A 264,535-nucleotide genomic window follows, 5' to 3' on the forward strand; every position below is an offset into this window, starting at 1 on the left:
ATGTATTAATCATGCCCTGCACTTTCTATCGTGAAGATAGTTAGCTCACTTTTTTGTTTCGTACTTTCCCATATGAATGCAACTTTTGGTTGCCATTTTTGTTTGCTAGTGGTTTATAATATAAATTTCAATTGTGTATGGAAATCGCTTTCTATCGTGAAAATAGTAAGCTTACGTTTTTTTTCGTACGATGCTCAAAAACAAGCCAGGAAACACCATGTTTAGACAGAGTTTTTTACGATACTCCGTATTGTCGTGTTTGACACATTTACGAATAGATTATGCTATCAATTTTCAAAATAAAAATATGCTTGATATAGTTTCCTCAAGTCATAGATTTACTGATGGGTTTCTTAGATTACTGCATTTAGTAAAAAAAATTTTACCGTTAATGGGAGTGGAGCCACACTGTATATGGGAGAATTTATATTAACTTTTTATTCATTTATTTGCGGTACTCAATATGGAAACAATATTGTATTTTTGAGGACATTTGTATTTTCTATTGGGTGTACTGAACAATAATCTCAACATCACCTCCGAAATCCTTTTTTCTTTGTGCAGCTTGATTCAAAGATCTCTATAAAACCATTATTGAAATAAATTATTTGATATATCACACTTAAAACTAATAATTATTTGCTGCTCGAGAACGTGGGTCAGAATGGAAGCGATTAATCTATTTAGCTGATAATCTTTGTCAGTTCTAAATGTGCCATCGTATTTCTCGGGTAGAAATATAATATTTTTACTATCAATTTTTTCTGGGAACAGCCACCGCCTTTTGGCTGAACAGATGAATGTTTTACTTTGAAGGTATTCATTTATATTTAATGTAGTGATGTCATTTACATAGTACAATTTAGTTTTACAAAACCGTTAGTTGTTTTACAAATTAGTTCCGTTTTGCATAACAGCTCAACAACGTTCAGGACGATTGCCTTGCCCTACGTTTAACAAAACTGCTACTCAAGTTTAGAGGTAATGCAGTATGGCTTGTCTGCAATCAAGTGCAATAAGTGTTTGTAAAAAAAAAAAGAAAATAATCACTGTTTCAAACAAATTGAGCGTGTTTCAACTGTTTTGCAAAACGAAAGTGTATCGTAAAACAACTAACGTTTATATCAAACAGCTGATTTGGCAGTCCATTTACAACAAAACTTTTCGATGGTATGAATGAACTGCCTTATAAAAAACAGCCCATTTTTAATGATCTATCCATTTCATAGACCACTACTGATTTTTAAAAAAATTTAAAAACAACCAACTGATAAAGATTCATTTTACTACCATTTAAATACCAAAATCATTAATGAAAGAACACCTTGTAAAAATATGAAAATTTATTTATTATAAACAGAGCTGAAAATTAAAATATTATAATTAAAATAATTTTGTTTTCGTAAAATATTTCGATTTTGATGTATTAATTGAGAGTGATTTATTTCAAAGAGTCATGTTCATACGTCATCAATTCAATTCTGTTTTCATTTAAACAGATAAAATTAAATTTGAGTACTTCTAATAATTACCATCAGTGAAAAGTATAAAAATATACTTGTTACTGGTAGTATATTTGATAATCTGAATAATATTAAGTCGATTTTGAGGCGAGGCTATGATTAGGTATACTCATAACTTTAAAGAAATGAAAGAAAACAATTAAGATTTTTAAATTTTTGCATTATATTTATCAAATTAACACATTTTAAAATTATAAATGTTGAAATTCATGAAATTCAAGGACTAGATTTAAATATACCATCAAAATGACAATTGTAATATAAGATATGCTCTAAAATTTTTGTATTTTTAAACATAAATTTTAGAAGTATGATATAAAGCTAAAAAGCATGACTTCTTACTCGTAAATGAGCAAAGTTGTAGTATTATGAATGTACTACCGATTTGAATGTAATAACTAAAGTGATAAAGTAATTTCGTCAATCATGGGATAAATGTATTTTTGTTTAATATTTTGATAACGCACACCAGAATTGTACGAAATTTTTAAATGAATCTAAAGAGGAAATATTTTAATGTATTTCATTTAATCTATGTATCATATCTAAACATGAAAGTAATTTCTAACAATAATAATATAATTTTTCAGTTACCATGAAAATTTAATAATTATTTTCATTTGAACAGCATAGAAAAAAATATATTAGACTTAAAGACTCTGACACTAAATTTCAAACCATTTGTAACAGAATGCGTTACAGAACAGCGATGTTTAAGTAAAAATTTCTTTAAATCGTCAAAAGTTTTCATTTTAATAATTATCTAATTTAGCCCATTAACGGGTTGCCATACTGAAAAATATGTTCCTATCTTGTGGCTTGTAATATTAATTTCTAAGATTTTTAAGAAATTCAAAGTGACGGTAGTATCAGTCATGATTTGGTTTTCTTATAAATTCCATTCTTAAATACTAAGGCTGCTTATTTTACCATTTTTCAATATTTTTTTTTACGTAATTTAGTCCCAGATACAATTTAAAATCATAAATCCTACATAGACTTTCTTTTGCATGTAGTGTTAGTCACATTTGCATTTTATTAAATAAATCATTTACCATAAAGTTTTATGAGAACACTTTTTACTATAGAGGTAAATGTAGAATCAACCATAAAACTATACCAAAACTAAAACCGTTTACATAACAGTATTCAATCTCATTTTGGGGCAGTGTCAGTCACATATAGAATCACTAAGTTAATGAAAATTGCAAACGAATTTATCTTGGTGTAACTGTACTATTTAAAAAAAATTTAAATTTGATGATCAATTTAAGTGGGGAGTGAATTCAATTGTATTTCAATTCACTGGTACGGACAAGTACTGTCAGAAGGCAACGGTCTAAATAAGTCTGGTAAATAAGGAATTCAATTTCGTGGCAGTGTTTCCACGTCTAACAAGTATATTAGTTGTTACTAGTTCAATTATTATTGTATTTTAATACGCACAATTGTTTAATTGGGTCATTATTGTTATAGTATCCCTATATGTATAGCTGGAAGGCATACATACATATATACCTTCATATAGAGTCTATTGTGAAGCGGCCTATACTATATTCCTGTAATATGTTTGGTTAATAAAATCACTAATTAGAATGCTTTACCAATTGTGTATGTGATAGTACAAATACTCGAATTCTGATACTACATAAAAATCTGCCAGAAATGTTTGGGAATATGTTTCACGTTTGGTTTTGTTATATGCTACCATTAGCAGATGTTAAAGATTTGGGTTAGTGGTAGTTGATAAGGTCGAAACATTTTTATCAAATTACATCCCTCTCATTAATGTGAATGCCAATAAAAAGGGACACAGTGGAAGGAATTGTTTTGATTTACGAAGCTTTTCTAGGGAAATATTAAATGTGATTGGTCATCAGCCGTCTTATATCAACATGATACGTCGAAGTAAATACATACTACGCTCAAATAAATTCAATTTTTTTAATTTTTGGATTAAAATTCCAATTTACATGAACTTATTTTCATAAAAACTAAAAATTTTTGCAGAAGATCATTTTTTCTTTAAGAAAGTTGGAAAAGTTCTATACTAAACTTTTTTCACCTATACTCATGATCAATAGACTTCATTTTAAAATATACTATATTAATAAAGTCATACATTAAAACCGAATTTCAATTCGCACAAATTAGTGGTAATTTTTGTGTAAACATTTTCCTAAACAAGTGAAAACAAACAATTGACTGAGTTAATTGTTGAAATACCTTGTTTGGACAGTGTTGATCGCGCAATCGTTTTTTTACATCATGTAAGTAAAGAAAGATAGTCACTCTTAGATAGCCTCAGTCGTGTATATATAATATGGCTGTGGAGTCACACATAAATATCTGATATTCCCATATAGTAGGTACATTTTGTAATGTTCTACTCTAATTTGCGCCCTCGCAGCCAAAGAGTGATGTTACGAAAAAATGTTTCAAACAAAAGTTGTAAAGTTGGTAAACAAGATTTCTCGAATCCCATCTCCCGCTACTTACCTAAGATTCTATCTCGTTTTTCAGAGTAATAAAATGTTGTTAGAAAAGGACCAGTTATTATTAAACTCATAGTTGGACGTAAATCGAATACTTTAATTTTTTAACAGATATTTTTTAATGGGCTCTATAGCTTAGTGTGACCTTCGAGGGCAGCCAATATTACCTAACTTAACCTAACAGGTACTTTAGGTTTAAATTGTAATTTAAAGAGTATATTATAGAACGAAGATAACCATTTGGCTTCCAAATGGAACTAGATTTCTCTTAATACAAAATTTCTCGACTAACAAAATATTGCGTAAGAATCGAATAGAGATTGCAAACTCTTCCCTTCGGACCCTTAATAGCTCCTTAAAGCATAAACGAGAAATCTAAATCATAAGATTCGTAAAACTAACAAGTAAAGAAATATACAAGGACGAACTGTTTTATACTCATTGTGATATTTTTTTTGTTATAATGCATCCGAATTCGTTTGTTGAGACTTACTTAGATATAATTATAGTATCCAATAGGTAAATTAAATTTATATATCTAGTTGACTTCAGGTTCCATTACTTTTAATTATGCTAACATTATTAATGTACATAACCATATTATTCATAAAAAAACTTTTAACAAAAAAAAAACCGACTTAAAAAAAACAATTCAAAAACAAATTAATATGCACTAAAAAGTAAAAAAATAACAAAAATATAATGTAGTTACAATTATTGTAATTTTTGGAGTCGGTGCCAGCCAAGGAAACAACTGTGACAGAACAGTTTGCTACATTAACTTGGCTGACCCCGACTTCAAAAATAACAATAATTGTCACTAAATTATATTTTCGTTATTTTTTATGTTTTAGTGCATACTAATTTGTTTTTAAATTGTTTTTTTTTTGAAGTCGGTTTTTGTTTTATGGTTTTTAATGAATCTGAAATACATTAACTAGTTTGTTACTAAAAAAGAATTATCGTAATCGGTTGGCGTGATACTGAGTTATTCGTCCATTTGTCGCGCACATACTTAATGCAAATTTAAGATTTATGTGGTTTTTACATAGATACCATTGTTAGAAGTGGACCAACTTGAAATGGGAACACACGGGAAGCACGGGATTATAAATAAATAAAGAATCATCAAAATCGGTTCACCCAGTAGCAGGCATAAAAAAAATATACAGTCGAATTGAGAACCTCTTTCTTTTTTGTTTGAGGTCGGTTAATTAAAAGTGTTTAAAGGAAAAATTTCAAAATACACTTAAATTTCAATGGATTTCATATAATCTTAATTATATTCGGTGAAAACCAATCCAGTACATTTAAGATATTATGCTCTTCTCTTAATTGGGAAAGGACCTAATGAAAAGTATCAATCGTTGCCATTAAAAATGTAACCTTTGATGAAAAATAATTGTTATTTTTATATTGATTTGTAAATAATGATTATTTTCATGTTTGTTTCGTTAATTGCTACCGTAAATTCAAACAAATCTATTTCCTCTCTACTGCCCCGTTATGGTTGAAAGACAGCAGCATCAAATGATAAATTTTTGTCAAATGGAGTAAAATAAAAAATAAAAAAGTCAGTTTGAGTTTGACTGTAAAACTTTCTTTAAAGAAATACGTTCAAAAGTAAATTTTATTAACAAAACTTGCAAAAAAGCTAATGATATTTTATTACTCTCTCAGACTGACAAATTAAATCTACAACATCTCGAATAAAAAGCTCCCAAAAAAACCTTGATAGATATAAAACAATATTTATATACCCATAACATTGTTATTTGAACTAAAAACAGAATTATTATACTCCTACACAGAACATTACAAAAGAAAACTAACTACTGAATTATTATCTAGTCAAACAAGTAGAGAAGCTTTGAGCTTTTTGAACTTTACATACGCTATTATGTAAGTATAATATCGAAACTATAATATAATGCGAAGTATCGAATAGTTTTTACTAGGTTTTTTTTATATCGAATGTAAATTATACAACATTGTTAATACAAACATAGAATGTCTCAAAAATTGTGGCAGTTTGCAATTTTGGAAAATAATTCCAGAAAAAAAATTTTCCTTCACTTAGTGTTCTCGTTTGTACCCTTTTCAAAGTAAGAGCGTGTTATTCAGGGACAATAATAACAATAGAATTAAGACAAGCAAGTCACTAGTCCCTAGATTTTAAAGGTCTGCTGTGCCCTCCTTGAAAATACGTCGACATCGGAAGATAAAGCGTGTCCAGGTGACTGGTTCAATAACAAGAAACTGAAGTTATAGAATTCTGCCGACGCCAGAAGCAGCGTCGAAAGGACACTTCTTCTTGGTTGCTACCAGGGTCAATAAGGGTTTACCAGGATCTACCATGGTCGAAAGGCTACAGCTTCTTTGCCGCTAAAGTTTCGTATCATATATTTCGTTTCGTATCAAATCTGCATCTTTTACAGGTGCAGATAACTTCTACCGTCCTCCAAACAAATTCTACAAAAGAGATATGACATCTCAGATTCCCAAATTATGACGATAGTAGTTCCATCGACAATGTCCAGTTAGAAGCCCCACTATTCTTCTCAATTGTTGGATTCAGTCGAGCATTGTCAAATGGTCTAGTGGTGGCTATGCACAAGTTATCCTTTCACATGTCCTGCTTTCAGTTTTCAAGGTAGGCTTGTTGAAACCCTTCTTGGATTATGTAAATTACGAGGAATCCTGCTATGAAAATAAGTGACTCTGATGAGAGGTACATTTGAAACGAGGACCAGTGAGTCATTCCAGTGAGCTCATTCTTGTTTTCCTTCACTCAAAAAAGGACCCGGTACACTAATCAGGCAGATTCATACTGGGTAATAGATACATGAAACTTTACAGATGAATTAAGAGTGGTTATTAAAATTGAGTGGTTACCATCAATTCTTACACTCTGTATAACGTGAACTTAAAAAGCGCGGTGTTTTTGCGAAGTTTATATTGTGATTCTTGATAATACACGATTTCATGTGTTGTGTACACACACACATTATTTTGGAATGACTTCATCACAGTGTAATGTCTATTCAGAAAGCTTTAAAAATATATATAAAACGTATATATGTATATAATATGTAATATATAAATAAATAACCTCCCAAAATACATAATAATAAATTTTATCAGTATATGAGTTTCGAATTCTTTGTGTACTTTTTATTTTCAATATATATATCTACAGGTGAATTTGAAATTTTCAATATGAACAAAAACAAGTTCGAAGTACATTAATCCAGTATGGATACGAAGGGAGATTAGGAATAGACCGATTCGTTAACCTCAGACAACCGCAGAAAGTGAAAGCATTAGATGTGTCTAAAAATTTACAATCTGGCTATAAAGATTTTATTCTTTGCGGTCTCCGGTGTAAGAAGCAGTCAACGAACCTGGTCTCTATATTTGGCTTATAGTATGAGCAACAAGTATGATACATGATAAATTGTGTCCGAATCAAGATCGAAATGAGTTCTTTGACCATCCAAAAGCGTAATAGGTAATCTGCAGGAGTTGGACAAACAATTTTTTTAAGTAATCGTCCTTTGTCCTAAAATTTGTTCATTGCTTCAAAAGATGTTCATTATCGAGCCAAAAAATTGTGTTAAATCAATTTTTGGATAACATCAATAACTACGAAAATATGAATTTAATGTACAGATAGAAAGAAAGGAAAATAACACTTAGTGGCATCATAACCATAGAGACATCATAAATTGCATCATATGCAATTGCCATAGAGACTACATATCCAAAATTATTTTGCAAGAATAAGATTAAAAAAAAATGCTTTTATCTTTTATGTTTACCAATCGATTTTAATTTTGATTTCCGTGTTAATCTATTCTCGTAAATTTTCAAATTTTAACGAAAGGTTCATTGAAATCGATCGATCGAAGACAAAAGTTTTCTTCTGTAGGTAAAGGAGTTAAGGAAACATATTTTCCTGGGTCAAAAGTGTCCTTAGGTATATCGAATCCAAGAGAAAAAGTTGTATGAATATTCGGCGATTTTTCGAAGTTTTTTATTTCCCAGATAATGGTTTTAGAAAATATTCGAAAGAGTTCGGGGATTGCAATAAAGCTCTCTTGACTAATTTCAAGACTAATTTAAACATTAAAAATAAAAATCTAATTGAAAATTTGATTCGTTTTATACTTAATTCATAATAATAGGGGTTTTTTGAAACCTGAAAATAAATATGCGAAGGTAATTGAATAAATATTGTCTGTGTCTGTTAAACAAAAATCGTTTGTATTTGCCCTCAAGTACAAAGCAATGAATTTAAAAGCGATAAATAATTGAAATATAATCCTCTAAAATTTAATCGAAAACATTCGACTACGAAAAAGTTGTATATAAAAAAAAACAACAAACAAACAAACAAGAAATAATTCTCAACACCGAAACAAAAATCTTTCTCAAAGAAAAATCGTATACATTATTTTTACTGATTTACCTATACAAAATAATATGTGAACAAATATAACAACTATAGTAGTAAGAATGACGATCGTAGAATGTGGGGGTGGTATAAAGATTGGGTGGCATGGCGGTAAAGTATTTGTTTATTTATCTTGACATAACACAACAGTGCTCCTTTTTTGAGTAATATAATACATCTTAGAATAATATTACTGTGACATCCTATTCATTCTCATCCTTAAAAAATTTTATCATCAAAACTACGTGTACTGAATGTTACAAAAAGACCTAATTTTGAGAATAAAATTTACGCAACAAAATAATAGCGGAAGGTATAGATAACCTAGAATCAAACTTTACATTTAAGTTTTATTTTAAAGCCAAGCATTAAAATATCACAAAGGAAATTCATTAGCAACAGCACTCTATTCAGAGCACAGTTTTTCCCTAACAATATCTATTTACCTAGTGAGCTATGGTATATGATTTGTGAACCATGGTACAACATCATAATCATCCGTGCTTCACATTCTAATATATAAAGAATCAATCCCATCCATTGTCCTTGAAGTCTTCAACATCGTTAAAGTTTAATCTTGGGAACAGCATCATATAATTAATGTGATTCTCTTTCAGGCATTCTCTGTGCCCCACTAATAACTTTTGCTGGTATTTTTCTTTAAAGAATACTAAGTTTAGTTACAAGTTTGTAACGCCTAAAAATATTGATGTGAATATTTATAAAAAATTAAATAGACTAATCCATCCATTTCCGGTTGTCTACAATTCATCCATTTCGTAAAAGAGTTGAGTCGTGAATGAGCAATATACATCAATTGGGCCCTGGATTCATAGGACCCATTTTGTACACCTTTAGACATAGAAAAAACTTTAAATGCGTAAAATGTTCCTTATAAAAAAACAAACAACTTTTGTTTGAAACAATTTTTTCTTAACATCATTGTTTACCCGTAAGGGTACAAATTAAGAAACATTTTATGGTCGCAACACAGTCGATTTATGTAAACACGACTGTGGCTTTCCAAGAGTGACTATCCTTTTTGAACATTGAATATATATGGTATTTCAACAATTAACTCAATTAATTGTTTTTTTGTTCACTTGTTAATTATTAATTAAAAATGGAATATTATTATAAATTTAATTATAAATTAAAATCGAATATTATTATAAATTTAAGTGCATACACAACACCATATATCAATAGTACATTATGTTGTTGGATTCACGGAACATCATTGAGCGTATTTAACAACTTACCAACTAACCAATAACCAATTATCTACGTTGAGTATGATTAATAAAACTACAGAGAAGTGGTATGTGAGTCTGTGTGGTAAGTAGGTTATGCTTCTGGTAAGCTGAATTAAAGTTCAGAATTGCAAAACTTACAAGCCTTACCTTGTTACATCCCGTATGCATAGGTATCACATCACATATGAGTGTTGTTTAACGGGATGATGTTCGACGTTCGACGTCGGTGAGTAGTGAGTACATGCACTGTTTGCTTGTCGTAGTAGTTTGTATTGCATTAGAAGGTAAACAGTTTTATGTGTAACATCAGTTACTGTCAACAGAGATCAATTCTTGAGCCATCAATGACAGATAACAAGCTTATAGGGAGTAGTATACTATATGTGCTATACTTTGTTGTTATATGTAAACGGAATAAAGCGTTATGCTATATACAGGGTTAGACATTTTAATCTATACACCTATATATTTCGTTTTGTAGAGAACCAATCAAAAAATAACTTAAACAAAAATTGCAAAGTTCGATAATGAACATCATGCCCTCACATCAGATTCTTTGAGTTTCTTTAATAGCCAATTAAGATCCTGAACGGTAAGTGATAAAATAATACTTTAAATTAGAAAGTAGATCCTCATTAAAAAATTCTTTTATTTTTCATCTAAACCATTTTTCGAAAATCGTAAATTTACGGAAGATATGCGACCTAAAAATATGTCCTTATTGCATTTAATTGAAAGAAAATACGCCATACGAAAAAAGTTTAAGCCAGAAGTTGTCAAGTGCAATAGCGAAGACGTTCATCTGTTTCCATGGCTTACAATTATCGATAAACTTTAAACATATTTTCTTTCCATTAAATATAATAATGACATACCTTTAAGTCGCATTTCCTACGAAAGCTATCGAAATAATGTTTTAAACAAAAATTGTTAGTTTTTTTATGAGGATCAACTTTCTAATTTAAGGTGTTATTCTATGTCTTACGGCTTAGGATCTAAATTGCCAATTAGAGAGACCCAAAGATCCAGGTTCAATTTGGTGTCAGAACATGATATTCTCCATCAAATTCTGCAATTTTTGTTCAAGTTATTTTTTGATTGGTTAACTATAAAACGAGATATTTAAGTGTATAGATTAAAATGGCCCACCCGGTATATATGTACATATGCAGTTAAAATCGGTATAAGCGATAAGTACAATTTATATTCAAGTGAAAGTATATGCTTATGTATACATGTTAGATGTTATTACTGACTTATTCCAAAGACAATTGGTCGCCGATATATAAATTAATAAAATTCAAAATTAAGTTTTTAAGGCTCAAATTAGATGTTATTTCTAAAAAAATTCCTTTAATTTTTGGTTGCTTCAACCGATATGTCGTTCAAAGCGATATTGTTACAGCCGGCACATTTATATATGTGTTTATACAGGGATTCAATCGAGGCTTTTGTTATCGTCGTTATAACCGATGTCGTTTTAACCGATTTTGCCTGTAGATATCAAAGCGGGAGCTATGTGTGTTAATATATGTGGAATAGAGTTTTGTACATATTATATGTTACTTCAATTTATATAGGTATATACATAAAAATATTTGTACATGGTGATTCTTTTCGTCTACTCATTCCTTTTTTAAGGTGCTATTATCCCTGAATTACTACAAAAACAAATCCGTGAATAAGCATGGAAATTTGATAATTAATTAAAAGAGCCTTTGGAAAACCATTAGTGGCAAGTTCATTTTTTTTTGTGGTCAAGCGTTTCTCGAGATATATGGAGCTCATATGGATAATATGAATAAGTCACAGAGAAAAAGGAAAATAAGTAACTAAAATTTATTTGATCTTAGGTTGAACGTTTCGTTCCTTTCTGCATTGAAACTTCTTCACCATCTAAAGAGTTTTTACAAAATTACAAGCATAAAATAGTTAAAATATTCATTTAAAACACAGAACATGAAATCATGAAAGTTACCTTGATTTTGCGATTCTATCGTTTTTTAAATAAATATTTTCTCATGACACATATCATACTTATTGATAAGACCGTTTATTAATATCAATGTTATTATTGAATTTTCAATAAGTATAATATATTTGGGTCCCTATAAATAAATCTTGATAACAGATAATTAAGTGTAATAAGGCAGTATTTTTATTTTTCAATTAAATAAAGCAGTAAATTTTAAATGTAACTGCTTTTCTACTTAGAATATTGGATTTAAACTATACTTGATGCGTTTTATGGAGGCCAACATTTAAAAAAGCTAAGTAATAAAGCACACAGTTTAATTTAAGTAATTCGATGTTTTAATTCTGATTTAAATAACTTATATTTAGCAAAAATATAAATTCTAATCAATTAAACTGTACTATTAGGCTCGAAAACACACTTTAAAGTTCAAAAAGTTGGCCTCGATAAAACGCATCAAGTATAGGCAAATGTAAGCAATTAAAAAAAAATTAATATCTTTCAGAAATAATAATATTAATAATAATAATAATGATTGATTTCGTAATTAATATGTAAAAAATCATTAAATGATTAATTGCCATTAAAATTGATAAAAAGCAATGCAGCTTAATCTCTTTTCCTGAGCTCGATACTATAGTTTCATAATTATTTTAGTACGTTAATTAACAATATTATAGCTTATATTTGGTGCTCAGTTTGGATTTATAGTCACAGAGAGGGAATAATAATTTTTCTTGATTTTAATTTCATCTATTGATTACAATTCTTTTCCGATCTGCTTATAAACAATCTTCGAAAAACATCGAACAGACTTTAATTTTCTTATATTTATATTTTCTTCCCAGCCACAAAACATTTAAATCGAAAAAAAAAAGGTTTTCACAAGAAACATCTGGCATTTTTCATATAATATATTTAAAATTTTTCTAAAATATAAAGTTTCTTAATTATTTTAGTGTGTTCATTAGCTTTGAATGATATCAAATTATGTATAAAAATTTATCAACTTAAGGTGGTAAAGCCAACAGAACATTGTTAAACGAGACTAAGATAGAAGATGGGATAAGAACTAAGGAATACTAACTGTCCAATCAGCAGCAATCGGCAGATCTAAGAAAGTCTTTTTATCGTTTTATCAAGGAAGGAAGAAAACTATTCGACATTTTGTTTACAACTTCGATATCATTTCCCTTCCTTATCCTTATATATTATAAATGTGAAAGTAAGGATGGACGTTTGATTTTAATGAAACTGTACAACAATATAGCTCATATACCTGAATAATACATGAGCTATAATTTATAAAGATAAATTCTTAAATTTATGGCCATCCTTTCTGATATACTTTATTCTCATCTTTTTTTATATACTCAATGAATAATGACTAGTTTACATTTTAAAAAAATTGAAAACTGGGCATATGTTTTATCTGTGCAAAATAATCTCTTCGAGTGTTATGGAAGGGAGATAAGTGAGATCAAGAGCTCAGTGAAGCGGGCGGGTATCAAGCTAGTATATTACAATCGTGAAAGTTTTATGGATGGATGGATGGATGGATCAATGTTTGTTATTCTTTCACGCAAAATCTACGGAACAGATTTGGATGAAATTTGACATATATTAAAGATAGATTATAGTCTGGAATAGCACACAGGCTTTCTATCTCGATAATATGTATGGTTCCAGTGGAAAAAACTTGTTTTAATTTTTCATAGAGCAAAGGATCGATATGATTTTTTGTACAGATAGTGGTAGTTTAGGGGACAGAAATTAGCTTAGGCTAAATTTTATTCCGGAAAAATTAACGGTTCCTATGGGATAACATACAGGAACCGTGCTTGTAAAAGATTTTGTAAAAATTCATGAAATAGATTTTTAACACGTTTTTCTCAAGAAGGCTTGATTAATAATAAAACTCTCAAAATCTCTTTTAATCTCGGGTAACACAGCAGAGCGCAGTACATTATAATTCTGAAACATATGGTTTGTATCTGGATTATGAAAGCCGTGCTGTGTGTTCTTTCACGAAGCCTGAAAATTTTTAATTTGGTGATAAAGTAAAAAAAAACATGTAGATTGCTTTGATATTCTTATTAAAAGATAATTGAGAAACAAATTTGATACTCAACAATACTGACTGCCCCTGCAATACGCGGTTCCTCTGTCTGAAACCTTGAACCGTAAATTGTTTAGACACAAGACATTAACCACCTTAAGTTCGAAATATTCATAAATTTTTATGTGTAAATATTTTTATCAAACCATTATTAACAGACATACAAAAACATCCCTAAGAGGCAATATTTTGTGAAAACTTAAAATAAAATATCATTTTAAAAACTGATTAAATTCAAGAGTACTTACACTTTTTAGTTCTAGACAAGTTTTATGGTACTTGACTATTATGCTAATATGAAGAACCAACCAACTATATATTGAAAATGTTCTGGGTAATTAAAAATTTAATATTATGTCAAAAAATAAAAAAGTTTATTTTTTTGAATAATTCCCTAAGAATTAAAATTGAAAGCTAATCAAAGTTTTCAATGATTTTATTTCTATCCATTTCCTTTTTATGTTTTTGAAAGTTATTTTTCTTTTTTTTAATGATAATTTTATAAGAATATGTCGTTTCTTGTATTATTAATTTCTTGTAATATAAACTGTTTAACCACCATGTAAATAAAAATAATTTTGGAAGAGCCAAGATAGTGATTGGAAAAAAATCACGATTATTTTGAAAGCTATTAAAAGGTAGATGAAGCAAGGTCAAAACGAGGTTTTCATTTCAAAAAATTATTAAATTTCTTTTTTGAGTGACTACATTGGCTTTCGGTATTTCATTGTCTTATCTGATACGAAGAGTTGGTTTAGAATTATTACGTAATTTTTCAGTTGAAATATAAATGGTGGAGGCGACGAGAAGTCATATATTTGAAAACTTGAGCATGAAAGCTGATATTGTCATTTAATCAATGTCAAAACATGCTTAACTTCGCATTTTGAACTAAAAATTAAAACAACAATCGTATATAACATTTATTTCCATAAATTTAAAAATGGTTAAAAAAACATAATATTCCGTTACCACAAAATAACGTGGCACAATCATCAATTCAAAATTTTTCTGAAATGATTTGAACCTTTGGTCCAGTATTAGGTGTTAGGAGATAATAAATCTGAATCTAGTGTATGAAAGGTTTCGACGCATGTCTAAGAAAAAAAACGCAAATGAACGTCGATTTAATTCAATTTCATATTACTATTAGGTTATCTATTCAGTACAGAGGTTAATCTGTTTATTAAAAAAAAGGGTGTTATAAATTAGACTGCTATGTGTGTGTGTCTGTCTGCCTGAGGCACCATAGCGCATGTTTCAAGTGCGAGTTTAGTGTCCCGTACCCGAAAAAACTAAAAAATTTACGAAGATATTCAAAATCGGCTTAGTTTAAAAAAGGCTTTAAGAAAAAGGTAATTTAATGGAGAGAGTTCTTAGATATGTTTCAAATGCGAGTTCAGGGTTCCGTACTTGAAAAATTTGTCGGGAGATTTTTAAATTTTGTAAATTTCACTTGTTTAAATTTGTCACTCACAGTAAGTACTTGTATGTCTTTATTTATCTTATATACATGGGCACCAGGAGGCATTGCCCATTGATAATTCTGATTATTTTTTCATGTATTTTTGTGGAAATACCCAATGCAACCACTTGTCATGCCTATGCTTATATAGGACCTTTTTTTATATTACTGGAAGAAATGTAAAGTTAATCCTTCACGTCGATAAACGATAAACAGTTGCACACTTGGAGTACACCATTTGACGTGCTCTTGGGTAAATACGATCGCAATTGTATATAATATTCAAACATTAATTTCATAAAATATCTTTCAAATAAAGTCCAGTTTCATTGTTTTAGTTTAACTTAAAGTTGGGTACCTCTAAACAACACCCGGTTTATAAGTACTGTTTTTTGTTAATTTGTACTGGTTTTCTCCATTTCTTGCAAAAGGTGTTACTAGCTAGAACGGAATTTAGAAATGCTCGGGTCATCCCTAATATTTCTGAGAGATTTTTGTTAATTAAATCTCTAAATTTAGATTGATCTTGTTCTCGATCAGCAGATAGTGAAGAGCTGGGCCTTAAATGTTGCAAAACTAAATAAGTAAAATTATTTGAAAATGCATATGAAAGTGGTGTGAGATTGTTTTCAGGAACAAATTTTTTTAAACTAGAATATCAAATAATTCTTCTATACTATTGCTTAATATATTCAAACATAACCAAAACATAAATTTTATGTAACCATCCACAATACGTATTCTGGTTATACCAACTCCTTCTTTCATGGTTAAAATTCATGAACTGTGTAGTAAAAAAAATTGGTTTATATAACTTCATAAATTTCATACTAGATTTACTACTCTAGTATCGCATATAATACTACATACATACATATAGAAAATATTCTTCGAACTTCTAGAGAAAAAATATCATTTTCTGCAGACAGATAGAAAGAGGTTTTTTTTTTTATTTTTAAAGTTTTCATTTCATATTCAGTTTATTTATTTTTATTTCTTGTCATTTATTTTCTTAGCCAATAAAGTTATAGAATCACGATTTCAGATCAAAACAAATTATGGGAGTTTTTTAAATAATAAATAGAAATTTTGAGTTTCGTTAAGTTACTTGAAAAATTTGTAACGCTCGACAAAATGGACAGGTGCTTTGGAAAAATTAACAAAATTGGTGTATCTAGGTTTGTCAGGTGTCATTATGATCCTCGATATTTGCGATCGTGTTTCTTATTTCGTTCCAGAAGGTAAACAAATGAAATTTACAAAATATAAAAAACCCTCGACAAATACGATTTAATTCTTGTAAATCTCAGCTAGAAAATGTTCTCAATCAAGTCGGTTCGACCGTTTAGGAGCTACGATGCCACTGAGAAACACACAGACGCACAAATAAACACTTTAAACTTATAATACTCCTTCTTAAATCAATATCTAAGTGATGGTCAAGGACATCAGATAAGATGAAAAGGATACTTAGAAAGCTATCATATTTCGGGCCCAATAATTGGAAATATTTTAATTAAAATTGAAATATTTGAGTTTATTTTGTTCTTATGAATTATTATTTTGAGTTACCAAATTATTTTACTATTTCACTTTTCGAAATGAATTGAGCCAGGTTTATTTGACCAGACTTTTCCAAAGAAATTATTTATATGTTAAAATTATATGTCATGCCTTTTCCAAACTGAATTGATTTTACCAAACTGAAAAGAACATCGCCAATTTTTTAGTTTTTTTCGTGTATGTAACCCTTAGCTCGCACTTGAAACATAACTAAGAACACTCTCCGTTAAATTTCCTTTTTAATGAAACCAAAAAAATTAAAAGCGGTTCATTCGTTTTGGCGCTACGATGCCACAGATTGACAAACACACAGACTCACACACATAGCGGTCAAACTTAAAACACCTTTTTTTTTTTAGTTCGGGGGTTAAAAATATAATATCACATTTATATCAAAAGAAAAAGCTTTTATCAGCATTTTTATGCAAATTTGACAAAAGAAACGTTTCATCGTAGTTGTTTTTTTTCAGTTTGATAATAACGCGTTTAACTTCTTAATTTATTAATAATAAGATATCGTCGCATATTTTTTCTATTCAATATAACGATAAAAGAATCATGACTTGAAGTGACTGAAAGTATACCTTGTCTGCCAAGTTATTGAATACACCAGTTTTTTTCTTATATAATATCTTTTGTTTAAAACTTGAAACGACTAATTATTGAACAATAGACTAATATTTTCGATAAAAGTATTGTTTAATTTCTGATTCTAGAAAATCATTTATTATATTGTTTAAGATTATATAATAATGAACTCGAAAGAGCTAATTATGTAACGGAGAGAGTGTTTAATGTGAATACATACTTGATATAATTCTGAATTGTTTGAATTATTGATTATATGAAATACATATTTTTTGTGTTTATAGGTAACAATAATAAATTATGGTGAATGTGACCTTCGAAGGTCAGACTAATCATTGTGTTCATATCATGAAGTAAATTGCCTACTTGCTACATAATTCGCTAAAACAAGCTAGTTTGGGATGTCTTTTCTATTTTTTCTGGTCGTTGAACTGAAATTTCAAGTTTATCAACACGAAAATTGGATGCAACATAGACCTATCGCCAGAGGTAATCCTCTTACGGACTACACATTATAAATAAAATACAATTATGTATGGTATACTTGAAAGATATAGATTTTGTGAAGGTACTTATAATATTTAGATTATTTTAGTAATTGGCAAACATATTTCATTGACTTTTGTTCACGAGTAACTATTACAATTTTATTATGTAAAAATTACAACCCTTACAACCCTATTTAAATAAACAACTAAGTATTTATTGGTTTGGAAGAATAGTTTTAAAAATTTACCTCATGTAGTAATAAAATTGTTAATCTATAGACATTTCTGCGCGATAGCGTTTATTATTCTAGCGTTCTGAACGAGCTTAAAGAGCTTAATAATGATGTGCAAAAAATAATTGGAAAGATTATATCTAGTAAAATATTCCCCTAAGTGAAAAATTACCTGAGAATTTTATGCTCGTTTTTAGATCAATTTTAATATAAAATTGTAGATACCACAAAATGTTAACACATCTTCAAATTAATGAGCTTGATTTTCGGGATGAACATAATAGGTTTTTATCAAAAAGTTAATAATCTCTATATTATGAAAATTTGATCAAGGTTCATTAGAAAATAATTAACTACACAAGAGATAATTCTATTATTTCCATTATAATTAATATTGCTATTGAATATTAGTAATACCAGTCATTGGTAATGTAATTTTAGGATGATAATTAGTTCTTTCCTAATTATATGCAAGATAATTATAATTTCCTAATTTACAGCTGTTTGCCTTACAGGTATAATGTTGAGAATATATTGTCTTAATGGTGTATTTCTTAGCCGACTTATAAAAATGAATTTGCTCCTTGATTCAGAGATTTTTTTATATTTTTTACTTGTTTTATATTTTGTACTTCTATGATTTTTGTGATACGATATAATATCTCGAAAATGGTATTAAATGTTTTCATGAAAACTTAGAAGGCCAAGGGAATGTGGGAAGACGTTTGTTGCAATATTCTCTATTTTGAGGATAATCGTTGGTGGCTTTGCAATAACATATTTTTCAACAAGTTAAATAAATTTTTGACATTTTTCTCTGATCAATACTATATTTAAAAAAGCGGTCTAGGTGCGACCTGAACGGTCCACACGACTAACATCCCAGTGGAAAGGATAAAAAAATGTTTTAATATTTATTATCGGTACAAAAAACGACTTGACCGATTTTGCCCCAAACCTAATCAGGTCTAAGTTACATAATTATGCGTTAAATGAAACTGGTCTCATGTCAATATCATCCTTTTAAAAACCATACTATTCGATTCTATTGCCTTGAAACGTGGAGATATGTCAAAATTTTCAATTTACAAATTCGGATCCATTACCCATCAGATAAATTTTAAAATTTGTTGGATGAAAATTGTTCAAAATATTGTCCTTATGTTATTTTATAAGCTTTGAAGTTTGAAAAAAATAACAATATAAATATCATATAAAAAAAGGTCCCCTCTTTATTTATCATTTCAAACCGGTGTAGTAATCAGCAGATCCCTCTTTCCTATTGAATATTGTCGATCCATGAAGCCTTCAAATTGTAGTGAATCATTGGAAAATTGCTAGTGGAAAAAGGTTCACTATGAATGAAACCTAGGGTGGACCAATAAAAATATCTACACATACTGAAGATTGGCTCATTTGATTATCGGTCTCCCAGAATTGGAAGATTCTGGCTATTGGGGCTTCATGGGATATACTGCCCATAGGTTCTGATAGGTTAAAAGCGGTTCGAGTAATCAGATCTTGTTATACTAATAACATTTAAATAGGGAATATTCATATATTTTTTAAAAATATTTTTAATTCATTGTTGACACCGTTATAACAAAGTAAAAATATATATACGCTTAAAAATGCTGTAATTAAATGTAAAAAAATATTTAAAATACATTATAACTTGGAGACATTTAAACGCAGTTTTTTGGCGCTCGCTGTTGATGACGTTTAAGTACGTGATATGTCAATTGGTGATAGTTCAATGCATAATTTACACTTTAAAAAAATGAGCTTACAACACAGAATTTACACTCGTTATTATAAAGTTTTCTAATAAAAAGCCGTAAAATAGTATAATTTAAAAAGCCCGTACTATGATGTCACGTCCGTATAAAAATTTGAATTTCCGTTTTAGGAATTTTTAAATGCCCTTACTGAATTTGTACTTTTATTAATTAATTTTAAGTAATTAAAAAGATATTAATAATAGTTAAGATAGAATAATAGTTAAGTTGAAATGTCCAGCCATTAAAGCTACGGAAGAAAAACATTTGAACCAAATTTAAATTTCATGAATATTCCCTATTGCCATTAAAAATGTACATAATCGCTTACTCGGAGATACTTAAGTAGGGAAAGAGTTCAATAAAAATTGATTAATACATTTTTTTTTCTTTACAGGTTACGGAACCACAAATTTGGATCTTTCTATCAGCATTAAATGATGTGATTCTAAAAGTAAATTGTTGTTTTTAAAAAAATAATAAATAATAACATAAATCATGTTGTTTGGTTATCGATGTTGTGTGATGGACAAAAAAAGACCATTTTCAGTTATTTTTAATGACATTTTTATATTTTTATTAATGTTAATTTTATCAACAAATAATATTGGTAAGTTTTATTTCGAAATAATTTTATTCTTTTATTTCAGTATCCCTAGTTCTGAAAATATTTTATTTTTCTAGAATATTAAATAAAAATAATGTTTTCATTTATAGGAAACTTCCCAATTCAAATTCGATTTTGGTAGGACAAAACGGTGTCTGTAGATTTTTTTATGTACTCAACCATTGTTACACTTTTATGATAGTTCTTGTGTAGCCGCAATGTTTTTGAAACCTTAGAAATATTAGTGGTTCAGTGATTTTGGAAAGCCGAATATCACCGCACACTTTTCAAACTGTATTTGAACATGTTTTCTAAAACTTGAGGTTGATGAACGAATGAGCATTTATATTTGCATACTAAGCACCCCTAGAAAAACCAATCCTTACAAATCCAACCACCTTTAGACAAACATTCATTATCAAGACCATGAAAAGAGTCTAACAAAAGACTTTTCAATGAAAAAGGCCTTAAACTAACTGAGGAAAATCAATTGAGGATACTTACTGGTCTGTTTACTGTCAACTGGTCTGTTTACTGTCAACTCAATAAATATACGCACAAAATCAAGAACACATAGAACGGTCCCTGCAGATTTCGCCATGAAGAGGAGGAAATCAGAAAAAAAAAGTTTCTCTGTTTCTCTGTGTAAATGCAAGTTTTTCTCACTTGCGAAACCATTGCACTGATCTCCACTCAAGTGAAATAAATGAAGTTTGGTCCAGAAATATCCTAAAGTTTATAAAACTATAGGACAACTTGAGCACGTTTGCAGTAGAAAAGGATCGTCCAAGACTTACTTTTCTACGTCTGAGCTCCCAAATCTAAGCTGATCTAATCTAGGCAAGTTAACGCCTTGAAAGGGTTTTATATAAAAAACGTAATTTCATAATAGGATGCTATCTTTTAAAACTGCAAGTACCCAAATCGGACGCCTGCTTCAATTTGTAGAGAAATGAATTTCATTTTTGTTAACCAGCTCTTAAAGTTTTATAGATAGATATAGATAGTGAAAGTTTAAGTGAACCTCCGATAAATTTATAAGTCAACCTAATAAATGAATGTTCTAAACTAAGTAAGGAACAAATGTTGTGAAGGATAAAGGAAGGTTCCTCTAGTTATCAAATAATTTTCAATTTTTAATATTATCGATCCAATTTTACCTATGTACTTCTTAATTCAATTTATATTATTTACCGTGTGGCCCATTAAGTCGGCAACATATAGGAAACTCATTTATTAGTTGTTTTATGAAAATTCTTCTTATTTATATTATAAATGCGAAAGTAATTCTTTCTGTCTGTTACGTAATCACGCCTAAACCACTGAATAGAATTAAATGGAAGTTTACTTATTAATGCGAAAAAGTGAAGTTAGAGTTTGAAATAGGGGTTGAAAGGGGTGTGCTTCAAAAACTTAAAAAGTTATACATCGATTAAGCTAGAATTATGGCACAATATACATCCATCTTCAAGAATTGTTTTTATCTATTTTTAACCTTCGGGGGTTTGAAATTGGAGCGTGAAAGTGAGGATTTCAAGCAAGGTGATAGGGCGAGGAGGTATAAACGAGGGTGAAAGATCGAATATTTTCAAATATACCCTAGTCTGATATCAAATAAAAGGGCATGAACTTACTTGCATGTAAAAAACTGTAAGTAAGATACTTCTCATTTATTGTTATGCAACCGCAATGTCACACAGCGATGCGTGGCAGGGTACAGCTATCCTTACAGGAAATGAAGGTTATAACACAGTAGTCTTAATATTTAAAATTGAAGTTTCCCATCGAAGCGGGTAGTCACCGCTTGGTATATACAGGCTGTTCCAGACCACCCGTCCAGGCTGATCATACTGAAGAGTTTAAAAAAAAATTTAAACGAAAAAACACATTCACGCCTAAAATAATTCTTTTTAAGAGCATTATTTAGTATCCTTCCAATTGTCTAGTGGTTTGATAAATTACCGCAATTCGACATTTTCGCTTTTATTTTCGTTGAATTTCTAACTTTTGTGTTGCTTTTGTATTGTTTTTGTTTTGATTCTGTGTTTGTGTTTTTGTTTTCGTTTTGATTTTTGTCATTGAGCGGCGCAATTCTTATTTCAAATAGAAAAGAACGGGTTTTTGTCGATTGCCGCACCATCTACGCAAATCAAAAAAAAGTTCAGACAAAATGTTGGTTTTTTTTTCTAAAGAATTAAAATCTGCAGGGAAAAATAGGGGTTTCCATTTGATTTTTTCTAGTTGCACCCCCTACCCCTAGCAGCGGGTTGAGAGTGGGGGTGTTTTTGGTATGGTTAGATAGAGTTTCAAAAAATATTTAATACATGTTTTTACGTTTTAATTTTTTTTTGAAACTCTTCAGAATAATCAGCCTGGACGGGTGGTCTGGAACACCCGGTATACATTTTTTGTATACGTATATGAGATTTGACAAAAAATGTAAATTTTTTAAATGTAAATCAGGGGTCATAATATGTTTACATTTTATGTAAATCAGGGGTAAAGAACTTTTAGTTTTTACAATATCGACAATCTATATTAAGGAATATTGATTTTTATTGAAAACTACGGTCAGATATCTAATTTTATAAAAACAGACGTATTTATTTTTATTGACATTTCTCTGTATTAGCATTGCTAATTTATGTCTACAGATTTTATCTAGGATCCACTGACAATTTATATATAGTATCAATTTGCCTACACGTCTATTATATAGAGCAGAGTTAGTAAAAATAACAAAATCTATTTTATTATGATAAATTGATAATATTGGATATCTGATCATAGTATTCAATTAGAATCAACATTTATTAATAAAAATTGTCGATATTGTAAAAGACAAATGGATATACTTTATTCTCGAAAAAGTTTATACTTTTGGACAAACCTCGAATACGAATACAAAAAATTGATATACGATTATTTCATTCTTTGTTTTGATAAATAATAAAAATCATAAATAATTAAATAGTTTTCCATATGGCGCCGATTTAATGGAACACACTGTACATATATCTTGTAATTGTCTTGATAGATAAGGAGAATGTTATTATTTATTAATGTTATAAATTAGTAATTTATGTCAATAACAACAACGTACCTTCTTAAGCTTTGTTTCTAAAGGTAGGTATTTTAGTAATAAATATAGATCATGTATCCAACATTATTATGTAAAGAATTTTCTCATATCATAATTATAATTATCTATAATATTGATTATACATACAGGATGTCCCACGGTGACCGCTTATTATCAGTTTCTGGAGAACCAGACATAATAGATAGAGAAATCTGAAAATTGGTAGTCCACCATCACTGTTTGAAATAATTTCGCCTTAAATATTTTCATATTTGTGACACTTTCGGTTTACCGAAAGTTGACTCTAACATCGTTATTTTAAATGAAATGCTTTATTTATTTCTACATAACTCGCTTAAATCAATAATTCTGAGTATATTTTGTAATAAAGTGACCTCACTTAATCTTAAAGATATCAATTGGAAATTTTGATGCAAATGGACGTGTGAAAAAAAGGCTGTAACTTCCATAATAAATTAGGTACAACTTTCTTATCCGGCTTATTAAAGAGCACAAAATTCCTCTTTGAAATATCTGAAATATCACTTTCATTCAATAAGTTTTAAATTGTGCCAAATATAATTTTTTTAAATGGGACCACAAGTTTTTTATTTCCTAGTTTTGGTAAAATTATCTGAATAGATGATTTTGTAATACCCATATCTTATTCTGCAGCTCTAATGGAAGAAGTAGAATGGGTTTCAAAATTTGCCAAAACATTAACTTCGTTAACTTTGTCGTTAACAACTTCGGCTTCGAATAAATTGTAGAAAATTTGTTTCAATCCTTCTATACTTCCTTCTAGTTATTCTGGGTTTATCTGGATACGCTTTATTAAACATTCTGCATGTTTCATCAATAATTTTGTAACATTTACTATGCATATCAATAAATTGATTTATGCATAAAAATAAATTTAAAATTATTTGGTTCTCGTATTCCATTTTTACACAATTAAATAAAAAAAAACAACAGGATAGTATGACTTTTAAAAATTTCTTATTAACGCAAAGGTAATAATTCATGGCCAACTAGGCAATACGCTTCGAAGATAGTGTATAAAAAAGAACTACGAATTAAAAAAAATTACAAAATTTCTTATTTACCGAAACAACTCCGGCATTTGTCAGTTTAGGAACATATGTTATTAATTTGTGGGAAATTTATTAAAGAATCGAACAAGGAATCAAAAATGGTGGTTCCATTTAAAAAAATTGATTTTCGATGCAATTTAACACTTTTTGAAGGCAGGTGCAATTTTAAATACTTTAAACAGGAAATTGATTGTTTTTTAAGATCTAACGTGTGGCTGAATTCTTTAGCTCTTAAATAAGTCTAGCTGGAAGAATAAGGCTAATTTAGAATAGAAGTTACAGCCTTTTTACAACATGTCTATTTGCTGTAAAATTTCTAATAAATATCCTTTATTTCGAAAAGATACTCAGAAAACAAAAGATACTCAGAAATAACGATTTAAAGGTCAACTTTCGGTATAACCGTGTCTCAAATCTGAAAATATTTTAGGCGGATTTATCCCAAGCAGTTATGGTAGAATACCAATTTTCAAATTTCTATTATCTCTGGTTATCCAGAAATTTCTAATGGGCGGTCACCATGGGACACCTTGTATTATATTGGTAATATATAAAATATTCTATTTAAAATTGCTTTCAATTTGTAGTCTTTTGTAAAAAGGGGAAAAATTTGTGCTAATATCGAAAAGAAGTACCGGAATATTTTGTAATAAACCTGTATAATTTTGATTTAAAATAAATCAAGTTCTTTTTTATAATTAATATCGACGATCGAACTTAATTTTGATGATATCTCAAACACTTATCGTAATATGTTACTATGTTGCGTTCCATCAATTTCGATTGTTCGAATCGCTCATAATTCTACCTTCAAAGTTTTTCAAAATATATGTTCGAAAGTTGTCATAACTATTTCTACATATAAAGGATGTTTTTCTCATGTATCTGAAGTTCTAACTAAGGCGAGGTTATGATGATATGATATGAACGAACAACTGAATGCAAGAAGCACTTAGTGTATAGTTGTGTAATGTATATAGTACTCACTATTCACTACTTTGTACAAGGTTTTAAGATTAACATGTTTAGTTTCTCACTGCTCACAAATGCAAAATAATAGGAGAATATTACATGAAATTGTGTATCTGATGTGTAATAATAAGTTTATTGTGATGTGAGTGATATCTTTCATATTTGTAACGATACAAGGAAATATAGAAGAGAGTTGTCTAGTTTTTGACGTTTTGTTTTTGGTAGGCCAAGTCGGTAACTATTACAATGTTTTACCGATCACCCATGCGAAAGTAGTTTTTATACCATGTAACTAGGTGATTCCTGCCTGCTTCGCTAATCACACTAACCATTTGGATGTGAGTCTACACATTTTTTATTAACGAAATGTTTAATTTCGATTTGATATTTATTGTAAATTTTACAAATTTTAAATAGGAAAATATAGTACCAGTTAGTGAATACACAGATTTCCACATCACCCATGAAGTACTGTGTATTGGGATGCGTTCCCGTTTTTGTAATTAAATCATATTTTAGTTTCAGTAAATATTCAATTATCTATTTATTTCATTTATAAGAGTAATCTATCTTTTTTTTTGTTAAACAGAAAGTTTTACAAACTTGACCTATTAGGACTTTTTTTTTCATTATTTTTAACGAATTTTTCTGAACACAAATCCGTTGAGATAGGAATTTCGTAAAATCCAAGAACGAATTCTTAGAGAACGTCTATATCACGAAAGAAGTATGTTTGCGAAATTAGAATTAAAATTATATTTTTTACACTATATTTTTATGGTATTATTATAATAAACAAGATTGTCTAAATATTTTAGATAGTTTTTTGTCACACTCTCTAGATTTTTTGATATAGAAATATCCAATTGAAAAGGAAAACCTATAGGATTCATCATTTTTTCAGCCAACTTTGAACGATAAAATAATAATAAAAAGCCCGATGACCTAGGAATTTTGTGTGATTTTTTGAAACTTTATTAATCAAAAAATGTATTTATAAAATTTTAATGAAAACCCTAGTACTATCCAATCCTTGCATAAGGCACCACAACTGACCAAACCGATGACCTACCTCGACAACTTTCTCATATTATACAACTGCTACAGTATAGATTCCATTACATGTACCTTGCATTAAACAATACATGTTTGATGAAAATAATATCTAGAAAATTATTATTATGTTTCATATTTTGATAGATATATGTATTATAATATTTATTGGAATATATATTAGGTGAGATCTTTCAAAATTTTTGACACTAACAGTTTTAGAATAACGATAATATGATGTGATATAAAGAATACTATGCTGACGAATACGAAATAGTTCGGGGTTGTAGTAAATATTGTGTTCTATGAAAACTCTCTTTGGAAATTTCTCGTTTACCAAAACTTTTGGCTGTGCCCACCCTAAAATTGATGAATATACCGAAAATATATATTTTAAGGAATATCGTTTACCGACCTAAGTTAAAAAATGAGCAAAAAATAGTTATTTCTCTAAAAAACGAAGCTAACGGTCGTTTTGTCCTATGATGCCTCTCACGTTGTGTCGCTGTGGAACTGGAACAACTTAACTGATTTAAACAAATGAGGTAATAATAATAATAAGACAAAAGACGGGTGCCGCAAGTGGGTCCCTAGCACCTAGACCAAGAGTCCTCTGTGCCCTCCTTGAGAACGCTTGCCACCGGAAGACGTCTTCAGATAGGAGGCGCTATTAAAATCAGATTAAGCTTAAGGTTTCTGTCGAGGTCAGTCCACAGCTTTTCCGTTGGGATCTTTGCCAGAATAGATGGATCCAAGGTTTCGGACCCGAACATTCTGAATCTGATTCCCTGTAGATTTCTGAATGTGCAAATTACATGTATGGAGGTTTCGTCATTCTCCATACAGGCTCTACAAGTGGGATCATTAGGGTTCCCCATATTGTCAAGGTGATAATTCAATTGACAGTGTCCTGTCAAGAGTCCCACTACCCTTCTCAACTGTGCTCTAGTAAGTTTCAGGCGAGCACAGTCGAATGGCGTAGCTGAGGTTATACACAATTTGGCTGGTCGCTTGCCCTGCGAACAGTCCCAGTAATCAAGATGTTCTTTGATTCTTTGATTCGATAAATTATAGAGCATCTTGCTATGGGAATGACAGTCTCAGGTGAAAGGAGCGTTAGAGACGACCCCTCTCGTGCCAACGAGTCTACTACTTCATTCCCTTTAACGCCAAAGTGACCCGGAACCCAGATCAGCCTGAGTGTGCTATTCAGTGATTCAGGTGATTCAGCTCCTCGAAGCATTCATAGACTATCCTTAATTGGAATCTTGACAAGAAATAAGGTATCTTTTGTTGCAAATGTTGGCGACCATGATATACGCAATGAAAATCACACAATCACATGTGGAACAAATGTCTTTGGTGACTTAAGCCATAAAGATATCGTTAGAGTTTTGATTACAGGTCCAATAATGAAGGATATATTATTTGACAAAAAAACAAATGTAGGTGGCATAAAACATCCGGTTCATAAATCTTAGAAATTTCGTTAAAATAAATCCGACTCCGATGTACGAATAAATTTTGTTGGAGACACTCTTTAAGCTTACAATGGGAATATGATGACTAAATTTGTTTATCACTTCAGTATTTGAGATTTTTTCTTCTTTTTTAATCAATTTTAATTTAACTTTCAAGGTTGCTGGGGTATATATCTACTTTTAAATTTTTATGGGTAATATGGAAAATTCGAAATCAGTCAACTACCGTATTGTGCCGAACGTAGACAACCTAATGTAGGCTTCCGATTACACAGCTTATTAACTCCAAAGTCGGTTCTATTAAGGTATATAAAATTTGTTAAGACTGCTAATAATCAAAATGTTTTTTCACTCACTCAATAATTTCTAACTGAATTCTAGCTAATATATAATATACTTCCTCTAACATACTAATTATTATAAATAATATATCATTATTAATACTATATTTTCAATTATGAATAATAATTTTATTAGATATTATATGTAATAAGTAAAGTAACATTTATTACAATTTCATGTAACGATATAATGAAACAAAATTTGTAGGTAAAACAATGATACATATTTGTTCATGTTACATGTAAAATTATTATGAATAAGTTATTATCTGAAATTTGTCGTTATTATTAGCAAAATTTAATAATATTGGAATTATTTTACTTAGAATTTTAAATCTACAATCTGGTCAAATATAAATAAAATGTTTAATTGTTTACGCACAGGAATATGAGAAGCAAAAACGAACTTAAAAAATTGAATAATACTGATGGTACTACTCTAAGGAATTGAGTTTTCTAAGAAAGACTAAAAGGAGGCATCTGCTTGTCGGGTCACCGCTTAAATAAAACAAACTCCAATATTCTATTAACTACTAGAGGTTGATTTGAGTTTAAAGTCATGCATTTTATTGATGGAAAATAAAACTTTACACAGTTGGAATATATAACCATGTAAATAAAGCGAATCGATGAATTAAAAGAAAATTTCTTTGCGCTTGCTTTAAATAGAGGATTTGGTTATTATGATCTCATATCTATCATGTCTTGTTCATATGTGATTGAGCCAACTACATGAAGATCGTTGTTACTCACAGCAAGTTTGAAATAAACTGATAATTTGTATAATATATACCATATTTTTGTATATTTACAAGAAGCATCGGTAGCGCAATTGGTTAAGCTGTAGACTTAGGACACTATAACCAATAATAATCTATACGTCGCTGGTTCAAACCCTTTATTTTTTATTTTTTTTAAATAAACCTATTATATTTTTTAAAAAACCTACTTTATTTTTTTTAAATAAACCTATTATCAGGTAAAAACCTTTTATTTTTTATCTGTTCATATAGTTGGGACAATCACATAAGTATTTTGTTATAATATTAATATGTAGTAGCAATCAAAAAAAAGATTGTTAAAAACTATTTTGCATTTCAAAACAACAATATTTGAAATTTGTTAGACAGTTAATTACTTTCATACAAAGAACTCATGCGTTTGTGTCAACTTCACCAAACAATCCCGTACGGTAGTTGTATCACATTCGTGGCACCATTCGCCATATTTGAGCTCGCGATGAGGTTGAGACAACCTCATATCGGTTGGTATTAATAATTTTTTTTCAGTGTTGGAGCATCTTTTTCAACATGATTCCTGGTGGGTAATTTCACCGGAAAAATTTTTGTATTGTCTTGTAGCCTATGTCATTGAATTTACATGAAAGTCGATCAAAAACGATTTTATCTCTGTTTGACACATTATTTTAATTTTCTAAATTAAATTTGTTTAACAAATGACAATTAAAATATTTTTGATTAAAAATAAACTGTTTATTTAAATTTTATAAAGGAATCCATAATTTTCACAAAGGCAGCAAGCAGTATTTATACGTCTGTAAAATAATATCATTTTAAAATATATTGTCATATAAGTTTTCTATATTTGAAAACTACAATGTAAAAACAATAGAAAATAGAAAATTAATAAGCAAGAAGTTTTAAGGAGACGTAGAAAACGTACGTACAACATACATTCGTATATGTACGAAGAACATATATGTCTAAAATATGTATTATAAATATGAGATACTCTTGAAGTTTTTAATTAAACACCATCGTCTTTAAAATAAATTTTGAAAGTATTAAATAATCTTTACAAAGAGGAGAGTCTGGTACCAGGGATCGGCATTTAAATTTTCTGAAGTCTTTTCATAAAATATAAAAATATAACCATGGAGTAAGTGACCGTTTATAGTAATATTATTATAATTCTCATTATCTACTTTTTTGAGAATTGAAATAGCTAATGGAAAAAACTTCGAAGTACAATATGAGAGTACAATACCACAATGTATCGTAGATCAGACTCTTTTGTGTCTAGAATCACTCCTACCGATTGCATCTGAAGGACCTCTTTTCTAGATGAAATCTTTACATATTACTTTTATACAGTATCAGTGACCATTGGAACATTGATCACTAGTTTCCTACTAGTTTCTGTTAAAGAAAATCTCTTTCTGAGGCTTGAGTAACAGCTACAACTGGATTTTTTGTTTATTCGGGGTGAATAACACTACTTCTTATCCGACTGTTCTTTCAAAAATGGTGGTAACTTATCAATCTATGTGTGTATGCATGTATGCTTATTCCTTTGTGACACTCTAGAGACCAAACGCGGAGTATTTATACCAAATTTCCGGACAAAAGTCAGAAAAACTGTTTTGTTTTGCATTGAAAGTTGCATTTTGGTGTAGATAGATAACGACTCTATGACATACCGGTCACTTGATTGTTTTGCAAGCCGCAATCTACTTACTTTTACGGATGCATGTTACTATTCTTGTTGTTCTTGATTTACCTTGTCATTTAATTTACGTTTACTGTGTTAATGCAATTAAGTAAGGATTTTTAAAGTTTAAGTATTATTTAATATGTTTATAAAAAAAAATATTGTGCGAACTTGCGCCTTTTCTTTTAAAACTACGATAAAGATAGAAATTAAGATAGCTTAAGATAAAAGTCAAAAAAAGGAGCAACCAAAGAGTTTTCCAGTGAAAACCAAGGAGTTTTCCTTTGTAACTTATAATTCCAAAATCACCTTACGTGAAAAAAAAGCAATCATAGTTAAGAAAAAACATTATTAAAAGGCAAAAAATGTGTGCTCCGGCCGATTATGATACTGATTGCGTTTATTTATTTGTCTTAATATTGCAAGTGTTACATGACATGATGACAGTAATCAAAATTCAATATGGCGAAATCCAGACGCCATATAACGAAAAAAGAAAAAAATTAGAGTCGGCGAACTATAGTAAGTGTAGCTACCTAAAAGGTGTAAAATAAAAAGTAAACAAAAAATCAAATAACCCGACTGTTGTTCCCAATAATACATACAGACTGTTAAAATCACTACGGCAGAATTTTTTTAATAACTTTTTCTCCCGGATTTTTTTATTTTTTAAATTTACTTTTTTTTTTTTCACTTACTATGCTAAACAATACATGTTAACCCATAACAAAGGCAATTGTACAATTGGTACAAGGCAATAAGTACATACCGGCTGTCATATATCACTGACGCAACACCTTATTTGATTCAAGGTATATGATTGCGCTTCATTTTAGCCTTTACCACCTAAATACTTTAAGTAAAGATTAAGATAGAATTGGATTTCAAACACAAAACACAATAAATAACTTGTACTCATATGAACCATAAAAGCAAACTTTTTGTTCAATATACGTCCATAAACTACGTGACCCAATTCCAACCACTTTGAAACCCCTTCTCACCCTTTATTTATTTTATCCTACCGTAACCGTTGCTATGATCTCTCTTCCCCTCCCGGATGAAACGTAGCTTTTTACTATCAAAATAGGTAGCCCTTCCTTCTCTTGACAGGATCACGGGGTTTATGGATGCTCCCTTATTAATACAAAAATATTCTGTTATTCTATTTGATTTGATAATAAATGGTCATGGAAACTCATTCTTTCGGTTGCTTGGCTTCTGGTCTTTGTATGATTATTATCTCAGAGCTAGAGATAGCAATATCAGATCTAGATAGCAATATCAGCCCAGAAACAACACATTAATTCAAGATAAATTGTATCCGAGGTACAATACCTAACCTTTCATATACGACCAACGAATGTTATAATAATAAGAAGACATTTTAGAAGTATTTTTGTAGTATTTATTAATATTATGTATTCTAGTCAAAATAAATACTACTTTTGTGTTTAATATTTTAGTTACGATATGTACTTATGTAGGTGTATTTACTATATTTAAAGTAAATATGATAGCTTTATAATGAAGTTTAAAAATATAACAAGAGATTTATTCTGTTTTGTGATATATTTTTTATTAAAACTTGTTTTAATTACCTAGTGTAAAGGAAAGTTCTTGGAATCTATCCAAAAATCGAAATCGAATTTTTCAATAATGTTTATTCCCAGTTTTTTTTTTTAAGTAAAACTACGCTTTACTGAATATTTATGACTATATTGATTTTATACCTTTTGTATAGAAAGCGAGTATTTTTTACATAACTTTGTTACAATTCAATTATTAATATTGAATTGTTTTAGGCTAATTGTTATAGAAAGGTATTTTCATCATTTAGGAACTTAGCAATCGGCACTAGTATGTATAGGCTATCAGTTTCTACAGTCTTATTTACAAAAAACAATCATTTTAGAATCCACTCCAAATCTTATATATTATTACTCTAGCAAGTTTTTTTCTGTTCTATTTCTACCTTCCTTATTCTTTTATCAAATTCCATGATTCACCCCTCATTTTCAAGCTTATTATGTCTAGGTTTTAAAATGTACCCACGGTCTAAAAATGTACCGTTTAGGAAAAAACACGCTAGATATATAATTTTTAACGAAATAATATCACAATAATCTAGACATATAATACATACTCAAAACATTACTAGACAAACATGTTAGTTTTTACAGATGCTCTCCTAATACTCTGGGTATATAATTACTCTTTTTAATACATATTCACCTAATATTAATTTAAGAACTTGATATTTTTTACCTCTTTTCTACGAAATTTGTTGTTTGTTGTTGGGGTAGCCACGGGTCGAGCTAGTACAATATATTTCGATTGCATAAAATAGGCAATTGTTTTACGAAGATCAATTTTTATATATTTTTATACAACTTTTCTTTGCTTAAACCACAAAAACATTGTTTGGAACCTTGAGAGAACTGCATTGTAGTATTTCAGGAATGTTGGATCGTCGATAGATGGAGAAATAATTTTTTATAAATAACTGATCATTTTTCAAGATTCAAAATTGGAGTACTTTTTAAAGATATCAATGGTAGTAAGTTTAAAAAAATTATACGGGTTGACTTGTGAATCTCCTCTTTTTTCGTCAATTATCCATCTGGAGTTCTGGACTATTAAATTAATTTTTGAGAATAGATTTAAAAAAAATCCTTGCTTGACTTATTCAATTAATAGTACTTACATTAAATACAAGTGAAATATACAAAATTTAATAAGCCTCCGACAAATATTTCGGATTCGGAACCCTAAACTCGCACTTGCAATATATCTAAGAACATTCTTCATTAAATTACCTAATGCCTTAAATCCTATTTCAAACTGAATCGATTTTGAAGATCATCGCCAATTTGTTATCACTAAACTTCCACATGAAACATAGCTAAGAACACTGTACATTAAATTACTTTTCAAATGAAACAAAAAAAATCCAAATCGGTTCATCCGTTTAGGCGCGACGATGCCACAGACAGACAGACACACAGACAAGCAGACACATATTGCGGTCACACTTATAACACCCTTTTTTTTATTTCGGGGATTAAAAATGCATATTAAAATGATAAATTTCTAAATATTTAAAACTGAGCGCCTCAGGATTTAAAAAAAAACAACAATAAAGACAACTGACTCAAAGTAAGGTTTTACCAACAGTTTGTGTAGTTCCATTAAATGTAGATAAGTAGTATATATTATAAAATACATGCATATTTATATAATTTTAAGTTGAAAATATTAATTTTACTTAACAATTTCTCACCCTTAGATATAATAATATCTCTACATACTACATATACACATAACATACATTTATAAAACTTTTTAATGAATTCTAAACGTCTGTTACCGTACGTAGAAAACTATTTATATAGGGTGTATGCTGTAAAATGCTCAAACTTTAAGAGCTTACTCCTCAAACAATTTCCTCAAGTCGAAAATATCTTTTATATTTAAAATATAAAACTATAATTAATTAATATTAACAGCATATACGGTCCAATTTGTTAAGGCGCTTGGAATGGATAATAGAGACCTGGGCTCGATTGCTAATATGTTTGTAATTTTATCCGACTGTCAAGGAGGGGTTATGTTTTTCGTCCGTGTCTTGTATAAATGTTTGTAAATTTCTTTATTATCTCGTATTTTGCAAACGGTTCATTCTTCTTAGATAGGTTTTTGAAAAAACGAAACAAAATGTCGGATTTTTAGAGCGAAATAATTATACGTTAATAAAAAAAATTGACAAAACCTATCGAGTAGGGTATCAAATTAAAGGAAATTAAAAAGAGATTAAAAAAATATATGTAAGTTATATGTTTAAACTGACTGCGTTAAATAAAATTAGAAAAGAAAAAAACAACAACTTGTATTTTACATTAACAGGGCCTATTATTTGAAAGATTTGAGTCGGTCTAATGACCCGACTGTTACAATCACTATGTAAAATACTTGTTTCTTCCTTTAAGATTTTATTTAAAGTAGTCGAGTTTTTTATGTATTATATTAATGAATTATATTCAATTCTCTTTAAAAAAATACTTAAGTTAGCTGTGGGACACCAAAACACATGATACTCTTCAGCGAGATAAGTTTTCAACTATAAGAAAACTAACGCTATGACTGGAGCAAACCTAACGAGGCTGGAGGAAAAATTGGGCTAAAATGAAAGCTAATTTTGTGCTAGTAACAAATAGAAAATTAACGAAATTGTCAATTGCACACGAAGATGGAGTTAGAAATGCGAACAAAATTCTTTTATCACTCGCGTGCGTTATAGGCAATATGTCATAGCCCGTTTTAATGAAATACGTGCTAAGATACGCATTCTCACAGACAAATCACACTATGTATATTGTGTTGAAATTGTAAAGTGATACGATGTTTAAGATGTGTTATGTTTTACAAAATTTAATCCCGCTCTCGTACCTATATTTTAATAATTTGATACCTCCCACACCTAAAAAAATTTTTTGTTTTCTCTATAAATAGAATAACAAAATATTTTGTTTAGTATTCGCTACACAATTAATTCAAATTACAATCAATTATTGTTATATGATAGGCCTTTCTATATTCTAAAGTGATACCTACTAATTTATTGAATTTGATAGGTCTGTGAAAGTTTTTCCATTAGTTTTGATAAGCTTAATTTACTGGTATAATTTTCTGTTATCAATAACAGAACATCCTGTATCCTGTAACACATTTTACAATATTGTGTAGTTGTCTCAACTTTTTTGAAATGTACAATACTTACTTTACATATAGTTTATGTTATTATTATTATTATCATTATTATTATTATTATTATTATTATTCTACTTATATGTTTTTAATTAGAGAGAAAATATAAAATCTATGTAAATATTATACATATATAAAAGGTAAATAAGGTTTTTATAATAAGGTGAGAAAGAAGGTAATACTAAACTTTACATAAATGATGACACTAAAAAACATACAAACAAAAATAATAGCGGTTAAGTATGAATTAACAGGATATAATAGAGGTTCTGTAAGCATATGCGTAGGATTAACACCTTAATTATATATCAGCTAGCAACGTCACGCAAAAGTTGATGTCAAAGCGACTGGATTTTGATTATTTCCTTTTCTTACAGAAACTAGATATGAAGAATGTACGTCTTGCATCTGAGAGCGGTTTCGTTTGCTGTGCTTAATTGTAATTAAAATTATTGAAAAATAATATTTAAAAAAATAATATTGTCCTTTAAAATTATAATTTCCAGATATTATTCTAATAATTAAAAAAAAACCGTTTGAAGGCATTTTAATGTGGCAATTTTACAATTAAAGAATGTAATTTTAACTTGGCAGACAGAAATTTTGTTGATTTAATAGCGCGCATTCACAGTTAGTTAACGCAATCGATCTCAAATACACTATCGAAAACTTTGCTAGCTGCGGATAATAAGTCCGATCGTATCAATTCAAGAATTAAATAAACCATAAGAAAATAAACATTTTTTAATTCCAAAAAGAAATTTTAGTTGATATTTTTGTAGAGGAAAGTTTTCTAGATCGCTCCCTGACTAGGCTCATCGCCGTTTATAGTTTTAATTTCTCGATAAATTTGATATTCATTTTTTGGAAAAGGAATGTAATATTATGAAAGGATTACAAGTTAAATAGTCAAGGAAAGTGTTGTGAATTTAAGGGATTGAAAATGATATAAAGGAGATTTTCAATCTCCATTACTGTCGTGGACAGCGAGTTAATACTCATTCGGGTCAAAGTCGAACAAATAGTTAGTTAAAGTTAGTAAAGTTAAAGTTGCCTCATTGCAGCATTTTTCTAGCAACTTGGTAAACAATTTTTTGTGGATATCACTATATCAGTATCGGTGTGCATGCCACACTGATTTGACTATTGGGGGAATAGTTACATTAACAATCGTTATGGCGGACGAGTCAATGCAGTATGGGTGTCAATGCAGACCCGTCCTGGTGGATGATCCTATTCAATATTGTAATATTGCTTATGTTTACATAGATACTATATGAATATGTTTCAATACTATATAAGCATTGTAGTAAACGCCATACAGTTCTTATCGTGTAGAAAACAAAAGTATCGTGAAGTTTTGATTAAAATAAAAATTTTTATAAATCATGAATACCTTTTTTTAATCATTTAACGGTTTATTTTGGAATAAGCGGCTGAATCAATAAGATTGGTTAGGGAGGGTCATGATTTTTAACAAATTTGGATTTTCATTTCATCGAATTCATCAACGGACCCGTTAATATATTCTACAATAAAACATACATGTTATTCTTCAAACGACAATCCAGTGTTGTATACTATCATACGTTACTCTTCCCTTACCTGGTAGATACTACATGACATATCCTTTTCTAGAAAATGTGTTGAATCGCTACCTACGTAGCTTGTTCTTCTTCTTTTGCCTTACTATATAGCGTTTTCTTATTGTTTTGTATTGGAATACAACGGATTTCATAAGACATGTTTATAGAACGTTTCTTAAATATTGATGCCTAAAATACCATCAATTTTAAAGGATGAGCAAAGCATGTGCTTCCTCAAAGTTGTGTAAGTCATGTCCCAATTCATAAATATTTCTTATTGGAAAATGTTTTAAAGATTTTTTTTCTACTTTGTAAAATGTAGCTACGTTGGCGTCGATTTCAGTATTGTGAATCGTTAATGAATTAACTCTAGTAGTTCACCCTAACCTAACCGAATAGATTCGGCACATAACGTTAGGCTCGCATAGAAATGTATAAAACATGTAGGTTCCAAGGCTTTTTTTCTTTTGAAATTCTCATTTTCAAGATTTTTTAAACCATAAATCTTTAAAAAAAATATAATTTTATGTATAACTTTAAGACGTACGTACATTATTTGGAAGATGATCAAATTGCTTTGTACCTACTGGTACAAAAGCTGGCAAAGTTTTCAATAGTTTTTTTTTAGGATGGCTCCGAATATTACTTTCTTTATAGAAATTAGGAAGGGATGAAGTACGTCTTGCATCTGAGAGCAGAAGCGTTAGTTAATGATAGATTTGCGCTAGTGCAGCAATCGAATTTCTGCTTGGCAAATTAAAATTACATTACTTAACTATAAAACTAAGTTACGGTAATGCACACTAGTAAAATTTTTTATCGTGACGTTGATATCTCTTATACTATACAGGGCAATAGAACAATAACACAAGAAGTCTATTTCTCAATTCGTTTTCAAACTATGGCTGTAATATTTTGCAACTTTTCACTTGGGTAAAAAAGTTTATGAATGAAACTTCACATTAGCCGAGAGCTACAACCCCCAAATTTTTACCCCCCCCTCCTTTAAAAGTGATAAGTATAAACACGTCAATTTTCAGTCTAGTAACATAAACTGTTCCGTTCTTGAAGGTGTCATGTACCTGCATGAAGCAGCAAACAAATCTCGTTTTTTTCATGCAAAAAAAACTCTCATATTTTTCATGCGAAACTGTCTTCAGACCAAGTTCTTCTACGGATCTTTATGTCAACCAATATTCAATATTGCATTAACTTCCTGTACCCGTATATACATAACGTTATATGTTGTTTGTTGTTTGTTTATTTGGGGCAGGTGTTGCTTTCGCTGCAATGCCGACACATTACAACAATAACATGGAAAACAAACTATTTATATATTATTTTGTTTTTCTTTAATTCTTCTACGCTTTTGCTAAATGTTTAAAATTTTTAGTAAAAGTTTGAGAAATTTTTCAATTCTTTAACAATCACTAGTAAATATTATTCGATTGTTATGAAGAATTTTGCCTGTACGGAGTCGAGCAAGCTATTTTCAGTCGAAATGAGATTTGTATATTATGAGCTAACAAATGCGAAAGAAATAAAGTGTAAGCAATAATTATTGTTATTGTTTTACGATGTTGTTTTCGTAAATAATGACAGTCTTCATGAACAAATATACAGGCTGTTCTAGAAGGCCCTTAAAACATTACTATTCTAAGTATATTACGCCCCAATATTAAACTAGCTTTGATACTATAAATTACTATGTTAAAACAATTTTTTAAATAGATAGATTTAAATCGAAATATGAAATGTCGTTTAACTTGCCTACACGGATCTTTTTTTAGTGCAAAAAACTTGTACCAAAATTATGATTATTATTAAATAATGGACGTTGAATGTAGTTTTTCATGGATAGCTTGAATCACATTTTACGAAGAATCCGTTCTCCGTCAAGATTTTGATACCTTCGAAGATCTGTCGTTTTGCACCATGACTCGATTTGTAATCCAATAAGGAGGATAATAATATAGATATACTCCCAAAATTATAATGCGCTCGTAGAAGCTTTATCGACTTGAAACCGGAACACATCACTGAGGCGGTACAATTCCTTGTACCTTGTAGTTCTGAATCATATCTAGTAGTACAAGAGCCAAATTTGGATAATTCATTCATCTTTCACTCATCTGTTTAACGAATAAAAGTAATTTTTTTGAAATGTAAAATATTAACAAATATTTATGAGTTGCTTAAAAAAATATGGTCAAGACGAATATATTATATATTCGAAACATCTAAACTTCGAAAGCTTGTACACGTTTTTTAGGCATAATGAATGAGAACTCTAGGATATTTCAAAATATATCTCGATTTTTGCCCCAATTTCCTAGATCAATTTGGAGCAAAAATCGAAATTTATTTCAAAAATCAATAAATGTGCAAGTAATTGAAAATGTTCAAAAAACTTTACTCTGAATTCAATAATATTTTATTTAGAATTCAAAAATATTTGGAAAACAAAAGAATTAATAAAATTATTCATAGGCAGCTGGCGATATTTAGAAAAATAACTTTTAATGTGAAATACTGCAGGCATAAAGGGTAGAATTATAACAATATAAAATACACAATTATGTATAGAATTAGAATGTGTATGGTTTTTTTTTTATTAGAAAACTTTTCCTTTTTCCTTCTGTAATGTCTTTTACTAATATTGTAAGGCTGGTGTGTTATTGTATACATAATACGACACCTATATTCATAATACGATGTATATTTTATGGCCTAAACTTTGGTTAAAGACAAATATATACATATTATCTTTGTATAGATAAAAAACAGTATGAATCAATATTAGTTGTTACGTAAAATTTGTCTTCGATAATAAAATTTTCTACAATAATTTTGGAAAATGGCTCTTAATTATAATCGAATTGTTTAATATTTTGGGCAAATATTTTTTTTAAATATACGGAATTCCTTGTTTCGACCCTTTTAATAGTTAAAGATTTTAGATTTAATGGTTTAAGATTTTGGAAATTCATTCATTTCCGTCTTTCGAAGAGGTATATACATTTATGGCTAGATTGTTAAGTAGGTAACTAAGTATACCTAAAAAAATACCTTTCGATTTAATTATAAGTCTGCAAAGCTTAATCCTTAACTTAATTTGTTGTGTGAGAGGCACTGTTGCTTATATTGGTCCATCTTCATGCATATACCATGCACTACACCAGCCCATCACAACTATTAATTAAATTAATTTTGTTGCGACGGCCGGAATCGAACCCGCTACCCTAAGCATACCGTGGACGGAATTGGTTACGCCTTAACCAACTGAGCTAATAGCGCGACGATATGGTTTTAGTTTTGATTAAAGTCACAGGCGAGCTTTCCGATTTTTCTAATCTTGTTGAATTTTAAACCTACTAAATAAATTACAGCAAGTAAATAATATGAAATGAAGTCGAATAATGATTTATGAATCAGCCTGTATATGTAACACATATAATATGTTGTATATTATACGTATAAAATGTCTATCGTATGTCTTAAAATATAAATTATTAACATTATTGTGGTCTCATTATGTACATATTGTTTATATTTATTATATTTATTACATGTATAATAAATATATATCGTGATTACTTTAAAAACATTTTTGTTTTCAAATTGATTTGGAAAAATTTTCCACAATAATGACTGAAGAGAATTGGGGGAAATATAGCGATTAGTTAAATCAAATGGTAAAGGAGTTAAATACATTCAATTTCTTACGTTTAAGGTGATTGTAAGCCTACGGTATTGTAAAAAAGTTTTGGTTTATTGCACGGTACATATATTTACTAAATATATGCTTTGTAGCCTGCTAAAAATACATGCAAGTAATGATTTATTTTAAGCTTTATAATAACATGCAACTACATAAATATATAATATATTATGTGCAAGTGATGCTTATAAATTTGATAATATACATATCGCTCCTCAATCATCAATACTCTATTTTATGGTTTGAATGTAAGTTATGTATTCAAACCATAGACTTATGTACATTCAAAATTTAATACTATTTTGTAACTAATTTTAATGAGTTATTATGATCATTTACATTTACAAAATCGTCTTTTATTTTCACAATATCTAGTGTAACAAGGTTAATTAACTGTTATTAATCAATAACTTTAATTTGACAATTACTTAAGCAAATACTTGTATACAATTGAAAAATACTCATAAGAGCGCATTGTTGAGATCGATTCAGCTGTTCTGCTTTAAAGTAGATTTAGAAATAAAAATGAAACATTCTGTATCAACGTATAAGAAAATTTATAATAATAAGAGGTTAGAGTTATATTTTATTTTCCTTATTGGTGGGTTACACACTTATTGCTCTCTAAATATAATGCGGATAACTTTAATATTTGACTCTAATATATGTAACGTTGGTTTAAGTTACTTCATTTTGTATTTTGCTAATATTATTTAACATGAAAATTAATTTTATATATTTTGTTTTATTTTTTCCGTATTATTCTAGTTAAATTCATTTCTATGACTAAGTTATCTGCAACCGATCGTAAGAGTATTTATTTTTCGTTATTGCAATATAAATTTTTGAACAAATTACTGATATATAATATTTTGCGGATACATAGTTTTTTAACTTACTCCCACTATAGCGAATTTTTTTCTTATTATGATAATGTCTTTTTTTGTAATTAGGACCAGGTCAAGACAATGATCGGAGCATAGGTATCGATCTAAAGATTAACCATTCTTAACTTAAAGTTTCGGTGCGTGCATTTTGTTATCTATAAATAAAGTTTTCATGACGATGAGAACAAACATTGCTCTACGAAGGACTGAATTGTAGTAGAATTTTAACTCATTAGAATCGGTCACAATAGCTCAGGGTTGGAACCTATCTCCAGTCTTAACCAATTGAATCCTCGAATGATTTTACTGAAAATATCACTTCTGTATCGCCCCTTGAGTTAAGCTGCATAAGAGTTTCGAAGAAAATATTCTGCTCGGTTACTTTTTCTATAAATTAGTACCTATATGTAACTTTTTAACTAAATTTTTTTAAGTATCTAATGCTGTGGAAAAAAAACCTTTCATTGCAAAAATAAGAATGAAACTGTATAGTATTATTTAAGAGAATTTTATATAGAAAAAAGTACTATAAAATATAGCTATTTAGTTAGAAGGTTTACTGGGATATAATTCTATTGGAATTCTATTTTGGGCAAGACCAACTAATAGTTATACTAAAAGTTCCTATAAAGGATTGAATTGTATATAGTATTTTAAATTTTAAAATTATCTAATAATGAATCTATTTTTTAGGAAAGGATATGTTTAGCGTCGTCTTCAAAGCGTAATTGTTCACAAGAAAATTAGTGATTGGAATCGATATTTTAAAATTATTTTTTACTTTTAATTCTTTGTATTTTGCACTTTTTGTCAGTTACGTACGTACAAAGGTCTACCTTGGTACGTAATAAACAAAGTTGCTTACACGTATTTCCATATCCTAAAAACTACTGAGCCGATTTTGAATATGAGATCACTTCTCTTCCAAATAAAATATTTAAAAATCGGCCAACAATTGGGATTTTGAAAAATAATTTTTCTTTATTTTGACAAAAATGGAAAGATTGTATATGAGTTTTGTAACAGAACCGTTTGTATTTTTTTATGAAAATTTCAAAGTTACAGGAAATTTTAAAAGAACTTTTCAACAGAGGGACGTAAACGCCCTACAAAGAATATGGTCGTAAACGATCGTTTAACGTCATAATGTTAATTAACAGTTCTTTACAGTGTATATATAATATTCAATTAACATAATTACGTCACAACCATGTTTTACGAACATTTTTTTTGTCGGACGTTTTCGTTACTCTTTTGAAAAGCTCTTTTAAAATAAGCCTGTAAATTTAAACTTATCATGGAAAAATACAAAATAAAAACAGTTTTGCTACAAGTTTAATTAATGGTTACATTGTTAAATATTCTCAAAACAAAACAAAATTCAATAACCATCAATATTGTGAAATATTGACATAATTATTATTGATATCATTATTTTTCATATATAAATATGCAAACATATAATTTTACACATTGAATATTAAATAGGTCTAGAGTCAAGCGTTGTATTTGATAGTTATATCATCAGAACGATTGAAATTTTGAGATCGAGGTTGTGTCTAACAATTTTACCTTCAAAACTATTTTTTTTACTATCACAATAATGAATTGAGCAAATTTTTTAAGTGAGAGAGTTTATAAATTATGTATTATTGAATAACAAGCACAATGCAGGTATCATAATAATTTTTGAAGTGAAAACTTCTTTAGGTACGATGAACACTTTTTGGGTAAACAAAAATCATGGAACTCGCGTCAAAGTTACGGGTCATCGTTACGCTCCGTAATACCTCATTAAAAATAACGGTTCTCACCCGAATCACAGAAGTTAAGCAACATTGAGCGAACTTGAACCTCAATCCTCAAACGCTTGAATCTTTCAAGAGTTTAAACATTTTTATACCATTTATATATGAAATATATCAAGGTATATTAAGCTTAGTCGCAAGTTTGTAACGCTTGAAAATATTGATGCTACCAACAAAATTTTGATATAGGTGTTAATAAAATCACCTGATTAGTCCGTTTTCGGTTGTTTGTCCGTCGGTCTGTCAACACGATAGCTCAAAAACAAAACAAAGATATCAAGTTGGAATTTTTATAGCGTGCTTAGAACGTAAAATTAATGTTAAATTCGTAAATGAGCAACATAGGTCAATTGACACAAAAGTTTTAATGTAAAAATGTTCCTTATAAAAAAATAAACTACAACAATTTAGTTTGAAACATTTTTCGTAAACATCACTGTTTACCCGTTAGGGCGCAAATGAGGTGCAAATTTTTTAGTATGTATTATATGAGAATATCAGTTGTGTGTGTGTGTGTCAATCAAAGAGTGGATATCTTTCTTTATTTCCATAACGTAAAAAAAAAACGATTGGGTCATCAACACTGTCTATACATGGTATTTCAACAATTAACTCAGTCAATTGTTTTTTTTTTTCACTTGTTACTTTTCTATCACTTGTTACTCTTCTAAGTTCCAATGGATATCAATACCTAACTATTTTGGTAATGTGTTATCCAAGAGTTACACTCACTCGAAAATTAAATTCCATTCCGGAGAAATAAATAAAATTCGGAGACAAGTATAAAAACAGTATTTTATATTTCAAGTCATTTGCGATCAAATATTATGGCTGACTCTACACCTGATATAAGTAGAACATGTATTTATAGAGTCATTATTATATTATTAGAGGTAGATAGGTAGAGTTAGGCTGTTTTATAATTTACACATTACATACCTAATTAATTAATTTAGGAATACATATATTATATTAATGAATTTGGTATGTATTATACACATTATACATGTTTTATATATTATATATGTTTATACATATTATTACTTTAAGGAGTTAAAGATGCTCTTACGTTTTAGTAAAATTGTTTTCAAGTATTATTTTGTTTTATCAACTAAATTATATTCTTAAAATATACCAAATGTCTTTAAAAATATGTTACTTGACGATTTGTGATGCGTATTTAGCGAATTTCTTATGTTAAATAATGATCAAGGCAATACTTTTTTATTATATGTTCTTTATTTGTCATAAATCAAAATAACAATTCCAAACTATACATAAATAAAAATAAAATTGAAACTAAAAAACTTAAAAACGGTACTCTCATTAAACAAATTATTCTGTAGGAGTTAATCGCAATATGAAGTGAAAAATGAACGGCTTTATTAAAGATAGGATTTTCATGTTTCGAGAATGAAGCTTAGATACGCAATTACCAATGTAATGTGTTTCGGGTCGGACACATTGAGAATGTCCGAGGCAGTGAAAAGTTTAATATTATTCACTTCTTGTTTTTCTATACCTGCCGTTCCAGGACAATCTTCTATCAAGTGTTTCACACATTCTACGGCATCACACAGAGCACACACTTTCACACCGTCAAGTTTCTTACAACTTCATCTAAACTCATACATTCGAAAAACTGCAATCACCCATCTCTCACTCCTCTCAGTTATACTTAAATATCTGGCTCCTTGCTTATAATGATTAAGCATTGAGAACATGCTCAGGCTCTCTTTCATCTTTCCTATCCTCCGCTAAAGTAAGCTTGCTATTTATCAGCCGTTTTGTACCTAATTTATCACTCATTTCATTTATATCATTCAGACCTCTTTCATCCAATAATTCATTCAATACGTTAAACGTTCACTCATTCAAAACAAGTTATTTCCAGCCTTTTATTGCTGTTTTGCACTCTATTATGATAGTTGATGTCCTCAACTACCGTTATCAAGTCAATACATTAAGGAGAAAGTTGCAAGAAACATTATATGCGTCGAACAGTATATATCTAAATAAATCTGACGTGAAACTAATATAATCAAGGGTAAAGTTCGTGTGGAACATAGAATGATAAAAAGTAGCATAATATAGATAAGCATCAATATAGACACTTACTTGATCCACCTTCTGAAAAAAATTCCAAAAACGTCAATTATAAATCAAATATTTATAGAAGGTTTGCCATTTTAATCTATTATGGCTAGTAGGTTGTTTTGTAGTAAACCAATCAAAAAAGAACCAAAGTTTCAGAGTTTGATGGGGGACACCATCTTTTGACATCAGACTGAATCTAGTTCTCCGGGTTGGTTTAATAGTCTAAAGAGTAAGAGTAACACTTTAAATTAGAAAGTTGATCTTCATAATAAAACTAACATCTTTTATTTAAAACATGTTGTCAAATTTTCCTTATGTTAATATTAAATTTAATCGGAAGAAAATACGCTTGCTTTAGAAAAATTTTTAGACAAAATAAAAGGTCATTCATCCTTGTTAATAACTTTAGAGACCTGGCATATTTTCATGATCATTTCAAGATCAAAGTCAAATGACCTTAAACCAGAATTTCAGGTCAAGGTCAGGGACATAGGCGAATGTCCTCTATTACCCTTGAAAACTTTTGGCTAAAGCATTTTTCTGTACCTAAAGGGGGTTTGTTTCGATTAAATTCAATAATGACATATCCACTGCATTTAATCTATATATAATCGCACTTCCTGTGAAAACTAGCGATTATCGAAAAAATCAAATAAAAAATGATAATTTTCTTTTGAAGATCAACTTTCTAATTTAAAGTGTCATTTTATCCCTATTCTATATCGTTTAGTTACCATCACTTTTACAAAAGACGAGAGTTTTAGTGGACATTTTTTTTAACATAATTGTATATAAAATAAATTTTACTTACATTGAAATAGAAACTTTGTGACATGCAGATCTGTGTAAGTAGTTTAGGAAACTAGGGTTGAAGTAAATTCGAAAAAGAGAGATATATTGTTGCATCATTTGCTTTAATAAGATAATTTTAAGCATAGGCGATTTTTAAGTGTTACACTTTTTTACAAGAGTTTATTTACCATACATGTATGAATGTTAGTAAGTGTATTTTGTTATCCCCAACCGATTGAGCTGATATTTTGCATCTATGTTTAGTTTGGATGACAATGCTAAGTGATGTTATGGTAAGCGAAGTGATGTCATTTTCCATGATATGGGTACCGAAAGAATCACATGTAGATCGGGCAATTTACGTCAAAGGACAATACTTTAGTGTGTTTAAAAGTATAAAATAATTATTTATAACATGACCATTTGTAAAAGCATAATTCCTTTGAAAAGTATTTTTAAATTTGCATTTTGATACATTGGTTCTCTTCATACTTATGTCAAATATGAATTTCAGTTACCTTGTGAACATTATATTTCATACTAGCAGTTACCCTCCCCCGCACCGCTGGGCAATTTCAACTCAAAAAACATAATCCGCCGAGTAATAGCCTTTTTCTTCTTTAACTCGATCTTAATTTCCATTTTCTTCACCATTTAATGGCGGTTAATCTTCGTGGTTTAAATTTTTTTGGTGCGGATCTGTAATATTCTAAAATAAAATAAAATATATCCTCTGTTACTTGCAAACAATGTAGCATTCTATGTGATAAAACTTTTAAAATCGATAGAGTGTTGGACTCAAAAATGACTGATTTTCATACAAACTATCATCCACTATTCCACTACCTTGGGGGCTGAATTTTGGAAAATCTTTTCAATTCTAATCGGATGCTTACGTCATACAAAGAAAACAACTTCCAATCCGTCAGTCAGTCAATTCAGTACAAAGCGTTTGTATGTATAGATAGATGTATTAACGCAGATTTACATGCATCATTTACAAATTAATAAATTTTAAATTAAATAAATTTCGTGGATGTTTTTTGGAGTTACTAACTGCCCTTCAGACTATTTTATATGATTTTTTTGTGAAATATATTTTGAATTAAAAATTATGTACAATTAACAAGGGTGAGCTTCATCAATCTGTGTTAGCTCAATCCTCGTTAACATATTATTTTTGATCAAAATCTATCGATAAATTTTGGAATAAATATGGAAGAAAGTTCAAAAACAGCCAATTAAAGCTAAGGTTTTCGGATTTTATATATAGAAAAATTTAATACAATTAGAATGTGTAAGTAGATCATCTCGATCAAACTTAAGATTGTTGTTACTAGGTTAATGAAGTAAATACAGTTAAAATCTGTTATAACGGTCATTGAAGGAGCAAACAATTTTTGGCCGTTATAACCGTTATTCGTTTTAAGCGATATTTACATTTTTATATTAAAGTAAAAGTAAGTTCATATGTACAAATGTTGACTGTCATTGTTAATTAATTCTAATGACCATTGGTCCGAAATAAAATTAATAAGGGTCAAAATAAAGTCTATTAGGTTCAAAATAGTATTACGAAGGTGTTTTTTTTAAACTTAAACTAGTGAAAATAAACAACTGATTGAGTTAATTGCTGAAATACGCAGTAAAGATAGTGTCGAATAACAGACCTTATATTGATTTCTAAATAAGATATGTTTAAAAATACAAAAAGATTTATGTCAAATATAATAGTGAAATTCTGACCGCCCTTTCGAAACTTTGAAAAAATTTTAATTTGCTCCCCTTCGTATTATCCGACAGGTTTGGTATGAAATGCGATCGAAAGGCTAATTATTTGAAGCTACCGGCAAATTTTCATTCTTCTATCTTGAATACTTTTGGAGAAAATGGAAACTTATGTTCTAGCGCAATTTGCGCCTTCGCGGGTAAACGAAAAAATGTTTCAAGGAAAAGTTGTTTAGTTTTTTATGGAACATATTTTACTTGGAATAATTTACATAGAATATATTGAAATATATGTAAATGCCAAAAAAAATGCAAAAAAACAATCAATTTTTAGAAAATTCAAAATATAGCCCTCTAACAACTCAATCTCATTTTTTATGTCCTGAGTATGCTATTCATTTCACTTGATATCTTTTTTCGTTTTGGAGTTCTCGTGATTATGGACGGATGGACGGACGAACAAACGGACGGAGAACAAGAAATGGATTAACGAGCACCTATACCAATATTTTGTTCATGTCATCAATATTTGTGAGCATTGCAAACTGGTGACGTAAATTAGTTTACCTTGATACATATTTCATATATGCAGGGTATAAAATATATTTATGTAAAAAAGCGTATTTTATATGCGTTAGTCGTTATAGTCGATATATAAATTTGTCACAGCCGATGTCGTAATAGGCGGTACACTTATACATGTGTTTATTTTGAGATTTAGCTGAGGCTTTCCATTTTCGTCGATATAACCGACTACGATTATGATTATAACCGATGTCTTTATAATCGATTTTTACTGTATGAAAAACAGAAATCTATCCATATAGGATAAAGTAAGACGCATATTGTTGAAGCATCCTTACCAACAATACAAATACATACCACAAGACATAGTTTGATGATATACTACTGATGATGATAAATTCCCCTTTATAGTATCATCATCATCATCACTTACCATCGTTTTGAATTTACAAACATTCACATTTATGAAAATCTATACAATGTATCTCAGCATAAAGTCAACTAAAAAAAAAAAGAAAGTAAAATTATATGAAATTGAATATTTTTAGAATACGTTTGGTACACAGTGGTAAAAAATCAACAAACTGAACTGTTGTAAACTACTACAGTAGAATCTCAATGACGTAAATTTCCATAACGTCAAAACCTCTATGAATTAATAAAGTTTTTTTGTTCTGTTGCCCTCAGAGAATGTTTTATTCAAAATACTTTTAATCATTTCGGCATTGAACCTCTTAAACCTAAGCATCTATTATTCATAACTCAATCAAAGCATTTAATATTCATAATAAATAAACATAATCAATAAACAAAGAGCATAAACAAATCTCACTAAATAAAAATATGAACCATTTACATCATATTAAAACTATCGGTCTGAAAAGACGCAACAGAGAATTTGTTGAACACTATGACCACCACTTGATAACAATTCAGCAAAAATGAGCTATGTATGTCTTGAAAGGCAAAAATACTTAAGTGTGGCATGTTCGAGGTCGTAGACAATCTCTTCGGTGTGCAGTATTTTTGTCGGACATTTTATTGTTTAATAATTAATAATATTTCTAGTGGTCATAGTGTCCGAGAAATTCCTCCCTGCGTTTTTTTCGGACCGTTAACCTATATAAATATGATGCCATCATGCTCATTTGAAAATGCAGCGCTTTCGATTCGAAAAAAAGTTTGGTATACTTGCCAAAAAAAAGTAAATCACGAAATTTCCACTCTTTTAGTCCCCTTTTAGTATATACTCCATTTCATTTTAGTACATACTCCATTATTTAAAGTATTGTATGACGAACTGCACCAATTATATCAAATTTCTTTTCTACCCAATTTTATCATGATCCATTTGCGAAAGTTTCTCTTAGGATATCGTATCGAACCTTGTGGTACTACAAGACAGATATGGTCTGAATACAATCGTAGGCGTTCTGAAGATATTATATCACTTCCAAGGGCCTTTATAAGCAAAATTGCTGTGGCTACTACAAGACAATGGTTAGGTGGCAGGCACGCTGAATGCCTGGGCCAGACACTGTAGCATGACTACTGCCACAGTGAGGAGGAGAAAGAAACAATGTCCCACCCTCTCTGTCATTGCCCAGCTCTTGCCACGAGGAAGACTGGAGCCAGTCATCCCTTCGCCCAGAAGTCTGTTGACGTCAAAGCACTGCTGTTGATCCTATACAGTTCCAAATGGTTCATGGAGTAGTGGTTGGGGATAGGCCAACTCTTTTTCAGTATTACAACAGACCCTATGGTCTAAGTGTGTCCACCCCAGGATAGCTACATCAACATTATTCGATTTCAAAAATTAAGTAAAACTTTTTAAGACATTTTGTACTCATTTTATATATTATATCTTAATATATATATTTCTTGTGTGCGTGTGTACGTGACTGAACTCCTCCTAGACGGCTGGACCGATTTTGATGAAATTTTTTGTGTGAGTTCAAGGGGATTCGAGGATGGTTTAGATTTACAATTTGGTCCAGTACAACTGTTTTTGAGGGCTCCGTACCAAAAAAATGAAATTTCATTAAATGGTGGGAGCGCATATAAATCATATCACATTATGTATACTATGTGTACTATGTATTTTTAATAGTATTCAGGTATTGTCAATAGGCATTTATTAGAGCCATATGCGAGCGCAGCGAGCTCTACTATCAAAGGTCAGGCCAAAGGTCGAAGGTCAGGCCACTCCAATAAATAGGAGTTAAATTGGGGTTTAGCGGGATGGGTTTAGCGGACAGGCTAAACGTAGTATAGGTATTCATGAATTGGAGTTACGTTTTTACGGGACAACGTCCGTCGGGGCCGCTAGTTATATTATAAACATACATTATATTCACTATATTATACAGCACACATATTATATTCACACATAGAAGACAACAAATATACAATCAGAAACACATAATATATATAACCTCTCTATAAAACATGATAAACAAAGTTCATTATTATAAATTATATAATATATATAAAATTATACATATAATGAGAGTATGTTATATACGTTATTCATGTAAGTTCTATAATCATTTTAGTTATGATAATTATGTGTACATATCATTTTAAATATGGAAAAATATATATTTAAGGTGGAAGTCGATGGTACAGGGTTCGAATCCGAAAGATGGTATAATAATTTTATAATAAATTTAAACCAGCAATGCTTGTAAATATCAAACGTCTCGGAAATGGCTCCAATGATTTTCATGAAATTTATTATACAGCGGGTTCTGGACCTGAAAAATCGATCTAGTTAGGTTTCATTTTTAGAAAACGTCCTTTTATTCATATCCAAGAAAAACTGAAACATCAACTGTAAAATATGACTTTACCTGGCATCTAGTGCCGAGTATATTTGTACGCACGTACGTACGTGGTTCGCTTCTTATGTCTTATGTATTGTATAATGTGAAATCCGTGTGGTTTTGTCAGTTTTGGTTGATACATAGCTATTGTGATATATACGTATATTGTAATCAGTGAAATAAAGTACATTACCGGGACATTAAAATTTGTATTCATGTGGAGACATTTTAAACGGTTCTTATGTTAGTGCCAAATTTGTGTCTTTTAACTAAAAAAATACCGAGCACAGCTCGATCATACTAGTTATTTATAGTTTAAGGCAATAAAAAAGCTTCATATTATTTTATTGAGTTTTCAAAGATTTTGCCAGGTATTTACGGACGACAAAATAGAGGCGGAGCCGCGGGTAAAAGTAAAAACTAGTTAATATATAAATGTAAATCTATACATAACATATATATTTACTTCAGTTATTGCATAAGTTATTTTTTGCCTTGTTTTCTACTATAATAGCTTATACTATATTATTGATTTAATGCTATTAATTTGCTATTTTAAAAACAATAAACCGTGTAATATTGTGTGCTATTTATTAAACTACTATCTCTTATGTTGCCTTACAGGTAGTATTATAAATTATTTATATAATATGAAGTTTAAATTATTAGTATTTAGTGGTTTTATTACTTATTTTCATATATAATGGAAATTTATTTTTGAAAAAAAAAAAGTAAAAAATTATACAAGAACGAGTTATTTAACTTTAAACGGTAAATAAGGTTTTATGTTTTTTCTTTTGGAAAAAAAAACTGATGGTAAATTATCTGACATGTTGCATTTTTAATGATTTATAGGCCTATTTATAATAGATAGATGGGGTAATTCATGTTAATGTAGTAGAAATTTAATAACTAATTAAGCTCTTTTTTAAATGGTTATTTTAAATAAGTTTACCGTTCGTTGATTATTTTTTTATATATAAAACTAGCTGTTACCAATCTTCCTCGTCGGCCATTTCCATTCCATCAAAAAAGTCAACACCTGATATTCTCTATTGGCCTCTATTCTCATTAAAGCCCCTTCTTTTAAGCACCTTAAAAAAGATAATTAGCTTTTTAAAGGTGAAAGAGAGAAAGGGAGACTAAAGGATATATGGGTTTCTTAAAATACATATGGTATTTATTTTTCCAGTGCTTACACCTCTAAGAAAGGGCAGAGAAGAGAAGTTTCGAGGGGTCAGGACGAGGGCTTGGTACTTTTTATAAGTGAGAATAGTACTTCAATCGGTTAAGTCGTTAAGAAGTAACAAAATTAAATATAGTGGCATCAATTGGTTTTTACTCGGAAGTTCTCGATAGCAGTATCGATTTTAATGATTTAAAATATTTATTATTTAATATTTTTAAGAGGGGAGAAAAGGCAATGTCTCGATTGATATACCAATGTCCAGCCCAAATTGCTAATAATAGAAGTTTGAAATTTCCAGAGGTTATTGGTTTTATTCTCTGTCATTTAAGAAAGGATTTTTGAGTTCAATATTTAACCGATTTTAAAAATTCCCTCACCTGTGGAATGCTACATTATCAGTAAGTAAGATGTGGTGTATTTTATCTACAAAAAAAATTAACGATAAAGTGAAAATTCATTAAAAAATGAATTCATCATTTTTGATTTCACTACTTAATCGATATATTTTAAGTTGCAAAAATATTGTTTAAAATATAAAAACTACTAGCAGTTATCCAAGTTATAATCTTAAATTCTCTTACCTTCACTTTTGTTCTTCCATTTCTGGTGCGAATCCCTATTTTTTTTAAAAATAAAATACAGCCACGTCACTTGATGATAATGTAACATTATTCAGTCAAAATTCTATCTTGAAGGGGGCTGAAAAGTATTTCAGTGTTGACTGAAATGAGAGGAAATGGGCTAGAGAACTACCTAATAATAACTGACCTGGCGGGTAACTGACCTTAAAAATATGGCTATACGTTTTGTGTGCAAGAACATTAACGTTTTTAATTACCAAAATTACCTGTATTAACTCTCCAAATCGAAGCGGTAAAACTTCTGGTTAATCCATTCTAATTTTATTTCTTTAATTTATGCTTGAAAAGGCTCATAGGCAGATTAAAATTTTTTTGTATTTGCAGAACGGGAAACTTCCATTTCAGGATTATTTGATTTTTTTCATCTACTGAATCCTGAATATATGAATTACCCTGAAAGTTATATTTATTTAGCATTTTAAACTTTTTCATTATGTTTTTCCTTTTTCGCGTATTATACATTTTGTATATCGAAAAGAACATTTTCAAACAAAATAGCATATCTTCTTTTTAGTTTTAGATTTATACTAAAATTTTCAGTTCTCTCTTTTATTAATTAAATTTAAAATAAACTATATTATTTGTTTTATAATAAAATATGAGAGACGCTTTGTTTTGTGTATTTATATATTAAAAGTCTAGAGACAGACTTCGTATTTGACATACATTTCAGGGGCCAACATAGAACCTAATAATTGTATCAAAACCTCACGAAAACAACGCCACGAAATACTTGATTACAAAACGGCTGAATTTTCAATAATTTTCTTATTAAAATTAGGTAGGGATGAAGTACATCTCTTGATAAAGTATACACATCAAGAGGAGTTGTTATTGAAATAAATACCACAATACTCGAAATAAAATTTTATTAAATTTTTATTTCGAATATCGTGGTATTTATTTTAATAATTTTGTCTCAACCTGAAGTCAAAAAAAATTCATTCTTATAAGAGGAGTTGTGTTTACTACGTTTACGGAATGCAAATACAGAAAACCTGCGAAAATGGCTGCTTTTAAAACTATTGTAATCCATCAGCACTCTCACAAATAACTTTTGTTTTTCAAATGGTATATTGGCTTGAAACATCTTTATATATTTTATCTCTTTTCGAATTAAGAATTTTTCAAATTTTTTCAGCCTATCTACAGTTTTTTCCGAAAGTCCTTCCGAAATTTTGAGAATTTTTCTCATTTCGAAAGTAAACGTGCAAGCAAAAAATATTAACTTCGTAAATTTTCGGGTCAGTTAGTGTCAGTTTCGTTTCGTTTTCTTAGTGATGAATATATTATGAAATTAGTTTAAATAGGAAGAAGAAAATTAGAATTTAATTATTAAGAATATTTCTCAGCTCTTATATTTTACTCTGAAACATCATTCAATAATCACGTAATCAAACTATTTTTAATTAGCTAGTACATTAAAAAATAAATTTATATAAAATTATATGTACAGGTTATATAAATCTCTCAACACGCGACTAAAGATAATTTTCTTTTTTCATGTCTTTTTAGCAATTTAAAATATTTCCTAGCCGTTTAGACGTTGCTTACACCTTACTAGATATTATTATATAATATAATAATACTAATGGGGATTAACCTCCATTTCTTTGACATATACGCCTATAACAGAGGCCATCCACATCATTATTTGTTAATATTTACATTACATATGTGATATGGGTGGAGTAGATTACTTCGTTCTTATCCAAGCGACGACAGTGTAATCAATTCTATCGCCCTCATTTATTATAGTTGTTGACACTGCCGCTGCCTGGATTCGAACCCGTAACCTAGTTCTAAGTAAACAAACGGTCAAAGCGCCTTAGACCGCTTGGCCACTCAGGCTCTATTATTATATAATAATTAAAGAAAATGATGTCAAATCATTTTAGTGCGCCTGCTATCTTAATATGATTTAGTTTTATAAATAATTAAGGCAATTTTAATCAGCAGACTTTCGGTTGCGTTGGTTTATACCACCGCTATCAAGGGAAAAAATATCCAAATTCACCTATCTTCAAATAAACTTTTTGAGAATGCCTAGCTCTCGTACCATTTCCCTTAAATAATTGTCAAATACTACACCTGATCCTAGACCTACTTATTTGCGACTGAAATGAGAGATGAATGAGGTTCACGGTTTGTTAGTGTATATTTTATTTATAAAATAAGTTAGCTGGTGGATGAGTAACAATACGATTTGTTTCGTTTGTGAGGATCGTTATGTTTTGTTGTGGTGACAGTCATAATAATGAAACCAGAAATTTTCTGAATTAAATAAGTACATATTCAAATAAACCAGGTGTCTCTGATCACCGGTGCATCCCTTCGGAAATAAAAAATATTTCGTTCATAGGAAAATACACAGTTATCAAGTAGATCGACTTTCTTGAAGTGAATGGGCTTGCTTCCAGCTTTCGTTCCAGCATTGAAATGTTTTCTTTTTTTTTAAACTGATACTTACAACAGATGAAAAATAGCGTTCTGCAATTTCAATGCAGAACCAAAAAAAAAAACGGTGCTATAAGTTTGGCCGCTATGTGTGTGTGTGTGTGTGTCTGTCTGTCTATAGCACTGTAGCGTCCAAACGGATGAACCGATTTCGATTTTTTTTGGTTTTATTTGAAAGGTAATTTAATGGAGAGCCTTTTTAGTTATGTTTCAAGTGCTGAATTTAGTTTTCCGTACCCGAAAAAATACTAATAATTTACGATGATCTTCCAAATCGGCTCAGTTTGGAAAATGCTTAAAGAAAAAGGCAATTTAAAGGTGAGTGTCCTTAGATATGTTTCACATGCGAGTTTAGGGTTCTATTCCTGAAAATTCGTCGGGGGTTTTTAAATTTTGTAAATTTCACTTGTCGAAAAACTGATTCCAACAAAAGTTTTTCTTTTATTTACAAAAATAAAAAGAAGTCAATAAGTGGTAATCAGAAGCTAAATACTCGTCAAATTGACAGAAATTTAATTTCACATTAAAAGCAATATTTTAGTGGCGAGTTCGTATTATATTACCTACCCATTATCTCAATAAATTCCAAATAATTTTGCTTGATATGAAACTCATTAATTTATGTTTTAGCTCATCTCTTCTTAGTAAAACATACACAATCGATATGACAAGTATAATTTTCTGACGGACGAGGAGACTCAACAAAGTAAGAGGGGTTGTTAGGGTCGTCTGAGATACCCGGTATATAAATTTCTTCCATTTAAAAGTACATTATATAGTATAATTTAAATAAATAGTTTGTCTTATTTAAAAGACAATAAAACAATTAAAGATATGTATATTTTATATCAAATATATTTTATAGTAATTCTTACATACCTACAGGGTAATAATTATCTGAATGGTATCCGTGATATTTGATCAGCGACAATTGATCAACAACAACTGATCCGTACGAAAGTTTGATCGGCAGCAGGTGGTACACTCTTTGGCACACTATTTTTAGTGGTAGTTCAATTACAAATAAAAAAAAGGATAGCCAATCATGGGGACTATTGACGGAAGTGCAAACTTCAAACTGTGGAATAACTATGTTTTTTTTTTTTTTAAATTTTTTATTTAATAAATAATTAAAATTTCATAATATAAATAATGATTCTTAACTTAATCACTCTATTTTTGTTTTATAACTTGTAGAAATTGTTTTTTACTTTTTAGTTCAAATATTTACAAAAGCGTGTTTTTTTAGCTTTTTCAAGTTTTATTAAGAAAGTAATGTTTTGATTTACTTTTTTTGCTGAATTTTATGCTTACTGGACAGTATTCATTATTTTAGCTTCAGCAGGAAGTATCGTCACACTTCTCTCCGTTAGTTTCGACCAAATGAATTCGCCACCATGAAGCACTTGAATACTCTGTATAGTTGAAATATACCTTTATATGTTTTACGATTTCGTATTTAGTACTTAGATAGTAAAATGAATTGTGGAAAAGGATAGGAGGATATTAAAATAGAAATAATAAAAGGTAAAGATAAAGTGAGTGATACGTATTTATAAACCCATAAGTACCTACTACCAACAAGAGTGAAGTACAAAACTATACATACAGAGTAAAGTGAATTATATATCACATCTTTGAGGTGAGTACCTACAATGAGTATCTAAAATAATGATGGTGGAAGTTTTAGATTACTTGAAGAAAATTTAGATAACTTGGTGTACATTTTTTTTATTGTTATTATATTTATTTCTTGTAGATTTAATATCGCCGCTTGGATGTTTCTAATTTTTCTATGTTATTTTTATTTTGATACACTAAATTTACAGTAAATTTACATACGTTTGAATCAAAAAAAAAAAAAAATACCCATAAACCAGAAACTGAATTCGCTTCCCACCAACTCGCCCTTATATGCTGTAGGTGTAAAGGAGAAAAAAAAGTACAACCTTTTCAACTCAATGACGAATTTTACTTTCTTTGACAACATTAATACATTTTTTAACTTATTATTTTTTATTTGTGTACAAAATTTTTGTAGTTTATGAACATCAGAATCTTTCGATTATTAATAATATTTATGATGTGTACACTAAAAATACAGATAACGGTAAAAGTTCAGATTAAGCACACTTCTTAAAAATCATCCTAGCACGTCAGGAAAGTAGATACGGACTATTTTTAACTATTAATTGTATAAATATAATAAATATTCCTCAAACAAAAGAAAATTTAAAGCATTTACAATATTAATACAATCAACTCTCCTAGAATGTTCCTTAACTTTTTCAAAACGTATTTTGAAAAAGTTAACATAATTATTAAATTATTTTTAATTAAATTAGTAAAAAATCACAACTATATCATTATTTATAAAAATTATTTGACAATACAATGACATATCTTCAGCAGATATGTAACTATGCCAAACGTAACGTAATTATTTAAAATTTATATCATTTTCTGATAATTCTAAAATCTTGCTAGGCATTTCTTGTTATGTGAATAATTGACGGTCTTTTTCTTGTAAGCATTTTGTCATTAAATCGAATTTTGGTAAAATTGGTAAAAGTTTGAGTGTGTTAAAGAAAAATCTAGTTTCTTGAATTTTGATGATATGACCAGTACAAATTTTTTTTTTTATAATGTTGCCAAATTCGACACACAATGTAAAATTTAGTCAAGAAAAGATTAGTCAAAGATTACAGAAAGTGGCATAAAGGTAATCTAAGATGACCACTCACAGATGTGGCAGCCAAATAACGCACGCCATACATATCGCTGTAATGACATGATCTGACAATCCTACCTGAGACATTAACGTAAAGTGATTCGATACAATTTTCTATACAGAATTTTCAGTAGTGATTCAACAAAAAACATTAAAATATAACAAGGGCAAAACTACATCACTACAGGCACTATCATCAATTCATTTTTCCATTAAATAGTTAAATAATCCTTATTGATTCTTCGAATTTTGTAAGCCTTAAAGTAATAATTCTACTTTGAAAATTCTATGAATTCATTTTATATAATACTATTTATAGTAGGTAGTACTTTTCTTATACCTATCAACTTTTCGTAGAAATATTTTGTTTTTCCCGAAAATCACTATCAAGCAAGTGAAAACAAACAATTGACTGAGTTAATTTTTGAAATATTGTTTATAGACTTAATATATGTTACCATGTATACATTTCATTTTTTTACGCCTTGTAAGTAAGAAAAGATAGCCGATCATAAACAAAAAGTAATAAGAGTACCTTTCTTCTCACTTTATCAGTGTAATAAACAAACACATACATATGTGCAAAACATGTATACTTGATGCTAATTTGTTCTTACCTAATTTACGCCCCCGCGGGTAAACAATGATGTTTACGAATAAATGTTTCAAACAAATGTTTTTTATCAAACGAACATTTTTTACATTTATACTTTTATACAAGTAGCGTATACTCTGAGCATGGGTGGATGGTGCGCGCGGTAAATAAAGCAATCATTTTTATACGACTTAGTCATGAACCCAGAAAGAAGTTCCTATCATCTTAAAATGAATTACTTTCGATTAATTCTCATAATAAGAGGGATATTCTTCTGGGATTAATAGTATAGTCTATCTATCCTCCACGCCTCTTTTCTGTGCAAAATAATCACGTTTGAATAAAAAAAAAGATAAACAAGCAAACATATAAATAAATAAACTGCCCTTGATACATAACCAATAAAAAAATAACTGGATTGAATGCCTGAGAGTCCGAAAATTTTCTTGAATTAAGAAAATATTTACTTGGTTCCTTGTTAAAAACAGATTTCCTTGGAACTAGTTAGCAATTGTGTGCATGAATGAGTGATTGTAGTGAGCTTTAATCTTTGGACATTCATTTTAGTAAATAATTTTTACAACAGTTAATTTGCTAAGTCCACTTTATTTTAAATTATATTGATACGTGTTTCGGGTTTTTCGAAATGTGTACTTAATATCACAGAAACAGCTTTTATATACTAAAGTTTGGTCATTATTTTAAAAACAAAATTTGTCATATAATTATACAAATAAGTAAGGTAATATTACAACAAGTTTTATATCACTTGAGTCAAAAATAAAATAAAGCAAATAGAAAAATGTCCATTTCTACGAATTTTAACAAAAAAAAAAGAAATTTTATCTGAACCATCCTTGTTCTTATTAATTTCCAAACCTTCAAGCACATCTATGGCCTTTTTTCTCAATATGTAATACCTCCAGTTTTGGATTGGGTTTATGTCCTTCTTCCAGTAGATAGGTAGTAAAGGCTGAATCAGATTCCCTTTTTCAGTATGATTTTAGGTATTCCGATTTTCTTATTTTAAATGATCTCCCTGATTGTCCTATGTAAATATATATTGAAAATGGGATTTTCAACAACTAACATACAGCCATACACCAAAATTATTTTCTTTTATTTATAATTCTGCATATTCTTTCAAATTAAATCAGCACACCGGATAATTGAAATATCTTTCGGGTTGAAAAGTATTATTCGTGGATACGAGCATCTTTTGATTAATTTTAAAAAATAATTGAATAATAAGTGCAGAAAAGTAAAGGAACCGAAATTTAGACGTTTTAAAATCAACTCTCGAACACATTGTCAACTCTCGTGCCAAGTGATAGTCAATGATGGAGATATCATCATTAAAGTGTCGCAGTAGCCCCATAGTACAAGTTAAAGAAGGTAAGTTTAAGTAGCCTTTGCTTGGTATGAATGCTTATCATTGTTATCCAAGATCCTACATAATCAGAAAACTATTCGTGTGCCCTCTAAACGTCATATTACCACAATTTGTATAGCATGTAGATCGTATAGTCGTCATTCAAGTATAGCAGACAAACCGGCAGACAGATAGACATATTTACAGGACGGGAAAGAAAAGTGTGCGATTTTAAAAACTCTGTGGATTTTTCTAAATCATTTTTACCAAAGTATTTTCATACCATCTTAAAATTCTTAAAAGGCATTTAAGAAAATATTGTGAATTGAATGTTTAAATTAAGTGTCTGTGTTAATTTTTAACAAAATATAGTTCAGATAGTTGGATCATTTGAGCAAAATGTTAACATATCCTAACATGAGATAATTGCAATTAAATATGACATTTTTAACACACGTAGCATGGGAGAAGCGTTTGAAAATGACCATCTTTTTAATTTTTTACTGTGAAGGAAAGTTTCCGTTTTGACATAAAACTGATATTTTGAAGAATATTATACTTAGAACCATTAAAAATAAAAAGTAAAATTATTCACTGATTTATTATGTTATCATCATAATTTTAATTCTCATATCTCTTTTCTCATCTTATCTTATATCAATCTCTCTTTTACTAAGATTTATTTTACAAAATATAAAGTATAAAATATAAAATTTCTGATTGAAAATTTTTTTCTTGATAAAAATTAGCCTATTAAATAGTAAAATGGCGTGCCATATATATACGTGTAGCATGGGTAATAAGCAAATAATTTTAAAACCGGAATATGGGGAAAGAAATGCCTTAATTTAATAAATTATAAGTTATTCGGAGCTAACAAATTATAATTTTTTCTTGTGAGTTAGAGAAAGACACCCTACCAGGGTAATAAATATGGGGAAAGAAAAACCTTAATTTAATAAACTATAAATTGTTCGGATCTAACAAATTATAATTTTTTCTTGTGAATTAGAGAAAGAAACCCTACCAGGGTAAACGATCATCAATACTTGTAGCACTGAAAAAACGGAACTGAAAGTAGGTGGTTCAAATCATGCGGAATATTTACCACATTACAAGCCTGAATTGATGTCACCTTAAGTACTGAAGTTAGTTTTGAGCTAAGTTGAATTGAGTTAAGTTATTTTTTTAGATATTTTTTTCTGGTAATAATTCTGAATACAGAAAAATTTTTCTCAGAACCCCCCGCCAGATCTCTTTCCAGAACATTTTTCTTCTCAAAAGTACCAAAATTTACTAATGAAACACATAAGTTTAATTTCATGCGAATTAAATGTAAACAAAACGTCATACGCAGTATCATGTCAAAACTAATTCGTAATTCCAGCGTGCTTGTTCCACTCAAATGAGCCCTCCTCTTCTATCATACATTGTTCCAGGTATGTACGTGGTGTGCCCACTTACCCACTGGACTCAATTACCTCAAATACATCTATTTGTTAACTCTCGAACTAAAACAAGGGGTGTAATAAGTTTGACCGCTATGTGTGTGTATCTATTTATCTGTGACATCGTAGCGCCTAAACGGATGAACCCATTTTAATTTTTTTGGTTTCGTTTGAAAGGTAATGTAACGGACAGTGTTTTTAGCTATGTTTAGTTCAAGTGCGACTTTAGGGTTCGTACCCGAAAAAAACAAAAAAATTGTTGACTATCTTCTAAAACCTTTAAAGAATAAGGTAATTTATTGGAGAGTGTTCTTATATATATATATATACTAGCGGCCCCGACGGACGTTGTCCCGTAAAAACGTAACTCCAATTCATGAATACCTATACTACGTTTAGCCTGTCCGCTAAACCCATCCCGCTAAACCCCAATTTAACTCCTATTTATTGGAGTGGCCTGACCTTCGACCTTTGGCCTGATCTTTGATAGTAGAGCTCGCTGCGCTCGCATATGGCTCTAATAAATGCCTATTGACAATACCTGAATACTATTAAAAATACATAGTACACATAATGTGATATGATTTATATGCGCTCCCACCATTTAATGAAATTTCATTTTTTTGGTACGGAGCCCTCAAAAACAGTTGTACTGGACCAAATTGTAAATCTAAACCATCCTCGAATCCCCTTGAACTCACACAAAAAATTTCATCAAAATCGGTCCAGCCGTCTAGGAGGAGTTCAGTCACATACACACGCACACAAGAAATATATATATTAAGATATATATATATGTTTTAAGTGCGAATTTAGGGTTCCATATCGGATGAAATTTGTCGACGTTTATTAAATTTTGTAAATTACCCTTGTTTTAAAGCGTTTTCAAAATCATACATCTCTGCTGCACTCTGTACATTCACACATTTAATACTAAAACTATACTACGTAGGTAAGATATACGTAGTATTAATAATACTAAACTAAATAATTTAAGTTGTTTACTTGTACATATTACATAACAACTACAAACTTCTTTAGTTTAAAGTCAAAATAACTACGTATTCAAAACTAAGTCAATATTCTACGACATACGTACGTACCGTATACGATATGTAAAGCTTTACTTTGCTTTCTAAAGGTATACGAAGAGGGTGTGAACGTGTAGAAGAAAGATGTTGTCATCAAGAAAGTGTAATATGTGGGAATTTCTATTATATATTCGAGACGTTTTTGCATAGGTGTGTTTGATCAATTTTTATGTCTGGTCGGTATTCTTATAGTACAAGGTATTTTCCGAATAGGAATGGGTAAAGAAATGAGATTTGTATGTAATATGTTTTTTTGGAAGTATTTTTTTTTTTTTTTTTTTACAACTGCAGCTCATTTTTCATGGTAAAGCTTTGCCAATATTTTACATATTTTATTGTCTTTGATTTTATTATAGCTTAATTGGTAAACAAACAAAAATCAAAATTCAATTTCTATACGTAGGGACTAAGCTCACAGTGAAGTAAAAATCCAATAAATCTGGACAAAAGTACTAGCTGCCTAGGCTTTGTTTTATAAAATGCCTAGAAAATAATCCTAAACGAATTTTTTCTGCTCCATAGTTTTATTTGAAACATACCTCTGCTTGAGCTACATTCCTTCCTTTTTTCCCAGCTGAAACATAATGCAATCGACATCTGAAAATCAGTACAATTATAATCAGTAGAACATGCACTTTTGACATAAACCATTATTAAAAATCATTCATTTATTTTGCAAAACGCGATTAGCAACAAAAGAGTGCTCATGAAAAAGTTATAGTGTCCTGACGTTTTCGCTGATTTAGTGCATACCAGACGTTATAGGAAAACAGCTGTCGATTGCACATAAATGTATTTCTGTGAATAGATATTTTTTGTATGGACAAAAATTATATTAGTTTGTAGATTCTTTTTAACACCTTTGGCTTTTAACATCTTTCTTGGATTTGGCCAAACTGTCAAACGGTTAAAACCTCAATTTTCTATATCAGCAAACTTATGATGGGAGAGCCAGGCCAAACATAATTTGAATTTACTAAAGCTGATCATTTAAGAATTCGGTATAGCAGTTTTGTATACAAACATACTCCGGTCAGTTAACGGAACGAACAAATAGAGGTCAGATATATGCTATCGAAACGATTATGATTGCCGTGGTATTTAAATGAATTTACTAAAACCGAAAATTGATATAAAGGTTGTATGTTTTATACAAATAACAGGTATGATTGTCAGTCGGTTAGTTGTTAGAACAGAGCTGGTTAGTCATCCCTAATGTATGCATAATAAATAAATAAGATTCAATTCTGACTGACCAGCTCTGTTCTCACATTTAACTGATTGACTGACCTAGTTGTTTTTTATATACAACATACAACCTGTATAACAATTTTCAACTTTAGTAAATTCATTTAAATAGCACGGCATTCATAACTGTATCTTATTTATTAATTGTACATACATGAGGGCTGTCTGGCTTGACTGACCGGAGTATATGTGTGTACACAACTACTATACCCAATCCTCAAATGATCAGCTTTAGTAAATTAAAATAATTTTTTTGGCGTGGCTCTTAATCCAATATATTTAGCAACTCTCCAAATTACAACCTAACATATGCATGCATGATCGTGAAAGTACACTTAACCATACCAAACTATATTTTCTTCTATTATTACTTTCTATAACGTTTCCTTTTCTTACAGAATGTCAAGCAAATAATGAAATGCATCTTTAACTGGATAATATTTTTCTACAGATCATTCACGAGGGCGAATATACTATATGGGGACGATTAAAAATTAAACTGATAATCATTTGAACAGACGCCAATGAATACGTGTAGAAATACCTCGAACAAACTGGGTTGATATGTTCGCGTTCTTGTTGATTGCAGAATCTTCTTCAATTAATGAATGACAAAATGATTTGTTTTTAATATTTATTTTGCTCAAGTAGACAGTGTTGAATTTCTAACTTTTTCTTAAGCCTGTGAATTACAATCCGAGATAAATATTTACCCCACGGGTATTTTGCTCATACAACCGATCTGAAAGTAATAGTTTGATTCAAAAGTTCAACAATTTACAGATATACGAAAGTGACTTAATTGTTTGTATAACATCTTCATATCTTATTCTATCGTCATGTTTGTATATATATTATTCACAAACAAGTTCACACTGCTCATATTTGTGATAAAAACTTCATTTTTGTATTATGAAATCAAAAGTTCTACATTTTTTATTTAATTTTTGTGTACGATTTATACAAGTCCATTAGCTCTAAGATTATTCAATTTATTCCCTTGATTTACAAAAGTAATATGCTTGAGGACAAGTTTATTTACTGCATAAAATAAATAATTGGTAAGTTTATGACCCAATTAAAATGATTTTGGTCTTCGCAAAAGACAACATCTGTATTCTATGTATAAGAAAAATAGTGAAATTTTTTTTGAAAGATCGGTTACGTAGTTTTTACTTTTTAATCGACTTCAAATTCAAAAAAAGACGAGGTGATCAATTCGACTGATTTTTTTTTTTTTAATTGTTACCTCAGAATTTTCAACTGTGCTAACCGATTTTGATGATTTGTTTTTATTTGGAAGCTGGTGCTGCCCTTGTTCCATTTCTATTAGGTCTAATTCTGACAATACCCTGCCAAACGATTTCAATGATTCTTTTTTAGTGACAAATTAGTTAGTGTACTTCAGATTCATTAACAATCATAAAATAAATAAAAAACTTTTAACAAAAAAAAACCCGACTGCAAAAAGTAAAAAAAGAATAAAGTTAAAATAGTTGCGCGGTATTGTAGAGCTAAAAAGTAAAAACTAAATCTTAATATATATATTTCTTGTGTGTGTGTGTATGTAATTGAACTCCTCCTAGACGGCTGGACCGATTTTGATGAAATTTTTTGTGTGTGTTCGTGGAGATTCGAGAATGGTTTAGATTTACAATTTGGTCCAGTAAAACTGTTTTTGAGGGCTCCGTACCAAAAAAATGAAATTTCATTAAATGGTGGGAGCGCATATAAATCATATCACATTAACATACTATGTGTACTATGTATTTTTAATAGTATTCAGGTATTGTCAATAGGCATTTATTAGAGCCATATGCGAGCGCAGCGAGCTCTACTATCAAAGGTCAGGCCAAAGGTCGAAGGTCAGGCCACTCCAATAAATAGGAGTTAAATTGGGGTTTAGCGGGATGGGTTTAGCGACAGGCTAAACGTAGTATAGGTATTCATGAATTGGAGTTACGTTTTTACGGGACAACGTCCGTCGGGGCCGCTAGTATAATATAATTATTGTTATTTTTGGAGTCGGTGTCAGCCAATGAAAGAACTGTGACAGAACAGTTAACTTGGCTGACACCGACTCCAAAAATAACAATAATTATAACTACATGATTTTATCGTTATTTTTTTAGTGCATTTTTATTTTTTTACTTCTTCAAGTCGGTTTTCTTTTCTTCGGTAAGTTTTTTTCTTATAATGAACTATCACATATGAATAAAGAAAAAACGTATAATTATTCCGATACTCAACAGTAATCAAATTTTCAGGATTGAAATACATTCCTAAGTACATTCCTGTATTGAAATTCAATGCACAATATGCGTTCGTTTATGTTAATGATATTTTACTTGAGTACTATAATAAGTTTATTTCGAAATGAGGTATTATAAACTTTCAGTTCCTAAGGTATCATTTACATTCATTTTAATGTAAGTACGTATTGAAAAGTTGATGATGAGGTTTACATTTGTATTATAAATGCGAAAGTAAGCATGTTTGTGTGTTTGTTTATTACGCTTTCACGCTTAACTAGCGAAAGGTTTTTAATGAAACTGTACAGCAATATAGCTGATATATCAGAATAGTCAATATAAAATATTTCAAGGCCATCTTCTCTAATATACTCAATGAATAATTACTATTATACATTTTAAAAAAATAATATATTTTACCTGTGTAAAACAATCCCCACCATTACTTCGAGTGTTATAGAAAGGGGATAAGCGAGAGCAATCTTTATAAATATTTACTTGTAAACCCAGCGAAGCGGGTGGGTATCACTCTAGTTTATATTATAAATGATATCCCTAAAATTTCTTCCTCGAAAATAAATGCATGTGGGATGCAAATGTGAAAGAACATTACATATAATTCAGAGAATTTATGCGATTTTAAAGAAATTACTTGAAAATTATTTATTTATAAAGAGACTATAATCTGTTGATATGGTGTCTTATTTTAGATAAATTATTATTATTGAAATTTCTGTTAAAATCTTATCAAAGTTTGTCTTTATACAGTATTACAACAAATAATTTTTGATTAAAACTGTTTATTCCACTTGTGCACACTATAGGATTATTGTAATCGAAAAAATAGAAATTTGTGTATTTAGTAGGAAATGCAATACATTCCCGAACGATTATGAAATTTGCTCGCCAGCCGAGGCCTTCTACATGTGCTTTTGCTACAAAATGTATGCATTATTATTTCTTAAATCATTAATAATAGCGACTAGAAAGATTAATAATAGAAAGACAGAAAACCTGTCTGGTATTTTAAATGGTTACCGAAATGAAACAATTAACAGAACAGGAACGTAAATTTTCCCGTAATGAATTTATATTCCTGTACTTTTATTTATTCATTGCTCGGTAACAATTTAAAATAACAGAACAACAGGGCGTCAAAGCGCTAATTGAAAGTCGATATTTGCTTAACAATCTCATAAAAACTATTTTGACCATGCCATGAATCTATTTTGACTGGCTTCGGCGTGATGTGTGTGTCTGTGCGTTCGTATCTCGGATATTTGAAAAAAGCTACCCCTCTTTGTAATTTCTTGTACTTTCTTGTACTTTCTATCTTTGAATCGAGCCCCTCCTCCCCATACAAACCGGCAGATTGACATACTTCCGTTATCAGCAATTTAAAGAAGAAGGCAGTGAAAACCTGTAGATACTCCATCACCGGTGAGATGGTATACATCATATAATTGTTTTTTCTTTGCAAAATCCAATAGGTCTCCATAACTCCTCTGATAAATGAGACATTCTAATGTATCACCGTTTTACAGTCCTTTATAATCCAGATTACTGTGTTAATAATTTATATTTCTGTTTTGTTTTTTCTTTCCATGCTGCATAATGTTAAAAAATCAAATATTTACGATGTATACATGTCGTAGCCAGATTATAATTTCAGTCATATTATAATCTGATTAGTAAGATTAAAATTTGTTATCCAAAAAATGTCCAAAACGGGATGGATTTGCCGTCAAAACCTCTCTAAATCCTTAAATATTCAACCTGACTCAGCGGTCTTAGAAAGTACTGGCAGGATAGGTTTTTGGAGGCTTCTAGGCAGTCCAATTACGATATAGCTGAAATTACAATGTGAATACGACATATATAAAGCTTATGTAGAGTAGTGGTCGACTTATATAATAAATTATATGTCAAAATATAAATAGGTATATAATAATATTGCCTATTATATTATATATTTTATTATACTTGTCATCATATTTTAAGTCAAAAAAATACATTAATTTTTATTTGTTTATATATTTTATGCATATAAATAATATTAAAATAAATAAATAAAAAATATTATTAATAGGGAACTGTGTTCCATGTTGCATTAATCATGACTCATTTATTATAAAAGTGTATTTTTTTGTTCAATTTATTCTATGTTGAATTTAAACTTTTTTTAGATACAATTACATTATATACAATAGATACAATTTTGGATATCAAAATTTTTGAAGTAGAAATGTTATATATGTAGCTTTAGAAAATGGCATAAAAACTGGTTTTCAACCATATTTGAGGTCGGATTTTGCCTCGATTTACTTAAGTTTTTTACAACGCAATCCCTAAGAAAACTCAAGAAGAGACTTAGTCTATAAAGTAGAGAAAAATGGTATACTCTTTTGTTAGAATTATGTTTTGGCAATTCTGAAGACTCAAACCTTTAAATATGAGCCCTGAATTAATTTCAATCGTCTTTTTTATACCATGTATATATGAAATATATCCAGGTATACTAAGTTTAGTCCTTTATCTCATGTATATTATCCAATATATCAAGTTATATTAAGTTTAATCTCAAGTTTACAACGCTTAAAAATATCGGTAATAAGAACAAAATTTTGGTATTATTGTTCAAAAAATCACCTAATTAGTACATTTCTGGCTGTCCGTCTGTCAACACTCAAAAACGAAAGGTGATATCAAGCTGAAAATTTTATAGCGTGTTAAGGAATATCAGTTATGTGTGTGTGACACAACAGTCGTGTTACAAATACACGACTGTGGAAATCTAAGATAAATTATCTTTCTTTGCTTACACGACGTAAAAAATAGACGATTACATAATAAATATTGTCTATACATCATATTTAAATCATTAACTCCGTCAAAGTTTGTTTTTACTTGTTGTTAAGATAAACGAAGTATCCATAAAATACAACTGTTATATTTGGCCAATTAATGCATTTAGAGATACAAAACCCTAACCAATAATTTAGTTTTGGAGTTATTCGCCGAACTATATTAAAATTTTTAGTTTTTACAATTGAAATTGAAAAATACACAAAAATGCACTGCAAGTTTTATTGAAACGTTTGTTCAATTAGCGCATCGTTTTCAATCCACCAATCCTCTGGAGCAGGCTGACCAAAAACCAACGCTTAGAAATGTTTTAGAAGGTTGTTATTGCTGCCGTAAAAATAATCCAATAACTTTTACCTGGATAACTTTAATTGTCATAAGTTAAAGCTTTGAAAATGAGGGTACAAAGTCTGTAGATAATTCCATAAAATTTAAAATCCTGCTTTTACTTGTTGGAATACTAAATACTAAACAATTCACAACTTGTTGTTCTCATATTAACATTAAACATCATTTATTCTACAACGCAAATCTTTAAAAAATATTATTAACATTTCTAATAAAAATGTGAAAAACGAAGGAGAAAGGGTAAAAAGAAGAAAACCTAGTAAACGTACAAAACAAATTGTGTGGTAGAAATAAAATGTTCATTGTTGTTACATAGTAACGTTCGTAGAGGTAAGGATAATAAAAGTTATGAGTGACATTTGAATATTTTTCAATTTGTTCAACCATAATAACCATATAAAAATTCAGTTGTAAAAGATGATGTTGATTCCTTCAAAATGTTTAACGAACACAACAATATTATACATATATAAAGTCAAGTTTTCTACTATGTTATGATATTTAGTTCGGTTTTTACTTCAAGTGTTTTAACATCGTAAATCAACATAAAAACCCGATTTAAATTTGGCACCGGAAAGTAATATACTAAGATCAAGAAAAAATTGTATCCGGTAAACAGAGGTTATAAATGTTATAAATATCTGAAGCTGGTCATTTTTTTGTCCCACTCAACAGCAAAAATGCTCAACTGATTTTCACAGGTATAGTGTCAGAATCGTGGTGACAGTAAAAATCGTAGTCCGGAGAGTAAAGGTTATAGTTACAAAATAACCAAAATGACGGTCACCGACATCAAAATTGGCGGCACAATAAAAAGTTTTAGTAAACTATTACTATACAGTGTCAAAATTAAATATACAAACTCTCCAACCAATTTTAACAAAGAAGTGCCGTTAAAATCATTGCAATGAGCTATTTAACATAGTATAAGGGATACCCTTAACAAACGAATATTGAGGACGAGGAACTTTATAATGTCTTCATCTTTGTTAAGCTTCCTCCACACTATCGCGAAGTAGCACAAAGTAAGGCGAGGAACGACAATGTGAAAGTGAAAGTGAAACTTGCGGTGTTTCGCCTGTCTTCGTGTCGTCTTGTCTGACATTCACGCATGTATCATCTCATATTCGCGTAAACGCACATTGAGTTACCGCAGCAGCTGTTCCCGTTTTGATGTCAATTATAGCAAAGGGATTCTTGCGAAGTAAGGCGAGAGTGCTTCGGATTATTTTTTTGAGTGTACGCGGCGAGGATACTACCAGAGAGTATAGGCGAGAGGATACGTTGTGAAGTCCAAACACCTTAAGTGATTTTAACAAGGTAAAGCTTAAGTCAACTTTCAAAAACACTAGGTAATATTATCAGTCTTAGTTACTATGATATCCGTCATAATTTTCATATTTTTAAATAAATATATTTAATGGCTTAAGAAATTAAGGCGCCTTGAAAATATTGATGTAAAAAAATTAATAGAGACACTGAGTTAAAAAAGCAATGGGTGACTTGAGGGTACTGATTTTCATTCAAATGCTATCAAGCATGTATGTATAAACTCTATATATAAGACTGTAATTGGACCAAATATCCCATTTGGGGAGGATAAACGAGCTATAAACAAAATAGCGGAAAATAAAACTGTTAATTTGGTTACGCCATTAGTTCTCGTATAAATTTTGTAGACCACAGAGCTAGAGATATGTGCAAAGAAACTCAAATATAGTAAAAATTAACAACACGCGACTGTCTGAAAAGAAAAAGAAAATGCGGAGGAAAGCAAAAAAAGTAGAACAGAAAAACCGCTACAGGCGATCTTCGATGGTTTGGAGTGTAGAAATGGGAATTGTTAAAAATAGGAAAAGGTAGAAATTACGGATCATTTGACGTTTAAAGTATCTATTAGCTTAAAAGTAGCCCTGAGAATCATAGATAATCACTCAAGCCAACGACTCTTTTAAATTCAACGCAATTGGAAATATTAAACAAATCTAATTCAGTTATTCTAAAATGTTAGAGTATTAGATTGTGTGATGGTTTGTTATATTCTTCTGTTCTCTTTGGAATTCAAACTGTTCAACGTTGCTCGCCGTCGCGTCGTTGGTTCTGACTGAGTGAGTGTATGTGTGCTCGTTCATTCGTTGTTGAAGATGTCCTGCAGGTGGTACCAAAAACCTATAAACTTGTGTTTTACACTATTGCTACATATGTTACCATACATATAAATATAATAATAATACTACCATCATATAAGTATGTTTGTAATATTTACACATACTTAGAGAACACATATCTTTCTTATATTCTTTACGAATACCAAAATTAAAACCAAGGATATATTCTTATTTTCTGGTTATAACAAGTGCGGATTCTGAAAAGTTTTTGAAAGGGGTGATATGAGCCTTTCATGAGTTTTTTTTTTGAGCAATTAAAAATTTTTACAGGTTTTCTTACCTGCTGAACTGCCAACAATGAACCACTTTTTACTCAATAAAAAGCTCGAAAATATGGTTCATGCAGAAAATGCTGTAAGAGATTACCCTCTCGTTCACGTTTTAAGTCGATAGTTTAAAAACTTTTCTTATGGTAAAAGACTCGATTTTTATTTTTTTTTTTGTTTTTTTGTTATGTTTTTTATTTTTTTTTTAAATCATAATTACTTTAGACATTGATTTTTATTCAAATTGAACACAATAAATATTTGCGATTTATTAAAATTATCCCTCTGAGAAATTATCAAAGAAAATTTATGATTTAGAGATAAATAGACCCGGAACGAAGATACCGAAAAAAATTTCTCTACCAATGTACCATTTTTGAGCGCAAGGGCTAAAAAGTTCAAAATCCAACCAACTTCTTGATAGTCAACAAACTCAACCAACTTGTCATTACAACAATACTTCGGGTCTCTAAAATTCGCGTCTATTTGGAAAACAGGGTAATTTCTACCCAAAAAATACAAAAGTCAGATGTATTTAATGATTACATTATCTGTTTTTGAGATGTCACCTAAAATTCTATATAAAAAGCCTTTTTCAGAACGATTTTAGAAATATTTTAATAAATATTCAATTACTTATCAAATCCGTTTGAAAATAATCGGTCAGTACGAATACGTACATATTGAACGACAAGTTTTTGAAGTATCGACTGAAGAAACAGTTCCGAAATATGCCCCTTGGTATACGATTAGTCGATATGTCAAAAACTTCTAAAATAATCGCCAAAAACACATTTTTTTTAGTTTTTTGGGTAAAGTTACACTAGAAAATAAGATTAAATTACTCTTGGGAAAAGTCGAGAAAATCAAAAAAGTTATTTATTCAAAAATTGTTATAAAAAGTATTTTAGACTCAAAAAATACAAAAATCGAGTTCATTTAATGATTAAGCGATTAGTTTTTGTTATAGTCTATAATTCTGTATTTCAAATCACCCCTTAAGACATTTCGATAAATACTAAACTACACTTGCGATTACATTTTTTGGCTTGGAATTTAAGTTGGAATTAATGTTTTAGTGAATGTAAAGTTTCTGAAGGATCTGTTGAAAAAATTATCTGGAATACCACTCTTGGTATACAACCATAGTCGTTATCTCCGAAGCTATTTATCCAATCGTTAAAAAAATATAATTTTTTACTGTTAAAATTACGGAAAAACTTATATCCAAATCGAAGACAAACAAACAAATTTTCTGCTAGATTGCAATTTTTTAACCCAAGAAAATATTGTTTCGAAATTCGATAAAATTTAGTATAAATGTAATTTTCACCCTAAAATTACAAAAATCTTACTTTTTTTTAATCATTCGGTGAGTGCCTCTTTAGACATCGCTTAAAATTTTAAATTAAAAGATTTTATTGAGAAGCGATACAGGAGATATTCCGAAAATATATTCAATTTTTTTGTTTTTGCATTTGAACAGCAACTTTCTGAAGCATCGATTGAATAATTAGCTCCGGAACATCAAGCTTGATATATGATTATGGTCGAAATCTTAGGAACTACTTTTCCAATCATAATCGTCATAAACACGATTTTTGTTATTACTTCAAAATTTAAAAGGATTTTTATCCAAGTTGGAATATTCTTGAAGCGGTAAAAAAATCTAGAAAACCACAAAAAAAAATTTTTTCCCCGGAACTAATTAGTAAAAATTTAGTATATAAGATAATTTTGATTCTAAAAATACAAAAGTAGGATGATTAATTTATATATTCCTTGAGTACTTTTAGAAATATCTTATAAGATCTTGTACGAAATTTCAGCGAGATCCTGGAGATATTTCGAGAAATTTGACTTTAACATTGAACAAGTTTCTAGAACTATTGACTGAAGAGAGTTCTGGGATATCACATACTTGTAATATATACAATTTGTGTTCGGTATGAATTGGGCTTTAGAAGATAAACTTAAACTGAGGTATTAAAGAGTATAAACAAAATATATCTAGATACGTAGAAACGTGTATCTAGATCTTGATAGATGTAGATAAGTGTTCGGCAATAAATGTTATCACACAGGTTATCATCATGCAGACAAGAGGTACTTATTGACTATAAATGTATCGCTACGATTATGTATCTGTGTATGATGTCTTTACACTGTAAGTGTTTTGATTGAATTCACAGATTTATGTTATTAAAACTAACAATTGTTTAAGTAATAAAAGCATCATTTATTTCTTTATGATTTAAAAATTTCCAGAAAGATTCAATGAAGAAAATTTATTTACAATACAAACATTAAGTAAATTTACAGGTAGAAATTCTTTTACGGAGGCTTTAGAGAAGAGCAGTCTATTAAGTATCAGTGCAAAATTCGTGCTAGGAGATTTTCCCATAACTAGATTCATAAATTAAATGATAAATCGTTAATCTAAAAAAATGTAATAAATGAGAACTCTAAGATATTTCGAATTAAATTTCGATTTTTGTAAAATTTCCTACATCAATTTTTAAATTATATAGCCGTCATCAGTATGAATTATCAAATCATCATAAATTTCATAGTGTATGTTACTTGTTGCTTATTTGCTGACGAGCACCGGTTAATGATGACTATATGGTAGTCGAAATGCGTATTTACATAATACAAAAACTGAAATAGAAAATTATTGGAATAATCAAAACTTTAAAAATCGCAATTACATGTACACAATACGTAATGACGTCCAAATTTAGTTTGTTATAATATTTTGACCTTTCTATTTAGCTGTTAAGAATACCATATCCTATACATATTTTTCCAAACGTTTCTACATTTTGAAAAAATTACGATAATTTGACTGTTTAATAAGATCGATGGCAAAGAATATTTTTAATTAATTATGACGATTTTCTTGATTAAAAAAAGTTGCATTAAATTTTCTAATTCGTAGAAATACAGATTTGCTGAAATCGTACATTCAAATTTCTATACTAAACGTACAAATTCTGCGTAAAATATTTAGAGTTTTTGTCTATTTTTATACCATGTATTTGAAATATACTAAGGTACACTAAGCTTAGTCAAAAGTTTGTAACGCTTAAGATATTGATACTATAAACAAAATTTTGGTATATATGTTCAAAAAGTCACCTAATTAGTCCATTTCCGGTTGTCTGTCTGTCCGTCTGTCATCACGATTACTCAAAAACGAAAAGAGATATCAAGATGAAATTTTTATAGCGTGCTTAGGACGTAAAAAAAGCGGTCGAGTTCGTAAATGAACAACATAGGTTAATGAGGTCTTGGGTCCGTAAGACCCATCTTGTAAACCGTTAGAGATAGAATAAAAGTTTCGTAAAAACCACTGTTTAATCGTGAGAGGAAGAATATCAGTTATATATGTGTGGCATGTATGAATGTGTAATGTGACAGATTAATCAACACTGTCTATACATGGTATATCAACAATTAACTCAGTTAATTGTTTGTTTTCCCTTGTTTGTACAGTTTTTTTTATCAAATACACAATAAAATTTATTATTAAATTATTTTAATACCAGCAAGAAAAAGTTCGATTTTGGAAAACAGTAAAAAAAAACAAGTACAATTTAGGAGACTGAAGAGTACTATTTATGAAACCTGTTGTCAAAATGATACTTTCTGATTAATTAAAATGTATTTATGTCACACTGTATTTTGTTTTGTTTGTTTTGTTTGTTTTGATTCATTTCAATGAATTTCTAAATCATTCATTTGATTCATTTTGCTTTTCTACCTTCTAAATTGACCAAGTTTCATAAAAACTTTCAACACTCATTTTAACCCCTTGGGGAATGAATTCTTAGTGCACACTTACATCATTTAAGGAGCTAGTGTACAAAATTTCATGCTTCTAGACCCAGCATTTTAAGCTGTGTGTTGATCAGACTGTCAGTTTCGTTTTTTATTGATATAGATATAAAGGACATCGATCTGGCAAACCTGATATGAATGAGTAGGGTGAGATTAGAATCCAAGTTGCCAAAGCCTTGGAAATTCGAAATACTATGTCCAGTCATAAATATCATGAAATTATATGGATAAAGAATGATGGCTGCTAATGACAGCTGGTTTTCCTGAATATAATCGCGCATGGCCTTAAATGTAGAAATAAAATGTTATCAAATATTTCAAAATATTTTTAAAATAAGAAATAAAGCTACCCACATAGTATTGGCTTAAATTTTAGCCGATGATATAAATATGTTTTGAATGTACATTTAATAAAATAACTTTGAATTTTAAATTTTCAAAAACAGGTTTTCTAAAAATTCCAAAATTATGTAAGCTTATCGATATGAATAAAATGTAGGTATCTCGAAAGAAAAACATCAACAATCGCCTAATGAAATGAAATATTGCATTTTTTGCTTCTATCAAAGTTTTTGAATTGTTGAATTTTATGGCATGCGATTTTAATAAATGCTGTCGAGACGTTAGTTGATTTTAAGAACGATTTTAAAGTCTGCAAGTAAAATACCTTAAACGAAAAGTACTAACAATTTAAGATTAGGTAAGGTTAACATAAACTGAAAGCATAAAATAATACATAATTGAAAATTGTATGAAACTATTTACAGAATATTTTCATGAAATTGTGAGTAAATCTTCTACTGTTTTGTGTGCTAGTACTTGAAGTTATTTGGATTAGTTTTGATAAAACAATACTAAACTAAACTAGATATCATTTATCGTCTTATAAGAAGACATGGTTGAGATGATATCTTTTATTCTATGATCTTATATTGGACACTCATATATAAACAGTACCTACAGAGACGGCCTTTTGCTCTAGTTTAAATATAGCTGGTTGGTCGTAAGATTATGATGTCGTTTATAAAATCATTTCTAGAAATTCTTCGATGTTCATGTTTAGCAAAAACCTCTCGTAATATTCTCAACGAAAATTATCGTAAGAATTTTCTTTTACGAAGCCAAACATATTTTAAATTTTACCTTAAACTTATAGCTGACCAATATGCCTTGTTATGTTTGTCGTTTTAATGGGAAGTCACTCTAATAATTAAATAACAAATGCAGAAATAATTTTTTCAGCATAGAGATGGGTAAACAAATTCAATTAATAGATCACCGATGGTTTTTATTCGATTTAATTTTTATGTTTTTGAAAGTCGATGAATCGATTATTTCATACTTGCCATTAAAAATAATCGGGAAAAATTTTCAAAAAACACCCTCATATCTAAAAATATTACTAATCTTCACATTTCAAAATCTTTAAAATTTTCAAGTCATCTAGACACCAAAACTTCTGAAAAATACAATAAGACTTAATCGAAACTTTTAAGGTCAAAACATGACTGACGCAAAATCAAAAACAAGACTCGAGTGTTCAAAACCATTACTGAGATTATTTTTGCAAGATCAAGACCAAGACGAAAGCTAAAACTAATAATACAAAACCAATAACAAGATAACAATGATCTTGGTCGTAATTTTGGTCTCGCTCATCACTAATTCGGATTAAAGATTTAAGTAAATAACCTGTTGTTGTTCCGTGAAACCTTCCGATTAGAGTAGAATTATAATAAAAATTATAATAAAATGTATATTCGTCTATTGTAAGCTTCTGACGAGACAAGGCATTGGTCTGTTTGTGTGATAAGCGGATAAGCCTACTTTTTATGTAAAACGTCTTTTTCTCATTTTAGAATAATAATCTGAACCAGGCATGAGTTTTATTTCAGGAGTTTCCATGGTAATGATGCACTACCATACTAATATTTTATGTACGGGCATATAAGTCTATAGTTTGTTTTTATGGTTTACATTGAAAATTTAATACTATAAATTTAAATAAATAAATATGTTAATTTACATTTACAAAATAATATTTATGCAACTATTCACAATTTTCACAATTTCTAATTGTGAAAACAAGGTTAATTAATTATTGTTATTTTTCAATGATTTTAATTTGCCATTTACTATATCATTTACATGCAAACAATTGAAAATTTGTTATATTTTAAATAAAATTCATGATTGATTATAAATTTCATTTTTCACCATGGAAAACGGATACACTAGATTCAAAATGCAGATGTTTCTCCCATAAATCAGTCATCTTTATCACCTTTAAAAATTGGCATTGGTCTTATTTAAAAGTCCAGTCCAATACTGTTAAGGTGTTACCTACATATACAAGTATACTTTTATTTCATATCATGTCCACCATATAAAGATATTATTCTCAATTTATAAACAATAATAATAATAATAATATAGTGAATTTTCATTTTATTAAACATAAAAACATTGTCGAATTTCAATGTAATAAGATTTTAGTTGTTTGAACTTTAGTTTTGTTCTAAACACAACAACAGCAATCTTATATAACATAAACTTAAAATCAACTACCGAGTTTATTTTATGAATGTGTATTACGCATTATAGTAGAAAGTTGTCGATGCTGGCCATACTTTAAAAAAAGATTGAAGCACACTTTGTAGAAGGATAAAACCAAAGGATAAAAATGATAAAATTTTGTTACCAAAATCGGGCACTGTATGACGTTTAGGTTCTCTTTTGCTGGAAATTAACGAAATATATGCTGAAATTGTAATTATGTGGAAATGAAATTTAAAGCCAAATTTGTCTGCTATAGTTATCAAGGATATCCTATTGCTTGCCTAATTTGTGAGTCAAGTTCCAACAAGCTATATTACAGTATTGAATAGGGCTATCCACCCGGAGTGTTGTGGGAATTGCCACCGGGTGGCAGACATCCATACTGCATTGACTCGTCTGCTATACGTAGGTACCTAGTGCTACTGTTACTATTCCCTCAATACAGTATACAGTATATAGCTTTCACACTGATACTGCCGAAGTGATATCCACAAAACATTTCCTACCATGTAATCTTCTTATTCTATCCCCTAAACTGCTCTAAGAATATGCCGCATATCTAAGTGTTCTTTCTATGTGCAAGAAATATTTGTTATCATTAAAACATGTTTTACCGAATTAACTTGAATTTGTTACTTATTATTATTGAAAATATTATTCATATCTCGTTTAATGTGGAAGAATTGTAGAAAATGGGAAAAGACCACTATTAAAATTAAATAATCTGATTAAAAAACTATGAAAAACAACTTTAACAGATCTTTCATGGGCATGAAAGTAAGTATATAATAATTGGGAGTAAAAAGTTGACACTAACTAAAGACACAGATTTTCTAAAATCGATTTCCATAAATCGATTTTTTTGAAAATTTAGATAAAATTCAAATGAAAAGGGCCATCTAATTAAATTTGGGACATATACATAGGATCCTTTCTACTTCAAACAACTGTAGGTTACGTTTGAAAATGTTTCATATTCAAGTTAAAAATAATTTTTTTAAATAGTTATGAAATTCTTAAGTTGGTAAGTAGATTGAAGTGTACGTTCGGCTAGGCTGACATTCAATCGGCAGCCAGAGGACCAATTGTGATACCCTATTTGTGTTGAACTACCTTTTGGGCTGATTATATCTCCTTTTCAATTATTTTGAGAGTCTGAATACACCTTTCGTGCATATACCACACACAACAACATTAAATTAGTATATATATATAAATTTTTGTTATGGCGGTGAAAATCAAACCTGTTGTACTAGGTATACCATATGAGAAATTAAGTGACGAGGCTCTTATATAACATATTTACATTTTTTACACTCCATATAGTACAATAAACATAAAAAGAGGAATTCAACAATACTTTTTCACAAGTTAAATATCATGTGATGACAACAAAAAACAAAATTGCATTTCAAAATACATACAGAACACAACATTTAAGAAGAAAATAGAGAATACATTTTATATGGTCTATAAGTGTATGCTCTTTAGCTCTATCCCTGTATACAGAGTAAGGAATAAGTAGATAAACTGTTTTAATAATATTGGATTCAAATTTGGAATCGGATTTTTTCGATTGTTTGACAAAACTCACATACACGTAGTACAAGTTGCCTGTTAATTAACGTGTTAAGTCAACTTTTACATGCACCAGGCATTTTAATTAACAATTTATTGTTTACTAGCTTGATGCCCACCCGCTTCGCTGGACTTACAAGTAAAAACCACCGCTTTATAGCCTCCACCTCTCTTGATATCACTTATTCCCCTTCCATAACACTCGAAGGAATTTCACAGCTAAAATATTTGCACAATTTTCAATTTTAGTAAAATAGTCATAATTCATTGAATGTATCTGAATAGAAAGCTATTAACTGTTTGACATTAACTATGATAAATATTTACAGAAATCTTTAATTTACGGTTTGATCATAGATGAAGCAGTAAAATGTCAGGATAAATTTAATTTTTGAAATTTTGTTAAAAAAATATCTTCATAAATTTTAGCTCATGTGTTATTCTGATGTATGAGCTATATTGTTGTACAATTTCATTCAAATCCATTCACCAGTTTTTGCATGAAAGCATAACAAACAAACAAACAAACAAACAGACAATCATACAAACACACAAACAAATATCCTTACTTTCATATTTGTAATATATAGAATTGGCAACTAACTCATAATTAAAAAATGTATACTTGATATCTAAGAAAGATATTCCGCTGGGTTTTAGAAAAAAGTGAGCAATTTGATTTCATTTTCCTTAATTAGCCGATTTAAGTACCATTTTTTACAGTTCTATACTAACATAATACATTTCATTGACATACGTTCTCTTTTTTTAATTTTTTTTAAAATATAATTCATTAGTTTATATTAGTAAATCAAATGTTGCAAGATAACTGTATATTTCCTTATGTTCCACTCTATATAATTTGTGAAATGTTTATTTCGAATTCACAACACAACAAATACCAAAAAAAAAAAAACGTAACCAACTTAGTATATACATACACGTATACAATACCAAAGACGATTGTAAACAATTCTCAATTGTATATGTATTGGATTTGAGCATAGAAAAAAAAACCAATAACTCGAATGCAATTTTGAAAATACATTTGACTAAATTCAATATTCATTTTGATTCTGATATTGTGTCTCAATAAAAATATATAAAATTAATTCTCTACTAAGGTCAGGTTTTATTTAAATATGATGTTTATTGGTTTGTTTTTAAATTTAAACTTTTCCTTATTGAGAATAAAAAAATGTTTATTTTGAATAAAGTTGGGTCAGGATTTTTTATGATATTTTTTATCGAAATCGTATTTAAAAATATTTTTCAGATTTTATAATATTTTTTTGGCTTTTATTCACCCTCTTGTCGTACATACTTAATGCAAATTAAAGACTTTTGTTGGTTTTCTCATGGATGTCGTTGTAATAACTGGACCAAAGTAAATGGGACCACACGGAAAGCACCAGCTTTCAAATAGATAAAGAATCATCAAAGTCGGTTCACCCAGAAGAAAGTTCTGAGGTAACACACATAAAAATAAATACAGTCGATAACATCCTTCTTTTGTTTGAAGTCGGTTAAAATGATTTTTGCCCAAAAACAAATCGAATCTTATTCAGAAATAAAAAATAAAATCTATTTGTTTATTATCCAAACTAATCGACTTTTTTATGGCGTTCTTCAACATTTTGGCCTTGAAATTAAAATTGGGTATATACGTTTATAAATGAAATACTCTTTTATACGTTTATAAATAATATACATTTATAAATAAAATTTGATAAAACAAAGTTACATCAAATTTTAAAAATAAAGTCTTTTGTATAAAAGTAACGATAAGTTTTTAAGTATCATTGAAAGTCACCAGACAAAAATTAATAAATTCATGATAATTTACTTCAATATTATACAAAAACAGAAAAAGTTCAAAACATTAGCAAAATAAATATTATAAGCTTATGTGCTTCGAATTATGTTAAATCGAAATAAATTTTTCCACTCATCAAAAATAATATAATTTTCTGTTTATTCTATTATTTTACAATAAAAAGTTCTAACTCTTATTTTTTTTTTTTTTTTATATAAAAATGTATATGCTAACAATTTTGAGGAAACAAAAACTTATAATGAAAAAACTTTTGTTTTTTTTTTTCGAAAAAAGCTTAATAAAATAAACATTAATAGAAAATATCTGGAAAGTTGCATGTAAACGAATTTTTGTGTATAGTGTTCATAGGGTTACATACAATACGTATCTTCCAGAGTTGAGCTTTAAATTGAAATAATTTTGTAATAATTCTATTTTAAATAATTAATTCTTTTTGGATTTCAAAAGTGATAAAAAGAATGTTGGTGTTGGTGTAGCGATATACATATTTATCAACGAATCATTATACAAAAACATTTACAATTTTTAACCGACTTCAAACAAAAACGGAGGAGGTTATCAATTCGACTGTATTTTTTTTATGTGTGTTACCTCAGAACTTTCGACTGGGTGAGCCGATTTTGATGATTCTTTATCTTTTGAAACCTTGTTCTTTCCGTGTGATCTCATTTAATTTTGGTCCAGTTCTGGCATCCATGAAAAAACCATAAAAGTGTTAAATTTTCATAAAGTATGCACGACAAGAGAGCGTATAACTCAATAGCCATTTCGGCAACCGATATCGATTATTGTTTTTTTTAGTGGCAAATAAGTTAGTGTACTTCAGATTCACTAAAAAAATAACGATTTTTGGAGTCGGTGTCAGCCAAGGTAATGTAGCAAATTGTTCTGTCAGAGTTGTTTCCTTGGCTGACAATGACTCCAAAAATAACAATAATTTTAGCTACATTATATTACCGCTATTTTTTTACTTTTTAGTGCATATTCATTTGTTTTGGAAAAGTTTTTCTATTGAAGATGGTTTTCTTTTTGTTAAAGCTTTTTTTTTTATTTATACAAAAAATTTATATAGTACCATAGTAATCGACGTTTTATTCGGCATTCTGTTTTCAAACAGTACAATTTGTTTAGCAACGTTTGTTGTTGTTATTCAAAATTTGTTTGATTAATGTGTGTTTATTGCCACTAAATGCATGTTTTAATCACTTTAAAGCAAGAACTCTTTTGTCCTTTAGTTTTTCTTGCTGCACTTACCTAATATAAAATCTTAAAACTAATCAAAAGATTTATAATTTTTTATAATTGGAACATATTCGGATGAGATTGTATTATTTTTGGTTTTGAATATAATGTTTTATTATTTTGGGTTGTAAATTATTGCTTTTTGAAACTTATACTAAGTAAGTATACTTATACTAAATGACTTAGTGAATTATGATACTGTATACCAAATTGTATACGCTCCCAAAAAAAAAAAAAAAAATTGACCTTTTGAGTGTGTCATAAAATATCGGTCTAGTACAGGCATGGGCGAGTTATTTAAGTCGAAGTCACCATTGTTATTGTGTGCCATAAACTTTATTGTGTGTCTCCTTATCCAAGCTCGTATTGCTCATAGAGGTGGAAGCGAGACGGGGATACGACTCTTCTACCTATCTCAGTTTCTCTTATAGTGATGAGAGAGGTAGAAAAAAATGTTGTCTTTCTATCTTACTCGTATTTTTGGTTGTCACTGTCTTACTCGTATTTTAGATACAAAAAAAAATGAGGGGCGTCTCTATACAACGTTTGCCCATGCCTGCTGTATTGGTATACCAAATTATATACGCTCATCAAAAATAAAAATTTGACCTTGTGAGTATATCATAAAATATCGGTCTGGTACAATCAAAAATGTGATATGTGTGGTACTTAAATAACACTTAAATCACTTTCGCCTGCTTAAGCAAAACATATGGACTTAATATATATATATATACATATATAATAACAAAAATAATTAAGACTGAGCCATTACTTTGTTATCGTATTTATTCTATAAGTGCTTACATGCACAAAAAAGTAGTTTAACGATATCTTTTATTTATAAACTATAATATTTCATTTCATAATAATTCAATTTTTGTTCAACTGGATTTTTTCACTTACTTATCATATTACTTATCATTTCTTTCTCGTTTTTAGAATTACCATTCCAGATCGGAAACTCGTGTTGGATCGGATAATTCTCAAAAAGATCATTATTTATTTTACAGAAAATTTTTAAGGAACAACTACGGAATTTCTCCCCGTTTTTCGGTTAATCTCAAAAAGTATTTTGTCAATATCAAAAATTTGATAAGTCTATTTAGTCGAATAAAGGAATACATAAAATAGCCATTCTTAGGGAGTTCTAAATAACAGCTCCGATTTTGATGATTTTTTTTCAAAATGAATCTTTGTATATTATTTAAAATCAGAAACATTTCAGAGGGGGGGGGGATAATCTGGTGGGGGAATAGGAAATGTCGGGGCTGATATATCGAGGGCCCAGCCTAAATCGCTAATCATAAAAGTTTGAAATTTCGAGAAGATATTGATTTTATGCAGTAGGTGTCACATAACAAAGGATTTTTCGAAATGTCTCCCCTAAAAGTGTGAATTAGGGGATGAAAGTTTGTATAAAAATATATACAATCCGTCATTTTTGAGTTCACTACTTAATCGATTTTAAAAATTCTTTCACCTATAGAATGCTGCCTTATCACCAATTAACATGGGTTGTATTTTATTTTCAAAAAAGTTAGTGTTCCCTATCAAATGTTAAAATCCATTTTTAATGATATTAAGTTAAAATACTTTTTTTTGTTGTTCAAAAAATCATGCAGGAGAATTTTTTATATAAGTTGCACAAATATTGTTTAAACAATATAAATTACTAGCAGTTATCCACGTTTTAGGCTTCAATTCTCATAACTTCCCTTTTGTTTACTATTTAATGAATTGTAACTTTTAGAGCGAATCACTAATAGTTTTGAAGATAATACGACCATGTCACTTTCTGATAATGTAGCATTATATAGATGAAAGAATTTTTAAAAATCGGTTAAGTAGTGAACTCAAGAATGTCAGTTTCACTATTTAATGCATTTTTACTTTTGCTGCGAAACATTAATTTTTTTGAAAATAAAATATAGCCCATTTTACTTGCTGATAATGTAGCATTCTGTAAGTGAAAGAATTTTTAAAATCAGATAAGTAGTGAACTCATATTTTTGTGGTTTGCTTTCATACCTTAATTCACCCTTTTAGGGGATGAATTTCGAAAAATCCTTTCTTATGTGACACCCACTGTATTAAATAAAATTTTCTATCTTTAGCGATTTAGGCTGTGCGTCGATATATCAGTCGCGACATTATACACCTATCCTCCCTCCAGAATATTCCCCCCCTCTGAAATGTTTCTGATTTTAAATAAAGTACAAAAAGAATCATTTCGAAAAAAAAAAATCCAAATCGGAGCTGTTATTGAGAACTCCTGAGTAAAAACATATATTGATGCGACTAATTGATTCAATAATTTTCGGGAATATGATTTACTGTTATAACAAAATAATACAAAAAACAAAATAACACAATCTTATTATATTATTTTACATACCAATTTTATATTCAATTTTTTTTTTTGTTTCGTTTATTTGTCGTATTGTTTTATTATATTAAATATTATAATGTTTAAGAGACGTGTCAATATAAATAAGACTTTGAAAACGTAATATAAAGATTCAATTTAACAGGTTTTTGAAATAGAGAGCTAGAGCCATTCAATTTAAAACAAAAAATAAATAAAAATAAAAAGCTAATATAGAGTGTAATGCCATACATACTTTACAGGACGTGTAAAAATTTAATATGAGTTAAATATTTTAGAAATTAAAGGTTTCAAAAATTCTTGATTTGAGCTTGCAAATTGAAATGGTAGAAATGTAAAAATATGGCAAGAAGTATAAATAGCCACTAGAAATAATGCGTGTAAGTGTTGGTGTCGGTTCAAGGAAATATATCTATTTTTTAAAACACATTGTATATTCAACATTTTCAATTCACAAGGATCAAACTGAACTCACAAGGATTTTTGTCTTAAAAAACTGACTCAAAAATTTTGTACAATGCCACCGTCATCGGTGTTTTACTCGATGATATCGCACACTGGTCAAACTCTTTGTTTTCAAACAATACAATATGTTTAGCAACGTGTTAGCCAACATTTTAGACTGCTAGCTTGTAACAGCAAAAAATAATGAATTTTTTACAGTTTGCCAAGGATAGGGCACATATATAAAGCTACGTAAGCAACCGAAAAATGTATATAATAGCATGTATAATGCGTTAACGCATAGTCAAAAAATAGCATTTGTTTGTAAAACACAGAGAACAACTTTTTACAGTCAGCCATTCATTTGAATAAAAGGAAAGACTGTTCAACACATTAAAAATTTATGGGCAGACATTGTCGTGTACAAATTTTAACATAACAATATTTTTTGTTACTAATTAATAATGTTCTGTTGAAATTTGTACACGAGCAAATCTGCCAAAGAATTCCTAGTGCATTGAGCAGTCTTGTTTTTTATTCAAATAAATGGCAGTGTATTTGTTTGATAAATGTATATTGATTTCCATTAAATGCATGTTTTAATTACTTTTAAGCAAGAACGCTTTTGTTCTTTTACTTTTACTTCTGCGTCAAGAAGTGTCGGATTATAAAGTTATTTTAAATTGGTTTTAAAATGAACTACAGCTTGTTTTATGTAATTGCAACATATTTTGATCAGATAGTAAATTTTTTGGTTTTATAAAAAATGAAAAATTTTATTATTTTGGGTTTAAGTTTTATTTGCAAAGCTCAATGGCTTTTTATATATTGGTATTTATTTAGGTAATTTTATTGACAACAGTTAGGTATTTAGGACAATTTGAAATGTTACGACCAAAACATCAACCCTGTTATCAGTTATACCCTAAAAACACCTTAACACTTTAATTTTTGATAATATAATAATGATTATTGATAATCAACAAAATAATTCATTTGAAATTTTAAAATAAAAGTCATCTTTTCATATGTTAAACCATGCCAGACAGAATTAGGCAAATAAATAAGTAGGCATATAGTCATAAAAAAATTTTGCTCTTGAAGAGTCGATTGGAAACAATCATCTTTCTTCTATATGCATGTTTTTTATGAATGCCCAAATACGGTGGAGTCACTGGGAAGGAAAATATACTTTTCTTAACTTAAAATTGTTAAGGATGTTTTTTAGATGTTCAAAACATTAAATTATAATAAAACAAAGATTAATATTTTTAAAATCAATAAAACTGATTTTATTGGAAAGATAATTTTACGCAATTAATGTCTGAATATATCATTTCGGTCATGTGGCTACAGATACCTAACCATTATTTTTATTTAAAAAAAGTCAGCAATTTCCAACGTTGTGTTCGATTTCTAACCAAACTAAACACAAAGAAACTATCTGAGGTCAAATGTGAACCTCTAAAAAAAAACCCTTTAGAATCTAAATATTGTCTCTCAATCTATGAATATTAAATATTCAAATAATTATAAATGTTATAATTATTATTGAAGACATTTCTAGACGGAAATAAAATGTGTTAATTTTATAATTTTTTTCGAATATAATATTCGTAAGAATCGCATGAATGGTATTGATTGTTTGATAAATAATAATTAGTATTTTGACTTCTAATTTAAATATCACATCACTCTTGAATCATTCAATAAACAAATAAATTTCGCTCTCCAATACCTAATACAAATATTATATTTTGTCTCACTGTGATTTTAAATAGAGATGTGTTGTGTTTAGAATCGAGCAGTTTCACATCTATATACAAAAACATACACTTATGTATCTACAGTATGGTTCACGAAAAACAGCGGGCAAGTTTATTGAGCATGTAAAATAAATTATCTTCCTTAAGGGGTTATATCCAGTTGCTAGCGCAAAAGAGACGTTTTTCGGGTAAGATCATTTATTTGACATAAATATAAAAAAAGATTACATAAGTATAGGACATTTCTTTTATTTTAAGATACCGTTGTCGGATATCAAAAATTACTAGCCCACCATGTTGAGCAGTTCACCATATTGGATTTAGAAAGAAGTTACCTACGTTTCCATGCATTGTCATCAAAAACACAACTCGTATGCACAATAATTAGCTGTATGTATGCTATACCCGAAATAAAGAAAGCCGTAAACTACTATAGATTTTGTTTGCAAACAATAAAATTATAGGCTAGTCAGCATTTTTCACTTAAATTTACTTCAAGAACGTTTTGGAAGATTCTTTCCACTTACACATTGGTTTTCTTAAAAGTCTTAAATGTTTCAGAATATTTTAAAATCGGAAGTTTCAGAACATTTTAAAATATTCCTTAACAAGCGTACAAAATTTAAAAAACCCCCAACAAATTTTTCGGTTACGGATCCCTAAACTCGCACTTAAAACATATATAAAAACACTCTCCATTAAATTACCTTTTTTTTTTTTAAGTATTTTGAAGATCATCGACATTTTTTTTTCTCTAACGGAACCCTAAACTCCCACTTGAAATATAGCTAAGGACACTCTCTGTTAAATTACGTTAAAACAAAACCAAAAAAATCAAATCGGTTCATCCGTTTAGACGCTACGATGCCACAGACAGGCAGACACACAGATACATCTAGCGGTCAAACTTATAACAGCCCTTTTTTTAGGCCGGATGCTAAAAAAAGAGAATATTTTAGAACTTTCGAAAAATTTCTTAGTAATATCAGGAGATCTTACGAGAATATTTTAATGATTAAAATATTCACATTTAATCAATCATTAAAATTTCTATTTTTAAAAAGCATTTTTGCATCTATATTTTAATTTTAATGAATAATCCTTTAATATTTTCATTATATTAAAATTTGATAAGAGCTTAATTGGAAGTAATACTTTTTACCGATTTGTATAAAAACTTTATAACTTCGATTATTTTAAATAGATGTTCTAAAAACATTAACCATTTGTCCTGAATCACTCCATATTATTTACGTATACATATAGAGTTATATTACATGTGACAAACTGTTTTACAACCACTTAATATTCCATATGAGTATGTCGTTCAAAGATATTTTGAACGTGGTGAATAAACGAAATGAAACATTTTGTATTTACAATATATACACAACAAACAAACAAAACATTTACAGTCACCATTCACCATATCGAATAGATACGATACGATACGATATACGTAGCATTGGTACTATAAAGTGTATACGATTTTGAATCCTAACAAAATATCTACCCGATACAGATACCACCAAAACAATAACATAAATATAGATATATATTATTGAAATAGAATATCTACCATGTAGAAAAAGTTTATTCAATTTTGTACAGGAAGCTTCAATTTATTTTGTAATATCTTTTTTTTTTAAATGTGTATTATTAGTAGGGTTGACCGAGGCTAGTTTTGCAATGGGGCAAGTTCTTCAATTGAAATATTGCCGAAAAAACATCAAATGAACGAAAGAGAAGTACTGATGGGCTTCGTTCATCAGTGAATCAGTAAACAACAAGAGCTGTTTGTTGATTCAAACGATCAAAAGTAAAAATATATAATAGAATTTTTGGATTTAAACAATATAAAATAATCGTTTGACTATCAGGTAAATCTTGATGATTAGTAAATTTAATTGTCAATTTAATTCTAAGAATGCTGTTTTTAAAATCTACATTTTCGTAAAAAATTCATTTACGAGGTTAGTTGAGCAATTAGCAACCGGGTTAGTGGAGCAATTGTTAATTGGAACAATTTGCCCATTACGTTACTACCTAGCAACTAATATCAACTTGCCCCAAATTATTGTACCATGTAGGTACGGCATTTATTTTGGTATTTTATGTTTTATTTGTTAAATTAATATTAATTTTTATAAAAATAGAACTTCCTTGAAAAAACACTTTTATTTTTTGGCTGGGTTCATTTTTATTCATTTTATATGAGAGAATATAAACGAAATACAATGGGAACATTTAACACTGCTCAACAGTTAAATGATGTTTCAAAAGCTTTAATCGAAAACCATATAAGAGTAAATGCCAAAGAATTTAAAGCGCAATATACAAAAATTAAAAACTGAAGGTGGTGTTTGGACAATGTTATACAACACTAAGATAAACTTAAAAACTTGAAATTTCAAATATATTATTTTTTTTTTTTGTTATTTTATTTATTACTAGCGACCCGCCCCGGCTTCGCACGGGTGCAATGCTGACACTAAATACACTACAGAAAAACTGTGAACGTTGTATATAAAAACATAGCGGCCCGCTCTGGCTTCACACGGGTATAAAATATATAGCCTATGTGATTAAAATCGATCCAGTAGTTTTGATTTATTCATTACTGCCCGTGGCCCGCACGCGTTAAATTTGGAGTAAAACAATCCCCCTTTCCCTATACCATGAAGATTTCCTGCTATCTTTGGAATATCTAAATTCATACACTACATTTTTACTTATTTACTTTTTACATGAACTATTTATTTTATTTTTACAACATATTACAGAATGTCTTTATAAACAACGTTCACAGCTTTCTTGTAAAAATGTAATTATTTACGACATCAAAATCCGTTACGTAGTTTCAAAGATTTAAGCATACAAAGGGACATAGGGACAGAGAAAGCGACTTTGTTTTATACTATATAGTGATAGTGAAGTAACTAGACAGTCACCTCGGAACTGACATGCATATCAGGTGACATGTACTACCTACGTTAAAAACACACGGTTCAACATCGTGTACGGTCAGTACTTGGATGGGAGACCGCTTGTGAGCTTATATATAAAAATTTAGTATGTTTATGGCCGCAAAATAGTCGATGGATTGAAATTATGACAGGTCGTTGTATTTATACCAAAGAGTTTATACATACTTGATCTCGGATTTTCACAGATATTTAAAAATAACTAAAAATAAAAGGGATGAGTCATGTAAATGTCAAGTGTGTCCCTTGGCTATTTTTATTTAACAACCCCCCTCCCCCTTGTTCTCTTATAATTTATACCAGACAAAGCTACAGTGTAACTTGACTGATACGAAACTCTAATTATCAATACTATAGTTTATAAAAATTATGTTTTTTGAAAGTTTTTGTTCTTCTGACGGCAGTCCTCATGGCTGCCTTACATTTTTTAACACCCGCATTAGAATTTGTGCTTCGTACTATGTGAGATATTTGCCGATAAATATAATAGATTATTATTAGAAACCATAAACAGCTAACTTAAAAGGTATGAATCACATTGTACTTTGAGCAAAACAAAGTTTTACTATGAGTTTTTCCTTTTTTAAATAAATATGGAGGAATACAAAAAACATCTAATTTAGTAAATTATTGTATAAACGACTAATGTAGTTTTTTAGGCCATCTGGTTAAAATTTGCTAAAATGAATATCTTTATTCGGTATGATTTATTCTTTATGTTTACTTTCCTGTTTCTAAAATGCTTTTGTAGCGGCAATTTTTCGAAATAATTAAAAACAAAAAGAAATTTTATTATTTTTCTGCCTAACTATTTTGATCGCATAGAAAAAACAGTTTTTAGAAATTTTTATTTGAAGCAATTCCTTTTGTTTTGTACTGTAACCAAAATATTTAAATTTTTATCAAATTTTGCTAATTTTTATTAAATTAGTATTTTCTTGAAAAAAAATATTTCCTTGAAATTCAGGTTTGCTCACGTCTTCAAAATATTCTATTAAAAATTTTATAAGAATACCTCTCGTCCTTATCTTCTTCTTAATGCATTTCCATCAGAAAATATGAGTTAGACTTTTGCAATGGTGTATTTTCGCAATTATTTATCATAACTTATTTATCTGCCCGTACGCAGTCTGGGAACGACTAAGTCGGATGAAAAGAAATGGACCACTTAAAAAGACTCATTCAATATTTTCGACATTTTTTAAATCAATTTTCTAAACATTTCTTATCAATTTCAAAATTTTTAAAAGCTTAGCAATACTATTTATTTGAAAGCAATAAATTTTCAATATTTATAACAAGGTCAGTATTATACAAACTATCATTTAACAGAAAACAAAATTTAAAAAAAAGCATGTATCCATGAAGAAGAGAAAACCGAAAAATAAATATGAAATGCCATGGATACAACAAATTTTTGAAAAGTTTTAATAAGAAAATTATTCTTCAAATAGAACAAACTATGAAACAAAACAAAAAAAAATGTATGAATTTTATATATAAATATAAAAATAATGATATACTGTTAAAGTTTTATATTACAGTTTTCTAGTTTTCACATACGGTGATACTTAGACTGGCTGCTTTGGTGTGTATATCGTGTAGTCTAGCGTGTGTGTGTAGTGTATGTATATGGTGGTTGCACGCCACTGAATAATGTAATATATTTACAAGCATTATTATTATAGTTAAGAAAAGAAGAGAAATTCAACTACTTTTTTTTTGTATAATATTACTAATATTAGTACAGGCGTTAAATTATATACTCACTATTCATGGGCAAACGTGGCTTAGAGAAGCCACTCAGACTTCTATAGCTAACATACGAGTAAGACAGTGATACCCTAACCACTATCAACCAATAATACGAGTAAGACAGAGAGACAACATTTTTTTTCTACCTATCTCATTACTATTAGAGAAACTGAGATAGGTAGAAGAGTCGTATACCTGTCTCGCTTCCTTCTCTATGAGCAATGCGGACTTGCATAAATACACAATAAACTTTATGGCACGCAATAAAATTATAACAATGGTGGCTTTGATTTAAAAAAACTCGCCCACTCCGATATTATAGGCTTTCATGTAGGTGAGAGATGGCAGATCTCATAAGATATTCTACACAACAAAACACTAAATTAATTTTTGTTAAATATAAAGGTTTTTATTATTTAAAAAAAAATTAATTCTTAAAAATTATACATCTGGTCACGTGACAATTCTATGAATAGCATAATAGTCCACTAGGAATAAATCTTTTGTCCACTAAAAATGATTTGATAAAAGTTTCTAATGATTAATCATGACATAAAGATAACACAGAATTAATTTTTATATATGCGAATGGAAGCAGGAATAAGTGATGGAAAATAATGTGAAGTTAATAACGTAATAGTCTTTGTATTTAAAATGGCAATTGCTCAGCGAAGCGGGTGGATAACTGCTATCTACATATATAAAAGAAGAAACTGACTAACGGACTGGCTTGAATTAGCTCGATGAACGAACAGCTGAAACCACTGGGCCTAGAACCATGAAAAATAATTTCCAATAGAAAGTTACATTATCAGCACGTATCATGTACAAAATTTCGTTTTCAAATAGTTAGAGTTCCTCCCCAAAAATTAAGATCCATAAAATTGTGAACAAAAGGGAGGATAAGTAAGGGCAAGGAAAGTGACGGCTATAACCGGTACTCTTTGTTGTTGAGGTAAAAATTTCCTAGCAAAGCGGCGGGCATCTACTAGTAATCCTATAAAACTATTATATTCAAAAATGGAAAGGCCACTGATGTAAATATTGTTTTGTATTCCTTACATATAAAAACTTTGTTTTAAATCAAAAAAAGTTATGCTACCTCCCTCCGTGAAAAATTGCAAAAAAAACTTTTTTCAGTTTTTGTATTTCAATTAAAAACTATGAGCTTTTGACATTAATTGCTAATATCATTTTGAAAGTATATTAAATTTGAACAATTAAAGCCAACCCACAGTTCCCTGTATTTAATAGTTTTTGAGATATGATGTATGAAAAATTTACACGATTTTCCGAAATGTTAAAATTTTGAGTTTTGCTTATGTTTAACCGTTAGAGATAGAAAACAAGTTTAAATTTAAAAATGTTCTAAATGTTCCTCATAAAATTAAAAATAATATTGTTTTCTCGTGAGGGAGCAAATTAGGGCAAAAATTTTGTGTCCATTTTCTCCAAAAAATAAAGATACAGAAATAAAATTTGTAGGTAGCTTCAACTAGTGTGCGTTTTTTGAAGACTAATACAGGTGGTGACCGGAAGGCGATGTAAACCTGCTTTTTTAGTTCGAAATTTTGGCCCCAAGCGGAAGTGTGAAACTTTTTTTTGCAAGCAAAAAAAAGTTGTGCTACCTGCGTGATAGTTGAAAACTTTTTTTTTGCTTACAAATTATAGTTTCACACTCCTCTACGTAGTTCAAACAACAAATTAAATAGCAGCTTTACATCGCGTTTTGCGATTTTAAGGTAGAATTTGTCTGGCGTACTTTTCTATGGAGTAATTAAATCAATATTTCAGATAGTTCAAAATATTCTTAATTTATATTTTTCTATGAATTTTGAATAATAAGCTCACAATCAAATGGAAAATGAAGTTTTCTAATAATATCTGAAGGCATACAGCCATAGTCAAGCCAAAAGTAATGTAAATGTTAGTTCTTGCAGAGAAGAATAAAATTTCTTAGTTTTCGAGATCTGTACGTACAAATTAAAAGCTTTAAAGCTGTGTGGTATTACTTAAGGCTTAATGACTTACATTTCCTAAAATTTCAAATAGTCACTTTTCCATAAATAATGTGCAGGGTACTTTGTTGCCTACAGCGTCTTTTCTACGTATACTTCAATTTCAAGTTAACTCAGCCTCTATTCTGTTTTTATTTTGTTTGACAAGACACAAGGGACCCCACAATAAGAGAATATAAAATAATATATATACAGCAAAACAAAAAAAAGAAGAAAAGTTTGTCCGTTTTCCACTATTTATGTTATCAATTTGTAAATGTTTTTCAAGCTATTGAGTAAACGAGCCTGAATTTCCTTTTCATTGTATGTTATACTACTCCGTTTATCTATTTTCCTTTTTCAAATTATACACATTGATTCCCTTTTCTTTTTTTCTTTTTTCGAACATTAATATCAAGTTACACGCTAACGTAACGTAAATGTAATAATTTATGTTATACTCGAAACACTTTCTTATGATTAAATATTTATTAATGTGTATTTGCGAATTTTTAGAGACACTACTCTTGCAACGTTGAATTTCTATTCAGAACATATTGATTCTAATTTGTATAAATCTGTAAGCATAGATCACAACAACATTGAACGCGATAACCTAATTTATTTCGTCATAAATCTGTTAAAGAAGAGACGAAAGTAAGAAAATATTCGATTTGCCAGACGATCTCGGTTTTTAAAGTGCTATATTTGGCCGGTTTTGTTGCATGGCAGTGAAGCATGGACGATCTCTAAAAGAATGGAGTCATCCTTACTTGCTTTTGAAATGTGGATTTGGAGACTTATATTGAATGTTTCTTGGAAAGAAAAAATGTCAATCGAAGAAGTGTTAGATAGAGTTGGTACTAAAGGAGAACTAATAAAGACTCTGAAAACAAGGCAACTGTAGTTCGTGGGTCATGTGATAAGACAGCCGTCCTTAGAATATCTATTACTTAGCGGTCAATGATTAGGTAACAAATCAAGAGCCCTGCAATATCACCCCTTTCGCTGCAAAAGGCTGCTGAGCTTTTTCACGTGGCTTATGATCGGCAGAAGTGGAAGTCGATGATCGCCAACGTCTGTTGAACAAACAAGGCACACGATGATGATGAGATGATCTCTTTTTAAATCCGCATATATTTTTAATCTGTTAAAATTTAATGATCATAAAACAGTCTTGTGTAATAATTATGATACGATTAAACGTGACGAGATGGCGTCGAAAAGATTTACAAGTCTGTACGACACACGCTACTCTGGCGTCTGAAGACTTCTGAAGAATACTGCCAAGAATACTTCGGCAAAATTGAGAGTAATTCATAAAATAATGTTTAAGTAATTTTGTTTTTGGGTTTAGATTTGGATTTTAATAATTTGGATAATTCAATATAAGAAAATTTCCGAAGGGTACTACGGTAAAATTGAGAGTATTTCATAAAAGTATGATTACGAAGTTTTGGTTTTGGATTTAGATAATTTGGATAGTTCGCTTCTATGGTAGTGAACAATTATCGGATGGTAATTTCGAATAAATGATAGACAATTTTGTGACCAGAAGCTCGGAATTTGATTAGCTTTACTAGATGTGTTTTTTTAAGTGTAGTTTTTCAAACTTTGAAGTAAGTTTTTCATGGAAACCATTGATTAAAAATATTTGTTATCCTGTAAATATACATTATATGATTTTTTTTTAAAGTAGTTGTTTTATATTTTGTGTATATGAGTGAGAGTAAGTGAGTGAAACATAATTCTTCTTGTCTTATAAACTGTAACATAGAACTTCAAACTGTTGTTCGATTTAATTTAGTTGAAAATTATTCATGAACTTAATGCCATCTTTAACAATCTTTTTCTCTATGTATTTATATATAATATACTACATATAAGAAGAAAATATACTGAATTTAAACGAATTTTTTTTCCTTTATTTATCAGTTTTTTATTTCTAAAGTACTCTGTAAGAGATGATTGGTTTTGTTTAGGATTCAATATTATTATTAAAATTTTATTTTAATAGCGTATATATTATAATAGTTCAATTAATTTATAATACTGATAAAAATTTCTGTATATTATAAATGCGAAAGTAAGGATGTTTGTTTGTTTGTTTGTTTGTTACGCTTTCACGCTAAAGCTAGCGAATAGTTTTTATTGAAACTGTACAGCTATATAGCTCATACTTCAGAATAACACATGAGCTATAATTTATAAAAATATTTTTTTTTTAAATAAAAAAAATAAAATTTAATCTGACATCTAATATTTAAAATTTTTACAGAAATCTGTAATTTATGGTTCAAAATGATGTGAGCAGATTTATAATCATCATTTTGAACCATGAATTAAAGTATTCTGTAAAAATTTAAAATAGTAAATGCCAAACCATTTATAGCCAACTTTTCTGATATACTCAATGAATTATGGCTATTTTACATTTAACAAAATTGAAAACTGTGCACATCAAGAGAGGATGAGGCTATAAAGCGGTGTTTTTTACTTTTAAGCCCAGTGAAACGGGCTGGTATCAAGCTAGTATTCTTATAAGTTCAAAGGTGCCCGACCATAATTGACCAAAAAAAAAATTTTGTTAAAAATAATTTATGTAATATTGAAACAAGTGAAAATAAACAATTGACTGGATAAACTATCGAAATACTCTGTATAAAAAATGTTGAATATGAGTGTTTGCATTATTATTTATAAATAAGAAGAGTTTAGAAAACCAACACAATTTTGGCAGCCTTTCGGGTGCCATTTATTTGTTTGTCGTAAATTTCAAAGTTTTCGAAAGTATTTTTTAGAATTTTTCTTTATCATTCGAGAATATTTCACAAGATCACTAGTTGAACCTACCTGAAAATTGCTTACAAAAAAATGTTTCAAAGAAAAGTTATTTATTTTTTTTAATAAGAACCATTTCTTACATAACTTTTGTTCTATCTCTAATAATTTATAAACGCAATTGACCTATGTTGCTCATTTACGAACTTTTTAACGAAACGACTTTTTACGTCTTCAGCTTGAGGTCTCTTTTCGATTTTGAGTTATCGTGCTGACAGACAGAAGCACAGATAATCAGAAATGGGATAATTAGATGATTTCATGAACTTCTTAACCAAAAATTCTTTCGTAGTATTAATATTTTTAAACGTAACAAACTTGGGACTAAATTTTCTTGATATATATTTCATATATACAAGGTATAACAACCGACCGAAATAACAAACATAACGTGCAGAGAATTTTGGACAAGTTTACAATAATTTTTGTAGAAAATGTTTCATTCTTGTTTAATTTTAATTGTTTTAAATCGATCATACAGTAGCCACAACTATTACTGAATTAGGCTGTTGATTCACGAATATATTCATATTATACAAATGTATTATATATTATCAGAAAATGTTTTTTCGTTTTCTGTTGACGGCGTGGAATAAGAAAATAGACACAAAAAATTGTAATAAATGCTTACAATTCTGAAATAAAGTCCAATATAGACTACAAATTTTTACTGAATTATGCTGTTAAACGTTAATTTTGTAACAGAAGGTGATAGTTAATATTAATTAATTATATAAATGGAAACCACACTTATTAGAATCATGGCCACTCTTTATATTGTAGCACAAACAGGATAGCAATAAAATTAATTTTAATCAATTTTTTTTCATATCATTATTTTTGTAATTGAATTGTCTTTCTTCTGATACCAATTTCGATTGGTTAAGAAATCGGTCCGGTGTAGTAACCTGTTTTGACTCACCTGTTCATATGGTAGGAACAGATCTACACCGAATTGTTAACTAATCGGAAATAATGATAAAGGCTCCAGTAACACTTGCCGGTAGACAAACAATCATAGTATCAATCAATAGAACTTCATCAAAAGTATGTCTCATCTGGTGGTACCGTCTCCTGTACTAAAACAAAATAGAAAAAATAGACGTTTTATTTTTGACATTTTTTGAGCAATTTAGATGATTTAAAAAAATCATTTGGATTCCTTGGAAGAAACAAAACAAACAATAATAAACAATTTTTTAATTGAACCTTAATGGATTACATATCAAGGAAGTGTCAAATACTACGTATCTGATGTGTGATGTCGAAAAAAACGATAGAGAGTATCTCTTAGGTGCAAAACTCAATAAACAAAAGTGATAATTGATTGAAGTAGTCAAACTACTACCAATTACTACTAACCGCTGTTACAACTAATTTCCCACATACGATAACTTTTAACTTTAGTGCGGTACAAATTGCACCTTCTTCTTTTAGATCTATAACCAGTTGTAGTATTTGACAGTCATTTTATAATCGCTAGAAATTTCAGAGGATGTTAGCAGGATGATCGGTTTTACACCTATTTTCTCATACGAAAATATTCATAGCCCTCTTTCAGGAAGAAAACTTGGAAAATTTTTTATTTTTAACCCCCGAACTAAAAAAAGGTTTTTTGTAAGTTTGACCGCTATGTGTGTGTATTTGTCTGTCTATCTGTGACATTGTAGTGCCTATACGGATGAACCAAATTTGATTTTTTTTGTTTTTTGTTTCATTTGAAAGGTAGTTTAATAGTGAGTGTTCTAAGCTATGTTTCAAGTGCGAGTTAAAGGTTCCGTACCCAAAAAAACAAAAAAATTGGCGATGATAATCAAAACTGGCTTGGTTTGGAAACGGTAATTTAAGTTCTTTTCCCAAAAAATTTGATAGTAGATGAATATTTATAGAGGGAAATACTTAAATAAGAAGATAATTTAAAATTTCTTTTTATCCGATATTCGAAAGAACAAGACGTTCGTTCTCCGACACCCTGAAAATGTATCGGCCTATCTTGTAATTATTCATTTGAATGTAAATAGTCTCAAGAATATGTAATAATTTTTTCAGGGACCCTAAAGGAGGCGTCCATAGTTTTCATAGGCGAAAAAGTATTTAAATACAACCTCAACAATAGTCGCTCCATTAACAAAAATTTCCAACAATTCTGAAATAACTGTCTAAGTGTCTAAATATAAATATTATCGAAGATAATAAATGAGATCTGTAGGATATTTCGAAATAAATTTCGATGTTTGCCCCAATTTCCTAGATCAGTTTTTTGTATTTTATAAATACGTATTTCGACTATCAAATAGTCATCATCAGTAAGAATTAGCTAGTCGTGATTACTCTTATTATGAATGTTACTCTTTGCTAATTTGGTGGCGGACTGCAGCTAATTCTTACTGATGATGACTACTTGGTAGTCGAAATACGTATTTATAAAATACAAAAAACCGATCTAGGAAATTGGGGCACAAATCTAAATTTACTGTCTAAATACTTTACCTGGCCTTAGACTTCTTTATTAAATCGGTTAAACAACTTATTTCCATCTTATTAGCTTGTGAAAACATGGCAACAAAAAAATAAAACAGATAATCATTTTCTTCTCCATATAATGATAAAAAAAAATGTAAATCCAACAAGTTAGAAGTATTACAATAATGTATACATCCATCCATATACACAATTATTGTGCTTTTGTTAAATTGTTCTTCATCGCATCGTTTTACTAAATACACTCCTTCAATTTGTTTTATTTTATATACCAATATATATGAAATATACATAGTATATTAAGTTTAGTCCCAAGTTTGTAACGCTTAAAATATTGATGTTGAAAAAGTACTTCAAAATGTTGATTTTGCTAATAAAAAGACACCAAAAATTTATTTCGGAAAACCCACACGCTTTCTTGCCAAAAACTTAAATAAAATTTTAAACCTTTTTTAAACTGTCAAAAACACGGGCATCCAATTTGATGACGTAATATAGGTATCACTATACGAAATAACACAAATAATTTTGACAGATATATTCATAGACATCTGATTATAGTATAAATATAAATACTTATCTACGTATATATTGTACCCAACTATGACTCATACCGCTATGACATCACAGCAGGGCTTACCCGCGTTTTAGGTCAATATATTTAATATTTAAGTATATTTTTACATAAATTTTAACTTTTTTCAAATTTCATTATTTATTTTTGACTAACGATAATACCTTATTAGTCCATCTCCGGTTGTGTGACTGTCGTCTGTCATCACGATAACTCAAAAAAGAAAAATAATATCAAGCTGAAATTTTATAGCGTGCTGAGGACGTAAAAAGGGAGGTCGAGTTCGTAAATGAGCCACATAGGTCAATTGGGTCTTGGGTCCGTAGGACCCACCTTGTAAACCGTTAGAGATAGAACAAAAGTTTAAATATAAAAAATGTTTCTTATAAAAAAATAAACAACTTTTAATTGAAAATTTTGTCGTAAGCATCACTATTTACCCGTGAGAGCGAAAATTATGCGCAAATTGTATGTAAATGTAGTATGTATTATATGGGTATATCTGTTATATATGTGTGACATGTATGTTTGTGTAATGTGACAGAGTAATCAAGTTGAAATGCCTATACAATGGCATTTCAACATTTAACTCAGTCAATTGTTTGTTTTTACTTGTTTTTTTTTTTTACATATTCTTAGTTACTCTCATCGTCATCATTTTTTTTTATTAAACTTATTTCTTACGTAGATACTCCACAAAACAAATGTCTATGTCAAGATAGGATTATACAAATACAAGAAATATTGTGAAGAAAAGGAATAAAAATATTTTATATTTGTTTGTGCCAAGTGAAGAAAAGAGTAAGTAGAATGAATACAAAAACGTTTAGTGGGTACTTATAACAGAAGACAGTTTATTAATTGAATAAATTTTCAAATGACAGTAGAAAATTTTCAAATAATAAACTTTTTATAGGAAATAACAGAAACTTGTTGAAAAATCAATACCAATTTTTATTAGTGAATAAACAAAGTAAAAATAAAAATTCAATCAGTTGAAAAAATTGCACTCTGTGTCTAGAAATCGAATGGCCTAATTGGTAGGGCGCTTGACATGAATCTAAGAAGTCCGGGTTCGAGTCCTGGTTCGATTGTATTTTTTTTCCATTCTCTTTAATTAAGATTACTTGACAAGATATTTGTCAATATTTAGTTTACGCTGTATGTATCATATTAAAAATCATCAATTATAATCGAGGGACCATGATGTAAATAAATATCGTATACATGATTAAAAGAAAACAACAAGTAATAATACCAATTTTTTTTGTACTATTGAGAAAGTCACCGATGACACCAAGCAATCATTATGGCAGTAATAAGTTGGCATAAATCTAAAAAAAGGCACTGGTCTTTCGAATACCTAGAATATAAAAAGCTATGAATGACAACTAAGTTAATTCATCATTTTAACATAATTGTTGTAAATTTCTATGGTTTTTAGAAGTCATAAAAAAAAACGTTCTAAATTAAAGATCTATAAGCGTACGTGTATGATCATGTAATTTCAGATAAACAAAATTAAAAATAGTTTTTTTCATTTTGATAATGAATAAGAACAGCATTTTTCAATATTTGACGTAATTTTCAAAATATTGAAAATTGTGTTGAATCAGCTTTCGATATTTCGAAACCAAGGAAGATATTGAAAAATTTTATTCTTATTTTACGTCTACATTCATGGGGTTATATTAAAATGAGGTTACATTCATGAGGTTGTTAAAAATAGCGTAGTGTAAAAAAAAAAAACACTTTCAGCAAGTTTCATGAAAATTGAATTTGTTTTGCTCGAGAAAAAAAAATTTGTTTTGGTCTAACGGCTTTAGAAAGTTTGAATTTTTTTTTAAAATCAATTTTAACGCCCTAGGGTTTGCTGTATAAATCACATCACACTTCAAACCTCACATCAATTGCATCAATTGATATACTTCAAATATGTATATAAATCTAAGCACATAAGTGTAAGTTATTACTCATATAAGGAAATAAGTAAAGTTTGTTGAATAAATATTTATAACAATAAAATAATCTCGAAAGATAACTTTATTCGCTTCGAGAACAGTGTTAGCAACCTCGGTAACTTTACCAAGCACCTTTATAAGGAATATAAACTTCTTTCAATAATAATTCAAGTACAATTTTGGTTTTAAGCACTACAGTTGCTTCTCTGAGTCCGAAATTATAAATGATTTATGCCTTTATAAGTGCATGTAACGGTTTGGGCTGGTGATTTTTATTTCTTATGAATCGTATACAAGATCCATGAGATCCATGGTTATCATCTAATATATATTACTTTGGTTACACAAACAACTAATATCCCCTAGCAAGTGGATTTAAAGACATCAATTAGTCGTTGTTATTTCTTCTCCATATTTCAGCATTAAAATGTCAACTACATCAGTCAACTTCAAGTTATAAAAATCACAGTTTGAAAATCAAAAGAACTTATCCAAGAGGCGCCCTAAAAGGCGACAAAAACAGAGGGAGGGAACAAAATCGATGAAGCTGCTAATACCAAAAGTACCAAAAAAAAGGAGTGATTATCAAAAAAAGCGGAACCGAGTAGCATGGAAAAACAGAGTACAATTTCAAGTATTAATTTATCCCAAATTTAGCTTTGCCCAGAGACCTTTTCAGTTCTACTTTCGGTTCTAGATCTGGTGAAAGCATTTCTCTGATGAAAGAAAAGATAATTTACACCATTGATTAATTCCAATATGAAAAATTAATACAATTTCTTTGAATTAGAATATAAATTCTATCTATGACTATATTGACTATATTGCTACTACCTTCTAAAATTATGTAGAAAATTATTATATAATCAGATTAAAGAGAAAAATTATTCAAGTTATTCTAAATCCATTTTCTTATTATCCTTAAAACATAATTGAAATTTTATTATCATTATATCAAGAAAATTATTTCTATGTGTTTTAACTTTTTTCCCATAATAAAAAAAAAAGAAAAAAACATAGAAAACTTTATTTCAATTCTATTTATATATATTTCTTAGGATATTGATTATTGATAAGATATCCTTAGATTATATTGTAAAAATTTCTTAGAAATTCAATTAATTTTCTTAACGCTTGTATAAAAATTATTGAGTATTGAGAGAGAAAAAAAGAAAATGTGAAACTGTTTAACAAGAATATTATTATTTTTCTATTAAAGTAATTATGATATTCTTCGAAAATTATTGACGTCAGTTAATTAAGTCATCATTGACGTCAGTCTAATTAGTTCCACCTTCTTTTTTTCAAATGTCTCAACCATAAGTTTTGTATAATTATCTGAGTATTGGCATAATTTTATATTGTATTAAAAATATATCTCGTAGTTTATGGATATATTTCGGTCAATGATAATTTATTTGACATAAAATTAATATTTCATAGAATAATGCTATTCAAAATTTTTAAATTTTTATTTTTTTGAATGAATGTTCAAAAAATAAGTTAAAATAGTTGAGATAATCCATCAAAAGGTATTTATATCAAAAGTTTTTGATGGACATAGCTTAAGTGCATATTTTTGACTGTCCAACCTAATGGTTAAGGAGTTACTATTATGCACAGTTTCTTAAAGTTTGCCAATTAAAATCCTTTTGATCACGTGATAGCAGTTGAACTTTTGGTAGATTTTTGAAAATTCATAATCTTTGTAGAAATCACTAATTATGACAATGCTTTCCATACTGTCAAATAGGGTATTCAGCATAATTAATATTGCAAGGTAAGTGTTACTTTATTTTTCAAAGTTTGTCAACTAGACCAATCCTATCGTAAATACAGACTTTTCGAATGTATAATATTCAATGAAATTTTCCAAACAATATTTCCCTGAAATATAATGTAATCATAATAGACATAGGTACGGGAGATAGTTGATAGTCTAATTATCCCACCATTTATTTAACCTCCGAACCAAAAAGAGTGGCATTACAAGTTTCATCGCTATGTGTGTCTATCTGTCTGCCTGTGGCATCAAAGCTCGTAAAAGGGTGAACTGCTTTGTTTTTTTTCGATTGAAATATAATTTAATGTGGAGAGTGTTATTAGCTATGTTTTAAGAATAGGTAAATTATTGGTTACGTTTGGAGGCAGCTACAAAAACCACATTTGTCGGAAGTTTTTAAATTTCGCTTGTATACATGCTTAGAAATTTCATAGAATAATTTGATATTTATTACATACAAATTTTTAAATAATTATTTTTAAAGCATTAAATATTATTTATTTCATAAATATTTTTTCATAGTATTTTTTAATAAGATACTTTTAATAAATTTATGAGAAAAGTTAATTAATTTGTACTCAATCAAAATATAAATCCTTTAACATAATTGCACAAGCATCTCTCCATCTGCATTCATAAAAAAAATTAGCAAAAACTTTTAAAGTACCATAAAAAATAAAGTTTATATGCTACTTAAAGGAAAAAAAATTAACCCATCAAAATTATTTTGGTTAAAAGGAAAAAAAAAATTAAATAAAAATAAATTTGAACCTGTCAATTATAAAATTCACTTCTATTTTTTATTTTAACAGATCGGTATTTAGCCTCGAAAATGGATAGGTGGATCCCATCACCGTTCATATCGATTTTTGGAATTCCTCTATTCGATTGTTGGAATTCAAACTGTGACAGTCTACAAGCAAAATTCTAGAGTTAATTTATTATCTTCGATAATACCTACTTATTATAATCTTCATCAGTTACTTTGAAAAATAAAATGGTTTCGAAAATGCTATTGCCATTTATGACAATACAAAACTGTATAAAACTAAAAATTACATATTTGTCTGGCTCACTCTAAATATATAAAAAAACTGGTTGCCATTTATCAAGTTCGTTTCAGTTTTGTAATTTTTAGAATTGACATAAACGTTCATCCTATTTGTTTAGATAAGGATGAAAATTACCTTCGGAATATGATAGGATAATTTTTTGAAGGAATTTCAAAAATTTGTGGCTAGGATCCCGAAACATTTTTCAGACTCAAATATATTATGTTACCATTGCTCTAGAGCAGTTACAAAAAGAAAAGAGTTATCTTAACCCACTAGCACTCGCGTTTTGAGCATTTTGCTCACGCTCGATTTAAATCGTAAATAAGTTTTATTTTTCAATTGGTATATGTGGTTGAAACTTTTTTTATCTTTATATAATTTTATCTATTTTCGAATTATGAATTTTTCAGATTTTTGCAACCTATCTACAGTTTAAAAATTTTTTAGAAATTGTGAGAATTTCAAGAGAGTAATGATGTCAGGAATAAAATATTAACTTCTTTTACTAAATTATTAACAGGAAATTTTCGGGTCTGTTCGATTAATATTAATCGTACTCAGTATATAGAAATATGGTATAATTTGTTAAAATGAATTGAATGATTTTTATTTCTATACTCTAATACTTTCACTTTCAAACAGCATTCAATAATCACGTGATCATACTGTTTTGAATTAGCTAGTGCATTAAAAAATAAATTTATATAAAATTATGTAGAGGTTACGATTTACAAAGTTAAAGAATACTTTACGCGCGAAATATGTGCAAAACGCGTAAGTCAATGTCTCATTACGCACATAAAGATTACGCGAGTGTTGACGGGTTAAAATTTTTAATTTGCGTACAAGTTAGAAGAAATATAAAATTCTCGTGGCATGCATCGTGAATATGCGGTAGAATTTATGCTTGAAAATATGCTAAGAGGTAGATTTAATCCTATAGTGTGTTTGGTTGTGGTCAATGCCTGAAACTGATTTAAGATTGCAAAAACTTAGTGGGAAAGTAAAACCTTAATTTTTAACAGCAATCAGGGTAGTAATTTTTCAAAAGATTTGAATAGATCGGAAACTTTAAACTTAAATAATTTTAACAGTATATTTTTAAGAAGCAAATACATCACATCCTCTGAATGATTTTGGTATACAAAATGATAAAGTTTTACTGTAATGTAACATAATACATAAGTGGACGAGAAGACACATTTTATACCAAATATTTAAAAAATACGCAAAATTTAAAATATTTTGTTAAAAAAAAAAATTCAAGATAATAGTCAAGTGTTGTCAATGTTAAAATTATATATACGAGATATATGAGGGAGTTTTACAAGATTCCTTCATACCCTAGGATATATATACACACTTTTAAGTTGTTGTATCAAGTGTAAGAATGAGTGTATGTAGGTTTATGTATTCGCTTCGTGTGTGAGTTTCGTTTCCATGACAACGATACACTACTTTAATTATAGAATTGTATGGATGCATATATAATTGTGTGGATTGCATTGAAAACTTACATTTAAAATTTAATATTCTTGTTTCACAAATTTAAATAAATAATTATGATAATTTACATTTAAAAAATAATATTTGTACAATTTGATTTCTTATTTTCACAATTTTTAATGCATTAAGTTTAATTAATTAGTGTTTTTCAATCATTTTAATTTGACAGTTTCTATATCATTAACATGTAAAGAATTGCAAATTAGTCATAACAGCCCCCTTTATCTCCAAAATTTTTCACTTAAAGCGCTGGCATCGATTTTATTATCCCTACCATGACTACGCACACAACGAATAGGTACGTAGATACTACTTACACACCTACTTCAAGTCTTAACAAGCAGGTGTTAGTTATGAAACACCTGGAATTGTCTCTTAATATTCTCTTATAAGATGTATGTAAATTATATTATTATATAACAGCGATTTTCTTTCGAAGAAAGTAAATGGAAATATTAAAATACATAAACAAAGAGTTTATAAAACATTGAAGATCCATCTATATATTGTATTAGCTTGATATCCGCCCGCTTCACTTGCCTTGAAAGTAAAAATCACCGCTTTATAGCCTCCGCATCTCTTGATCTTACTTATCCCTCTTCCATAACACTCAAAAGGATTGTTTTACACAGCTAAAATATATGTAGATTTCAATTTTTTCAAAGTGTAAAATAGTCATTATTCATTGAGTATTTCGGAAAAGATGGCCATGAATTGTTTATATTTTAAACTTTTACTATTTTATGGCATTTACTATTTTAAATTTTTACGAAAATCTTTAGTTTATGGATCAAATACATAATCATAGATGGAGCAGTAAAAATGCCAGAATAAATTTAATCAAAATTAAAAAAAAAATATATGTTAATAAATTATACCTCATGTGCTATTCTGGTGTATGAGCAATATTGTTGTACTATTTTGTACAAAGTGTAACAAACAAAAAAACAAACAAACATCCTTACTTTCACATTTATAATATATAAGGATAGATCAAATTTGACAAAATCAATCGCCTCGCAATTTTGTGTTTCCCTTTTCATTCTGTTTAGTTTCAAGTCCCATTGATCGTCCTTAGCTCAATATCTTTTCTAACTGTTAATACTATCTTCGTTATTTTTACTGAAGATCAAGAACTTATCAAAACTATCTTTGAAAATGCATTTTCAGAATGTTGGATTTAATTCGTCCAACATTATTCTTAAAATTTCCTGTATACGGTATATAAACAAGGATGGTGTTGTATATATTTAATATTTATGAATGACGGGTGGAGTTGTAGTAAAAGGCAGCTTATTTTACATACTTATTCTACATCTACCAAACCATCTTTAAAGCCAGCCTCTAGTTTTAATTAATAATCTCTTAATATAGTTTATTTATTATGCAAGTTAAATTTATTTTTATAAAATTTTTAGGGTACTGTATCCAAAAGGAAAACAAACAAATTAAGTAATTTTTATTTTATTTAACATTTATTTTTGTTGTGAAAACTTCTTTAGACACTTTGAGCACTCTTTTCGGTGGACAAAAATTATGGAACTCGCATCATTGTCACGCGTCACTCTCAAGCACATTGAAAACGAGTCTCACCCGATCACCGATGTTAACCGCTTCAAAACACAATGTGTTGTTGCTTTTTTTAATAATAGTTTATGTTAATAATTTCAATTTACCAATTATGAAATTTTAATTATTTATACTATAATTAATCCAAAAATTTACCAAAAAAAGAAAAAAAACAGAAAGAAAGTTATTTCAAAATTTTAAGTTTTCACTTCCGTCAACAGTCTACATTTTTGACTAACTACATTTTTTTGACTGACTACAAGAGTGAAATTGCTTAATAAATTAATTATTTCTTTAATATTTCTAATTGAACATATAACTCTTATAGAAAATCAATTTTAACTGTAAAAATTTCCGCTCAAAATTAAATATATATCAAAACAATATTTATTTCCCGCACTCATGCATTTGAAACCCTGTACTTATGTGTTTCATAAGAATCCGTTTCCTATTTCTTTTAGAGAGGTCTCCTTCTTTTAGAGAGTGCTACTTACTACGAATGTAAAAACAGTAACCAAAAGATTACGAACTCTGATAGACATTTTACGTTAAAAGAAATATTAACTTGCAATTAGCGTACAAAAAAATTACTTATTACCTATCATATTAAGAATTATTTATAATTGCTTCAAAAACTCGATTTTAATTGACATTTGAGTATAATAAATTAGATTTTATTTTTTATTGGTTACTTAGTTTACTTGCATTGCCCACATTTATTTTTATAGTTTTAATATTTGGTCAAGGACCAGACGAAGTTTTTGACTATCACTTAAACAAAATTTTCCCCCTTATAAAATTTTCATTATCGGAGAATTTTTTTCAGTGTGGTTGGAAAATTTTTAATTGCGCTGCAAGGATTAAACTTATGCATTATTATTTGGGACGGTATTCAAATAATAATAATAATAAGGTTTAACGTTCCTTTCTATGACATATGCGCCTATAACAAGGAACATCCACAACTTTTTTTTTTTAACCCTTATTTATTAAACCACATCCGTATACAATTTAATTTATGATGTGAGTGGAGTCGGTTACTCCGTTCTTATCCAAGCGACAACTGTGTGATCAATTTTACGGCCCCGTAAATTATAATTGGCCACACTGCCGGTATCTGAATTCGAACCCTCAACCTAAGTCTAAGTAAACAAACGATTAAAGTCGATTGTGCTTTAACCAGCTTAACTACTTAGCCTCAGCACCTTAATAATTACCAGGATATTGGGTGACTGGGGCCTTGCTAACGCTCGATCAAAATGGATTTTGCATTTCTTTATTAAATTGTCTTCTTCTTTCAACACCCTAAATGAATATTGATCAATTTTACGCTAACCACGTGGTTAGACAAATTTTCCAGGACCTTTGAACATGAAGTTCTTTGATAGAAAATTTCTGTAGAGGAGAAGGTTGTAAGGCGCACTAAAGCTGTTCGAAGGCTTAGAATCCATAGTGAGGAGAAATGATTCTTTCAATTTTTTCGAAAATCTAAAGATAATTTATTTCATAAATTTAACATAAACACGAGCAAACAGTTAAATTTATATTTTTGTCAGACCTCAAAAAGGTTGACAAAAAGAATCGGGGAAATTTCGCTTCATTATAGACTTACGATGTCTTTCTGTAATGACTGTCAAATACTACGTCTGGCTCTAGACCCAATACACCTACGTCAGGTTATATCTATTACGTATAAGCTAAGCTTAATAATATAACTTTATACAAACTTATTACGATTAGAAGAAGATGTAGTACTTGAACTAAATATAGAGTTTATATAAGAAATAAAAAAGTTGTATGTCAAAGAGAAAACTTTTTTATTAGTTATCATAATATTATGGATACATAAATTTTCCAATGCAAATATGTATCTTGTTTACAAATTTATTCAACTCGTTATTTAAATTGTGGATCAAAAGCGATCGGGAAAATTACTTCCTCCAAAATGTAAAGAAGTCAACTGTTTTAAGTTATTAACTAATACAAATAGTTTAATTAATTTTATTTAGAATAAGTAATATTTACCCAAAAATACGAAACTGGAGTCTCTTAGGCGGTTGAATGGGTAGTTATTGAAAAATCGAATGAAATCTTATATAATGGAAATATTTTTCCTCAGCAATTCAAAAAATTCATATTAAATGGTAAAATTAAAGAAATTTTCATGTATATGCTGAGGAATTGGGTCCATAAGCAAAATATAAATCCAGTTGATTTAAAAATTAGATGAGCAGTTTTGACGCAATCTTCATAATCGCTCTAAAATCAAAGCTTTTTGAGTGGGATTTTGGATAAAATCTCGCAAGGACTGTTTATTCAATCGTTAAATGTTCCCAACTTTTCTATTTTTGGGTTTAAATTACTTAATAAACCAAGTTTAATTTCTATAACAAATATTTTGCCCAGTTTTTCTTGATTTTTTGAAAGTGAAAAACTGTGAACTGTTTGAAATTGCAAAAATCGAGAACAATTTGTTGCCCCAGATTGGGATCTAAATCATTTTATTGAGAAATTTTGATGAAGGATATCCATTCAAATTAGCTCTATTTGCCAAGTTTCAAATCCTATACGACAGGTCAGTTTAAATAGAAAATTTTCCATTTGATACTTCCGAAACTTAACCTTCACAAAATTAACTAGATTTCCATATGTTCGGTAAGTATTTGAGGCGATATTTTAGAAACTAATTTTCTAATCGTTAAATGAATTTTTGTATTTTTTGTTTCAAAATTGCCGTGGGCATATAAAAATTTTCATCAAAATACACAATTTTTTTAACATTTTCTCGGTCTTTCATTTCTATAAGAAAAGGGCAGCCACAAAACGATGAAATATAAAAGAAGAAGATATACTTGTCAGCTTCTATACTGATTATAGTTTTAGGTAAAAATTTCTAGGCCGAAGACAAAAATTCTAGGTCGAACACTAGAAGTTACACTTAAACTTACGCAGAAGGTGATTTTTATTGAATTTATAGAAAAATAAAACCTACTCAGGCTTCGATTTTTGATATGAATGTAAGCATCGCTGCTCATTGTGTCTGTAGCTTCAAGATATTTAAAAAAAATAAAGATAAGCATTTAATCACTTCTTTTTGCATGAATATCCAGTAAGAGTTTTTGCATTTAACAGTGTTGACGCCATATATATTATTAAACAAGAAAATAATTTGTACACGACGTAGATTTGTCTGGAATTTGTCGAAATTAGAGTGCAACGACTGCAAGAAATTATATAACAACTATATATACGAATATATACGAATAATATATACGGTATTAAGAGAGTAATATACTGGTAATTTATTTTAAGTACATTAAAATAGATTAGTTATTATATAAATGTATTTTATATAGATAGGGCGACCTCTCCGCCAAATAAGTTACAATCCGTGATTATTAGGTCAAGTTAGGTCAAAATTAAAAAGCTTGAAAAATAGTACTTTTATCGGCGTATATAACTACAAATTATATCAGCTTAGTCTGGAGTAGATGGTATAAATATTGATTATAGAAATTTCTATGTAAAATTACTGATTATTAGTGCATTTCTAAAAATTTGTCTGTCAAAATATTAAGTCAATGGCAAAAAACTGAGTAAAAGTTTTATGGATACTTTGAACCTTAAACGTCGTAAATGAGCAAAATAAATTTGTGGACACATTCAAAATCAGTATCAGATAACGCAAACACTATGTCTATATTGAAGGCCAGGCAAAATGATATTTCAATGATATTTCTCTTTTAATTCGATTATGTTTGTGATTAGAATAACAAAAGAACGGATATCATCCAATTTGAAGCTCGGAGGCGCAGTCAAAATTGTTTTGAGCCCCATAAAAGAATCGACCCCGTTACTAAGAAGTATTTTATGTAAAACGCTATTGCAAAGATTTAAAAAAAAATCGTAGCGCCGGAGCAGCGTTAGCTAAGCGAATTCCTTCACATATTGAAAAAATAACACATTTTTCTTATAATCGAATATTGCATTTTTAGAGAGATATTGCTTTTCATGAATTGTAAAATTCTTTTACATTCATACTTACACATAAGGTCCACAGAGAATTATGTAATTTTGGAATTTTTGACGTTTATTAGATAGGATCGATGAACATTTGAAGAAATTTTCTAAAAATTCTATCATCAGTACAAAAGCAATAAGCAAAAAGTCCATTTCCTTCGACCAATCATGAAGTTTTTTGGACGTGGGTTTGTGGACCTAGTGTGTAAGAATTTCTGTATATGATTATGTTCGAAAAATCTTATGTATGCTTACGTGGGGGAGGAGAGGGGTCAAAAATCGTTAAAATCATGCTTACGTAATTATTGAATGGCCCCTTACAATATCAACATCGTTGTAGGGCCACCCTAAATATGTTTCGAATAAATTACTTTTACACCCTAAGTGTATATGTAGCTAGTTATAAATGTCATATGAAGGGTAAAAACTTAATGCATTTTACTTCTTCTACCAGACTGTGATTAACAGTCATAATATTAGAGTAATTTGGACCAACAAGAAAGACAAAAAGAAAAATTTTCGCTTAATAAATTATAGTAAATTTTTGACTGAGACAAATTGAAAATAATCATTTAAAAAGTATCTGAAGTGATTATTTATGAAAACTATATAATTTTAATCAATACCTGAGAAATTAATCAACCAGTAATAAATCGGCATTCAACCGGAGACTATAAAAGGGCTAGTTTAGTGAACCGGAATGTACAATCAAAGTTTTTGAATAGCAAATTGTATAAGAGTTGCGATCGTAAGAGTTTACAAAAAGAGTTGGTTCCTAATAAACCGTAATAATTCGAGTATGAAATTTTTGCCAGTCGAAAGTAAGAATGGTGTGAACCTAATAAAGAGCCTGTAAATCAGCTTTTCACAGACATGCTTTCCATTTGGAAAATACTTCTTAATAAGTTCTAAAAAGCAGAACAATTTTTTCAGTGGCAATCACGTCCTTATTTTAATCATTTTGACAATCAGGTCCTTATTTCAACATTCTTGTCAACAATTTTTCTTCAGTAAATTCTCCTTTAAACTAGAAAATTAGGGATGTAATCTGGTGAGAGCAGATACCACTCGTCAGAGCAGATACCAATTTTTATTTATTCTTTTACAAACATTTTTTATACATTTCTCAGAAAGAAACTAAACAATTTTATTTAAACTATGTTGTTAAAAAAAACTTTAAAACTATTATTCTGAGTAGTTCCTGCTTTCCAACAATTTTTTTTTTGTATATTTTTTATAAATCAATTATCAAACATAAATTAATTTTCCATTAGATAATATTTAATACATCGTAAAACGATCTCTTCATTCTATTTTCCCTCTGTGTAAAAAAGTTGTAAAAACTTGAATTTATCATCAAGTTATCCTATTTTAATTCATTGTACTTTTTTATAACATATATGGGAAGGTTGTCAAGAACGCCCATACATTTGAATTATTTCCTTAATTTTTGATTTGGAAAATCCAGAAGTACATTGATACTAAGATTTCGACAAAATGAGTACCTGTTGTTTAATATATCACAAATTGGTAAGACAGAGAATGGAAAAATTTATGATGCTTGTTTGGTTGACCCTTACCGTCCTTATTGTGGTTTAGTTGACCCTTGAAATCCTTGCTGAGTTGATTAGAAAATATATGGGAAGTATATTGAGTGAAATGAATAAAATTATATTGATGACCTTTTCTGCTTTATTACTCGGAATTACAATTAGTGAAAATGAAGGATCCTGCCGTCATGTTGGCAATACTTCGAAACGTTTACTTTTAGTTTACGACAAGATTTACAACCTGATCGTGGCTCTTACCTTGCTACTTAAGCCCCGCTCAACATTCACGATACTAACCATGCTGAGTTCATGTGATATCATGTTTCTCTTACAAAAATAAACGAGCTTTCTAGAAATAAACCGTATCTAGACGACTTCTCCATACTTCGTTTCAGTAAAATTGTTTTGTGAAAATACATAAAAATTACATTCCATTAAACGCATTTGTGTGGAGACAGTCGAGCATCGACTCTAATACTAATACCTTCTTCCCCCTCACCTATACTACTTGTTTGAGTTTGTAGAATCATCAGTGGAGCTTATAACATGCTTCATATTTGCGTTCAGTTTCATGTTCTGAAAATTGAATTCGACTTACGATGGAATTAAATTTATTATATGATAAATTGAATAATTTGATTTTACAAATTCGATAAAAAGAATTAACTGAGTGGCATTTCTCGAAAGTCCAACAAGTCTTCATCTCTATTCTTATGTTTGTTAAATTTCGTGAATTTGAATGGTTAGATATTTTTTGTTAAATTTTAAATCGACCGGCTCAGTATTGGAGCTAGAAAAGACGCTATCGCCTTTAACCGTTTGACTACTGACTGGGAAGTTGTGGGTTCAAATCCATTGATGGCATATTAGTTTTTTAAGAAAAATATTAAACTGGCCAAAACATATATTATACCCGAAATAAGAGTATACTTTTCGAAAGGCTTTTGACGTGCTGAATAAGAATCAGAGCGCCAAATTGCTTCAGAAGGTCATGTTTTTGAGAAATTCGCCCCTTAATATGGATAAACTTGTTCCTAAATTAAACCTAAATTCGAAGTCATGTTTTACCGGTGAATAATTTTTCTAACAAAAAAAAGTAAGGCCATGAGAAAATACTATTCATTTCCCTTCAAATGCAATTTTGAAATTTTCCAAATAAATTTTCCCAGGAAATAGAATATATAGATAATATCTAAATAATTATACCTATATATTTTTATATTAGTAGTATTGTATTTTTAACCCTTAAACTACAAAAAAGAGGTGTTATAAGTTTGACAGCTATGTGTGTGTGTGTGTCTGTCTGTGACATCGTAGCGTCTAAACGGATAAACCAATTTTGATTTTTTTTGTTTCGTTTGGTAATATAATGGAGATTGTTCTTAAGTATGCTTCAAGTGCGAGTATAGAGTTCCGTAACCGAAAAAACTGAAAAATTGGTGATGATCTTCAAACTCGGTTCAGACTTTAAGGAAAGAGATAATTTAATGGAGAGTGTTTTTAGATATGTTTCAAGTGCGAGTTTAGGATTCCGTGGCCGAAAAATGTTTCGGGGGTTTTTTAAATTTCACTTGTAACAATAATAAATATCATAGGATTTCTCGAAGAGTAAAAGAGATATCGGAAAAATTCAAAAAGTATAAAATACTTTTAAGGAAGAGGGAAGAAAAAGGATGGCTTCCAATTTCCATATGAGAAAATAATTACATACTGATGTTTTTTAAGTAAAAATATTTCGGAAATCAAATCTTATGTGTTTATAGGAAAATTCAGAAGTCAAATTGAATTCAGCACTCCAAAAATTATACAAAATAATCTATCGCATCAAATATAAAAAAAAATCAAATTATGTTGACCAGTGTTATTAGTATTTTTTTTTTTATTAAGTAAAGAACAATTCCCAAAACAGCCTTAAAGGTTCAGTGAACTGTTATCAAGCAGCTTATTAAAATTAATTCGATTCTTCATTAAGAATTTTCCCATCTACATTCATATTACGCAATGAATATAATTTATTTCCGAAAAGTAAGTAATAGAATATGAATGAACAAACTATAAACTTACGTAACTGTGCTGACTTTTAGCTTTTTGTGGTATGTTTGTGTTACATAGACACATAATATTTAGAAAAGCACAGAATATACCACAAATAACATAGTTGTGTTATCAATAACTTAAAAACAAAGATTCAGATTTATGAAATTTTTTTTAGAAATGTGGGTCTACATTTTAGTTATAGTTTTCACGTATTTGTCCACCTTTGACAAAACTTAAACTTAATTTTGAAGTCATACAATAGGTATGGAATGTATGTCCATATTCAATATATCATATACCATACATATAAATATATCAAGGTATACTAAGTTTAATCCCAAAATTTAAAATTGTTTGATAAACATGAAAAATATAAGCAATTAAATTTTTTTTTTTCTATCTCAGTCTTGCAAAACAACTTTTGATACGTAGTATGTATGGTATTCGCAAGTTATAACGTCGTCATGTGCTATTTTCCTCTCTTTCTATTTGAATATTTAAATCTTTAATAATTTCGTAGTTTTTGATGTAATCCAAAAATCGATTACACACTATGTTTTGGCTCGATAACGAACGTCGATTGAGAAAATACAAAAGTTTTAGGACAAAAGTCTAATGCCGTCAAAGTTCTGGTAATGGAACTTTTTCATAAAGTCAAGTTAACGCCAACTTGACAACACACATCGAAAATAGATATTATGATTGAACGGTCATAATACAGATGTCAGTCTGTAATTCTAATTGCAGGTTTATCAGCATAAGTAGTCAGAATACTACGACCAAAACATCATAAAAAACTTATGTTACACTTGTTGGTCTAAGGTTATTTACAAACTCGTACATAACTAATTTCTGTTTTTTACACTCATTATCGGCCTAAATTTCGTACAGAGACGTCATTAATACAATAGTCATCGACCAAAATGAGATAGAAGAATGAGTTCGAATGGGTAGTCAATAAACGCAATATTCTTGTTATTCCATCTATCCATTCGTAGTAAAGTGAACTGTAGCTCACTTATGTATGGGGAGAACATCATCGAACAGAAAGAACACATTACATTTAGAATTGAACAGTCAACAGTCAACACAAAGTAAAGTGAAGTATTATATTTATTTGATGATTCAATGTGATAGATATCATTTAGTAATTTTGTTAAATGTTTTAATGTTCTTTATATTATATTGATGATAATAACAATAGAAAACAATAATAATAATAATAATCATATACCAAAAACAAGGAAAATTTGTTGAAAATTATTATGAGTCCGTTTCTTCGTTTGGACTACGTTCCTACAATAATAGAAAACTATCCACGATCTTTTCCGAAGATTGGTATTCAAAGAGGCGTTAAGGATAGATACAATTTATCTTCTATTTTATCAATTCTATCTTTTATCATGGATCACTACTCAAATTCATTTTTTATAACAATTATAATGTTTCTCGTTTTAAGCTTGATTCATGCTTCAAGACCATAATGTATTATGGAACATATCTCAGCGTACCTTCAATCATCTCCTCCTGATTGTAATGGTAAACGGTCCCTATAACATGTAATTTTTAAGGCAACCATCTCTCATTTATTTTGATTAGTATTGATGATTAAAGAGCGATATCTATATTATCAAATTTATAAGCATCACTTGCACATAATATATTATATGTTTTTGTAGTTGCGTGGTATTGTAAAGCTAAAAATAACTCATTACTTGACTACAAAGCATTTACTTGATATATATGTATGTACCGTGCAATAAACCAAAACTTTTTTACAATACTGTAGGTTTACAATCACCTTCATTGGTACAAGATTTTATTTTTTACCGAGATACACATCACACTGCGCCATTTCAAACTTTATCCCCTTAAAACTTATATATTGAATAGCTTAATATTTAACTTAAATATTAAAAAAATTATCGCACATAACCGAGATAATAAATCATTACTAAGAAATGTAAACGGCTACATTTGAATACACCTATTTTGTATGGAAGCCTGAATGTCTCACAATCAATTTATGAGAAAGTGGCGCTACACTAACTTATTTTTGAAATGTGTACTACCCACAAATATAAAACCAACTTTTAAAAAGCCACCAGTTCACTTTCAACAAGTGCACTTGTGACTTGTGGTATTATGAGAACCTTTTTGAAGATGTCAATCGGTGATGACTATCCTTTAATTAGACACTAAAGAAACTGTCTGAAATTTTTAATAATTATTTGTACGGATTTCATAATAATATGAAAATGTTTATAATTTGTCTTATTTACTTCAAAATTTTCTTTGGTATCATTTAAAAAATATAATGCTTTAATTGTTGTTGTTTTTGTTTTCCATCTGCACATTTCTAATTTCTAACCTTTAAAAGTATTATTAAATGTTTATTATGACGTTATAATTAGAAATCTGCACATGACAAAATACCATCTTCAAAAAGGTTTCCATAATACCACAAGTCACAAGTGCACTTGTTGAAAGTGAACTGGTGGCTTTTTAAAAATTGGTTTTATACTTGTGGGTAGTACACATTTAAAAAATAAGCTGGTGTAGCGCCACTTTCTCATAAATTGGTTGTGCGCCATTCAGGCTTCCGTAATTTTGAGTGATATTGCTGTATTATATCTACTGAGTTTTTCAATGAAATTCATGTACGGAATCCTTTAAAATATCATCTTGACTCCCACCATAACTACTTATATGTATTTTTTTTTCTTGTTTTTCTTTAAAAGTATTTTATATTATTATTTATTTACGATAATAATTGAAATGTTTTATCAAAATCATCATTTATAAATCTACAATTTATATTCTATATTATATTAAAACTACTGAGTGTTGAAGTAGAATTCTTGTTTCATGTTTTCAAAGAGTTTTGAAACTACGAAAACTGATGAACATTATTTGAAATCTTCAGTATTTCATTGCCTCAAACAACAATCATATACTTTATAAATGTAAATTTCCATTTTTACATTTTTACTCGCCATGATGATTAAATGTTCTGTTTCACATGCCTACATGCCAGCAGTTAACATAGCGACTTTAAAAGTCGGGACTCATTAAAATCTACACCGGTTTTCAAATACTTATTCAATGATACCCCAGGCACCATAGTTTATCGACTTTTATTTTCAGTCTATGAATTTATGTTTGGTCCTTTAAGCCGCTCTAAAGACCAAACGCTTGAACCGATTTTAATGATCATTACGTTAAACGTTTTTTCTTTTTAATAGGTATTCTATGATACCCTACTTGACATAGTTCAACAAAATTCATTTTATTTCTTTTTCACAATATGTTTGTTATATCTTGAGTAGCACTCCGAAGGCTAAGACAAATCCATTGACCCCAAAATCATCAAAAAATCGGCCAACGCGTTTGATTTCTAGCACACATATATAGACTTATAAACACATTATCACTCGTTTGCGTTGCCCAGTCGGATAAAAATGTATGTATCGCTCAGATCCTCAAAATTTTTAGTCTGCCAAAAAGAGTTGATTATCACTAAGAAAGCTAAACAAATTTTATAATATCAAATAGAAAAACTAAAGAATTACACTACCCTAGAAAATACAGATTTACTGCTCACGTCTTAAAGAACATAGTGATTGATGTCTTGTTGAGTGGACAACTACGTAAGGTAACACTAAGTACAAGGCATTCGTTTTAATGGAGCTCCCACCATTTTATCTGCCCAACGTCCCACTACTGGGAACTTTCTTTCGTTACAAGTTTTCCAATAGAAGAATATAACATGATTTTAGGTGAGAGCTAATATTATTCACAAAGAAATTTTTGATCGTCTCACCCTGTTCCTGTGTATATTTATTAATATATTTAAACGTAATTTTTTATTGTATATGTCCTATCTTTTTCTCTGTTTTGTAATGAAAGAAATAGATAATCCCATCCTTTATATATATATAATATATTCAAATTATCTACTCCTGCCACGCTGTGCTACGCCATGCCACAATCGTTTACCATCACTAATGATCTTGAATTAATGCTGATAAATTATATTTACAAACATATATAACAAAACTTCTTTTTGCTTGTGTGTCTATCTGTCTGTGTATGTCTGATAGTAAATGAGATATTTTTTGAAAAATGAATTTTTGTATAATGAAATTATCCATGAAATTTTTAATTAAAAAAATTATATATTAAAAATAATTTTTGTTTTAAATAAATAATATTTTTGTATTTATTCAAGTCATTCATTCATTAATGAATTAATGAATAGAATTTTTGTTGTGTATTTATGAAATTTTGTTTTTTTGAGTATTACCAAAATGAATAATAAAAAACTCACTATTCACCAAAATAGATGATAACTTACTCAAAATATTTTATTATTGAGTTGTAACCGAATTAAAGCTTTCCCCTTTTACCTACAAACGTGTAATACCGTAAATGTAATCAAGTTTTTATTTGGATTTATAAAATGAGTTCAAAATTCAAATGTAATTTACTGTACACGATTCATGCTACATGTATTTCAAACTAGATTAAACAAATTCAAACTTTCGAGTAAGAAAATGCTTCCCCGCTTACAATTAACATTTATAATATATATTTTATAGCCTTGGCATTGCAGTTCCGTTGTGCATTAAATGTCTTTGCAATGTTCACCACAACTTTTTTTTTTGTCTGAATGAAAATTTTTGTTGCACTGATTCCGTGTCTTGAATTATAAATTGTTTTCAAATTATTCAAACCATATTAATTCTTCAAAAAAATTTCAAAGAAAATAACCCAATGCAAAGAAAATAATAATGAATTCAAAAATAACCAAATTAATACAATTTGTCATTGCCGAAATTAGAAACAAATTCCTGAATCACGAAACTCCTTACTTTATTCAAATTTTAAAGTATCATTCTTATTGAAAAACCGTATAGGATGTATCAGTAGAAATGGTGGGCGTGCAATTAAATTATGTAATATATAAAAAAAAAAACTTTTAACAAAAAGAAAACTGACTTCAAAAGAAATACTTTTCCAAAATAAATTAATATACACTAAACAGTGAAAAAATATAATGTAGTTAAAATTATTATTATTTTTGGAGTCGGTGTCAGCCAAGGAAACAACTCAGCAGAACAGTTTGCTACATTAGCTTGACCGACTCCAAAAAAAACAATAATTTTAACTACATTCTACTATCGTTATTTTTTCACTTTTTAGTGTATATTAATTTGTTTTGGAAAAGTATTTTTTGAAGTTTTTGATAAAAGTTTTTTTAATTCTGTGATTTTTGGTGAATATGAAGTACACTAACTAATTTGTCACCTGTCGACCTGTTTAGTGCATACTTAATGCAAATTTCAGACTTTTATGGTTTTTTCGGATATCGTTGTCAGAACTAGACTAAAATGAAATGGGACAACACGGGAAGTACCAGCTTTCAAATAGATAAAAAATCATCAAAATCGGTTCACCCAGTCGGAAGTTCTGAGGTAACACACACGAAAAAAAGAAAATACAGTCGAATTGATAACTTCCTCTTTTTTGTTTGAAGCCGGTTAAGAAATATAAAGTGTGTGAATAGTTTTATTTGCGCCCCCCCCCCCATATTAATGAAACTTTGACGAAGTAATAATAATTATAATAATAAATTTGTTTGTTATAAGATAAAATTTATTGAATAAAGGACCTGCTTGTCATTTTTATACAGTATAAATACGCTTAATTCGTTTTTCTTAGCAGAAACAAAAATTGAATTCTAATATTCAAAGTGACAAAAAACATAAAAAGTACAAAAAATAAAAAAAAATATGAAAAACAAACAAAAAATAAATTTATATTAAAACTATCAAAGAAGCAATAATGTAGAAAATAGCAACATCAAAGAAAATATGGGACTCTTAAAATGACGGTAAATGCAAAAATCGAACGCTTTTGGATATACAGTTTTGAGGAAATTAAAAATATTTTTGACATAAGTGATATCTCGACTAATATCAAACAACTCTTGAAGGATTTGTGTTTGTTCATCCCGCCTAACAAAAGATTGGAAGCATCCCTTGCATATACATCCACTTGAAATTGGAAGGTTTGCTGATAAGTATGCATGAGTTTCCCACTGATATTCAAAATTGTGTTAAACCTGAATTAATTGAAGGAGTTAGCTCGGTCTATATATTTCAATTATAAACGATTCACGTATTCACTAACTAGTTCCATATTATTGACGTACAGAATATTCTTCGACTGAAAGCCTAATTAAGGCCCAATGCTGGCGAGAAGAAAGAGACGGTCTAAACCAATTTTGGGTAGCCTACAGTTATTCAATTTTTGAACGTTTAACATGATAAAAGTTGAAGTATCGTTAATATTACAAACTATTCTTTTCACCAGGATAAATTTTGTTTGGAGAACTTTTAAAGTACAGTTAAGGAACTAAATTTAAAAAATATGTCTTAAATGTTTACTTTTGTTTGAGCTTTATGCTCACGAATTATAGCAGAAAAGTGAACAAACAAATACTAAATTTGGTGATTTTACTAAAATCGGACAAATAGTCTGGCTATATCGAAAAAAATTAAAAAATATTTTCTCTTGAAAAATCTATTCAATAAGATTTCAAATTTTAATGTGAAAATGATGTTTTTCTTTATTCAAACTAATTCTTTAAAATAAATAAAATACAAAAATCTTTGAAAAAAAGAAATCCAATTTTATTTTTGAAAGGAAATAAAAAGAATGTTTGGAAAAAAAAGACACAGACGAAATCCTAACAGTTTCATTCAATATTAATAAGGTTTCTCTATATTTAGATATAGAGACATAGCAGACACGTAAAAGATGTTTATTATTTTTGACAATTTTCACAAGAATCTACAAAATAAATAGAATTTTAACGACAAAAAAAAATGTTTTTGTTATATTATCATATGTATTTTGAGTAAATCAAATAATATTAAACCTATTTTTAAAAACATACTATTTAAAATTATATAGCAACCTTAAAAATTATCTTTTTGTGAGTACACATTGTTTGGATAATACTATTACAGCCATATAAACTTTTTATACCATGCATATATGTAATATGCAAGGTATACTAAGTTTAGTCCCAAGTTTGTAACGCTTAAAAATATTGATGCTGCGAACAAAATTTTGGTATAGATGTTCATAGAGTCACCTAATTAGTCCATTTCTGGTTGTCTGTTCGTGTGCACGTCTATCCGTCTGTCTGCCAACACGATAACTCAAAAACGAAAAAAGATATCAAGATGAAATTTTTACAGCGTACTCAGAACGTAAAAAGTGAGGTCTAAATGAGCAACATAGGTCAATTGGGTCTTAGGTCCGTAGGACCCGTCTTGTAAACTGTTAGAGATAGAACAAAAGTTTAAATATAAAAAAAAGTTCCTCATAAAACAACTTCTGTTTGATACATTTTTTCGTAAACATCACTGTTTATTATTCTGTTACATGGGAATATCAGTTATATAAGTTATGTATGTGTGACGTGTATGTATGGGTAATGTTATAGAGTAGTCAACACTGTTTATGTATGGTATTTCAACAATTAACTCAGTCAATTGTTTGTTTTCACTTGTTTATAATAAATTATAATAAATGATATAAAAGTAATTATGTTACCAAAAATAAAAAGACGACTTTTGGATTTTTCTTTTTTTATTTGAAAAAGGTATCGATTAGGCTCATTTTATGTTTAGTACACTGCCCATCTTTTTGGGACAGTTTTTTAAAATCATTTATTTTGTTCTTAAGTAATAAAAATTATAATTGCAAAATAATTTTACTGATTTTTTTTTAAATTTAAGGTGTCTCGATACCAAAACGAAAGTGATACCAAAAAACTGGAATTTTTTTCTGACAATTGATGAGTATTGAATACGTTGATTCTCTGTACGGTTTACGATAAATTAATTAATAAAAACAGCCCTTATGGTGACATATGAAATCGTAATAAATGTTGGTTTTTTGGTCAATAAGTGCTTTTAAAAATGTTTTACCATTTACATAGAAAACTTTTATGAATAATTCTCAAATTTAAAGTATTAAAATCATATCAAAATTAAGAACTATGCATAAAAATGAAATAACTTTTAATCTCTCCTAAACCGTATAGATGTAAGTCCATATGGATTTACAAAATATGTATAAAAGAATGATTAATTGATAAATAAAATTTCAAATTTTTTGGTATCGAAATACCTTAAAATCGTATACAATTATGTTGCTCTTTGTTTTCCACTTTAATTTGTGAGCTAATAAGAAACAAAGCTAAGACAAAATGTGCTAGTTAATCTTTAAATTTTCTTAATCTGGAAATAAATCGAAAAATTTAAATTCTTGTATAATCAAAATAATTTTCTCACTTTATTAGATAAAAAATAAATCTAAGATCCATTTCGTATGACGATGAAATAGGTAGATTCTTGGATGAAAATTCGTCATATATCTACGACTTTATTTCATATTTTGAAAATCCATTGATCAATCTTACAGTTACAAGAAAATCTAATAAATTAAATTATTTAATATCTGAAATGCATAAAATATAATAGTAAGGTTGAGATTCGTACATCCAGAATTACAGATTGAATAGATTTTAATTTTATTAAGAGTTTTCCTATCTTTTTTAACTGTAATGATATGACGGAAATCGATCTCATAGAGAAGCGACGGTAAAACTACAAAGCTGAAAGATTACACACAACAACAACAAAATAAAATTCTTTTACTCAATAAAAAAAAAACTGTTTTTAGGAAGAATTCAGAGTAAATAAATATATAAATACATATAGTTTCTCTATAATATTTTCAAACTCAATTCAAATAATATTGAGTCGTTTTTGTATATGTTGAGTTGAACACACCACGAGTTTTTTTTTAAATGTTTATGGATGTAGATATTTAAACAGACGATTCGAAACTAAAAAAAAAATATTTCAATTGTAAAAAATTGAAATCTGTTAATTCTGTTATTGTTTTAATTGACAGAAACGACGGGTAATATAAGTTACAGCACATATCATATCACTTATCATAATTTGACAAATGAGATATCGTTCAAAGCGTCTTGCTCGTTTCGCTGGTTATAGGCTATAAGGCGTCACATTAAATTGAATATGGCACCCTCTAAAGGACATAAAACTATGATCGAAAAACAATTTTCGATTTAATAATAGCGTGTTTGGTATCAAATGCAAGAGCGTAATTAGCACCTTTTCAAAAATATATTTAGCGTTATACATAACCACGAAATTATAACCGCAAAATAGTTTAGAATGTATGTATTTTCGTCTGTTCCCCCCGAGTTTCTTATCTACCTAATTTGACAAATGAGGTATCGTTAAAAGCGTCTTGATCGTCCACTGGTTATAGTCTACGTGGCGTCAAATTAAATTGAATATGGCTTTCTCTACAGGACACTAAGTCATGAACTAAAAATTATAATTTAATGATACGGAGTTAGGTATCAAATGAAAGGGTGTAATTAGCACAAATTCCAATATATATTTTAATACTTTATCACTTTATATAAAATAAAGTTCAAAAACTAAAAGCCCGACTCTCTAACAGAATCGTTCTCTTAATAGAATGAAAATAAGAAAATATTTTCATCTGAAAATGTTATGATCAACTCGTCATTACAGTTGGAGACCTCTAAGGTTAGACAGTTTTCCACAGGACGGAATAGAGCTCCCTCGACTGTAATGACGATTTTACTGATCATAACAATTTCAGAAGAAAATATTTTATCCTTTTCATTCTTTTAAGAGCACGATTCTGTTAGAGAGTCGGGGTTGTAGTTTTTGAACTTTATTTATAAAATGACTGCTGAGGCGTTTAATCATATTTCATTGATAAAATTATTGAGTATTGTATCCACTATCAAAAAAGCACCCTTAAATGAAGTTTATAGAAAGTTATTTATGCATTCTTTATTTTTATAGTGTTTTTTTGGTTTTAGTTTAACTTGTAATAAAAATTGTATCTCACTCACTAGAGAATCTTTACAAGAGGAATCAAGTAAGGATTTGTTATCATATAACATTCACTTTTAAACCGTACTCTATATTTCCCGCTATGTATTTTCTAGATTTTTCAACTTGTGTATATGTTTTTATAAAAGCGCTCTTTAAATACTATAAGAGTCTGTTTTGTAAGAGTATTTATTGAAGAACTGTCCACACGCTAAACAAAATACAGTTCTATATTATACTTTTCGTATATACCGTTATATACCGTATATATATGGTTTATTAATATGGTTTCTGTATATTAAGTCAGTTGTAGCAACATTAGTATTTGTTTATGTAATCGTAGTAAAAAAATGTTATGTAACGAAGAATTTTGAACTTTTTTTATTTCAAATGTATATTTATCGTTTAAAATAGTTTTTAAGAAAAATAGAAAGGACATTTTTTAGTACTTCGCAGGAAAACTCTTAAACGATGTATTTTATTAAAACTTCACCTTTAGAGATTTTGAATTTTGAAATGAAATTTAAAATCAGAAATTTTAAAAGAAATCACTTTATTTTAAATTAAAAATCTACCTGCTATAATCACATTCAACTTACTAAGAATATTTCAATTCAAAGGAATAAGCAAAAACGATCATCAAAATAATATTAAAGTTAATTTCCACTGATTTTATGGTAAAACGAATGCTTTTTGTGAAAAATGTTTTTGTTAGAAAAATATTTTTTCTCCCATTTCAATATAGAAGGTTGATACATAAAAATTGAAAAATTATATTTTATAACTGACCAGAGGGCGTGGCTTAAAAATTAGACTACGTATAGTTTGCCAACAAGTTTTTGATAGTTTGTTTATATTTATTTTAGATAAACATATTTTCTCGAATCAAATACAGGTCAAAATAATTTTATAAATTGAGAAAATTGGCTGGTATGGGAAAATTATTGAAGATCATTTATAAAATGTGGTAAACCAAATATAAAATGTTGAAAGTACAAATAGTGATATTTAAAGTTTCTCAGCCCTGTGTTTGCAAAGTGTTCATTTGGAAGATCCACTTCATGAAATGAGTGGATCAGAGACAGAAAATGGAAAAATTGTATTAGTATATGTTCATGTAAAGCAGGTTTAGGTCAATAATACAATTTTCTAACTATAAATGTTATTGAGCTTTTCATCGAAGCTTATTAATATTTTATTATCTCTTTTTCCATAATATCACTAACCAACAAGTCGTGATTACTATGATTATTCTATTTCCAAATTACATCATGGAAAAAACATCATTCCTATGAAGAATTGCAATTAGAAATACCTAGCTTCCTAATTACAACTTTTTTTATATTAAACATTGATTTTGATAGAGTATTCGTGAAAAAAATGTTGACGGCATTGAGCCAAGCATCTAACCAAAAAATGTAGCATGCTATTAGACTATTAGCTATTGAAGTAGACGCTGAAAACTCCATCATATGCGAGCGCGATAATAACCAAAGTTAAATTGTATTTAAGCTAATTTTAAATTTAAACAAGTAAAAACAAACAATTGATTGAGTTAATTGTTGAAATACCATGTACAGACAGTGTTGATGACTATCACATTACACATACATACATATCACACATACATAACTAATATTTCCATAATTACATACTATATACTAATTTGCGCCCGTACTTGCGTTCGGTCCCATTTTCAAACAAAGAAAGCTTCAAAACTTTCCAAAACTACAAAACGTTTTTGGAACTTGTGAAGAAACGAAACAATGCTTCCGCAGGATTTTTGAATGTGAGAAATTTAGACGGTTCAGTTCTTAGACAAAATCTTTGAATCAATTTCAGTCCAAAGATTGAAATGTGGTTTCTAACTGAATAACTTTCGTAATCAAGTAATGAATGTTTGAATTTGATTATATGGAGAAAGCACTTTGCTAGTTTTTAACATCCGACTCAAAGAGGTGTACCTAATACTTCCCGATGTGAGTTTTTAATTTTTTTTAAACAGTGTATTCTTTCAGAACTAGCACCTCTTATTTTTAGTTTAAGTGAAGAAAACTCTATGACAATAATAAAAACAGTTCATATTTATTGAGTAACAAACTCAACAATGTTCAAGTTCATATTATATTGTGTGTGATTGTGTATAGTAAAAAAGCAATAAGTTTTATGTATAGACGTACATTCATTTCATTCATTTCTTACTCGTATATAACCAAAATGGCCTAAACACAACAAACATTGTGCAATAATATTTGAACGTAGCAAATAATGATGAATGTATTTTTTCAAACGCTACTTTCTCTTTCCTACATATACATATTTCGTTTAAAAAAGTCTATTTCCCATAAAAACAAGTCATGGTGTTAACGACTTCTATAGATCTGACCAATTTCTTTCGAATAAAGGAAATTCTTGTATTTGATGATAATCATAGACATTTATAGTCAAATATATAATTAAAAATTTTGCTTTTTATATAAAACTGATAGTATGTTTTAGAATCTTTGAAACTATGAAAAGCTAATATACAATAGAAAATTCATTATCTACAATTTTTCTTATTATAACAGTTTCCATTTTACTTCTAGAAAAAAATTTTGTAGTTACAGAAAAATTAGGTAGCAAGAAAATATTTTCCTGGTTCAAGAAAATATTTAAGCAGTCAAATACTTCTTAATTTAAGTATTGTGATCGTTGACTCAAAAAATACAGTGAAACTTTGATATAACAAATCGGAAGAGAACAAGTATTCGTTATATCAAGTAATTCGTTAAGCTGAGGTTTGTTATATTGAGATTAGATAGGTCTAAAATTTACTATAAATAGATAATTACTGATTTTTCGCTTTTCTGCGAGTGATAAGGAGTATGTTTCTGAGCCGTTACAACTTGACGCTTTAACAATAGTAACGAGCTGCAGTGTTGCGGCTTGAATCACAAACTATGGGATTAAGGGTTATTCATTGGTGGGAATATTAAATAATGGTTTTGGGTTGGCGAAATTCGTTAATTAGAGGAATTTAAACTTTTTCTTGATAGTTGAAAATTCGGTATAAAGAAATTGATAGCAAAAAATGTTCGCAATGTAAAGGTAAATTTTATATTGAGTCTTATAGACAATTCAAAAGAATTACGAAAAATTTGTTAAATCGAGTAATTCGTTATATTGAGATACGTTATCCAAAGTTTGCTCTGTATTTACTTGTTATAAGAACACCAAAACCAAGTAAACTCGTTACCTTCAATTCAGTATTTTTTACTGTGTAGTCTTCATAGAGAAAGATTAAAATTCGAAACTTAATAAACATTCGAATTTTTTACATTACCTTTCACCCGATTGCGGTCAAAGAAGAAGATACGCTACTAATAGATTTTACATGAGTTCATAATTTGCAACACAATACAACTATGATGCCATGCCGAATGTAGTCAAAATGGATGCAAAGATTCTCAAAGTAGATCTTAATTCTGTTGAAGTTTCAAAGCTATTTGTGATAGAAATGTTTTACCTACCATTTCCAAGAAAGTAATTAACTTTTTATAGCTTTGCGTGCCATAAATGTTTCTTTTTAACTTATATTTACAGCAAATTCGAAGTTTTTCTTGCCTTTTGGCCCATAAGTCCAAAGACTGTAATTTATATATTCCCTTCGTAAATCAGTCAAACTTAAGATCTGATTCCGTCAATTTTCACTGAGTCAAAACTTTGGCAAAACAGGCACTAGGATAGACACTTTACTTTTTTATGAATTTTTCGGAGCCCATCTCAACATTATTAACACTCAAAAAAAATTTCGGGTTTCGAATTGAAAAAACAACTTTCTATCTGAGTATTAACTATTTAATAATATGTTTCAATTGTGGCTTCAAGTATATAAACTCCGTTGCAATAACATAATTGAACATATTTACGTATATACTTTAATGTGAGTGCATATACATAGGCACTGCCTGTTTTTATGTCTAGACTTTATTTGAATTTTATATTTTATTAAAACGTATAGAAAAAGTAAATAGCGAAACAAATAAGTGGAAATAATTGAAAGCTTGTGAGTTTTAGATAGTAGTATTTCGTAGGATAGTGAGTTTGAAATAGCTCTTCCATGATACCGTAATGAACAAAAATCCGAATATCAAAGGGAGTCAAGTACCGTTTTGCACAATCAGAGTATTCTAATTCTCTTTTCAAAATTATGGCATTTTTTAACTATTGTAACTATTAATTAGATTAAAAATCCTACAGGAGCAGTTTTACAGAAGATAGCTAAGCATATACATCTGTGTGGATAATTTTTTCATTCAAAATTGCTTGGTTGGCAGTAATTATTTTATTACTTTATTGGTTACATTTGAATAAAATATATTATGTTAGACATACATAAATCATATTATTTATCAATTCTCCAACCCACAATCAGAAAGCTGAAGCAAACAAATAACAACTAAGGAACCAAATGTTATTCTTATTTGCTTACATTTAAATTTTCATGACATACATTTAAAAAAAAATTGTTTGGACAATGAGAAGTTATTGTGTACCTTTATACAGCACAATAAAAAATCATCTAAACGAAAGCGCCTGAATAGTAGTACTCTTTTTGTAAACTTTTCTTTTTTATAAATATTTTATCATATAGATTAAATACCATAAAGGTTTCCTGTAGGAATATTATATGTAGCGGTGTCCTTGTACGTATGTTTATATTTAAATAGATATGTTATATTTTTATTCAACCAGAAAGTATAAAAACACCAATTCCTAGTATACAGGATGTTTCAAAGTAAATGCTCAATTATCTAGATGATAAGACACTCTTGTATTTTGGTTTGAGTAACATTTGTCCATAAACGACCCCCTTCGATGCAACATACGTTAAAAATTTTAAGTAACGTGTTCAATTCCTACCTAATTAGTTGAGTTTTCGGAATATTGTTTCGATTTTTATGAGATAGAAAAAAACTTTAAATAGCAAAAATGTAACTCGTAAAAATACCAACATCTTTTGCTTGAAATAATTTTTCGAAAATCGAATGTAGGTACTAAACAGAAATTTGACACAGTATGTTAAACTAACATAGGAATTCGGAAGTTGAGGAACATATGTAACTGGAAACATATTCTTAAACTTAACTGCGTGTTTTGATGTACTTTAGGAATTACTCCTTAGATTATTGACCATTTAATTTGATACATCTGGTATAGAGAGTTATTATATTCATACAGTAATGCAAGAGATTTTTATTACAGAAAAAAAATATATTGTCGGTTTATAAGTAGAATACTTAACCGACTTTGACTATGAAGGTTTTTTTTTTATTATGAACACTTTTACTCGAAGTAATTATATGCATTTTTAAAACAAGCGTTTTTAATGACAATCTGTTGGATGTGTGAGTACTCTAATTTTTTTCGAAGTGTTAGTCGAAATATTCATAAATCTATAGTTTTGTATTTAAAATTTGATTTCCCTTTTATAAAGAAGGAATAGATATCCGATTTTGAAAAAAGAACAATCATTATAAATAAATAAAGAAGATAACTCACTGGATTTTTTTAAGAAAATCAGTACTTAATTAGGGTTTTTTTAACATATTTATTTCTTTAAGAATTTGCATTAAAATAATTATACGGTCTTTAATTATAATTTTTTCTAAATTTCTGAATTTTGATCAAAAATTGATATGCTGTTATTTTTTCGAGAACAAGGGCGTGCAGTATTCACAAAATTTGTTATGGTTTCTAATCACTGATTAGCAACTACCGGCCAAGGTTGGTGTTTCTTAATTTTACTTTCACGTCAAAGAAAAATTTGAATGTTTCTAAGAATTTGTCAAAGTTCATTTGAATTTTATATTTATGAGTTCGCTGAAAAGTTTTCATTACTTATATATTTGGCCTTCGAGTTGTTTGGTAAAAGTAAAATAAAAATATTAAAACGATAATAATAATGATGGGACTGATCCTCCGTTTTTCAGACATCCATCTATAACAAAGGCAACCCAAATCATTTTAATCTTTATTTATTTCACATTTTACATTATTAATTAACATTTAAAACTGCATCCGAATATACAGTTAAATTTATGATGCAGATGGAGTCGATTTATCGAGCCATTAATTATAATGGAGCAGAATGCCGCTTCCTGGATTCGAACAGAAACCACTCAGTTAGTAATTTAATGGTCCAAGTCGATTGAACCTAAAAGTAAAATGAAAATATGTATTGAAGTTTTACCTTAATTCATCAATTAACTGATACAATTTACTAAATAAAAGACTTATTGACTGGTATTGAGGTATAAGGCTCATCGACGTTTGTTTAGTATAGGTTTTCATACTTTTGAAATGCTTTGCTGTTTTCAATTACATATTAAGCTTGCTCAGGATTATAAAGATACTAGCCTGCTACTCACCCGTTTCACTGGGCTTAAAAGTAAAAAACACCGCTTTATAGCCTCCACCTCTCTTGATGTATACAATTTTCAAGTAAAATAGTTATAATTCATTGAGTATATCAGAAAAGTTAGTTATGAATGGTTTGACATTTACTGTTTTAATAATGGTTCAAAATGATGATTATATGCTTCATCTATAATCATCATTTTGAACTATAAATTACAGATTTCTGTTTAAAATTTAGTAAACGTCAGATTAAATTTTATTTTGTTATTTTTTTTTTTTTTAAATATATCTTTATAAATTATCACTCATGTGTTATTCTGAAGTGTTAGCTATATTGCTGTACAGTTTCATTAAAACCATTCGCTAGTTTTGGCGTGAAAGCGTAACAAACAAACAAACAAACAAACAATCAAACATCCTTACTTTCGCATTTATAATATATAGAGATAGAGATAATTCTGACTGAACAAACCACAAGGACTACACGTCAAAAGACTCCATGATCATGAAATATCAAACATTTTAGTGGAACTTTTGAATAGTTTCAGATATGAGCTTGTAATAAATGCTGAATGAATTTCAAATTGGCCTGAAATTGAACAAATCGGGCTAAGGCTTGAAACCATTGTGAAGTGATTCAACTATTCATAGATATATATTTCACCGATTGTTTTAAATTCTCTATAGATTTATATTTATATTGTTATATTTATACATATATTTCATAGAAATAAATTATTTATATATATAATTGGCTGCCATACTCTCATGATTGTAAATATAAGATGTTATAATTGGTAAATTTCAAATTTATATAAATATACATATATATATATATATATATATATATATATATATATATATATATATATATATATATATATATATATATATATATATATATATATATATATATATATATAAGTTTAAATATTTATTTTATAGAATGATGATTCGTGTCTCTTGTATTACATACAATTCCATATGGGGCATTGTATATGTCATAGAGTGTAGATGCTCCGCATATATACTTGTGTAGAGAATGTCATTAAATCAGTATAGTTTGTAATCAGGGCTGGATTAAATAATACTTTACTCTTTTTCTTAAATCAGTAACAAAAAATATTGAACTATTTGTAAATGAAAAACATTTTAATAAAAAAAACTTTTTAAGGGACAAGCTTTTATTGTATTAAAAAGTAGAAAATAATTTTATCTATGAGTCACTCATATCCGCTTATTTGTAAAAGCTTGAGGTATTTAAAATATTAAAATATTATTAAAATATTATTAATTTAAAATATCAAAAATGAATCGGAACGCCTCATCTACTCCACATGCCTAATTATTTTTCGAGTCATTCTTGATATTAAGCGCTTCAACCTTTTACAAATAGTCGGGTGCGAGTGACTCATAGATAAAATTATTTTCTACTTTTTAGTACAATAAAAGCTTGTCCCTTAAAAAGCATCTTTTATTAAAATATTTAATTTAAGACTAAGAAAAATGTATGTATATCAAATATGGTAGAGGCGATGAAAAAATCAGGACGCCATAACCTTATCATATATTGTCATCCAAACTAAATGTGCATGCAAAATTTCAGCTCAATCAGAAACCGGGAAGTGGATCAAATTTGACTTGTAAAACAACCATAAACATTATAATACTACTGGACGATTGATTGTACTCAATGTTTTTAGACGATCTCTTCAAATTGTCCTAGTGATGACATAAATGAATGTTGCCAGATCCGAAAAGTAGTCGGAAAATTGCGAAAACTATTTATTTTGCCTTGGAAAAAAGATTTTAAGATTATTTTGATAATTGAAAACAGAAAAGGTCTCTTACACTTTAAATCTAGAAAAACAATATGAAAAATTAAAAATTTTAATGTTGCCACAATTCTCATAGATTCTTCCAACATTTTTAACAAAGTTTCTTAGCGTTGTAGCCTATTATTTTAACGTAAGCCCTTTTATTTTATTAAATAATTGAGTGCTTGCTTAGATATATAGTAAGTTGGCTACATATGGAAAACTTTTTTATTATATCAACGAAAAAAAGTTATTCTTTATAAAATCTCTGCTTTCGAAAATATTAAATTTCGGCTATTCACTTTTGATATCGAATGTACAGGGTGTCCGCAAGTTGAAAAAGATCGATAGGAATTTTAATGTTCGTTTCGAAATGTAAACCATTTTGAACAGATAATAAAGAACGGTTCAAGAAATTACTCCCGAGATATGTAGCAGTGTATTTAAACAATTTTGTAAAAGAACAATGAACAAGTATGGAACGCGAAGGTGGATACGTATTACAACAATGAACTCAGTCAATTGTTTGTTTTCACTTGCTTTTATTCATTTTGAAAGCAATTTTCAGAAAACAAACAACCGAATCGTAGTGCCGAATATAGTTTAATATCGTCAACAGGATCAGGAAATAAGATTTACTTTGTTTCACATAATTGCTATATTTGGAGAAAGTTTCTTCAATATAATGGAAATATGACTGCAAGCTATTTCATTCACTCGAAATGTAATTTCAAGTACAAAAGACTTCCAATAAGTTATATGTTCTTGGAATTTTCTTTGTTCAAAGCCATCAGGATAGTAAATACTGCCCTGTAAGTGACTATATGAGAACCAGTAATATATTATAGATAGATATATTACATTAATCTCTCTCAGGTACATTAAAATTATTTACATTACCTATATCTAATATAAATTATATGCTTGAATTACCTTTAACTTAGTTTAAATATATACATTATAGATACAATTAATTGGATGTGAACCTGATATATTAACTTATATATAAGGAAATGAATACGAGATGAAAAAACTACTAATTCACCGCGACATGATCCACGATTTTTGTTATCGGAGGTGTGAATCTGCTAATTATGCTATCAGTCCTAACTACGTTATCAAAAGTAAAAACTGATCTGTTACTTTCAGCAATCCTATTCAAATACAAAGAAGGTTGACTAACTATATTTCTTATCGCATTTGTGATCGTTGTTGCTACGGTTTCTAGTAATCAATGTTGCCTTTTGAAAAAAATTTCTTTTTTCAAACTTATTATTGTCAGGAAGTGCCAAATATCTTTATTCAAGAGCTTAGTAGTTCAAAAAATGTTTTCTGGCATTTTGGCAGCAAGGTTTTCGATTAATTGTCGTTTTCAAAAAATTTGACAGTTCTACTACTGTAGATTTAGATCAGTATAAGAGAGTGACTTCAACGTGTGCTATCTACAGTGGGTCGCATTTTAGATGAAGACATCCTCATACTTTTGGTATTTACAGGAATATCGATTTGAAATTTTGCACAATCGTACAAGGTCTTGGGTCACATTTTTTAAGATTCTTAACCGAAATAAGAACTTTAAGCTCTAAGCCAAGTTATAAGGCCAATTATTAATATTTTTCTTTGCGTCAGAGATGGTTTGAGATATCGAAAAAAACTGTAAGAAAGGGTTGCTAAGAATATTTTTTTATACCGATTTTCATGAACATTATTTCAAGTTTATTGAAAATTATTACAAGTTTATTGAAATATTTGAATACATAGCACCATTAAATTATCAATTTATCCAGTTTTACATTCCAGAGTGCATTAGTTATGAAAGTTTATTTCTTAATTTTATAACTAGTGTGCAATGTAATGAAAAAACTGGACAAATTGATAATTTAATAGTGTTATGAATTATAATATTTCAATAAACTTTCTCTAAGAATTTTTTTTTGATATCTCTATCCATCTCTGACGCTAGGAAAAATATTAAGAATCGGCTCTACTTGTCAATTTATAGTAGGTTGAGTTTAAAGTTCAGATGTTGTTTAAGTATCCAAAAAAATTTTACCCATCAGCTTGTATGACTATGCAAAATTTCAAATCGATATTGCTATAAATAACGAAATTATGAAGGTATGATCATCTCAAATGGCCCCCACCCTTGGTTGGCGGAGTATATGTAATCCAGCTATTCTTTGTTAATTATCTCCTCAAAAGAATGTTTGCCAACATGTTCTTCACATTTAGGAAAAATTACGAAAACAAGTGATATATTGGAGATCCAATTAGACATCCACAGGCGCATCAAAAAATTTTGGATGCTCTTGCTTCACAACTTTATATTACTGTAAATTTTCAATTTAAAATGTCTTTCAACTTGGGTGAGTAACTATTTTTAAAATCGATATAATAGAAATTGCGATATGGCGATGCAGAATGTAAAAAGATAAAAATACAAAAATATTAAAATACCAAGAAAAGTGTGTGAAAATTAAAACAAAAGAAAATTTCCATCGTAAAACATCACAACATAATAAATAACTCATTGAGAACTTTTTAATTAAAATTAGTTAAAATAATTAGCATATTATGTTAGTATTATTATATTATATTAACCCCAATATATTATTTAATTATAATAAAGAATAATAATAATTGAGGTAATATGTAGTACCTGGGATACAATATACCTTGAATCACTCTACAGGGTGGTCAAGTTTTTAAAGCAGAACTTCATTAATTAGAAGATATTGCCAACGCTAAAATATTAACATTTTATCAATACACTTATAGCAGCGAAAACGTCGTTTTTCAGAAAAGATGGCATATAGTTTTCAAGGTTTCAACCATATACATTTTTTGATGCTACTTAATTGAATGAAGTGTATATAATGTTTACAGTTTACGAACCGACAAAGCGTGCCATCTTGTAAAGATTACATGTTGTGAAGAACGCCGCAATAACAATCAAAAATGGTGATTGTAGATACTCTAAAAAGTGAACCATGTCATATTGTAGTCTTGTATCATGAATCACACGTTTGTATCGACAGCTAGTTAATGTTTTAATTCCCAAAGAAGTGCGTAGTAATTATAGTTCTATAAGAATAGACTCCACTGTTATATTTAATTTAAATGGCACTGGACTCTACCTTATCGTTATATTATATTAACCCCTATATATTATTTAATTATAATAAAGAATAATAATAATTATATACCATTTTGGAATGAAAAATTATTTCATAACACACATCTCTTTCACACTTTGGAGCTCGTGTTCAGCTATGGAGCTATACATAAAAATCATAATTTATTCATATTTTCTCTCGAGTCTATATTATTACGACATATAATGTCTAATATGTAGTAGGTATAAGTGTAACTGTACCTTCTCTCCTCCTTGCCATAATTCTGTGTGAAGTTTTCATGTCTCTTTTCTGTGAATGATGAAAATGTTTTTCCTTCATAGCCTCTAGCTAAGATGAACACAAAACTTATCTTCATTTTACCATACAGACAATATATAATTTTATATGTACAGAGTATAAAGAGATAATTTTATGTTACATAACCGCTAAAAGAAATTCGTTTTAATTGAGTCTTTGCAGTCATATATAAAGAATGGGCCATTTTAATTTATACATCTAAATATCTCGCTTTGTAGTTAGCCAATCAAAAAATAAAATAACTTAAGCAAAAGATGTTTTTTTCGATTAAATCCAATAATGACATAATTTTATGTTGCATTTCCTCTGAAACGTTTTTCGAAAAATTTTTTAGACAAAAATTGTTAGTTTGTTATGAGGATCATCTTTTCTTCAATTTTAAGTGTTATTCTATCTCTTACCGTTTAGGATATAAATTAGCTATTGAAGAAACCTGAAGATCTTGGCTCAAACTGATGTAAGAGCATGATGCCCCCCATCAAACTCTGCAACTTTTGTTTAAGTTATTTTTTATTGGTTAACTACAAAACGAGATACTAAGGTGTATACTTTACTACGATTTACTTTTAAACTGAAACGATTGTACGCTCTGCGATTTAGCTCTCATAGGATTAAGTAACTTTTCAAATATACGATTTATATCGAACAAACAGGCAAATATGCGGACAAGAAACCGAAATTAATATCTCGACAACAGGAGAATCGTATCGATTTTATTGGGATTGGACTAATCTAGAACCATATTTTAAAAAGCACGTATCTATTTTGAAAAAAGGGAAAATAATGAAAAAAATAAATGAAAAGCACGCTCATTTGGATGTATTTCTATCTACGTATTTCAATATCGTTTTTTCATGAACAGCTTTTATTTTTTGTGTCTTTTCTCTTTGCATAAACTCGTTTCTCTGTATAAAAAAATTAATATATAAAGGAAAAACCAAAATATTGTGTGTTTACAGCACTTTATAAACAGAATATGCAACCTCACCTTTTTTATTTTATGTGGCATTGCAACGCATGCCGGGCTCAGCTAGTTTTAAACAATTTTCTTAAATAACTTTTACCCAAGAGTAACGAAAATTTTGCCCGTGCACTCGAAGCCAATACTATCCTGAGCGAGACAATATATTAATTTCAAAATTTTACAAAATTAACTCTCTTAAATTTATGTCTGTGAAACTGATACTTCGAAAATATTATGTTGGATAGATTTTTTACCAACGAAATTAATTTTGGTAGAATCAAATTAGTCAGGAAAAGTTTTTATGAAAATTGGGAACAAAAAAACCGGCGAAGTGTTCTTGTAATAACTTTTTTGCGAGTTAGCAGAGACTTTTTCTAACAAAATCAATTATGAGAACGTTCTCTAGTTTTCCATTGTTTTCTAAACGTTACATTTAGTACCAAATATATATAAATGAATTGGGTTTATACATACCATATTTCTACACTTGAAAATGTAAATGTTGTATCTATGAGTAGTAGTACTCCGACTCAAAATGATACCATTAAAATAATAACCTACTTTTACTATATACACATAAAACATAACCAAGAAAACCAAATACTGAAGGAAAATGGTGGGAAAATGTATTATTATACTTCTAACACTACAATGTTAAAATTCTTGAAGGAGCGTTAGTATATATATAACATTTTCACACAAGTTCTTATATGTTTTAAAATTGTTCTATTTCATTTGCTCGAGCATACTTTAATAAATCCTCATATCTACTCAAACGATAGCGCCATAATTGCTAACTATATTTAATTCAAAAGACGTGTTATGTAACCATTTATTAACGTTTTGAGGTCCAACAGCAAATGAACTATGGCTTTTGAGTCCAGCGACAACATTATAATTCATAAAAATTAATTTAACTCAAAAATTAGAATACAGAAAAAAGTTCTCCCTCCCATTCTCGGCTCACTAAAATCACTAGCTACGCAATGAATATTACGAGTTTTGTACCTTCACTTTACCCATGAGTTATGAGACCTTCACTTTACATTAAAATTTTTTTGGCACCGCCTATGTGTAAGAGCGACAAAACTGTGTAAGGCCGGTTGTGGGGCAGTGGCAATCAATTTTGGAAAAACTAAGGCCAATTTTTGGCATTAGTTTTTTCGTAACGGTTTTCATAGTGGTAATGAGCTCTTTCCGTGCTTTAAAAAGTCCCGTGTTTTGAAAGAAATACTTCATATCAGACTAGTTTAACAAACTTTTTACATTCAATTCATTTTCCACATGCATTTTCCACAATTTATGCAAGTCATTTCAGCAATAGATTAATACAAAAAAACCCAATCGGATTCTGGGTCCCAAATCCTTATCACTTCTTTAACTTTTACTCAAAAAATTTTCTTTCGGTTTTTTCAAAAAGTGCTTGTATTTTTCAAATCATTTCAGCAATAGATTATAAAAAAAAAAACCAATCCGATCCTGGGTCCCATGTCCTTACCACTTCTTTAACTTTTACTCAATCAATTTTCTTTCAATTTTTCCAAAAAGCGCTTATATTTTTCAAATCATTTCAGCAATAGATTAATACAAAAAAGCCCAACCCGATTCTGTATCCCAAGTCCTTATCATTTCTTTAACTTTTACTCAATCAATTTTCTTTCGATTATTCCAAAAAGTACTTGTATTTTTCAAATTTTTTCATAAACGAAAATAGCACACAATTCAAAAAATATGACCGGCCCATACTAAAGTATAATTAATGAGGATCATTTTTATACTGGAGACAATAAAAAATTCTAGTTATTACCAAACCAAGGTAACAAAAACCATATTACCTCGCTAGCGTGTGAATATTGAAAATTATTATTTTTGATGTTTTGTATTTAAATTTTATTAGAAAAAGACAAAGAAAAATGAATATCATTGTTTTATGTCATAGACATTTCATTGTACTTATTTTGCTAGTAATTATAACGATATATGGATTTATATAAGAATATTATATAGTGAATTAATATTATTTTTGTCTTTTTCTAATACTTTTTGAAACTAAGTGGATAAAATTTTATTTATATTATCAAATTCAGTGCTTTTAATTACATTATATACTATAATATTATGAGTTTTATGAATACTCAAATATCAATAATATAATAATATTCAGTGCTCCTCATTAGAATTTCGAAGATAAATTTAAAGAATTATGATATTTTTTTTTGTTTCTAGCAAACTCAGCCATAGCTAATCAGACCTCCCCCCCTTCATTGGCCTTATCCTATTATTTTTTCATGTTTTGTATAATAAATATTGAATTTAATAGAATAAGCCTCTTCAACTACTGCTAAGGCTAGCAACAACCATAAAAAGCAAAATAGTTAGGGTAATTTAAAAAATTTCTAAAAAAGCTACCAGTTTTCTAAGAAATTGTTCCTAAAACAAAAACCCTGTCAGGTAAAAATTTTTATTGAATCTTTAATTTTGGTAAATATAGTACATATTAAAGAACTTACAATTTTGGAAGCTTAGAGAAAACATTTTAAACAAGACGTGTAAGGATCGTTTCCTAAATAAAAAACATGATTTAAAATTTTCTAATCGATTGGAAGCGTTATTCATTACGTTTGCCTTCACCATATCAAAATAAATTTTAAAGGTTTTTGAAAAACCTTGACTTTTTCTACAAATGGGATAAGATAAGGAAGAATACAAAATTCCCATGAAGTATTATAATAATAATAGCCAGACATTTATATAAATTATTGCATGAAAAGTATACTCGTCTGTAAAACAGCTGAACCACCTGTATAAAAAATATTTAACAAAAAATCTAATGAGTCATTCAATTCAGGCGTTGCTTTTCTAAATGAAAGATCTAAGGCTTATTCGATTCAGGATACAAAAACAAGCATAATCCAAAACGGTTTTTAGCCGCTGGCTACGTTTTCGCTACACTCAACAAGTTTAATGTTCTTATTATTCAAAATCAAATTTTTGTACAGAAAAATTTTCAATCAATTTTTACGAGGTTCTTAAAAGAAGCCCGAATGAAGCAGTCAGTGGGTTCTAAACTCCTGTAACGCTAATATCTCAATTGGATTATATCATTTACTAATAGGTTTCTATTTTATTCATAAGGATTGTTCATGCTATACGATATGGAAGATTGTGGCTAAACGACTTGATTTTACCAAAATTTTCTTTTACGAATAGATGGAAGGTTATTGACTGTACATTTTAAAATTATTAATTTCGTAATTTACAGGGTGACCGGAAACGCGGAATGTTTCAAAGTTGTATTTTTTTCAATGGAAAATACTATTTATTACTTCATTTTCAGATTCTACGATCAAAATAAACGTATTTTTCGTTGGTTTATCACTTTAACTTCACAGTTTGCGAAATATTCAGTATTTTCTGAAATTATAGTAGCAATTTTCACGTATAATTTCTCAAAGCTTATATCAGTTTTTCAAACCAAATTTAACTTGAAGTCTACTAATCGATTGACTTTTATGTCGCAACTGTAAATAATTGAATAACGTATACTGGTTGTCCCAAAATGATGATATATTTTATTATTATTTGTTTTAGGTTGTTGCGGTCTTTTCATATTTTGATAATTTATTTTTTTATTTTAAGAGGTTTAAGTAATGCTACTGACGAGAATTGCCAAAGCAATCGAAACCGGTCTAGATAATTAATAATAATATTATAATCTAGCTAAATATTTTTATTGTGGGTCCTGAAGGGGATATATTTTCACCAAATGCAACAATTTCTAAAATTATTTATGTCAACAGCAAATGTAAATTGTAACTGTTAACTATCAAATATCATCAACTTTCTTATAGCTAACAGTGTGCGTTTTCACGAAAAACGCCCATTTCAAAATCGAACTGATTTTAACATGCTTAATATTCAACTATGAATGTTTACTTGAAAAGTCAAAATATTCGCAATTCAGTTATTCGTTTGGACTGTAGTAGCTTTTTTTGATTTTTTGTTCACTTTAATATCCAAAAGATTTGTGATAAAATCAAGCCCTTTAACCATAATCTTCCACGTTGTATAGCGGGAACAATTCTTATATTCAAAAACTTCAAGTTGTAATTAAGCCCTTGCTTAAAAACATATTAAATTATAATCTAGCAAACGGTATTGAATTAAAAATGATTCCTTCCAATACAGATGCATGAACGTTTGTGCCTTGGTTTTTCGTTGATTCCTGATGTTCGTGGAAACTATTTTTATAATAAAAAGTTATTTTAAGTTGGATCATTTTCTTTTCAGTTCCGTTACAAACATTCCTTTTTTTTGTAATAAAACCAAAAAAAAATTAATAATATTTATCTTAATAACAACGACTGTATCACAGTACAACAATAGGCACATTATTTTCAATTTATGAAAAGAAATTTTACACACACTAATAATAACAAGAATACAAAAAAAAACTATTTTTATTTTCTTTTGAAACAAAAAGCAATGATTCTTTTTAGTATTTTTTTTATTAATAAAACCAGACACAAATATAATATCCCGCTGAAAAAAAAAAAACCGGAAGTTTTTTCGTCATTTATTTTATAAATAAATAACGTAAATAAATATTTGTAAAAAGAAAAGGGAAAATGAGAAGTTTGAAAATTAAGTAATTTCTTTTTTGCCGGTCGTGCGTAACTATAAAACTAAGTTACAGATAAATGAACGAGATTTTTTGATAATGCTTTATAAAAAAGGGAAGTCACTGTAAAATGGTTACTTCGTAAACATACAAATAGGGGCGAATTGACTTGTGATGTTTTCAGCAAGAAAGGACAGTATAGAGACATGGGGTTGACCTCTACTAACGATCAAATCGGTAACAGATATTATGGTTGAATACATAAAGAAAAACTACGTTTCTGTAACTTAATGCTTGTGGACGAACGAATAGCAGAAAGGCAAAAATAGGAATGAATTATGCGAAACAACTAAATATAATATCTGCATAAAACTATGCTTTTGAAAATCAATCGTATAAAGTATAAATGACAACTTCTATAAAGAATATGACGTGAAGAAAGAGACAACTATAGTTATTGAAGCCCGTCACTAGGAAACCAGCGTTCTTAAATCTAAAAACAAAAATTTCTAAATGGTCTGAGAGCTTAGAAATGCTTCAACGAATCTCACGTCACCAGGTTATTTTCGTGAAATGAATTGTTTTCAAAATAAGTCCTCAAATTAATTGACAATAGTGATTATTTGACATTTATTGAGAAAATCGGGAAAAAATTACCGCTTGTTGGTGTAGTGCAGTGAGCACACTGCGCAGGTTTTCGAAAATGTTTTATTTTTATATTATAATAGGCTGGTTAAAACGGCTTGTACATCCAATTTAACAGTAAGCAGATTAATTTTTTTCCGTAAATTTGCATTCTTATGGCGTTTTCTCACTGAACGGACAAACCTAAACAAAAAACAAACTTGTGTCGAATAAAATATAGCTGTATTTAACTGGCGTGCTTTGCAACAGTTGGAGTTTTTTTTACGGGTTCCGCTCGGAGGCGGTCACGTATAATTGTTTCGACGTGTTTTGAAATTAGTCTATTTGGTGCAAACAGTCGAGTAGTCTTTTTTATTTTCGCTTTGCTGTATGGTCACCGTATGCATACAAAGGTTCAAGTTGCATATGCTTGAAACCCGAAAAATAAGTTTTATCGATAAAAATGCTTCAAGCAAAAAATGTTGAAAGCAAAGTGAATGAAAAAACGCGCAAAAAGCTATGGTATGTAGTTTCTTATAGAGTATTTTTGCTATCCATTACTGCCTGAAGTATTCGGTTTACAACATGTTTCAAACAAAAAATATTTCCGTTTTTATAAAGAACAACTTTCTAATGATAAGTGTATGTCCAATATTTACGAGTTATGAATTAAAGAAACGTTTTAATTGATGATGTGGGTGGCCTGTATTATAGGCGTATATTCCCAAGAAACGGAGGTTAAACCCCATTATTATTATTATTAGTTATTGTACTTATTCCAAAACAAATTAAAATTCACTAAAAAGTAAAAAAATAACGATAATATAATATAGCAAACTGTTCTGTCCCAATTGTTTTCTTGGCTGACACTGACTGCAAAAATAATAATAATTAACTAAATTATATGATCGTAATTTTTTTTCGTTTTAGTGAATATTAATTTGTTTTGGAATAGTGTTTTTTGTTAAAAGTTTATTCATGTTTTTCAAGTTCTAGAAAATAAAAACACAACATAAACTCAGTCAACTGTCCATTTAGTAAAAAACGATCTTAGCAAGATAATTTAATTGTTTCTAACTTTAGAACAGTCAAGCTTAGCTTCAATTATTCATTTTAACTACAATTCTTACTTTAACTAATTATATTCGTTGTATGCGTAGTCATGGTAGGGACAATAAAATCGAAGCCAGCGCTCCCAGTGAAAAATTTTGTAGGAAAGGGAGGCTGTTATGACTAATTTGCCATTCTTTACATGTTAATGTTATAGAAAATGTAAAAATTAAAATTATTGAAAAACACTAATTAATTAAATTTAATGCATTAAAAATTGTGAAAATAAGAAATCAAATTGCACAAATATTATTTTTCAAATGTAAATTATCATAACTACTTAATTAAATTTGTGAGACAATAATATTCAATTTTCAATGTAAGTCATAAATGCAATCCATACAATTATATATGCATCCATACAATTCTATAATTAAAGTAGTGTATCGTTACCATGGAAACGCCTCCTATAAAACTCACGCACGGTGCGAATAAGCCAAAATATATCATTCAAAAGCTTTCTTCATACAAGTATCTACTGTCCAAAAAAGCCTGTGCAACAAATTCCGAATAACTTTTCAATAGTTTTAAAACAATCCATATAGTTTTCAAAAAAGTTTTTTCAAAACATAACTGTTGACAAACCGACCCTAAAATAATATGTAATTTAATAAATTTACTGTATGGTCCATGTGATGTTTCGAAATACAAAACGTAAAATACCAAAAATTTTCTATGTCTTCTCTCTTTTCAAATTATTATAATTGTATATGATTCTTTCATTTATGTGTTTCATATTCCATATATAATGTGGTAAAATTGGGTTGAATGAATTAGTGGGTAATTTTCGTTGTATTGTCTCGAGGTTAGAGGTAGAAGGACCTATTACACAACTACTACTTTAGACAATATCACAAACTACTGTATAATAATATTAATAATTTGTACAGTTCTAGAAGAAAATAATGTCAATATGACATTTTAATGGTTCGAACTAGTGATGGGACGAATATTCGCATTCGCATTCAAGAATATTCGCGTATTTTTTAACATTAGCATTCGCATTCGCAAAAAACGATGCGAATGTTTTGCGAATATTTTTGACAAAAAATCATGATCAATATGTATCATAAAATGCAAAATAATCCCAAATTCATATTTTTCAATTGTCATTTTTCAAAATTCACTTTTCAATAACTGTTAAATGTTGGACAAATGCAATTGTAAGTAAACTAACTCTAAATAAAAATAACTGAATTTTGCTTTTAAGGCAGTATTATATGCACTAGCTCGTCCTGTGCGGAATTCCGCTTCCGTGGCTTCCGTAACACATGGCTATCCTGTACTGGTGGCTAAAAACCAACAAAAAATTTCGTAGGAAAGTGAGTAGTAAAAATCAAAAGTTATAAAATTAATATTAGGAGAACATGTTTTAAAAATAGTTTCATTTGAAATATCTTTACAGTTGCTGATTCACTTCTTGATGATGCCTCCAGTGTTAGGAAAAATGTAATAAAACTGTTACATTCGAATCGTGTTTGCCTGACACAAGAATACATACTGTTTATTACTATAATGTTCTAACTTAATTTGCACCCTCACGGGTAAACAGTTATGTTTACGAAAAAAACGCTTCAAACAAAATATGTTGTTAATTTTTTTAAAAGGAACTTTTTTTACATTTAAACTTTTATTATATCTCTTACGGTTTACAAGATGGATTCTACGGACTCAAGACCCTATGTCTACTACTCCTCACTTTTTACGTCCTAAGTACGCTATAACAATGTCACTTAAAATTTCGTTTTTGAGTTATCTTGTACTCAGATGGGCAGAGAAACTGTCAGACAGACGGACAGCTGGAAATGGACTCTTTAGGCAATTTTATGAACACCTATACCAAAACTTTGTTCTTAGCATCTATATTTGTAAGCGTCACAAACTTGGTACTAAACTTAGTATTCCTTGATATATTTCATATATACATGGTATAAAAAGATGATTTTTAAAAGAACTTAAGTTTGGGAAGAAATGAAATATTAAAAATTTAGTGGTCTTAAAATCAACTTGTTCGTGGCGTTCAGTTGTTAGCCCTTATGCTATTAGGCTATGGCATTTTATTCCAACATTTTTTTTTGTTAATGTATAATCATTATATTATATTCATAATCACCTAGGATTATGTAACAAGAAACTTGATTGTTGTTAACTTTATGATTCACCGCTTCACAGATCTGAAACTTCAAATTCTTATCGTCAAACCTTGAAATAGACAAATTAATCACTGAATTCAATATAATTTTTGCCAATTTTTCGATCAAAATTATCTTCATAAATCACCGGTTAAAATCCTAATAGTTAATAGCTATTAATTATGAATCTCGAGACACCAGTTTCATAGAATTCTAATTTAAAAGCAGACTGAGTATTTCCGTAAAATAGATCTGATTTTCGTCGTTATTAGACCAAAATAGTTTTAATAGATGATTTTCATTAAAATTGGATGCAAACATTATCTTTACACTTTCAAGAAGTTACCTTTAAGTATATCGTAAATATTCGATAAATAAAATTATTTCGAATACTCATGGAAACAATTCTTTTTAGGGTAGTTTCAAGCTGGTGAAAACTATACCACCATAGTTTTCGATCAACTTCACAGAGCTCTAAGTTAACATGCAACAAACTGATAGCGTCATTTATCTTAAATTAGACAGACCAAACGCTCAAATAAATTCGATTAGCGATGCTAACGTTATAGTAAACCTTTACTACATTTGGTATGTATTATATTTTATGGATAGATAGCTAGGGAACTTTGTTACTAAATTATATTATACACAAGTAGTTATAGAAAGTTGTTTCCACTTGTTTGCGCTTCATAGCGTTACACACATAGTGGTATAAAGTAACTGTCTGTCTGTTCTGTAACACTAATATTGTGGAGTTAAAAGTAACTCTCTATTACGTAATACAGTTACAAGTGACTGTATTGGTGTGTGAACGAACGAGAATCATAAGATACGGAAACATCATCCATTCATTTATATAGATGTGTGTGTGTGTGTGTGTGTGTGTTTGTGTGTGTACCTTAACGTATAATAAAGTATCAATCTTTACTATATCAAATGAGTTTATAACTACAGTTTGGATCATCAAACCAATACGAATTGATTTCTTAATCCGAACTTTTCTTTCTATTTCATTTTATATTCAAAACATTTATATTAGAATTTTTCAACAATTTTCACGAAAAAACAAAAATTAATGAATTTTAAATTAAATTTTGTCTTAAACAAGAGAAACTAACAATTGAATGAGTTTATTGTTGAAATGCCATGTAACGACAAACTTTAATTAAAGATTTTTGTAATTTTTTCTACTTTCTTCAATACTCTTGTTCAATCTTTTGCTCTTATGCTTTCTATCCGGTTCAACTTCCAAAACTATTCGGCCATTATGTTTGCGTTACACCTTCTTTCGTATCTCTTCTATATAACCTTGATATCTTGAGGAAAGCGCTCACCTACGGCACGAAGGTGAGCGCCTTGATTACCTTGTTCTTCACTTACGTCACGAAGATTCTCAGGAAAGAAGGCAATATGATAATGCAGAAAATGTAACTGTATACTCATATTACAACCCAGTTTACGGAAATTTGCTAAGGGTTTTGTCGGTTTTCTAAAAAATATTTCACTATCTCTTCAAATGAATCCCAAGCATTCTCGTTGATTTTATCCTTAAATTTTTTTAAAGTTACCGTCTTGCATAAACTTTTCTCGGTTCAACAAAAGTGCCATCTTTGATCTCTGTATCTGATAAATGCTTACATTTATCACATAGTTACTTAAACCAGGGACCTTCAAACAAATTGCTTCATAATATCTATTTTAATGTGAATTGAGGTAGCGGAATTTTTAGCAATTATTTAACGCCTTTAATGAGCTCTTTGATGCCAATATTTTTGGTCCTATGTTCGACGGAAAACAATGACTAATTAGGGTCAATGACTATTTAACTGCCATCAATAGTACTAGCATGTACTATTATGCATGAAATTGGAAGTTAGTAATACGCGGTAATAACTAGAAAAATGAAAACAGTAATTTTCTTAGACAATTTACTTGATGAAATATTTTTTCATAGCTTAGTACCTAATATTATAATAATTTTTAGCCACTCGAGCGGTAAAGACACTCTCTTCTCATATGTACGTACTAATGCGCAATTGAAAAATAACGCTAAAATTATTGTACCTACTCGCTGTACGATAACTTTTGATAGATTTTAAACACGAGCGGTTTTTTGAAAAGGGAAAAATTAGGGAAGAGGTCGAGATGGCTGAGACGACCTGACGAAAATCTATCAAGAATCGCCCTTTTCTTTAAAGAAAAGGGCTTTTCGGATGATATTCACGAAATAATGTTGTAATTAGTGAATCTTCAAAATTTTAGAAGATAGCACTTGAGTCAGAAAGAACGCTAGATCGCAATACTTAGATTTGCTTGCTTGAGGTCAGCGGCCACTTTTCAATATCACGATATTTGAAACCTTGATAGAGTCCCTTTTAAAACGTGGTTACAAGTACACTACTTATCACCTTTATCCTCACCTAATCTCCTTTCTTTCTCATCCACATCTTCAACTTTATTTAAAATGGATGCTATTTAACAATTAATAGTTTTAAGACTCTGAACTTTGAGATAATGACGAAGATGGCTTCTGTTATTCATAGATGAATATCTGAAAAACTGAAGTAAAACTCTATTATTGTTAGTATAAAACGTTTTTATCTGTTGTTTCTTGTCGTTTACAGTTCGTAGATTCGTCTCAAGTTTGATCACATCAAAGTATGCACTAGTAATGCATGCACGTACTCCTTAGTAGACAGTAGTGCTGTTGCCACGGGGAAACACAAGTTTGCTCGAGCTAAATTTGTTGGAATTCCATTATATTTTCTCAGTTGAAATAAATTTACACCTCAACTTTCCTCTTCCTACTCGACCAAACTAATGATTAAATTTTACCTATTGATAATATATTCCAAAATCCTTGTCAAAATTTCCAACATATCTGTACGTTTTATACTCAGCAGGATCTTCTTCGAGAAACTTCTTTTTGATTAATATTTCCAATATTTGCTGGTGTCAGCATTTTTTCTTACCTTGTGACAAAAAAATGGTTTACAACAGTCTCAGATATATTTAAAATAATATTATTCGCAAAGACTTCACAACTAAGAAAATGATGATGTCAATCATAAGAGTCCCATTCACCTAAACGCTTTTAGTTATATATTTATAACAACAAATATTCTAATTTTCCACCTAGTTTAACAATCACAAAAAGTGCAAGACAGGGAAAAAGCAAGTAATCCATTGACTTCAGTTACAATTAAAGATTCAGTCATGAATTTTAATTATTAGTTAATTTACTCCTCTATGTAGTACATATACGAATGTCATTTTGAATATTTTATATCTAAATATTCTGTTGTTCATAAAAACAGTTTTCATATCAAATGTAGCAAAGAGGAAAAATTACTTTAAAGCAATCTGTTCGTATATAGTCAATTCTTTTAATAGGATCATTTACTAAAGTAGTACACTTATTGGCTTAATTTACTCTACACTCGATAAAAAATATCATATATCGTTGAAAAAAAAAGAAGATATTTAGATACAGATCGTTAAATTTTATGATTAATCTTTCATGTTTCAAGGACTAAGTTGAATCGCTTAAAACAATTTTACACGAGGGTTAAGTAAATAACAAAATACATTCAACCTTTTCGTTTTTTCTGTAAAAAACATGTGTAATAAATAACATGTTAAAGATTTCTTTCTAAAATTTAACTAGACCTAAAAAAATTTTATCCATGCATCACTCTAATTTCACTAAATTGTACCAAAAACAAACCATAATCAAGAAATATTATAAAAGTCAAATGTGTGTACGTTCGCTTTTAATCAAAAGTGATATGGGAGAAAAAGTTTATGGTTTATAAACTTATTGAAAAAATACTTTGAATATTGTAATATCTTCAATTATATTAAATGGGTATACAATTATGCAACACGTTGTTACTGACTCAATGTTTATTTAAATACTATTTACAATATTTACAATATATTATTGTTGTATTAAAAGTGTGATGTTAGTCGTTAGATTCCTAGTTGAATTAAATATGTCCGTCGTCCGTGTACTCAGTCCAAGTCAGCTGACGGTGCTGCCGTCGACCGCGCATGTACCATTGTATCTTGCGTTTCACTTTGGCTGGCTGCACTTTGTTATCGACATTACTACAGCACCCCCGGATTAACATGCTACAACATAAATGAATTATTAATATTATATCACATATCATAATATATGTGAAATGTACACATATGTGACATATTCCATATATACATATACACATATATACTTTTTTGAAACGATACATCTACACCTTCAAATACAACTAAAAAAAAATAAAAAATTCGAGATTAAGCTATATACACTAAAAAAAAATTAAATATAATAAAATTATACAAAAGTATTCATAAGAACATATTTAAAGGAATTGAACAAATTAACATTCTAGTCGTTGACATCGACTTCGAAGGTTGTAGCGATTGCCTTTCTGCTTTTCTTCCTGAGTTTCTACCGGAAGCTGAATTGACGGAGAAGCGTGAATCTTGATGGGTTCCGTAGGATTACATAGCGCTTCGGGAAGATAATTATCTTCGTACGGAAGTTTACACGGAATCAACTGATTCACGTGCCGTTTCCACCTCTTATTCCCAGCTAACTCTATAAGGTAGGTTTGGTTTCCCAATATTTGAATGATTTTACCCTTTGCCCAAGAAACTTTTCCAGGAACGCTGTAGTCTTTTGCAATCACAATGTCCCCTACGTTAATTTTTTTTGTATTAATGCCACCAAAATTACGCTTCTGCCGCGCCTGAGCTTCCGCTACACTCTTTTGCAGTGCCTTATCCGTAATTATTGCGTTTTCATTTTTGAGTAGGTCCAAACGACACCTTAACCTTCTCTTCATCATTAAGCTAGCTGGTGACTTTCCTGTTGTGCCATGTTCGGTGTTGCGGTAATCTAATAAAAAATTACACAAAACTTTATTTAAGTTCTTACCGGAATGTTGGTTATACATTGCACATTTCAATGCCTTTTTTAACCCTTTTACACCATTTTCAGCCAATCCATTATTTTGAGCATGCCCAACAGGGATCGTTTTATGTCGAATACCGTTGTTCCTCAAAAACGATTCAAATTCCTTCGATACTAGGGACCGTCCATTGTCCGACACCAATTCCCTAGGTAACCCGAACCTAGCAAAAATGGTCCGTAGAACATCTATCGTACGTTCAGACGTGATGGATGCACCCATATTTATGCACTCAATCCACTTGCTGTGTGCGTCGACTATTATGAGGAAGTTTTTGTTAAACACAGTAAAATAATCGATATGAACTCGATTCCATGGTTCGTTCGGCCAATCCCACGTTTTTAACTCCGATTTTGGAGGGTCTGAGCGATTAAACAAACAATTTTCGCATGAATTCACCAATTCCTCCAATTTAGCGTCCATGTTGGGCCACCACACATAATTTCGCGCTAACCTTTTCATTTTGGTTATACCCATATGAGAGCTATGGAGCTGGTTCAATATGGGTTGCCTTTGCGTTAACGGAATGATCAAACGGTGCCCCCAAAATAGACATCCCTTTTCTACCGACAGTTCGTGTTGGCGCCTTGAAAAGGCTTGTAGATCCTGTGAGATCTCCTTAGGCCACCCCTCCTGGACATTTTTTATGACTTTTTGTAATGTATTATCTTCCTGTGTAGCCTGCTGAATATTTTCGAATGTAATTGGTAGTTCAGCAGAGGAAGTCGTATAGTTTACGTAAACGTCATCCTCTGTAGACGATCTTTCCGACGTTAGCGGAACATGTCTTGACAGAAAATCGGCTACATTGACCTTCGATCGAACATACTTGATGTCGAAATCGTATCCGGATAGCAATAATGCGTACCGTTGCAGTCTGTTGGCTGCTACAGCAGGAATTCCCTTTTTTGGCCCAAAAATTGCCACTAATGCCTGGTTATCTGTTACCAGCGTAAATTTTCGACCGAAAAGATACTGGTGATATTTTTTTACCCCGAAAGCGATAGCCAGTGCTTCCCTCGTTATTTGTGCATACTTTTTTTCACACTCACTTAGCGTTCGTGAGCTGAAAGCTATTGGCTGTTCGTTTCCATTCTGGTTTACGTGAGCTAGAACACTCGCTACGCCGATAGGGGATGCATCCACTGTAAGCACTATGGGCTTTTGTGGGTCATAATGTGCGAGCGTTCGGTCCGACATGAGTTCGTCTTTGATTTTGACGAAAGCTTCTTGCTGCGTACTCGACCATACAAAAGATTGATCTTTTTTAAGTAAAGCATACAGAGGCGCACAAATCTCACTTGCTCTTGGAATAAAGTTCCTATAATAGTTAACCATTCCCAAAAACGCCTGTACCCCTCGTACGTCTTCCGGACGCCTGGCTTCCGAAATCGCTTCGATCTTTCTTTTGTCCATATGTAACCCATTCTTGTCAATGACATGTCCCAAATACGAAACTGACGGTTTTAAAAAGGTACATTTGGCTTTACTAACCTTCAGCCCCGCGTCCCTTAGCGTATTTAAAACCGCTTCTAGCCTCTGAAGATGTTCACTTCTGTTCCGTGCTGTGACTAAAATATCGTCCATGAAACAGACTACTCCAGGGACCCCAGTGAACAAGGAGTCCATTACCCGCTGGAAGATAGCTGGACTGGAGGCCACCCCATAAACCAATCGCGTATATACGAATAACCCTTTCGTTGTTGAAATTGTGGTCAATTTTTGGGAGTTTTCATCCAGCAATAGTTGCTGATAAGCCATGCTCAGGTCGAGCTTAGAAAACTCTAGTCCCCCATGCAACCTTGCGAACATTTCCTCGATTTTTGGCAGAGGGTAGTGTTCTACCTCTAATTGTGGATTTACCGTAACCTTATAGTCTCCACATAAGCGAACTTCCCCGTTCTTTTTCAATATAGGTACGATTGGGGTACCCCAGACGCTATACTTGGTTTCTTTTAGTATCCCCAATGCTACCAGTTTATCCAGTTCATTTTCAACCTTATCTTTGATGGCAATTGGCAGAGGCCTTGGTTTGCAAAATTTAGGACTTGCATCCGCCTTTAACTTTAGTCTAACTTTACCTTTATTAAAAGTTCCCAGTTTTCCATCAAAAACCTCACTGTATTTATTTAACAGGATTTCTAATTTTGAATTTTCCATAAAATTGAACTGTCTCAACTCGATATTAAAAGTGTGCATCCAATTTCTCCCTAATATGGGTGATCCACCATTTTCAATGACGTAAACATCTAAAATTTTACAATCGCTTCTAAAATTCACCGGTAATCTACATACCCCTGTTGGCTTCATGGCGCTTCCATTGTAGCTAATAAACCGTTTGGTAGTAGAACGTAATTTAAATTTTTTGAAAAATCGATTGTACATGCTCACTGAAATAGCTGAAATTGGTGCCCCACTATCCACTTCGAACTCCAATTCAACACCATCAATACTAACCTTGGCCCTAATAGGTTTAAAATCGTCATCAGCCCTAAAACAAAAAAGTGAAATAAATTTACACCTCAACTTTCCTCTTCCTACTCGACCAAACTAATGATTAAATTTTACCTATTGATAATATATTCCAAAATCCTTGTCAAAATTTCCAACATATCTGTACGTTTTATACTCAGCAGGATCTTCTTCGAGAAACTTCTTTTTGATTAATATTTCCAATATTTGCTGGTGTCAGCATTTTTTCTTACCTTGTGACAAAAAAATGGTTTACAACAGTCTCAGATATATTTAAAATAATATTATTCGCAAAGACTTCACAACTAAGAAAATGATGATGTCAATCATAAGAGTCCCATTCACCTAAACGCTTTTAGTTATATATTTATAACAACAAATATTCTAATTTTCCACCTAGTTTAACAATCACAAAAAGTGCAAGACAGGGAAAAAGCAAGTAATCCATTGACTTCAGTTACAATTAAAGATTCAGTCATGAATTTTAATTATTAGTTAATTTACTCCTCTATGTAGTACATATACGAATGTCATTTTGAATATTTTATATCTAAATATTCTGTTGTTCATAAAAACAGTTTTCATATCAAATGTAGCAAAGAGGAAAAATTACTTTAAAGCAATCTGTTCGTATATAGTCAATTCTTTTAATAGGATCATTTACTAAAGTAGTACACTTATTGGCTTAATTTACTCTACACTCGATAAAAAATATCATATATCGTTGAAAAAAAAAGAAGATATTTAGATACAGATCGTTAAATTTTATGATTAATCTTTCATGTTTCAAGGACTAAGTTGAATCGCTTAAAACAATTTTACACGAGGGTTAAGTAAATAACAAAATACATTCAACCTTTTCGTTTTTTCTGTAAAAAACATGTGTAATAAATAACATGTTAAAGATTTCTTTCTAAAATTTAACTAGACCTAAAAAAATTTTATCCATGCATCACTCTAATTTCACTAAATTGTACCAAAAACAAACCATAATCAAGAAATATTATAAAAGTCAAATGTGTGTACGTTCGCTTTTAATCAAAAGTGATATGGGAGAAAAAGTTTATGGTTTATAAACTTATTGAAAAAATACTTTGAATATAAAATAATGCTTGACTTTTACAATTTTTTTAATACTTTTAGGATCTATTCTTGAACTTAGTAGCTTCAAAAAAACAAACTAAAAAGACCAAAGTATATACCCATTTATGAATTTTTTTAAAAGTTTTTCTCCAAAATTTTAGAAATAGGAAATATTCATGTATTTTTTTTATATTTTTAATTCATTGTTTACACCGTTATAACATAAAAAATTATAAATACTGTTTAAAAATGCTGTAATTAAGTGTAAAAATATATTTAAAACAGAATAATTTTGAGATGTTTAAACGAATTCATTTTGGCGCTCTCTGTTGATGACGTATTAATATGTGACCTCTCGGTTGGAGACAGTTCAATGAACTGTATACTACAGATGTAATACCCACGCATGTAGTAATTATATTATATACCTATGGTCATACCAAACAAAATATAAGTAATTAATACCAAACAGTATGTAAACAAATCTGACAAGCTACATACTATGACGTCACGCCTTTTTAAAATTTTAATTTCCATTTTGTACTTTCACTGAATTTGTACTTTCATTAATTAATTTTCAGTAATTAAAATTATATTAATTACTAAAATAAAGATCCAGTTCAATTGTCCAGCCAATAAACTTCAGACAGCAAAAGCTTAAATTACTATTTTTTTTGAAATATTATCAAAAAATAAATGAAATTTTAATTTATTATTTAGGGTAGAATATGCTAGACCGTACTTTGAAGAGAATACGAAAATACAAACGAATTTTAAGCGAAAAAAAAACTAAGCAAAACACTCTTAAAATCTGATAAAATTTTGACAGATTTATTATTAAATCTAATACTGAATATGGTTAGCATACATATTACACAATTTTAAATACATTTTGTTCAAAATCATTTTGTAATATAAACATGTAAATACAATTTACATGTTAATTAAACTGTTGAACTGATTTTGGTCCATACTATCTGTGTATGCATGCATTCTAAAATCCTGTCACCATGTAGAATATAGTAAGATAATATGTGAAGAATTATTTTATCTTTAAGAAGACAAATATAGTTGTGAGTGGTTCTCTGTTATATCGCTTTGTATGTACGATCGAATCCTTAATATATGAAACATTTTGATTAAATTATACAAAGCAAAATTTTTGAATTCAATGTGAACTTTACATTGTCTAGTATTGAACATAATTTAAGTCTAAGAATTCGCTTGAACCTTGCTTGTACCTTACCATACATTATTATCCAAACTAAGCGTGCTTGGAAAATTTCAGCGGTTGACGATAACTGCTTCAAAATAGAGTTGCAAAGATTCCACTCGGACAAATATTCATACATACATACAGTTAAATAAAAGCTTGTAATAATAATAAAATAGTTGTTTGTATGAAATAATATTATAATTGGTAATTTACCTTCAAATTTATCACTCCAACCTTTTCTCTCCTTCCAACTCAAACCAATCTCATATCAAAAGATACAGCAGATTTTAGCGAAATTACATATTTAAAACTAATAGATTTTAAAAGTGAAAACAATTGACTGAGTTAATTTTTGAAATATCCTGTATGGTATGCGCTGAACATTAGTGCTTGGATTGCTTCTTTTTTTATAAATTAGAAGAGTTTAAAAACCCAACACAAATATTTGTTTTTCTATAATTTTCGAAAGTATATCCTACAATTTTTTTTGTTTTCGTGAACATTTCATAAGACCGCTAGTTGACGCTACCTGCTTCAACTATCTTCAACTGCCTATCTTTCATGGTTTTAGAGAAAATAAACACCAAAATTTTGTCCTTATTTGCACCCTCACGGATAAACAGTGAAAATTGCATTATTTTTTTATGAGGAATATTTCTTACATTTAAACTTTTTACTATCTCTAACGGTTTACTAGATGACCGACCCAATTGACCTATGTTGCCCATTTACGAACTTAGCCTCACTGTTTACGTCCTGAGCACGCTATAAAAATTTCAGCTTGATTATTCTTTTCGTTTTTAAGTTATCGTGTTAACAGACAGACAGCCAGACAGGCAACCGGAAATGGACTCCTTATCGGTGATTTTATGAACATCTATACCAAAATTTTGTACGTAGCGTCAATATTTATAGCGTTAAAAACTTACATATATACAGGGTATAAAAATCCTAAGCTCGTGTTATATACATAACCATTGACGCGATCTTAAGAACGGACATACTATTACGTATCCCGAGGTTCCGAGGTTTGTAAAACTCAAGATCTACTAAGAACTTAAAATTTTCCATAATTATTTTAAAGGTTTGGATTTTTTGAAACTGTTTGGAATAATTTAAATGTTAAGTACAGGCAAATTATGAGTAAAAAAATCCTCTTTTTTTTCTTTTGAAACTCGGTCTTTTTTTCGAAAGAAGCTATAGTGGAGTATTATTCTAATAGCCAAAGTGGCAGTTTAATTATCATTCTGAATGCCGAACTATTAACATTGATCCCGAGCACATCATTTGCGTTTAAATGTAAATGGCCACAAAGCATAAATAGGTCAGACAGAATCTTAAGGATTGCCACTTTATCCACTTTATATAAAAAGAAAGACAAACCATTCAACTCTTAAAACATTTTGCATTCGTTACCACCAGTTTGACACTTCCTGAACCTAAGTATGTTCAATTTTTTTTATAAGGAGTGTACACTATGCAACAATCTATTCTTCTATTTCCATTCTTTCCTTCCAATCTAAGAGAGAAAGAGAGACAGAGAGTACTTTCTCCTTAAGATAAAAAGCAATAATCGTGACTTGTGTTATTATACTTTAGTTAAGCTAAGAAAACTACAACAAACACTACACACTATTTATAGTTCGTCCAAAACCACCCTCCAAAACATCATCATAATCATCATCTTCGAAGCTTCGATATGTTGTGTCGTTGTTCGTCCACTTCCTATGTTCTTCACATTTTGTTTCGCTTGGTTCTATGTATCCCATTCCTATCAATATATATTTATTCTCCTCCTACAATATTTACACTAACAATGATTTTCTCTCAGACAATCAAAACATTGTGTTACCCACGTCGTTTTTTCTCATCTCTTTCTCTTTTGCTGGTTTTTATACCATGTAAATATGAAACATATCACAGTATATTAAGTTTAGTCTCAAGTTTGTAACGCTTAAAAATATTGATGTTACGAACAAAATTTTGGTATTCGCACCGTGCGTGAGTTTTATTGTATGCGTTTCCATGGTAACGATACACTACTTTAATTATAGAATTGTATGGATGCATATATAATTGTATGGATTGCATTTATGACTTACATTGAAAATTTAATTTTATTGTCTCACAAATTTAAATAAATAATTATGATAATTTACATTTAAAAAATAATATTTATGCAATTTGATTTCTTATTTTCACAATTTTTAATGCATTAAGTTTAATTGAGTAGTGTCTTTCAATATATTTAATTTGACATTTTCTAGAACATTAACATGTAAAGAATTGCAAATTAGTTATAACAGCCTCCTTTCACGCCAAAATTTTTCACTGGTAGCGCTGGCATCGATTTTATTGTCCCTGCCATGACTACGCAAACAACGAATAGGTGATCATAGAATCATCTAATTAGTCCATTTTCGGTTGTCCGTCTGCCTGTCAATACGATAACTCAAAAACAAAAAAGATATCAAGCTGAAATTTTTAAAGAGTGAGGTCGAGTTTTTAAATGAGCAACATAGGTCAATTGGGTCTTGGGTTCGTTAGACCCATATTGTAAACCGTTAGAGATAAGACAAAAGTTAAAATGTAAAAAATATTCCTTATCAAAAAATGAACAACTTTTGTCTGAAACTTTGTTTCTAAACATCACTCTTTACTTACGAGGGCGGCACGAGGGCACACATTAGATGCAAATTTTATAGTATGTATTAATATGGGTTTATCAGTTATATATGCGTGGCATGTATGTATGTGTAATGTGACAGAGTAATCAACAAATGGTATTTCAACCATTAACTCAGTCAATTGTTTGTATTCACTAGTTTTTTATAGTATTTTCTAGTTGTTTCGCATTATATTATTGTACTTGGAATGCGAAACAAATATAATGGCAATTTCTTGACTTCCTCGTAAGTGTTACAACAATATATATAAAGTAAATCTATTGTTCAGATTTAAGTTCAAATATCGTTATGTATGCTTAAGTATATTATATTCGGGTCATTTATGGCCTGTCTTTTTTCATTATTTTAAATACACATTACTTCCAATGATATATATTTTTTTTAACGAAACTTTTGAAAAAAAGAGAAAAGTCTTGGTTACGAATCATTAATATCTCTGTTTGTGCTACCTATATCTTTATTTAATATTATTGTTTTTTTATTCATCTTTAGTAACTGTCGAATATAATTCCTAAATTCGACTTAGAGGTTCTTATATGTACTGAAGCATGTATCGAACATGACTGACTTATGCTCATTAGAAATGGTAAATTAATTAATCAGACTTAATACTTTAAATATTAGCGATATCAAGGCTCGTGCAATGAACTAATTGAATTACTACGATAACGCGTATGTTTTAGATCCAGTCATTCTTTGACGACTGATTTGAAATTAGATGACACCGAAGCACTTTTGCTGTTCTTAACAATAACAAATGGATGCTGAAGTTGCCGCTTGAAGTGAGTTGTTAGTTACTTCTAAGTTAAAGTATTTCATACATTATTATATTTAAGTGTCCCACTTCAAGAAAGCCGCTACAACATCTACACCAGTAAAATCATACAAAAACAAAAACAACATAAATCCTAAAACGCGATATAAAGCTGCTTTTTTGGTATGTTATTTAGACCCCTTAAGGGAGTGTGAAACTATGTTTCGCAAGCAAACAAATGGTTGTGCTTCCTGCGTAATAGGTTAAAAACTGGATAACTTGAAATTTGGAAGCATTTTTTTGCTTACAAAACGTAGTTTCACACTCCTCTAAGGGGTCCAAATAACATACCAAAAAAGAGGCTTTACGTCGTGTTTTGCGATTTTAATGTAGAATTTATTGTCGTAAAAGCTATAAAGATAGAATAAATATTACAGATAAAATTTTCACATGAAAAGTAACTTCGAAATATAACAATGGAAGTTCTCATGTGATGTATGAATTAAATCAAAATTCATTGTATTAATGTTTTTTCTTTGTTATCCATAAGAGAAAAAAAAATAGGATATAATTTTAATTCTGGGCATGTCATTCGTACATAATATTTGCTAGCTACACCAAAAAATTATTCTCTTCTAGTTTAATGTATTAAACTGAATTTTATTTATGAAATTTGTAATGAACTTACGACTAGTTCTTTTCTTTCTTTGTTAAGAGGATTGTGAATAAAAAAAAGCAATTTGTTAATTTATTTTTTTGTTTGTTCTAGGATTCTCATTTCAACCAGAATTTGCAGAGCCAATATTGAATTTAACTGTTCCAATTGGACGTGATGCAACATTTAAATGTCTTGTAACGCATTTAGGTGGATACAGGGTGAGTTAAATCTTTTCAAACACTTTATTGCTGTCTTATATTTGCGAAACTAGAACACTATTTCACAAAAAAGAAGAATGTGTTTTCAATTTTGGACAATTATACGTCTAGTGAAACGAATTGCTAAAATTTACTATTTAAACTGTGTTTGTAAACACTAGGAATATAAAGTACCTATGAAGTCGTATTAGCTTTTAAAATGTTTTTCTATATACCTGACAAATAAATTAGAAAACTGATTTCACAAATTTGTTGAAAGATGGAACGGTATCGATATTTTTCAAAATATTTTATCAGGAGACTAGATCATCATTTTATTGCAGGAAATGATAAAAAAATTTCAATTTTCACCAATTATATGAACCCAGCTGTCTATACCAATACAATGAGTTAATGTTGTAATAGAGAAAATTCATGAAATTTAAATTTGGTTCAAATATTTTTCTTCCGTAACTTTAATGACTGGACATTTCTACTAAACCATTATTTTAGTAATAAATATCTTTTTAATTACTTAAAATTAATTAATAAAAGTACAAATTCAGTGAGGGCATTTAAGAATTTCTAAAACGGAAATTCAAATTTTTATACGGACGTGGCATCATAGTACGGGCGTGCCAAATTTGTTGACATACTGTATGATACTAACTGCTTACATTTTATATAGTGTTTCATTAAATTATACTATTCTACGGCTTTTTATTAGAAAACTTAATAATAACGAGTGTAAATTCTATGTTGAAATTCATTTTTTTAAGTGTAAATATGCATTGAACTGTTTGATATTTTTGATGCATCATACAATTTGTTCGTGAGTCGCCAAAAAAAGCTTTGTCGTACGTTTCGGTCATAATAAATTAATTTATACCACTGTCGATCTGGTCTTTATTATCATATCCCCCACAAGTAATTATTGTACCGGTGAGTCTAGCGGAATAAAATAAAGAAGGCCAATAAGTCAAAATGAACGACTTAATAGAGGCAACAGATGATCAAGAGATAAGGAATTTTAACAAGAGAAACACATCAAGTAAAATGATCAGGAAATAATTTTTTTATTATTAAAAATTAAAGTGATACATAAACCCACTTTAATAGAGTGAAAAGAAACCAGATCATTAAATCCTGGCTCACCTAAACCAGATAACTGGCTAACTATAAGTAGATGTAAAGAATGGCCATTCAAGCAACGAATACCGCAGGAAACTTGGCTAGTGGGATCAAAATTTTCTAAAAACTAAAAAGGAGACAACTGATTTTCAAGAGATAATGGATTTTATCGATAGAAATACCTTAAGTGCAATGATAAGAAAACTAAACCTAAACCATGACTTACCTTAACTAGACATTACTAATTTTACTTTTATCACAACCCATGTTAAACAATAAATTTACAAAATTTATATCCAATAAAAACATATAATGACCAGTTTAAAAAAGTCAATTAAGAAAATTCATTAAGAATTACAATAGAAGTTTAACAAAAGGATTGGGTTTTACAATTTTCTAGAACGGTTTTACCACTAATTCACATAAGAACGAAGATAATAGAATTATAAAATTCTAATTGCAAATTCTTTTAAATAATGTTATATGTAGGAGCCATTTACTAAAACTGTTCATTTCATGAAAATTCAGATAAGCACTCAAAAAATGAATCACTTTTATATAACAAATTCGATGTTTTCTTATAGAGAGTATTTGACGTAGTGGTCTGAAATTGTGCCATATACTATATTAGTTGTATAAAGAAGCTTTCCAAATACACCCGAAGAATCATCAAAACTGGAATTGCCGACCATTCCTGTTTAGTCCTTTAGATTCGGTTCCTTTAATATGTTCCAACATATATTTGCATGAAACATTTTTGTATAGTTCCCAATACCTGTCACTGTAGTATTTCATTCACTCTTAGATCACATTAGGGTCAAAATAATTTAGGAAATGTGTATTGCCCTATTTATTAAAAAATTTTCAGGGCCCCTGAAATATAAATATCTGGCTATGAAAATTTTCCAATAGGAAGCTCTTGGTTTATCGTCACAACTTATGGTTTATCGGACTACGGGCACTCTACTTTATGGAATATCGAATAAAAGCTATTATTAATAAGTTAATCAACTTTGAGATTATGAAGCAATTAAAAGATTTTAAGGCCCAGTAAATCAATTTTCTTAAAAAAACTATCACAAATATATATTGCTGCACTAATTTTTCATTATATATTGGTTTTTTATTTGAAGTATAATAGTTACAATTTGTAAGGTACACTTTAATAGCTGAAATACTGTTTAGCGAAATCACTGATAATACTGTTAAATTTTTTCCCACAATTTAAAATTTTTTATCAGAAAAAGGCAAGTGAGATTAGACATTTTTTATTAGAAGGTTAATAACTGACGAATGATTGTTTGCCTTCTTATATTTGCATTTTTTAACCCCCGAACTAAACGAAGGGGTGTTATACTTATAAGTTTGACCGCTATGTGTGTGTTTCTGTCTGTTGAATTTTTTGGTTTTGTTTGAAAGGTAATTTAATAAAGAGGGTTCTTAGCTATGTTTAGGATTCCGTAGACAAAAAATTTGTCGGAGGTTTATTAAATTTTGTAAATTTAACTTGTTCACTTTTGTTAGTTATTTCATAAAATGTACATAAACATTTCATGAAAAATTTAATTTCACTATAAGAACGAACGAAATATTTATATGTGTGTTTTATATTATATGAAATTTAAGTAGAATAAAAATCGAATTTCAAACAATGAAAATGCATTGTACTTGCAAGGAAAATAAGTGAGTGTACAAAAGTGTGCTTTGACTGCTATATACATAGCGAATGGAGAATGAAACCTAAGCTAACGTAACACATAACCATTAGGTACATATATAAAACGGACATGCTATTATCATTATATTCAATAATTTATTATTAACTATAAAATTTATACGACCTATGATCAAGTCAAACACTATTTGAAGTAGAAACACTGGTTGTTTCAAAAAAAACTTTACCTTAGCAAAGGACGTAGTAAAATCCTTATGAGTCATAGAAACTTGAAACTTTCAGGAAAATGTATTTCTCAATCACCCGAACAAAATTCACTTTTTTATACATTTTACGTTATATATACGGCATGTATGCTAGAAACCGCCTCAGTCATGTAGCAATAACATATATTTTTCTATTGGTGTTCCTGACTTGTATTATCTAGCCCACTGATTCTCAAATTGGTCTACAAGGTAAGAATTGTATGGCGTTTACTCTAATGCTGGTATGGTATAAAGACAGATATTATAGTATCTGGATAGTATCTGGATAGATATTATAGTATGGGCCTGACGCCCATACTGCATTGACTCGTCCGCCATAACTATTGCTAAAGTAACTATCAGTATGGCGTTCACATCGATACTGACATAGTGATATCTTGAAGAAATTTTTTAACGTGTATATCGATTCCGTAGATCAACGAATCTACGACAGAAAAAATAAGAATGGACTTGACGAGAAGTAAATGGGGCTCGATAAGATGAATATTATAAGGCTTTGAGGACCCAAAAACAAGTTAAGAGCGATTTGAGAATCACTACTTTACTCTTTGGTCACCTTCGAATTAACCCACATTCTTAACAAAAGATAGAGAAGACAATCTAAAAGATGGAATCAGCCTCTGTTTTTGACTTTGCAGTAACAGATAAACATCCACTCTTGAAATCTATTTTTACTGTAGCCTTTGCATCCATATTCCGAAGAACAGTGTCGGTTCTTCACACGAAGATGCAGTTCCAACGAGGTTTAACGCCTCTTTCGTTGTCCTCGGCTCCACACTTTTGCAAAATCAGTTTCCTTCTGTTCACTGTACTTTGTCTAGGACAGAAAATATATATTACTTACTTTGTACACTTTGATGAGGAAATTTAAAAAATAATTTTTTTTTTAGAAATTTTTAATCGTTTTTGACTCCTAGATTTTAATTGAAGGACAAGAATTCAATTTCTAAAATTATTTATTTTCTTAAATGAATTGAACTTTTTAAGAGATGTGTAAATAAAAATACTGCAGCATAGTTGGTAATATTATAGCACAATAGAATTCACAATTCTAGTACCTATCTAGAGCTAGTGCTATAATAATAGTTCGTCTATCACACATTTCTACAGCACCAACAGAAACTAGTTAGGGAGTCTAGTGTTCGTGGAAATGATGCGTTTTTCATTTAAATTTAATAAAACTGAATGACTTCTGTATTACTATGAATGCATCCACACATACACTTTTAAATAGAAAATCGTAAAGAGTCAAGTTCCGTTTTACTACTCTATTCTGCTTCAGGAGTGATGATGAAGATATGTCATTATCATTTCATATTTCACATGTGACCTGTTGACCTAGTCTTGTAATACAATTCACCCATATCATTATTTCTATTCTTTTGAATTTTTAATACAGCATATTAATAATGGATATTTATAAGATGATAATATTCATAACAACAAAGCCAACATTTTTACAAATATCGAATATTTTATGTTCTTATGTACGGAAATATAAATTTTTGGTAACTCTACGAGATATACAGAAACTTCAACTTATAAATCAGAACTTAGCAATGTTCGAATAACAAAATAATTTTTATGGGTAAAAAATATTTACCGTAAAAAATTTTAGTTTTTTTAAAAAGCAAAACTTTCTATCTAATTTAAGATGTTCTTCTAGGTCATATTTCTTAAATCTTGGGTACACTATCTAATGATCTTAAAAGTCAGGTTTAAAGGTTATAGATAATCTACAATATCGGACTCCAGAGAACAAATTTATTCAATAAGATTAATCTTTTATAGTAATAGATACAAGCCCATGCGGGAATTTTTCGAGTGAAATGATCCACCATGAAACATGCTGGAACAAATGCTTCTATATGTGAAAGTTAGTTTAAGCACCATGGCGTCCGTTTTGCACGGTAACTCTACCTAAATATTCGAAGCGTTGATCATATCATAAATGACGTGCAGAAATAAACGCGTAGGGCTTTAGAAATTCGGGAGCTCAAACTTTTTTTTTAAATTTCCGGTACTAAAGTTGCCGAATTTGGTTTTGACCAGTATTTATTGATATGACATTCATATTATCACCTGTACTCTCACCTGTACCGCGCTAAACAAACGCCATGTTGCTTAAACTTACTTTAACAGATAGAAGAATCTTTTTCAACATGATTTCGTGTGAGTCATTTGTCCCGAAAAAATTCAGCATGGGCTTGTGGTCTATTTCTATAAAAGATCAATCTTATTGAATAATTTTGTTCTCTGGAGTCCGATATTATAGATTATCAAAATTCTATTACTAAAATAGACCCATAGACTCTTTAATGTTAACTTAAAATAGTTTGATCTTAAAGATTTCAAAAAATTATGTTTATAAATCATTGAAGAATTGTAAAAAACTTAATCATGAAAGAATTATGAAAAATATTTTAACCGTTTTGTCTAGTTAGGCTCCCACAATAGACATTTTTCTTTAAAGGGGCAATAATATGCATAACATAAATTTTTGTACACTCTGTAGCAAAAAATCACTTATGAAATTTTTTTGTAAATTACTTACATCATAAAAATCGTCATTGATTTGAAATGACAATTTTCAGTGCTCTCAATGAAAATTAAATTAGACAAATGCATTCAAGGATAATAGATACGTTTCTAGACAAGGAATTTGTAAAAATCTAAAGGTAGATTTCATTAAAGTAACATAAAATCATCTCCAAAATCTTTATTTCCATCTAAAACAAACTGTAATTTATTTCTTAAAAAATATTTTATTTTATCAGTAATAACAGTATCTTTATGTTTAATCGAGGTAATGAAATTCCGTAAATATTGTGTTTTTGGCGATTCAATAAAAGTATCTATCTATCTAACTGTAAAGCGAAGTGATTTTTATTTATAATTTTAAACCCGAGATCGATAAAAAAAAACTATTTACGGTTTTTCAATAAAATCAATTATTAAATTTCAAACAATTATGACATTTTATCTTCTAAACTCAAGAAACGTCAAACAAGCATTTTCAGTTTCGATAAGCAATTTTCCAGATTATCTTTGATAATTTTATACCCCAGAATTTATTTTCATGCATCAGTAAATACCCGTATTATAAATCAATCCCTCCAACATTAAGGAAATTCTCTGTTTACATTTTTATTTATTTATTTGAAAGAAATGTTTTTCCGTCTTTCATGCTGAACAATATATTTTTCTTGGTATATAATGCGATTTGGCGTCAAAGATATATTTTTATCTTGTGATTGATATTGTTCGTCATTGAATATATATGACAGAAATCATATCAGTTAACAGAAAAGGAAACAATTCTAACAAACAAAATATTATTGTTTGAAAACAATAAATAAATATATATATATATAATTTGTTATTAAATATTTACAAAACCCAAAAATTGTATGTCCAATATACACTCAAAGACAAACAAAAATCAGATCACTGAAATAATAATGGTTTTCATGGACAGTAAGTTATATTTACAAAAATTATATGTTCCTAATCCAATCATTTATGTGGTTTACAAATGTTACTAATCTCAATTTATGAGGAAATTAATCTCCTTAGGGAAGTTTCAAAATTACAGAAAAAATTAAATTTTGAAAATGCTACTTGGGAAATTGGGAAAACGAATTTAATTTCTAATAATCTGTTTGTTAAGAGCGTCATGGGTTTATCACTCTACATAGTCTCTTCTGCGAAAATTTTTAAAAAACTTTAAAAATCGGTATGTTGAATAATTTTCGGAATCGATTATATTTTATAAATAGATCCATAGTTAACAGGAAAATATATTTTCTCACCTCCGGACAGAAAGTGTCAACTTTTTGCCCACTGTGCAACACGAAGTTTCCGCCTCCGCCGGGGAGAAAAGTAGTATACACACCACGGAGCAAGTAAAGACTATCTCAGATCCCATGTTCATTTTGCCCGAGGCGAAGCCAAAGGTGGCAAACATGAGATCCGAGATATTCCTTAATTTTGCTCCCTAGGTGTATAAAATACTATTTTATTTAATAAAAGAGTTATTTAAGAAAAAAGTTAAATAAATAAAAATTATTGTTGAATTTCTCGCCAAAATACTAGAAACCTTCTTACATGTGGATTATTGTTATTTATGTGAAAAAATTTTCCGAATTTGAATATGGTTTTGAAAATTTACTAAATAAAAGTAAACATACTATTAAGAATTATATAAATTATACTTCAGTAGAGAACACAGATTATAATTTATTTTAAATTAAAAACTATGCTCTGTGGTAGGGAAAAAACCTCTCATAAGAATAAAATGTGGATGTTTACTAAAATTTGATAAGACTTAGATACTGACAAAGTAATATGTATATTGGTTTAAATGATATGTTATATTATTACTCAATGCGATAAAATTGTTTATCAAATAATTCAATCAGGTACGCGTTTTTTCCATAGCTAAACTGATGACTTTATTATGATAACTTTAGCACATATACTGAGACACATGATTTTCTGTAAAACAAACGCTTTTACTGTTGGTTACACGTGTACGTAAACAGTGACGTAAAAACGCTCTGATTAGTGTTTGCAGTCAATTGTTTATCGGTACAAATTAAAATTTTTTGTATTGATTTTCTTTAATTTAATTAATTGCATTAATAGATTGTAGTTTAAGATATTTAAATATTACAATTAATTTTGGAAACATAATTTGGGATTATTGAAAACAACCACAATTAACCGGAAAAGGGTCTATATATATTTACTTTTTTTCAAGAAAATTTCAAAATTGTACTTTTTTGGGCGATAGAACTTTTAAAATAAATACAGTAATCAATTTGGCTTGAAAATCTCTAAATAAATAATTCTTAGATTTTTTCCCTCAAGTATTTTGTAAAATAATAAATTACAATATCCACGTTTGAAATAAGATATCCAAGTTTGAAATTAAGACTATTATTTTTCCGAAAAAATATTCCGAGGTGATTTTTATTTTTGCTAAATTTTAAACAATAAGTAATCTGATTATAGATTTGATTATGATAATAAAAAAACGTCATAACGCAGGAGCTGGGTTGGCTAAGCAAATTTGCCCAGATATTTATAATTACACATTTTTCTTAAAATCGAATATATATATATACTAGCGGCCCCGACGGACGTTGTCCCGTAAAAACGTAACTCCAATTCATGAATACCTATACTACGTTTAGCCTGTCCGCTAAACCCATCCCGCTAAACCCCAATTTAACTCCTATTTATTGGAGTGGCCTGACCTTCGACCTTTGGCCTGACCTTTGATAGTAGAGCTCGCTGCGCTCGCATATGGCTCTAATAAATGCCTATTGACAATACCTGAATACTATTAAAAATACATAGTACACATAGTATACATAATGTGATATGATTTATATGCGCTCCCACCATTTAATGAAATTTCATTTTTTTGGTACGGAGCCCTCAAAAACAGTTGTACTGGACCAAATTGTAAATCTAAACCATTCTCGAATCTCCACGAACACACACAAAAAATTTCATCAAAATCGGTCCAGCCGTCTAGGAGGAGTTCAATTACATACACACGCACACAAGAAATATATATATTAAGATATATATATATAAATTTTAACGACATTTTTGGATCGATGAACATTTGAAGAAATTTCAAAGAAATTTCACTATCAGTTGCAAAAGCAATAGCTCCATTTTTTTCGGCAATTCGCTAATAACGATTTTGAAAATATTTCGACGTTGGATTCCTTTTCTAAGAAGAAATATTAATTTAGCATTTTATTTATTTAATATTTCTACCAAATTTTTATGAAAACATATATATGAATATATCCGTGAATTTTTCTAAAAATTAGTGAATTCTAGAATGGTAGAAATGAAAAGAATTGCAGAAAAATTACACTTTTGAAAGTATTGAAAATCTTTCCACTTTCAAATAAGTAAATGAAGATGAAATTTGATTAAATTAACTTTCTACTTACCTAAATATGGAAAAGCACATCTTCGTCCTATATCATATAATTTTCGTCTTAGTCAAAAGTCGGTCCATATTACACTATACTTATACAATTTGAACATTTGAACATATGTCCTAGTAATCTATTTTAGAATGGAAAATTCGTGTTGTTTCGTACATTAAATTTTCTAAATGTAGCGTAGTAGTAAGATATTGAATGACAATTGTTTAAATATAATAAGCAATTCTATTTTCGCCCATCATAATGACGATTTGCGATATTTATGCGTGTATGAAAAATTAAATTTTCAGTGAACGAAAATTTTCGGACCAGGATATAGGTCATTAACATCATATTCATTTTTAACTCCCGAACTAAAAAAGAGGGTGTTATAAGTTTGACCGCTATGTGTGTGTGTCAGTCTGTGGAATCGTAGCGCCTAAACGGATGAACCTATTTTAATGTTTTTGGTTTCGTTTGAGAAAGCAATTTAACGGAAAGTGTTCTTAGCTATGTTTCAAGAGCGAATTAAGGGTTCGGTGCCCGAAAAAAATTGGCGACGATCTTCAAAATGCTTTAAAGAAAAAGGTAATTTAATGGAGAATGTTCTTATATATGTTTCAAGTGCGAGTTTAGTGTTCCATTCCCGAAAATTTTTGGGTTTTTTTTTAAATTTTGTAAATTTCACTTGTAAACTATATATAGAATGTTCCGTGTGCTATTGAGATATTAAAAATTTGGCAGTTTTGGATAGGATTTACGAGATTTCTGCGTGGGTTACATCAAAGAAAAATGTAGTTCATACTTACTGAATGACTATAGAATAACATCGAAGAACGATAGGCATAAGACTTGTAAATCAAAAAAAAGGCTTGCAATGAGAACTGTTTTCCTAAATAAATAACAAACGCATTCCGTTGTTGAAGTATTAGAATTCAATGTCATGGATCCCGCTTGTTCAAAAATGCGCTTCCAGTTGAAGGAAGGACATTATAATACTTAAAATACTCCTTTGTGGCAGAAGCAAGAAAATGAAGAATCCAAAAGGTATCACTATCTTACGGTATAAGATTAAATGACAAAACTAGAGAACGAAACTATCCCCTCGTAGAAAATCTTCAAACTTACCTAACTGATTTCAAAACTACTGTATATATATGACTGTATATGTATAGTAAACGATAGTAGTAAAATACAACAGCTGTGTTTATTATAAATGAGCCAAACTTTTCGACCGTTTGTCATGTGAGCCACGACATCGTCATTCCACACCACCCAAAATCTCTCTCTATATAGTTGTGTATATAGAGAGTATGTGCCGCTCGCTTTTGCTTATATACACAGTACACCATATGCACCACAACATTGCACGGGAGAGTTTTGTTCCAGGGATCGAAAGAGTCTCTGTTTATAGCACTATCATATCTACAAGGTCTCTATATTTAATACTAACTATAAACTCTTCGCATTGCTAGGAAACATCCCTATTTTCACCCTTCCCTCCATATAACGTACACGCTATGCTCTTTTATTTGAAACCCCGCTTGAATGTATTTGCCTTTTATTATCCACTTTCTCGATCCACCACACCCCGAAGGTTAAATATAGATAAAACAATCCTAGGAGCTGGTTGTATATATATCTCAATATTTGAGCATAATTGACGCACAATTTTTTAAGTTTTGGAAGCACACCCCTTTCAACCCCTTACTCTACAATACTATGCATGTATTATACATGAAAACCTTCCATCTATTATAAAATCGTAACAAGGGGGAAGGCAGACGGAAGCGACTTTGTTTTATACTATGTATTGATTTTAAATATGACAATTCGGATGATAAAATGATCCATGGTACAATATCATAATGTACTGTGGATCAAATACTCACATACTTAGGATCATCCTCACTGATTCTATCTAAATAAATTTCTAGCTTTAAAACACTTAAAAAATAATTTTTGTATTTCACTTAAAAACAAGTATACATAGAATCTTGGTTCTTGTCCTTCTAGTTATTTTACTATCTCATAGATATTTATTGAGAAACTGTAGAATGATTCAAGATTAAAATGTACCCGAGGTACTACATCTTACCATTTATACACATGGAAAACGAAATGAAAATACAAGAAAACAATATTCGTTGGTAAGGATAACTGAAATTTATACCCTGTTCGTCTTGTGTTTAGTGAAATAGTCGTCGTATATTTATTTTGCAAGGTATATCTTGTTACCTTTAAAATTACACCTCTATAACTATATACAATCACTATTTGTTTGTTATCGTTTTGTGGATACAAAGTTGCCCTATGACTATGAATCTTGGTGGCGCCCATGTATTTTATAATGTTGTTTTTGAGGGTACTAATTTTAATTCATTTAAAATCATATGAATAATCGTTCACCTGTATGAAGAATATTCAAACTTAGTGTAGCACTTAATAGCCAAAATAGTTTCATGGTTAAATTGAAGATGTTTACTTATGATACCTTATCATTTTATTGCACAAGTTTCCAGATAGAAAACACAAAACGAAAATTGATCAAGTTTCTCCCACTTAAAAACGATCTGCATGTTTTTTCAATAAAGTTTATCGTGTAAATATATTGGCCTGTAGAAAAATTAACTGGCATATTTGATAGATCGTAAGATAATAAAAGTTAAGGGTGCCACATCTTCTTACTTTTGTCTTCATCTAGGTTGCAAAGTATAGTAGAAATTGTAAAGTTTCCGAGACTATTATATTGAAAAATTGTGTTTTAATTATTTCAAAACAGCTACGAATCTATCAGTTCTGGCATATTAACTGAATGAATTCTATGACAGAATTGAGCACCCGAAAATACATCAAGTATCATAATTGCAAAAGGATTGAAATAAGGGCCTGCTTATTTTTCACGAAACTAAAGTATTTTTTAGAACCCTCCAAGGCATAACCGCGAAAACAAGACATCCTTATTTGTCACTCAGGGTCTATGAACAATATCTTTGTACTATACATTTTAACTAAAACCAATTTCACCGGAAACGGTGAAGAGGTATCAAACGGTGGGAGGTATCAAACGTTTTGAGACCAAACAGTCCCTCCAGGATACTGGCTTTAAAGTATGAACTAAACGAAGCCATAAATCAAGTATCACTGAAATTGAAAGTGAAAACAAGCAATTGACTGAGCTAATTGTTGAAATACCCTGCATAGAAAGTGTTAAATGTCAGTGCTTGAATTACTTTTTATAAAATAGGAGAGTTTAAAATACCAACATTTAAAATCAAAACTAGTAGGGACAATCCTAACATACTAAAGAAGTATACATAAAACTTGAATAATAGACAGCTATTGTATCTAGATTACGTTACGTTAGGTTATATTGGATGTCCACGAAGGACATACTTTGGCTGTAGAATCCATAGTGATACCACATATGTGTTTTATCACCTTTTTCGCTGATAATTTCATTTATCAGCTCCTCAATTATTTTCAGAGGCTGAATAAACCTTCTTCATGCATATACCATGCACTAAATCAGCCCATCACAATTATTAATTAAATTAATTTTTTTATGTGACGCGTCCCGCCGGTATGTCGGCGGGGTTCGAACCCGCTACCCTAAGCGTACCACGAACGGAATTAGTTACGCCTTAACCAACTGAGCTACTAGGATTGACTAATTCTTTGATTCTGTGCAAAGAATTAAAATCCGCAGAATAAATTTTATTGAAAATTTGTCTGTATACAAACATACATACACAACTACATACCAACAGAATACCGTATATGTATTGGAGAAACTGCAGATGTTAAAATTACAACAATATTACATGTAATGTCTTTATGTCGGCACGAGTTACGAATTTGTATTTATGATGAATAGTTTTATTTCTTATAAAAGCTAAAACACACACATATACAAATGTTTAAAGGGACGGCCGCGGCGATGACAAACTTATAAATGTGTGTATAAGGAAGGTATGTGCAGTTAAACTTCTTTATAAGTCATTCTTGTTGCTATTATGTGCTCCATAATACAACTCCGCCCTTTAAAACTTTGCTTTGCTCAGTTGTTCTTTACAGAACAGTGAAGTGGTTAAAGGGCATAATATAACGAAATTATAAATTTGCATATCGATATCGCTGTTGTCTGACACCTACATTCCTGCGACTTAGCATAGTGAGCATAGTATTTTCTTGAAAAACTGCTGAGGTATGTGGCAATCGTATAAAGACGGTGGCTCATTGAATAAAGAAGAGTAAACAGAGGTATGACACTCGTGAACATTTTTTAATGTCAATAAACACTGTACTTTAGCTTAAATCACATCGACGTAAGCGTCGTTCAACATCGGCCTCATTTACATTTTCTATTATATGCCAATTTGTAAGTTGTAATGAAGCCATAAAAAAACTGTATTGAACCTACCAAATTCCAATATTTAACCTAAGAAATTATATAAATTTGAGTCGATTGGCTCAGTTTTGATATCAAGTATCAAACCAAAAATTTACTCTTACCCAAAATATTGCTGTTCAGTTGGAGAGTGTATTGGACACCTCAGTAATAAAATTATGCTGCATTATGTAAACTGATTTAGGTATAACTCACGAATGGAATAATATCGGGGTATAATCTACGGACAATGAAATTTTCCTACAAACTTTTATTATTCTAAACTGTTTATAGCAAATTCTTATATCAACCCGTCGGTACTCGCATCAACCTTTCGGTAATCTTCCGTCACGTAATGAAATATTTGCTCACGCGTTCTGCACATGCGTCAATTTGCGCGTTAAATATTCTTTAACTTTGTAAATCATATAGATTATTGAATGATGTTTGAGAGTCAAATATTTGAGCAGGAAAATACTATCAACAATTAAATTCATTTGAACTAATTTGACCATTTTTCTATCAGAAATTTTTTTTATTTACAGGCCCGAAAATTTCCGAAATCAATATTCTTTGCTTAGACCTATACTCTCGTGAGCAGAAAATACCTAGATAAAATTATACGAAAAGAGTAAAAAATTTAAACCACATAAACCATTTGAAAAATAACAGTTATTTATGTTTTTAATCGAGAATGCGAAAAATACTCATAACGCGAGGAATAGTACGTGGCGCATGAACGAAAATTGAATAAAATACTTTCATCAACAAGTTCGTTCTTTTTTAATCAGTGTATACAGGGCGCTCTTTACCAAATTTCGATCTGAGGCTTGATTCGTAAGTTGTAGCTATAGGAAAATTATAAAGATTTATGAATTCACAAACCTATCAAATTCATTAAATTAGTAGGTGTCACTTTAGAATATAGACGGGACTATCATAAAACAATAATTGATTGTAAATTGATTTAATTGGGTAGCGAATACAAAAAATAATATTTTGTTAACTATATTTTTAGAAACAAACAAGTGAAAACAAACAATTGACTGAGTTAACTGTTGAAATACCATGTATAGTCAGTGTTGATTTCTTTATCACATTACACATACAAACATGTGACAAATACATAACTGATAATCAAGTATAGTACATATTATAAAATTTCCGCCTAATTGGCGCCCTCACGGGTAAACAGTGATGTTTACGAAAAAATGTTTCAAACAAAAGTTGTTTAATTTTTGATAAGGAATTTTTATAGATTTGTGAATTCATAAATCTTTATATTTTTCCCATAGCTACAACTTCCAAATCAAGCCTCATTTCGAAATTTGGTAATGAGCATTCTTGTTCGTCTTTATGAGCTTATTCTGTAGGCCAACGATCTGCAGTTAATCACAGAACGCCCTGTATAAATGCAACCCACTGTAAGCAAACCGTATTATACAACATTCAGAAAAGGTTTTACTATATAGGTACGTGTGTGTATTTATGTGCGTTTTTTCATGGATTTTCTTTTTCATGTATGTAGATAAAAAAAACACTATTGTGTAAAACACTATCAGTTCACACTCTATCATGCGTTTTTAACAATGTGTGATATTCAATTTTCATCTCTATTTTTTCTTCGTTCGCACATATTTATTTATTAAACATGATGAAGACGGTACCCTTTTTTATTTTATACGAAAATAAACGATGTTTATATAAGCTTGGGTTAATATTCTAAGGTTTTGATGCTTAAATATTATTTCATTGGCTATACAAACAGTAAGATTTTCTAAAAATCGATTTTTTTAGCACACTTTCACCAAGTTAACAAGTTTTAGCTATTTTAGCTGGTTGTAAAAATTATAGATTAAAAAGTTGTTAGTTTTTGGTTTCACATGTTGACAATTTCTATATTTTGAGTTTGGTATCGTTGGGAAAATAACATATTAAAATAATCCCTTCCCAGATATGGGCCAAACTGTTTTTTAAATTAAAAGAACCACTTGAAGAATGATCACATGAAATCCATAAAGTTGTATTCACATAGTTTACGAATCAATAGAAACCCGATTCGCTACAATTTATATAGAATGATTACCATATGTAACAAGCCACATAAAATGTAATAGACGAAAGATTATTACAAAAACATCTTCATTTTTGGTTTTCCAAACAAGGATTTGGTTTTCTTCAAAGCTACTTTAATGTTAAGCCTTTGAAAAATCAGCCACAATATGTTTTTTTTTTAATTTAAACCTAGGAATGAGATATTACTCAATTAATGAGAAATCTGAACACAAAATTCCACTCATCCATAAAATACGGATATGGTGGACGCTCTGGGAAATATGATATTTTGTTTTAAAAAAATTTTTATTTGACCGTGAGCCTATAATGCAATGATTTTTGTCACCAAACTTACCTCTGACAATTTTTAAAATTGCAGATAAATGATCATAATAGAATTTTACGGACTATATTATCCTAAAACAGTTAAGTAAATGAGCCATGAATGCATAACTAAGCGAAGTTTCTATTACTCTTTTTTTCTAATAATTTGAGGGAATGATAGAGGTAAATTGGGTAATAAAGATAAAAGAGTATTAAATTGTGGCTCGTACATCAAATCAGTGCTCGTATATCAAATAAGTGAGATTTTTCTGCGACATTTTTTTCTACATTATTATAAAATTAAGATATTATTATAAAATTAAGTATAGTTGTAAAAACCAAAATCATTCTGCAAACTGTATTTAATAGGCCTTTTCATCGATTTTCTTTTGTTTCGGATAGTTGTCAAAAAACTATTCAATTTAAGAAAGTTGAATATAGTTTACCTTTACCTAACAGCGGGTTTTTTAATTCAAAACATAAAAACGTATGTATATCAATTATGGTGGAAGCGATGGGAAAATCACTTTATATTTTCCATTGAATTTTCACGAGAACCAAACGTGCGTATCAATTTTTAGCCTGTTATATCCAGTTCAAGTCAACGAAAGTCAAAATAAATGCTTTTAAAAGTAAAAATTAATCCCTTCAAATGGCAGACAATAAGAATCATAGAAATTTCGCTTTATTACGAGTTCACGATTTAAAAAGCATTTTATAAATAAAAAAATAAAACGTAATAATTTTAGTTTTAGTAATATAATGAATAAATCTAAAACATTTTTAATTAAATAAACTATAATGTATTTATAAAAGTTATATAATTTATAACAAAACTAAACTCTAAACATTTATTATTAACCTCTATTTATTTGTGTTGTTACAGGTTGGATGGGTAAAAGCAGATACAAAAGCAATACAAGCGATACATGATCATGTGATTACACATAATCCACGTGTTAGTGTATCACATGATGATTACACAACATGGAAATTACATATACGTAATGTACAAGAAGAGGATCGAGGTGATTATATGTGTCAAATTAATACCGATCCTATGAAAAGTCAGGTAACTAATAACTATAACTAACTCAATTTATTTCTATTCATATTTATACTAGCTAGTATCCAATCACTTTGCTGAACAATTTTAATTTTAAAAACAAAGACTGCGTTATGAATGATTTCATATGTGACTGACATTTATATTTGACCCAAAATATGTTTTATTTTGCGTCATATTATGAATGTAACGATTTTAGTTATTGAAATAAATACCACGATACTCGAAATAAAATTGTATATTAAGAAATTCTATTTAAAAAGTATAATTAAAAAACACGTCGATACAACGGACTTACATGTCGCTAAATATAGATATTTCGATTGCAACGCAATCATCGTCAGTTGCAAAATTTATTACACAAAATTAAAAAATTATAATTAAATAAGCAAAAAATCACCAACAATACAGTAACAATTAACAAAAATTATCACAAATTTGAAAAAAAATATTTTTTCTCAATACCACTAAACTTTTTGTAAACATTTCACAACAAATTATTTCGTGGGTTTTCAAATCGTTACTATATTGTTGGTAATGTTTTGCTTATTAATTTTTAATTTTGTGTAAAATGTCTGTAATATGTTATACGAATAAATTTTGCTACTGACGATGATTGTGTTGCAATCAAAATATCGATATTTAGCGACATGTAAGTCCGTTGCATGTTTTTTAATTGTATTTTTCAAATAGAATTTCATAATATACAAATTTATGTCGATTATCGTTTTATTTATTTCAATAACTATGTCTCAACTTGAAGTCAACAAGAATTCATCCTTATATGTAACGATTTTAGTTTTAGTATAGTTTTATGGTTCAGTCTACATTTATCCCTCTAGTAAAATATGCTCATAAAACTTTATGATATGTGATTTATTTAAAAAAATTCAAATGTGACTAACACTACATGCAAAAGGAAGTCGCGTTAGGTAATGTTTTCAACCTTCAAATATCTTCCTCTATGCTGGATTACAAATTACATTAAAAAAACGAGAGGTGTCGTGCCATTCTTACCTTGATGCATTATAAAAGTAGCGCTTACTTTTTTTTATTTACAAGATATTAATCAGAAAATTTAAGGTATTAATTTTAGAAGTCAAATAATCTCTCAGGCAAACATTTTTTACCTGCTGTCATAAAAATCTACTGAGGAGGGGTCGATTCCTCGGTCAAATACTTCATTTCCTACAGTAAACATAATGATCGTAAGGTGATACACGTAATTTTTTTTCGATATGTTGCACCTTTCGGATTTTAATGAAACATGGCATACTGTTAGAAAAAATATAGTTATAATGTATTTTTTTCAAAGTGGGAACTCAATTAGATCTAGTAGAAATAAATTGACATAATATTTATTTGAACATTTTAATACTTTTATTCAGGCTTTGGTAATAAAAAAGCCCTAAAAAATAAACTGTAAAGTGTACTATATAAACACTGAAACAGGTTTTATTTTCTTAGCTTTAAAAGTAATGAAGGTATATCATTTTGAAAAGTCGTCTCTGGGCACTTTTTTTTTAATAGCTCCACCGATAATATATGGAGATAATATCTACTTGATCAACTACTATTAGCATTCTCTACAATATAGCATCGGTTACGAAATTACTCTACCAATCAACAAAGAACTTGATTTTAGTATTTAAAAAAAGAGTTAATTTTGACCACAAATCGTATTTTTCGATTCTGTGCATATACTAAAAAAAATGGTCGGTCTAACATGTTCTAATGATCGAAACGGAATACTCTAATCGATGTAACATGTAGCAAGTTGTTTTACATTCAACAAAATATTTTGGATTTTAGAGACGCTGTACTCGTTATTTTACACTCCCGGTATAAGAATTTCTATCGATGAAGAGTATTTAAATAAGAACTTGTAAAAATTACACCTTTTTCTTAGGCGATTTTTTACATTCTGTGTACAAACTGTATTTCATATACAATGGTAATTAAAAATATAAAAAGTCATAATCCACTATAGAACATAAATAAGTATCAATGTTTGTTAAAACATTGTTTCTATGGCAACTATATTGTTAACTGAATTAACAAAGAATTAAGCTTGTTATTATTGCTTGCCCCATTTCATTTAATATTTTCCAAAAAAAAAAAAAAAATATATGCTAAATACAAATTACAAAAATTAATCTTATTAAAATTACTTCAAAGCACAATAGCACATATTCGTAAAAGGCAACGTCCTGAAAAGTTGGTATTGATGAAATAGGGAATATTCATGTATTTTGTTTATATTTTTAATTTATTGTTTGCGCCGTTATAACATAGTAAAAAATATAAATACTGCTTAAAAATGCTGTAATTAAGTGTTAAAAAATATTTAAAATACATCATAATTTTGAGATATTTAAACGCAGCTTTTTGAGGCTTTCTGTTGATGACGTATAAGTACATGATCTGTCAATTGGTGACAGTTCAATGTATAATTTACACATTAAAAAAATAAATTTACATCATAGAATTTACACTCGTTATCATTAAGTTTTCTAATAAATAGTAGAATAATAGAAATTAATGTAATATCATACCAAATGTAAGTAATTAATGCCATACAGTCAACAAGCCAGTACTATGATGTCACGCCCGTTTAAAAATTTGAATTTCCCGTTTTAGAAATTTTGAATTTTTTTCCCTGACTTTGAACCAAATTTAAATTTCATGAATATTTCCTATTGTAATTGTTATTTCTGAAACCGTTCCCATCTGTTCCATCATATATTGATAATTATGAAAGAAATGACTTGATATGAAAGCAATGCCAACTTGATCGAGTTTTTGATAAAAATGTCTAGATTTAATACATAAAATAAAAAGTATACTAGGCGAGAAATTTTCACTTTAAAAGGATTATTAAATCCTTATCTATAATATGGTTTTATACAACTTAAGAAATAATGGCTGTAATCTCATTTTCATATAATATAAATGTATTTAAGAGATCTTTAAATGAAATCATAAAATAATTAAACCTAATATTGTAGACATTAGGTCATGTTGTATATTTTAAGTTGTTTTAGAAAGGGCATTATATCACTTGTTTACGATTATTTTATTATATATGGTATATAAACACAAAGGTAGAGTCTTTTACCTTGGATTATATTAAAATAAACCATTCGTATTGCATCATCATTCCTACATACTTTTTTTATATTTTAATAATAAACATATTAATAACAAGTGAAAACAAACAATTGACTGAGTTAATTGTTGAAATACCATGTATAGACAGTGTTGATTACACTGTCACATTACACATACATACATGTCCCACACATATAACTGATATATCCATATAATACTACTAAGCCAATAACCGGTTTTTTTTTTCTGCAATTTATGCAGAAATTTTTTGCGTGTTGGAACATATTTAGGGGTATCCTCCGAGTGTAAATCCAAATTGGCGGGACAAAGGGGCGTGAGCTTCAGCCGCCATCTTGGGAAACACGTTTTATCAAATATCTTGTGAACCGGGCATCGTACAACAAAAATGATGGGAATGATTTTCATACAAAATAACACACAATATTTATGATAACATATTTTTAAGCGTTACAAACTTGGGACTAAACTTAGTATACCTTGATATAATTCATATACATGGTATACAAATTTTATTTAGAACACTTTAGTATTTCCTGAATAACGCTGAAGTGTAGTACCTGGAGGCTTATTCATCAATAAATCTCTATAGTTCACTTTAGGGAACAGCGTCATAAAATTTTCTTAAGTCCAAAGGCTATGCATGTCAATCTCAAACGATATAAGTATTATTGAGTCTATAATTGAGTCACATTACTTCTGCATGTAATTAAAACATTGTAAACCATCCAAGTAAATGCTTCAAACGCTCTTTGATTCTTGAGTCAGTTCCGGTAAAATTTGTTTTTCTTGTTGTAATACGTAGCATGATAACTTATAACAAAGAACGAAATATTTTTCACGTGAAGTAATTATAACTGTCAGTGTGGTGCATGGCTCTAATTTGATCAAACATAATCGTGTGTCTTTCCTAACTGTACTCCCTCAATACTTTTCGTCATGTTTAAAATTGAAATAAACCATAATAAATTATGTACAAATCGGCAATCATTTAGGTAGAATGTGAGTTAAAATGCAAAAAACAGTATGTCAATTTTTACAGTTTACTTAACAAGTCAATTTTGCCTTAGCAGAAATTTTGGCTTAGCTTAAAATAAATATTTGTCAAAGAAATGAGTAACGAACCAAGGTAGTGTATAATCAAGGTAGAACCGGTTACCCTATGTAGTAAAAGTTGAAATATTTTAGGTAGAAAATAACAACATATGAAAATGTATTAATGTACTTACATTTAGTGAAAATAGAGGGTGATTAAAAATGGATAAGTTTAACACTATAACAATATCTTAAAATCACTTCTACTAAAAAAATGGTTTTTTATTGAACAATAAAACATATTACTGTAATTTTAGTTAAATATATTATAAATTCATAAACGCATACAATAAAGAAAAATTTTTGGTTTGCACGCAAATTTATGATTGTGCAGGTTAATTCAATTTAATTTTAACAAAAAGTGTTTTCTTTCGAAAAAATTCGATATTTCGCAAAAATTTTCAAAAAAAAAAAAGTTAATATTTTTCTATCTATTACTCACTCATAACTTCCCAAAATAAACACTTTAAAATCGAAAAAGAATAAAAGTTATAAACAAATTAAAAACGGCTATTTTCGCTCACTTTTTCAAGTTTTCTCGGCATCTACGCATCCAAATCGGACGTAAATGGATAATTTTTTTTGAGATCTTGAACTTTTTTATTTAATCTTCTTGCATTGGATAATCTTTTTACGGTAACTCAGCCATTGATTCTATAAAAGAATCAATTCTAATTGGTCTAAAAAATCAAGTTTTATTCTAATTGGTCTAAAAAATTAGAAAAACGTTTTTTAGTAGTTATAAATTAATATTATACAAGTGAAAACAAATAATTGACTGAGTTAATATTTGAAATAACATGTATAGACAGTGTTGATTACTCTGTCTCATTACGCATATATACATGTCACACATATATAATTGATATACCCAAATAATACATACTATACAATTTGCGCTCTCACGGGTAAATAGTGATATTTACGAACAAATGTTTCAAACAAAAGTTGTTTATTTTGTATGACCCAAGACCCAAATGACCTATGTTGCTCATATACGAACTCGACTTCACTTTTTACGTCCTGAGCACGCTGTAAAAGTTTTAATTTGATATCTTTTTTTGTTTTTGAATTATCGTGATGACAGACGGGCAGACGACAGGCGACAGACAACAGACAGACAACCAGAAGTGGACCAATTAGGTGATTATATGAACGCATCAATATTTTTAAGCGTTACAAACTTGGGACTAAACTTTTTATACCTTGGTATATTTCATATACAATAAGTGAAAAACCATAGATCAAATTGGCAAATATTGTGAGTTTATAGTGGGGTTTATGTCTGAAAATATGTCATACTTTATTAAATATCAATTGATTTAAATTATCCTGTATTCAATGGAACAAACAAATATATGAAAATAATAGATCATCATCATCCATTTCTATGTACAAACCATATAATACATATCTCATACCAATCATACAAAAAACACCCGGCTCAAATTCCCATCAGAATATATTTATACATAGTTATTATATACAACAAAACAACTCCTAAAAATCCTAAGGGCACACTTGGTAGATTCATGTCGCTTTTACCACGATAATGCGGACACAATTTCTAGAACTTTATCTCTCTTTGAGTTTAACACGGTATTATAAGCATCCACAACTTAACTAACAACAATAATAATACTTACATAACTAGTGTTTATTGAAAAAAGCAAAATTATTATTTTTTTTTTTTAAATCTAAAAATTATATGAAAATTTAGTGATTTTAAAACTGTGCTTTCGATTAGTAATAGAAAACACGGATGCATTGACAACTTAAATAAGTCTAACTGAAACATTTTCCATATTTAAACTTTTGCTCTATCTCTTAGTTGACAAGATGGGTCCAACGGCCCGAAGACCCAATTGACCTATGTTGCTCATTTGAGAACTCAGCCTCACTTTTTTTGTCCGCTATAAAAGTTCGCTAAAAAAATTTCAGCTTTTCGTTTTGGAGCTATCGTGTTGAAGGACAAACGGACAGACTACCGGAAATGGAATAATTAGGCAATTTTATGAACCCCTTTACCAAAAATTTTTTCATAGCATCAATATTTTTCTTGGGTCTAAACTTAGCATACCTTGATATATCTTTCATATATACAAAGTATAAAAAACTGTCCATATACTTTTATCTGTGTAAAATCCATCCTTATCCATATTTCGATTGTTATGGAAGGGGGGATAAGTGAGTACAAGGGATAGCGCGATGGTCTTTGCTTTTAAAATCGCGAAACGGGCTCGTATCATGATAGTATCGATATAAATATATTATTTATACTAACTTTTTCCTCAAAATCGTAAAAAATGGAAGTTGTTTATAATAAAGATTTTATGGATTTCTTATTTCCTGGATTTTCTGAATTACTAATTTCGGAATCTTAATTTCCTAATTTCGAAGTCTTAATTAAACACATTACAATCATTAAAATGTAAGGCGCTTTATTTTCGAAACACAGTATACAATATTGCCTTTTACAACTTTTGTGCAAAGCACAATTTCTTTCAAGAAATCCTTTTCCGATATATTCCCCGTCTTTACACATTAGATAAAATTATCCTCGAAAATTTAGTTCTGCACTAAACGGAAGAGTTTTGTACAATGTATACTGAATTCTAAGCGAAAATTTTAAATCAAAAAAATATTTTAGTTTATATCTCAAGAAAATTTTTAACAAACATTCGATATAAATATTTCCATCCTTATCTAATAAACATAAAATAATATCTATAACCAAAATATACAAACGAAAATATTTTAAACAGAAATAAATACGAGAAATGACGAGTTCTCGACATATAAGTATAAACAATTTTCAAATGTTCAGAAAAAATCTACCAAAAAAACTTTTTCATTACACTAAAACATAAAAAATTTTTAATAAAGTTTTCTTCTATATTTTAATTTACCGCCGCTTGTTTTTTAAATTGTTCTTTAATAAGTTTGATAAATATATTTATATCCAATTCTATCATGTTCTACGTAATATCCGTGATAGAAAGAAAATGTATTCTGATAGAAACGAATTATTTACACTCCGTAGGCGAATTAAAATTTTCGGTACATTTTTATATGTCCACAATGCTAAAAAACCATAGAAAGTTAAGATTTAGCTAAAACTTTTGGCGTGAGATAAAAATTTACAAAAAATCGATCAATCTATTTCGTACTTTTTCACCAATAGTGTTTTTTTTAGTCCAATCGGAGCATAGCAAAAAAATTTGTGGCTGCGGGTCAATAACTGGCTATTCGTTGTGTGCGTAGTCATGTTAGGGACAATAAAATCGATGCCAGCGCTTCCAGTGAAAAATTTTGGCGATAAAGGAGGCTGTTATGACTAATTTGCAATTCTTTACATGTTAATGTTACAGAAAATGTCAAATTAAAATTATTGAAAAACACTAATTAATTAAACTTAATGCATTAAAAATTGTGAAAATAAGAAATCAAATTGCACAAATAGTATTTTCAAATGTAAATTATCATAATTATTTATTTAAATTTGTGAGACAATATTATTAAATTTTCAATGTAAGTCGTAAATGCAATCCATACAATTATATATGCATCCATACAATTCTATAATTAAAGTAGTCTATCGTTACCATGGAAACGCCTCCAAAAAAACTTACGCAAGGTGCGAATAGCTTTACAGTTTTCTCTCAAAATGATTTTCTTAACTATATTCTAGGTTAGTTTCGTGAGCCAAGTTATTGGTCTTACTTCAAACGCTCGTAGCCACCAATGCTTCTTTTTTAAAAACAAATTGATGTGTTAATTGATATTTAATTGATCAATTATTTTATATTATGTGTTAAGGACGATATAAACATGCAATAAATTTATTCTTGATATTTGTTGTAAATGGAAAAGTTTCTTGAAAAATTTTTAAAAGGGAGGCAAAACTTTTAATTAAAATATTATTATGTTAACAAGTATTTCGTACTATGAACGGCACTTTTTGTTGATTAAGAGACACGACACGATATGACATACAAATTTTGGAACACGAAAAATAGGTTTGAAACTTCTGACTGCCGTTATACAATATGTATATACTATAAACATATTCAAAGCTATTGATTTGCTAACAGTCTTCCTCTATACTTAAAATTTGTTTATTTAATTTTTCGGTTTATGTTTTCTATCCTTTGATCACACTTTCATGAAGTACACCTAGTTGTCAATTTGTCGGTAATAGACCTTTTTCATGAAAAATAGAAATGCTTTTTGTTAATTTTTTATGAAAATATAGGTCGAGTAGAGCCTGTAACTTGAAAATTAAGCATTTTTAATAATAAAAACACTATGAAAAAAATTCACAATATTTGAAATAATTTAAAACGATTCATTTGGGCTCCACCGCACACGTGATCTCTGATGTCAATCCGACAGGCAATGACAATAACACAGTGTCAACAGTCGTATTAATATATCATTATTATCAACTTTAAAAGACGTCACAACGACATTCGTGTAACTTCGTGTGTTACCGGATCGTTTTCGCCAATTTGAATTTTAATAATTACCATTGTCTGTTTTCTCGGTCATATGGCTCCAAAAAAATCGGAGAAAAAAATTAGCCGATTTATCAAGACATTTACTTGAGAAGAAAAAAATAATAATAATTTTTTTTTAAATGTGAAAAAGGTCTATTTTTGTAAATTTGTCCTCCTCATACTTATTTTAGTGAGACCGTCGAACATTGATACACTTAATAATCTTCCCTATATATATAATAAATGTAAGGATATTTGTTTATTTGTTAAGCTTTCACGCAAAAACTAGAGAATGGATTTTAACGAAACTGTACAACAATTTAGCTCATACACAGGAATAACACACTAGCTATAATTTATAAAGGTGTATAAAAAAAAATTTAAGATATTTAATTAAATCTGACATTTTACTGCTTCATCTATGATCATCATTATGAACCATAAATTAAAGATTTCTTAAAAAATTTAAAATAGCAAATGGCAAACAATTCATGGCCATCTTTTCTGGTATACTTAATTCTGATCTTTTCTGATATACTCAATGAATTATGACTATTTTTTCCTTAAAAAATTGAAAACTGTGCATATATTTTAGCTGTGTAAAACAACCCCTTCGTGTTGTGGAAGGTTGATAAGTGAGATCAAGAAAGGTGAAGGCTAAAAAGCGATAGTATTCACTTTTAAGCCCAGTAAAGCGGGCGTGAATCAAACTAATATCTACATAGTTTCATAATTTGATGAGAACATTAAGATTTTAATTTTTTTTTTTTTTTTTTAATCTAAAAATTTTGAATTCTCGAAACACCACTATCACTTTCTATCTTGCTAGGCAGACCGACAAGTGAAGAAGACATTTAAAGCTAATTCATTTATGGTTCAATCAATGCAAACTTGAGCATCAAATCAAAAAATTAGGTATCATTAGGTCATTAAAGATTGATTTTGCTTATGAAGAACATTTTCCATATCCAATTTTTAAAGATGATCCTCTGAAAAAGCAATTTTCAAACGCCCATAAAAGATTGGTTCTAAATTTAATTTTTATGAAACGACAGATATTTCTATTAAAATCATGAAAAAATAAATTTTTTATACTATTAAAAAAAAAAAAAAAAAAAAAAAAAAAAACATTTTTTATTTTGTCAATAAACTGTGATGAAATTAAATAGTTCAGAGCTCCAACCACTTCGATAACGGACGAACGGAATAGAATCATCTATCATGCCACGATCATGATGGCGTTATACGATCATATAATATACATTGCATACACATATATACATGCATACAGAGTGTAACAAAAGACCTTGAAAAACTCGGATGGCTTCGATGGTTTAGATGGTATTCATAGATGATAAGGGATAGAAGATAATTTTAAATTGAGCCATTGTTTTTCATAAGAACCAACAGGAAAGAGGATAAACAAACTTTGAATTTTGAACTAAATTACTATGGAATCTACTCAGTTCTCGAACAAATATTTTATTAGTAGCAGATTTTCAGTTTAAATTTTTCTTTTATCTCGTAATAATGGTGAATAAGAATTCACTTTTGAATGATATCAGGTCAAGGCCAATATCAATGTTATCTTTTATTATGACTCTATTAACAAAAAAATTGTTGTATCAAACTTATTACATATTTAAATCGTTATTTTAAGGTTACGGTTTTTTTTTACATCCTGTACATACATGTATATAGTACATATAAAGTTATATACTTATGAAGAGTTAGCTACCTCACAGTAGTAGCCGCTACTTATTTCCGACAGTCAACCTAATTACTTTTGATCGAACGAGTTTACCATCAAGGGCTTAACTTCACCATTCTATTTATATTTTATATAGTTCACTTCATCCACATATTTCGGTTCGTTTTATAAGGAATTTTGTCAAACCAGTATCATACTTTACATACCAAACAGCCCAAAGACATTTTTGGAATATCAAATATTAGATTGAAACCTCAAAAATTGTTATCTCCCCTTACTGCTGGGTCCCGCGGGATGCAAGGGTAAATATAAACTTTGAAAAGTTACAATAATTGCAGTTATTTACTCTAGTAAAGATTTTTTTTTTCCTTTTTTTTTTCAAAACGCATCTTTTGACAATTTGACCATTTTATGCATTGCTAAAGCCAAATTGACACTTTGGTTAAACGAAATCCTGCCTAATTTCTTTCCGAAACCTTTCTTTCAAGTTATTACATTCGATTTTATAAAAAAAAAATTGATACTTCTCTCAATATTTATACTAAACTTTCACCTTTCGAAATATTTCAGACAGATTTCCGGGTAATCAAAATAATATTTACCCGAGATAGGATATGTTTTTCATAAAATCAGTCAAAAAATGGGAAAAATATCAATTTTTATTTGAAAATTATTACTTTCAGAAAAAACAATAACAAGCTTTCGAAAACTTTTGATAGTTTTTTGGAATTATTAATGCCTTTGTACGCTTTCGAATTTCACAAAAATTTAAGTGGTATTGTAATTCCCTAAGCCTAAAGAAACAAAGAAGTATTATAATTTTTGATGCTATGAAACCAAATCAAAACGTACATGCATTAAAAATGACGTGATCCATATATAATGCCTTTTCCCGAAGATATAGTTGTTTGAAATTTTAGAAAAAGCACGCGTTTATAAAATTATCTTATAACTAAAGTGATACCCACCCCCTTCGCTGGGTTTAAAAGTAAAGATTGATAAAGATTGCTCTCGCTTATCCCCTTTCTATAACACTCGAAATAATGGTAAAGATTGTTTTACACATGTAAAATATATGTATGGTTTTCTATTTTTTAAATGTATAATAGTCGTAATTATTCATTGAGTATATCAGAAAAGATGGGCGTGAAATACTTTATATTGACTATTTTTACAGAGATCTGTAATTTATGGTAATGTCAAATTAAATTAATTTTTAATTTTTTTTTTTTTTTTTTATTCATGTTTCCTTATAAATGATATATCATGTGTTATTCTGCAGTATGAGCAATATTGCTTTACAGTTTCATTAAAAACAATTCGCTAGTTTTAGCGTGAAAGCGTAACACACAAACAAACAAACAAACATGCTCACTTTCGCATTTATAATATATAGAGATAGAGATATATTTTTAATAAGTGAGTATATTTTGACTTGTTTTGTACGTAAATTTGAATACGTATGTATGATAGAATCATACTATAAACGTTTTATTTTCGTTATAGATATCCTATAGTGTAAAAAAGAAGTATAAGTAATACCCTTCTTTCTTTTTTGGTATGATGTATATATGAAACATGAACTAATAATATAACAATTTGTTAAACTTGTCTGAAAATATTTGTTCAGAAAAACGTAACACACTAACACATGCATGATTTTCACGAAAATTTGATAAAATTTTCTTCATTTTTGATGACATTTTACTTTTTATAGCTCAAGATTGTAAGCAATTTTAATTGATAGCTTATTCTTTGAGGTGTTTGTTTCCCTACATTATTGTAAAAAAGTTTTGGTTTATAAGCCCGGGTTCATACATATAAACCAAATACATGCTTTGTAATCAAGTTATATTTTATTTTTAGCTTTACAATATCACGCAACTACAAAAATATATAATGTATTGTGTGCCAGAGCTGCTTCTGAATTGAAAATATTAATATCTCTCTTCAATCATTAATACTCTAACTATAGTCGCCTCTGTTCATCAAATGATGGGTTTTCGATGAACTCATAATAAAAATAAAATTTTGGTTTTATATGAACAATCTTACATTTTTATGGTATTATTTTAAACTACAAGATTGTCTAAATATTTTAGATAGTTTTTTATCACACTCTCTAGATTTTTTGTTATAGAAATATCCAATTGAAAAGGATAACATATATGATTCATCATTTTTTCAGCCAACTTTGAACGATAAAATAATAATAAAAAGCCCGATGAGCTAGGAATTTTTTGTGATTTTTGGAAATTTGGTTTAATCAAAAAATGTATTGAAAAAGCTCTTCTTTGGTAAATTTGACATCCCTAGTATTATTCAATCCTTGCATATCTCCTTAAAAGAAAACAACTTATTCCTTACCTCATGAATATGATTTGATACATTTTTCATTTTATATAATTTATTCTAAACAATTGATTAGATTGGAAATCGGTTTTTTATAAAATCAATCGCCAAAAAGTTATTCATGATTGAAACAAGCCAGTCAAAGCCCATTTTAAATTTATAGTAGGGCTTCTCTTTCCCGTTTCTTTCACTTTTACTCACCAATAACTGAGTGAGTTTTGCATAAATCCTAAGAACCAAAGTGACAAAAGTGCTGAACCTGATTTAATTAAATAACAACATTATTCTGGATAAAAAATAGAGTATTTTGACAGAAAAATTCTTGAGGAAGATATCTGTTTGAATTTTATGCAAAAGCATTACCTTCCGTGATTTGGGCTACCATTTTTATATAAAGCAATTCGGTGAATTTTTAAACTTTATGTTCTATTAGAATTATTTGAGTTGTAAACTATTTTCGTTTTTGCAGATGGGATATCTGGATGTTGTCACACCACCAGATTTCGTTGAAGATGAAACATCTGGTGATGTTATGTTACCTGAAGGTGGCACAGCTAAATTAACATGTCGTGCTCGTGGCTATCCTGTACCAAGTGTTGTATGGCGTCGTGAGGATGGCCAAGATATGATTTTAAAAGAACCAAACGGTATTAAAAATAAAGGTATGTCAATTAATTTGTATCAATCATATATTTCCAAATCACAATATTTGAATTAAATGAATTGAAAAGAAATAAATAAATTATGTTAATGTATTAAAAATTAATATTTATTGTTTTTACTTTCCCATCCCGCATACGGATGGGTGTGTAAATATTTTAACCGACCATAATCGAACCTCATTTATAAAAATATAGCTGTTAAATATTAAATAATATTTCACTAATTTGTAACCTGACCTTTGTACGGGTAAGAACGTGCCTGAAAATATTTTGAATTGTGCATGTAGGCTTATGACACAAGTTGTAAATTTTAACCAACCATTTTAACCATATTATTTTATTGTTTAATCTAATCAGTTATAAAACAAAAATGTTCAAACATAAGTTGTTTTGGGAAACAAATCTTTCTGGCACATTTAAGCTGGGATTGTAATTCAGCGGATAATTCAATATTCAAAGGATAAAACGAGTAATTTAGTATTTTTTTAAATTTCGTGAACTTTTTACATGTTTGCTTGTATTATAACCAAAAAGGTATGTCACAGAGGCTTAAAAGCATAGGAAACGCAATAAGCGAATTATTGCCCGCGTAAAAAGATACCGATAAAGGGGATCGCCTTCCTTCTTTGTCTCAAAGCCTAACAAGCAAATATTAATGTTTTGAATTATTGTATAAACACGTACATGCCCGTGTATTTCATAGAAGTAATATAAGACAGGCAAAGACAGCTATACGCCTACTAATTTTAGGCCGCTCTCTATAACGATCAACCGTTGGGATGGCCACATTACGGTTCTATGTTATTTCTTCTATAATTTAACAAAATTTAGCATAATTTTAACAGCTGTTTTCCAAAGGAAAAACATATCTTGTATCAATTATATGTTTGCCTAAAACATCATGGCATGATTCAACAATTTTTGATTTTGATTTGCTTTACAAAAGTAAAAAAAAAAAAAATAATTTTATTGGTTTTTACTCAAAAAAGGTCGAGAAACCAGAAACAATATTTGGCAACACTGTTACATCGCATTATTTCATTTTGCAATTTTCAAAAAGAAAGTCTTGTGTACGGATTTTTTTTACCAATTGGACAATGATTACCGTCAAGTCAAGTGTGATGAGTTCCAAATGATAAGAACCCGGGTAATCGATGCTTTTTACCGAATATTCGCCAGCTTTACCGGCTATTTGAAGCATCACTAGCTAGGCCTTTTTCACCAATAATAAAGAACCAAAGAATAGTAAACTCTAAAAAGTTAAATCTCTGGTCTTTGTGATATTTTATGCGTAAAATACGTTTTACACACGGTAAATTTCACAAACTGCGGTAAAATTAATAAATTGTTCAAGATAAAACTAAAGTTGAATAATTTTTGTTTCAGTAACAGCGTACGAAGGCGAAGTTTTAAAATTATCCAAAGTCACCCGCTCTGAAATGGGTGCATATTTATGTATCGCTTCAAATGGTGTACGACCATCAATCAGTAAGCGAATAATGGTAAACGTACATTGTAAGTATTTGCCAACTATTCTTATAAAGTAATGAATTTTATTTGAGACTTTTTTTCTGTTCCAGTTCATCCAGTGATTCAAGTACCAAATCAATTGGTGGGTGCACCTCTTGGTACTGATGTCAAATTAGAATGTATTATTGAAGCATCACCGAAATCAATAAATTATTGGATACGTGATACGGGTGAGCTATTTTTTTTATAAATAAACAATTGTCATCAAAAATTATTTATAGAAATATAACTTTTCGATGGTTCGATTTTCTTATTTCAATAATATTTTTTTGAGTATCCGTTAATTCGCGCCAAAATAAATAGCAGGACATTTTTTAATCCATACGAAAATTGAGTCACGGTTATTTATCAATATTCTTAATGATAAACAAAAATAATCATAAAAACTTGCTTAAAACTTCCCAAATTCTTGAATAACTTAATCGGCCGACCCATTTCATTTCATTTTCTTACATTACTTCTTTTATCTAGACTGTTTTTCTGTCACATAGCGATATATTGCTTATTCCTTTATCAAATTCCATGATTAGCCTCATTTTCAATTCATTATCTTTATGATCATATTCAATTTTATCGTGCTCCCCAATGACGAAAATTAAACTCACGGCCTAAAAATCTATTTGCTATCTTAAATTTGAATTTTTAAATCTCAAATCCATCCTAATAATAAACCACGAGTAACAAAATAAAGTATAATTTTGAATCGGTGAGCATGTTTCGAATGAAACAGATTTTGAGGGTGTTCTCCTAATACTAAATAATTAACAAAATAATACTGAATGCAGCAACTAACAAAATAACGAAAATTGTTTAATCTATTGCGTAATTAATTAAGTATTCATTAAGTAATGATTACATTCTTACTAAAGTTGATAAAAGCATTTTTCAATTATTTTTGGTGGGAGCGCATAAAAGTTGTATTAATATTAAAAAAGCTCGATCCGGAATAATAATATCTTTATTTTTTGTTTACATTGCAAATTATTTTTAAAACCTTTTCTCCTAATACTAATTTAAGTTACGACCTCGGACTATCCGCGAGTATCGCACTACGAGATTCCGCACAGATCTAGTTTAATATGAAAACTGCTTTTATACGATCCCATCAAAAACAATTAAAAAATGCTTTGATCAACTTTTGTTCAAAACTCAATAAGAGTGTAATCATTGACTAATGAATACTTAATCAATTACACAATAGATTAAACAATTTTCGTAGAATAATTTTGATGGCATGAAAACTGAATAGAGAAAAAAAATCAAGTATTTGATGAGCCGTCACAAACAGATAAAACCACTGTCGACTAGTGGTACACTAAATGTAAATAAAAAAAAAATAAATGTATATAAAAAAACATTTTCTAGTAAATAGTAAAACACAAATAAAAATAATTATGAAGTCATTAAAAATTGCATAGAGACAACACATTTTTAATTGTTATTACACCATAGTGCTATTATTATTATTCGTTACTGTTGCCTCGTTCGTTGTTGCTTTAAAAGTTAGCTGTATTTGTTACAAAAATTATCATCATTCGCATACAAACAACATTTTTATTGCAATAATGTTGTAATAAATTTTATTAAAATTATGATTTTTAATTTATATTTTATTAACATTAAGTTAACTAAAAATACATTTCTTTAAAGTAAAAGTTTTTAGCATTGAGAAAATTGTTTCAATTCAGAAAGTCAATTCGACTCATTTATGATTTTTTGTTTTTCAAATTAAACGACTTTTTGTTACTATATTCATATTTAATATGAAATTTTTTTATATATAAAAAATGTTGGTTTTATAAAAATGCTACCCAATCTCCGGAAGACTCAAATTTACAAAAACATTTTATTTTTGACGTGCTAGTTGTTTTTGTCAAAGTTAGTATAATTGTATAACATTCGCTTTTTACCCGACTGCGCGACACAAAGTAGTGGTAATGTGTTAATCAGTCTATATATATGTATGTGGACACGGCAGTAATGGAAATTCAATATGGCAATCACGAGACGCCATATTGTGAAAAAAGTCGACTATTTTAAGTCGAATATAGTTGAATAGCTAATAATTAAATAGACAAATCGATTGAAGTAAAAATCATTAATATCCGATCAAGTGTTTGATCTCTAGGGTTCCACCAATGACCAAACATACATATATCAAAATTAAAGTTTGATCCCACCTCTTTTTAACCGACTTCAAACAAAAAACGAGAAGTTCTCAATTCGACAGTATTTTTTTATGTTTGTTACCTCAGTACTTCGATTGGGTGAATCAATTTTGATGATTTGAAAGCTGGTGCGTCCCATATTGTTCCATTTCAATTTGGTCCAGTTCTAACAAATTTTCATTAGGTAAATGCGCAACAAATAGACGAATAACTCAATATCACGCCAACCGATTTTTTAATTACAAATTAGTTAGTGTACTTCAGATTCACTAAAAATCACAAAATAAAAAAACTTTTAACAAAAACAAAAAAAACTGTTCCAAAACAAATTAATATGCACTAAAGAGAAAAACATAACGATAATATAATGTAGTTACAATTATTGTTATTTTTGGAGTCGGTGTCAGCCAAGTTACTGTAGCAAACTGTTCTGTCACAGTTGTTTCCTAGGCTGACACCGGCTCTAAAAATAACAATAATTGTAACTACATTATATTATGGATCTTTTTTACTTTGTAGTGCATATTAATTTGTTTTGGAATAGATTTTCTTTTGAATTCCGTTTTTTTTAAGGTGTTTTTTTTATATATATTTTGTAAGCAAAATAATTTTTTGACTGATCTTAACCAATCCATACACGCTAAATAGATTAGCTTTTTTGCATTTCATTGAAACTCGTAGCAATCTATCTTCACGGGAATAGAAAAAAAATTGTAACCCATTTCCAGACGTTATAATAGGGTGCAAATTTTTGAAAAAAAAAACCGTGGTGATAACCCAAAGTATAAACATATCAGATAGAAGCTTCTGTACTAATAATTGTTTTTTATTTTTTCTAAACGAAAACAAATTTAACCAAAAAATTGGACGTTACAAAAAATAATTTAAAGTAAATATAATTGTTTTCCAAATTTAGAACAACTAAATAAAAAAGGTCTCACTGCAAAAGTATGTACCATATCTTAATTGACATCCCCAAATTTATTGATAATAATTTTCTAACCGAAGATACATATATGTATAATGTATATACATAATTTAATATATAAATTAGTGGTTAAAATTTCCATTATATGGTTAAAGGGCATATCATTTGGATATTACTATTTGATAGTACAAACTCCACCATTCCCATTATTTTTGTGTACCCTATTTGTGCCCCCTTTAATGTTTTTGGTAGTAGTAACTCTCTGGTATCATATAAAACGTAATTTGACAAGTTTACAATATATGTGTGAATGTTATATAATATACAAGTAACATAAGTTAGTGTAATTCACAGAAAATATTGTGAATATATATAGTATGGCCAGAATTAGAATAATTTGGCCAATGGAGTGAAGACTAGTTATTTGGTCTTTATAAAGTCGATAAATTTTTTTGAATCCAAGCCGTTGCCTAACCGCTTCGATGAGTAACTTCAATTTTAATTACATACAAGTACTTAAAAGTTTACATTGAAGTTTTGTCTCAAATTATGAGCACATGTATCAATTTTTACATTTTTAACTTCAAAAATGACGAAATTTCATGCAAATTTTCACCCCCTTAAAAAATGACTTTTTTGAAAATAGTCATACAGTAAACTTTTGTTTTGAGTCATGAGCTCATATATCAATTTTTACATTTATAACTTCAAAAATGAACAAGTTTCATACAACTTTCAATCGCCATTTTAAACTTTTACGGGAATAATTTCCTAAAATTCCTTCGTAGTGCTTACTTACATCATTTAAGCAATGTTTATGCAAAATTGCATGCTTTAAGACCCAGTGATTTCAGTCAGTTTCTTTTTTTATATATACAATTATCGAAAATGCTTTGAAAAGTGTAATCGTGTTGGAAACATCGTCAAATTAAAAATTATAATACTTAACTTTTTCATTATACGGAAGAGTAAATTACACGCTGATGAATCATGAGATGGAAAATTTCAACTGTCAGATCGGGACTTTTTCAGGGTAAATACTTTCAATGCCATTCTTGAGAATCTGGAATCTGTAAGAATCTGCATGTCATTCTTGACAATCTGGATGAAAAAGATGGTTAGTATATAAAAAATATAGAAAAAATTGGTTTTGAATTTGGCAGTTAGAATAATAAAGAAATTTTGTAAACGAACTTAAGGATGTATGAGCATGATTTTAAGGCTCAAAATTATTTTATCGATAGACTTTTACTCAAAGAATATGTTGTTAAATACACTATTATGGAAAAATTTCAAAAAAACGGCATATTTTGAAAGTTTTTGATAATTTTCACTTGGAACCACTTAAAATGTTTTAACTTCATGAATATAGACGAAAATTAAAAATAAAATTTTTCGATATCCGTCTTGGTTTTCGAAATATTGAAAGATGAATGAATAATTAAACAAAATTTTCAATGTTTTCTTGCTTTAAGTCTTATATCGTCAAGTTATAACATAATTCACCATCAAAATTTTTAAAAGTATATTTTTTGAATTTGTGCCTCCACTACCGTGCTCATACATGTTTTAGCGTTTAAGAAATGTTTACTGCTCAAACTTTATTGAATAATGACGAATTTGTACACTTTCACGCGTATTGCATCGAAAAAATGATTCACCGAAACGAAATTCACCTTCCGAGTTTCCAAACGTGATTATAGCATATCGAATATTTGTCACCCTAGCTGAAACAAACAGTAGCGCATTGCGTTCGTTTTCATGTTTGAACAGTACAATGAGTAAGAATAGACTTAATAGCTTAGTTATTCTATGTATCAAATCAAATGGACTTCAAAGCTTATAGATTGTGAAGATTTAATTGACCAATTTGCAAATCAAAAAGTTAAGGTTAAAGTTAAATTAAGTGTGAAGAAAAAAAGTATTCCCCAAACAAACCCGGAGATCGATGCTAACTCGAACTCATTAAAGGCATGACCAACCCGTGGATCAATAAGTGAACGCAATTATAGTGTTAACCAAATAGCCAAAAATAGTGTTAACCAAAAAGCCAAAAGATCTGTGCTAACTCGATCCATTCAAGGTATGGCCAATCCGTGGGTCTATTCAATTCTAATTCACAGTAATATTTTACGGTATTTTTATTCTTGATTATTACACGACTAGGACATTTAATTTGGAAATATTTTGCCTATTGTTGATATATTTTATCAAGAGATGTTTTACCCGGTTTTGTTTTGCCGAGGATATTTTTGGCCGGGATTATAAACGCATGTTATCCAATAAACAAGTAATTAGATAATTTGTCTACGCTTTTAACTGAAATACTAATTACTCTAAATACTTACCACATAATATATATATATATATATATATATATATATATATATATATATACAAAGCAACATAAGTTAGTGTAATTCATCGGAAATACTGTGAATGGTATATAATACAATTGGTTCATGAACTTCCGGTCACATCTGGTCGTATACGTTAAACGTTGTATATATCGAATCTATCTATACTATGATAACTTTATATTATGAATAAATGAAGCATTAATTTATACTGTAAAATATTTATACAAAATAATATTATTATAGTAATATTTGTTCTAGAATAATAATATGTGTTTAAGGTCCTTTTTTGGTCCATTATATCAATTTTCTAAAATTATTACTATTTTGAGTAGGTATTCATTGAGACAAATCACGTTGAAAAATTCACGAAGTATTTACAGCGTTTATGATTTTTCTATGATTATAATTTTCTACAGAATCGTTTCCTATTGTTTCTTAAATTCGTATATTCTAAAAGAAGCAGACGGTAGAAATTCACATTCGAAAACTCAAACCAGTGCCACCTGTACAAAGTTGAAGTAATCTAATGCAATCACGGAGTCATATTTAAACTAATTTTCCGATGAGCTAGAGACTTGAAATTGAGACCATAGCTCAAAAGTGAATGACATTGCATAAAAATAAGAAGAAAAAGAACAACAAAAATGAGGGGAGAAATATAAAGAAAACGCCTAACGAAAACTCTAACAAGGTTCGAATAGAATTTTGTAGTCGATTTTAAACTAACTTCTCGATGAGCTAGAGACTTGAGAAATTTGTTGCATAGCTCAGAAGTGGATGACAATGCATACACAGCCATAAAAAGCAGAAAATTATTAAAAATTAAAAAAATTTTTATGTATTATGTTTTAATAACGGACTAAAAAGTATAATACCATGAATAGTTTTTAAAATGCTTGCAAGATTGGAAACGAAAAACTTAGGGTCTGTTGCAGGCGCTCCGTGTCTTTCGTTTCCAATCTTACAAGTATTTTAATAGCTATTTATTATAATGTGCTATATTTAGTCTGTTATAAATACATGGTGCTTTTATTATTTATTTCTTTAACCCCGAAAATAGTATTTCAAAAAATTTCTCAATTTTTAAGGGTATTTTTCCAACCTAAAATCTGCCTTCGAAAAAAAATATCACTGGCTAAAATACGTTTAATTAATTATAGTTCTGGAGATATCAACTTCATTGGGCTAAAATTTGAAATCGGATGAATGAACCATCGTATCTTAAAATACTCAGGCAATACGCTCAAATATATACGATTTTCGTAATTTTTGGATCCAAATTATGTGATTGAATGGTTTCTATCTATAATGACCACAAAAAATTGTTTCAATTTTTTTTCCATTTTTTCCCTTAAAAAATTATATATTATATTTTTCCATCAAATAATAGTTTCTAAATCAAAATTTCTATTTAGGGCAATTTCTCGATATAACAGCTTTATGGAGATCAAATTTAAAATTCTGTGAACTGACAACGTCATACTTTCAATCCGATCTTCGTCGTCGTTTTGGTAAAAACATCGGCTATTTAAGAAAATTTTGTATATCAGATGATTATTCAATCTCGTTTGTTTGTGTGTGTTTGTTTGAATTGTAAAGAAGAAAAGGTCAAAGATGGAAACAGTTATTCTTTATTTTGTAAACTTTTGTAAAAGTTTTCATACAAAAGGTTATACAATAGGTAAAATTTAGTATGTAAATGATTTATACCTAAATATTTGATCAAATGATTGATCAAATTTGTTAATTTAAATAAATTTTGTGATTCGTTTCGTGTACATAAAACTAAATAAGTATAAAAGTTGCGTACATTTATTTGGCATAGTTGTCATAAGTCGAAAAGTTTGTGTGTACGTAGCAACATTGAGCAATAATGAGCAACGTTATTGACAGATTTGTCCTTTTTATGTTCTGCATCCGACAAATTTTGCCCAGCCAGCTTAAAATAAATGACCATTTGTAATTATACAAGTGAAAACAAACAATTAACTGACTTAACTGAAATACTATGTATAGACAATGTTGATTACGCAATCGTTTGTTATTTTACAGCCTGTAAGTAAAGAAAGATACCCACTCTTAGATGGCCACATATACACACACAAAACTGATATTCCCATATAATACATCCATATAATTCGTGCCTAATTTGTGCCTTCACAGGTAAACAGTGATGTATTCGAAAAAATGTTGCATACAAAAGATGTGGATTTTTTTATAAGGAACATTTAAACTTTTGTTTAAACGCTAACGGTTTACAAGTTGTGTTCTACAGATACAAGACCCAACTAACCTACGTTGCTCATTTACGAACTCCATCTTACTTTTTACGTCCTGAGTACCTATGCTACAAAAATTTCAGCTTCATATCTTTTTTCGTTTTTGACTGTTCGTGTCGACAAACAGACAGACAGGCCGTCGTACAAACAAAAATGGAATAATTAGGTGATTTTAAGAACACTTAGACAAAAATTTTGTTTCTATCATCAATATTTTAGCGTTACATACTTGGGACTAAATTTAGTATACCTTGATATATTTAAATATATACATGGTATAAAAATAGTATGGAAGTATAGAAAAGTACTTACGGAACTTGAAGTCCTTACAAGAAAGTTCCTTATCAAAATTTTTGTATTTTTTGTACACGAGGAAAACGCGGCCAAGGACGCTTAAAACGGTTAGCTTCAAGTTTTTGAATAGATTGGGCGATCATTGCGACAGAAAAAGTTATGTTTAACATTAAACTTCTTGCTGCAGAAAAAGTCTTTATGTTACCGAGCTAGATTTTTGAAAATTAAAAAATATTTTCTATCATAAAAACCCCTGGCAAATTTTCGGCTACGAAATCCTAAGCTCCCAATTTGAAACATATCTGAGAACACTCTTTATTAAATTGCCGTTTTCCTTAAAGCCTTTTCTTAACTGAGTCGATTTGGAAGATCATCTCCAATTTTTAGTTTTTTCGGATACGAAACCGCAATTTGCACTTGTAACATAGCTATAAGAACAGTCTACATTGAATTATCTTTCAAACAAACAAAAATCGGTTCATCCGTTTAGGTGCTACGATGCCACAGACAGGCAGACACACAGACAAGCATACAGACACACACATAGCGGTTAAACTTATAGCACCCCTTTTTTTAGTTCGGGGGTCAAAAATAAATTTAATTTAGATACACAATTTTATTATTTGTGACTCAAAATACCATGTCTTTTCAAAATCCTTAAAATATATTCGAATATGAACTCCGTATATAATATCTTAAATAAAAAACAACAAAGTGTAGATGTAATAAGCATAAAAAATTGGATTTACTGTACATAATATAATAAATAAATAATGATCTAAAAAAATGGTAAACAGTTGCCCTTCTCACAGTTGCTCATGTAAAATGTTCAGTACCTATACACTAGTAAAAGTATGTACTGATAGCTCTGCTACCATATATGTAATAAATATACTTCTACATCTGGGACCGTCTGTAACAGCTAGAAAATAAACTATTCATCATCATCATCATAATTCACTTTTTCATGGTGCTTAGGGGGTGTACAGGAATGGCATGGCAATGGCTATGATGTTTATGCTTAGTATAGGAATGAGTGCAACAATCACTTAATAGTGGGTGGTGATGTCAGTTAAAATAATATGCAAAAATGAATAGGGCAAATTCGGATTCATAATTTTCATTTAGAATCAATAAAATTTCTTCGATTGTATGGAAAGGACCAAAATATGCTCAATTAAAGCTTATAGTACATTTAATAAGCCGGAAAATGTGGAAAAGTGGTGGAACAGATCCGATTTAACAAAATTATTATGTACGTGTTCTTTAGACCTTCAAAAACATTCAACCGCACAAACCCCGGCATTACAAAGAAAACTGAGAAAATTGAGGCATGAAAATAGAAATTATGTAAAAGTCGAGACAGTACAAGAGACATGCTACTCTCGTCTCGCCTTGTCATAAATCATATAAATTCGAAATTTGGAAGGGTTTAAATTTAAAATCCTAAGAACTGACAACGTCATATTTTGAAATAGACAAACGATACGCCCAAATAAATTTGCTTCTCTCTGTTTTTAGACCAAGATTATCTTCGTAAATGATTTTCATTATACTTTCGTTATAGAGAATGAACCAAATATTCTAAACTTCAAACTGAAATCAATTTGATTGAATTTCCGTATAAATTTCTTTTCTATATAATAAACTTTCTATTTTGCGAAACAAAAACCACATTTTCCCCCAAAATTATGAATATAATTCAATGAAAATAAAAAGGAACAACAGAATGAAGTTAGTAACTAGTTAGTTCATGAGTGTATTGTAGTAGTAATGTAATACACAGTGGTGCCAACATTATAGGAGCGCGGGTGGCAGTGCATGACATATTTTTTCATATGATTTTAATGATTCTATGGTATATATTATAATATAATGGTTTATTATATACGACCAGACGAAAAACCCGTTGAAAAATATACGGCTTGATGTAATTATCATTCTTAATCAACACACATTCATTCCGAAAACAACAAAATTAACACTGTCGAAAAGAACAAAAGTTTCAGTATGGACACTTATTCATAGTCGCAATGGTCATTCGAAATGCTTTTTCCACCTAATGATACAATATGGTTTTAGGGCATTGAGCCAAACAAATAAACAGACGGATATCTAAGAGCTCTATTTTCTATTTGCCTAATAAAATTGATTAACCTCCTACAATAACAAAACACATTACTTACCGGGTTTAACTTCAAAACAATTTTGGTAATAATACTACCTGTTGTTCCCTTAATAGAGCAAAATACACTAGCGTCTCAATAAAATAAATGCATGCAGAATTTTATTTTATGTACTTACAAAGTTCAGAAGCTTCACGATTACATAGTCCAAAGATTAGGTATAAAAAGACTTGTATTATTTGCAGTTGCATAATTCTTACGAACAAGACTAAACAGCCCATTGATTTCTAATTTACCCTTCACAGTATGTTTAACTCGTCAACACTTGCGTCAACCGTGCGATAACCTGTAATAGCATTTTCAAAAAATTTGCTTGCACATTCTGCACATGCGTCAAATATTTCACGCGTTATAAATTCTTTAATTTACTGAGTACCTTCGATTTAAATATATTAAAAATTTTAAAACAAAAATCAAAAGAACCATAATCATATTCATTAATTATACTGTAAATATTTATTGAATTAATTTATGCATATAAAAATGAAGATTTTGTATAGAAAATTAGTTTTTATAGGCTATGTGAGTAAGAATGTTTTCAATAAAAATTTTAATATAAATAAACCATAAAAAAGTTACTTAAAACAACGACAGCAACATTTATTTAACTTATTATTAAAGTTAATTAATAATCATTAATTATGATCACAACTTTTATCACTAAAATTATTACACAAGATTCAACGACTTATACTGTCCAGAGTCGCTAATCTGAACTAACGAAAGTACGCGAATAGCTTCGAAAATTTACCAGAGATACGTAATATTTTTTTGCTTACATCTATATAAATATATAGAAATTTTTCTCACACGTATGAAATTAAGTTTTCTCAAACGTAGTTCCTTGGTCTATTGGGAAATTATCAAATTTTGAACATCGTACACGCAACTGAATCACATATTTCTCTATATTTGTGAGAAGGGGGTGGAGGTCGATGAGGATTATAATTTTTTTTTTGGTACCTAGATGAGTTTATGCTTACAATAATGCGACTACCACCGTCATTGTTGTTTTAATGTTGTTTCTGACATGTTTTCAATGACAAATGACTGATTCAGTGAGTGTAGTGAGTGTATTCGGGTTCAACATCGCGACATTATATTTCGAGTTACGTTGTGTTATATAGCATTTCGTTGTGCTGACTTTTTAAATGTCATTTCTCATTCAAAAACATTGTCATATTGGCTATACCGAGTAGTATGTATATGTATAGTTGTTTTTATTTAGTTGGTACTCCTGTTTTATTGTGGTTATATTATGGTGCATGAACCACATATATATAATTCAATTAATATAAAAACCTACATTTTCACAAAAATAAACCAGTAAAAAATATTATGAATATTTCCGTACAGAGTGTACTCCAATAAGAACATATTGATTACGATTATCTCACTTTCGCGGGATACCGTTTTCGGTTACACTCGCTAAAATTGATCGCATTGAAGTTAAAGCTCCACCATTCACAGCTTACATTGCGTCTTCAACCTATCATTACTTTTGTACCCAAAAACTCATAAGAAAATAGATGTAGAGTTTCACTCAGATGTACTTCTTCATCTATGTTATGCTGTCTTAGTGAATCGTGTTTATCGGATACACAAAATGCATTTTAATCAAAGTCAGCCAAAGCAAATTGACATTCACTGTGCCCTCATTTAGTTTACTGTGCCCGTGAACTAAATGAGGCACATAATATAATTGCTGTAAGTAGGTCCGTTAGGTGTTTAATTTAAAGAGGATAATACTTTTGTCGTGAGAACCGTGGAAAATAGTAAAAGAGAAAAAAAGAAAACAAATTTCTCCGTTGCACAGCCCTCTTAACCGGTCCTCCACATAATGGGTTTTGACAAACTTTCCATTCGTTAAGAATACAATCGATTAATCCCTACGTCCTGAGAGATTGTTAATTTAAATCCTGCCAGCCATAATTGTAATATTCAAGTCAGTAACAATTTCTGAATCTCTAACTACCATTATTTTACTATGAAATCAGAGCAAATAAAAATACCTTTCATCAAAAATAATTCGAAGGAAATATTTAATCCCTAAGTTTGACCCCTAATTTAACCCCTAATGAGGAATGCATCTCATTTTGTACGAATCTAACCATTGTTCTTCTTTTTAATTCCCCAACTAAAAAAGAGGGTGTTATAAGTTTGATCGCTATGTGTGTGTGTGTCTGTCTGTGGCATTGTAGCACCTAAACGGATAAACCGATTTTAATTTATTTGCTTTCGTTTGAAAGGTAATTTAACGTATAGTGTTCTTAGCTATGTTTCAAGTGCGAGTTTAGGGTTCCGTACTCGAAAAATTTGTTGGGGTTTTTTTAAATTTTGTAAATTTCACTTGTTGAAAATTTTGTACAATTTTCTACAATTTAATAACCCGAATCGTTGTAATTACATCCAGTTTAATAAGACGTCATCTTGCCTCTAGTACTGATATCTAAGAGATATCACCACCACTTAGTAGAAAAATGCCACTTCGACGTTGGAGTAATGATTCTTTGACCGAACACCTTATTGGTTCAGTACCATCACTGAGGCACATTCCTATCAAAATCAATAAAAATCTTTCGAGTAAAATTTTAGATATTACGATATTCAAAGTGAAATAAACACAATTCAATTTAATTGTGTTACACTCTGTGCAAAATGTATTTAATATTAATTTAAAATGATGTTTTTACGTTAAATTTCATTTAATGTAATTCTTTCATTAGTTTAGTATGATTTATAACCTATACGACTTCTACAAAAGGAGAAAGGAAACATGTCAAAGCTACAAACTTACTACTTACAATCAAACATTACTATAATAATAATATCATAATTTCTATGAAGTCATTATTGTTGTACTAAAGGTCAAAGTATACCAAAGCATAAAATATTTATTCGAATTTCTCAGAAGCAAACAGAAAAAATTTTTTTGCAAAAAAGAGAACCGACGCGACGAGAGACCTTACACATTATTGCACACAAAAAATTTTGAATATGTATTCTACTACGTTTGAAAAAGTACTTCGAAATGTTGATTTTCCTAATAAAAAGTCACAATTTTATTCTGGCAAGATTTACACGCTTTCTTGCCATAAAATTAAATTAAATTTTAAACCTTTTTATTCTTTCAAAAACGCTGTTATCAATTTTGGTGACGTAATATTGGTATTATTAACAGTCATTGGGTACTTCAAAACATTTCCAAGCAGTAATTCATTCTCCCCATGCCAACTCGTGCCATAATTCACTTCTATTTCGATTATTGGTTTCTTTTTCTGCGTTTCTAATATTTATGCCATTAAAAAAATTTGTTTCAAAAATTCATCACAATCACTGCTTTTTCTACCATGCATATATGTAATATGCAAGGTATACTAAGTTTAGTCCCAATATTGATGCTACGAACAAAATTTTGGTATAGGTGTTTATAAAATCACCTTATTAGTCCATTTTTGGTAGTCTGTCCGTCTGTCTGTCAACACGATAACTCAAAAACGAAAAAATATATCAAGCTAAAATTTGTACAGCGTACTCACGACGTAAAAAGTCCCTAGGACCCATCTTGTAAACCGTTAGAGATAGAACAAAAGTTTAAATATAAAAAATATTTCTTATAAAAAAATAAACAACTTTTGTTTGAAACATTTTTTCGTAAACTTCACTGTTTACCCGTGAGGGCGCAAATTAGGCGTAAATTGTATAGTATGTATCATATGGGAATACCAGTTATGTATTTGTGACATGTATGTATGTGTAATGTGATAGAGTAATCAACGCTGTCTATGCATGGTATTTCAACAATTAAGTCAGTCAATTGTTTGTTTGCACTTGTTTTTACTACACTTAAGGAAATATAATGAAAGCATATTAATTTAATGGAGGCATATTAATTTTTTTGCAAACAACATCATTTTCATGTTTTAAGTTTTGGTATAAGTAATTTCTCTTTTTTTTTATTCTGTCAAAATTATTAATGCATTTTAATAAATAAATAGGTACAAATAAATACAGTTTAAAAAATACGATTTTTAATTTTAATTAAATTTAACAATTATATGCTTTTATGACTCAAAATCAGAATATTTAAGTATATTTCTACATAAATTAGAATTTTTATCAAATTTCATAATTTACTTTTCACTACCGAAAGTACCCTATTCCAACTCCAGTCAATTATTTTCTTATTGACATAGACTTAAAAGCGTAGTTATTAACAAGGAAATTGTTGATTGGAGTCGGTACTACAAAGAATTTTCTTTTATACGTTTTGGTAAGTTTAGATTAACCTTCCTACGTAGTAAAAAAAATCAGGTGTCAGGTTTAAAAATCACGTATTAGTCAATATCTTAAAAACTACTGAACCGATTTTAGTGCAACAATAATGGGAGCACTTTCAAATAAACAAACAAACACACATACAATCAAACTTTTAAATCGGTCCATAATTGGCGTAATAATTGGTGAAGATATATAAGAATCGGTTCACTGATAAAATAAATCATTTGCGATGAATTTTCATACTATTTTTGTAACTTTTGTGAAATTTGAAAATGATGGGGCTAACATTTCGAAAAATTCTTTTTCCAGGAACATCTTGGCCGCTCTATCATGTAAACTTTTTTAATTCTTTGATACCAGCGTCGAAATACAGTCGGTATACTCGATGCAAATGGGAAAAAATTCGTAGTGCTGGAGCTGCGTTAGCTAAGTGAATTATCTGAGTGATTGAAAAAATATCACATTTTTCTTAATTTTACTTAAAATGGAATATTATTGCATTTTTACTTTTTCAAAAATTTGTATTTCGAAAACTAAACGCCTAGAGCAAAAATAGAGAAATAACCACAGAGTACTTTTTTGCTTAAAACTGATCGAAAAATACAAAAATCTTTTTTTTAACGACCTTAATCAGAATTACTTTATCCAATATATTATCCAAAATGATGTGTTAATACACAAATAAATATACCAAATAAACTGCATATGCATGCATATTAAATAAGTTTTATAATAATTGCGAATAGTTCGTTCTTATTCAACGAATTGATTATTATCCACAATTCACGTTACAAACAAAACAAGCTATTCACGTGAATGTGATCTTTATGATTCATACCATGAAATTCCCAGATGATGAAAATAATTACCTATAACAGCTTAAGGAGGGTGACTTACCATTAATAGAAAAAAATAAACTAGTAGATAATGATCCGAATTTTTAATCTAATTTTTAGTAGAATTCTTAGGAGCTAACGTAGCTTTTCCTACAACCTCTACCCCTCCCTGATGGAACGTGGTTTCTTGTCACAATATTTTCTGCTTTCTAGTACACATTAACAAGGGTTTAATAAATAAATAAAGTAATATATGGTTTAATAAATATTTACATTTAATGAATCATTTATTAAGTATAGTTTATTAACTTTCAATGAATACATATCATTCAGAGCAGTTCTTATTTCTTTTTACATAAAGTTATAATTGTTAAATAATTCTTTACGAAACACAGATGCTAATTTTTGGGAAGGAATTATGAATAAAATAATAATTATTAGTAATAATTATTGTGTGGTGTTATTGTAAACACCCCTAAATTACTTTTTTCAGTTCTATACATGCTAGAAGCGATTTTCACCAGTTGATCAGAAATAAAGTCAAATAAAGAGAATACATAGGAAAATTTCGTAAAACACATCGAGACTCTCTGGAAAATCGGAAAAAACCCCAAACTACCCCTATTCTACTATTTATGCTGGGAAATTTATTCCAACTAATGATATTATTCGATAAAATTAAATTTTTTCACACTTCTACCCCCACAATTATGGTGCAAAGAGGAATATGGGCGAAATTTTTTGTCGATATTAAAATTCATTGAATGTTATTATCTGTAACCCGGAACCAAGGCTGAAGCCCGCTATGGAGGTCAAGGGATAAACCTTTTGCAAACAAAGCAGTGCGCACTTCCCCATATACGCAGTTGTAATATTCAGGAAAAACCCATGCACAGGACAATAATTTGTGGCCAACCTGTGCGCTTAACCAATATAAATTTTTTGCATACATTACGATTCATGGAATGTTTTTTTCTGTGACGCAGAGATAAGGACGAAGTCCGCTCTAGGAATCAAGCGGGATCTCCGTACGACATGAGCGAGTACTTATTATTAAACTGATTTTCTACAACTTTACTTATTGCAAAATTTCCAGGTTCGTAATATTAACAGTAAAATTTCAAGTTTTTATTCGCCTCCACCACAAACGATTTTCGCAAATCCGAGATGGCTATCATCTTCCATTTACTAGAAATCGAGAACGAAAATATGTACCCAAGCACATATACACAAGTGCATTCCATTTTGAATTTCCAGACCGATTACAAAAAATTCCCCTCTGGGAAGTCAATAAAGAATATTTAATAGGCGTAGAAAATTTAAAACATTCACAAGTATAGAATATTTAAGTATGTATGAAATGTGTATATTGTAGTAATACTTATACGCCATAGAGAGATTATATTATAAACACACCGTTGTTCCGAACGTAAAGAGGATTAATAAAACCCAAACCTATTAGTTTGTTCCTTAATACACAGAGTTTTTATATATTGAAAGAAGAACAACTTCTGGATTCTTGGCTAGAAATTGTAGGTCAGCTACTAGGCAGTTTGATTTCACACATACACCTAAGTTTCCGAAACATATGTAGTTATTCTCTATTATGTTCCAACAGCGCAGACTAGTACGAAGTCGTAAAAATCACCATGAATAAATTTTCGATAAAATGTTCTGACGACAGTCATCGTAATTTTGCCACTTGGCAGGGCTGGAAGTACAGCTGAAAATGACACGGGGCAAAACCAAATTTGGGAGCCTCATTCAAAAGTCGCTCGTTATTCTAATATTGTAGAAATGCTAAGTAAAAATAACCATATTTTGTCGATCGAAAAATTAATATTCTCAACTTATACTAACTTGTTGAAAGTGTCTTGAGACTCCTGATATACTCGCAATGTTTTACAACCGCTTTCAAAGCATTTCGTTACATAAGAACGCAAGATCTTTTAACTAAAATCTCCTTTTTCTGTATTTTATGGTCGCAAATTCACTTCTTATGTACTACTCTCCGCAGTACTTACACTGTTCCTTACCAGAATATAGTTCAAAATCGAGATTATGTTAACGTTATAAATATTTAACAAACTTTACCCATATAACGGTATGGGTAACACCTTACGTATGTATTTAGATTTAGATACATATTTGACGTTTATCAATTGAATTGAAGTTTGAAGTAATTGATATAGCAAACTGCCACTTTTTTACAACATTTATAAAAATATTCCCCCAAATTGTTCTATACATATAAGGGAAATATAAACAAATATGTATACTACCTTCTTCATTCACTTGATTTGTTTTTAAAAAGACGATCCTTACATTCCTTTTTGACTCCCTAGATTCTCACAATTGTTACCTATTGTTAAATATGTAATTCAAAATATTTAATTGGTAATAGCACAGAAAAATAATTTTTGCATAAACGCTATATACTGTTAGAAGAACAATACTGGTGGAAAACTGCATACTTTTGCTAAGAGATTCTTGGGGAAAATAAGGCATCAATTGTAACTTGGGAAGTGCTTAACGAACATGTAATCATTATACAGTTTTTTGAAAAAAACCAGAATTTTCCCTGCAAAAGTAAACTACTGTGTAAAAATCAAATAGTGTTCTTAACTATTTCATGTGCGAGCTTAGGGTCCCGTATCCGGAAAAACTAAAAAATTGTCGATTATGATAACATAATTTTAACATATAAATAATTACTATTGAAATGAATGGTCAAATAAACCTGGCTTAATTCATTTCGAAAAGTGAAATGGTAAAATAATTAGGTAATTCAAAACAATAATTCAAAAGAACAAGGTCAGCTCAAATAATTCAATTTCAACTAAAATATTTCTAAACATTTGCCTCAAAAAATGATAGCTCTCTATGTATCCTTTTCATCTCATGTGATGTCCTTGAGCATCACTTTGATAATGATTTAAGAAGTAGTGTTATAAGTTTAAAGTGTTTATTTGTGCGTCTGTGTGTTTCTCAGTGACATCGTAGCCCGTAAACGGTCGAACCGACTTGATTGAGAATAGTTTAAAGCTTCCAAAAATCGGTTTACAAGGAATAAATCGCATTTATCGGAGGTTTTTAAAATTTTATAAATTTCACTTTATAAATCAACAACCTTGTTTGTTTACCTTTAGCTACCTTGTTTGTTTCATGAAACTTTCTGTATATAAAGATGATACTACCTGATATAATATTAAAAACTCTTTTTATTATTATTAAAACTAAACTCTATTTAAAATACAAATACCAAACTATACAGTACATATAGCATTTCTAGCAACTAACTTGTTGTGTGTTGATTAAATAATAAATGAAATAATGGTGTTTTTAAAACTGCAACCAACGAACAAACTAGCCTAATAACTACCCAAGTCAAGGTAACGCTTACACTAACATACTACATAGTGTAGCAGATCCGAGGAAAAAATAATAAGGCAATTTTTATTTAAAAAGAATTATAATTGTAATTTAGCTCTGGGAAGTAGAAATATTGAAAGTCTAAAAATTATTTTTGGCAACATTTCGAATTGTGTTAATTCTTTATTCAGCTCTCAATGCTTTAGAATTTTCTCGTAGTTATTAGGTAAAACACAATAAAAAATATCACAAATAATTGGATCACGATATTCATACCAAGGAAAAAGCTTTTTTATTTAAAATTTTACATAATAAAAAGAATTAAAGAAAATTAAAAGTTTAAAAATCTATAGCGATTGATCGTCAATCCCTTAATTTGACTCAATATATCGGAGGCTGATTTTTTTATCATTTATATCTCTCTTTCGTGGTATCTCTGTAGTTAAACCAAGCTAAGGTAAAGCCAACACTAACATGATACATTTATAAATATTAAAGATACATTTTATTATATAATAATATAAAAGAGAAACTTTTCCTGTTTGTATGCTTTATTATGTTAACATTTATATATAACAAAAAATTTACGTTTCATTGCATTTCTGTTCTCCATATTTTCATTCAATGATAGCATTACTAGGAAATTCTTGCTATTCTATTACACTAAAAATTTATTGCAATGTATAATAAAGAAACTAGTGGTTTTAATATGGTTTGAAATGAAAGTAGCTGTTACGTCATTTAGTTGGATAAAAATTTATCAAAAATTTTCCTTTCATAACAATTAAGTATGTCATTTAGAGCTGAGTCATATTTTGCTTGGTTTCAAAACAAGCGATTATTTCACGTCTGGGTGCTCCAAGGTCAACTTTGAAGTGACAAAAGTCTAGTATGATATTTCTTGTGAATGTAATAAATCGAAAAGTATTGAAATATACACACCTGCAAAGCCTATATACACCTGTCAAGTAGAACTGTTATGCTAATCTTCCAGAGACAATGACCACTTTAAAAGACGCAATTAAAGTGACTTAATGAAGAGCAACCTAATAGAAGATCAAACCGTCACAAATTTACTGAAAATGAATTGTGCAACTCCAAATTCAGCTTAGGCAATTATTTGCATGAAATACTATTCCATTATTCGCTGAAAACTTTACTCTTGAAAATAAATTATTAATCATTAGGAAATATTTTTTATATTTGTATAATTAACATATATATATTAAAAAAGTACTGAAAAATTTCTCACTCTACATATCATTTTTGTCCACAAAATACGAAAACTGAAGCTAGTACCTAGATTTTTTTATTAGAGTATAAATTAATTGTTTTTAGTTCATGATATATATTTTACTAAGCGAAATGAAGAATTTCAAAAGATTTTGATCTTACGTTTCTCAAATTTGTGCTACTTCGAAACATCTTTTTGCGTTAAAAAAATGTAAGGTATTAACGTTCCGATTTATTGTATGTTTTTCTGTCAGCAGGAGTACATCTTGATGAAAGTCCACAATAACGATATGCAATCTGAAACAAATCGAAATATTGTTCCGTCTAAATTCCAATCTCTGGTGTGAGAGCGGATTAAACACTACTTATATCTAAAATATAGAAATTATAACTATTTTGTTCCTAATAACGTACTTTATTTTTTGTTATCAACGACAAAGTGTATCTTTAAGACCTACAAAATATCATATAATTGATAAATTTGCTGGTGTTGATTTATCAGATTACAGATTGATCACATTTTTATAATTTGAAACATTAAGCCACATCTATATAAGTTGAAAAAAGAAAAATATACAGATACGACCAAATTCGCAAAGTTAAAAAACAGAATTACCGAGGAGTTCAACATTCCGTCCGTTGAAAAAACCGTACAGTGATCTGGATTCGAATCCGAAACAGACCTACAGACCTACTAAATTCATCCAAACATTGTATTTAAGTGCAGTCGCCAAGGACCTTGGTTGTCAGAGCGACTTTAAATAAACACGATAAAAAAAATAAAAAAACAAAACATGTATTTTTTTAATTGCTACAGCTTGAATAGATACAATGATTATTTTATTTAACATATCAAAGTTAACACCCACAATCCACACATATTCTCGTATTTTGATTTTAGTAGAAGTAAAGAATGAATAACAAAAATAAATAGATATATGTAGTAACAATATAATTATATTTATTTTAAAATATAGTCAGTCTATCAGTCTGTCTGTCAGTATATTATTCTATGTTCCATGTTTGTTTTATATATTATTTATAAATGAAAATAAATGTTAGTATATTATTATATTTATACTTACACATAGTAATAAAACAAATCTAAAATAACCTATATATTTGAATTAAAATTGTATACAAGGTATACAATCTAACCATTGTAAACGATTCTCCAATGGGAAACACTCCAAACTGAACACAACGTATGGCGGCCATGTTGTTGAAAGCGATGATAGTATAATTGGATTGATGAATAAAAAATAATAATCAATTTTTCTATTTTATTTCAATTCTTTATCTTAAATAATATTCAACTTCACAAAGAAAACTTTTTTAAAAGCTATGTATAATTCAATATAATAAAATTAAATGAATAAAAAAATAATTCACAGATTACAAACGTTATTTGGGCATAGTGTGTTAGATTCGTGACGTAGAAATGTTAAAATACAAAAGCCTGTGTATAAATATATACATACATAATTAAAGTTCGGGCGTTTCCGTTTCTATTTTAAAAAGTTTTTTAAAACCGTATGTAACTTTCAAATTATTATAAAAAAATTAAAAAGTTTTGTTATAAAAGTTATATGCCATCTTTTCATTTTTGTCAAAAACAAAAAAAAATTTTGCTTTAAAACTCAATTGTTGGGCAATTAATTCATCATGGAGATCGACAGTCTTGAGTAACACGAGCAAATCATTATGCTTGGCTGGTTTACAAAATTATATTCCAATCGGTAAGATGGTAATTTTCTAGATCTAAAGTAAACTATGGATCTCAGCAAAATGTGGTTTCAACAACACCTTGCTCCATACGATCTATCTAATGCATGTAAGAATTGATCGACCTTCTACACGACAAATTCGAAATTTTAATAGATGATGTACCCCCATTTGCCTTTTTCATAAACAACTAATTTTTCCAATGGCATTGAGACCGATTCAAGCATTTCAAACGATGATAGGTGGGAATTGAAAAAATATTATATTCACAATATAAAATCATATAATCCTTTTACAAATAAAAAACATTAATGATATCTCACACACTTGTTCTATTGAAATATAAAGTACGAGCTTAAAATATGCAATAATAAATGCTCAGTGAAACCTGGGAACAATACTTAAGACTATAAGAGCTTATGCCTAACGTATTATACCCATGAGGAGAATATTTAATCTTACGAGGAACTTATTTCGGAAATTGACACCCTATACATTTCTTATAATTTCTAATTCAATATAAAATAGCACCAAAAATTTCATAGAAACGCAGATATGTTAAAAAAATACATAGTGATTTAGCATGTGGGTTTAATCCCTGGACAACTATAACTATTTGTAGTTTCAAATTTCCAAAATATATTTCATAAGTTATAACATTATTTCCAATTATATTACGATTATAAATTATAAAGTTTAATTACTAATACAAACGGAATATTATAATTATTTTGTGAACATTTTTTTAACGTTTTCGTCCAATAAATTGAGTAAGCCCAATAAATACAAGTATATTAGAATAAATGAGCCATCAACGCAACGGCAGGTTTATCACACTAAATTTTTTTTAAATCAGAACTGCACACCAATTAATACTTGTGCAGACGCCTAATGTCTATTTTCCACTGAACGAGCAGTTGAGTTTTTGTTGAAAAACAAAAACAAATCTGAAACTGTAGTGGCTATTACATTCTTCAAAAAAGTCTTCAAAAAGTTTTTAAAAAGTTGCAGTTTTTCTTTCTTTCGACACGAGTTTCTGTTTCTAACCAACTTCAAACAAAAAAAGAAGGATTTTCGCAATTCGACTGTATTTTTTAAATGTTTGTTACCTCAGAACTTTCGACTAGGTGAATCGATTTTTATTTGAAACTGGCGCTTTCCGTGTGGCCCCATTTCCATTTGGTCCAGTTCTGACAATGGCATCCATGAGAAAACCATATAAGTCTTAAATTTGCATTAACTATGTGCGCGGCAAATGGATTAATAACTCAATATCACGCCAACCATTTTCGATGATTTTTTTTTGGAGTCGGTGTCAGCAAAAGAAAGAACTGTGACAAAATAGTTTCCTACATTAACTTGGCTAACACCGACTTCAAAAATAACAAGAATTATAACTACATTATACTATCGTCATTTTTTTACTTTTTAGTGCATTTTTATTTTTTTACTTTTTGAAGTCGATTTTTTTTTTTTTTAAAGTTGTTTTTGTTTGTACATTTAGTGGAATACTCTCATAAGACTTCAATCTTAATTAATTATTTCCCTAAAATTAAATTCATTCCATTTGTTCCCCCTGTTCCAAAATTCAAAAAAAAGTATTCATTAATGTGAAAAATACCAAAACAAAAACATTGTCCAATCGTGTAGGTATGTGATGAAAATAATAAGTGTGATGCAAATATGAAAATATTTGTAATAACTACCCAAAAAAAAAACAAAAAAAAAAAAAAACAGATCACATATGTATTTGATTGAAATCAAAAAAAAATATACAAAATATTGTGTAAAATGCATTGTCATTATTAACAAACAAATCGTAGTCCATTTTTTATACTTCACACAAACATCGAAACAATATGATTAAATAGACTTACATTTTTTTTATACACACAGTTTTAAACAATATGAACACAACAATATAGAAAACATACATAGCAAACCGCCCCCACCCCCAAAACTGGAAAAAAAGGGAAAAAAATTGAATAATGAAACAAAACATTAACAATTTCATTTTTTTTTTTACTTCCATTTTATAATTGGCTGGAGTGGAGATTTACTTTAAAACAATAATATGTCCACTCTTTCAATCTTTATAAGGGTAGTTATTTCCAAATTTCCAACTTCGTGTTTTTCTCTTTCATATTTATATTATACAGTTGGGCTATTTCAAATTTGAAACCGCTATAGCCTTCTCCCCCCTTGCTCTCACTTGCCTCCCCATTTTTTTGATCACAATGTCATGGGTTTTACATTTTTGGTGAGGACGCTTCCCCAATTTTTTTTAAGTAACATATAGTGTACATAACTCGCCGATAATGTAGCTCTATTGGTGAAAGAATTTTTTTAATCAGTCCAGTAGTTTTTTAGTTTATCCATTACAAAAAAAAAAAATTCCTCTTTATTAACCGACTTCCAAAAAAAGGAGAAGGTTCTCAATTCCACTGTATTTTTTTTATGTTTGTTACCTCAGAACTTTCGACTATGTGAATCGATTTTGATGATTTTTTATTTGAAAGCTAGTGCTTCCCGTGTGGTCCCATTTCAATTTAATCCAGTTCTGACAGTGGCATACATGAGAAAACAATATAAGTCGTAAATTTGCATTCAGTTTGTACACAAAAAATGGACGAACAACATCGCCGAAATTAAATTGCTGATATCTCCGAAAGGCATTTTATGAATTCTTTTAACGTTCTCAGAGACCAAAAAATCACCTTCGAATTTACCCGTGCCCTCATGATGAAACTTTTGAACATAAATAAAATATTAACATAATTTTTGGGAAAGTCAATACTGACCTTAATCAGTGACGCTGAAATCTTAAAATTAAAGGAAAGGGTTATTGTTTATTAAACAGTTCATTCATACATTTGGTCATTATTATTGTAAATTACTTTGATTTTATGATTGATTAATGATTGTTCTAATTAATTACACCTGTGGTTGCATAACAAAATGATTTTCTAAATAAAAATGAAAGTTTATCTTAGCATCTACTGTGAGTTTCAATAATTTAAGGTTTACATTTTTTTAACATTTTATTTAAATTTAAGGAGCTATGCAAGGATTAAATACTACTAGGGATTTCAATAATACTTTATAAATACATTTTCTGATTAAGAAAGTTTCCAAAAACCACAAAAATTCCTAGGTCATTGGGCTTTTAATTATTATTTTATCGTTCAAAGTTGGCAGAAAAAATGATGAATCATATAAGTTATCCTTTTCAATCGGATATTTCTCTATCAAAAAATCTAGAGAGTGTGATAAAAAACTCTCTAAAATATTTAGACAGTTTTGTAGTTTATATGTTTATAATAATACCATAAAAATATAAATTTGCCGATTATATACCTATAAACAAAATTTTAATTTAATTATGAGTTCATCGAAGATCCATCATTTTATGAACAGAGACGACTATAGTTAGAGTATGGATTATTGAAGAGCAATTTATATATTATCAAATTTATAAGTATCACTTGCACACAATATATTATATATTTTTGTAGTTGCGCGGTATTGTAAAGCTAAAAATAACTCATTTCTTAACTACAGAGCATGTATTTGGTTTATATGTATATGATTTACAATCACCTTAAACAATTGGTCCGGCCAAAAATTAAAACAAAATTTTTATATGGAGGTCATGCTGTTTATTTTTATCAATATAAATTCATAAACGTGTCTATACATGTTAATACACGTATTATGTGGTATGGATTTGATTTATTTAAAAAAAAATGAAAATGATTTATTAAAAAATAAAAGATGATACTTATTCATTCATTCACTGTAGGTGTGAACTGTGAAGGATCAATAAACACACACGTAATTTCATTTAAAAAATTCCACTTTGATTTCATTTCATTCAAATTCACTACAGTTAATGAACTTACTAATAAATTAAATTGTGATTATAATATTATTAGGGTTGTTTATAAAATGTGTATACATTGCTGACTATTATTTTGTCTGTTATTCATTTGTCTGCTATTCATTATTATCTTGGGACACGCTGTGCTGTACGGATGAACTGATAAAGGAAGAAATTTTTATTATTAGTTTTAAAATCAAACCTTATTCATAAAATAAATTTAATCAATGACAAAATTTGTTTTAAAAGAATAAAGGCTTCACCCCTTTCCTTAACCCAGTGAACTCGTTATAAATTTGGAAAGTTGAAAACTTTGAAAAAGGAAAATTTTTTTTACATGTTCAATTCAGTGTAGATATCGGAAATAAAAACATGATACGGTCAATGTAAGTATTGCCATGGTAGAATTAGACAAGGTATCTTCTTGCGCAAGTACGAGTAGGGTGGGGGAATTCTCACACTCTCGGAAATCTCTCTCGCACGGTATCCAGTTACCGCCATAGTGATTATTTGTTTACGTTCGAGCTGTCAAATTGGTCAATGTTTTGTTTACATATCGGCCATGTCGAGTTGTCTCAAAAAAAATAACAAAAGCCTGAACGATTTTCTCATTACTAAAATCAAGGGGCAACTTAGTTATTACTAAAATCAAGGATTGGTCACACAAACGTATTCACGTTTTTTACAACATTTGAATCAGGAAACGGGAACAAGTTAAAATGGCGTCGACTGGATACGTGTGCAAAATGAACCAAAACGTCCTCCATCTAACATACTTTATCTAATTCTACCATAAATATTGCGAATGTATCGTAAGATTCATGTTTGCAAGAGGCCAATAAAATACCACAACGGACTTAGTGACGATATACCTGTGTGTTTGGTAATATGTTACCCTTTCAGTTTTTGATGCCTCAAAGCGAAAATACCATAAAAACTGAAATTTTATTAAAATAAATTGAAAAATTCATCTATTGTCTTTTTATACCCTGTATATAAAAAGTATATCAAGGTATACAAAGTTTAGTCCCAAGTTTATAACGCTTAATAATATTGATGCTACGAACAAAATTTTGGAATAGGTATGCATAAAATCATCTAATTAGTCCATTTCCGGCTTTCCGTACATCTCTCAATACGATAACTCAAAAGTGAAAAGAGATTGAGCTAAAAATTTTATAGCGTGCTTAGGACGTAAAAATTGCGGTCGAGTTTGTAAATGAGCAACATAGGTCAATTGAATCTTGGGTTCGTAGGATCCCTCTTGTAAACCGTTAAAGATAAAACAAGAGTTTAAATTTTAAAAATGTTCCTTATACAAAAATAAACAACTTTTGTTTAAAACATATTTTCGTAAGCATCGTATTGTATATAATACGATGTCGTGGACAGGTAACCTAATGGTACATTACCAATCAATCCAAAACTATCAAATATAGCCGAATATTGCGGCTATATTTGACGAAAATTTCGACGAGCTAATAGAAATATGTTGGCAAGTTATTTTACTCTTTTGAATTAGAAATCCCAATAATAAAGTCAAAATTTGCGACAATTTTGTATTTTCTTCCGTTTCTGTTTCCTCGTCGTTTTTACTCTTTTTAGTATTTATTTTGTCCAATTTCAGCGTTGGACAATTAAGAAGTACAATGTTTATTTTTCCTTTATTTTTAAATTTAATTAAATTTAACTTGACTTTTTCTTTTTGTTCAAATCACTGCAGGCTGTATAACAAAATAGTCTTCTTCAGTGTCGCATTTACCATTTAAGCTTCATAAGCAGCATTCTAGGTGCCTCCACCCAAAAAGGACATTCATTAAAAGAAAATATTTTATTTGGCATTAATATATAATAATAATTTTTGGTCATAAGGCTTCTTTGTGGGACCCCAGTTAGATTCACGAGGGCTAACGAAAAGAAAGGAAAAAGTGAAAAGAAATAGAAAGAAAGAGGAACGAAATTGTCAAGTTTTTGGTCAAAGGAGAGCTCCAAGTAAATTTTCAAAAAATAATCATCTCTGCTTAAGTTAGCCTCCACCAAAAATCTGCCTACGGTCCTCAACAGTTGTAAATGCGGCACTGTCGCACTTGTCTATAACTTTTTAACAATGAGCTTCATTTTCCTCCAATTCTAAAAATGAATACTATGCATAAGTCAAAAGTACTCAACTGTTTGTAACTTTCTCTAAAATTCCCATACTCATCATCTTTCCACGTAGGTTTTTTTCGTTATAATCATTCCAACAAATAAATTCAATGCCACAATAAGCAAGCACCTTGCATTTCAAAACAAAAACTTTTCATTGATTTTCATTTACGCTTACACAAATCATGCATAATTTTTGATGATAGTTGAGAAACAATGATTTATTCTTAATGACTTTAAAATCATTTTATTCTCATATTATCATACATAAAATAATATATTTCATATTTGACATTGTATTATGGTGTATAATGATTGTATGCATGTAGAAATACATACATACGAACATTCATATGTACAAAGTACGTTCATATTCTAGCTAATATAAATACACTGCTGTTTCAATGTAAATACCCCTACAAATATGATTGATCACTATATAATGAAGTTCTAGTATATATAATATGATTCGTTTATACACCACCATAATATAAAATAATACGAATCTACACACAGAAGGTTTCAAAAATCTTAAAAGATTAGTTAATTAATTAATAAAGAATATAAATGTTACAGAAAAAGTTGATCCTCCAGTAAGAGTTAACTCTTCCAAGGTAAAGTCGACTGTAATTATTAAAGAATATAAATGTTACAGGAAAAGTGGATCCTCCAGTAAGAGTTAACTCTTCCTAAGTAAAATTGACTGTTACTGGTCTTTTCAGTGAAAGTTGATTATAAAAAAGTGTTGAAATTTGATCAACATGTACTAGTCAGTGAAAACTGTAGCTAGGCAAAGTAAACTCTCCCAGTCTTGAGATCGCAAAAGTTGTTTTTCTATCCGCTAATAAAAACAAATAAGAAAGGCAAAATCTTTATTAAAGTGTACATTAGAAATGTGTACATTAAAAAAACTAAATTTCCATGTTTGCCCCAATATCCTAGAGCATTTTTTTGTATTTTATAAATACGTATTTCGACTACCAAGTAGCCATCATCAGTACGAATTAGCTAATCGTAATTACTCTTATTGTTACTCGTTGCTAATTTGGTAACGGACTGCAGTCCGGTTTCAAAAATCCAAATTTATTTCGAATTATCCTAGAGTTCTCATTTATTATCTTTGATAATATTTATATAAAAAAAAACTGATAAAAACTAGTGAAAACAAAGAATTGACTGAGTTAGTTGTTGAAACACCATGTATACACAATACACACATACATAACTGATATTCCCATATAATACATGCTATACAATTTACGCCTAGTTTGCACCCTCACGGTTAAACAGTGATGTTTACGAAAAAATGTTTCAAAGAAGAAAATCAAATCAACTTTTACTAAACTATAGTTAGTTTTTCCTAGAAAAAGTGTGTTTACTTATTTTGATTCAACTGTAACTGATGTTTTTAGTAACAGTTTACTCTGCCTAGAAAGAACATTAATATAAATTTGAATATAAATAAATGGTGGAAGCGCATTTAAATTAAGTGGTATATCCTTTCTTACAATGTATTTTATATATATTTGCGCTCCCACCATATTTATGAAAAAACTTCTATGATTGAGAAGAGAGAGACTTGGACCAATAATAATAATAATAACTATGTATCCAATTCAGTTCAAGGTTTGTAAGTTTTAGTTTTTTTATAAAAAAATTTCAAAACTTTGTGCTTTTTATAAATATCCGCCAGACGACTCTTGTCGTGCATACGGCAGAATAAAATTTAAAAAAGTCTCCATTTCTACATTAGTGCATTCTATTTCTACATTCTTAAAAGGGTGTTTAAAAGGGCCCAAAAAATTATTTCGTAAGGTTCAAAGCCCAAAAAATACTACTTTTGTTTTCCATATTTCATAAACTCGAAAGATAAAAAACAATTATCGATTTTTTTGGATGTGTAAAACTAAATATTCAATTTTTTTTAAATCATCGTATAATATTTAAAAAAAATAACTAGTCGACCCGTTCGCAATTATACAGTGTGATGCCTAAAACAGGTTAGCGAACTAATGTAAAAGTAATACAAAATATCAACAGCATTTTGTTGGGTATTGGCAATTTTATTACCGATACTGAACAAAATTATGTTTCAAAAATCAAATCGATGCGGTTCATTATTGGACCGAGGGTATTCATAATATTTTTCGTAGTTTACCAGCACGATAAGCTTTAAAATTAGGGGTAGTTTTTGAAAAAAAAAAAGATTTCGCGAAGTGACAGAAAAACAGGCTAAAGAAATAATATATAAGATAATTTTATCAATGATTCATAATATCAAACTTTATTAATATCTTTCTAAACTAAAGCTATTGGCACGTTTTTTAAATCAAATTTTTGTTTTACTGTTCCTCAAGCCTGGGATACTATAAAACAAGGGTCAGAGCATAGAAAAAAGGCGGGCGCAGAGCAATGCAAAATGACAATATTAAAAAAATCTGCTTTTTCATAATCTACAGCAAAAATTATTCCAAATAAAATTAAATATACTGTATGATCCACGCGATCCTCAGAATAAAAATTTTTTGCAGATGCTGGTATGAATAATATTAAATAAAAAATTTAAAGGTATCCCTGATATCAAATCAGGTCTAATCGATTTTTTTGTGGCATCGAAGCACTAAATAAATGAACCGATTATGTTTTTTATTAATTTTTATTTAACAGATAATTTGCTCTGCTCAGATGTTTCAAGATCATCATCCCTTTCCCTGGGGTTATCGGATAGGGAACCCTTAACTTGCACTTGAAATAGTCAAAAACGCGATTGATAAAATTACCTATTTAAAAAAATCGGTTTATCCGTTTAGGAGCTTCGATGCCGCAGACAGATACATATATACACAGATTTACAGGCCCGTTAAATATATTACACCCATCTTTTAAGCCAGGGATTAAAAATGATCTGCCACCCGTAACGTTTTCCTAAAACGGTACAACAACAAATAAAAGTGAAAAATCATGCAAATTATTTTCAAAAATGAATGTTTTCAGCAAAACTGAACGGCCTGACCACAAAATAAATCTGTGTAATTCCTTACGAAATTTCTGTTGGCAATAATATTGTAAATTCTAACTTTTCAGAATTTTTCCCTATAACAAATTTACAAACTCCCTGTACTTTCATATTATAATAAAGCTATAAATATCAATGTTTATTTAATATTATTATTACTTAATTCAATTAAATGATATCAATAGTTGGCCGAAGAATATCCATGTCCATTTATCATTATAGAGAGAGTCATGTTCGGTTCGAATTGAACTGAACCAAACGAATACCATTCATTCCTATTAATAATAATAATAAATAATATTTATAATATGGTATTCGTTCGATTGGTTGGTTGATGAAAATCATATTATTTTGCGAAAACATCAATCAATTTGTGTTATTTTGGGAGAATTATTGTGGGAATATGGGTTAATTAATTTTTTTTTTTAATTAATATAGTAAATTTTTATCCTGGGACCAGTAAATTTTTATATTTGATTTGCTATCAATATTTAAAATAAGATTAGACTTTTTTTTTAAATTAAATTATTAAAATTATTATTCGATTACCTGTATTATTTTAAATAATAAATTCAGACTGATCGGGATACGGGGCCACTCTGGCCCTAATGTATGAGTTATATGGGAACATATCAGCTATATGTATGTGACATGTATGTATATGTGGCTATCTAAAAGTCGCTTCTCTTTTTTTTACCCACATGACGTAAAATAAAATAAAGTTCAAAAACTAAAACCCCGACGCTCGTACTCTTAAAAGTATGGAAACAAAAAATATTTTCATCTGAAATGATTATGATAAGTAAAATCGTCATTACAATCGTGGGACCTCTCTTCCGTCCTCTAGAAAACTGTTTAATCTTGGAGGTCCCCCGACTATAATGACGATTTTACTTATAATAACCATTTCAGATGAAAATATTTTCTTGTTTTCATACTTTTGAAAGAACGAGCTTGTAAGAGCGTCGAGTTTTAGTTTTAGAACTATTTTGGGGTTATACTTGTGTGATAAAGTATTACAATACATATATTTCTGAAAAGTGCTAATTACGACAAGTGCTTTTAATTTGAATCGAAACATGCTATAATTAAATCGAAATATTTTTTTCGATCATAACTTTATGTTCTCTATAAGCGGACGTATTTAACGATACCTCATTTGTCAAATTATGACAATAGTTAAGTAGCTCGGAGGGAACAGAAAAAATTAATACATTACAAACTATTTTACGGTTATGATTTCAGGATTAAGTATAACAATATATATATCTTTGACAAGGACTATCTACGCCCTTTAATTTGATACCAAACACGCTATCATTAAATGAAAATTTGTTTTTCGATCAACGCTTTATGTCTTCTAGAGGGCGCCATATTCAATTTAATGTGCCAACACATAATCTATAACCAGTGGATGATCAAGACCCTTTTAATGATATCCCATTTATCAAATTATGATAAGTGGTTTAGAAGCTAGGTACAAACAGATGAACATACATACATGCCGGTCAAACACATAGCGATTGCGTAATCAACACTGTGTATACATGGTATTTCAACAATTAATTCAGTCAATTATTTGTTTTCACTTGTTTTAGTTATACCTTTCGAAATGACAAAAATAATGAAAAACGAAATAAATGTAAATTTCTCTGAGTCAAATATATAAACTTACTCTTATCAGAAAATCCACAAACATTTAAATTTCTAAATTAAAATTGTTTTTCTCTTTTTAATTACAGGTGACATGATTGTAGCAAGTAATAAATATGATGTACAAACCTCAATGAAATCGTTATTTGAAGCGAAAATGTCGGTAATTATCAGAAATTTCCATGCAGATGATATTGGTTCATATCATTGTGTAGCAAAAAATTCATTAGGTGAAATGGAAAGTACAATACGTTTATATGGTAAGTTAAATTCAGATTTACATATAATAACAATTATGATTTTAGCTTTCAATTCTCATTTTTGCAAAACAAATGATTAGAAAAAACTACGTTAATTAAATTGGGGAGAATAATATAAACTTAAAAATTGAAAGAAACCTCCGACATAAATTTTCCGGTCTGAACGATTTGCTTGTGGCATCGTTGTTCCTAAACAGATGCACCAATTTTAATTTTGTGTTGTTTTGCATAGCAATTTGATCGAGAGTGTTCTCAGCTTCGTTGCGGAAGATCTACTCAGCTGTTTGAATATCATCGTCTCTTTTCTAGTTGTTTCAGGTACAAAACTGAAATATAGCTAAGAATACTCTCAATCAAATTACCTTTCAAATAAACAAAAAAAGAAAATCAGTTCATCCGTTTAGGAGCTACGATGCTACGAAAATGTTTTGACTTGAGGATAAAAATTAAACCCTCTTCCTTAAAATTGGTATTTTGCCAATGAAGCTCGTACATTTTAAAAATATATATAATGTCTATTCGCCGTACTTACGCCATGCCGTACATAAATTCAGCTTAAATAGTTAAACCGAGGGGAAAGGTTAGTTCTTCATGAATTTTTCTTAAATTAGGAAGTAAAATAGAAGTTTGTAGACATTTCTAGTTATTGCTTTATTGTGCATATTGATTCATACCAACCATTTTTTTTTTTGGGCTTTTTTTTAAAAAAACCACAAATTTTAATGAAGATTTCATCTCTGAAAAAATAATTTATTAATTCAAAAAATGTAGATTTCAAAAAACATATATAAAGCAGATAATTTCTAGAGAACTGCGTCACAATTCTTACAGATAAGGCCATTTGATAAATTTTTTAAGATTTAATACACACGTTCAAAGCATAATATTAGCCTGAGAACAAATATCATAGAAAGCATTGTTTCTATTTTAAAAAACCTGTCTAAAAACACAATTGAGTGAGTGAAAAACATTTTTCTTCTCAGTTTTATTCGTTATTTTAAGGCATATTCATTTCCGTGTATCCACATCGTGAGATCTCTATTCTTCCAATGGGTTTTTACCTTAAATTCAACACAGATACAATCTTCTGAATCAGTCCCTTTTGGGTGTGTTTAAACTTTGGACGCTCAATATCTCAAATCTTGATTTACTCATTCAGAGCTATGAAAATGCATAGTGCAGAATCCTTTTTAAATTGTTCTAAGTAAAAATTCATTTCGAATCATGCAAATTGATAATAATTAATAGGAAACTCTTATGGAATCATTTTCAGTAGCCTTTTATTAAACAAATATAAATACAGATTATTATTTGTACATTTTAATTGATAATTATAACAGTTTTAATTATCATATTTATTCTATAATAATTAGTTTAATATTATAAGCACTTATAATTATTACATTATTAAAGAGAAACGTTTATTATTATACCGTTAATAATGAGATATTTTTAATTATTTTCTATTTTAATTTTTTATTTTATTATATGTAAAAAAAGAATAATTATTTACGAGAAAAACGATTTGATTTCTACTTATCATAGGAAAATTTTATATTTTGAGAAATAGTTATTTTTAAAAATAATTTGTAGATATTTTAGTATTCTTTACCTTTATTCGTATATCTTTTCAAAAACATCACAAAAATTCAGACTCCAAAAACAGATTGACCTTAACAATGCTCTCAATTTTAGATATTTCCTTTCTCTTTGAAAGTGGAAACGTATAAAATACATCACTTGGGAGTGGTTGCGTTAAATACACTTTCTAATATGCATTTCCGAAAAAAATTTCACAAATTGCTGATTTTAAAATAATTTTAAGACAGACAGCTTTGTCGTTGTCAACACCGTACCAGAAACTATTCTAACAATTAAAAAAATCGTTTCCAAATTATTTTAGTTTTACTACAATTTTGTTTTTACATTAAAGAATGTAATTTGCCGGGGAGAAATTTGAACCCCACATATCTATGCGTTAAAAAAATTTGTGGCCGTGAGAGCTTTTTTAAGAACGTTCCGAAGAACATTTTGCGGGTGTATTAAAAGTTTCAAACAAAGCCATTTTCTTATATAATACTGTAGCTTTAATATAGGCCGTGAGAACTTTTGATCAGAACGATCCGAAAAACATTTTGGGGACGGTTTGAAAAAGTTCGGAGTCCTTCGTTTGCTCTACTAGGGCGAATCCCTTAATTAGCTCAATCGCTTTCAAATGTCAGACGTACTACAATTATCAGACGTATATCCCGGACGATGCCCCAAATTTGTAGAGGCTTGTCCTTACATCTGAAAATGCAGCAAGCTAAATTACGAAATAAAACCAAAGAACTATGTTTGAGAATTTATTCCGCAATTATATGGAGTACAAACAACGGGCGTTCCTTAGGTTCCTTAGGAAACGCTATCGCAATGTAGTTACAACTTCAACTCTCATCTAAATTAAAAAACGACAAAAATATCCGAAATTCAGGGATCTCAAATAAACTCTCGAAAATTTGGTCAGCTCTCGTAACAAGCGGAATTAAATACAAATATTTAACGTTATTTGTATTTCATATTTTTTTCCCTTTGCTCTTTTTAATTTTTGTACTTTTATATTTTTACAAGTCTTTTTTCCTACTTTTCATTTCCCTAAAACCAAAGATCTTTTCAAAAGAATTTTTTACGCCCTTATTTTTAATGGAATCATTATTAAATGAGGATAAGCTTCGATATGCATTAAGTACTCTATGCTTTACTACAAAATAAAATATCGATGTTCTATAAAACAAAAAGTAAATTAAAAATAAAACAGTACTACAACATCAAAGCACACAGTTTAACACATCGTACACCACCTGTTCACAGTTAATTGACTTTCAGTACTACCTGTATGAGAGATAAATGAGACATATATTTATTTAACATTGATTGTTGTTACTTTATATAAAGTCAGATGAGGTGTACGAAGCTACGGGCTGCATTGTTGTATTTTAATAAATGTCGTAAAAGTGTAAAGCAACGCTATTTTATCTCATACACAGGATAATTCATTGGTTCCAAGTCACCTCATTCGCAAGGATATTAGTGTCTCAAAACCTTTTCAACCATTCGTAAAAGGTTTAGTTATCGAAAAGTATATTTTTTGTATATAGTCGAATTTAAATTTTTGCTACCTAAAAAGCCCATTCTATACTTTCTCAACCCGCATTGACTCAATTCAATTAAGTCAGAAAATTATAAGTCCCTAAATGAAACAATGGAATCTTTGAAACTTCTGTATGCCAGAGCTTCTTGTCATCCAGCCAACTTTTTTTCAATCGATAATAGTAAAATTGTAAATTCTTAGGAATATATTAAGATTTTTATTAAATTAAGTAAAGCTAATTGTTAGAATCTCCCCGAATTTGGCCTTAGCCATCTAGGCGCCCCACTCATTCATTTGACGTCTTTGAAGTATACGTATTTCATTATCATTCAAAAAAAATTTTTTCAAATTTATACCATATTTTTCATTGAATTAATAGAAACTATGTATTTATTATCATTAATAATAATGTCTTTTCGCATTCATTCTCTTTCGATATTGCCGGTTGGTCACGTTACAAAAAGTTCAAAAAAAAAGTTAAAATCTTACATTTCTAGCTTCTTTGTCAACAAATTCTTTGATAAGACTGCTCAAATCTAGCTTTTCTAAACTTTATTTTTAATGGAGGGCGGCCAAACTTACAAATAATTAATATTTAATGAGAAATTGTAGACCGCAAACACGTTTTACGAATTTCGGTTTAGAAAAGCTGCATTCTCCAACTAAACAACAGTCACATTGGCATTGTTAACAGAATAAGCAGCGATATCCAGATGATAGGATATAATTCTTGAAGATTATAGTTTCTGATAAAGCTATCATATAGTTACACTATCTCCGAGATAGTGTTGAAAACCAAACATTTCGTCGTGCAAAAAATTTCCAGCAATATAAGATTCGAAAATGGTCCTTTACTTTTCTTGCAGTGCAGAACGCATAAGTTCTTCTTTATTTCGATTACTTTTTAGGTTAAACACATGACAGAAAAACCTTACAACTGATAAAATCTTTCCTTCGTAGATATAAGCACAGCGAAAAGAGAATTCAAAAAAGGGCTGCTCCGAGAATTCTCAATCAAGTTTACTTCGGAAAATAACGATTTGACGATTTTTTATTTTGATGTGCAAATTGAAGCTTGACGCCGTCTATAATACTATCGATTAAAGATGCAAAAATTAAAGCAAACTTGACGTCAGGATTTTTACTTATATGAGGGGAAGGTTTTATTCCTAAAACAAATCCAGTATTCCATTGTACTATTTTGGCTATCCCCTTGCTGGCTGGGTACATTCCAAGAGCGGTTTACATTTTGCCGGTCTATGTACTGTAAAACACAAACAACAATTTACGCTTGATTTTGTTGATTTACCACTACTAACTTAAAAAATAGAGTACCATTCTCATTAAACTGTACTAATTTAAAATGCAGGTTAACTATCTTACTAGCTTATAGCAAATACAGTTTTTTTTCCATTTGAAACTAAGCATTCGCTAAATTTTGGCCACAATTTTTCTCTAATTTGTTTAATTTTATGACAATCGTGGCCTGTTAATGCGGCCATATATGATGTCATACCGCTTCAATTCATAAAATGACGTCACGAGGAAAAAATTGAAATACTGTTGAATTGACTTTCCTGCGCGTTAATTGACGAGCCCGTAATATTGAAATTTGTACATGCACGTTAAACTCCCATAATATTTGCTAATAAATCACCCTATCCATGCACGATGAATAGAATGTGATAAATTGAAAAACTAAAGGTGACAAATAGTTTTGTTACAACAGTTAATTGCTTTTTTGTGTGTATCTACCTTAAAACAAACACATGGTTATATATTTAGTAACAACTTTTGTTTTGTTTTAATACTAAACAATATTAGATGTTATTTTACGTGACATCAAATAGGCAGTTTGTTTATATTAAAAAAAACATAAAATAAAAACGTATCAATGATTTGTTTTAAATGATTTGTTTTTATAAACAGATTTTGGTAGAATTAATTTGAGAAAATTTATTTAGAGTCAGTAAAGCAACTTTAATTTATTGAAAGCAGGACATATCTTTTGTAAACGGTGTTTATAGTTTGTTATGAAACATTCAACTATGGGCATATTATATCCGCTTCTTATCTGAATTTAAACCAAAGTCTCTAATTTTTACCCGGATAAAAGTAAAAATTCTTCGAATTTAAAAAAAAAGTCATATCAAAGCCAAGAAAGAGGATTATCAAACAATCTTATCTTATATATTTAAACGAGCAATTCTACGATCAATCAACGATCTCGGAAATGGCTCCAACGATTTTCATGGAATCGGATATGCAGGGAGTTTTTGAAAAAATCGATCTAGCTAGGTTTCGTTTAAAAAAAAAACGTTGTTTTATCAGTTTTCAGGAAAAACAGAAACATAAACTGCAAAATATGACTCTTCCTCACATCTGTCGGTGCTTATCGTAGCTAACGAGATAAAATACATTACCGGGACATTCAAAATGTGATTTGTGTGGAGACATTCTAATCGGCCTTATATTAGTGATAAAATTTGTTTCTTTTTAACTCAAAAAATACCGAGCAAAGCTCGGTCACCCAGATATTATTTATTATTAATAAACCCACAGTAAAAAACCCACTTTCACCCTTCCCTATATAGATCCTTGCATAGGGGCTACAGTTTTGTAATTTACAGGTCATGCTCTTTTATTTGATACCCCACTTGGGTATATTTGAAAATATTCGATTATTCATCCCCACTTTCTCGCTCCACCTTTCCACTCTCCGAAAGTTAAAAAATATAAAAACAATCCTTGGAGCAAGTTGTATATCTTGTCAATATTTGAGCTTAATCGATGCACAACTTTTTAAGTTTTTGAAGCACAACCCTTTCTACCCCTATTTCAATCCTTTACTCTACTGTATTATGTATGTATTTACATAAAAACCTTCCCCTTAAATATCGATTTAAAAAAAACCGCTCCGTTGCGTAGTTTTAAAGATCTAAGCATACCTAGGTATTAAGGACAGATAGACGGAAGCGACTTTGTTTTATACTATGTATTGAAATATACAATGACTAATTAATTTCGTATTTCGTAGTCATGCGTAAAAACAACAAAAAGGCAACCCCCCCTACACACAAATACGCCGCCTTTTAGCCGTTGTATCATTTGGTTTTAGTTTTCAATGATATAACAAAATGCGTGCACATTTTAAGTTCCAAAAGTAGAATAATTTTTAAAAAATAGCTCAAATAGTTAAAATTATTTTATCATAAGCAGTACATTTTCATACCAAAACGGATGAACATTGAATGGATGGAAAGTTTTTTTTTTTATTTGATAACTACTTTTTTCCAAGAATTTATTACATTTGAGTCAGGTTTCGTATGATGGCCCAGTACGTGGCCTTTCTATAATTTTAAATATTGTGTTTGATTGCCCTCCAAATAATCAAAAATTGTCCACAAACTAATCAAACTGAAAATAAATATTTTTTCCTTATATTTTGTTATAAATAAATATGATAGATCTTGTTATGTGTAATTTTTTTGTTTTAAGAACAAAATTATGTCTTGTAGCACCAGTGCTGGATTTACACTAGGGGCTTTCGGGGCTAGTGCCCAGGGCGGCAAATTTTCTAGGGCGGCAAAATTTTGAAAGTGAGAAAACATTTTCTATACAATATATAATTAACTAATTCTTTTAAATAAAGATTTTATCTTTCAAGAAATATAATTTATGCATTATGTATCAAATTAAAATTTTGTATATTATAATATATTAAATTTAAGTGAAAACTATGAAATTAAAATTAATTTATTTCCATAAAGGTTTGAACAAATAAAATTTGATACTTTTTTTTCTGAAATTGATAAATTAATATAGTTTTTTTTGAAGAATTACAAAAATTTTTTTTCCTCATGTTTATTGAGAACTCTGGACATAAAGCTGAAGATTTGCTAGTTGCTGTATTATCTGTTCTTCAGTTTTTTTATCTTGATCTCTCAGATTGTCGAAGTCAGTCATATGATAACGCGAATAATGTATCAGGGATTTCATTCTTTCATACAGTACAAACTTTATACAACTTTTTTACTGCATCGACGCATCGCTGGGAAGTCTTACAGTCTCATACTGAAAAAAGAATTGCGTTAAAAACTTTATCTGCAACCAGATGGTCAGCTCGGTTATGAACCGGTTCTTTTTTCTGCAATTAATTAGTTATTCTAATTCTTAAAAAATAAGATATCAAAACTATTAAAATAAACTTTCAGTCATAGGGCGGCATTTTTTTCAGTGCCCCAGGGCGGCAGAAATTTAAATCCGGCCCTGTGTAGCACCTTTTAAATTTGGTAGACTAAGAACGGCACACAGCCACTTTTTTATTTTCAATGATTTAATTCTTAATAAAAATGTAAATGTAAATGACACATGTATTATAAAAAAACCGCAATCCAAGATGATTTTACAAAGTTTTTTTTTTTTATATAACAGGTCTGCTTGGGCAACTGTATTCATAAAAAAAATTTGTGGGCTATCTTAAGTCTATTAAAACTAAAAATTGTTATAAAATATAATTTTTTTCTTAAATCAAAAATATCATACATGATAAGAGCTATCATATTCATTTATAACAAAATATAAGGAAAAAGTAGTTTAATTAATCATTTATTTTGAGTCTGAATATTTTGCTGGCTTCTAAGAAAACCATATGTCGACCAATCATCTATTTTTTTAAATTTATTATTATTATTTTTTTCACGGCAATTTTTTGAAAAAATTTAATTTAGATAATTTATGGCGATTTAAAGTTAAGTGGACCTTTCATGCTTCCAGTATCTAAATATTTTACTTATATATTTTTATTTAAAAAAAGTATACGAAAAATATGAATCAGTACAATTTTAAGTTCAATATCTCCGAAACTCTCTGTATATCTGTAAAACAAATATTACATACATGTGACATATATACATAATATACTTTAAATTTACAGAAATACCTGGACCAACAAAACAAATATTTCCATCACGTTTCGATGAAGAAGATTACAATGAACAATATGGTTCAGCGGAAACTGGTGATCTAGATCCGGATAATGATTTATCATTGAATCGTGTTACTGAACGTGATAAATATAAAATAAATTGGAATTCAAATAGTAATAATAATAATAATAACAATAATATTATATCACAAATATTATCTGTGTCAACAACAACAACAACACTAGAACCAACATTAGAACAAACGAGTATTGTTACTGTTGCTGGAGCTGGAGCTGGAGGCGGAAATCGACGTATGAATAATAAGTTAGGAAATCATCATCAACATAGTAGTCATGGTAATAGTAACATGGCTGGCGTTGGTTCATCTTCAACAATATCATTTCATAATAATATTATCAATAATCATAATAATAATAATAAACAACATATGCCAATTACAAATGATATGACGACACAACGTATGCCATTTTTGACAGATGGGACGTCATCTTCTACAACATCTATCAATTGTTTGTTTTATCAAACAATGTATTTTATTTGTTTAATTATTATTCTTCTTACGTTTTAATTTTGTTTTGTTTGTTTTTTTAAGTTGGTAGTAATGTAAATGGGGAGCGCACATCAAAACTGTTTTCAAATGATTTTACAAAATAATAATTTCATGGATAAATTTTTCTTGTCAAAAAGCGTTTCAGGTATGTCGACACCGAAAAAAAGAAAATGATCCAAAAATTTTGAAATTTTATTTAGCAATTAATAATCCTTTTATACGTCATTTGTGAAAAATTTTGGTATGATTTTAAAGCTTAAAACTTGAGGAATATTGATACAAGTTTTTATGAAATGCTAAAAGATTTTTAAAAGCACTTACTGACTAAAAAACTAACATTTATTACTGACTTCTACCACTATGTAAAAAGGGCTGTTTTTCATAATTAATTTATCGTAAAGCGTACAGAGAATCGACTTTTATACAGAATGCATATTAAATACTCATTTATTGACACACAAATTTTCTGTTCTTTGGTAGCACGTTCGTTTTGGTATCGAAACACCTTAAACAAGAAAAGCCCAAATATTTTCTACTGTAATGTCAAATCGTAGAGCAACATATTTGACATTAGTATCTAACACTGTCTTTTCAGATTATTCAGAACTTTAGGAAATGGCATTATTTTCATGATATCAATATTTGAGGGTTATTTGTAACGCCTTCTTTAACTTTTTTGATTTGAAAATCAAATAGTTTATGCCAATATTTTTCACTTCACTTCACTTTTAACTTCAAATCAGTCAAACATTATTAAATCTTATTTCTTTTGAAAGCTATAATAAATTTTGATCTGAAGGTCTCCAATAACACACTATCCTCAATTTTAAATAGATCTACATAAAGTATGGAATCATTATCGAAGTATACAATTTCTCATTTATTTGAATAAAAAAAGGCGCAAAAGTAATACGCACAGTTTCATAAAATTAATTAACTATCGTTTTTATCATTTATCATAAATGTTAAATTCTTATTAAACAATATTTTAAAAAATATTTTTAAAAAAATAGATTATTAAGTTTATTTTTTCACTTAATATTTTATGTATAAAAAATATGTAAAATTAGAGACAATAATAGAATATAATTAAAATAATATAATTCAAAAAATTATTCAAACAAATTTTTATTTATTAACATATATCTAATAAAATATTCTCAAAATTCTCACTTTCTTCTATTAACAAAACTATATAGGCAACAACAAAAAAGGAAAAAATTATTGTATTTTATTCTTGTCTTCCAAAAATTATAAAAAATTAAAAACAAATATAACAAATTAGGTTTATGCATTTTAAATTGGAAATAAAAACTAAAACGGTATGAGATATCATCATTGGCATTTTTGTTTTAAAATAAGTGAAAGTAAATAATTTACTGAGTTAATAATTGAAATACCCTGTATAAACTATGTTGAATTTCCAGGCTCCGTTTGTTCTAGTTTTGAAAATTTTTTAAATTACTTCTGATTCAAGACCTAATTGACCTATATTGCGCATTTACGAACTCAATCTCACTATTTACATTTTAAGTACGCTATAAATATTTTAGCTCAATATCTCTTTTCGTCTTTCAGTTATCGTGCTGACAGACAGACGGACGAAAATGGACAAATTTGGTGATTTTATGAACACCTATAAAAAAGTTTTGTTTGATACAAACTGGGGACTAAAATTAGTATACCTTGCATAATAATATCATGTTATGCAAATATTATACTTTACTTACGTTCTAAAAAACCACAACAAACTGTTGTTCTGCATGTAAATATGATTAATGAAGAGTATACTTGACTCCAAAAATTCTGGTAATGGATCTGCTTGAACATGGAAATTGCTACTTTTTGCGTTACAAAACCCCACAATAAATCTCTCTGCCTTCCTAACTTTTGCTCATGAATTATGTAATCATCACAAAAATTAATTTACGTTGCGTGTACGCCTAAGAAGGAGTTATTTACATACAATCATTTTTTTTAAATGTCATTCAAAATCTTAAATTTTTAAAAATCATTTTGATATCTTACACCGTTTTGTTTTTATTCCAACTTGAAAATGTAAAACTCTTTGCTGATCATCCTTTTGAACAGATTTCTGCTGGAAACCCTAAACCAAAACTAAACATTATAGAAAAAAGTAACCCATGTGTGATATTTCTAGAAATATTATTTCTTATTTTATTAAATAGTTTTTTTTTCCTTACTTTAGTAATATAGAGCTTTTAATTTATTTTTAGAAAAAATTAATTTAATTCCAAAATTTCTATAAAAAAACTGTTGTTAGACTTATAGAATGTAGATTTTTTATATGATAAAAATTTTAAAAATATATATAAATATATTTAAAAATTAAGATGTCTACTAGAATTAGGAAAAACATGACTTTAATCTTAGGAAAAATTATTGTCCAGTTAATAAAGGTCAATAATCTGAAAGGCATAGAAATTTTTATGTAATTTAGCCATGGCAGTTTCTAATTTTTTTCCTAAATATGTCAATGGTTTACTTAAAAATACAATTCTCATGATTATTTTTTAGCAACACTATAATTTCAAGATAAATTAACTATTTTCAATAAAAATTCTAAAGAATATTTCCACCACGGTCTTTTGTTCTCATAAACATTGATCATATTTCACCTACCCGTTCGAAAATTAAATTAGTTTTTGTTTAAAAGAAAATTAGTCCATGGGACACTAAGGATGCTTTTCAAAATGATACATACATAATTGAAATTTCGTGATTTGTTTCCTTTTGGCGAATCTATCAAACTTGTCTTTACGACTTTTTTCAAAAGCACTGCATTCTCAAATGAGCACGCCATATTTAAACTATCGATCTGAAAAAACGTAGCAAGGAATTTGTCGGACATCATGACCACTTGATAACTTTAATAACTATTAAGCAATAAAATATATTGTTCGACAAAAATGCTGCACCGCTGAGCTTGTGTACGACCTCGAACATTCCGCAATTAAGTATTTTTGCCTTTCAATACATACGTAGTTCATTTATGCTGAATTGTTTAATAATTATTAATATTATCGAGTGACCATAGTGTGCGACAAATTTCCTAGTGTGTTATTTCAGATCGATAGCTCAAATATGACGTCATCGTGCTCATTTTAGAACGCAGTGCTTTCGAAAAAAATCGTAAAGAGAAGTTTGTTAGAATCGCCAAAAGGAGCAACTCCCTTACTGTCCCACGGACTAAATGCAATATCGATGATAAAAACTGCTGCACCCTTCAAAAGGGAATGATGAAGTATTATCAAATGATTTAAAAAGTGGTATAAGCATTAAATATTATTTGTTAAAAATATTTTTTTAAACCTAACTATTGAGCTTTTATCAGAACAAAATAAAATCCGAAAAGTCCTAATCGTAGCTTTTTCAAATATTTAAAAATATCTGTGCCGAAAATAAATCATTCCTCATGAGGTAGCTGTTTGAATGTTATAGTAATGACTCGCATCTGGTTTGTGGCTAAATTAAACTGTTTGAACCGAAATTGAACAATACTTTTTATGATGCAATGGCCCTTATTAACTGGTATATGTAAATTTAACTGAGATATTCCTTTTTAAAAATTTAATGGTAATAAACAGACTTAATTTTTCCTGCTTGAAAGGAACACTGAAAGGAAATTTTTTATAAATTTTCGAACTAACAAAAAAAAAACTAAAAACTATTCTTATTAATTAAGCCATTAAAAACAAATTAATGAAAACATATTTATTATTTTGTTTATATAAAATATATTCTATAAATGTATAAAAATATATATATTTATGTAAATTAATGAATGGGTATAAATGGGGATACACGAGGGGGGAATTTATTTATAATATATTTTAATATTAATTATTAGAAAAAGCAATTAGAAAGAAGTAAAAATACATTCGAATACTAGACATTACTATTCTGTTTTTTTTTTTCTTCATAGGAAAATTACGAAAGCCTGAATGGCTCACAATCAATTTATGAGAAAGTGGCGCTACAATTGCTTATTTTTTAAATGTGTACTACCCACAAGTATAAAACCAACTTTTAAAAAGCCACTAGTTCACTTTCAACAAGTGCACTTGTGACTTGTGGTATTATGGAAACGAACCTTTTTGAAGATGCCGGTATTTTGTCATGTGCAGTATTCTAATTATAACGTCATAATAAACATTTAATAATACTTTTAAAGGTTAGAAATTAGAAATGTGCAGATGGAAAATAAAAACATCAACAATTAAAGCATTATATTTTTTTAAATAATACTTAAGAAAATTTTGTACTAACTACATAAGACAAATTATAAACATTATCATATTATTATTAAATCCGGACAAATAATTATTAATAATTCCAGATAGTTTCGATAGTGTCTTATTAAAGGATAGTCATCATCGACTGACATCTTCAAAAAGGTTCGTTTCCATAATGCCACAAGTCACAAGTGCACTTGTTGAAAGTGAACTAGTGGCTTTTTAAAAGTTGTTTTTATACTTGTCGATAGTACATATTTAAAAAATAACCTAGTGTAGCGCCACTTTCTCATAAATTGATTGTGAGCCATTCAGGCTTCCGTAGAAAATATGTGTAATAAATATACATAATTCAAATTTTACAGTTTTGATTTCTTTTGTATTTTATAATATATATGTATTATTTTTCATTATACAGGGTGCCTAATGTAAAAAAAATAGGAAAACGTATATATTTTTTAAATATTGTAAAAAATTTTATTAGAAAAGTATGGGTAGAAATGTATTCCCTGTGTAATCTTATTTGGTATATTTACTTTTATTTATTTATTTTATTTTTAAAGGTAAGTGGACAGAAATTTTGTTGAGTTTTAAATCTCAGTGGACTCGCGGCTAACTTAATGTTGATTATATAGTGATATTTTAGTATTTTTTTGAAAATTACTTTCGCGCACTATTAACGTACCGGAGATTCAGATCTATTGGAAATGAAAGGCTGTGTTTACAAAGGCCGAACATTTTTGCGAGATGTTGTTGAGTAAGCTTTTTACTACAGATAAAAATTTTATACATATTAAAAATCTGATTTTTTCATATACTTTTTGATGGATGAAAATAGTAAAAATCGCGATTTTTCAAATGTAATGAAGTTTTATTCGAAAACTGGATGGTTATGAGAAAAATTTCTAAGAACATTTTTTGTTTATTTTGACCCGAATTATGTGACGATTTTTTCCAATTCGGTAAATTTTTTTTATTTGTTTAAAAAAAAAATAGTTTAAACAATATCCTACCCGGTTACCCACCGCATCCTGCACTTTTATGTTCAGGAGCATTTTTTGAACGTGATCATGCTATCTAATTAGAAGGACAAAATAGTATTTCTCATGAATTGTTTACATTGACGTTACTCGGGCAGTATATTGCTTTTTTCGGTTTTTAAAATATAAATATTTATTCGTGTAATAATTCTCATTCATCAGTATGATAAATCTTTAACTTTAGTCCACTTCCCTGCTTATGAATTTTGTTTTAAAGTGTAGGAGAGTTAGCTTTAACGTACCTCTATTTTAATCTTACTACTTTCTAATTTTCCCACCAAAAAATCTATTCTTTTATATTCATAACAGTGGCTAATGTTCCATTGGAATATTCTAGTTCTCAAAAATTTTTAATTGGCGTCTATTAAAAATTGCCAGTATCTAAAAAATGTGGTATGATTAAAATTACGGTACAGCTCTCTTCTATATTGAAAATTTTGTTTATTTTACGGAAAGTATTATTAAAAAAAAAAATATTGTAAAAAGAAAACTATAAAAAATTAAAAACAATTTATATTCAAAAAAAAAAAAAACAATACCTCTCTATATACAATACATGTTATAATTTAAACATGGAGGTAAAAACTATTTAAAATAACATAGAAAAACATGTTTTTTTATTAATTGTGTAATTATTTAAAAAACAAACAAATTCTATATTTACAAAATCAAACATGATAAATTACAATGCTTTATTTGAAAACATGAACATTGCAAAAAAAAAATGTTTAATCGAGAATTTTCGACATATTATGATGTAATAAAATTATTAATTATATAATGTATGCTTAAATAATTTTTTTGTTTGTTTTTGGATTATAGTCCACAGTACGTGAACCATTTTGTAAATCGTTTACAACATATTTCAAAGTTCGTATTTTTATTATGACAAGTTAGAACCTGTATTCTTACTGTTCACGACACCGGAAAAATTTTTGTATTTAGGGGCAAGCTGTAAGTTAATTAGGCTAGGTTAAAGTGGCTATCCTGGGGCGGGACACACTTAGACCATAGAGTCCGTTTTGATACCGAAAAAGCTTCTTTGAGCTGTTTATGAACAGCAGGAGAGCCATCACTTCCGCTTGATACACGTTACAGTGATCCCGCAGCCGAAATGTTAGACGAAAAATAATTAGAATAAATTAATTTTCAATCCTATTAGTTTGATAAACGAAAAAATTATTTACTCAAATCCGTTTATGTCGAATGTAACTCTTGACTTATTTTCTTAAAAATTTACGCCAACTTTATGCCATTTGCCTGCTTATTAAAATAGCATAATTGGATATTCATTAACTTAATCTTATCACTAAATTGGAAATTTCACAGGGGCTTGGAAAAAAAATCATCATTTTTTCGAGAATCTAAAAATAAAAAACAAATAAATTTCCAGACTGGCCATAATGAGCCTACAAAGTAAGCTTCGAACATATGTGTACACAATGTAAAAAATACTTCTACGTACACTTACTGTGGACTATTATATTAATTATTACAAAAAAAAAAAAATAAATGTTTTATAATAAAAAAAATTTTAAAATAAAAAATGTGCTTTAAAAATAAATATTTAATATATTTATCCATTTAAATTTTTGATTTGTTAATTATTTCAAAATCCTTTTATCTCACCTTTTTGTATCCCTTATTTTATTCTTATTTCAGAAGTAAAAATTAAGGTGGAATTTTTAAATAGAAAGTAAGTACCATTTTGATTTATTAAAATTTTGTATGAATCTTCAACGAAATATCAAAGCTGTCATAAAAATTATATTTCAAAAGAAAGAAATAGTGAAACACTTTTTTATGATGACATTTTCGAAAATCTTCGAAAAAACATTAAAAGATATTTCACGTTGAGTGATACTTAATAATATGTTTATAATATAAACCTTTTTTAACGCAAACACATACACTGATAGAATAGATACGCCAGAAATATCTTACAAGAAAAAAAAACATAAAACGCTATGCAAAGTTGCTTTTTTGTTGTTATTTGGACCTCTTAGGGGAGTGTGAAATTAAGTTTTGCATGCAAAAACAGTTTTACCGCGTCATAAGTGAAAAAATATTTTCTCTTTACATTACCTTCAGGCCGCCATTTATACTAGTTTTTGTAAAAAACATTTTTTTGAGTTTTTTTCAAAATTTGTTTGCTGTAAATACTAAACAGTAATATTTTCTACTCAGAAAATACTGCTGTTAAGGTATTTCCAGCATGGTATCTGCAGTTCCTATGCTAAAGCTATGGTTAAAATTTTTTTCGACATAATTTAACGAAAAATTAAATTTAAGAATTTAATAATGCTTATTATTAATTCCCAAAGTTTCAGAAATTTTGACTGTTTAAAATGGGAAATAATTATGCCAACGTCCCAATTTCGATCAATTTACGTCAAAATTAATATCTCGGAAGTGAAAATTAATTTCTAAATTTTTTTTTTTAGAATTTTATTGTATAAACATTTTTTTCTACTTTTTCTTCAATATATAATAATATCATAAAAAATAGTTGGAGAGACCGGACATTTTACATGCTTTAAATGGGACATGACCCTCAAAATCGCGAACTTTGTCTTTAAATATCTCGCGATCTAAACGGCCAAAAATTATGAAATTTTAGGAATTCATAAATAAAGCTATTATAAACCCGAGAAAAAAAATTCGACCAAATCTGACGAAAAGTGATTTCATGCTGGAACTACCTTAAAGTTTGACCTGTGATATTGGAACAGACAATACTCACATTTTTAGTAGGATATAGGATATTCAAAGGATATAGAAACTTAATATAAAATAAACACTCTGTATACTATAAACATAATATCATATTCAAGTGTATAACAACTCCTCTGTACATTCCTAATAATAAAATTTTCTCCATTTGCATATAGAAACCAGTTAGTAGTTCCTCTACACCAACATTAAAATAAAATAGATATATAACATTTATTTCGTAAAATATGTAATTTAGCGTAGTATTTCAAATATACCGACTGAAATAATAAAAGGTCATCTGGATATCAAATAATAAACTTTTGCCACCCTTAAGCAAATAAATCATTATATATAAAAAAAGGTGGAAGCGCAAATAATTTTCCATTAAATAGTAAGCATTTCATAGTAGTATTTCAAATATACAGACTGAAATAATAAAAGGTCATCTGGATATCAAATAATAAACTTTTGCCACTCTTAAGCAAATAAAGCATTATATATAAAAAGAGGTGGAAGCGCAAATAATTTGTCATTACATAGTAAGCAGTAATATATTGTGTAATTTAATTGCGTTTCCACCATTCATTTAACAGCAACACAAAATAACAAAACACTTCAGAACATTTTGGATAATTGACGAGCTTTCGTGTTATCAAATGAAAAAAATTTGGAAATATGGTTAAATTTCGACCAGAAGGCTAAAAATAGTAAATATAACACGACAATTAAACCTGACAGTACTGAGCAATGAAACCATTGTAAAAGCTACGCTTTTTAAGTGCAGGCAAGTTTTTAACTGCACTTTCAAACTGTTTATAATTGACAGTTTATATTGAAATCATTTTTTGTTAATTTAACATAATAATAATAAGATAATTAAAAAAAACGCCAGTCACCTCGATAACGATGTTTTTATTTTTTATAATCTGAATGCAATTTTTATACCATGCATATATGTAATATGCAAGGTATACTAAGTTAAGTCCCAAGTTTGTAACGCTTAAAAATATTGATTCTACGAACAAAATTTTGGTATAGGTGTTCATAAAATCACCTAACTAGTCCAATTCCGGCTGTCCGTCCGTCTGTGGGCACGATAACTCAAAAACGAAAGAAGATATCAAGCTGAAATTTTTACAGCGTACTCAGGACGTAAAAAGTGAGGTCGAGTTCGTAAATGAGCAACATAGGTCAATTGGGTCTTGACTTATGGGTCCGTATGACCCATCTTGTAAACCGTTAGAGATAGAACAAAAGTTTAAATGTAAAAAATGTTCCTTATCAAAAAATAAACAACTTTTGATTGAATCATTTTTTCGTGAACATTACTGTTTACCCGTGAGGGCGCAAATTAGGCGTAAATTTTATAGTATGTAATATATGAATTGTATATGTATGTGTAATGTGACAGAGTAAGCAACACTGTTTATGCATGGTATTTCAACAATTAACTCAGTCAATTGTTTGTTTTCACTTGTTTTACTTGAATATTCACCGTTAGTCGCTATGAAGACATACTTGATGAAATACCGTGAAGTTTCAAATTTCCACTTCTAAATCGAAAGGCAAAATATAACTTAAGATGGTTTAACATGTATTTGGGCAAAATTCAACACTTTATCTAAATTTCAAAATCTTTCTACGTTTCGTATTATCTTGAATACATCATCAGGAGACCATCGTTAAGTGTATGTTAAATTTATAAACAATATATTATATATTATATTATTTATGAATTTGACATATACTTAACTTAATGTTTAGTTGCCTTAAATTTTACAATACTTAATTTAAAGCGAAGGAGAGCCCAAGTTGTTCACATCTCGTTGTTTACAATAATTTCAGCAAGTTAATTGACATCGTAGGTGTTATTATGAAAATTAAAATTTGCCACAAAAATTCTGATTGTATACTAGCTGTGAACTACGCGCTTTACTGGACAATATCCCCACTTTCAGCTCCACAGTTTTGAAATGTACCCCACTTAGATACATTTGAAAATATTCTATTATTTATCCCCACTTTCTCGCTTCACCTTTTCACCCCCCGAAGGTTAAAAATAGATAAAAACAATCCTTGAAGCTGGTTGTATTTGAGATTAATCTATGCACAACTTTCAACACATATTTCAACCCTTTAATCTACTATATTATACATGTATTATACATAAAAACCTTCCTCTTGAGTCACTCTATTAGAAAAAATCACACTAAAATTCATTACGCAGTTTTAAAGATCTAAGCATACATAGGGATTAGGGACAGACAGACGGATTGAAATGACTTTGTTTTATACTATGCGTTGACAAAACATGCAAACATTAATTTTTTGCATTCAAAATTCAGTAAAAACTTAACTTTAAGAATTAAAAATATGAGATTAAATCATATGATTTAGTATCTCTCTCTTTGTTTGTGTGTATTACGAAGGGGAAAGAGTACCCAAAAAGCAATTACCATCCAATAACTAAAATGCATCATTATTCAAATTTTACCTGCAAAACAAATAATGGTTAACATTTAACCTATAGTCACATTGTTTTCGTATTCACAATATTTATTGACACAGGAAACATAAATACTGAGATTTAGTCCATTAAATACTAAACACAGGTTCCATACTGGGTAGAATTCGAAAATAACTATTCAGATCATTTGTTTTTATTACACTCTGTATATATTTTAATTTTATTTTTGTGTTTAATTTTTATACATCGGTTAGTCGTCTTGACTATTAAAAGCTAGCTTGTTTCTAGAGCTTGTAACGTCCTCGCACCATATTCTTGTCTTCTTCAAAAAGCATTTCTTACATACAAAGAAAAAATATCCCAGTTTTTAGTTGTAGTAAATATTAATTCTTTCTTTTTAAGTCACAAAAATATAGACTGTTTTGAAGATCAAAGACGAATTATGAAAGCGTCTAATAATTCGTTTTTTTCCTTACTTAGTTTTGGAAATCTTCAGTAGCGCCTTTAATTCAAATGATCTGAAATTCGATTGTATTGTTGTTTAGTAAACAGGTTGGAGTTATAAAAGCTGGATTTGATTATGATTACAAGAAATTAAAAGGACTTTCTATAGCAAGAGTAGTGTTTTTATCGTTTTCAAAACATGGTACATCATCACAGCCGTCAAATTGAGTTAGAAGATTGAAAATATTAATGTAAGTTGAGTTAATGTCAAGAAAGTACTAGTCGAGGTTGTTAACTTTCCATTCGAATTTTCCCCTTTTACCGAATTACCGAACGAAATGGAGCTATTCCTTTTGTACTGTTAATGAAATTTTGAACAAATTTATTCAAATGTTCAACGATCTTACCTAATAGATGTCAAAAATGACCATCGTTAAAATTTATATATATAAAACCTTCTTGATACCAAATTTTATTCAAATCGGACATAAATTGCCACCACTAGAGAGGGTGTAGTGTTTTTATGTGTCTTTACCTCTCTAGTGGTCGGTGGTCGCAATTTAAGTCCGATTTGAATAAAATTTGGTATCAAGAAGGGCTTTGGTATTTGAATAGTCAAGTTCATTAATGACAAAAATTGACATTTTCAAAATAAAAAATATTTTTATATTTTTTGATTAGCTTTAAGCAAAAAAATACTCTTGTAATTTTTTATCTAAATCTTCGAAATTCGCTTAGCTAACGCAGCTCATGAGTTACGATTTTTTATGTTTTTAATGCTTTTTACACCTGTGCGACTCCTCAAAATTGAGCCAAAGGGTTTGAAATTTGAAACAGGAGTTGAGCTAGTATCAAGGAATTGCTAGTATCAATTTTTGGGTGCGTATCTTTTCCGGATGACTTCACGCATCACCACGGCCTCAACAAAGCATTATAATGAGAAGTCATCTAATGAGGAGAAAATATGACTTTAGTGATGGAGCTCCGCTACTCACTAGTTTTTTTTATTTTAATATTGTTTTAATATATATATTTCGTATATGGAATAATTATTATTTTTCTTTTTTAAATAATTTTAATATTCATATTTTTATATTATTTCTTGTTATTTGAAAATAGTTCGTATTTGCTGATATTTTTATTGCATTTTTTATTTTTAATATGGTACAAAAGTTTTTCGTAAAAATTTATTATTTCATTTGTATTTTGTACTAAAAGAAAATATTTCTTTTGTTTTTCATTTTATTTTCTTCAGTTTAACTGAAATATTAATTTTAAACAATTCAATACTGATACCAAATAGTAAAAGATCTACTTAGAGGTCTAGGATCCAGTTAAGTAATTAATGAGACAGATAATACGAGTTTAAAGTTTGATAGGAAAAATAGCCATTGGTTTAGTTGAAACTTGATATATATGGTACACTTCGCTCAAAAACAAAAACTCTTTTCATATATAAAAACTAATTCAGGTATCACGAAATCTTTAACTTTATCTGATAGTTAAATAAAATCTGTGTAGCAGTTAAAGTTAATTAAATTATAAATTCTTAATTGATAATTACCCATATGTATTGCTGAATAATTCCTCTAAAGTTTCCCATATTCTTTAATTAAAATTGGCAAATATTAAGCATAATTTTACATTTCAAAACTTGTTTTGAGTTAATACTAGCTTAAAGTTACAAATATTTTTCAATAATCGATTGTATATAACATAAAATGAAATTATTTCATGAAATACGGATTAACACTAACTGATGGCTTTATTAACCAATATGGCACCATCTACTAAGTCTACATTTTTATTTTCTTCAGCCTAGAAAACGAATTGTCGCCTACTTAATATTGGGTTAGGTTAGGTTATATTGGCTGCCCACGAAAGACACACTTGGGTTATAAAGCCCATTGTGATACCATATATATGTGTAATACCACTTCCGCTGATAATATCATTTATAAGCTCCTCAATTTCAGAGGCTGAGTGCACCTTCTTCATGCATATACCATGCACTACACCAGCCCATCACAACTATTAATAAAATTAATTTTGTTGCGACGACGGGAATCGAACCTGCTGCCCTATGCATAACGAAGCTAATAGGGCGACTACTTAACATAATTTTTTAAGTAATTTGAAAACTTTTTTTTTATAAATAGTCAGTTTTATAATTCACGAAATGAAAATGTATTACAACAAATCGAACTTGCTAACTTATTTTTAGGGTAGAAGAGATGTAGTTTTATTTCGATTATTCGTATATATTTTAAAAATTACTTCAAAATGCTTTGAAATGAATATTTCGGTATTGATTTTTGTTTAATAAAGGTTAAATTGCACAAATGTTTCTTTATTTCTTAAAATACAGCCGATATTTCAATTCGCTTCATTTCTCAAACAACTATACATTATTCGTTGTGTGCGTAGTCATGGTGGGGATAATAAAATCGATGCCAGCGCTTTAAGTGAAAAATTTTGGAGATAAAGTGGGCTGTTATGACTAATTTGCAATTATTTACATGTTAATGATATAGAAACTGTCAAATTAAAATGATTGAAAAACACTAATTAATTAAACTTAATGCATTAAAAATTGTGAAAATAAGAAATCAAATTGTACAAATATTATTTTTCAAATGTTAATTATCGTAATTATTTATTTAAATTTGTGAAACAAGAATATTAAATTTTAAATGTAAGTTTTCAATGCAATCCACACAATTATATATGCATCCATTAATTCTATAATTAAAGTAGTGTATCGTTGTCATGGAAACGAAATTCACGCTCGGAGTGAATAGCACACTTTAATATAATGAAAGCAATAAACAGTGTTGAGCATAACTATTTGGAAGTTATAATGGATGCAATAATCTTGTTAAACGAATATTTCTAGAATTATAAACGATTAATTTATTTTATGAATTTGCAATAATATTTTTGCAAGCACCAAGGCATTCATCCCAGTAAGTTTAAAATTGAGTTAAATTTAGGCACGTATCCCAAGATGTACTTAATTAACAATTTGCATACTATGAATATAAAAAATACACTATATCATATTTTATTTGCGTTTTTAAATTGTTTTTATACCATGTATATATGAAATATACATAGTATATTAAGTTTAGTCCAAAGTTTGTAACGCTTAAAAATATTGATTCTATAAACAAAATTTTAGTATAGGTGTTCATAAAATCACCTAATTAGTCCATTTCTGTTTGTCTGTCATCACGATAAATCAAAAAACGAAAACAGATATCGAGCTGAAATTTTTATAACTTTAGGACGTAAAAAGTGAGGCCGAGTTTGTAAATGAGCAACATAGGCCAATTGAGTCTTGGGTCCGTAGGACCCATCTTGTAAACTGTTAGAGATAGAAACAAAGTTTAAACGTAAAAAATATTCCTTATATAAACATAAACAACTTTTGTCTAAAAAATTTTTTCGTAAACATCACTGTTTACCCGTGAAAGTGCAAATTATGCGCAAATCGTATAGCATGTTTTGTATGGGAATATCAGTTATGTATGTGTGACAAGTATGTATGTGTAATGTGACAGTGTAATCAACACAGTCTATACATGGTATTTCAACAATTAACTCAGTCAATTGTTTGTTTTCACTTTGTTAATATAAAAGTTTCACATTTATGTGATGTTAAACTCGTCCATCCAATGTTTTTAAAATTTTCCAACAACAGAGTAACATTTATAATAAGTAAGTATTATAATAAATTATTAACCAGAGTACTTATATTACAAACACACGTTATATATTATATTTTATAATATTTATTAGGTATTTAATAATCCTTACATTCAATGTGAGATCAGGGATTTAATTTTATCAATATTTAAACAGTTTTATTAATAATAATGAAATTATTATTAAATTTCCAATAGATGTATGTGTGATTTGTATTTTAAAACAATTAGTGTAGGGATAAATTCCCATTTTTTTTTGCTTTTTTTGTTTTGTTAATCACACAAAAATTAATTTTGTCACGTGAATTATAATTGAATTATCGTTCGCGTGGAAAAAATTTTATTATTTTTTACGAGTGTCAAGGTCACATTTTTTTTTTATTATTATAATTCTCAATTTAATGTACTTGTTGGGTCAATTCTTAGGTGTTCATTTTTCGGCATTTTCAGCATATCAAGTGGCGTTGCATCAAGCTCATCACTTTATCTAACAAATTTCCACCCCTAATTTTTTTGAGCCATACGGGGTCCAGACAGTAACTTATACTTGTACACGGTAGGTCTTTGTGCAAACTGTTCTTTGTGCAAACTCTTCAAGCATGCGGAAGTTTTTGAAGAGTGTATTTATTTGAACTGTGTAGTCTCCACTGGCAGAACATATGAATCGACGATAACTCAATAAAATTAATTGAGTTATCGTCGGAAGGAATAAATTTTAATAATTTTACAATATGAGTGTCAAGATCACACATTTAAATATTTAAAATCAATATTGGACGAGTGTTTTAAGCATTTTCATTCATAAACTGGGTCAAGAAAATTTTAGTAAAAAAATAAGGAAAACTATTTCCTTGAAATATGAAGTAAAAAGTACAAAATGCTTTTTGAATATAAAATTTAACATTATAAGCACGACATGTCCATTAAGCTTTAAGCTTAAATGTTACAACAGTTGCTAAAATTTTACGAACTATTATTATTGTTACAATTTTAGATATAGACCACAAAAATGTTTAAAAAATTTCAAACAGATTAGTTTGAGAGAAATTAAAAGACGCTTTTAACCACTTTCGCTGGTAAACTTGCAGAAACTTACTAATTTAATATTACTAATATTATTGTTGTGTTGAACAAACAGATATTATTTTATAAATTTAAATTTAAGTCAATTAATCGATTTATTTATCATTAAAAATCAAAAAGCATTGGAATAGGTATACACAATTAAAAAATAAAATGTCTCAAAGAAAACAAAAATTAAATTACAAGAAGAAAATGAATAATAGTTTATAAAAACAAAAAAATACGCTTTTGTAACAAGCTGAACTAAAAGGTAGAAAATACTTTCTTTAAATACAAAAAAATCATTTTATCGTAAAAAAAAGTGTGGTGCTAAATTTCAAATATTGTAAATAATTTATAGACAGATATTGGTAAAAGTAAAGTCATTATAAAATATCTAAAAAAACACCCAACGTTTTATTACGATAAAATGATTGTTTGAATTTAAAGAAATTATTTTCTATTATTTAATTCAGCTAGTTACAAAAGCGTTTTTTTAGTTTTTTTAAACTATTATTTATTTTGTTTTTTTAGTTTTTTAGACTATTGTTAATTTATCAAAAATTCAGTATAAAAATTTATCAAAAATTCAGCATATAAATGTATGAATTTACAGATATGGAAATCGTTATTCCTGTAAAACCTGATCAGGAGAATCAAATTAACTTATGAAATTATTGTGTTGTCATCGATCCTTGATAAGTATTCTAAATTTCGAGTTAATTCGACGTTTTAAAAGGGATTAACATCATGCTCAAAGTTTCCGTTACATACTAACACAGTAATATACTTACAAACGTATGAAGATAATAAAAACGTGTTAAAATAAAGTAAAATTTTAGGGATTTGAAGAAAGTTTTAGCTTGTAGTACATTTCAATAATCGCGAACACAAAATTGCATAATCCATTTACTTAACTCCTAATTTTTCGATTGTAAGCAGACTAAGTATGGCAACATGCAAAAAGTCTCCAAAGTAGTTATCTTTAGATTGTCAACCAAATCTCGGACAATTCACTAAACTGCTATAAGTCAGCTACGCATCGACAGACTCACAGTTATTGCAAGTTTTCTCAGCCAACAAGACAATTCATATACCCTAGTGTGTTTCTAGTTAACTGTAAAGGTTTTAAAAAATGAAAACTGGTGCACTTCTAACTCGTTCATGTATTGAATACTCCACGTTCCTGAGGAATAAAGTGGAATAAGTAGGATGATTCGGTAAAAAAGTTTTAATTTGAAATAGAGTTCAATACTTGAACTATAAATTATGTGTTTCACATGATTTAGTGCCTTTTTCCACTAAGCAAAGCTTTATAGGTTTGTAAATTAAAACGACCGATTTTTCTAAAGTTAACTCCTAAGTAAACGTCAAAAATTAAAATTTGCACTTTATTAAGCACTTCTGATGTAATATCCGAGGAAATAATACGAAAATGAACCATCCTGTATAATAAATACAAACTAAAAGTTAGAGTCAAAAAACTACATCGATTAGGCACTATATACGTATATTATCCCCAATGCATATATATTTCGACCATAGTAGTCAGTATATCCGAGAGTTGGTTCTGGGAATACAAGTAAGCAAGCAAACATAGACAGGATATATAATACAGTATTTTAAATGTATTGTTTTAATCTTTTAAAGCCATCAGAGTATATTTTCATGTATTTTGATTTTTTGTGTTTTTGTTTTTTGTACGATTTGATTTTTTATTTTGTATCAACTAGTTGTATCTAATAGTTCAGTTTTCCTACTATTAACAGCGATTATAGGCGAATGTTTTTTTTATATTGAATAAAAGAGTATTTATATATTTATATTGCATTGATCTCTGTACATATGCTGTGTGGTTTGAATTATTTCCCTTTTTTTAAATCAAATATAAATTTTGGGGCTTATAAACCGTTATTAAATTATCATTGGTTTTAGGTACGGGGACCAGGTGTAGTATTTGTGATTTTAGTCAAGGCTGAAAATTTGAGAAGCTGATATCAAACTCATGTGTAACTTTTTCCAATGCGAAAATATTAGCCGGCGATTTCTCTTTAATAGACATATTGACTAAACTATGAAGTTGGATTTTGAAAATCTTTTAGAAATACGCTAAATATGTACGTTTTAAAATTCTAATTAAACAAAGAGAAAGATAAAGGATAGTGACATCATTGCGAGATATTACCTTAGAGATACATATAAACCTTTTTTTGCTAAAAAGAGATGGGCAATGATCTTCAAATGCTTATAACTTCTTCGGTTGTTAATCAATTTCACGTAATAGCACAAATTCGACATCAGGCAACTACCGTATGGCGGGAGATATTCAAGTATGCAAATATATTTGAATTTAAAATGCGAAAATTAATTTGTACGACACTCGAAAGAACAAGATAGCTGTTGTCCGATGATAAATATCCTGCTTTGTTGAGAGTAAGAGAAAATAATGTTTGCATTTTTTATTCAATTATCTTCTTAGTTGAATGTCGTCCTCAATAAAATGAATGAAAAATTTTCCAGCACCTCTCCCAATCAAAAAGTTTCCGGTTATGAGCATTTCACAGAGGATAGAGTTTTTAGGCACGACCGTCACAGCTTTTCAAATAAGTCGTTCCGAAATGACGTGTAAAATTGCGATGGGCACTAGGATTCCCGGAATAATTCATAAAATATAGGCTTTACAATAAAGACTACTAAACTATCATACGAGAGGAGTAGAGCTAAAACATTTATTAGACGAAATAACGACCCTAAAATTGACATCAAAGTTTATTAAAATATTTTTCCGAAAAACAAATAAGATGGTCAGAAAATGACATTCGTTAATGATAGTTTATGGTTTCCCGTTTTCCTACATCTACCTCTCAAGAAGCGGAAAGGTATACTTCGAAAAATATGTTTTCCATTTTTCGAAACAACTAGCATTTTGTTGATTTTTTCATGTTTACTGAATTATTTTAAAAAAACGAAAGGCATGCCAGTTATAGGGTGCAATAAGACTTGATTTTCGAAGGAAATTAGGAAAATTTCTGTGTAAGTATTTTATGCGTGTTCTGCTAATGTGAAGTAGGCACCCTGAGGTCCATCGAAATATTGACATAAGGTCTGCGAATTTTCTAGTAAAATTGAGAGCTTGAAAACTGAAAAACAGAAAATGAATTTTTCGATCAATTATTTACTCATTTCAAATATCCCTGCAACTTAGGTAAGGTTTAACTTCTTTTCAGCATCCTTCGTAACAGATGTTGCAAAATGAGACTTTTAAATCCCAATTACGTTAAAGGTTAAATTCAAATCGTTGTCGTTATTTCACTAATCCCATCCGAAAATATCCCGCGTAATAGTATATCAAACATACTTCAAAAAGGCCAATTGTTAATTGCTTTAAAAGCAAAGCAATCTTTTATTTGCCATAGCTATGCCCAAGTTGTAAGTTCCTGATTTATTCCAACAAATATCCCTTAATATTTTGAAGAGCACCAGATACTTTTATAGTATCTGTGCATCAAAATTTTTTAAGCTAAGAATACAAAACAAGTGATGTTTCTTATCACATTCGTCTATGAGATACATAAGAGAGAAAAGAAAGTTATATATTCTAATTTAAATATAAAACATAGAAAAATATCCTGTAACTAGAATAAACCCATTTAGATCGATATCAATAGGTTTGTTAAATTCAAATATCATATCAATTATTATATCATAGATTTTGTTTGTGTAGATAAAAATTGGTCTCTGCCAAAACCATATCAATATCATCTTATTCTATTAATTCAAACCAAATGTAACTGAGAATTCATTCTATGAGTCTTCTAGTTTTCTTAAACAGAGTGTTTTAAAATTTAAGGAACGAATTATAAACAATATATCGATTAATTTCTAAAATAAGTTAAAATGTTGCCGTCATTATAATTTCACTATTTCTACAATTCTAAACAAAACAAGTGAAAACAAACAATTGACTGGGTTAATTGTTGAAATACCATGCATAGACAGTGTTGATTACTCTATCACATAACACATATACATGTCACACATACATGACTGATAATCCCATATTAATACATACTATAAAATTTGCATCTGTGTGCCGTCGTGAGTACATAGTGACTTTTAAAAAAAAATAATTCAAACAAAAATTGTTTATTTTTTGATAAGGAAAATTTTTTATATTTAAACTTTTGTTTTATCTCTAACGGTTTACAAGATGGGTCCTACGGAACCAAGACCCAATTGACGTATGTTGCTCATTAACGAACTCGACCTCACTTTTTACGTCCTGATTGCGCTGTAAAATTTTCAGCTTGATATCTTTTTTCGTTTTTGAGTTATCGTGTCCACAGCCAGAAATGGACTAATTAGATGATTTTATGAGCACCTATACTAAAATTTTGTGCGTATCATCAATATTTTTAAGCGTTACAAACTTGGGACTAAACTTAGTATACCTTGCATATTACACATATGCATGGTATAAAAACCCAAACTTAAACCATAAACTTTTGAAACACACTGTATTCTCGTTTAGTGATGTATGTGTGTAAATCGGTGTGTGTGAAAAGGACCAAAAAAAAAAAAAAAAAAAAAAAAAAAAAACGAAAAATATTCCACTTTCATCTTTTCATCTTTGCAGTATTATTATTATTCGTGCATATAAATCATCATATCAATTTCTATTATATATGTTTATTGAATCAATATAAGAAAATGGGCTGTGAAAATATGTTGTTTTTTATTTTTCTTTATTGAGGAAAAATTTATTTTTTTTATTTTATTTACATTATATTATTCGTTGCTACTGTATGGACTGGCTTGGCTGGTGGCTGACTGCATAATATTACCTACTTCAATAAAATTTATTTTGCAAAATATTTATTTAAACTTGCGTATGTTTTGATATTCATGCTACATAAATCTTATTTAGGTGGTGAGCGTTTACAAAGAACAATTGGTGATGATTAAATGTTTCCCCCATATTTAATAAATCTTCGAGTATTAAAACACTTGATATTGAAGATCTAATGCACTTCCACTCTTGGAGACTATTTCCGAAAATCACCTCTCAGCTATAACATAGTTATCTTCAATTTCATAGAAAATTATAATACTCATAACTACGTGTAATTTGTAGTTTGCCAGAACATCAACACCAAGGAAACTTGCGAAAAATTGTTATAGCTCAAAGTAAACTAGAGTAGGCCTGGCAGGATACTTAAAACATTGTTCGTGACACGTAGTACGTAAGGTGATATGAATACGTATTATTCAGATAAATTTATTGCAGCCAATAAAAAATTTAACAAGCCATGGGTAGGGTCTGATGCTACTCCTGAGGTCCACCTGAATAACTTCCCAGCTAATAAATAGTTATACAAAAAAAACTCGACCGACTCGAAAAGACTCGATCAAATGTTATGAAATTCTGTTCGGGTCATATTGCTTTTAATACGCTTCAATAAACACCTAATTTTAGTTGATAGCAATTTTTGTTCGCGCGATATCGATTAGGAAATAATTTTTTTTTAAATTCCTCTGACGCGAAACAACCCAAATGTTATGAAATTTCTTTTGAATCATATTTCTGTTAATACGCTTCGATCGATATTTCAACGAAATCAAGATCATATCGCACACACACACATACTTTTTCTCAAAATTGTTAAAGCCTCGCTCTAACCATAAAACATAAAAATATGTAGAAAATTTCGATTTCGAAAATCGAACCCATTACAATAACTTCCTATCTCTGGAAGTTAATAAATTTTAATAAATGATAAAATTAAAATATACTTTTTTTGCAAATAGACAAGAGAACTAACATGTTTGCTTCACAAGGGGACAAAATATGTTGGCATTTTATTAGATTAAGAAGTATTTTTAACGGACAACCAAAGCATCCACTCCGGATCCAGAGAACTCAAACTGCTTTCGTCTGTCCAGTATCTTTATTATAGAGAATGGCTTCGAGTACTGACAACTTTTATGAAGCACCCACCCAATGTACAATGGATAAAGAAAAATTTAAATTTTAAGTGACTAAAAATATTGTTGAGTCTATAATTCAAAGTAATGGAACTTAGAAAAGAAATGAAAAGCCCAGTTCTTAGAACTTACAAAACAGATCTTATCTTATGCCTGAAAAGTCCAGTGATAAAAATTGTGATAAAACTGCATTTTAAATAAAATCAAAAAGCCAAGGCAAGTTTTTCTAAAAACCAAAATCCCCACCATGAACATCTTGATTGATTCCCAACTTTTCACATTTGCCTACTCCAAGCAGATTTTCAATAATTAATCAGATAAGATTCGTCATTTGCTATAAGATTTAGGTTTTATTTTTTTAGAAAAATTTATTTATACGCCACCACTGACTAATTTCGTGTGCTAAATAAGTGACTTTTTGCGAAATGTTTTCGAGGTGGGTGATGATATTATTATCATTGGTTTGAATAAAATTGCATGAAAATTTATGATTTGCAAACACAGCATGTGTTAATACAGACTATTTTATAATATACTCTCAAATACACGCTGAAGAAAGTTGTCTAGGTAGACCCACTGTTTAGTTTTCAACAACAACAAAAACTGAAAAATCAAATACTTCAAAATTATAAAAAAGTTTTATAATTTCGTGTATGTAAGTGAAAAAAATATGGAACCTTCAAGGTTCGTGACTAATGCGTGACTAATGTTTGAAAGATTCATAGCGAAGTTTCCTCGAGATTTTTTGTAGTAATTGTATCGAATTGTAATTCTTACTAAAAAGCAGAAAACTGTAAAAAATTTGAAGTTTTACTTCTTTCAATGCATTTCGAACCTAGGCGACAAAAAGTCCAAACTTGAGAATATTTTGATTTTTTTTTTTAAATCATAATAGCCCTTTTTAAACCCTCTACTAAAACAAGGGGTGTTATAAGTTTGACCGCTATTTGTGTGTGTGTCTGTCTGAAAGCGGAGCGCCTAAATGGATGAACCGATTTTGATTTTTTTGGTTTAGTTTGAAAGGTAATTTAATGGAAAGGGTTCTTTGCTATGCATTATTTGCGAATTTAGGGTTCCGTATACAAAAAACTAAAAATTGGCGAAGTTCTTTCAAATCGGCTAAGTTTATAAAAGGCTTTAAGGAAAAAGGCAATTTAATGGATAGTGTTCTTAGATATGTTTCAAATGCGAGTTTAGGGTTCCATACCCGAAAAATTTTTCGGAGATTTTAAAATTTTGTAAATTTCACTCTTTATCTAATAAATTTGGAATTTTCAACTTCCCTTATGGTACAAGAGCTGGGGCAACGTTTTTAAAAGCTTCTTTTAAAGCAGCTGAATTTCGGATATTTATTTCCATTGAATTTAGGAAGGTGCATGTGAAGTAAATCTCGCACATGAGAGCAGTTAATGTGCGCTAGTAAAACAACTGAATTTCTGTCTGGCAAATTTAAATTACATTTTTTTAACTATAAAACTAAATCATATTAAAATTTCAACTACACAAGTTATATGAAACTTTATAACGCTAAAAGGGCATGAAAAATGATTTAAAAAATTTATTTCCAAATTTTCTTAAAATTAGTAATTTTTCTAGCTTTCACAAACGCTTTCACCGGGTGAACTTTAACTCTACCTAATTCCAATAAAAAAAAAATAATATTCAAAATCTATCCATCTTGAAATCAACTTTTCCATTACCTTACTCATATCATATTTATTTCCTGAATTGAATAAAATTTTTCTAAAACAAATGTTATGAACAAAAAGTCAAAACTGAGCTGTGGTTGAACTAGACGATCCTCTCATACAACAATACCTGTGTTCGTCGGCATTCATATAGATATGATGGTGTCATATCCATTGACGACATATCGTAGTGTCTTTCTATCTACCTACCACATGTTAAATAGAAATCCTTTTCTTTCCTCTCTGCTGCGGCTGTAGTTGAAAAGGACATTATTATGTATGCATGCATTAGATTTATATTATAATAATTTATTATTGTTCTTTCAATAAGAGAATTTTGTGTACTTAGAAATTATTTTTATATCTTTGGTTTTATCATTCCTTTCTTTATTCGAATAAAATACGTTTGAAAAAAAAATTATCGAATCATCAGAATGTTTGTTTTACAAAAGAAATGGGTGAAAATATTTTATGAACCTTCATTTAATTCCATTCTCCTTAAATACTCCGAAAAAATAAAGGAGTAATAATTAACTCCCGTATATATTTATCAAAGATAACAAAGTTCTTAAAAGGATTGGTAGGATTAATTATGGTACAGTAAATCTGGCATTTTGACTGGAAAAAATTACAATTGTGACTCTGAGGTTATAGATCGTTAGGGGGGCATGTAAATAACTTAAAAAAAAATTAAGAGAATTTTTCGTTCCGCTGTTTTTGAGAAAATCCAAAAAAATGGGAAAAAAAAATTTGGAATGCGTTTTTCTCAGAATCTATTGATTTAAGGGAAAAGTTTTTCAAATAAAAAATGTAGAAGACACTGTCAGCTACATTTTATGTCATTGGAGCAACGTCATACGAGTTAAATTACAAAAAGTAGGTGGCGTTAAAGTATCAAAAAAAGGGTTTTCCACGGTTTTCATTAAGAAAAGATGATTTTTTTGTAAAAGTGTAAATAAAAAAGTTGTTTGACTCAAAATTAGCTTCAACTTTTATTTACACAATTTTTTTGTAAAACTTACCGAACTCAATCTCAGTTTTGACAACTTAAGCATGCCATAAAAATTTCAGCTTGATATCTCTTTTCGTTTTTGAGTTATCGTAAAAACATTTTTTGAACACCTATACCCAAATTTTGTATATATCAATATTTCTTACAACTTTTGTTCATTTAAAATTTTCATTCATTTTATTTTTTAATAACAAATTTTTTTTCAATTTCATTGATACCATAAGGTTTCGGTGTAGACTGTTTCGTTTAGAAAAAAACTCATAACGTTTTTTACGATCCTCTTTTGGTAGATGTAAAAAATAAAGTTATGTATAGACACATAACTGTATCGAAATAATCAGTAGTTCAAAATCTATTCGAAATAAAACAGGACAAAGAAAAAAAAAGAACTGATATACATATAAAGAAACCGAAAAAACATAAGAAATATTCTAAAAATATATATCTTAGAAGATAAGGAATGTGAAATACGCGATTCGAATGTGTAAACAGTGAAATAAATTAATATATTACATAAACTTACTTATCGTAACAATATGGATATGAATTGTAGGTTTGGTGTCTTTGTGGTATTACATAAGTGCATAATAAAATATCATAATGGTTTGACAAAATATTTTATGCGCCATGCAGAACGTATTTCTTCACCACATTCCACTAAATAAAATAGTTTTCAATTTTAGTTTTCTGTTGCGGTATTACGACAGACAAACAAAAAGTTCAGGAAAACGAAATGGGCAAACAGTTTGAACTCTTACTTCAACTATTGTCAATTTTACCCTAAGTACTTAGAGTTTTCAACCCTCGAACTAAATAAAGGGGTGTTATAAGTTTGACCGCTATAAGTGTGTGTGTCTTTCTGTCTGCTGTGGCATCGTAGCGCCTAAATGGATGAACCAATTTTGATTTTCTGTTTGAAATATAATTTAATGATCTTTCAAATCGGCTTGATTTGAAAATGGCTTTCAGGAAAAAGGCAATTTAATGTAGAGTGTTCTTAGATATGTTTCAAATGCGAGTTTAAGGTTTTTTAAGTTTTGTAAATTTTACTTGTTGGATTGTTATAATCAACGTTTACTTGAATATGTATGTATCGTTCCTCACACACAGGGAGCGTTTATCACCAGTTTATTCAAATCAGTTTCTGCAATCGAGACGAAATTTCAATTTGAGATCAAAGGCGGAAGTTTAACTGACGACAAGTAAAACTTGAAGATTAATTTCAAATTCAATCGGGATTGTATTGAATCGGGAAAGAATAACTTAAATTTCAGATTTATTCTCAATGAAAAATGTTGAAATCGAAATTAATGGTTCTTGGTTTTTAAGTTAATCATAAACTTGGTGCAAGACTAGTTTGGTGAAAATGGTTATATCTAATTATTCATCATGAAGTAGGCAGTCAATACGCATAAGTTTATCCAATTTTCGTAATTGTTGGGTCTTTTTAATTTTTACTCAGTGGCCGCTATTTTTAGCCCCCGACTTAAAGAAGGGGTATTACATGTCTGTGTATTCCTTTAACATGTCTGTGTATTCCTTTAGCAGCTCCGATGCCATGAGTTTTTTAATTTATGAGTTAAATCTTAATCTCTCATATAAAATGTTCCCAAAAAAATGTAGGAATTACTAACGATTTATACCACCAAAATATTAATATTTTATTGAACTTGAAAAAATTTAAAAAAATGGAATATTTTTGTTTCTTTATAAATGCACTTTTTTACAGAATTGCTTCATACCAATGTAAAAATTTTATAAACTATGCATATTGAATCAAACAGACACCAGAAATATATCATAATACAAAAATATAATAATGTAAAGAATATAAAATTAATCTTACTTAGAGCAAGCAGTGAGAGTTAGCCATATTATTTCAATGACATTGTTGATATTATATTCATAAATTTTCTTAAAAATGGATTGTTTATACGTTTTTTAATATTCACTGCGTTGAATTTAGCTAATTTATTGAAATTTAGTCGGAATAAGTATTACATTTAATAATACAGAAAAAATTTTTATTAATTATATCGAAGTGCGTTGGCAGCGTAGAGTCGTAAAAATTGAACTATTTTATCATTTGTTTATAAATTATTAAAAGAAGGTAGCTCAACGCAAAGAAATAATAATAAACTTAAAGAAAATAGCCAAATTATTTCAATTTTTTTATTACCAAAAAAAAAAAAATTCGACGGGCGATATTTTCGAGGTATTTTGATAAACACAAAACTTCAATGTATTAGCAGTAAAGAAAGGTATAAAATGGATGTGTAGGCATTTGCATTACATAATTCCGAAAACGACGTAGCGAAACTTAATTGGATGAATCAGCTGAGGATTTATTTCTCCCCAATCAGCAAAGAACAGCTTAGAGGATTTCAAAACGCACGGTTGGTTAGCAGAAATTTAATGGGAGCTTGCAATAGTTCTTGAATCATGTACCTGGTGGGTCCGGGTAGCTTTTGTGAAAACTACGCTGAACTTATTTTATTAGCTCAAAGGCAATCATAAATCAATGAAATTGTAAACAAAATTATTTTAAATTGTTAGAGGTAATAACGTGATAAATAACATAGCCCATTTGGCCGCTGCTACATTGTCAGCAAAACCTTTAAAAAAATGGTCAAAAACAGTCTAAAACTGTTTTTGTTATCACCTGATAACTCTATCCGACTAATAATAATTTTTAGATTCAGCAAAAAGTATATCACTGTTTATATATGAATTAAAAATAAATTTAAAACATATACATATGATTTGTAAAACAAGTGAAAACAAACAATTGTCTGAGTGAACTGTTGAAATACCAAGTATAGACAAGGTTGATTACGCAATCGTTTATTTTGCACGTAATGTAAGTAAAGAAAAATGCATGTCACATACACACGCATAACTGATATTCTCATATAATACATACTATATGTATAATTTGCGCCCTCACGGGTAAACAGTAATGTTTTCGGAAAATTGTTTCAAACAAAAGTTGTTAATTTTTTTATAAGAAACTTTTTTTTATTTAAATTTTTCTTCTATCCATGGTTTACAAGAGATCCATTTGACATATGTTGCTCATTTACGAACTCGACCTCATGTCCTTAGCACGCTACCAAAAAATTCAGCTTGATATCTCTTTTCATTTTTCAGTTATTGTGTTTACAGACCTAAAGGAAGACGGACGGACAATCGAAATGGATTAATTTGGTAATTTTATGAACAACCAGTAAAGGCTTTGATTGCTTAAAATACCATCTTATCGTTGAAAGTCAAAAACATGCTGGTGTTGGTACAAAGTATATCAGACTTATACATACAATTTATTAGTGCTGTATAGTCTATATCAAAACTGAAATGTCGGGTGTTTCTTTTGAGTTAAAACGGGTAGTTAAACAAGGAGATCCACTCAGCCCAGATCTATGCAATAGTGCATTAGAATATGTCTTCGTCATGAATATGAATGGTGAGATTTTGTCAAACTTGAGGTTTGCAATTATTTCCAATTCACCAAATAAAACTTCAATCATGCTAAATCAACTAAATGACCATCTAAAACCTGCGGGCTTCACCATAAACTTTTCAAAATCAAAAATTATCATCAACGGTTCAATGATACCAATATCTGTAGATATTGGTATCGATTATGTAGAAGACTACGTGTACTTGGGTCAAATTGTATCTTTTAAAGATCGCTATAACAAAGAAATCCAACGTTGCTGCGCCAAAGCCTGGCAGAAATTTTGGTCTCTAAAAGAAGTCCAGGGAGGAGATTATTCTTTAAGGGTGAATTAAGCTCAGGTAATTTATACATGCATAACATCAGTTTTAACGTATGGATGTCAATCTTAGGCTCTAACAGACATGGTTAGTAATAAACTGGACATCTGCCAGAGAAGAATGGAACGCGATATTCTCAATATTACCCTTAGAGATAAAATTAGAAATAAGGAGATACGTTCTAAAACACAAGTACGCTCAGCGAAGTTTATTGCTAAAAAGCTAAAGTGGACCTGGACAGGACACATTTTACGATCAAAAACCGATCGATGGGCAAAACGAATTATATTCTGAACACCAAGAATGAAGAGTAGAAGAGATGGTCGGATGAGTTTAGAAACTACGGTGGAAATACATGGTCGAGAATTGCTACTGACAAACAAGCGTGGAGAAGCGCATTAGACATTCTGTCTTTATTGTGATAACATTAGCAAAATTGGTGTATTAGCCCGTACAACTTCGCATTTCCCTATAATTATTCTTATTTCTTTACTTTTTCTTTTGTGAAAGGAGAGGCCGTTGCTCATTTATTGGGAAGAAGGCTTATTATTATTATGAACAACCATATAAATAAAATTTTGTTTGGAGCATCAATATTTTTAAGCGTTACAAACTTGGGACTAAAATAAGTATACCTTGATATATATCATATATACATGGTATAAAAGAGAACTTAATACTTATTATTTATTATGATGTTTTTGAATGATGTTTTAAGTCGAGCCTACATAATTATTATCAATCACCATTATTCTATTTAGATACTGATAACCTTTTTTATATAATTATTTTCATAATGAAAATGACGTACATTTATTTTATAAATAAATTATTCATTTTTATAGACGGGAAGTAGATTTTTTATAGGTTTATCAATTCAAGGTTATAGAAGTTACAAATATCCGATAAAACTAAAAATATTTTTAGACCACATGCATTAATTTAAAAAAATTGTATCCATACACACCCGGATTTTATAAAAATTCCATAAATAAAAAATATTAAAAAGTTATCAACAGATTAATAAGTAAAATTATTTGATCAAGTATGGAAAATTTAAACTTGGAAAAGATTTTGTCGCTCAAAATCCGTTCCAAATATTCCAATGAACTTTTTATTGAAAAATAAACAGAAAATGAAAAAATTAATAATATCGTTTTTTTTTTATTTTGGGATCAAAATTTCCTTTAAAAGGAAATAATCACGTCATATCGTAAAATAGACAGTCTTACATTCAATGACGATTACCTATCTGAAAATTCGTTCCGAATTATATTTCTCGAGATATTATTACGCGATTATTTTCATCACAGAAATAAAAGTCAAAATTAAATGAACTGATAACGACATATCGTGAAATAGTTTCAAACAAAATATTTCGTACTTTTGCATTTTTCCAATAAGTTACAAAAATGTTTTCTTTATTCGCCATGTAACGGAAACATCTTTCCGTTAGCTATTAATTATTCAAGTAATTAACAGTACAAGGAATGCTGTGCCGTTGCATTTACCAAAACAACATAATTTGTATAAAATTCCATTCCGATTAATAAATTCATACTGTGAAGTTCGATTTATTATTTCGTGCAACTTTATATTTCAGAAGAAGATTTATTTCAAGGCATAATATTTTGGTTCCGGTACAGGGAATAGAACCCGAGTCTCCTGGGTGAGAGCCAGGTATCCTATATCCTAATAGTCACAAAAAACACTTTTAGGTCAATTTAAACCTGATAAATCGGTGTCATCGTCCGAAATCTCTTATGAATTATGATTTTCGAGATATTAGCTTCATAGGGCTAAAAGTTAATATTATAGTCTCGATTCAAAATCCTAGGAACTGATAACGTTATGTTGAAGTAGACACACAATACGTTCTTAACGTTAGCATTAATAATTATTATGAGATCGTTCTAATGCTGTCATTTATAGGGACTTTACTCATTATGGTGCAGCTTCAATAAAATACA

The 264,535-nt window shown here is 29.1% G+C and overlaps 1 protein-coding gene across 1 annotated transcript; it reads left to right on the plus strand.

The window, feature by feature from the left end:
- Nucleotides 1-60,709: 60,709 nt before the first annotated feature.
- Nucleotides 60,710-234,469, plus strand: LOC123301219 (lachesin). Its single transcript, XM_044883954.1, has 10 exons — nucleotides 60,710-60,764; nucleotides 161,243-161,349; nucleotides 178,010-178,195; nucleotides 191,445-191,637; nucleotides 193,024-193,152; nucleotides 193,218-193,337; nucleotides 225,613-225,783; nucleotides 233,850-233,981; nucleotides 234,087-234,217; nucleotides 234,455-234,469. Exons 1-10 carry the CDS (start codon nucleotides 60,710-60,712, stop codon nucleotides 234,467-234,469), a joined length of 1,239 nt encoding a protein of 412 aa, XP_044739889.1.
- Nucleotides 234,470-264,535: the final 30,066 nt, after the last annotated feature.

This window comes from Chrysoperla carnea, chromosome 5, assembly GCF_905475395.1.
Source record: "Chrysoperla carnea chromosome 5, inChrCarn1.1, whole genome shotgun sequence".
In the NCBI taxonomy this organism is placed as follows: domain Eukaryota; kingdom Metazoa; phylum Arthropoda; class Insecta; order Neuroptera; family Chrysopidae; genus Chrysoperla; species Chrysoperla carnea.

Coding starts and splice junctions, on each gene's coding strand:
- LOC123301219 (XM_044883954.1), top strand. CDS start 60,710: ATGGAGATATCATCATTAAAGTGTCGCAGTAGCCCCATAGTACAAGTT. Junction 60,765..161,242: donor CATAGTACAAGTTAAAGAAG/GTAAGTTTAAGT, acceptor TGTTTGTTCTAG/GATTCTCATTTCAACCAGAA. Junction 191,638..193,023: donor AAACGGTATTAAAAATAAAG/GTATGTCAATTA, acceptor TTTTTGTTTCAG/TAACAGCGTACGAAGGCGAA.